This window comes from Chiloscyllium punctatum, chromosome 10, assembly GCF_047496795.1.
Source record: "Chiloscyllium punctatum isolate Juve2018m chromosome 10, sChiPun1.3, whole genome shotgun sequence".
Taxonomy (NCBI): Eukaryota; Metazoa; Chordata; class Chondrichthyes; order Orectolobiformes; family Hemiscylliidae; genus Chiloscyllium; species Chiloscyllium punctatum.
In genome coordinates this window covers 122,084,302-122,320,933 of record NC_092748.1, presented here as the reverse complement: position 1 = coordinate 122,320,933, position 236,632 = coordinate 122,084,302, and the positions used below count along the sequence as shown (strand labels likewise).

General features: G+C 46.6%; 3 protein-coding genes across 5 annotated transcripts; 2 read left to right on the top strand and 1 right to left on the bottom strand.

Moving 5' to 3' along the window:
- The first annotated feature begins 28,733 nt into the window (after positions 1 to 28,733).
- Positions 28,734 to 119,798, top strand: glb1l (galactosidase, beta 1-like). Of its 2 annotated transcripts, XM_072580066.1 has the most exons (16): positions 28,734 to 28,812; positions 29,192 to 29,361; positions 49,764 to 49,914; positions 50,279 to 50,339; positions 71,045 to 71,139; positions 71,274 to 71,454; positions 73,576 to 73,634; positions 76,049 to 76,170; positions 77,265 to 77,305; positions 101,177 to 101,295; positions 105,082 to 105,156; positions 105,230 to 105,319; positions 117,318 to 117,431; positions 117,533 to 117,664; positions 118,589 to 118,801; positions 118,957 to 119,798. In XM_072580066.1, exons 1-16 carry the CDS (start codon positions 28,765 to 28,767, stop codon positions 119,149 to 119,151), a joined length of 1,866 nt encoding a protein of 621 aa, XP_072436167.1. In that variant the 5' UTR covers positions 28,734 to 28,764; the 3' UTR covers positions 119,152 to 119,798. The 2 variants fall into 2 exon arrangements, with proteins under 2 accessions (XP_072436167.1, XP_072436168.1); XM_072580067.1 differs by lacking the exons at positions 28,734 to 28,812; positions 29,192 to 29,361 and adding an exon at positions 40,466 to 49,332.
- Positions 119,799 to 123,007: 3,209 nt separating this feature from the next.
- Positions 123,008 to 185,189, bottom strand: ankzf1 (ankyrin repeat and zinc finger peptidyl tRNA hydrolase 1). The gene is made up of 14 exons (XM_072580065.1): positions 185,047 to 185,189; positions 184,314 to 184,410; positions 183,862 to 184,082; positions 163,062 to 163,183; positions 159,466 to 159,619; positions 154,685 to 154,907; positions 154,421 to 154,519; positions 151,317 to 151,484; positions 147,956 to 148,114; positions 142,779 to 143,205; positions 139,459 to 139,570; positions 126,490 to 126,657; positions 125,097 to 125,161; positions 123,008 to 123,766 (listed from the first exon to the last, which is right to left on the bottom strand). Exons 1-14 carry the CDS (start codon positions 185,092 to 185,094, stop codon positions 123,652 to 123,654), a joined length of 2,178 nt encoding a protein of 725 aa, XP_072436166.1. The 5' UTR covers positions 185,095 to 185,189; the 3' UTR covers positions 123,008 to 123,651.
- Positions 185,190 to 187,243: 2,054 nt separating this feature from the next.
- atg9a (ATG9 autophagy related 9 homolog A (S. cerevisiae)) lies at positions 187,244 to 231,613 on the top strand. Of its 2 annotated transcripts, none has more exons than XM_072580064.1 (15): positions 187,244 to 187,517; positions 194,068 to 194,245; positions 209,597 to 209,640; positions 212,383 to 212,447; positions 213,440 to 213,601; positions 214,375 to 214,516; positions 215,732 to 216,480; positions 217,768 to 217,921; positions 219,477 to 219,656; positions 220,592 to 220,837; positions 221,275 to 221,456; positions 224,555 to 224,672; positions 228,037 to 228,265; positions 229,459 to 229,589; positions 229,766 to 231,613. In XM_072580064.1, exons 2-15 carry the CDS (start codon positions 194,143 to 194,145, stop codon positions 229,769 to 229,771), a joined length of 2,511 nt encoding a protein of 836 aa, XP_072436165.1. In that variant the 5' UTR covers positions 187,244 to 187,517; positions 194,068 to 194,142; the 3' UTR covers positions 229,772 to 231,613. The 2 variants fall into 2 exon arrangements, with proteins under 2 accessions (XP_072436165.1, XP_072436164.1); XM_072580063.1 differs by lacking the exon at positions 187,244 to 187,517 and adding an exon at positions 187,566 to 187,695.
- The last annotated feature ends 5,019 nt before the right edge of the window (positions 231,614 to 236,632 follow it).

Genomic DNA, 236,632 nt, shown 5'->3' with positions numbered 1-236,632 from the left:
ATTCAACTTCTTTAGTAAACTACAGCTCCTGCGCTTGACAACTTCTTCCCTGCCTGACTGGTATCTACTTATCAAGGATACGCAGTAGCTATTCCTTGAATAAGCTCCACATTTCAATTGTGCCCATCCCTTGCAGTTTTCCTCCCCATCCTATGCATCCTAAATCTTTCTAATTGCATCATAATTGTGTTTCCCCATTATAACTCTTGCCCTGCGGTATATACCAATCCCTTTCCATCATTAAAATAAACATAACCAAATTGTGGTCACTATCACCAAAGTGCTCACCTACCTCCAAATCTAACACCTGGCTGGGTTCATTACCAAATCTAATGTGGCCTTGCCCCTTGTTGGCCTGTCTACACACTATGTCAGGAAACCCTCCTGCACAATTGGACAAAAATTGACCCATTTAAAGTACTTGAACATATAGTTTTCCCAGTCAATATGTGCAAAGTTAAAGTTCCCCATAACAACTACCCTGTCACTCTCGCTCCTATTGTGGATCATCGTTGCTATCCTTTCCTCTACATCTCTGGAACTATTTGGAGGCCTATAGAAAACTCTCAACAGGGTGACCTCTCCTTTCCTGTTTCTAACCTCAGCCCATACTACCTCAGTGTACGAGTCCTCAAACACCCTTTCTGCAACCGTAATACAGTCCTTGACTAACAGCACCGCACCTCCCCCTCTTTCACCATTTTCTCTGTTCTTACTCTTAATGTTTTTACTCATCAATCCCCGGATACATCGCATCATCCTCCACCATATCCGCCACCTACAGTCAGACCCCACCACCAGATATATATTTCCCTCTCCACCCTTACCTGTGTCCCGCAGAGATCATTCCCTCTGCAACACTCTCGTTAGGTCCATGGTCCCCACCAACCCACCCACCCCTCCCGGTAACCTTCCCCTTGCCACTGCCCACACCCGTCCGCCTCACCTCCATCCAAGGCCCCAAAGGATCCTTGCACATTGGGCAGAGATTTTCCTGGACATCCAAACACCTCATCTTCTGTCTCCATTGCTCTCAATGTGGTCTTCTCTACATTGGGGAGACAGGATGCCAACTTGTGCAACCTTTAAGAGAACCTCTCTGGGACACACACACTTAACAACCTCACCACCCTGTGGCCGACCACTTCAACTCCCTCTCCCACTCTGTCAAGGACATGCAAGATCTGGGCCTCTTCCACTGCCAAATCCAAGCCACCAGATGCCTGGAGGAAGAACACCTCATCTTCCGTCTTAGGACCCTCCAACCACACAGGATCAACATTGATTTCACCAGTTTCCTCATCTCCCCTCCCTTACCTTGTCCCAGATCCAACCCTCCAACTCAGCACCACCCTCTTTAATAGCCCTACCTGTCCATCTTCCTTCTCACCTATCCTCTTCACCATCACGCCCCACCTGCATCTATGTATCACCTTTATAGCTACCTTTCCTCTTCAGCCCCAGCCACCTCCTATTTACCTCTCAGCCTCTTTGGGTCCCCCACTCCACCCCCTACCCCCCAAATTCCTGATGAAGATCTTATGCTCGAAACGTTGACTCTCCTGCTCCTCAGACGCTGCCTGACCTGCTGTGATTTTCCAGTGCCTGATCTCCAGCATCTGCAGTCGTCACTTTCTCCAAGTTGTTATAACCTCGGGTATACCCTGGTTGACCCAGGGGACTTATCTACCCTTATGTTTTTCAAAACTTTCAGCACATCCTCCTCCTTAACATCAACCTGTTCGAGCGTATCAGTCTGTCCCCACAAACACCAAGGTCTCTCTCAGTAGTGAACACTGAAGCTAAGTAATCATTAAGGACCTCCCCTACCTCCTTCGACTCTAGGTACAAGTTCCCTCCACTATCCCTGATCAGTCCTACCTGCACTCTGACCATCCTCTTGTTACCCACATAAGTGTAGAATGCCTTAGGGTTTTCCTTAATTCTACCCACTAAAGCTTATTCATGTCCCTTCTACCTCTCCGAAGTCTATTCTTTAGTTCATTCCTGACTACCTTGTAACCCTCTAAAGCCCTGTCTGATCCTTGCCACCTCAACCTTAAGTAAGCTTCCTTCTTCCTCAATAGTTAGAGGCTCAGATAGAAAGTTTGTTGGGAATGATCGAGACTCATGGTTGGTGTGTTGCCTCCCAGGTGTCAGGGTCTGTAATGTCTCAGATTGTATCTTTGGGGTCGTGAAGGGAGAGGGTAACCAGCCTCAAGTCGTTGTCCACGTAGGTACCAATGACATAGGTAGAAAGAGGGATAGGGATGTAACGCAGGATTTTAGGGAGTTAGGGTGGAAGCTGAGAGCTAGAACAAACAGAGTTGTTATCTCTGGTTTGTTACCCGTGCCACGTGATAGCGAGACAAGGAATAGGGAGAGACATCACCTGAACATGTGGCTGCAGGGATGGTGCAGGAGGGAGGGTTTCAGGTACTTGGATAATTAGGATTCATTCTGAGGAAGATGGGACCTACACAGACAGGACGGTCTTCACTTGAACCAGAGGGGTACTAATATCCTGGGTGGGAAATTTGCTGGTGCTATTCGGGAGGGTTTAAACCAGCTCAGCAGGGGGATGGGAACCTGAAGTGTAGTTGCAGTTCACAGGAGGATGAGAGTAGAGGGTACAGGGACAGGATTTCACGGTCACAGGAATGTGCTGGCAGACAGCAAGCTGGTTTGAAGTGTGTCTACTTCAACGCCAGAAGTATCCGGAATAAGGTAGGTGAGCTTGAAGCATGGATCAGTACCTGGGACTTCGATGATGTGGCCATTTCGGAGACATGGATAGAGCAGGGTGAGGAATGAATGTTGCAGGTTCCAGAGATTAGATCTTTCATTAAGAATGGGCAAGGCAGTAAAAGAAGGGGAGGTGTGGCCTTGTTAGTCAAGGATAGTACAACGGTAGCTGAAAGAACTTTTGATGAAGACTCATCTACTGAGGTAGTGTGTGCCAAGGATAGAAACAGGAGAGGAAAAGTCACACTACTGGGAGTTTTTTTTACAGGCCTCCACAGAGTTCCAGGGAGGTGGAAGAGAGGATTAGCAAAATTATTCTGGGTAGGAGTGAAAGGAACAGGGTGGTCATTATGGGGGACTTTAACTTCCCCAACATTGACTGGAAATGCTATAACTCTAGTACATCGGATGGATCAGTTTTTGTCCAATGTGTACAGGAGGGTTTCCTGACACAGTATATCGAAGGGCCGACAAGAGGGGAGGCCACACTGGATCTGGTGCTTGGTAATGAACCAGGCCAGGTGTTTGATTTAGTTGTAGGTGAGCACTTTGGAGAGAGTGACCATAATTCAATTACATTTAGTTTAGCCATGGAAAGGGATAGGTACATGCCACAGGTCAAGGGTTATCAATGGGACAAGGGCAATTATAATGCGATTAGGCAAGAATTAGGGTGCATAGAATGGGGAAGCAAAATGCAGGGGATGTAGACAATGGAAATGTGGAGCCGGTTTAAGGAACAGATATTGCGTGTCCTTGATAGGTATGTCCCTGTCAGGCAGGGAGGAAGTGATAAGGTAAGGGAACCGTGGTTTACTACAGAAATTGCATCTCTTGTTAAGTGGAAGAGGGAGGCTTATGTGTTGATGAGGCAAGATGGTACAGATGATGCGATGGAGAGTTACAGATCAGCTAGGAAGGATTTAAAGAGAGAGTTAAGAAGAGCAAAGAGAGGACACGAGCAGTCTTTAGCAAATAGAATAAAGGAGAATCCTAAAGCTTTCTATAGGTATGTGAGGAATAAAAGGATGACTAGGGTAGGAATAGGGCCAGTCAAAGACAGAAGTGGGAAGTTGAGTGTGGACCCTGTGGAGATCGGAGAGGTGCTAAATGAACATTTCTCATCAGTTTTCATTCAGGAAAAGGAGAATATTGTAGAGGATCAGAAAGAGAGATGAGTTATTAGACTAGAAATTATCGAGGTTAGTTATGAAGAGGTGTTATCAATTCCAGAAGGAGTGAAAGTAGACAAGTCCCCTGGGCCAGATGGGATTTATCCAAGGATTCTCTGGGAAGCTAGTGAGGAGATAGCAGAGCCTTTGGCTTTGATATTTGAGTCGTCATTGTCTACAGGTTTAGTACCAGAGGACTGGAGGATTGCAAATGTTTTGCCCTTGTTCAAGAGGGCAGTAGAGGTGACCCAGGTAATTATAGACCAGTGAGCCTTACTTCTGTTATAGGAAAGGTTTTGGAAAGGATTATAAGAGATAAGACTTATAATAATCTAGCAAGCAACAATTTGATTTCAGATAGTCAACATGGTTTCGTCAAGGGCAGGTCGTGTGTCATAAACCGCATTGAGTTTTTTGAGAAGGTGACCAAGCATGTAGATGAGGGTAAGGCAGCTGACGTGGTATACATGGACTTCAGTAAAGCCTTTGATAAAGTTCCACATGGGAGGCTGATGGAGAAAATGCAGAAGCATGGAATTGAGGGTGATTTAGCAGTTTGGATCAGAAACTGGCTTTCTGAAAGAAGTGGTGGTTGATGGAAAATATTCAGCCTGGAGTCCAGTTACTAGTGGTGTGCCCCAAGGATCTGTTTTGGGACCACTGCTGCTGTCATTTTTGTCAATGACTTAGATGCAGACACAGGTGGATGGATTAGTAAATTTGCAGACGGCACTAAAGTCGGTGGAGTAGTGGACAGTTTGGAAGAATGTTACAGGTTGCGGGGGACTTTGATAAACTGCAGAATTGGGCTGAGAGGTGGCAAATGGAGTTCAATGCAGCTAAATATGAGGTGAAGCACTTTGGGAAGAATAACAGGAAGGCAGAGTACTGGGTCAATGGAAAGATTCTTGGTAGTGTGGATGTGCAGAGGGATCTTGGAATCCATGTACATAGATCCCTGAAAGTTGCCACCCAGGTGGACAGTGCTGTAAAGAAGGCATATGGTGTGTTAGGTTTCATTGGGAGAGGGAATGAGTTCCAGAGCTGCAATATCATGCTGCAACTATACAAAACACTGATGCGGCCACACTTGGAATATTGTGTACCGTTCTGGTCCCCATATTTCAGAAAGGATGTGGAAGCATTGGAAAAGGTGCAGAGGAGATTTACCAGGATGTTGCCTTGTCTGGAGGGAAGGTCTTATGTGGAAAGGCTGAGAGACTTGGGTCTGTTCTCATTGGAGAAAAGAAGGCTAAGGTGGAATTTGATAGAGACATCCAAGATGATCAGAGGATTAGATAGGGTAGACAGTGAAAGTCTTTTCCCTAGGATGATGAGAGGGCATAACTACAAATTGAGGGGTGATAGATTTAAGACAGATGTCAGAGGCAGGTTCTTTACTCAGAGAGTGGTAAGGGTGTGGAATGCCCTGCCTCCCAATGTAGTCAACTCAGCCACATTAGGGAGATTTAAACAATCCTTGGATAAGCACATGGATGATGATGGAATAATGCCGGGGGATGAGCTGAGAATAGTTCACAGGTCGGCACAACATTGAGGGCCAAAGGGCATGTTCTGCGCTGTAATGTTCTATGTTCCTTTTGATTAGGTGTTCCACATCCCTTGTTATCCAAGGTTCCTTCCACCATCCCTTCCTTGCCTCAGTGGGACAAACCTGTTCAGCACTATCAGCCAGTGCTTCCTGAACAACCTCCATATTTCTGTCGTGCATTTCCCTGAGAATATCTGTTCCCAATTTAGGTGCCCCAGTTCCCACCTAATAGCAGTGTAATTCCCTCTCCCCCATTTAAATACTTTCCCATACTGTCTGCACGTGTTCCTCTCCATGAGTATAGTGAAGCTCAGGGAGTTGTGATTGCTATCACTGAAATGCTCTCCCACCAAAAGACTGAACACTTGGCATGGTTTGTTGCCAAGCATCAAATCCAATATGGCCTCCTCTCTCGTCAGACTATCTACATATTGCGTCAGGAACCCTTCCTGGACACCCCTGACAAAAACTGCTCCATCCAAACTATTTGAACTAAGGAGTTTCCAGTCAATGTGAGTGAAGTTAAAATCACCCAATGCAACAACCCTGTTATTTCTGCACCTTTCCCAAATCTACCTCCCAAGCTGCTCCTCAGTGTCGCTGCTGCTATTGAGGGGTCTGTAGAAAACTCCCAATAAAGTTTCCTGTTTCTGACTTCCATTCATACTGACTCTGTTGACAAACCCTCCTCGATGACCTTCCTTTCTGCAGCTGTGATAACATCCCTGATTAGCAATGCCACTCCCCCACCTCTTTTATCTTGCCCCCTATTCCATTTGAACATCTAAACCCTGGAACATCCAATAACATCCAATTTTTGTCCATGTAATATCCAAGTCTCTGTAATGGCCACAACACCATAGTTCCAAGTACTGATCCATGCTCTAAGTTTGTCACCCTTATTCCTGATACTTCATGCATTAAAATAGACACTTCAGCCCATCACACTGATTGCACCTTTGCCCTATCAACTGTCTGTCCCTCCTTACACACTCTCTGCACACTGCATCTGGCTGTTCACTACCTACTGTATCATATGATCCGTAGCTCCGGTTCCCACCGTCCAGCCAATCTAGTCTAAACCCTCAAGAAGAGCTGGAATACTGTTTGGTATATTAATGTGAACTCAATGGCCTGAATGGCCTGCTTCTCCACTGTAGGGATTCTATAATTTTGGGGTTGTGGGTTCAAAACTCACTATGGCAGATTATGAACTAAAGATGATACTTAATATGGCCATTCCCCTCAGTAACAAGTATATCATTTTGGACAGTTTGTTGGGGGGGGGGAGGAATGACTTACCAGGGGCAAGCCATGGGGTACAGGTCTCTGGCACAGAGTCTGTCCCTGTTGCCCAGAAGGGAAGGTGGGGAGTGGTGGTGAGCACAGCATTAGACACTGGGGACTCCATAGTTAGGGGGACAGATAGGAGGTTCTGTGGGATTGAGAGAGACTCCCGACTGGTGTGTTGCCTCTCAGGTCCCAGGGTTCGTAATGTCTCGGATTGTGTTTTCGGGATTTTTGATGAGGGAGCAGCCACAAATCGTGGACCACATCGCACCAACAACAGGGATGAAAAGAGATGGGGATTTAAAGCAGAAATTCAGGGAGCTAGGGTGGAAGCTTAGAGCTAGAACAAACAGAGCTGTTATCTCTGGTTTGTTGCTCATGCCACGTGCTAGTGAAGTGAGGAATAGGGAGAGAGAGGAGTTGAACACATGGCGACAGGGATAGTGCAGGGAGGGAGGGTTTTGGATACCTGGATAATTGGGGCTCATTCTGGGATAGGTGGGACCCCAAGATGGTCTACACCGGAACCAGAGGGGTACCGATATTCTAGGGTGGGGGGGCGGCTGGGTGGGAATTAGCTAATGCTATTTGGGAGGGTTTAAACTAACTCAGCAGGGGGATGGGAACCAAAATTGTAGTTCCAGCGTATGGAGGTTGAGAGTAGTGAGGTCAGAAACATGGTTTAAAGGTCACAAGAGTTCACCAGCAAACTGGAAGATGGTGAACTTGCAGCATTGGTTGGAACCTGAAACTTCGATGTTGTGGCCATTTCAGAGACATGGATAGAGCAGGGACAGGAATGGTTGTCGCAGGTTCGGGGATTTTAATATTTTAGTAAGAACAGGGAAGATGGTAAAAGAGAGGGTGGCATTGTTAGTCAAGTACAATACTATGGTAACAGAAAGGATGTTTAAGGACTTGTCTACTGAGGTAGTATGGGCTGAGGTTAGAAACAGGAAAGGAAAGTTTTCTATAGGTCTCTGAATAGTTCCAGAGATGTAGAGGAAAGGATAGCAAAGATAATTCTGGACAGGAATGAGAGTGACAGGGTAGTTGTTATGGGGGAGTTTAAGTTTCCAATATTGACTGGAAGTAGTATAACGAGTTTTGAAAAGATTTGTAGCTCAGGTTGAGGTTTTGGATGTAGGTTTGCTCGCTGAACTGGAAGGTTCATTTCCAGACATTTCGTCACCCTACTAGATAACATCTTCAGTGGGCCTCAGGTGAAGTGCTGTTGAAAATTCCTGCTTTCTATTTATATGTTTGTATGGACATATTATAGTTCGAGTACTTTAGATGGGTCAGTTTTTGTCCAAGGTGTGCAGGAGGTTTACCTGTCACAGTATGTAGACAGGCCAACAAGAGGCAAGGCCACATTGGATTTTGTACTGGGTAATGAACCTGGCCATAATTAGTTTTGGAGATAGATGAACACTGGTGATAGTGATCACAATTCAGTTATGTTTACTTTAGCAATGGAAAGGGATAGGTATATACCACAGGGCAAGAGTTATAACTGGGGGAAAGGCAACTACAATGCGATTAGTCAAGATTTAGGATCCACAGGATGGGGAGGGGAACTGCAGGGGATGGGCACAATTGAAATGTGAAGCTTATTCAAGGAACAGCTACCATGTGTCCTTGATAAGTATGTACCTGTCAGGCAGGGAGGAAGTGGTCGAGCGGGGAAGAAGACTTATATTAGGATGAGACGTGAAGGCTCAGTTAGGGCACTTGAGAGTTACAAATTCGCCAGGAAAGACCTAAAGAGAGAGGTAAGAAGAGGCAAGAGGGGACATGAGACGTTGTTGGCAGTTAAGATCAAGGAAAACCCTAAAGCTTTCTGTAGGTGTATCAGGAATGAAAAAATGACTAGAGAAAGATTAGGGCCAAACAAAGACAGTAATGGGAAGTTGTGCATGGAGTCCGAAGAGATAGGCGAAGCACTAAATGAATATTTTTCATCGTATTCCCTCAGTAAAATGACAATGTTGTCGAGGAAAACACTGAGGTACAGGCTACTAGACTAGACGTTAGCAAGGAGGAGACTTTAGCAATTCTGGAAAGTGTGAAAATAGATATATCCCCTGGGTCGGATGAGATTTATCCTCAGATTCTCTGGGAAGCTAGGGAGCAGATTGCAGAGCCTTTGGCTTTGATGTTTATGTCGTCATGGTCTACAGAAATAGTGCCAGAAGACTGGAGGATAGCAAATGTTGTCCCCTTGTTCAAGAAGGGGAGTAGAGACAACCCTGGTAATTATAGACCAATGAGCCTTACTTCAGTTGTGGGAAAAGGTTATAAGAGATACGATTTTTAATCATCTAGAGAGGAATAAGTTGATTAGGGATAGTCAACACGGTTTTGTGAAGGGTAGGTTGTGTCTCACAAAGTTTATTGAGTTCTTTGAGAAGGTGACCAAACAGGTGGATGAGGGCAAAGTGGTTGATGTGGTATATTTGGATTTCAGTAAGATGCTTGATAAAGTTCCCCATGGTAGGCTATTGCACAAAATATGAAGGCATGGGATTGAGGGTGATTTAGTGGTTTGGATCAGAAGTTGGCTAGCTGAAAGAAGACAGAGGGTGGTGGTTGATGGGAAATGCTCATCCTGGAGTTCAGTTACCAGTGGGGTACCAAAAGGATCTGTTTTGGGTCCCCTGCTGTTTGTCATTTCTATAAATGACCTTGATGAGTAAATTTGTGGATGACACTAAGGTCAATGGAGTTGTGGATAGTGCTGAAGGATGTTGCAGGTTACAGAGGGACATAGATAAGCTGGAGAGCTGGGCTGAGAGGTGGCAAATGGAGTTTCATGTGGACAAGTGATTCACTTTGGTTGGAGTAACCGGAATGCAAAGTACTGTGCTAATGGTAAGATTCTTGGTAGTGTAGATGAGCAGAGAGATCTCGATGTTCATGTACATAGATCCCTGAAAGTTGTCACCTAGGTTGATAGGGTTGTTAAGAAGGCATAGGGTGTGTTAGCTTTTATTGGTAGAGGGACTGAGTTTCGGAATCATGAGGACATGCTGCAGCTGTACAGAACGCACTTGGAGTATTGTGTACAGTTCTGGTCACTCCATTATAGGAAGGTGTGGAAGCTTTGGAAAGGGTGCAGAGGAGATTTACTAGAATGTTTCCTGGTATGGAGGGAAGGTCTTATGAGAAAAGGCTGAGGGACTTGAGTCTGTTTTCGTTAGAGAGAAGAAGGTTGAGAGGTGGTGTAATTGAGACATATAAGATAATCAGAGGGTTAGATAGGGTGGACAGTGTGGGCATGTTTCTTTGGATGGCGATGGCTAGCACAAGGGGAATAACTTTAAATTGAGGGATGATAGATATAGGAGAAAGTGAGGATTGCAGATTCTGGAGATCAGAGCTGAAAATGTGTTGCTGGAACATTCCTGAAGAAGGGCTCATGCCCGAAAGGTCGATTCTCCGGATGATAGATATAGGACAGATGTCAGAGGAATTTTCTTTACTCAAGAGTAGTAGGGGCAAAGACTCACCAACTTTAAGGGTATTTAAATGGTCATTGGATAAACATATGGACGAAAATGCGACCGTGTAGGATAGATGGGCTTCAGATTGGTTTCACAGGTCGGCGCGACATTGAGGGCCAAAGGGCCTGTACTGTGCTGGAATGTTCTATTAATAAATTAGAGAAAGACTGCAGAAACCTATGGAACAGAGGGATTTGGAAATCCATCAGATCATCAGGCAACTACCGGCTTCCCAGTCTGGTGCAGCTGCTTCCTAGCATGCCGTCCTTGGCTCGTTGTGGCAGTGTGAAGCGATCTCCCGGCCTCCTGATCCTCAAAATGAAGCCAGGGCCCATTGCAGATTGGATGCTAGGTGCCAGTGAGGTTCGAAATTGGAAGATCGTTGTTCTGAACTTTTATTTCTGCAACACCAGACAGTTTATTTCTCTATTTTCTAAGATCTTGTAAATAAGGAAGCTCTACCTGGGTACCTTTGTATTTAAGATAGTGCTGTGAGTGACAACGTATAAACTTTTCACTGTACTCATTAAGTATATGTGGTAAAAAAAGCTTATTCTAATTCTAAAGATATAGGAGCTACCCTTGACAGCTCTCTATGGTAAAGAATTCCACAGACCCATTGCCCTCTGAGAAGACAGTTCTCCTTATCTCTGTAGTCCTTGTTCATGAACTAGGTTAATTTTCCTCTGCTTCAAGTTTCAGTCTTGCATCAAGCACACCACTTGGTGGTCATGAGTATGCCACTCCTCAATTGGTACAAAACTGTGGAGGGAGCAATTTGTTCATTTCCTACAGTGCTCTGGTTCTATGTCCAGTTTGGCTCTATTTAGTCATTCCTGCATCTTAATTAATGGTTGTCTTTTGACTTTAAAACCAGTATTATATATCCTTATTTGTGTACAGAGCTATCTGATTTTAAATTACTGTCAGTGGTTCAAAGAAAACAATCCCAGTCTATTCAATCTTTCTTTTTGATTAAAACCTTCCAGACAATATAAAAGCACCGTTGTGCTACTGAGACTTTATAAAGCTCTGATTAGGCCCCATTTGGAGTACTGTGTCCAGTTTTGGGCCCCACACCTCAGGAAGGACATACTGGCACTGGAGTGTGTCCAGCCGAGATTCACACAAATGATCCCTGGAATGGTAGGTCTAACATATGAGGAACGGCTGAGGATCCTGGGATTGTATTCATTGGAGTTTAGAAGATTAAGGGGAAATCTGATAGAAACCTACAAGATAATACATGGCTTGGAAAGGGTGGACACGAGGAAATTGTTTCCGTTAGGCGAGGAGACTAGGACCCGTGGACACAGCCTTAGAATTAGAGGGGGTAAATTCAGAACAGAAATGCGGAGACATTTCTTCAGCCAGAGAGTGGTGGGCCTGTGGAATTCATTGCCGCAGAGTGCAGTGGAGGCTGGGACGCTAAATGTCTTCAAGACAGAGATTGATAAGTTCTTGTTGTCTCGAGGAATTAAGGGCTACGGGGAGAATGCGGGTAAGTGGAGTTGAAATGCCCATCAGCCATGATTGAATGGCGGAGTGGACTCGATGGGCCGAATGGCCTTACTTCCACTCCTATGTCTTATGGTCTTACAAGAAAACATCCTAATAAATCCTCTCTGTACCTCCTCTAGTGCTATACTTTCTGTACTGAGGTGGCCAGAACTGCACACAGTATTCCACGATGTGGAGGTGCTGGTGTTGGACTGGGGTGTACAAAGTTAAAAATCACACAACACCAGGTTATAGTCCAACAGGTTTATTTGGAAGCACTAGCTTTCAGAGCGCTGCTCTTTTATCAGACAACCACCTGATGAAGAAGCAGCGCTCCGAAAGCTCGTGCTTCCAAATAAACCTGTTGGACTATAACCTGGTGTTGTGTGATTTTTAACTTTGTCTACAATATTCTATTTCAGGCATGGCCAAAGCTCTCTACAGCTCTAACATTACCTCGTTGCTCTTAAACTCTGTGCCATGACTGATGAAAGCAAGTGTCCCATATGCCTTCCTAACTGTCCTATTCACTTGCACTGCCGACTTCAGGGATCTGTGAATAATTACTCCAAGATTTCTCCACTTCTCTGAGCTATTCAGTGTCCTGCCATTCATTAAATTTTCCCACATCTTGTTTCTTCTTCCAAAGTTCATCACCTTGCACTTATCAGGGTTAAGTACCATCTGCCACTGCTCTGCTCATCTGATCAACCCATTATACTGTTATGAAGGTGTAGAATTACTGTACCTTTAAGAGAGTTGAAAAGCTAGCAAGGACAAACACACAGAGTCTGGAACAAGGTAACAGTGCAACATTTGATCAAAACCAATAGTACAGCTGTGTTGCTATGATACAAAAAAAAATTCAAATTTGGCCAATCAGTTTAAATTATGCCCCAATATACCAGAATCCAATCAAATTTGAATTTAGTATTTTGATAATATTAAAACCAATGAAACGATCTGAAGTTTCGGGGTATAAAAGCGGACATTTTGAACTGTTAGCGGGAGAACTGCCAAGCCACACTCTCAACACCAATAAATACAGACTGCCAGCAGAACAGCTCTCTGAAATGTACCTGTTTATAAGATGTTTGTGCAGCAGAACACCAAAAAGACAGAGGAAAATCTGCAGAGGACGATACAAAAAGAAGATTCAACAGCTGGCTTGTTTTGAAAGTTGAATTTTTTGTAAATTTTAATCGGGATTTTTCTTATCGGACTAGTGTTGTAGAGTGGGAGGTAAAAGATAGGTTTAAGAGAAAGGGGTTGTAAATAGTTGTTGGTTTTAATATTCTCTGTTGGACTTAAAGAATAAAGTTGTTAATTTTTACTTTAAATAGTGACCTCTGGGATAGTTCTTTGCCTCTCGAATTTTAACAGATTACAGCGCAGGGTCAATCTTTTCTGTGTTGCTGGTTTAAATTAGCAGAAGAGTTTACCCTGTGTCGTAAGTATATCTTCCTGTGACTTGCAACCATCTTTGCTATAGACCACTACATATAAAGCAAACAATACGGGTCCCAATACTGATCCTTGTGGTACATCGCTGGACACCGGGTTCCAGTCACTTAAACCGCCTTTTACTACTCCCCTTTGTGTCCTGTTACTATGCCAGTTTCTGATCTATCACAACAAATTTTACTCAGATCTATGTGCTTTAACCTTCTCAATCAGTATCCAATATGGGACCTTGTCAAAAGCTTTGGTAAAATTCATATTACATTTTCACTTGATCACATTTTCAAAAAATTCTAACAAATTTGTTAGGCATTATCTCTCTCCAATAAAGCTATGCTGACTATCCCTAATTAACCCATGTCTTTCAAGTGGGTATTAATTCGCTCCTTCAGAATTTTTTCCAACAGTTTTCTGACCACTGACATAAGACTCACTGCTCTGGAATTTCCTGTTTCATCTTTAACATCCTTCTTGAAAATTGGAATCACATTAGCTGTCCTCCAGTTCCCTGGCATTTCCCCTGTGGCCAGAGAAGAATTAAAAATTTGTCGTCAGAAAACAAAGAACGAAGAAGAATAAAGAGCAATACAGCATGGGACAGGCCCTTCGGCCCTCAAGCTTGTGCTGACACATTTTGCCCTTCCATACTAATACTGCCTTCCCTTACAGGATCCGTATCCCTCTATTTACTTCCTATTCATGTAATTGTCCAAATGCTTCTTGAATGCTGCTATTGTGTCTGCTTCCACCACCTCCTCTGGCGACATGTTCCAAGCACTCTCCATCCTTTGTGTGAAAAACTTGCCTCACAGATCTCTTTTAAACACTCCCCCCTCACACCTTGAACCCATGTCCCCTCGCAACTGACCCCTCCACCCTGGGAAAAAGCTTCATACTTTCCATTCTATCCATGCCATTCACAACCTTATAATCTTCTAACAGGTCACCCCTCAACCTCCTACATTCCAGAAAAAACAAACCCAGTCTATCCAACCTTTCTTCATAGTTAAAATCTTCCATACCAGGCAACATCCTGGTAAATCTTTTTTTGTACTGTCTCCAAAGTATCTACATCCTTCTGGTAGTGTGGTGATCAGAACTGTCCATAATATTCCAAGTGTGGCTTAACTAAAGTTCTATAAAACTGCAGCATAACTTGCCTATCCTTATACTCAATGCCCCTTCTAATTAAGGCAAACATGCCATAAGCCTTTTTCACTCCCTATCTACCTGCACTGCCACTTTCAGTGATCTATGGACCTGCACACCCAGATCCCTCTGCATATCAATACTCCTAAGGGTTCTGCCTGTACTTGACCTTCCAAAATGCATCACCTCACATTTGTTTGGGTTAAATTCCATCTGCCATTTTCTGCCCATGCCTCTAACTGATCTATATCCTGTTGTATCCTCTGACAATTCTCCACACTATCTGCAACTCCACCAATCTTTGCATTGTCCACAAATTTATTAATTTGACTCTGTCTTCCATGACTAAACCAGTTCTGTCTCCATCTTGCCAGCTCACCCCTGATACCATATGACTTCACCTTTTGTACCAGTCTGCCATGATGGACCTTGTCAAAGGCTTTACTGAGGTCCATGACGACAACATCAGCTGCTTTTCTCTCATCAATCATCTTTTTCACCTCCTCAAAAAACTCAATCAAGTTAATGAAGCACGACCTTCCCCACACAAACCCATGCTGTCTATCGTTAATCAGTCCATTTGCTTCTTAATGTGCATAGATCTTGTCTCTGAGAACCTTTTCCAATAATTTCCCTCCCACTAACATCAGGCTCACAGTCCTGTACTTTCCAGGATTGTCCCATATACCCTTCTTAAACAAATCCACAACATTAGCTATTCTCCAGTCTTCTGGGACCTTGTCTGTGGCCAAAGAGGATACAAAGATGTTTGTCAATGCTCCAGCAATTTGTTCTGTTGCCTCCCTCAATATTCTGGGATAGATCCCATCAGGACCCAAGGACTTAACTATCTTAATACTTTTTAAGATGCACAACACCTCTCCTTTTTAATAGCAACTTGGCTTAGAAATTTGACACACCCTTTCCTGAGATCATCCTCCACCAATACCTTCTCGTTGATCAATATCGACACAAAGTATTAGTTTAGGACCTCACTTACCTCTCCTGGCTCCACACATAGATTTCCTTTTTTGTCCTTGAGTGGTCCAACCCTTTCCCTGGCTATCATCTTGCTTTTCATATATGTATAAAAAGCCTTGGGATTCTCCTTAATCCTGTTTGTTGGAGGATTTTCTGGGAGGATTCTTGGAGGAGCTGTGTTAGTCACTGCACAGGAGTAAGCAAAAGGAAGGCTAGCTCTAGCGGAGCGACCATTTTGAGAAGAGCTGCTTCCTGGTGGTTTAAGTGTAGGTTTAAGTGAATACCTAGCTTCAGTGAGGAGGGCAAGCAGCAGTGAGTTAAGGTAGTCAGAGGAGGAGCAAACTACAACAGCTGCTGAAGACACGAGGGTAAAGCAGAAGTGGAAGGAAGTTTAACTGTGAAACTACAGGCAACAGGTAAGTGAGTGGCTGGTGAGAAGTTCTAACAGTTTTGGATTCTGCTGGGGGAGATGGCTCCAGGGGAAGGAGGCAGCAGTTGGGTTCATGGCACCGTGGCTGACTCTGCTACACAGGAGGGCAGGGAAAAAGAGAGAAAGAGCGATAGTGATAAGGGATTCAGGTGTAAGGGGAATAGATAGGTGTTTGTGCAGCTGTAAACAAGAGTCCAGGATAGTATGTTGCCTCTCTGGTGCAAGGGTCAAGGAGGTCTCGGAGCGACTGCAGGGCATTCTGGGGGAGGATGAACTCCCAGCTGTTCTAGTGCATATAGGCATCAATGATATCGGTAACAAAAGGGGATGAGGTCCCACAAGAGGAATTTAGGAAGTTAGGAGTTAAACTAAAAAGTAGGACCTCAAAGGTAGTAATCTCAGGATTGCTACCAGTGCCATGTGCTAGTCAGAGTCAGAATGGCAGGTTAGCTCAGATGAATATGTGGCTTGAAGGATGGTGCCAGAGAGAGGAATTCAAATTCCTGGGACATTGGAACTGGTTCTGAGGGAATTGGGACCAGTACAAATCAGAGGTCTGCACCTAGGTAGGACTGGAACCAATGTCCAAGGGAGACCGTTTGCTAGTGCTGTTAGAACTAATATGGTTTCAACTGATATGGCAGGGGGATGGAAACCAATGCAGGAAGTTGGAGGGAAGTGAAGCAGGGACAGAAATAAAAGGACAGTGACGGGAAAAGTGGAAGTGGAAGGCAAAGAAACCAAAAACAACAATCAAAAAGGGCCACATTTCATAATGATTCTAAAGGGCAATAAATGTCAAAAAAAATGAGCCTGAAGACTTCGTGCCTCAATGCAAGGAGCATTTGTAATAAGGTGGATGAATTAGATTAGATTACTTACAGTGTGGAAACAGGCCCTTCGGCCCAACAAGTCCACACCGCCCCACCGAAGCGCAACCCACCCATACCCCTACCTTTACCCCTTACCTAACACGGGCAATTTAGCATGGCCAACTCACCTGACCTGCACATCTTTGGACTGTGGGAGGAAACCGGAGCACCCGGAGAAAACCCACGCAGACACGGGGAGAACGTGCAAACTCCACACAGTTAGTCGCCTGAGGCGGGAATTGAACCCAAATCTCTGGCGCTGTGAGGCAGCAGTGCTAACTGCTGTGCCACCGTGCCGCCCACTGCACAGATTCTGGATTAGTGGTGCTGGAAGAGCACAGCAGTTCAGGCAGCATCCGAGGAGCAATAAAATCGACGTTTCGGGCAAAAGCCCTTCACCAGGAATAAAGGCCTGCACAGACAGTTATTAACGGTTATGGTGTAATTGGGATCACAGAGACCTGTCTCCAGGGTGACCAAGGATGGGAACTCACTGTCCAGAGTTATTCAATTTTCTGGAAAGACAGACAGAAAGGAAAAGGAGGTAGGGAAGAGTTGCTGGTTAAGGAGGAGATTAACACAATAGTAAGGGAGGACATTAGCCTGGACAATGTGGGATCTGTATGGGTGGAGTTGTGGAACACCAAAGGGAAAAAGACATTAGTAAGAGTTGTGTAAAGGCCACCAAACAGTAGTTGTGATGTTGGGGACTGTATCAAACAGGAAACTAGAGATGTATGCAGTAAGGGTACAGCAGTTATTATGGGTGACTTCAATCTATATGGTGATTGGACTAATCAAACCTAGACTAGGTATTGTGTATTGAGACAGGATTAATTATCAACATTGCGGCAGGAGATCCTTTGGGGAAGAGTGACCATAATATGGTAGAATTCTTCATTAAAATGGAGAGTGACCCAATTGAATTGGAAACTAGGGTCCTGAACTTAAAGAAAGCTAGCTTTGATAGTATGAGGCATGCATTGGTGAGGAGAAACTGGCCAAGGATACCGAAGGGGTTGACAGTGAATTGGCAAAGGCAGACATTTAAAAAAACACCTGGATGAACTTCAACAATTGTCCATCCCTGTGTGCTGTAAGAGTTAAACAGGGAAAGTGGCTCACCCGTGGCTAATCAGGGAAATCAGGGCTAGTGTTAAAGCCAAAGAGGAGAAACCTTTTCACACAGAGGGCAGTGCATTCATGGAATGAGCTACCAGAGGAAGTGGTGGAGGCTGGTACAATTACAACATTTAAATGGCATCTGGATGGAGGCATGAATAGGAGGGATGTAGGCTGGCAAATAGGACTAGGTTAGTTTAGGATATCTGGTCGGCATGGACGAGTTGGACCGAAGGGGCTGTTTCTGTGCTGTACACCTCTATGACTTTATATAAATTGGGCCAGAAAAGGCAGCAAATTCAAGGGCTGTGTGGAATGCTCTGCCCCAGAGGGCAGTGGAGGCCCAGTCTCTGGATTCTTTAAGAAAGAATTGGATAGAGCTCTTAAAGATAGTGGAGTCAAGGGGTATGGAGATAAGGCTGGAACAGGATACTAATTAGGAATGATCAGCCATGATCATATTGAATGGCGGTGCAGGCTCGAAGGGCAGAATGGCCTACTCCTGCATCTATTGTCTATTGTCTATTGTCTATTGACTGGTAGAAATTTAAAATTTAGCACAGGAGTACAAAGGGTTTAATTTGGAGGGGAAAAAAGAATATGGAAGTAAGCTTGTGGAAAACATAAACACTGACTGCAAAAGCTTCTCTCAATATAGAACACAGAACAGTACATCACTGTACAGGCCCTTCAGCCCACGATGTTGTGCCAAACATTTATCTTAATCTAAGATGAACCTAACCTACACACCCCTCAATTTACTGCTGTCCATGGGCTTGTCCAGCAGTCACTTAAATATCCCTAATATCTCTGACTCTACTACACTGCTGGCAGTGCATTCCACGCACCCACCACTCTCTGCGTAAAGAACCTACCTCTGACATCTCCCCTATACCTTCCTCCAATCACCTTAAAATTATGACCCCTCATGACAGCCATTTCTACTCTGGAGAAAAGTCTCTGGCTTTCTACTCTATCTATGCCTCTCATTATCGTGTACACCTCTATCAAGTTACCTCTCTTCCTTCTTCTCTCCAGTGTAAAAAACCCTAGCTCACTCAACCTCTCTTCATAAGATAAGCCCTTCAATCCAGGCAGCAATCCTGGGAAATCTCCTCTGTGCCCTCTCTAAAGCATCTACATCCTTCCTATAATGAGGTAACCAGAACTGGACATAATATTCCAAGTGTGGTCTAACCAGGGTTTCATAGAGCTGCAGCAAAACCTCATGAATCTTAAACTCAATCCCCATTAATGAAAGCCAAAACACCATACGCTTTCTTAACAACCCTATCCACTTGGGTTGCAACACTTAGGGACCTATGTACATGGATCCAAAGATTCCGCTGTTCCTCCACACAGCCATGAGCATTCAAATTCGACCTTCCAAAATGAATCACTTCACATTTATTCAGGTTGAACTCCATCTGTCACTTCTCAGCCCAGCTCTACATCCTGTCAATGTCTTGTTGTAGCCTGCAACAGCTCTTGACACCATCTATAACACTACCGACATTTGTGTCATCAGCAAATTCACTAACCCACCCTTTCACTTCTTTATCCAAGTCATTTATAAAAACTACAAAGAGCAGAGACCCAAGAACAGATCCCTGTGGGACATCACTGGCCACTGACCTCCAGGCGGAATACTTTCCATCCATGGGTTTAGATTAGAGTGGTGCTGGAAAAACACAGCAGGTCAGGAGATATCCGAGGAGCAGAAAAATTGATGTTTTGGGCAAAAGCCTGATGAAGGGCTTTTGCCCAAAACGTCGATTTTCCTGCTCCTCGGATGCTGCCTGACCTGCTGTGCTTTTCCAGCACCACTCTAATCTAAACTCTGGTTTCCAGCATTTGCAGTCCTCACTTTTGCCTACTTTCCATCCATTACCACTCATTTTGGGTGGCACGGTGGCTCAGTGGTTAGCACTGCTGCCTCATAGCACCAGTGACCTGGGTTCAATTCCCAGCTCAGGTGACTGTTTGTCTGGAGTTTGCACATTCTCCCAGTGTCTGCGTGGGTTTCCTCTGGGTGCTCCAGTTTCCACCCACTGTCCAAAGATGTGCTGGCCAGATGAATTGGCCATGCTAAATTGCCCATTGTGTTAGGTCCGCTAGTCAGGGGTAAATATAGGGTAGGGGAATGGTCTGGGTGGGTTACTCTTCGGATGGTTGGTGTAGACTTGTTGGGCTGAAGGGCCTGTTACCATACTATAGGGACTCTAATCTAAAGTCACTGTACTCTTTTGGCCAGCCAATTATGTATCTAGACAGCCAAAATTCCCTGTATCCCATATCTCCTAACTTTCTGAATGAGCCCACCACGGGGAACCTTATCAAATGCCTTACTGAAATCCATATACACCACATCCACTGCTTGACCATAGTCAACTTGTCTCGTCACATCCTCAAAGAAGTCAATAAGGTTTGTGAGGCATGACCTGCCTTCATAAAGCCATGCTGACTAACTTTAATCAAACTATGTTTTTCCAAATAGTCATAAATCCTATCTCTCAGAATCCTTTCCAGTACCTTGCTTACCACAGGCGCAAGACTGGCTGGTCTGTAATTCCCGGCATTTCCCTATTCCCTTTCTTGAACAGAGGAACAACATTCACCTCCCTCCAATCATCAGGTACTACTCCTGTGGAGAGTGAGGATGCAAAGATCATCGCCAGAGGCACCGCAATCTCATTCCTTACTTCTAATAGTAACCTTGGATATATCTGGTCCAGACCTGGGGATTTATCTATCTTGATGCTTCCCAGAATTTCAAGCACAACCACTTTTTTTAATATCAATCTGTTCAAGCCAATTAACCTGGTCCACGGCGTTCTCACTATCAACAAGGTCCCTCTCTCTAGTGAATACAGAAGCAAAAAATTCATTTATGGCCTCCCCTATCTCTTCAGGTTCCAGGCACAAGTTCCCTCCACTGTTCCTGATCGACCCTACCCTGCCTCTGGTCATTCATTTATTTATTACAGACATGTAGAATGCCTTTGGTTTTCCCTAATCCTTCCTGCCAAGGCATTTTCGTGCTCTCTCCTAGCACCCCTCAGTCCATTTTTGAGTTCTTTCCTAGCTACCCTGTAATCCTGTAAAGCTGTGCCAGATCCTTGCTTCCTCAACCTTAAGTAAGCTTCCTTTTTCCTCTTGACAAGAAGCTCCTCTGCTTTTGTCCTCCAAGGCTCCTTCACCTTACCATTCCTTGCCTGTCTCAGTGGGGCAAAGTTATCCAACACTCGCAAAAAACGCTCCTTAAACAGCATCCACATTTCTGTTGTCATTTCCCTTCCACTGACACACTCATTCGATTGGCTGAACTGGTCCTCAACAATGTCTGCTTTGAATCCTTTGTCCACTTTCTCCAGACCAAAGGGGTAGTAGCCATGGGCACTCGCATGGGCCCCAGCAATGCCTGCCTCTTCGTTGGATACGTGGAACAGTTCATGTTCCGCAGCTACACTGGCACCATTTACCACCTTTCCCTCTGTTATACCGATGACTGTATCGGCGCCACCTCGTGCTCCGGTGACTAACTCAACACGAACTTCAAGTTCAAACCCACCGACTCCCACAGCTACCTGGATGACACCTCCTCCCACCACCCCCCCCAACTTGTGAAAACATTATCTTTTATTCCCAATTCCTTCACCTCCACTGCATCTGCTCCCAGGAGGACCAATTCCACCATGGAACATTCCAGGTGCCCTCCTTCTTCAAGGACCACAATTCCCACCTACCCTCCCCACCTCAGACAGAGGTCGAGAGGGGTCTTGATTGAGGTCTACAAGATCATGAGAGGTGCAGACAGGGTGAATAGCAAGAAGCTTTTTCCCAGAGTCAGGGTCTCAATTACTAGGAGTCACGAATTAAAGGTGAGAGAGGAAAGGTTTAGGGGAGATATGCATGGAAAGCTCTTTATGCAGAGGGTAGTGAGTACCTGGAATGCATTGCTAGTGGAGGTGGTAGAGGCTGGCACGATAGCGTCATTTAAGGTATATCTAGACAGGTACATGAATGGACAGAGAGTAGAGGGATACAGATCCTTAGAAAATAGGTGAAGGGTTTAGATAGAGGATCTGGATCGGTGTGGGCTTGGAGAGCTGAAGGGCCTGTTCCTGCGCTGTAATTTTCTTTGTTGTTTGTTAGATTCTAGAAGAGTTCCAATGGACTAGAAAGTAGCTAATGTAACCCCACTCTTTAAAAAGGGAGAGGGACAGGAAATATGAATTTGATTAGATTACCTACAGTATGGAAACAGGTCCTTTGGCCCAACAAGTCCACACAGACCCTCCGAAAAGTAACTCCACCCAGACCCATTCCCCTATCCTATATCCTGACTAATTCACCTAGCACTATGGGCAATTTAGCAAAGCCAATTCACCCGACCTGCACATCTTTGGACTGTGAGAGGAAACCGGAGCACCCGGAGGAAACCCAGGCAGACACAGGAGAATGTGCAAACTCCACACAGACAGTTGCTAGAACACACAGAGGCTAGAATCGAACCTGGATCCCTGGCGCTGTGAGCCACCGTGCCGCCCAAAATTATAGGGTGGCTAGCCTGACAGGAGTAGTGTGAACTGAGTATTTCGGAAGCAGTGACAGAATCCTAGTCAGCATGGATTCTATAAAGGGAAATCATGTTTGACACATCTTCTGGACTTTTTTGAGGATGTGACCAGTAGAATGAACAAGGGTGAATCAGTAGATCTTGAGTAACTGGACTTTCAAAAACTTTTGACAAGGTTCCACACAAGAAATTAGTAAGGAAAATTAAAGCTCATGGCATCAGAGGTAATGCATTGACATGGATAGAGAATTGGTTGGCAGGCAGGAAGCAGAGAATTAGAATAAACAGGTTCTTTTCAGAGTGGCTGGCAGTGGGATACTGCAGGGTTCAGTGCTGGAATCCCAGTTCACAATATACATTAACGATTTGGACAAAGGAATTGAATGCAATATGTCCAAACTGCAGATGACACTAAGCTGGGTGGCAGTTTGTGGTGTGAGGATGTTGCTAAGAGGCTGCAGCGTGACTTGGACTGGATGGCTGAGTGGGCAAATAGTTGCAATATAATGTGAATAAATGTGAGGTTATCCACTTTGGTCACACAAACAGGAAGGCAAATTATTATATGAATGATGGCAGCTTAGGAAAAGGTGAGGTGCAACAATAGGGGAGGCAATAGCCTAATGGTATTATTGCTGGACTGTTAAACCAGACACCCAGATAATGAGCTGAGGACCTAGGTTCAAATTCTGCCTCAGCGAATGGTGGAATATGAATTCAATTAAAAAATCTGCAATTAAGAGTCTAATGAATCCATTGTCGATTGTTAGAAAAACCCATCTGGGTTCACTAATATCCTTTAGGGAAGGGAATTGACATCCTTACCTGGTCTGGCCTACATATGACTCCAGACCCACAGCAATGTGATTGATTCCTAACTGCCCTCTGGGTAATTAATGCTGCTGAGCCCGTGATGTCCTCAGCCCATGAATGAATTAAAAAAAAGGCCTGGGTGTCATGGTGGAGCGGTCGCTGAAGGCTGGCATGCAGGTGCAGCAGGCAGGGAGGAAAGCTAATGGCACGCTGGCCTTCATAGCAAGAGGATTTGAGCAAGGATGTCTGGTGTTGGACAAAGTTAAAAATCACACAACACCAGGTTATAGTCCTACAGTTTATTTGGAAGTACTAGCTTTAACAGTGCTGCTCCTTCATCAACGAGCTACTTGAACAAGGAGCAGTGCTCTGAAAGCTAGTATTTCCAAATAAACCTGTTGGACTATAATCTGGTGTTATAATTTTTAACCTTGCTGCAGTTAAACAGAGTCTTGGTGAGGCCACACCTTGAGTATTGTGTGCATTTTTGGTATCCCAATCTGAGGAAGGACATTTTTGTTATTGAGGGAGTCCAGCAAAGGTTTACCAGACTGATTCCCAGAATGGCTGGACTGACATATGAGGTCGAATGGGCTTGTATTTGCTGGAATTTAAAAGAATGAGGGGGGATCTCATAGAGACATATAAAATCCTGATGGGACTGGACAGGCTAGATATAGGAAGAATGTTGCCAATGTTGGGGAAGTCCAGGCAAGGGGTCACAGTTTAAGAATAAGGGATGAGCCATTCGGGACTGAGATGAGGTAGCATTTCTTCAGTGAGAGAGTTGTGAACCTGTGGAATTCTCTCCCACAGGAACCTGTTGGGGCCAGTTTGTTAGATAGACTCTGGAGAAAGCTGAGGTAAAAACAATGACTGCAGATGCTGGAAACCAGATTCTGGATTAGTGGTGCTGGAAGAGCACAGCAGTTCAGGCAGCATCCAAGTAACTTCGAAATAGGGCTTTTGCCTAAAACGTCGATTTCGAAGCTACTTGGATGCTGCCTGAACTGCTGTGCTCTTCCAGCACCACTAATCCAGAATCTGGAGAAAGCTGGATGTGGTCCTTGTGGCTAATGGGATCAAGGGGTATGGGGACAGGATGGGAATGGGATACTGAAATTGCATCATCAGCTGTGATCATATTGAATGGTGCAGGCTTGAAGGGCTGAATGGCCTGCTCCTGCACCAATTTTCTACGTGTCTATGTTTAAGGGGTCTTACTGTCTCTCTAATTACTCTTTAATCCTTAATGTATTTGTAGAATCCCGTTGGATTCTTCTTAACCCTATGAGGCAAAGCTATCTCATGGCCTCTTTTTGCCATCCTGATTTCTCTCTTAAGTATACTCCTACTGCCTTTATACTCTTCTAAGGATTGACTCGATCCCTGTTGCCTATATCTGACACATGCTTCTTTCTTATTCTTGACCAAAATCTCAATTTCTCTAGTTATCCAGTATTCCCTACACCTACCAGCCTTGCCCTTCATCCTAACAGGAACAAATTGTCTCTGGCATCTCATTATCTCATTCCTGAAGGCTGCAGTGCAGCTACATAAGATAATAAAAAAAGGAGTTTATCTCTCCACGCTTCAGGCTCACTGCCTTTATTCCTGATGAAGGGCTTTTGCCCGAAACGTCGATTTCGCTGCTTGTTGGATGCTGCCTGAACTGCTGTGTTCTTCCAGCCCCACTAATCCAGTATTTGGTTTTCAGCATCTGCAGTCATTGTTTTTACCTTACAGAAAAGGTTTACCAGGATGTTGCCTGGTCTGGGGGATTCTAGCCATGGAGAAAGGTTGGATAGACTGGGTTTGTTTTCACTGGAAAACAGGAGGTCGAAGGGGTGACCTGATAGAAGTTTATATGGGGGTGGGGTGGGGGCATGGATAGAGGGAAAAGTATGAGCTTTTTTCCAGGGTGGAGAGGTCAATTACTAGGGACACAGATTCAAGGTGTGAGGGAAGAAGTTTAAAACATCTCACACACCCCCAACCCCACCTTCACACCTGCAAACCCCCACAGCCCCCACCCTGTCCCCACCCACTCACACCCCTCTCACCTTCACATCAACCCACCCCCCCTCAACTCTCTCTCTCTCTATTCCCTCTCCCCTCACAGGTTTTTCACACAAAGGGTAGTGAGTGCCTGGAAGTGGTGCCAGAGGAGGTGGTGGAAGCAGACACAATAGCAGCATTCAAGAAGCCCTGGACAAACACATAGATAGCAAGGGAATAGAGGGATACGGATCCTGTAGTGAAGACTGTTTTTGTATGGAAGGGCAAAAGATGTCAGCGCAGGCCTGGAGGGTCAAAGGGCCTGTCCTTTGCTGTGTTCTTTGTTCTAACAAGGGACACTCCCAGGACAGGGACAGCACAGGGTTAGATACAGAGTAAAGCTCCCTCTACACTGTCCCCATCAAACACTCCCAGAACTGGAACAGTATGGGGTTACATACAGAGTAAAGCTCCCTCTAGGGTGTAGGTTTGCTTGCTGAGCTGTAGGTTTGATATCCAGACGTTTCGTTACCTGGCTAGGTAACATCATCAGTGGTGACCTCCAAGTGAAGCGAAGCTGTTGTCTCCTGTCATTTCCTGTTCGTTTTCTGAGGGGTTGATAGATGGTGCCTAGATCTGTGTGTTTGTTTATGGTGTTGTGGTTGGAGTGCCTGGCCTCTAGGAATTCTCTGGCAAGACCCAGTACATCCCATGGACAAAACCAACGTTATCTACAAAATTCCTTGCAAGGACTACCACAAACACTACATAGGACAAACAGGAAGAAAGTTAGCCATCAGGATACATGAACACCAGCTAGCCACAAAAAGACACGACCCTCTCTCCCTTGTAGCCCTACATACGGATGAAAACAAACCACCAATTCGACTGGGATAACACATCTATCCTGGGACAGGCTAAGCAAAGGCATAGACCTAGATGCCATCCATCAACCCCTCAGAAAATGAACAGGAAATGACATCACCACAAACCCCAGGAACCCCATCCAGGAGAAAGATATAAATAGAAAGCAGGAGACAACAGCTTTGCTTCACTTGGAGGTCGCCACTGATGATGTTACCTAGCCAGGTAATGGAACGTCTGGATATCAAACCTACAGCTCAGCGAGCAAACCTACACCCTAGATCTCAACCTGAGCTACAAACCTTCACAAACCTTGCAAAAGCTCCCTCTACGTTGTCCCCCATCAAACACTCCCAGGACAGGGACAGTACAAGGTTAGATAGAGAATACTCACAACCACATGACGCTCAGATCAATCATGAAGGGACTCGCTTTGAGGCCCCTGCTTGTCATTCGGTTGCCTCATTTCCCACATTTTTTTCATCTCTCTCTTGAATTCAGTCACAGATTAAAATGGGGAACCCAATCTCTCACTGTTCCCCGTCCCCCAGGGCACCCTGAAGCTGCTCTGTGACACTCTGCAGCCTTGCTGTAGGGATGGAACTCTGTCCAGAAATCACAGTGACAGCCTCAGAAACAGGGGACGGGGAGGTGGAGAAGGGAGGGGGAGGTGGGGAAGAGGAGAGACGTGGACAGGAATGTGGGGAGGAGAAGGAGGGGAAGAGAAGGGGGAAGAGGAGGGGGAAAGGGGGAATGAGGGGGTGAGGAGGAGGGGTGGGGAGAGGATGAGAGGGATGGGGAGAGGAGGAGGGAGGGAGATGAGATAGGACAAGAGAGTGGAGAGGAAGGTGAGGGAACGAGGAATAAGGGACGGGGAAAGAGAGTGGAGAGGTAGGTAAGGGGACGAGGAGTGAGAGACAGGGAAAGGGTGTAGAAACAGTGAGACGGAGGGAGAAGGGAATAAAGAGAGGGTGACGGGGATGTAGAGGTGAGGGGTGGGAGGGGGTGGGGACCAGGTGAGGTTGGGAGTGTGAAGGCGGTGTTTGGGGGAATGTGAGATGTTTACTAGAAGTGGCCCCTGGGCGGTGTGAGGGTGGGGTGATGTAGGTGAGTGTGGGGACAGAGAGTGGGCGTCTGAGAGTGTGGGGATGAGGGTTATGTGAAGACAGGGGGTAACAGGTGGGGGCAGGGGGTGTGAGGGGATGAGGACTGGGGGTGGGAACAGGAGTGTGAGGACAGGTGGTAGGGTATGGGGAGTGAGGACACGGGTGGGTGGGTGTGGGGACGGGGTGTGGGTACAGGGATGTGGGGAGAGAGGGTGTGGGTGTGGGAACGGGGGTGGTGAGGATGTGGGAACGGGGGTGGTGAAGGTGTGGGGGCGGGGGTGGTGAGGGTGTGGGGGCGGGGGTGGTGGGGCTGTGGGGATGGGGTGGTGGGGGGTGTGGAGACGGGGGGTGGGGAGAGAGGGTGTGAGGGTGTGGAAACAGGGGGGTGGGGAGAGGGTGTGGGGGAGGGGTGTGGGGGTGGAGGGAGTGGGGGAGGTGTGGGGGTGGGGGTGTGGGGGAGGTGTGGGGGTAGGGGTGTGGGGGTAGGGGAGTGGGGGTGGGGGTGTGGGGGAGGTGTGGGGGTGGAGGGTGTGGGGGTAGGGGAGTGGGGGTGGGGGTAGGGGTGTGGGGGTGGAGGGAGTGGGGAGGTGTGGGGGTAGGGGAGTGGGGGTGGGGGTAGGGGTGTGGAGGGAGTGGGGGTGGGGGTAGGGGTGTGGGGGAGGTGTGGGGGTGGAGGGAGTGGGGAGGTGTGGGGGTAGGGGAGTGGGAGTGGGGGTGGGGGTAGGGGTGTGGAGGGAGTGGGGGTGGGGGTGGGGGTAGGGGTGTGGGGGAGGAGGGAGTGGGGGTGGGGGAGGAGGGAGTGGGGGTGGGGGGTAGGGGTGTGGGGGAGGTGTGGGGGTGGAGGGAGTGGGGAGGTGTGGGGGTGGGGGGAGTGGGGAGGTGTGGGGGGTGGGGGAGGTGTGGGGGTAGGGGAGTGGGGGTGGGGTGTGGGGGGCTGGGGGTAGGGGAGTGGGGGAGGTGTGGGGGTGGGGGTGGGGGTGTGGGGGTGGGGGTAGGGGTGTGGGGAGGTGTGGGGGTGGAGAGAGTGGGGAGGTGTGGGGGTGGGGGAGGGGTGGGGTAGGGGTGTGGGGGTGGAGGGAGTGGGGAGGTGTGGGGGTGGGGGAGGTGTGGGGGTGGGGGTAGGGGTGTGGGGAGGTGGTGGGGGTGGAGGGAGTGGGGAGGTGTGGGGTAGGGGAGTGGGGGTAGGGGTGTGGGGGAGGTGTGGGGGTGGAGGGAGTGGGGGTGGGGGTAGGGGTGTGGGGGAGGTGTGGGGGTGGAGGGAGTGGGGGGTGGGGGGTAGGGGTGTGGGGGAGGTGTGGGGGTGGGGGTGGGGGTAGGGGTGGGGGTAGGGGTGTGGGGGGAGGTGTGGGGGTGGGGGTAGGGGTTGTGGGGGAGGTGGGTGGGGGTGGAGGGAGTGGGTGAGGGAGTGGGGGGGTGGGGGTAGGGGGTGTGTGGGGGTAGGGGTGGGGGTGGGGGTAGTGTGTGTCAGTGGGCCGGGGCTGGCCCCGGGTGGGGGAGGGGCCGTTGAGTCCGTTCCATTTTCGAACCCGCCCGCCCGGTTTATATCAACAACCGCCAACTGCCCCCCCCGCCCCCCCCGGCATCGGACAGGCCCCGGCCCCGGCCCCAGGCCCCAGGGCCCAGGATGGCTCCCGCTCTCTGGCTGCTCCTGCTCCTGGCCCCGGGGCTGGCGGTGAGTGAATATACCCCCCAATCCCTAACACCCCCCCCCCCCTCCCCCCGGGTCACGGCTTCACCAACGGCCCGCCCCATACTGTCCCTCAGTGTGAACCCAACCCCCACACTCTCCCTGTCCCTGTCCCTGTCCTGGGAGTGTTTGATGGGGACAGTGTAGAGGGAGCTTTACTCTGTATCTAACCCCGTGCTGTCCCTGTCCTGGGAGTGTTTGATGGGGGACAGTGTAGAGGGAGCTTTACTCTGTATCTAACCCCGTGCTGTCCCTGTCCTGGGAGGGTTTGATGGGGGACAGTGTAGAGGGAGCTTTACTCTGTATTTTTTTAATGTTCACGACTTGGAGTATTTTTAGCTTCATGAAACTCTTTGTTTTACAGACTTCTAAGTCGGGTACTTTCACGGTTGATTATGAAAATAATTGCTTCAGCAAAGATGATTCCTGTTTCCGGTACATCTCTGGGAGTATACACTATTTCCGAGTTCCTCATATCTATTGGAAGGACAGGCTACAGAAAATGTACATGGCTGGGCTTAACACAATCCAGGTGTAAGTATGGCACAACCCAAAGGTTATTGTGGCAATCAGGAAAGAAGGAAGTGCTACTCTGCTAGATGAGGGATAGGCAGAGGTGGGTAATACAGATTAGAGTCAAGATTAGAGTGGTGCTGGAAAAGCACAGCAGGTCAGGCAGCATCCCAGGACCAGGAAAATCGACTTTTTGGGCCTTCATCAGGAAACTGCAAACTAACCTTTTGTGATTTATGTACAAGGGCACTCACATCCTTCTGTATCTCAGAGTTCTGCATTCTCTCACCAATTGGATCATATGCATTCTTAATTCTTCCTGCCAGAATGGATAGTCTACTCAAGAGTAGGGCAGATCTCCCTAGTACTTTGGACTAATCATTTTACCTCAAACAGCATTATTAATTAAATGAATCTGGTTATTTGAATCTGGATGTCTTGAAACGGTTAAAGGTGGATAAACCCCCAGGACCTGATCAGGTGTACCCGAGAACTCTGTGGGAAGCTAGAAAAGTGATTGCTGGGCCTCTTGTGGAGATATTTGTATCATCGATAGTTACAGGTGAGGTGCTGGAAGACTGGAGGTTGGCAAACGTGGTGCCACTGTTTAAGAAGGATGGTAAAGACAAGCCAGGGAACTATAGACCGGTGAGCCTGACCTCAGTGGTGGGCAAGTTGTTGGAGGGAATCCTGAGGGACAGGATGTACATGTATTTGGAAAGGCAAGGACTGATTAGGGATAGTCAATATGGCTTTGTGCATGGGAAATCATGTCTCACAAACTTGATTGAGTTTTTTGAAGAAGTAACAAAGAAGATTGATGAGGGCAGAGCAGTATATGCGATCTATATGGACTTCAGTAAGGTGTTCAACAAGGTTCCCCATGGGAGACTGATTAGCAAGGTTAGATCTCATAGAATACAGGGAGAACTAGCCATTTGGATACAGAACTGGCTCAAAGGTAGAAGACAGAGGGTGGAGGGTTGTTTTTCAGACTGGAGGCCTGTGACCAGTGGAATGCCACAAGGATCGGTGCTGGGCCCTCTACTATTTGTCATTTACATAAATGATTTGGATGCGAGCATAAGAGGTACAGTTAGTAAGTTTGCAGATGACACCAAAATTGGAGGTGTAGTGGACAGCGATGAGAGTTACCTCAGATTACAACAGGATCTGGACCAGATGGGCCAATGGGCTGAGAAGTGGCAGGTGGAATTTAATTCAGATAAATGCGAGGTGCTGCATTTTGGGAAAGCAAATCTTAGCACGACTTATACACTTAATGGTAAGGTCCTAGGGAGTGTTGCTGAACAAAGAGACCTTGGAGTGCAGGTTCATAGCTCCTTGAAAGTGGAGTCGCAGGTAGATAGGATAGTGAAGGCAGCGTTTGGTATGCTTTCCTTTATTAGTCAGAGTATTGAGTACAGGAGTTGGGAGGTCATGTTGCGGCTGTACAGGACATTTGGTTAGGCCACTATTGGAATATTGCATGCAATTCTGGTCTCCTCCTATTGGAAAGATGTTGTGAAACTTGAAAGGGTTCAGAAAAGATTTACAAGGATGTTGCCAGGGTTGGAGGATCTGAGCTACAGGGAGAGGCTGAACAGGCTGGGGCTGTTTTCCCTGGAGCGTCGGAGGCTGAGGGGTGACCTTATAGTGGTTTACAAAATTATGAGGGGCACGGATAGGGTAAATAGACAAAGTCTTTTCCCTGGGCTGTGTGAGTCCAGAACTAGAGGGCATAGGTTTAGGGTGAGAGGGGAAAGATATAAAAGAGACCTAAGGGGCAACTTTTTCACGCAGAGGGTGGTACGTGTATGGAATGAGCTGCCAGAGGATGTGGAGGAGGCTGGTACAAGTGCAACATTTAAGAGGCATTTGGATGGGTATATGAATAGGAAGGGTTTGGAGGGATATGGGCCGGGTGCTGGCAGGTGGGACTAGATTGGGTTGGGATATCTGGTCAGCATGGATGGGTTGGACCAAAGGGTCTGTTTCTGACCTGTACATCTCTATGACTCTATTTATTAACAAATGTAGATGCGGTCAAAAGAATCATGAGCAGGCGAAACTATTCAGCCTCATTCTCCATCATTCAATAAGATCCTGACTGATCTGAATGTAACCTCAAATCCACATTACTCCTACCCCTGATAACCTTTCACACCATTTCATCCATCTCTGCATTAAAAATATTCAAGGACTCCTACTTCCACCTCCCTTTCAAGAAGAGAAGTCAAAAAGTTCACAGTCCTCTGAAAGAAAATGTTTTCATCTCATCTCTGTTTTAAATGGGTAATCTCTGATTCTTAAACTGCAGACTAACCTTTTGTGATTCATGCGTGAGGGCACTCAGATCCTTCTGTATTTCAGAGCTCTGCAATCTCTCACCATTTAGATCATATGCTTTCTTATTCTTCCTGCCAGAATGGACAATTTCACATTCTCTCACACTCCATTTACCATACCCTTGCCCACTTACTTAATAGAACATAGAACATTACAGAGCAGTACAGGCCCTTCGGCCCTCTATGTTAGACCAACCTGTGACATTAATCTGAAGCCCATCTAACATACACTATTCATTCTCACCCATATGCCTATCCAATGACCGTTTAAATACCCTAAAAGTTGGCTAGTCTACAACTGATATAAATCTTGGATACAAAGAAGAATAAAAGGATTAATAGTAGCATTACTTACCTTTCTAAAAAAACATTAAAAACAGGTTTGAGCTTCTATTTTCACCAGTTTCTTTACTGTTTGTGGCCTTGCTGTGTATATATTTACTGCTGTAGTTTAGACAACCCAGCACAAAATAATGCATTGGAAGGAAATTATTTTAGGGCTGTGGATATGAAAGATGCTTTTGAAATGTAGGGTTTTTTTCTCTCTTGACAAGCTCCCATTGCTCATTACCATTTACTCATTATAGAACATAGAACAGTACAGATCAAACTAACTGACATACCGTTTATTTTACTCTCATCGATGTGCCTATCCAAGACTCACTTAAATGTCCCTAATGTATTTGACTCTACTACCAACACTCTCTGTGTAAAGAACCGACTTTGAAATCTCCCCTAAACCTTCCTCCATTTACCCGAAAATTATGCCCCCTCCAGATAGACATTTCTGCCCTGGAAAAAAAGTCTCTGACTGTTCACTCCATCTATGCCTCATCATCTTATACACCTCTATCAAGTCACCTCTCATTCTTCGCTCCATGAGAAAAGTCTTAGCCTCCTCAACCTTTCTTCTTTAGACATGACCTCCATACCAGGCAGCGTCCTGGTAAATCTCCTCATCTTTCCTATAATGAGGCGACCAGAACTGAACACAATATTCCAAGTGTGGTCTAACCGGGGCTCTATAGAACTGCAGCATAACCTCGCGGCTATTAAACTCAATTCCCCTGCTAATGAAAGTCAACACCGTGTGCCTTCTTAACAACCCTATCAACTTGGGTGGCAACTTTGAGGGATCTGTGGACATGGACCCCAAGATACCTCTGTTCTTCCACACTGCCAAGAATCCTGTCTTTAACTCTGTATTCTGCATTCAAATTTGACCTTGCAAAATGAATCACTTCACATGTCTCCAGGTTGAACATATCTGCCACTTATCAGCTCAGTTCTGCATCCTGTCATTGTTCCGTTGCAACCTACAACAGCCTTCCACACTATCCACAACTCCTCCAACCTTCATGTCATCAGCAAACTTACTAATCCACCCTTCCACTTCCTCATTCAAGAAATTTATAAAAATCACAAAGAGCAGAGGCCCCAGAACAGATTCCTGCAGAACACCACTGGTCACTGAATAGTTCCATCCACCACCACCCTCTGTCTTCTATAGGCCAACTAGTTCTGTATCCAGACAGCCAGATTTCCTTGTATGTTATGCCTGTTTACTTTCTGAATGAGCCTGCCACGGGGAACCTTATCAAACATCTTGCTAAAATCCATGTACACCACATCCACTGCTCTACCTTCATCAATGTATTTTGTCACATCCTCAAAGAATTAAATCAGGTTTGTGAGGCATGACCTGCCCCTCACAAAGCCATGCTGACTATCTCTAATCAAACTATGGTTTTCCAAGTAATGATAAATCCTGACCCTTACAATCCTCTCCGATTATTTGCCCACCACTGATGTAAGATTGACTGGTTTGTAATTTCCAGGATTATCCCTATTCCCTTTCTTGAACAAGGGAATACCATTCACCTCCTTCCAATCATCTGGCAGTACTCCTGTGGACAGTGAGGATGCAAAGATCATTGCCAAAGGCACATTAATCTCTTCCCTTGCTTCCCGTAGTAACCTTGGGTATATCCTGTCTGGCCCAGGGACTTACCTATCCTTATATTTTTCAACATTTTCAGCACATCTTCTTTCTTAATATCAACCTGTTTGAACATATCAGTCTGTTTCACGCTGTTATCACAAACGGCAAGTGCTTCCTAAACATCCTCCACATTTCCGTTGTGCCTTTCCCTGAAAACATCTGTTCCCAGTTTAGGTGCCCCAGTTCCTGCCTAATAGCATTGTAATTCCCCCTCCCCCAATTAAATACTTTCCCATACTGTCTGCTCCTGTTTCTCTCCATGAGTATAGTAAAGGTCAGGGAGTTGAGATCACTATAACCGAAATGTTCTCCCACCAAGATCTGACATTTGGCATGGCTCATTGCCAAGCACAAAATCCAATATGACTTCCCCTCTGGTGTTAGAGTCATAGAGATGTACAGCATGGAAACAGACCCTTCGGTCCAACCTGTCCATGCTGATCAGATACCCTAACCCAATCTTGTCCTACCTGCCAGTACCCCTCCAAACCCTTCCTATTCATATACCCATCCAAATGCCTCTTAAATGTTGCAATTGTACCACTTCCTCTGGCAGCTCATTCCATACATGTACCACCCTCTGTGTGGAAAAGTTGCCCCGTAGGTCTCTTTTATATTTCACTGTTTTCCCAGATGCACTTTGATGTCCAGTGGTACATGAATTCAAACAGCGAAGGCAGTAACTGTGCAGGTGTTTTTTTTCTCTCTCCTGCAATGACCTCACCATGTACTTCCTTTGTCTGCTGTTCTCCCTTTTGCTGTTGTTTTGACCTTTTTTTTCCAAAATTCCAAAATAATGCAACAGCATATAAAACAGTAATTGCTGCTCCTGGAATTTGAGAAAATCACCTCCAGCACCTAAAGTACCTCAAAAAAGGAGCAGCTGTTACAGCCAGACATTTTTCCCATCCTCCAACTTGGATTACCCAGAATCCTTAACCTAAGTCAGCCTATTGAATCAGGAATCCTTCCTGGACACACCTGACAAAAACTGCTCAAATCAAACTATTTGAACTAAGGAGATTCCACTCAATATTATGGAAGTTTAAATTACCGATGACAACAACTCTGTTACTAGTGAGTTTTGAGAAGATTTGTAGCTCAGGTTGAGGTTCTGGATGTAGGTTTGCTCACTTCCAGTTCAGGGATGTGTAGAAAATTCCTAATAAAGTGACTGCCCCTTTCCTGTTTCTGACTTCCACCCATAATGACTCTGTAGAAAAATCCTCCTCGACGACCTCCCTTTCTGCAGCTGTGATACTCTTCCCTGATTAGCAATGCCACTCCCTCACCTCTTTTACCTCCCCTGCTATTCCTTTTGAAACATCTAAGCCCTGTAACATCCAACAACCATTCCTGCCCCTGTGATATCCAAGTCTTAGTAATGGCCACAGCATCATTGCTTCAAGTACTGATCCATCCACTGAGTTCATCAATCTTATTCCTGATACTTCATGCATTAAAATAGACACTTCAACCCATCACTGCATCTTTCTCCTATCAACTGTCTATCCCTCCTCACGGACTGTTTGCACACTGTATCTGGCTGTTCACTACATACTCCATCATTTGATCCATTGCTCCGGTTCTCACCCTCCCCCACCAATCTAGTTTAAATCCTCCCGAACAGTTCTAACAAACCTCCCTCCCAGGTTAGTGATGTCCCTCCAGTTCAGGTGCAACCTATCCTTCTTGTACAGGTACCACCTTTCCCAAAAGGTATCTCAATGATCCACATATCTGAAGCCCTCCCTCCTATACCAGCCCTGCAGCCACGTGTTCAGCTGCACTCGCTCCCTGTTTCCAGCCTCACTAGCCCCTGGCACCGGTAGCAATTCTAAGATTACTACTCTGCTCGTACTGCCTTTTAGTTTCCAAACTAACTCCCTATATTCACTTTTCAGGTCCTTATCCCATTTCCTAATTATATCATTGATACTGATGTGTACCACAACTTCTGGCTGTTCTCCCTTCTCCATAAGAACCCTGTCCCTGACCCTGGCAGCACAGTGGCAGTGTCCCTACCTCTGATTTCAGTGGATCTGTGCCAGATAGCTTTCCACTTTGTAATTATCTCTGCTCCACTTGAATACTTTCTCACTTGATTGTTCCTAGCTTTTTCATCATTTTCCAAATTCGGGATTTGTAATCACTATTTCCCAAACCCTCCCACATGTAGTCTGTAACTCATTCCAGGGCATCTGTTATTGTATGTATGAACCTCTGAACCCATTGATTAGATCCTGGTCTGTAACTTAGTCCCAGATACCTGCTATTCTATTTCTAAATCTCCCTGAACACTTCGATTAGGCTTGTGTCTGAGGCTCATTCTGTTTATACCATCCCCCCCTCCCCCAAAAAGCTCCTCGATTAGATTGCTGTCTGTGACTCACTCTGGGTATTTGTTATTCTTTATATAAATTCAGAATCCATCAAAGGAGGACTAAAAAGACAATAAAGCAAAAATAAACTGACATCAACCTGGCAAGGAATATAAAAACTGACAATAAGAGCTTGTTTAAATATATAAGTAGGAAGAGAGAGGGCAAAGTGAACACAGACCCCTTAGTAAATGAATCTGGGGAGATGGTCATGGAGAACAAGGGAATGGCAGAGGAGTTAAACAGATATTTTGCATCAGTCTTTACAGTGGAAGAAACTTCAAACATCTCATTAATACTAAAGAATCTGGGTAGAGGAATTCAGTTCAATCACCATCACTGAAGCAGTAGTATTAGACAAAATAACGGGACTAAAGGCAGATCAGTCACCTGGCCCTGATGGCTTGCATCCTAGGATCCTAAAAGGAGTCGCAACAGAGATATTGGATGCATTGGCTGTAATTTTCCAAAAATCCTTGAAATACCAGAGGATTGGAAGGCCACCAGTAAACAAAAAGCAGGTAACTATAGGCCGATCAATCTAACATTCACTGTTAGAAAAGTATTGAAATCAATTATTAAGAAGGTAATAGCAGAATATTTGGAAAATCCTAATCTAATCAAACAGAGTCAACATGGCTTCATGAAAAGGAAATCGTGTCTGACTAATTTATTACAGTTAAAAATCTCACAATACCAGGTTTTAGTCCAACAGGTTTATTTGGAAGCAATAGCTTTTAGAGCGCTGCTCTTTCATCAGATCGTTGATGAAGGAACAGCACTCTGAAAGCTAGTGCTTCCAAATAAACCTGGAGAAAGTGAGGACTGCAGATGCTGGAGATCAGAGCTGAAAATGTGTTGCTGGAAAAGCGCAGCAGGTCAGGCAGCATCCAAGGAGCAGGAGAATCGACGTTTCGGGCATAATCCCTTCTTCAGGAATGAGGAAGGTGTGCCAAGCAGGCTAAAATAAAAGGTAGGGAGGAGGGGCTTGGGGGAGGGGCGTTGGGAATGCGATAGGTGGAAGGAGGTTAAGATGAGGGTGATAGGCCAGAGAGGGCGTGGGGCCAGAGAGGTTAGGAAGAAGATTGCAGGTTAGGAAGGCGGTGCTGAGTCCGAGGGTTGGGACTGAGATAAGGTGGGGGGAGGGGAAATGAGGAAACTGGAGAAATCTGCATTCATCCCTTGTGGTTGGACGGTTCCCCGGCAGAAGATGAGCTCTTCCTCCAGGCGTTGTGTTGCCATGGTCTGGTGATGGAGGAGGCCAAGGACCTGCATGTCCTTGGTGGAGTGGGAGGGGGAGTTAAAGTGTTCAGCCACGGGATGGTTGGGTTGGTTGGTCTGGGTGTCCCAGAGGTGTTCTCTGAAATGTTCTGCAAGTAGGCGGCCTGTATCCCCAATGTAGAGGTGGCCACATCGGATGCAGTAAATGATGTGTGTGGAGGTGCAGGTGAATTTGTGAAGGATATGGAAGGATCCCTTGGGGCCTTGGAGGGAAGTGAGGGGGTTGGTGTGGGCGCAAGTTTTGCATTTCTTGTGGTTGCAGGGGAAGGTGCCAGGATTGGAGGTTGGGTTGGTGGGGGGGTGTGGACCTGACGAGGGAATCGCGGAGGGAGTGGTCTTTCCGGAACGCTGATAGGGCAGGGGAGCCACCGGGAACAACACCATTTCTGCCGTCGCCGCAACCACTTCCGCCCCCAGTGACGTCACCCACCTGCATGACCATGCCGCATGCGTCTCCGCCTCCACGCCGATCTCCGCCCCTGCACCAATCTCTGCCCCCACGCCCAACACCTGCCCCCACGCCTAACTCCACCCACATGCCTAACTCCGCCTGCATGTCTTACCCCGCCCCCACTCCCACCTCCACCCCCACACCAGGTCCTAGCTCCCAGCCCTGCCGTATTTTCACCATCCCTCCAGACCTCCCCCTCTCTGAGGATGAAAGATCAGTCCTCAGCAGAGGCCTCACCTTCATCCCCCTACGCTCCCGGATTAACGAGTTCAACATACGACGAGACAGCGAACAATTCTTCTGCCGCCTTTGCCTCCGCGCCTACTTCTTCAACCAGGATTCTCGCCCATCCTCTGACGACCCCTTCTCCCGCCTCCAACACACCCCATCCACCTGGACATCCCGTGCTGGCCTCTTACCCGCCCTCGATCTCTTCATAGCCAACTGCCGCTGCGACATTAACCGCTTCAACCTGTCCACCCCTCTTACCCACTCCAACCTCTCACCCTCACAACGCGCAGCCCTCCACTCCCTCCGCTCCAACCCCAAATGCACTGTCAAACCGGAAGACAAGGGAGGCGCAGTGGTAGTTTGGCGCACCGACCTTTACATCGCTGAGGCTAAACGCCAGCTTGCGGACACCACCTCCTACTGCCCCCTTGACCATGACCCCACCTCTCACCACCAAATCATCAACTCCCAGACCATCCATAACCTCATCACTTCAGGGGATCTCCCATCCACCGCCTCCAACTTCATAGTCCCACAACTCCGCACCGCCCACTTCTACCTCCTGCCTAAAACCCACAAACCTGACTGCTCCGGCCGACCCATTGTCTCAGCCTGCTCCTGCCCCACCGAATTCATCTCAGCATACCTCGACACTGCCCTGTCGCCCTTAGTCCATGAACTCCCCACCTACATTCGGGACACCACCCACGCCCTCCACCTCCTCCATGATTTTCGCTTCCCCGGCCCCCAACGCCTTATCTTCACCATGGACATCCAGTCCCTATATACCTCCATCCCCCATCATGAAGTCCTCACAGCCCTCCGCTTTTTCCCTTCCCGCCGAACCAACCAGTACCCTTCCACTGACACCCTCCTTCGACTGACTGAACTGGTCCTCACTCTGAACAACTTCTCTTTCCAATCCTCCCACTTCCTCCAAACCAAAGGAGTAGCCATGGGCACCCGCATGGGCCCCAGCTATGCCTGCCTCTTCGTCGGATATGTGGAACAGTCATCTTCCGCAGCTACACTGGCATCACCCCCCAACTTTTCCTCCGCTACATCAATGACTGTCTCGGCGCTACCTCGTGCTCCCACGAGGAGGTTGAACAGTTCATCCACTTTACTAACACCTTCCACCTGACCTCAAATTTACCTGGACCGTCTCAGACTCCTCCCTCCCCTTCCTAGACCTCTCCATTTTTATCACGGGCGACCGAATCAACACGGACATTTAGTATAAACCGACTAACTCCCACAGCTACCTAGACTACACCTCCTCCCACCCTGCCCCCTGGAAAAACGCCATCCCATATTCCCAATTCCTTCGCCTCCGCCGCATCTGCTCCCAGGAGGACCAATTCCAATACCAAACAACTCAGATGGCCTCCTTTTTCAAAGACCACAATTTCCCCCCAGACATGATCGACGATGCCCTCCACCGCATCTCCTCCACTTCCCGCTCCTCTGCCCTTGAACCCCGCCCCTCCAATCGCCACCAGGACAGAACCCCACTGGTCCTCACCTACCACCCCAGCAACCTCCAGATACATCGTATCATCTTTTGTCATTTCCGCCACCTCCAAACAGACCCCACCACCAAGGATATATTTCCCTTCCCTCCCCTCCCCTATCAGCGTTCTGGAAAGACCACTCCCTCCGTGACTCCCTCGTCAGGTCCACACCCCCCCACCAACCCAACCTCCACTCCCGGCACCTTCCCCTGCAACCGCAAGAAATGCAAAACTTGCGCCCACACCTCCCCCCTCACTTCCCTCCAAGGCCCCAAGGGATCCGTCCATATCCGTCACAAATTCACCTGCACCTCCACACACATCATTTACTGCATCTGCTGCACCCGATGTGGCCTCCTATACATTGGGGGGACAGGCCGCCTACTTGCAGAACATTTCAGAGAACACCTCTGGGACACCCAGACCAACCAACCCAACCACCCCGTGGCTCAACACTTCAACTCCCCCTCCCACTCCACCAAGGACATGCAGGTCCTTGGCCTCCTCCATCGCCAGACCATGGCAACACGACGCCTGGAGGAAGAGCTCCTCATCTTCCGCCTGGGAACCATCCAACCACAAGGGATGAACTCAGATTTCTCCAGTTTCCTCATTTCCCCTCCTTCCACCTTATCTCAGTCCCAACCCTCGGACTCAGCACCGCCTTCTTGACCTGCAATCTTCTTCCCGACCTCTCTGCCCTCACCCCCTCTCTAGCCTATTGCCCTCACCTTAACCTCCTTTCACCTAACGCCCCTTTCCCAAGTCCCTCCTCCCTACCTTTTATCTTAGCCTGCTTGGCACACCTTCCTCATTCCTGAAGAAGGGCTTATGCCCGAAACGTCGATTCTCCTGCTCCTTGGATGCTGCCTGACCTGCTGTGCTTCCAAATAAACCTGTTGGACTATAACCTGTTGTTGTGTGATTTTTAACTTTGTCCACCCCAGTCCCACACCGACTCCTTCGAATCATAATTTATTAGAAATTTTCGAGGAGGTCTCAATTTGAGTGGATAGAGGGGAATCAGTAGTTGTATTTGGACTTCCAGAAGATGTTCAACAAAGTACCTCACAAAATGTTAAGATCATAAGACATGGGAGTGGAATAAAGGCCATTCAGCCCATCGAGTCTACGCCCCCATTTAATCATGGCTGATGGGTGTTTCAATTCTACTTACCCACACTCTCTCCATTTCCCTTAATTCCTTGTGAGATTAAGAATTTATCATTCTCTGCCTTGAAGACATTTAACATCCCGGCCTCCATGCGCTCCGTGGCAATGAATTCCACAGGTCCACCACTCTCTGGCTGAAGAAATGTCCCCTCATTTTCATTCTAAATTGACCCCCCCTAATTTTAAAGCTATGCCCATGCGTCCTAGTCTCCTCACCAAACAGAAACAACTTCCCAGCGTCCACCCTTTTTAAGCCATGCATTATCTTGTAAATTTCTATTAGATCTCTCCTCTACCTTTTAAACTCTAATGAATACAATCCCAGGATCCTCAGCCAATCATCATAGGTTAGGCCAGCCATTCCAGGGATCATCCGTGTGAATCTCTGCTGGACATGCTCCAGTGCCAGTAAGTACTTCCTGAGGTGGGGGCCCAAAACTGGACACTGTATTCTAAATGGGGCCTAGCCAGAGCTTTATAAAGTCTCAGAAGCACGTTGCTGCTTTTACATTCCAACCTTCTTGTGATAAATGACAACATTACATTCACTTTCTTAATCACGGACTTAACCTGCAAATCAACATTTAGAGAATCCTGTACTAGCACTCAGAGATCCCTTTGTACTTCGGCTTTATGAATTTTCTCACTGTTTAAAAAATAGTCTATGCCTGTATTCTTTTTTCCTAAGTGCAAGACCTCGCACTTGTTCACGTTGAATTTCATCAGCCATTTCCTGAACCAGTCTCCTAAACTGTCTAAATCTTTCTGCAGCCTCCCCACCTCCTCAGTACCACCTGCTTGTCCACCTAACTTTGTATCATCAGCGAACTTCGCCTGAATGTCCCCAGTCCCTTCATCAAGATCACTAATATATAAAGTGAACATCTACGGCCCCAACACTGTATCCTGCAGGACACCACTTGTCACCAGCTGCAATTCCAAAAAAGAACCTTTTATCCCAACTCTCTGCCTTCTGTCAGACAGCCAATCCCCAATCCATGCCAGTAGCTCACCTGGAACACCATGGGCTCTCACCTTTCTCAGCAGCCTCCCGTGAGGCACCTTATCAAAGGCCTTTTGGAAGTCTAGGTAGACCACATCCACTGGGTTTCCTTGGCGTAACCTACTTGTTACCTCTTCAAAGAATTCTAACAGGTTGTTAGGCACGACCTCCCCTTACTAAATCCATGCTAACTTGTTTTAATCTGACCCTGCACTTCTAAGAATTTAGAAATTTCATTCTTTATGATGGAATCTAGAATTTTAGCTGCCACCGAGGTTAGGCTAATCGGCCTATAATTTTCCATCTTTTGTCTTGATCCTTTCTTGAACAATGGGGTTACAACAGCGATTTTCCAATCATTTGGGACTTTCCCTGACTCTGGTGATTTTTGAAAGATCACAGTCAGCGCCTCCGCAATTTCCTCTCAGAACTCTAGGATGTAGCCCATCAGGGCCAGGAGATTTATCAATTTTTAGACCTTTTAGCTTTTCTAGCACTTTCTCTTTTGTAATGGCTATCATACTCAACTCTGCCCCCTGACTTTCCTTATTCATAAGATATAGAGTCATAAGATAAGAGCCCATGGTGTTGGAAGTAGTATATTGGCCTGGATAGAGGATTGCCTCATGAGCAGGAGACAGGGTGGGGATAAAGGGTCCTTTTTTCACATGGGTGACAAGTGACCACTGGGTTCCACACGGTTCAGTGCTGAGACAGTATTGCATTTGCTAATGTCCTGTACAGCTGCAGCATGACATCCCAACTCCTATTCTCAGTGCACTAACCTATAAAGGCAAACCTATAAACCCTTCCTTACCACCCTGTCTACCTGGGACTCCACATTCAAGGAACTAGGTCTGTTTTTCAGCAACATTCCAGGCCCTACCATTAATTTATAAACCCTGCCATGGTTTGCCTTACCAGAATGCAACACATTTATTCTAAGTTAAACTCCATCTACCACTTGTTGGCCTATTGGTCCACCTGATCGAGATCCCATTGTATTCTGAGATAATCTTCACCATCTATTAGATCACTTATTTTGATGTCATCTGCAAACCTATTAACCATACGTCCTATATTCACATCCAGATTATTTATATAAGTGACAACAATCAGTTACATGGGTTGTGAGTGGGCAAAAAGTTGTCTAATGGTGTATAATGTGGGGAAAATGTGAAGTTTGTTTAGGAAGAGAGATCAAAAGAACAGAATATATTTAAATGGAGAAAAATGCAGAAAGCTGCAACACAAAGGGACTTGGGAATTGTGCCCCAAACACAGATGCAGCAGGTAATCAGCAGGGCTAATGGAACATTGACCCTTATTTCAAGGAGGTTGGAGAACAAGAGTAGGGAAGTCTTATTGCAACTGGATAGGGTGCTGGGGGCACCACATCGGGAGTACTGTGAGCAGTTTTGGTTCCCTTATTTAAGGAAAGCTTTTGTTGGAGGCACTTCAGAGAAGGTTCATGAGGATGATCCCCAGGATGGAGGGATTCTCTTATGAGCAAAGTTTAAATGTGGAAGGCTGGTCCAAAAGGTAAGAGCCATTGGGATCCAAGGCAAGTTGTCAAACTGAATCTAAAATTGACTGACAAACAGGGGGCAAAGGGTGATGGTAGAGGGTTGTTTTTGTGCTTGGAAATGGTGACCACTTGGATCGGTGCTGGGACCATTGCTGATTGTTAGAGACATTAATGACTTGGGTGTGAATGTAGAAGGTATAATTAGCAAGTTTGCAGATGACACAAAAATTAGTGGTGTTGTTGATAGTGAGGAGGATATATGGATGCTTACCTTCAGTAGCTGGGGTGGAGATTATCAGAGCATGGAAATTGTGTTACAAGTTTATAAAACATTAGTTGGGCTGATCACCCAAAATAGATGGGAAACTAAGTTCCACTGAAGAAATAAGAAACTTCCAAATGGGTATGGATAGGTTAGGTGAATATGCCAACATTTAGCCAATTGTTTCAAATAACCTTAATTCCCTTTTGAATGCTTCTGTTGAACATGTCTCCAACACACACTCAGGCTGAGCTGTTACACCAGTCAGGCATAAATACTGGAAATCAAGCCCCACTATTTGCAGAAGCATCACAACCATTAAATATTTTAAACTAAGTACAGAGTATTGTCAAATTTACCTGATTTTTCAGACACAGGTTGATAGAAAGTATAGATCATGTTTCTGTACTTAACAAGAATATTTTCAAGTTTATTTCAAGTAATTAGACCCTAGCTGCAGGTACACAGTCATAATCTGTTGGGATATAACATTCCAATTCAAGCTTTTATCCATTTATAAACTCCCTGTTAAGCACACACAGACAGACTTACAAATGGAACAAAACACGTGGACAGTGGAAGAAAATTGGACCAATAGTTCAGCTTACTTTGTTCCCAAGTGTTGCGAAATTGGTTCTTGCTGATCTGAAAATCTCTTCCGGGCTTCCCTTTTCTGAAAGTTCCATTAGTTTTCAAGAGAATGATTCACATTTAAAATATTTCTGAATCAATCAGAAATTCACGACTTAGAGCAACCACTGAACGAAGCAGGAACTGATTTTTTTTTCAGGTTTAAATGGGTTTTAACTGCAGAGAACAGAAAGACAGATCCTGTGCTGGTATAGATTAAAGCACTTCTCCCAGTATTGTGCCTAGCCCCAGGCTCTTCAGTTACCTAAGAACCAGTCACACAGTTGTTAATAGACAAAAAGCTTTTTCACTGCTAACTGATCACTTGTCCACAGGTCAATCAGCTCTTCTTGCCACTCAGCTCCATCTGTACACTGAACTCCTCAGCTCCAATGTACCTGCGATCTTTCACTGTTTGTTCAAACAACTATTTACATGATGCAGGACATAAGCTTCAAGTGATTTGTTTTCCGAAACATGCAGTGGTTCTTTAAAATGCGGATTTCAAACAGTTTTTTGCTCACTTCAGTCCACAATCATTAAAAAATACAAAAACTAAACAATCATGGTACGAAGGTAAAGTCTCCATTGTCTTACCAGACCCGAGTCCCACGGAGAGAGACGATGATGGTAGTTTAACATGAGGATCCTCGCATGTGACCTAGCATGTTATTCCAGCTGTTTGGTTTGTTTCCAGCATCACCTTATTTTTAGGTGCCCACCTAGCAAATAGCAATTATTTCATCACACTCCTGACTTGTAGATACTGTTGAGGGAGATGGCTCACCAGGGGAGGGCAGCAGTTGCCAGGATTAAGACACCGTGGCAGGCATTGCTGTTCAGAAGGGCTCGAAAAAGACTCATAGGACCATAGTCATTGGGGATTCTATTGTGAGGGGAGTAGATAGGCGGTTCTGTGGCCGAAAACAGGACTCCCGGATGGTATGTTGCCTCTCAGATGCTCGGGTCTGGGATGTCACTGATCGGCTGCAGGGCATTCTAAAGGGGGAGGGTGAACAGCCAGTTGTCCTGGTGCATATAGGCACCAACGATATAAGTAAACAATGAGATGAGGTCTTGAAAGAAGAATTCAGGGAGCTAGGAGAGAAGTTAAAGAGGAGGACCTCAAAGGTAGTGATCTCGGGATTATTACCAGTGCCATGTGCTAGCCAGCGTAGAAATGAAAAAATAGGCAGGATGAACACGTGGCTTGAGAGATGGTGTAGGAGGGAGGGGTTCAGATTTGTTGGACATTGGGACCGGTTCTGGGGAAGGTGGGACTATTACAAAATGGATGGTCTACATCTGAACCAGACCGGAACCAATGTCCTTGGGGGAGTTTTTGCTACTGCTGTTGGGGACGTTTTAAACTCATGTGGCAGGGGACTGGGAACCAGAAGAGAAGACAAGTAGGCAGCGAGGTGGAGACTGGAGACTGTAAGAATTATGAAGATAGCATTAATAAAGAGAAGAGTAGGCAGAGAGCAGATGAGCGCAAAAGAACTGGTGGCCTGAAATGTATCTACTTTAATGCAAGGAGTATAGTGTGTAAGGTAGATGAACCTAGGGCTTGGATTGGTGCCTGGGAGTATGATGTTATTGCAATCACAGAGACTTGGTTGAAGGAAGGGCATGATGATTGGCAATTAAATGTTCCAGGATATAGATGCTTCAGACAGGACGGGGTGGGGTGGGGTGGAGTTGCATTGCTGGTTAAGGACAATATCACCGCTGTGCTAAAGGAGGACGCTATGGAGGGCTTGGGTAGTGAGGCATTATGGGTGGAGCTGAGAAATAAGGAGGGTGCAGTTACATCGTTGGGGCTGTATTACAGGCCTCCCAACAGTGAGCGTGAGGTAGAAGAATAAATAGGTAAACAGATTATGGAAAGATGTAGAGGCAATAGGGTGGTGGTGATGGGAGATTTTAATTTTCCCAACATTGACTGGGATACACTTAACGTCAGATGTCTGGATGGGGTAGAATTTGTAAGAAGTGCCCAGGAGAGTTTTCTAGAGCAGTATGTCAATAGTTCAATGAGGGAAGGGGCCATATTGGACCTGGTACTGGGGAACGAGCCAGGACAGGTGGTAGAAGTTGTGGTGGGGGATGTCTTTGGGAAAAGTGACCACAATTCTGTAAGTTTTAGAATACTTGTAGATAAAGAAGAGAGTGGTCCTAAGGGAAGAGTACTAAACTGGGCCCAGACCAATTATATCAAAATTAGGCAGGAGCTCGGAAATGTGGATTGGACACAGCTATTTGAAGGGAATTCGACGTTTGAGATGTGGGAGGCTTTCAAAGATAGGTTAAAGATAGTGCAGGATAGGCATGTCCCATTGAAGGCAAAGGATAGGAAGGACAAGATTCGTGAACCGTGGATGACAGGAGAAATTGTAAGACTAGCCAATAGGAAAAGGGAAGCGTACATAAGATCCAGGCAGCTAAGAACAGAATGGGCCCCGGAAGAATATCGGAAGAGTAGGACAAGTCTTAAACTAGGAATCAAGCGACCTAAAAGGGGTCATGAAAGAGCTTTAGCGAGCAGAATTAAGAAGAATCCCAAAGCATTTTATTCTTATAGAAGAAGCAAGCAGGTAACTAGAGAATGGATTGGTCCACTAAAGGATAACAAAGGAAGGCTGTGTGTTGAACCTGAGAGAATGGGTGAGATTCTGAATGATTACTTTGCATCAGTGTTCACTGAGGAGAGGAACATGATGGATGGTGAGATTAGAGATGAAAGTTTGATTAGTCTGGATCACAGTGACATAAGTAGGGAGGATGTGTTGGGTAGACTAGAGGTTATTACGGTGGACAAATCCCCAGGACCGGAGGGGATCGATCCCAAGTTGCTGAGGGAGGCGAGAGAGGAAATAGCTGGGGCCCTGACAGATATCTTTGTGGCATCCTTAAATACAGGTGAGGTGCTGGAGGACTGGAGGGTTGCTCATGTTGTCCCCTGTACAAGAAGGGTAGTAGGGATATTCCGGGTAACTACAGACCAGTGAGCCTGACATTGGTGGTGGGAAAGTTGCTGGAGAAGGTACTGAGGGATAGGATTTATTTATATTTAGAAAAGAATGGGCTTATCAGTGATAGGCAACATGGTTTTGTGCTGGGGAGACCGTGTCTTACCAACTTAACAGAGTTCTTTGAGGAAGTGACCAAGTTGATAGATGAAGGAAGGGCTGTTGATGTCATATACGTGGACTTTAGTAAGGCGTTTGATAAGATTCCCCATTGTAGACTAATGGAGAAAGTGAAGTCACGTGGTGTGCAGGGTGTTCTAGCAGATGGATAAAGAAATGGTTGAGCAGCAGGAGACAGAGAGTAGTAGTTGAAGGGAGTTTCTCGAAATGGAGGAAGGTGCCCAGTGGTGTTCCACAGGGGTCAGTGTTGGGGCCACTGTTGTTTGTGATATACATAAATGATCTGGAAGAGGGCACTGTTGGTCTGATCAGCAAGTTTGCAGATGACACGAAGATTGGTGGAGTAGCAGAAAGCATAAGGGACTGTCAGAGAATACAGGAGGATATAGATTAGATTAGATTACTTACAGTGTGGAAACAGGCCCTTCGGCCCAACAAGTCCACACCGCCCCGCCGAAGCGCAACCCACCCATACCCCTACATTTACCCCTTACCTAACATTACAGGCAATTTAGCATGGCCAATTCACCTGGCCTACACATCTTTGGACTGTGGGAGGAAACCGGAGCACCCGGAGGAAACCCACGCAGACACGGGGAGAACGTGCAAACTCCACACAGACAGTCGCCCGAGGCGGGAATTGAACCCGGGTCTCTGGTGCTGTGAGGCAGCAGTGCTAGCCACTGTGCCACCGTGCCACCATATAGATAGGCTGGAGAGTTGGGCGGAAAAGTGGCAGATGGAGTTCAATCCAGACAAATGTGTGGTGATGCATTTTGGCAACTCTAATCCTAGAGTGAATTATACAATGAACGGAAGAGCCTTAGGAAAAGTTGATGGGCAGAGAGATCTGGGAGTGCAGGTCCATTGTACCCTGAAGGTTGCTGCACAGGTGGATAGAGTGGTCAAGAAGGCATATGGTATGCTTGCCTTCATTGGACGGGGTATTGAGTATAAGAGCTGGCAAGTCATGTCTGGGCACCATGTTACCAAAAGGATGTGGACGCTTTGGAGAGGGTGCAGAGAAAGTTTACGAGGATGTTGCCTGGTTTGGAAGGTGCTAGCTATGAAGAGAAGTTGAGTAGGTTAGGTTTATTTTCATAAGGAAAAAGGAGATTGAGGGGTGACGTGATTGAGGTTTATAAAATCATGAAGGGTGTAGACAGGGTGGGTAGAAATAAGCTTTTTCCCAGAGTGAAGGATTCAATAACGAGACGTCATGCTTTCAAGGTGAGAGGTGGAAAGTTTAAGGGGGATACACGTGGCAAGTACTTCACACAGAGGGTGGTGGGTGTTTGGAACGCGTTGCCAGAGGCAGGCACAGTAGATTCATTTCAGATGTGTCTGGATAAATGCATGGGTAGGTGGGGAGTAGAGGGATACAGATGCTCAGGAATTGACTGACAGGTTTAGGCAGTAGATTTCGATCGGCTCAGGCTTGGAGGACCGAAGGGCCTGTTCCTGGGCTGTAAATCTTCTTTGTTCTTTGTGTCTTGTATGTGGTGGACAGGCTTTAGGAGTCAGGAAATGAGTTACTGGCTGCAAGATTCCTAGCCCCTGACCTGCTCTTATAGCCACAATATTTATCTGGCCACAATATTTATGTGGCTAATCCAGTTCAGTTTCTGATCAGTAGTAGTCCCCAGGATATTGGTACTAAGGGATTCAGTGATGGTAATGCCATTGACTGTCAAGGGGTGATTATTAAAATTTCTCTTGTTGGAGATAGATATTTCCTGGTATTTGTATGCAGTGAATGTTATTTGTCACTTGTCAACCCAAGCCTGCATATTGACTCAATCACATTGTGTTTGAACATCGCTTCCTTCAGTATCTGAGGAATCTTGAATGGTGCTGAACGTTGTACAATCATCAGTGAATATCCCCATTTCTGACTTTAAGCTGGAGTGAAGGCTATTGATGAGGCAGCTGAAAATGGTTGGGCCTAGGATACTACCCTGAGGATCTCCTGCAGAGTCATCCTGGAGCTGAGCTGACTGAACTCCAATGACCATGACCATCTTCTTATGTACCAGGTGTGACTCCAACCAGCAGAGAGTTTGCTCTTGGTTCCCACTGATTCCAGTTTTGCCAGGGCTCTTTGATGCCACACTCGGTCGAATGCAGCCTTGATGTCAAGGGCTGTCCCTCTCCCCTCCCCTCTGGAATTCACCTCTTTTGTCCATGTTTCAATGAAGGCTATACTGAGGTCAGCAGCTGAGCGGCCCTGGTAGAACACAAACTGGGCATCACTGAGCAGGCTATTGATAAGTGTGAGCTGCTCAATAACACTGTCAACGATCGTATCCTGCATATTGAACCCTCAAAGTGTTTCCAGTTTGTAACCTCCCCTTGGTGATGAATACTGGGATTATGAAATTGTTTCAAGTGGGATTGTGTGGATCCTTTCACCTGGGCGGTAAATAACTTTGTATCTGTTGTTCTGTCTTCTCATTCACCTTCTCAGATACGTTGCTTGGAATTACCATGAAACGAACCCTGGGGAATATGACTTCAGCAAGGCTAAAGATATCGAGTATTTTCTGAACCTTGCTCAGGAGATAGGTCTGTTTGTCATTCTGCGTCCTGGACCCTACATCTGTGCCGAGTGGGATCTGGTGAGAGCCATTAAACACTGTAGGCACTGTCATCCTAGGAGCTCAGGAGCCATGGGGCTGAAAAATGGGCATGCTGCCTGGCTTACGGGAGTTGGGGTCAGAAACAGAGTCTACCAAGAGAAGGGGTTTGGATGAGGTGGTCAAGAGAGAAGCGTTAGAGGAGGGCTGAGCTCTGCCAGAATGGGCAACTGAACTGAGATGGGAGGGGTGCAGTTGAACCCTGCGGAGAGTGGGAGGGTAACTAGGTTTCTACTGCCACACTGAATCCGGTCAGCTCAGGCACTGGTCTCCCTTCTCACTGTCGGGCACTGCTGGGACTTAAGGTGCACTCTTCTGGTTTATAATTGTTTTTGTTTGTTTTTAGGGTGGTCTTCCAGCCTGGCTTCTGCAAAATTCAACAATCAGTTTACGATCATCTGATCCAGGTAGAAAGAGTCTATTCTAATGTTGGACACTGAGGGGAAAATAATTTGGTAGGATATGGGTACGGGTATGAAACAATTAGAGGAAAAGAATAAAGGACTGCACACTTACAACCATACGGTATAAAAGAGGCCCTTTGGCCCATCAAATCTACACCAACAAAAATCAACCAGTTTCCAGCACTTGGCCCCTAGCCTTGATATATGGCACTTCAGCTGCTTAACCAGGTACTTTTTAAAGGTTGTGAGGTTTCCCACCTCAACTACCCTCCCAGGCATTGCATTCCAGATTCTTACCATCCTCTGGGTGAAAAACAAAATTCTGTAAACCCCTAAACCTTCTGCCTCTCACTTTAAAATCACACCCCTGTGTTATGGACCCTTCAGTTGCATTCTACCCACCCTGTCCATGTCCTTCATAATCTTATACATCTCTATCAAGTCGCCACTCAATGTTCTCTGCTCCAAAAAAAACCTGACCTTATCCAGCCTCTCTTCATTGGTGAAATGCTCCATCCCAGACAACATCCCAGTGAATCTCATCTGCACCCCCACAGTGCAATCACATCCTTCCAATTGTGCAATGACTGGAACTGCATGTAATACTCCAGCTGTGGTCTAATGAAAGTTCTCTACAGCTCTAACATAACCTCCCTGCTGTTATAATCTATGTCATGTCTGACAAAGGCAAATGTCCCATATGCTTTTTTAACTATCCTGATAACCTGGCCTGCCACCTTTATGGATGTGTGGACAAACACCCCAAATGCCTCTGTTTATGGACCTTCCTCATGTCCTGCCATTCATTTACTTCTCCCTTGTCTTGATACTTCATCCAAATTGCATCACCTCACATTTATCAGGGTTAAATTCCACTGCCACTGATCTGCCCATCTGATCGATCTGTCTGTATCCCCTTGTAAGCCAAGACCGTCTTCCTCACTGTCAACTACCTGGTAAGTCTTCGTGTTATCTGCAAACGTACTTCACATCACCCACACATTCTCATCTCCATTGTTTATGAACAACACAAACAATACCTTGGGGAACCTTATCAAATGCCTTACTGAAATCCATATACACCACATCCGCTGCTCGACCTTCATCAACTTGTCTCATCACATCTTCAAAGAACTTAATAAGATTTGTGAGGCATGATGTGCCCCTCACAAAGCCATGCTGACTATCTTTATCAAACTATGTTTTTCCAAATAGTCATAAATCCTATCTCTTGGACTGGTCTGTAATTCCAGGATTTCCCTATTCCCTTTCTTGAACAGAGGAACAACATTTGCCTCTCTCCAATCATCCGGTACTACTCCTGTGGAGAGTGAGGATGCAAAGATCATCGCCAGAGGCACAGCAATCACATTCCTCACTTCCCGTAGTAACTTTGGATATATCTGGTTCAGCCCTAGTGACTTATCTACCTTGATGTGTCCCAGAATTTCCAGCACATCCACTTTCTTAATATCAATCTTTTCAAGCCTATTAACCTGGTCCATGGTGTTCTCACTTTCAACAAGGTCCCACTCTCTAGTGAATACTGAAGCAAAATCTCATTTAGGGCCTCCACTTCCTCTTCAGACTCCAGGCACAAGTCCCCTCCATTATCCCTGATCAGCCCTACCCTCTCTCTGATCATTCTCTTATTTCTCACGTAAGTGTAAAAAGCCTTTGGGTTTTCCCTAATCCTTCCTTCCATGGCTTTTTCATGCCCACTCCTAGCTCTCCTCAGTCCTTTCTGAGTTCTTTCCTAGCTACCCTGTAATAGAGTCATAGAGATGTACAGCACAGAAACAGTCCCTTCGGTCCAACTCATCCATGCTGACCAGATATCCCAACGCAATCTAGTCTCATTTGTCAGCAGTTGTCCCATATCCCTCTAAACCCTTCCTATTCATATACCCATCCAGATGCCTTTTAAATGCTGTAATTATACCAGCGTCCACCACTTCCTCTGGCTGCTCATTCCATACACACACTACCCTCTGTGTGAAATAATTGCCCCTTAGGTCTCTTTTATATCTTTCCCTTCTCACCCTAAACCTGTGCCCTGTAGTTCTGGACTCACCCACCTCAGGGAAAAGACTTTGTCTATTTATCCTATCCCATACCCCTCATGATTTTGTAAACCTCTGTAAGGTCACCCCTCAGCCTCCAATGCTCCAGGGAAAATAGCCCTAGCCTATTCAGCATCTCCCTATAGTTCAAATCCTCCAACCCCGGCAACATCCTGGTAAATCTTTTCTGAACCCTTTCAAGTTTCACAACATCTTTCCGATAGGAAGACTGGAAGTTCATGAATATTCCAAAAGTGGCCTAACCAATATCCTGTACAGCCACAACATGACCTCCCAACTTCTGTACTCAGTGCTCTGACCGATAAAGGAAAGCATACCAAACGCCTTCTTCACTATCCTATCTAACTGCGACTCTACTTTCAAAGAACTATGAACCTGCACTCTAAGGTCTCTTTGTTCAGCAACACTCTCAAAGACCTTACCATTAATTGTCCAAGTCCTGCTCTGATTTGCTTTTCCAAAATGCAGGACCTCACATTTATCTAAATGAAACTGCATCTGCCACTCTTCAGCCCATTGGCCCATCTGATCTAGATTCCATTGTGCTCTGAGGTAACCTTCTTCGCTGCCCACTAAATCTACAATTTTGGTGTCATCTGAAAACTTACTAATTATACATCCTATGTTTACATCCAAATCATTTATATAAATGACAAAATGTAGTAGACCCAGCACTGATCCTTGTGGCACTCCACTGGTCACAGGCCTCCAGTCTGAAAAGCAACCCTCCACCACCTCTGTATTCTATCTTCGAGCCAGTTGTGTATCCAAATGGCTAGTTCTCCCTGTATCCCGTGAGATCTAACCTTGCTAACCAGTTTCCCATAGGGAACCTTGTCAAATGCCTTACTGAAGTCCAATTGGATAATGTCCACCACTCTGCCCTCATCAATCCTCCTTGTTACTTCTTCAAAAGACTCAAATCAAGTTCGTGAGACATGATTTCCCACGCACAAAGCAATGCTGACTACCCCTAATCAGTCCTTGCCTTTTCAAATACATGTAAATCCTGTCCCTCAGGATTCCCTTCAACAACTTGCCCACCATCAATGTCAAGCTAACCAGTCTATAGTTCCCTGGCTTGTCCTTACCACCTTTCTTAAATAGTGGTATCACGTTATCCAACCTCCAGTGTTCTGGCACCTCACCTGTGACTATCGATTATACAAATATCTCAGCAAGGGGCCCAGCAATCACTTCCTTAACTTCCCACAGTGTTCTAGGGTACACTGGATCAGGTCCTGGGTATTTATCCACTTTTAAGCATTTCAAGACATTTAGCACCTCCTCCTCTGTAATATGCACATTTTTCAAGATGTCGCCATCTATTTCCCCACATTCTATATCTTCCAGGCCCTTTTCCACAGTAAACACTGATGCAAAATACTCGTTTAGTATCTCCCCCATCTACTGCGGCTCCACACAAAAGCCGCCTTTCTGATCTTTGAGGAGCCCTATTCTCTCCCTAGTTACCTTTTTGTCCTTAATGTATTCTCCTTAAACGTATTTGCCAAAGCTATCTCATGTCTCATTTTTGCCCTCCTGATTTCCATCTTATGTATACTCCTACTGCCTTATTACTGTTCTAAGGATTCACTCAATCTCTCCTATCTATACCTGACGTATCCTTCCTTCTTTTTCTTAACCAAAACCTAATTTTCTCCAGTCATCTAGCATTCCCTGCACCTACCAGCCTTTGCTTTCACCCTGACAAGAATATACTGTCTCTAGACTCTGGTTATCTCAGATTTGAAGGCTTCCCATTTTCCAGCCATCTATTTACCTGTGAACATCTGCCCCCAGTCAGCTTTTGAAAGTTCTTGCCTAAAATTGTCCTCTAAAGCTGTGCCAGATCCTTGCTTCCTCAACCCTAAGTAAGCTTCCTTTTTCCTCTTGATGAGAAAGTCCTCTTCTCTTGTCATCCAATGCTCCTTCACCTTACCATTCCTTGACTGTCTAAGCAGGACAAAATTATCCAACACTTGCAACAAGTGCTCCTTAAAAAACCTCCACATTTCTGTTGTGCATTTCCTGTAGAACAATTAGATTAGATTAGATTCCCTACAGTGCGGAAACAGTCCACACCGATCCTCTGAAGAGTAACCCACCCAGATCCATTTCACTCTAACCAATGCACCAAACACAATGGGCAATTTAGCATGGCCAATTCACCTGACCTGCACATCTTTGGACTGTGGGAGGAAACCGGAGCACCCGGAAGAAACCCACGCAGACACTGGGAGAATGTGCAAACTCCACACAGACAGTCACCCAAAGCCGGAATCGAACCTGGGACCCTGGTGCTGTGAGGCAGCAGTACTAACCACTGAGGCACTGTGCTGCCCACATTTCCAGTTTATACTCCACAGCTCCTGTCCAATAGCAGTATAATTTCCACTCCCCCAATTAAATACCTTCCCATACAGTCTGTTCCTATCCCTCTCCATGGCTGTGGTAAAGGTGAGGCAGTTGTGGTCACTGTCACGAAAATGCTCTCCCACTGAGAGATCTGACACCTGGATTGGCTCATTGCCTAGCACCAAATCCAAAATTCAGAAAGTTAGGAGGTATGGGATACAGGGAAACTGGCTGTCTGAATACAGAATTGGATGGCTGAAAGAAAACTGCGAGCACTAATGGATGGAAAGTATCCTGCAGGAGGTCGGTGACCAGTGGTATTCCACAGGGATCTGTTCTTGGGCCTCTGCTGTTTGTAGTTTTTGTAAATGACTTGGATGAAGAAATGGAAGGGTGGGTTAGTAAGTTTGCCGATGATGCAAAGGTCGGTAGTGTTGTAGATAGTGTTGAGGGGCTGTTGCAGGCCACAAGATATTGACAGGATGTAGAGCTGGGCTGAGAAGTGGCAGATGGAGTTCAACCTGGAAAAGTGTGAAGTGATTCAGTTTGAAATGTTGAATTTGAATGCTGAATACTGGGTTAAAGACAGGATTCTTGGCAGTGTGGAGGAACAGCGGGATCTTGGGGTCCACATATGTAGATCCCTCAAAGTTGCCACCCAAGTTGATAGGGTTGTTTTATAAGGCGTATGGTATTTTGGCTTTCATTAGTAGGGAGATTGAGTTTAAGAGCCTTGAGGTTGTGCTGCAGCTCTGTACAGCCCTGGTTAGACCACACTTGGAATATTGTGTACAGTTCTGGTTGTCTCATTATTGGAAGGATGAATAAGCTTTAAGAGGGTGCAGAGGAGATTTACCAGGTTGCTGCCTGGACAGGAGGGCATTTCTTATGAAGAAAGGTTGAGTGGGTTCGGGCATTTCACACGGGAGAGAAGAAGGAAGAGAGGTGACGTGATAGAGGTGTACAAGGAAAAAAGAGGCAGAGATAGAGTAAGTAGCCAGAGACTTTTTCCCAAGGTAGAAATGGCTGTCACGAGAGGTCATAATTTTAAGGTGTAGGGAACTGTCAGAAGTTGGTTCTTTACGCAGAGAGTGGTGGGTGTGTGGAATGCACTGCCAGCAGTGGTGGTAGAGTCAGAGACACAAGAGACATTTAAGCAACTGCTGGACAAGCACATGGATGGCAGTAAATTGAGGGGTGTGTAGGTTAGGTTGATCTTAGATTAAGATAAATGTTTGGCATAACATGGTGGGCCAAAGGGCATGTGCTATGCTGTACTGTTCTATGTTTTGATAAGGAACCTAGCAGTGATTTCTGTGGTAAACCACTGCACACCGGGCTCCAGTCACACAATTGGCCTTCTGCTGCCCACCCTCTGTCCACAATCACCAAGCCATAGAGATGTACAGCATGGAAACAGACCCTTTGGTTCAACCCGTCCATGCCGACCAGATATCCCAACCCAATCTAGTCCCACCTGCCAGCACCTGGCCCATATCCCTCCAAACGCTTCCTATTCATATATCCATCCAAATGCCTCTTAAATGTTGCAATTGTACCAGCCTCCACCATTTCCTCTGGCAGCTCATTCCATACACATACCACCCTCTGCATGAAAAAGTTGCCAGGTTAGGTCTCTTTTATATCTTTCCCCCCTCACCCTTAACCTATGCCCTCTAATTCTGGACTCACACAGCCCAGGGAAAAGACTTTGTCTCTTTATCCTATCCATGCCCCTCATAATTTTGTAAACCTCTATAAAGTCACCCCTCAGCCTCCGACGCTCCAGGGAAAACAGCCCCAGCCTGTTCAGCCTCTCCCTATAGCTCAGATCCTCCAACCCTGGCAACACCCTTGTAAATCTTTTCTGAACTCTTTCAAGTTTCACAACATCTTTCTGATAGGAAGGAGACCAGAATTGCATGCAATTTTCCAACAGTGGCCTAACCAATGTCCTGTACAGCCGCAACATGACCTCCCAACTCCTGTACTCAATACTCTGACCAATAAAGGAAAGCATACCAAACGCTGCCTTCACTATCCTATGACCTGTGACTCCACTTTCAAGGAGCTATGAATGTGCACTCCATGTCTCTTTGTTTAGCAACACTCCCTAGGACCTTACCATTAAGTGCATAAGTCTTGCTAAGATTTGCTTTCCCAAAATGCAGCACCTTGCATTTATCTGAATTAAACTCCATCTGCCACTTCTCAGTCCATTGGCCCATCTGGTTCAGATCCTGTTGTAATCTGAAGTAACCCTCTTTCGCTGTCCACTACACCTCCAATTTTGGTGTCATCTGAAAACTTACTAACTGTACCTCTTATGCTCGCATCCAAAGCATTTATGTAAATGACAAATAGTAGAGGGCCCAGTACCGATCCTTGTGGCATTCCACTGGTCACAGGCCTCCAGTCTAAAAAGCAACCCTCCACCACCACTCTCTGTCTTCTACCTTTGTGCCAGTTCTGTATCCAAGTGGCTAGTTCTCCCTGTATTCTGAGATCTAACCAGTCTCCCATGGGGAACCTTGTTGAACGCCTTACTGAAGTCCATATAGATCACATCTACTGCTCTGCCCTCATCAATCTTCTTTGTTACTTCTTCAAAAAACTCAATCAAGTTTGTGAGACATGATTTCCCACGCACAAAGCCATGTTGACTATCCCAAATCAGTCCTTGCCTTTCCAGATACATGTACATGCTGTCCCTCAGGATTCCCTCCAACAAGTTGCCCACCACCGAGGTCAGTCTCACCGGTCTATAGTTCCCTGGTTTGTCTTTACCATCCTTCTTAAACAGTGGCACCACGTTTGCCAACCTCCAGTCTTGCGGTACCTCACCTGTGACTATCAATGATACAAATATCTCAGCAAGATGCCCAGTAATCACTTCTCTAGCTTAGGATCCAGCCTACCAGGTTACTGTGGATCCATGAGCTTTTACCTTTCTCTTTCAGAATTTTATCCAGCAGTTTCCCTCCTACTGGTGTTTAGAATAGTTCGGAAATTAGATCTAACTGGAGGCAAATGTGAGGTCGAGACTGAGACTGAAATGTATGTACTGTGATGGCACATGTACTGGGGAGAACCTGGACACTCTTTTGAGTAATGTCCCTTTAAGAGGAGAGGCATTCTGAAAGAGATTCCTTGATTTGTTTTCTGAATATACCAGTATTAAGTTCTGAGAAATATCCACAAGCCCATGGGGCTAAGTCACAAACGGTGAATAGAAAGCGAGTAGCAATGTGGTTGGATCAACCACTACTTCTGTTCAGATTATGCTGAAAATTTATCTAAAGTGGAAAAGAGCAAAGATCTTTCCAAATCGTCTGAAGTATAGATTGAATTTCACATTCCAGTTGATGGAGGAAAGAGTGGATCTAAGACTGGTGTTTTAAATAAGGACAATTCTGAGGGCCTGAAGTCAGCTGTCTAAGAGAGCTGAGAAATGATATTAAGGGTTAGGTTGGTAGGGGTGCAGGTATTAAAACATGCATTCAGTGATGAGAAAAGATTCTAAGGGAGGGATGCCATTCATGGCTAGCAGAAGAAGTTAAAAATAGTATTAAGCTAAAAAAAAGTTTCTTAATTCAGTTAAGTGGCAGGTCAGGAGATTGGACAGAATATGAAGAACATCAAAGAATGACTTGAAGATTAATAAGGAGGGAGAGTACGAGAGAAAGCTAGCAAAAAATACAAAAACAGCCAGTAAGTTTTTCTACATATATTTGAAAAGAAAGAGTGAAGTAAGACTGGAGAATTAATACAGGGAAATAAGGAAATGGCAGATAAATTGAAAAGCTATTTTGCATCTGTCTTCATTGTAGAGGATTCGAATAACATGCCAGAAATAATTGTGAATCAGAACATAATAGGGAGCAAGGAACTTAAACAATTACAAACATCAGAGAAAGGTACTGAGAAATTTGTTACCTAAGATCTGATGAAATTCCAGGCCCTGAGGACTTCACCCTATGGTCTTAAATACAATATCGACTTTGAAGAGATGTGTATTGCTTTCAATTTTTCTGAGTTTTGTACATTCCAGAAATGTGCCACCAGATCCTTAAAAGTGGAGTCGCAGGTAGATAGGATAGTGAAGAAGGCATTCGGTATGCTTTCCTTTATTGGTCAGTGTATTGAGTACAGGAGTTAGGAGGTCATGTTGTGGCTGTACAGGACATTGATTAGTCCACTGTTGGAATATTGTGTGCAATTCTGGTCTCCTTCCTATTGGAAAGATGTTGTGAAACTTGACAGGGTTCAGAAAAGATTTACAAGGATGTTGCCAGGTTTGGTGGATTTGAGCTATAGCGAGAGGCTGAACAGGCTGGGGCTGTTTTCCCTGGAGCTTCGGAGGCTAAGGTTTATAGAGGTTTATAAAATTATGAGGGGCATGGATAGGATAAATAGAGGGCATAGGTTTAGGGTGAGAGGGGAAAGATATAAAAGAGACCTAAGGGGCAACTTTTTCACGCAGAGGGTGGTACGTGTATGGAATGAGCTGCCAGAGGATGTGGTGGAAGATGGTACAATTGCAACATTTAAGAGGCATCTGGATGGGTATATGAATAAGAAGGGTTTGGAGGGATATGGGCTGGGTGCTGGCAGGTGGGACTAGATTGGGTTGGGATATTTGGTCGGCATGGACGAGTTGGACCGAAGGGTCTGTTTCCAAGCTGTACATCTCTATGACTCCTGTATTTTTTTGTATTTGTCATGGTATTTGAGCATTTCTGGTGAGGCTAATTCTTATTGTCCACTCTGTATTGCCTACTTCTCATCAAAAGAGAGAAACAAAAGCAGGGAACTACAGGTTGGTTAGCCTAATGTCTGCCAGGGAGTAAATGCTACAGTTTGTTGAGGAGGTTACAATTGGGCATTTAAAAAATCGTAATGCAGTCAGACAAAGTCAGCATAGTTCTGTCAGTGTGAAGTCATGTTTCACCAATTTATTGAAGTTCTTTGAAGAAATACCATGAAGTGGATAAAGGGAACTCAGTGGATGGACTATGCTTAGATTTCCAGATAGCCATCGTTAGAGAAATACTATGCGACAAATTAATGGGGCTAAAGGCAGACATATCCCCTGGCCCTAATGGCTTGCATCCCAGGATCCTAAAAGAGGTAGCTACACTGATTGTGGACACATTAGTTCTAATTTTTCAAAAATTCCTGGATTGTGGAGAAGTACGAGAGGATTAGAAAACTGTCATTGTGACATCACTATTCAATAAAGGAGGGAAGCAAAAAAATGGGTAACTCTAGGCCAATCAGCCTCACATTTGTAGTTGGAAAAATAGACTCATCAAGAATTACAGCATAGAAACAGACTCTTGGGTCCAACTCATCCATGCCGACCAGATATCCGAAATAAATCTATTCCCATTTGCCAGCATTTATCCATATCCATAACTCTTCCTATTCATACACCATCCAGATGCCTTTTAAATGTGGTAATTATACCAGCCTCCTCCACCTCCTCTGGAGGCTCATTCCATACATGCACCACCCTCTGCATGAAAAAGCTGCCCCTCAGGTTCCTTTTAAACCTTTCCCCTTTCACCTTAATACTATGCCCTCTGGTTTTGGACTCCCCCACCCTGGGCAAAAGACTTTGCCTATTCACACTATCTATGCCCCTCATGATTTTATAAACCTCCATAAGGTCACCCCTCAGCCTCCGATGCTCCAGGGAAAACAACCCCAACCTATTCAGCCTCTCCTTTTAGATCAAACCCTCCAACTGTGGCAACATCCTTGTAAATCTTCTCTACATCCTTTTGAGATTCACATCTTGACAACAAGAATGGTTGTTGGATGCCCCAGGGTTTAGTTACTTCAGAAGGAATAGGGAGGAGGTAAAATAGGTGGGGAGTGGCATGGCTAATCAGGGATAGTATCACAGCTGCAGAAAGGGAGGTTGTCGAGGAGGGTTTGTCTACAGAGTCAGTCTGGGTGGAAGTCAGTAACAGGAAAGGGGCAGTCACTTTATTAGGAGTTTTCTACAGACCCCTCAATAGCAGCAGAGACACTGAGGAGCAGATTGGGTGGTAGATTTGGGAACAGTGCAGAAGTAACAGGGTTGTTGTCATGGGTGATTTTAACTTACCTAAGTTGCAATTTTTGTGAAGATTTGTAGCTCAGGTTGTGGTTCAGGTTGTAAGTTTGCTCGTTGAGCTGGAAGATTTGTTCTCAGATGTTTTGTCACCGTGCTCGGTAATACCATCAGTCAGACTCTGTTGAAGCACTGGGGTTCTGTCCCGCTCTCTATTTATGAGCTTGATCTGCTGTGGTGGCTGACCTCACTTTCGGTTCTTTTTCTGAGAGGTTGATAAATGGGGTCCAAATTGATATGTTTGTTAATGGAGTTCTGGTTTGAATGCCAGGCCTCTAGGAGTTCCCATGTGAGTCTTTGTTTAGCCTGTCCCCGGATGGATGTATTGTCCCAGTCAAACTGGTGTCTCTCATCCTGTGTATAAGCATACTAGTGATAGTCTGTCATGTCTTTTGGTGGCTAGTTGGTGCTTGTGTATCCTGGTGGCTGGTTTCCTGCCTGTCTGTCCAATGTAATGTTTGTTACAGTCCTTGCAGGGTATTTTGTATATGGCGTTCATTCTGCTGGTTGTTGGTGCAAGGTCCCTTAGATTCATCAAGAGCTGTGTAGTGTGTTGGTGGGTTTGTGGGCTATCATAATGCCAAGGGGCCGGAGTAATCTGGTCGTCATCTCCGAGATGCCTATGATGAGATTCTGGGTGTGATGTGTCTTCTTGTTTAGGTTTGTTGTGTAAGATTTGGCAAGCTATGCTTATCGGGTATCTGTTGTTCTTGAATATGTTGTATAGGTATTTTTCTTCAGCATCTTATAGTTCTTGGGTGCTGTATTGTGTTATGGCCAGTTTAAATAATGTCCTGATGCAGCTTTGTTTGTGGGTGTTGAGATGATTGCTCCTGTAGTTGAGTATCTGGTCAGTGTGTGTGGCTTTCCTGTAGACGCTGGTTTGCAGCTTTCCACTGGCTTTTCATTCGAATGTGACATCTAGTAAGGGGAGTCTGTTATTATTCTCTTCCTCATTGGAGAACTTTATACCAGTAAGGATGTTGTTTATGTGTTTGTGGGTTTATTCTAATTTGTTCCGTTTCGTGATGACAAAGGTGTCATCCACACAGTGGATCCAAAGCTTGGGCTAGATCATGGGGAGGGCTGTTCATTCCAACCTCTGCATAACTGCTTCAAGAATCCTGATATTGGTGATCCCATGGGTGTCCCATTGATTTGTTTGTTGGTCTTGTCATTGAAGGTGATGTGGGTTGTGAGGCACAGATCTACTAGCTTTAGAATGCTGTCCTTGCTGACGGAGTTGGTGCTGTCAGCTGTTTGTGTTCTTGGTTTGCCTAGCAGTATGGCCAGTGTTTCTTTGGTCAGGGTGAAGTTTGTTGATGTGAATAGGGCCATCACATCGAAGGAAACCATGACCTCATCATCCTCTACCTTAGTGTCTTTGATGCTGTTAAGGAGTTCCTGGGTGGAGTGGATGGAGCAGTGCGAGTCTTCTACTCAGTGTTTCAGTTTGCGTTTCAGTTCCTTTGTTAGTCTGTATGTCGGTGTACAGGGAGTGAGACAATAGGTCGGGGGCGGGGCGGGGGGGGGGGGGGCTGGTTTGCATACCTTAGGTAATCCATAGAAACGGGATGTGTTGGATCCTTCAGGTTTCATTCTCTGGAGGTCTGTCCTGTTAATGTCACCTGCCTTGTGAAGTTTCCTCAGGGTTTGCTGTAAGATGGTTTTCTTACTGTGGAGTCAGGTCCATCACCACCTGTTGGTAGGTGTCGGTATGTGTGAGTAGTGTGTTTGCTTTTTCAATGTATTGTGTTCTGTTCAGGATGATGGTCATGTGTCCTTTGTCTGCCGGTAGGATTACAGTCTTTTCTGAGACCTTCCAGGGCTTTCCTGTGTGTTGTGGGTGTTCCCTTCTTTCATTCTGCTTAGTGTTGGTGCTACTGTCTGTCTGATGGCCTGCTAGATTTCTTCCATATGCCTGTTGTCTTTCAGGGTGGTTTCCAACACTGTTATGAAGTCCTTTTTGTCCATATCTCTTGTACTAGGACGACCTTTTCCATGTCTGAGAGTGGTCGGTCTAACAGGTTCTTATCCGAGTCTCTGAATTGTTCATGTTATTGCTGTGTCTAATAGGACTGGGACAATACTACCATTATAGGGCAAGCCAAACAGAGAACAGCCAGGGAATTCCTAGAGGCATGGCACTCATCCACAGACTCTATCAACAAACACATCGACCTGGACCCAATATACCGGCCACTACAGCGGACAGCTCGAACTGACAACCGGAAGCGCCAGAGACAGGCCACTATAAATGCCGGTGGAAACAGCACAGAAGCGCTTCACAGGAGGCTCCCAAGTACTGAGGATGTCACCTAGACAGGGGACGAAACGTTTGCAAGACAAATTCCCAGCTCGGCGAACAGAACCACAACAACGAGCACCCGAGCTACAAATCTTCTCCCAAACTTTGAATAGGATAAAACGCCGGCACAACATCAAGTACTGTGTTGTACTGTTCTCTGTTCTATGTTCGATGTTCTTTTCCTACTGCAGGGCGACCAGAATTGAATGCAGTATTCCAAAAGTGGCCTACCCAATGTCAGTACAGCCGCAACGCGACCTCCCAACTTCAACACCCATTGCACTGACCAAAAAAACACCTTAATCCCCATGCTGTCTACCTGCAACTCCACTTACAAAGAATTATGCACCTGCATCTGTAGGGCTCTTTGTTTGGCAACATTACACAGGGCCCTACCATTAACAGGATAAGTCCTGCCCTACCAAAATGCAGCACCTCTCATTTATCTAAATTAAACTCCATCTGCCACTCTTCGGCCCAGCCAAAAAAATATTGGAATCAATTCTTAAAGAAGTAACAGCAGAACTTTTGGAAAATGATAATCTAGTCAAGCAGAGTCAGCATGGCTTCAAGAAAGGGAAATCATTCTGACTAATTTATTGTGAGTTTTTTGAGGAAGTCCCAACTAGAGTGGATAGAGGGGCATCAGTAGATGTATTGTATTTAGACTTCCAGAAGGAATTTGCTCAGGAACCTCACAAAAGGTTAAGCCATAAGATAAGAGCCCACAGTGTTAGAATTTATTGGCATGGATAGAAAATTGGCTCATGGACAGGAACCAATAAGTGGGGTTAAGAGGATCTGTCTCAGGTTGGTGATTTGTGACCAGTGGGGATTCCACAGAGATCAGTGCTGGGACTGTAATTGTTTACAATATATATTAATGACTTGGAGGAAGGAAGTGGATTACTGTAGCCATATTTGTAGATGACACAAAATAGTTAGAAAGACAAGAGAAAGGCATACCAGCAGTTTACAGAGAGATATTTGTGGTTTACAAACGTTGGCGAGGCCACAGTTTGGAGTAATTGTCTGCAATTATTGAGTCATAGATATGTTTGGCAAGAGAGCAGACAATTCGGTCCATGCTGACCAGATATCTTAAATAAATCTAGACCCATTTGACAGAATGTGGCCCATATCCCTCCAAACCCTTCTTACTCATATATTCATCCAAATGCCTTTTAAATGTTGTTATTGTGCCAGCCTCCCACCACTTCCTCTGGCAGCTCATTCTGTACACGCATCACCTACTGCATGAAAACGTTGCCAGTTAGGTTCCTTTTAAACTTTCCCCTCTCACCTTAAACCTAGGCCCTGAAGTTTCCCTACTGTACAACAGATATTATTAAATTTAAGAAGTGCAGAGAAAATTTATCAGAATGCCACCTGGACTGGAAGGTGTGAGTCATAAGGAGAGATTGTATTGGCTGGGACTTCTTTCCCTGGAGTGTAGAGACTGAGGGGTGACCTCATTCAGATCCATAAAATAACAAGAGGCATACATAAGCCAACAGCTTTTTCCCACCCTAGGGGAGCCTAAAACTAAAGGGTATAAAACAAAGAACAAAGAAAATTACAGTACAGGAACAGGCTCTTCGGCCCTCCAGGGCTGTGCCAATCCAGATCCTCTGTCTAAACCTGTCGACTATTTTCTAAGGATCTGTATCCCTCTGCTCCCTGCCCATTCATGAATCTGTCTAGATACATCTTAAATGATGCTATCATGCCCACCCCTACCACCTCTGCTGGCAATGCGTTCCAAGCACCCACCACCCTTTGCATAAAGAACTTTCCACGCATATCTCCCCTAAACTACTCCCCTCTCACTTTGAACTCGTGACCCCTAGTAATTGAGTTCCGCACTCTAGGAAATAGCTTCTTGCTATCCACCCTGTCAATACCTGTCATGATTTTGTAGACCTCAGTAAGGTCCCCCCTCAATCTCTGTCTTTCTAATGAAGATAAACCTAATCTACTCAACCTCTTTTCATAGCTAGGCAACATCCTGGTGAACCTCCTCTGTACCCTCTCCAAAGCATCCACACCCTTTTGGTAATGTAGCGACCAGAATTGCACACAGTATTCCAAATGTAGTCGAACCAAAGTTTTATACAACTGGAATCAGGAAGGCTAATGGAATGTTGGACTAGTGGTGCTGGAAGATAATCCAGAATCTGGTGTCCAGCATCTGCAGTCATTGTTTTGGCCCTTAAATCAGATTAAGCTAACTACCTCACTATATAGCTGTAACTACTCTCAGAAAGTGGAAGCTGGAATTAAACTTTGCTTAAGTTAAACAGTATTTTCTTGTTAATTCTTAAATTAAACTTAATAAAGACTTTGAAAACAACTTTGAAAACAAATGGAATGTTGGCCCTTATTTCAAGGGGGTTGGATTATAAGAGCAGGGAAATCTTACTGCTACTCTACAAGGTGCTGGGGGGACCACATCTGGAGCAATGTAAGCAGTTTTGGTCCCTTTATTTAAGGAAAGGTATTACTGCATTGGCAGTTCAGATTAGGCTCATGAGGATTGTCTTAAGAGCAAAGGCTAAACAAGTTGGGACTGTACTGACTGGAGTTTAGAAGGAGGAGAGGTGATCTCATTGAAACAGAGGATTCTGAAGGGGCTTGACAGGGTAAATACTGAGAGGAAGTTTCCCCTCATGGGAGATTCTGACACCAGAGGATATAGTCTTAGAATAAGGAACGACAGTTTAAGACTGAGATAAGGAGAAATTTCTTCTGAGTGTTGAGAATTTTTGGAACTTCTTACCTAAGAGAGCTGTTGGGGCAGAGTACTTAAGACAGACAGATAGGATTCTTGCTCAGGAGGGCAATCAGTGGAAAGGTCAGGAAAGTAGACATTGGGTATGTTGGATCAGCCATGATCCCATTGAATGGTGGAACAGGACGCCCAAAGGTCTGAAGAGTCTACAGCTGCTGCTCTTCTGGTCTTATTTGCTAAGGTGCCACATTGAAGGTTATTGCAGAAAATTAAGGTTATGGTATGGGATGTAACACACTGACACGGTAAGATTATCTAGCTAATAAAAAACAGACTGACCCCAGATGGGAGGATTGATGAGTGAAGATTTTGATAGTTGTTTTCAAAGTCTTTATTAAGTTTAATTTAAGAATTAACAAGAAAATACTGTTTAACTTAAGCGAAGTTTAATTCCAGCTTCCACTTTCTGAGAGTAGTTGCAGCTATATAGTGAGGTAGTTAGCTTAATCTGATTTAACAGGAGCTTGAATCTGTTGTTTTTCAGGGAACCTGGAAGATCTTTGGCTCTTATGGTACAATGGTAATGTCCCTACCTCTAAGCCAGAGGGTCTGGTTCAATTCCCACTTTTGCTGAAGTATATCACAACATGACGAAACAATTTGATTAAAAACCATATCGAAGAGACTTTGCTCAGTGCGACCTCGTCCTTGCACAGAGTTGTTTTGGATGTGTAATGTGGGAAGTAGGAGTTTGTTGAGTGAGAGAGATCATTGAAGAGAGAAGTGTGATGCTTTTTCTTAATATGTTTTTGGCCTCCAGTAATTGGCTCTTATTCTGGAACATGAAAGAAGCTGGTGAGTAATTGGTAGGTTATTATTACATGTTCTATTTGCAATAACTAGTTTTTGAAGTTGCAGTAAGGCAGTTCAAACCAGCGGTAGGAAGTTATGGATGCACCATGTGTTTGAGAGAATGTCTCTACCTGCAGAATGCTGAGCTCCAGCTTTTGGAACTTGAGCAGTGGCTGGAGTCATTGTTGTACATCCACATGGTGGAGAATTACCTGGATAGTACATATAGGAAGGTGGTCACACCACAGGTAAGAAGTGTCCAGGCAGAGAGAGAATAGTGACTACTAGAGAACTGGCAGTGCAGGAGTCCCCTGTGTTTATTGTGCTTAATAATCTGTTTCCGTTTGGATACTGTGAGGGTGATGGTTCCTCAGAGGAGTGCAGTCAGTAACATGTTTATGGCAGTTGGGTGTTTCAGCTGTCTGGGGGGAAGGAAGAAGAATGGAAGAGCACTATTGATGGGGGATTGCATAGTCAGAAGATCAGGGTGGTGTTTCTGAACAGTAACAACATTGTGGGTCTACCAACAGCACATAGACTGCAGCAGTTAAGATCAACCCCACCTTCTCAAGGGCAACTAGGGACAGGTAATAAATGCTGGCCATCAGTGATGCACATGTCCCATGTGTGAATAAAGATTGGTAAACATTTATAAACCATCAGTGAGAGGCGTAAGCTGGCTGGTTTAATCATAAAAATTGGCTGACTTATCAATTAGAAGTTTCAGCTCATACCAGCTTTTGAAGGAAAGATAAACTGGTTTCCTTCACAGTTGACAGCAAGTGAGAGACCATTCCTGAGCTGGGGAAAAACTGAACATTTCTCTATTTCTGTAACTTGTTCCCAGTTCCAAACCGTTCAGTTATCTGAGAATTAATCACACAATTGTCAGCAGGCAAAATGGTCTCTCTCATTGTCGAACGACAAATGACCAGCTATCAATCAAATTGTTGCCAGCAAGGAGCTGTGTCAGTGCACTCCCTCAGCTTCAGATTATCTGCAGTTTGAATTTTAGTCACATCTTGTTCATACAGTTGTTTGCAATGCCTGTCATGAGTTTCAGGTCACATACTTTCAAAAATGCAGCCACTCTTTCAAACAGTTTTTAAAACAGCTTTCTCACTTCAGTCCCTTTTTTTTAAAAGCACAAAACAAGAAAGTCCTTACAAACTTATTAATTAAAAGTCACAGCTTACAACATCTGATGAGAGAAATATAACCTATATGAATTCAGGATTAAACTGTTTTTTTTTGCAGAAAACCAAGAGAGCTCCTGAGATAGTAGTGATTTGAAAGCTCCTTTGTATTTTGTTACGGCCTCACACTGGTCAGTTACCTGAGAACCAATCACTTAATAGCTGGCAGGTAGAAGCCCCTTGCCATTGATAACTAGTCAGTAGTCCATAGACCAGTCAGCTGAACTTGTACAGTCCTTTGGCTCATCTGCAAACTACTTCAGCCACTGCTGGAATTAGCTGTGTAAACAGTGCTTACAATGAGGGTCAGGTTACTTACTTTCAAAAAATGCAATAATTCAGCAATGTTTGTTTTTAAATATTTGTTTTCTCATTTCACTCCATAATTAAAAATATGGAAAAAATAAAAAACATGATCTTTACAGTATTTAAGAAGTTTAATGAAGTGACTTATCTGATGAATATTCCTGTTCATAGCAAAAAGATTCAGTTTTGTCATATAAACTTCTGTAAAGATATTATCATAGGGCAGAGGATAAGGAGGAATAAGTGTGTCAGCTGGGGAGAGCAGTGAAGGATGGCAGACAGATAGTTCTCAAAGTGAACCTCTGACAATTCGACTCATGGACACAGAAATACTGGGACAGTTAGACACTGTTCTCATATTTAGAGAAAGGATAATAGGAGGACATTCTAAGATTACAGAGAGAATTTAAGTTAATCTGCCATGATACACCTGGATATACAATATTAGTTCCACAAGAGGTGGACATAGGAGAGTCAGGAGCAATAAGACAACATCCTAACTTTGGGGAGGGTGGGGGGTGCAGGGCGAGGGGCGGGGTGGATGGTTCATGTTGTAAATGGCAGTGGAGTATGTGTGTGCACAGTGTGATTTGATCAGCAACATGTAGCTGATTGGTTTGTGCAGTTGTGACCAGTCATGGATGCTCAAGGTCATCATCCTGATGACAGCTCTCTGATTAGTTCCTGGGCAGCTGAACAACTTGCGGCTGTGAATGACACAGGGAGAGGCTTTCAAGCTGCTGGAAGGACAGGTTTTGTGTGTGGCTCTATTTCTCTGCAGTGAAAACACCCCAGGCCTGAAGAAAGCCAGATTCTTTCTCCACCAGTTAGCTGTTGACTTTAACCAATAACTAAGAGACTTTGTAGCTAATTGACTTGAGCACCCTGCAAAGAAGTGAAAGAAAAGGGAGGAAGGTGATTAGGAAGAAGAGCAAGTCCTGACAAGTTAGAAGGAATATCTTAATGAATCCTGTAGAGTGGTTCTACGAATTGTGTTTTCCCAGGTTGTTTTTCCCTCCACCCATAAAACCAATTCTTTCAGTTTGCCTGTGTCTGTTTGTATGTGTATGGGTTTTGAAAGAACACAGAACAAAGAAAATTTACAGCCCAGGAACAGGCCCTTTGGTCCTCCAAGCCTGAGCCGATCCAAATGTACTGTCTAAACCGGTCGCACAATTCCTAAGCATCTGTATCCCTCTGCTCCCCACCTACTCCTGCATCTGTCCAGACGCATCTTAAATGAATCTACCGTACCTGCCTCTACCACCTCGGCTGGCAACGCATTCCAGACACCCACCACCCTCCGCATAAAGTACTTGCCAAGTGTATCCCCCTTAAACTTTCCACCTCTCACCTTGAAAGCATGACCTCTCATTATTGAATCCTTCACCCTGGGAAAAAGCTTGTCTCTACCCATCCTGCCTATACCCTTCATGAGGTTTTCAACATCAATCAGGTTCCCCCTCAATCTTTTTTCTAATGAAAACAAACCTAACCTACTCAACCTCTCTTCATAGCTAGCACCTTCCATATCAGGCAACATCCTTGTAAACCTTTTCTGCACCCTCTCCAAAGCGTCCACATCTTTTTGGTAATGTGGCGACCAGAACTGTACACAGTATTCTAAATGCGGCTGAACCAATGTCTTGTACAATTTTAACATGACTTGCCAGCTCTTATACTCAATACCATGTCCAGTGAAGGCAAGCATACCATATGCCTTCTTGACCACTCTATCCACCTGTGCAGCAACCTTCAAGGTACAATGGACCTGCACTCCCAGATCTCTCTGCTCATTGACTTTTCCTAAGCTCTTCCGTTCGTTGTATAATTCGCTCTAGAATTAGACTTGCCGAAATGCATCACCTCACATTTGTCTGGATTGACCTCCATCTGTCACTTCTCTGCCCAACTCTCCAGTCTATCTATGTCCTCCTGTATTCTCTGACAGTCTCTTATGCTTTCTGCTACTCCACCAATCTTTGAGTCATCTGCAAACTTGCTGATCAGACCAACAGTGCCCTCTTCCCGTCTGGAACAAACAACAGTGGCCCCAACACTGACCCCTGTGGTACACCACTGGGCATCTTTCTCCATTTTGAGGAATCCCCTTTAACTACTACTCTCTGTCTCCTGCTGCTCAACCAGTTCTTTATCCATCTGCTAGAACACCCTGCACACCATGTGACTTCACTTTCTCCATTAGTCTACAATGGGGAACCTTATCAAACGCCTTACTAAAGTCCATGTATATGACATCTACAGCCCTTCCTTCATCTATCAACTTGGTCACTTCCTCAAAGAACTCTATTAAGTTGGTAAGGCACAATCTCCCCCGCATAAAACCATGTTGCTTATCACTGATAAGCCCATTCTTTTCTAAATATAAATATAAAAAGGGTTAAGGTTTTAATGAGTGGAGCCACATGTTGATAGTTCACAGAGATTACTTGTGATTGGAATTTATTTATTTGTGAGAAACAGTAATTCTTCTTAAGAACAGGAAACTGGTCAATGTTTTCTGTGAGCCTGACTGCAATAGACTTTATGAACGTTGATTAGTGCTTAACTGATCCCAGGAGTAGAGGGGTTTGCGAATGAGCTGTTCTACAAGTGAATCGAAACAATGTGCTGCCTGAAAGGGCAACAGAGACAGGAAAATGACTTTCAGAAAGAAACTGGATAAAAGGTTGAAAAGGCATGTCGAGTTCAGACTGATGATAATGTGATGATAAATTCTCATCCGTCTCAGATTACCTGGCCGCAGTGGATAGATGGTTTGCAGTTCTGTTACCAAAGATGAAACCCTTGATGTACCAGAATGGAGGACCCATCATCAGTTTTCAGGTGAGAGCGGAAGGCGTGAGGTCCCCTCTCCACACGGCTGAGCCAAGACTAAATCAACCTCAATTTGTGTTGAAGTCTCTGTCCACCTAGTACTCAGTCTAACTGACCTGAAGATGTCTTTGCTCCTTTTGCAGGTGGAAAATGAATATGGGAGTTATTTTACCTGCGATTATAACTACCTACGGCATCTTCGTGAGGTCATGCGTAAATTCCTGGGTGATGATGTCTTACTTTTCACCACTGATGGGAACCAGCTACAAGAGTTGAAATGTGGCACCTTGCAGGGGCTCTACTCAACTGTGGATTTTGGCACCAGTAAGCTGTAATCACTCCAACTCCCACTGGGTCAAAGGTCCTCAAACACTGACTCTCACTGGGGCGTGGGACCCACACACACTGACTCCCACTGGGGCATGGGACCCACACACACTGACTCCCACTGGGGTATGGGACCCACACACACTGACTCTTACTGGGGTATGGGACCCACACACACTGACTCCCACTGGGGCATGGGACCCACACACACTGACTCCCACTGGGGTATGGGACCCACACACACTGACTCTCACTGGGGTATGGGACCCACACACACTGACTCTTACTGGGGTATGGGACCCACACACACTGACTCCCACTGGGGCATGGGACCCACACACACTGACTCCCACTGGGGTATGGGACCCACACACACTGACTCTCACTGGGGTATGGGACCCACACACACTGACTCTCACTGGGGTATGGGACCCACACACACTGACTCCCACTGGGGTATGGGACCCACACACACTGACGCCCACTGGGGTATGGGACCCACACACACTGACTCTTACTGGGGTATGGGACCCACACACACTGACGCCCACTGGGGTATGGGACCCACACACACTGACTCTCACTGGGGTATGGGACCCACACACACTGATGCCCACTGGGGTATGGGACCCACACACACTGACTCTTACTGGGGTATGGGACCCACACACACTGACTCCCACTGGGGCATGGGACCCACACACACTGACTCCCACTGGGGTATGGGACCCACACACACTGACGCCCACTGGGGTATGGGACCCACACACACTGACGCCCACTGGGGTATGGGACCCACACACACTGACTCTTACTGGGGTATGGGACCCACACACACTGACTCTCACTGGGGTATGGGACCCACACACACTGACTCCCACTGGGGTATGGGACCCACACACACTGACTCTCACTGGGGTATGGGACCCACACACACTGACTCTCACTGGGGTATGGTACCCACACACACTGACGCCCACTGGGGTATGGGACCCACACACACTGACTCTCACTGGGGTATGGTACCCACACACACTGACGCCCACTGGGGTATGGGACCCACACACACTGACTCTCACTGTGGTATGGGACCCACACTCACACTGACTCTCACTGGGGTGTGATACTCGCACACATTGACTCTCACTGGGGTACAGTCCCACACACACTGACTCCCACTGGGGTATGGGACCCACACACACTGACTCTCACTGGGGTATGGTACCCACACACACTGACTCCCACTGGGGTATGGGACCCACACACACTGACTCTCACTGGGGTATGGGACCCACACACACTGACTCTCACTGGGGTATGGGACCCACACACACTGACTCCCACTGGGGTATGGGACCCACACACACTGACGCCCACTGGGGTATGGGACCCACACACACTGACGCCCACTGGGGTATGGGACCCACACACACTGACTCTCACTGGGGTATGGGACCCACACTCACACTGACTCTCACTGGGGTATGGGACCCACACACACTGACGCCCACTGGGGTGTGATACTCGCACACATTGACTCTCACTGGGGTACAGTCCCACACACACTGACCCTCACTGGGGGAATAGTCTATTTTTGCAGCTTATAAGACTGTGGTTTGGGATTCCTTTTGTTGGCTCAGGATTGAATTGTGCAGAACAAAGCTGAGAAGATGAGGTGCAGAGCAGCCATGATTTCTGTGTAATGGAGGATTCTACTCATGGTGAATGTTCTGTTCTTCTTGCTGGTCCCTCATTGAATTAGCTAAATTGGAGCTGCAACATGGGCAGGTTACTCAGCTTCCCACTCCATGCCAGTATATTTCCTCCAAAGGATGTTAAACCCCAAATCCCCAATTCATTCCATTAGCCCATTGCTAACCAACTCGTTGATGTTGTGATGATCCCTGATTCAATCCTGAACTTGTACTGCACATTTCCCATTCTTTCAGCACAGTTAAAAATAATTCTCTCACTTGTTTCTAAATCATGAGCATTTACGCTTGTATCTCTGTTCCTATGTTCTAGATCAGACCATGTAAGCAACGGGTTCCTCCCCCGGTGATAGCTGTTAGTGATGGGCTGCATTTTGAGTAAATGCTTTGTTTTCTGACCCTGCAGCTGATGATGTCAATGCTTCATTTCGAATCCAAAGGCAGTTTGAACCTGAAGGCCCACTGGTGAGTGCGACTGTTTCTGGGGGTCATTGGATGGACTCTAGTTGCTGTAGGATGGACCTTTTTTTGTGGTTTGGGGTGGACTAGGCCTTTAGGTCAGGTTTTGTTGACGTTGGAGGGTGTGTGGGGATGGCCTGAGAGAGTAAGCATAAGATCAGAGCTGAAAATGTGTTGCTGGAAAAGCACAGCAGGTCAGGCAGCATCCAAGGAGCAGGAGAATCGACGTTTTGGGCATGAGCCCTTCAGGAATGAGGAAGGTGTGCCAAGCAGGCTAAGATAAAAGGTAGGGAGGAGGGACTTGGGGGAGGGGCGTTGGAAATGCAATAGGTGGAAGGAGGTCAAGGTGAGGGTGATAGGCTGGAGTGGGGGTGGGGGCGGAGAGGTCAGGAAGAGGATTGCAGGTTAGGAAGGCGGTGCTGAGTTCGAGAGATTTGACTGAGACAAGGTGGGGGGAGGGGAAATGAGGAAACTGGAGAAATCTGAGTTCATCCCTTGTGGTTGGAGGGTTCCTAGGTGGAAGATGAGGCGCTCTTCCTTCAACCATTGTGCTGCTATGGTCTGGCGATGGAGGAGTCCAAGGACCTGCATGTCCTTGGTGGAGTGGGAGGGGGAGTTGAAGTGTTGAGCCACGGGGTGGTTGGGTTGGTTGGTCCGGGTGTCCCAGAGGTGTTCTCTGAAACGTTTGCAAGTAGGCGGCCTGTCTCCCCAATATAGAGGAGGCCACATCGGGTGCAACGGATGCAGTAAATGATGTGTGTGGAGGTGCAGGTGAATTTGTGGCGGATATGGAAGGATCCCTTGGAGCCTTAGAGGAAAGTAAGGGGGGGAGGTATGGGCGCAAGTTTTGCATTTCATGCAGTTGCAGGGGAAGGTGCCGGGAGTGGAGGTTGGGTTGGTGGGGGGTGTGGACCTGACGAGGGAGTCACGGAGGGAGTGGTCTTTTCGGAACGCTGATAGGGGAGGGGAGGGAAATATGTCCCTGGTGGTGGGGCCCGTTTGGAGGTGGCGGAAATGACGACGGATGATACGATGTATCTGGAGGTTGGTGGGGTGGTAGGTGAGGACCAGTGGGGTTCTGTCCTGGTGGTGATTGGAGGGGCGGGTCTCAAGGGCGGAGGAGCGGGAAGTGGAGGAGATGCGGTGGAGGGCATCGTCGATCACGTCTGGGGAGAAATTGCGGTCTTTGAAGAAGGAGGCCATCTGGGTGGTACGGTTTTGGAACTGGTCCTCCTGGGAGCAGATGCGGCGGAGACGAAGGAATTGGGAATATGGGATGACGTTTTTCCAGGGGGCAGGGTGGGAGGAGGTGTAGTCTAGGTAGCTGTGGGAGTTGGTCGGTTTATACTAAATGTCCGTGTTGAATCGGTCACCCGAGATAGAAATGGAAAGGTCTAGGAAGGGGAGGGAGGAGTCTGAGACGGTCCAGGTAAATTTGAGGTCAGGTGGAAGGTGTTAGTAAAGTGGATGAACTGTTCAACCTCCTCGTGGGAGCACGAGGCAGTGCCGATACAGTCATCGATGTAGCGGAGGAAAAAGTGGGGGAGGAGTGCCAGTGTAACTGCGGAAGATGGACTGTTCCACATATCCGACGAAGAGGCAGGCATAACTGGGGCCCATGCGGGTGCCCATGGCTACTCCTTTGGTTTGGAGGAAGTGGGAGGATTGGAAAGAGAAGTTGTTGAGGGTGAGGACCAGTTCAGTCATTCGAAGGAGGGTGTTAGTGGAAGGGTACTGGTTGGGTCGGCAGGAAAGGAAGAAGTGGAGGGCTTTGAGGCCTTCATGATGGGGGATGGAGGTGTATAGGGACTGGATGTCCATGGTGAAGATAGGCATTGGGGACCGGGGAAGCAAAAATCATAGAGGAGGTGGAGGGCGTGGGTGGTGTCCCGAACGTAGGTGGGGAGTTCTTGGACTAAAGGGGACAGGACAGTGTCGAGGTATGCAGAGATGAGTTTGGTGGGGCAGGAGCAGGCTGAGGCAATGGGTCGGCCGGGGCAGTCAGGTTTGTGGATTTTGGGCAGGAGGTAGAAACGGGCGGTGCGGGGTTGTGGGACTATGAGTTTGGAGGAGGTGGATGTGAGATCTCCTGAGGTGATGAGGTTATGGATGGTCTGGGAGATGATGGTGGGAGGTGGGGTCATGGTCAAGGGGGCAGTAGGAGGAGGTGTCCGCGAGCTGGCGTTTAGCCTCAGCGATGTAAAGATCAGTGCACCAAACTACTACCGCGCCTCTCTTGTCTGTAGCATTGCAAGGCGGGTTGGGGAGACTCTGAAGAAGAGAGAGCAGGTCCTCTCTCTTTGTGACTGTTTGTGACTGAAATGGTTTGATGATTTAGGGAGTAGGGATAGACTAATGTATTCTGTCTGGACCTGCTACGATCTGTTCCTGACCCATGCTATTTTATTTCCATTCCCCAGGTGAATTCTGAGTTTTATGTGGGATGGTTGGATTACTGGGGTGTGGAACATTCAGTGGTTCCAATTGAAAATGCCACCAGAATGCTGGAGGAATTGCTGCAACTTGGAGCCAATGTGAATATGTGAGCTCATGTCTTTAATTACCCCGTGGGGCAGTGCCCTTCAGAACCCACTCAGCTGCTGGATCATGTTGATTGGATCATGGATTCTCACACCCACTCTCACACTCATCCCCACCCCCACACTCATCCCCACCCCCAATCTCACACCCATTCTCACCCCCACCCTCACTCCAACCCTCACCCTCACTCCCCACCCTCACTCCCCACCCTCACTCCCCACCCTCACCCCCCTCACTCCCACCCTCACTCCCCACCCTCACCCCCCACCCTCACCCCCACCCCCACACCCACCGACACACCAACCCCTACCCTCACTCCAACCCCCACCCACACTCCCACCCACACTCCCACCCCAAACCTCACACCCACCCTCACCCTCACTCCCACCCTCACTCCCACCCCCACACCCACTGTCGCACTCATCCCCACCCACCCTCACTCCCACCCCAAATCTCACCCCCACCCTCACGCCCCACCCTCACCCCTACTCCCACCCTCACCCTCCACCCTCACTCCCACCCCACACCCACCTCCACCATCAACCCCACCCTCACTCCCACCCTCAAACCCACCCTCACCCTCACCCCCACCCTCATTCCCAACCTCACCCCGATCCTCACCCGTTCCCCCACCCTCACCCACACCCTCACTCCCAACCTCACCCCGATCCTCATCCTCTTCCCACCTTCACTCCCAACCTCACCCCGATCCTCACCCTCGCCACATGTTTCCCCCTCCACACTCCCTTGCTCCCTACTCTCTCCCCCCTTGCCCACCCACTCTCTCCACCCCTGACCCACCTCCTTTCCCACCCCCACTCCCACTCCCAGCCCCCACTCTCATCTTTACCGTGTTCTGCACTGACACTCACCCTTGCCTTTGCCCCCACCCTCTCCCCAACCCTCCTCCCCACCCCCACTCCAATTGCCTTTCTCACTCTTATACCCACCCCTACTTCCAAGTCACCCCCATTCCCACCCTCCTCTCCAGACCAACCATTATCTCACCCTCACCCCGCATGGGTCAACAGGTCAGGATTGGCCGGGTCAGTGTGTTAACTTTAAACTTTTGTTATTTTGCTGTTATTTTCGCAGGTACATGTTTGAAGGAGGGACTAATTTTGGATACTGGAATGGTGAGTCTCTAATACCAAGGTGCTGGATCCTGGTCAAGGTCTTTGTGAACTTCCTGGGATGGATGGAGTTAAACAGAGAGGGGTTTGAGGCTGATCAAAGTTTCCAGTTCATTGGGCTGATTCTATCTGTAATGCATGTGAATGAGAAGGGCTGTCAATGGACGAATACCACAGAGGCCTGTGGTATTTTTCAGGGTCACATATTCAAACGCACCAAGATGGTTGAGGGAATTAAAATTCAATTTCTCCATCAGAAATTGATAACTGCTATTAGTGACAGTGACTATGAAATTACCATCGACTGTCATAAAACCCTAGCTGGTTCACTACTTCTCTATAGGGAGCGAACTTTACCATCCATACACAGTCTGGCCGAAATGCGACTTCAGACCAACATTCTTGGTGCCCCCCAAAATGGCCGAGTAAGCCACTGCATTCAAAGGTCTTTAAGAAAAAAACCATTTGTGGAATGTGGGTTCCACTGGCTGGGCCAAGCATTTATTACCCATCCCTAGTTACCCCTTGAGAAGATGGGGGTGAGCTGCCTTCTTGAACCGCTGCAGTCCATGTGCTGTGGGTAGACCCACAATGCCCTTAGGGAGGGAATTCCAGGATTCTGACCCAGTGACACTGAAGGAACGGCGATATATTTCCAAGTCAGGATGGTGAACCAGTTGTCGTGGTGCATATGGGCACCAATGATAGAAGTAAAAAACGAAAGCAGAATTCAGGGAGCTAGAAGAGAAGTTAAAGAGGAGGGCCTCAAAAGCAGTGATCTCGGGATTCCTACCAGTGCCACGTGCTAGCCAGGGTAGAAATGAAAGAATAGGCAGGATGAACACATGGCTTTAAATGATGTAAGAGGGAGGGGTTCAGATTGGTGGGACATTGGGACTGGTTCTGGGGAAGATGAACTCTTACAAACTGGATGGTCTACATCTGACTCAGACTGGAACCAATGTCCTTGGGGGAGTTTTTGCTACTACTGTTGGGGAGCATTTAAACTAATGTGGCAGGGGACTGGGAACCAGAAGAGAAAACTAGCAGACAAGTGAGGTGGGAACTAGAGATTGTAACAAACAGGATCATGACGTTAGCATTACCAAGGTGAAGAGTATGCAGAGAGCAGATGAACGCAAAGGAATTGGTGGCCTGAAGTGCATTTGCTTTAATGCAAGGAGAATAGTGAGTAAGGTAGATGAACTTAGGGCTTGGATTGGTGCCTGGGAGTATGACGTTATTGCAATCACAGAGACTTGGTTGAATGAAGGGAATGATGATTGGCAATTAAATGTTCCAGGACATAGATGCTTCAGACAGGACAAGGAGGGAAGTAAAAGTTGGGGAGGAGTTGCATTGCTGGTCAGGGATGATATCACCGCTGTGCTAAAAGAGGACGCTATGGAGGGCCTGAGCAGTGAGGCATTATGGGTGGAGCTGAGAAATAAGGGTGCAGTTACATTGTTGGGGCTGTATTACAGGCCTCCCAACAGTGAGCGTGAGGTAGAAGAACAAATAGATAAACAGATTATGCAAAGATACAGAGGCAACAGGGTGGTGGTTATGGGAGATTTTAATTTTCCCAACATTGACTAGGATACACTTAACATCAGAGGGGGCAGAATTTGAAGGAGCATCCAGGAAAGTCTTCTAGTGCAGTATGTCAATAGTCTGACAAGGGAAGGGGCCATATTGGACCAGGTGTTGGGGAATGAGCCAGGCCAGGTGGTAGAAGTTGCGGTGGGGATTTCTTTGGGAATAGTGACCACAATTCTGTAAGGTTTAGAATAGAACATAGGACAATACCCTTTGGCCCTCAAAGTTGCGCTGACCTGTGAACTATTCTCAGCTCGTCCCCCGACATTATTCCATCATCATCCATGTGCTTATCCAAGGATTGTTTAAATCTTCCTAATGTGGTTGAACATGGAACAGTACAGCACAGAAAGGCCCTTCAGCCCACGATGTTGTGCCGACCATTGATCCTCATGTATGCACCCTCAAATTTCTGTGACCATATGCATGTCCAGGAGTCTCTTAAATGTCCCCAATGACCTTGCCTCCACAACTGCTGCTGGCAACACATTCCATGCTCTCACAACTCTCTGTAAAGAACCTGCCTCTGACATCCCCTCTATACTTTCCTCCAACCAGCTTAAAACTATGACCCCTCGTATTAGCCATTTCTGCCCTGGGAAATAGTCTCTGGCTATCGACTCTATCTATGCCTCTCATTATCTTGTATACCTCAATTAGGTCCCCTCTCCTCCTCCTTTTCTCCAATGAAAAAACTCCGAGCTCAGTCAACCTCTCTTCATAAGATAAGCCCTCCAGTCCAGGCAGCATCCTGGTAAACCTCCTCTGAACCCTCTCCAAAGCATCCACATCTTTCCTATAACAGGGTGACCAGAACTGGACGCAGTATTCCAAGTGCGGTCTAACCAAAGTTTTATAGAGCTGCAACAAGATCTCATGACTCTTAAACTCAGTCCCCCTGTTAATGAAAGCCAAAACACCATATGCTTTCTTAACAACCCTGTCCACTTGGGTGGCCATTTTAAGGGATCTATGTACCTGCACCCCAAGATCCCTCTGTACCTCCACACTGCCAAGTTGAGTTAACTCCATTGTCAGGCAGGGCATTCCACACCCTTACCACATTGAGTAAAGAACCTGTCTCTGACATCTGTCCTAAATCTATCACCCCCCAATTTGTAGTTATGCCCTCTCGTACAAGCTGACGTCATCATCCTAGGAAAAAGACTTTCACTGTCTACCCTATCTAATCCTCTGATCATCTTGTATGTCTCTATCAAATCCCCTCTTAGCCTTTTTCTTGCCAATGAGAACAGACCCAGGTTTCTCAACCTTTCCTCATAAGACCTTCCCTCCAGACCAGGCAACATCCAGGTAAATCTCCTCTGCACTTTTTCCAATGCTTCCACATCCTTCCCGAAATATGGGGACCAGAACTGTACACAATATTCCAAGTGTGGCCGCACCAGTGTTTTGTATAGTTGCAGCATGACATCACAGCTCCGGAACTAAATCCTTCTACTAATGAAACCTAACACACTGTTTGCCACCTTAACAGCACTATCAACCTGATGGCAACTTTCAGGGATCTATGTATACGGACTCCAAGATCCCTCTGCACATCCACACTACCAAGAACCTTTCCATTGACCCAGTACTCTGCCATCCTGTTATTCTTCCCAAAGTGCATCACCTCACATTTATCTGCATTGAACTCCATTTGCCACCTCTCAGCCCAATTCTGCAGTTTATCCAAGTCCCCCTGCAACCTGTAACATTCTTCCAAACTATCCACTACTCCACAGACTTTAGTGTCATCTGCAAATTTACTAATCCATACACCTATGCCTGTGTCTAACTCATTTATAAAAATGACAAACAGCAGTGGTCCAAAAACAGATCCTTATGGCACACCACTAGTAACCAGACTCCAGGCTGAATATTTTCCATCAACCAACACTCGCTGCCTTCTTTCAGAAAGCCAGTTTCTAATCCAAACTGCTAAATTACCCTCAATTCCATACCTCTGCATTTTCTCTAACAGCCTACCATCTGGAATCTTAGCAAAGGCTTTACTGAAGTCCATGTATACCACGTCAGCTGCTTTACCCTCATCTACATGCTTGGTCACCTTATCACAAAACTCAATGAGGTTTGTGAGACACAGCCTGACCTTGACGAAACCATGTTGACTATCTGACATCAAATTGTTGCATGCTAGATGAATATAAATCTTATCTCCTGCAACAGAAGTAAGGCTCATTAGTCTGTAATTACATAGAACATAGAACAATACAGCACAGAACAAGCCCTTCGGCCCACGATGATGTGCCGAACATTTGTCCTAGCTTAAGCACCGATCCATGTACCTATCCAATTGCCGCGTAAAGGTCACCAATGATTCTGCCTCTGCCACTCCCACAGGCAGCGCATTCCATGCCCCCACCACTCTCTGGGTAAAGAACCTACCCCTGATATCCCCCCTATACCTTCCACCCTTCACCTTAAATTTATGTCCCCTTGTAACACTCTGTTGTACCCGGGGACAAAGTCTTTGATTGTCTACTCTATATATTCCCCTGATCTTCTTATAAACCTCTATAATGTCACCCCTCATCCTTCGCCTTTCCAATGAGAAAAGGCCTAGAACTCTCAACCTATCCTCGTACGACCTATTCTCCATTCCAGGCAACATCCTGGTAAATCTCCTCTGCACCCTCCAAAGCTTCCACATCTTTCCTAAAGTGAGGCGACCAGATCTGCACACAGTACTCCAAATGTAGCCTTACCAAGATCCTGTACAGCTGCAACATCACCTCACAACTCTTGAATTCAATCCCTCTGCTAATGAACGCTAATACACCATAGGCCTTCTGACAAGCTCTATCCACCTGAGTGGCAACTTTCAAAGATCTATGTACATAGACCCCAAGATCCCTCTGCTCCTCCACCTTACTAAGAACCCTATGTTAACCCTGTATTTCGCATTCTTATTTGTCCTTCCAAAATGGACAACCTCACACTTCACAGTGTAGAACTCCATCTGCCACTCCTCAGTCCAGCTCTGCATCATATCTAAGTCCCTTTGCAGCCGACAACAGCCCTCCTCACTATCCACAACTCCACCAATCTTCGTATCGTCTGCAAATTTACTGACCCACCCTTTGACTCCCTCCTCCAAGTCATTAATAAAAATTACAAACAGCAGAGGACCCAGAACTGATCCCTGCGGAACTCCACTTGTAACTGGGCTCCAGGCTGAATATTTATCATCTACCACCACTCTCTGACTTCGACCGGTTTTTCCAGTTCTCTATCCAATTGGCCAAATTCCCACTATCCCATGCCTCCTGACTTTCCGCATAAGCCTACCATGGGGAACCATATCAAATGCCTTACTAAAATCCATGTACACTACATCCACTGCTCTACCCTCATCCACATGCTTGGTCACCTCCTCAAAGAATTCAATAAGACTTGTAAGGCAAGACCTACTCCTCACAAATCCGTGCTGGCTGTCCCTAATCAAGCAGTGTCTTTCCAGATACTCATAAATCCTATCCCTCAGTACCCTTTCCATTACTTTGCCTACCACTGAGGTAAGACTAACTGGCCTGTAATTCCCGGGGTTATCCCTATTCCCTTTTTTGAACAGGGGCAGAACATTTGCCACTCTCCAGTCCCCTGGTACCACCCCCGTTGACAGTGAAGACGAAAAGATCATTGCCAACGGCTCTGCAATTTCCTCTCTTGCTTCCCACATAATCCTAGGATATATCCCGTCAGGCCCGGGGGACTTGTCTATCCTCAAGTTTTTCAAAATGCCCAACACATCTTCCTTCCTAACAAGCATCTCCTCTAGCTTACCAGTCCGTTTCACACTCTCCTCTTCAACAATACGGTCCCTCTCATTTGTAAATACTGAAGAAAAGTACTCATTCAAGACCTCTCCTATCTCTTCCAACTCAATACACAGTCTCCCACTACTGTCCTTGATCGGACCTACCCTCGTTCTTGTCATTCTCATGTTTCTCACATACGCATAAAAGGCCTTGGGATTATCCTTGATCCTATCTGTCAAAGATTTTTCATGCTCTCTCTTAGCTCTCCTAATCCCTTTCTTCAGCTCCCTTCTGGCTATCCTGTATCCCTCCAACGTACTGTCTGACCCTTATTTCCTCAACCTTATTTAAGCCTCCTTCCTCCTCCTCACAAGACATTCAACCTCCCTCGATAACCAAGGTTCCCTCACATGACCATCTCTTTCCTGCCTGACAGGCACATACATATCAAGGACACGTCGTATCTGTTCCTTTAAAATGTTCCACATTTCAATGACATCCTTCCCTGACATTCTATGCTCCCAATTTATGCTCCTCAGATCCTGCCTTGCAGCATCATATTTACCCTTTCCCCAATTGTAAAACCTACCCTGTTGCACGCACCTATCTCTCTCCATAACCAAGGTGAAAGTCACAGAATTGTGGTCACCATCACCAAAATGCTCACCCACTAACAAGCCCATCACTTGTCCTGGTTCGTTACCGAGTACCAAATCCAATATGGCCTCCCCTCTGGTCGGACAATCTACATTCTGAGTTAGAAAAGCTTCCTGGACACACTGCACAAACACCGCCCCATCCAATCTACTTGATCTAAAGACCTTCCAATCAATATTTGGGAAGTTGAAATTGCCCATGACTACTACCCTGTGGCTTCTGCACCTTTCCAAAATCTGTTTCCCAATCTGTTTCTCCACATCTCTGCTGCTATTGTAAACTATAGTAAACACCCAACAAGGTGACTGCTCCTTTCCTATTTCTGACTTCAGCCCATACTACATCCAAAGGCAGATCCCCCTCGAACTGCCTTTCTGCAGCCATTATACCATTTTTAATTACCTAGGTCATCTCTACTGCCCTTCTTGAACAAGACATTTGCAATCCTCTAGTCCTCTGGTACTAAACCTATAGACAATGATGACTCAAGTATCAAAGCCAAAGGCTCTGCTATCTCCTTCTTAGCTTCCCAGAGAATCCTCGGATAAATCCCATCTGGCCCAGGAGACTTGTCTACTTTAACTCCTTCTGGAATTGATAACACCTCTTCATAACTAACCTCGATCCTTTCTAGTCTAATATCTTGTATCTCATTCCTCTCCTCTACAATATTCTCCTTTTCCTGAGTGAAAACCGATGAGAAATGTTCTTTTAGCACCTCTCTGATCTCCACAGGGTCCACACTCAACTTCCCACTTCTGTCTTTGATTGGTCCTATTCCTATCCTAGTCATCCTTTTATTTCTCACATACATATAGAAAGCTTTAGGGTTCTCCTTTATTCTATTTGCTAAAGACTGCTCGTGTCCTCTCTTTGCTCTTCTTAACTCTCTCTTTAAATCCTTCCTAGCTGATCTGTAACTCTCCATCACCTCATCTTGTCTCATCAACACATAAGCCTCCTTCTTCTGCTTAACAAGAGATGCAATTTCTGCAGTAAACCACAGTTCCCTTACCTTATCATTTCCTCTCTGCCTGACAGGGATATATTTCTCAAGGACATGCAATATCTGTTCCTTAAACAAGCTTCACATTTCCATTGTCTACATCCCCTGCATTTTGCTACCCCATTCTATGCATCCTAATTCTTGCCTAATCGCATTATAATTGCCCTGCCCCATCGATAACTCTTGACTTATGGCATGTACCTATCCCTTTCCATCGCTAAACTAAATGTAATTGAATTATGGTCACTCTCTCCAAAGTGTTCACCTACAACTAAATCAAACACCAGGCTTGGTTCATTAGCAAGCACCAGATCCAGTGCAGCCTCCCCTCTTGTCGGCCCTTCGACATACTGTGTAAGGAAACCCTCCTGTACACATTGGACACAAACTGATCCATCCGACGTACTAGAGTTACTGCATTTCCAGTCAATGTTGGGGAAGTTAAAGACCCCATAATGATCACCCTGTTCCTTTCACTCCTACCCAGAATAATTTTGCTAATCCTCTCTTCCACCTCCCTGGAACTCTGTGGAGGCCTATAAAAAACTCCAAGCAGTGTGATTGCTCGTGTTTCTAACCTCTCATACTCGTAGATAAAGATGAGTGATCCTAAGGGAAGTGTACTAAACTGGGCTAAGGCTAATTATATCAAAATTAGGCAGGAGCTGGGAAATGTGGATTGGACGCAGCTATTTGAAGGGAAGTCCACATTTGATATGTGGGAGGCTTTCAAAGCTAGGTTAAAGATAGTGCAGGATAGACATGTCCCATTGAAAACCAGGGATAGGAAAGGCAAAATTTGTGGATGACAGGGGAAAGAGGAAAAGGGAAGCAAATTTAAGGTCCTGGCAGCTAAGAACAGAACGGGCTTTGGAGGAATATTGGGAGAGTAGGACCAGTCTTAAACGAGGAATCAAGCGGGCTAAAGGGGGTCATGAAATAGCTTTGGCATGCAGAATTGAGGAGAATCCCAAAGCCTTTTAATCAGAAATAAGAGGCAAGAGGGTAGCTAGAGAAAGCGTTAGTCCACTAAATGTCAAGGAAGGAAGTTTGTGTGTCGAATCTGAGAAAGTGGGTGAGATTCTCAATGATTGCATCAATGTTCACTGAGGAGAGGGACATGATGAATGTTGAGATCAGAGATAGAAGTTTGTTTACTCTGGTTCACATTGACATAAGGAGAGGGGATGTGTTGGATAAGCTAAAGGATATTAAGGTGGACAAATGCTGTCTAGCCAACTTTCCAGCTCTATTTGGTCATTCTCTAAAATTTGACACATAGTTCAAATGGGTGGTCTGTGAACTCTGACTTATTAATTTCTCCTTAATGACTTTTAACGGTCCCCTTACTTCGTGCCCAAAAATTAATTCAAATGGACTGAATTTGGTTGTTTCATTTGGTGCATCTCTGATTGCACAAAGTTCAAATGGAATTCCCTTATCCCAACCATCTGGATAGTCCTGACCATAAGCCCTCAACATGGTCTTTAGTGTTTGATGCCCTCTCTCAAGTGCTCCCTGCAGTTCTGGGTGGTATGCAGTAGATTTGAATTGCTTTATTCCCAAGTTATCTATAACCTTGAATAGCTTGGATGTGAAGTTTGACCCTTGACCTGACTGGATGTCCATTGGTAGTCCATATTTAGGAAAGAAAATTGAGTAATTCTTCGACAACCCTTTTTGCTGTGATATTGCATAATGGAATTGCCTCTGGAAATCTAGTCTATACATCCATTATTGTTAATAAATACTTATTTGCACTAGTGAACTTTGAGAAGATTTATAGCTCAGGTTGAGGTTCTGGATGTAAGTTTGTGCACTGAGCTGGAAGGTTCATTTACAGACATTTCATCACCATAATAAGTAACATCATCAGTGAGTCTCCGTGTTACTGACCCGCTTTCTATTTATATGTTTGGATTTAGAGTAATAGCAATGTACTGCACGGAAACAGACCCTTCGGTCCAACCTGTCCATATCCCAACCCAATCTAGTCCCACCTGCCAGCACCCAACCCATATCCCTCCAAACCCTTCTTATTCATAAACCCATCCAAATGCCTCTTAAATGTTGCAATTGTACCAGCCTCCACCACTTCCTCTGGCAGCTCATTCTATACCCGTACCGCCCTCAGCGTGAAAACATTGCCCCTTCGGTCTCTTTTATATCTTTCCCCTCTCACCCTAAACCTATGCCCTCTAGTTCTGGACTCCCCAACCCCAGGAAAAAGACTTTGCCTATTTACCCTCATGCCCCTCATAATTTTGTAAACCCCTCAGCCTTCGACACTCCAGGGAAAACAGCCCCAGCCTGTTCAGCATCTCCCTATAGCTCAAATCCTCCAACCCCTGATAACATCCTTGTAAATCTTTTCTGAACCCTTTCAAGCTTCACAACATCCTTCCGATAGGAAGGAGACCAGAATTGCATGCAATATTCCAACAGTGGCCAAACCAATGTCCTGTACAGCCGCAACATGACCTCCCAACTCCTGTACTCAATACTCTGACCAATAAAGGAAAGCATACCGAATGCCTTCTTCACTATCCTATCTCCCTGTGACTCCACTTTCAAGGAGCTATGAACCTGCAGTCGAAGGTCTCTTTGGATTAGATTAGAATCCCTATAGTGCAAAAACACGCCCTTCGACCCATCAAGTCCACACCGACACTCTGAAGAGTAACCCACCCAGATCCATTCACCTACTCCCTACTAATGCACCTTTCACTACGGGCAATTTAGCACGGCCAATTCACCTAACCCGCACATCTTTGGACTGTGGGAGGAAACCGGAGCACCTGGAGGAAACCCACACAGACACGGAGAATGTGCAAACTCCACACAGACAGTCGCTCGAGGCTGGAATCGAACCTGGGATTCTGGCAGTGCAAGGCAACAGTGCTAACCACTGAGCCACTGTTCAGGAACACTCCCTAGGACCTTACCATTAAGTGTATAAATCCTGCTAAGATTTGCTTTCCCAAAATGCAGCAGCTCGCATTTATCTGAATTAAACTCCATCTGTCACTTCTCAGCCCATTGGCCCATCTGGTCCAGATCCTGTTGTAATCTGAGGTAACCTTCTTCGCTGTCCAATTCACCTCCAATTTTGGTGTCATCTGCAAACTTACTAACTGTACCTCTTATGCTCACATCCAAATCATTTATGTAAATGACAAATAGTAGAGGGCCCAGCACCGATCCTTGTGGCACTCCACTGGTCACAGGTCTCCAGTCTGAAAAACAACCCTCCACCACCACCCTCTGTCTTCTACCTTTGAGTCAGTTCTGTATCCAAATGGCTAGTTTTCCCTGATTTCCATGAGATCTAACCTTGCTAATCAGTCTCCCATGAGGAACCTTGTCGAACGCCTTACTGAAGTTCAAAGTCTGTGAGAAGATTTGTAGCTCGGGTGCTCATTGTTGTGGTTCTGTTCGCCGAGCTGGGAGTTTGTGTTGCAGACGTTTCACAGGCTTTGAACACCTACGGGCGAGAGACGCTAAGGCAAGCCAGGAAATGGGAATCATGTGCCAACCGCCTAAGCGCCACATATGAAGGGGACGAAACGTCTGCAACACAAATTCCCAGCTCACCGAACAGCCTTACTGAAGTCCATATAGATCACATCTACCGCTCTGCCCTCATCAATCCTCTTTGCTACTTCTTCAAAAAACTCAATCAAGTTAGTTTTCCGGCACCTCACCTGTGACTATCGATGATACAAATATCTCAGCAAGAGGCCCAGCAATCACTCCTCTAGCTTCCCACAGGCTTCTCGGGTACACCTGATCAGGATTTATCTACCTTTACCTGCTTCAAGACATCCAGCACTTCCTCCTTTGTAATCTGGACATTTTGCAAGATGTCACCATCTATTTCCCTACAGTCTATATCTTCCCTATCCTTTTCCACAGTAAATACTGATGCAAAATACTCATTTAGTATCTTCCCCATTTTCTGCGGTTCCACACAAAGGCCGCCTTGCTGATCTTTGAGGGGCCCTATTCTCTCCCTAGTTACCCTTTTGTCCTTAATGTATTTGTAAAAACCCTTTGGATTCTCCTTAATTCCCATTTGCCAAAGCTATCTCATGTCCCCTTTTTGCCCTCCTGATTTCCCTCTTAAGTATACTCTTACTTCCTTTATACTCTTCTAAGGATTCACCCGATCTATCCTGTCTATACCTGACATATGCTTTCTTCTTTTTCTTAACCAATCCCTCAATTTCTTTAGTCATCCAGTATTCCCTATACCTACCAGCCTTCCCTTTCACCCTGACAGGAATATACTTTTTCTGGATTCTTGTTATCTCATTTCTGAAGGCTTCCCATTTTCCAGCCGTCCTTTTACTTGCAAACATCTGCCCCCAATCAGCTTTTGAAAGTTCTTGCCTAATACCGTCAAAATTGGCCTTTCTCCAATTTAGAACTTCAACCTTTAGATCTGGTCTATCCTTTTCCATCACTATTTTAAAACATATAGAATTATGGTCACTGGCCCCAAAGTGCTCCCCCCACTGACACCTCGGTCACCTGCCCTGCCTTATTTCCCAAGAGTAGGTCAAGTTTTGCACCTTCTCTAGTAGGTACATCCACATACTAAATTAGAAAATTGTGCTGTACGCACTTAACAAATTCCTGTCCATCTAAACCTTTAACACTATGGCAATCCCAGTCGATGTTTGGAAAGTTAAAATCCCCTACCATAACTACCCTATTATTCTTACAGATAGCTGCGATCTCCTTACAAGTTTGTTTCTCAATTTCCCTCTGACCGTTAGGGGATCTATAATACAATCCCAATAAGGTGATTATTCCTTTCTTATTTCTCAGTTCCACCCAAATAACTTCCCTGGATGTATTTCTGGGAATATCCTCCCTCAGCACAGCTATAATGTTGTCCCTTATCAAAAATGCCACTTCCCCTCCTCTCTTCCCTCCCTTTCTATCCTTCCTGTAGCATTTCTATCCTGCAACATTAAGCTGCCAGTCCTGCCCATCCCTGAGCCATGTTTCTGTAATTGCTATGATACCCCAGTCCCATGTTCCTAACCTTGCCTTGAGTTCATCTGCCTTCCCTGTTAGGCCTCTTCAATTGAAATAAATGCAGTTTAATTTATTAGTCCTACCTTGTCCCTGCCTGCCCTGACTATTTGACTCGCATCTGTTATCAACTCTCCCAGTCTCAGATTGATCTCTTTCCTCACTATTTCCCTGGGTCCCACTCCCCAACCTTACTAGTTTAAATCCTCTCAAGCAGCTCTAGCAAATTTCCCTGCCGGTGTATTAGTCCCATTCCAATTTAGGTGCAATCTGTCTTCTTAGATTAGATTACTTACAGTGTGGAACAGGCCCTTCGGCCCAACAAGTCCACACCGCCCCACCGAAGGCAACCCACCCATACCCCTACATCTACCCCTTACCTAACACTACGGGCAATTTAGCATGGCCAATTCACCTGATCTGCACATCCTTGGACTGTGGGAGGAAACCAGAGCACCCGGAGGAAACCCACGCAGACACGGGGAGAATGTGCAAACTCCACACAGACAGTCGCCCGAGGCAACTACTTGTCCAACTTGTACAGGTCACTTCTACCCTAAAAGAGATTCCAATGATCCAAAAATGTGAATCCTTCTCCCATACACCAGCTCCTCAGCCATGCATTCATCTGCTCTATCCTCCTATCCCTGCCCTCACTAGCTCGTAGCACCGGGAGTAATCCAGATATTACTACTCTCGCGGACCTCCTTTTTAAATTTCTGCCTAACTCTCTGTAATCTTCCTTCAGAATCTCAACCTTTTCCCTTCCTATGTTGTTGGTTCCAATGTGGACAATGACTTCTTGCTGGCCCCTCTTCCCCCGTGAGAACATTCTGCACCCTCTCTGAGACATCCTTGATCCTGGCACCAGGGAAGCAACACATAATTCTGCTTTCTCGCTGCTGGCCACAGAAACATTTGTCTGTACCTCGGACTACAGAATCCCCTAACACAATTGATCTCTTGGAAGCCGACATACCCCTTGTTGCATTAGAGCCAACCTCAATACCAGAAACTTGGCTGTTCATTCTATGTTCCCATGTGCATGGATCACCCCCTACATTTTCCAAAACAGCATACCAGTTTGAAATGGGTATATCCACAAAAGACTCCTGCCCTAGGTGCCTACCTCTCTTACCTTTCCTGGAGTTAACCCATCTATTTGACTGTATCTGAGACTTTCCCCCCTTCCTATAACTGCCATCCATCACATACTGTTGCTATGGCAAATTCCTCATTGCCTGTAACTGTCTCTCCAACCGATCCATTTGATCTGATAAGATTCACATCCAACATCATTTATGGCAGATATAATCCGCAGAAACCCTTAAACTTTCTTTAAACTCCCACATCTGACTAGAGGTACGTATCACTGTACTAAAGGCCATTTTTGCTCCTTCACAATCTACAGACCCAGAAAATAACACTGTCTTATTCCTCTACAAACACTGCCCCAGGTTAAGTTAATAGTTATGGCTTATATTTTAAGTTTAATCAAGAGACATATCTCCAAAAACATATAATCAAGAAAGAACCCACTCTACTCACTACTGCAGTCTTTCTATTGGACACACTTAAAACAGCGACTATCTTACCTGATTCTGTGCTATGAACTTTGCCCAAACAGGTTCCTCCAAGATTAGTTGTGAATTTCACTTAGGTTGGTGATGTCATTTCCTGCAATTTCACAGCACCAGGGACCCGGGTTCGATTCCAGCCTCGGGCAACTGTCTGTGTGGACTTTGCACGTTCTCCCATGTCCGCCTGGGTTTCCTCTGAGTGCTCCGGTTTCCTCCTACAGTCCAAAGATGTGCAGGTCAGGTGAACTGGCCATGCTAAATTGCTCATTGTGATTGGTGCATTAGTCAGAGGGAAATGGGTCTGGGAAATGGGTCGAAGTGTCGGTGTGAACTTGTTGGACCAAAAGGCCTGTTTCCACACTGTAGGGAATCTAATCTAAAATTTGCTTTATTTTTAAAGCTGTTATCCACCTATTGAAATTACTGTGTTTGATCCTTTCAAACTCAACATAGGTTTGACCAGGGTCCCTCCTTAGATTCCTGAAACGTTGTCTATAGGCGTCTGGTACAAGCTCATATGCACTTAAAATGTTTTTTTTCACCTCCTTATACTCCCCAGATACCTCCTCTGATAGAGATATGAATACCCCACTAGCCCTACCTACAGGTTTTGTTTGGATCAACAAAACCCACATTGCCACTCAGCTGCTGCATTTGTTTAGCCACCTTTTCAAATGAGATGAAAAAAGCTTCCACATCCTTCTCATCACATTTAGGCAATGCTTGAACATATTTAAACAGTTTCTCATTGGCTTTCGCCCACCATGGATTTGCTCATCCTCATTCTCTTCCTCACTAGACTTGCCTTCAGCCTTTATCTCGAGCCTTTTAAAACTGACTTTCCTTTTTAAGTGTCAGTTTCTGAAGTTCAAACTCTCTTTTTCTTTCTCTTCTGCTTTTAATTGTAACTCAAACTGTTTCAATTCTGCTGCCCTGTCCTTATCTCTCACCTCTAACTCAAGTGCTTCATTTGCAATTGAATTCTTGCCATCTCTACAGATTTTGATGATTTCTCCAGCAAGTTTGAGTGCTGAGCTGCTGCTGTCATTATCTCTCCTTTCCTCACAGAAGCAGGCAGCTCCAATTCCAGCTTCTCTGCTAATTCCTGCAGCTTGGTCTCATTTACCTTTTGCAAAAATTCCAAAACCGCATCCACTTCCAGAAAACATTTGGCAACTGAAAGAGCCATTATTATCCAAAGCTTTATCTACCCAAGCAAACCAACACCCGAAATAAAGACACTAGCACCTATCACTAGCTGTTTAAAATCCGGCAAAGAGCCCCCAAACTATTCTGGAGTAGGCCAGACCACTCAAAACATTCTTAAGCAGGCAACCCCAGACCATAACTTTGCAATTTGTTTCGGTACGTGTACACTGAGAATTAATCAGAGTAGGAGAAAGTGAGGACTGCAGATGCTGGGGATCAGAGGTGAAAAATGTGTTGCTGGAAAAGCGCAGCAGGTCAGGCAGCATCCAAGGAGCAGGAGAATCGACGTTTCGGGCACAAGTCCTTCTTCAGGAATGAGGAAGGTGTGCCAATCAGGCTAAAATAAAAGGTAGGGAGGAGGGACTTGGGGGAGGGGTGTTGGGAATGCAATAGGTGGAAGGAGATTAAGGTGAAGGTGATAGGCCGGAGAGGGCGTGGGGGCCGAGAGGTCGGGAAGAAGATTGCAGGTCAAGAAGGCGGTGCTGAGTCCGAGGGTTGGGACTGAGATAAGGTGGGGGGAGGGGAAATGAGGAAGCGGTTGACTTCAGGATTTAAAACAGACAAAATATATTCACAAAATTACACAATGAAACACAAAGAATCGAATAAAGAACCCCTACAGAACTCAGTCTATCCAAACGAGACTTAATTATGCTGTTCCGAATATACATAACAGTCCCAGTAAGCAAACCCTTAAACACAGTAAAAATGAAACAAAAGCTTACAGATCGAACTTAGAAGGGCAGAAAGAGAGAGAGTTTAGCAATCTTTCTTCACACAGTCCACAGCTGAACTCCCAAACTAGTTCTGACTAAACTGCTCAGCTAGAGAGCTGGCCATGCCCCCTTGACTTCAGATCACTTCTAAAAACATAAAAGTTTTGGCCTGAAGTCTCATCTGTTTAGATATAAACAAAAAGGCCTCCCAATACCGTTTTATTTCTGTACCAAAGCAGGTGTTTCAGAGCTCAGAGGGTTTTGTGACCCCTCTGAAAAAAATCAAGAATACAGTATCCTTGGGAAAAGGAACAGGCCAGAAAAAAGGGCCAGCTTTGTGACAAATCACAGGAAGTGGGTGTGCAGGTGTAGCATATAATAAAATCGACGTTTCGAGCAAAAGCCCTTCATCAGGAATGCGATTTTACTGCTCCTCGGAACTGCTGTGCTTTTCCAGCACCACTCTACTCCAGAATCTGGTTTCCAGCATCTGCAGTCATTGTTTTTACCTTTTACATAGCGTATAATAAGAAACGCAAATTAAATCTTGGCATTGATTGTAAAAAGACTGGATTAAAAAAGCAAAGAAGTGCTGTTACAGTTATCTACGTTGCTGGTGAGTCCACACCTAGAGTACTGTGTCAGGATTTGGTCTCATAGAAGAATACAGCGCACTTTGGCCCTCGATGTTGTGCCGATCCAAACCCACCTAACCTACACTAGCCCACTATCCTCCATATGCCTATCCAATGCCCGTTTAAATGCCCATAAAGAGGGAGAGTCCACCACTGCTACTGGCAGGGCATTCCATGAACTCACGACTCGCTGAGTAAAGAATCTCCCCCTAACATCTGTCCTATACCTACCACCCCTTAATTTAAAGCTATGCCCCCTTGTAATAGCTGACTCCATACGTGGAAAAAGGTTCTCATGGTCAACCCTATCTAAACCCCTAATCATCTTGTACACCTCTATCAAGTCACCCCTAAACCTTCTTTTCTCCAATGAAAACAGCCCCAAGTGCCTCAGCCTTTCCTCATACGATCTTCCTACCATACCAGGCAACATCCTGGTAAACTTCCTCTGCACCCGTTCCAGTGCCTCCACATCCTTCCTATAGTATGGCGACCAAAACTGCACACAATATTCCAGATGCGGCCGCACCAGAGTCTTATACAACTGCAACATGACCTCAGGACTCCGGAACTCAATTCCTCTACCAATAAAAGCCAGTACGCCATATGCCTTCACTGCACTATTTACCTGGGTGACAACTTTCAGAGATCTGTGTACATGGACACCAAGATCCCTCTGCTCATCCACACCACCAAGTATCCGACCATTAGCCCAGTACCCCATCTTCTTGTTACTCTTACCAAAGTGAATCACCTCACACTTACCCACATTGAACTCCATTTGCCACCTTTCTGCCCAGCTCTGCAGCTTATCTATATCCTGCTGTAACCTGACACATCCTTCCTCACTGTGTACAACTCCTCCGACTTTCGTATCATCCGCAAACTTGCTCACCCAACCTTATTGGTGACATGAGGAAGGATGTGGTAGCAGTAGAGATAGTTCAGAGGGATCACTAGGTTGATTCCAGCAATGAAAGCTCTGTTGTACGAGGAGCAGTTTGATAACTTGGGCTTATACTCACTGGAGTTCTGAAGAATGAAGGAGGATTCTGATTGAGGGATATAAAATACTAAAAGGATTGATAAGGTGATTGTTAAACAGATGTTCTCCCTTGTGGGACAGTCTCCAACAAGAGGACGTAGATATAGAGTGAGAGGAGGGAAGTTCTAAACGGAGATGGGGAGAAAATGTTTCTCTCAGAGGGTTGCGGATCTGTGGAACTCACTGTCCCAGAGGGCAGTGAAAGCAGAATCAGTAACAGATTCAAGAAAGAAACTGATATGTTTCTGATGAAACACAGGACGCAATACCAAAATTGGAGGTGTTGTGGACAGTGAAGAAGGTTACCTCAGATTACAACAGGATCTTGACCAGATGGGCCAATGGGCTAAGAAGTGGCAGATGGAGTTTAATTCAGATAAATGCGAGGTGCTGCATTTTGGGAAAGCAAGTCAGAGCAGGACTTATACATTTAATGGTAAGGTCCTAGGGAGTGCTGTTGAACAAAGAGACTTTGGAGTGCAGGTTCTTAGCACCTTGAAAGTGGATTCGCAAATACATAGGATAGTGAAGGACGCGTTTGGTATGCTTTCCTTTATTGGTCAGAGTATTGAGTACAGGAGTTGGGGGGTCATGTTGCGGATGTACAGGACATTGGTTAGGCCACTGTTGGAATATTGCATGCAATTCTGGTTTCCTTCCTATCGGAAAGATGTTGTGAAACTTGAAAGGTTCAGAAAAGAGTCTGAATAGGCTGGGGCTGTTTTCCCTGAAGCGTAGAAGACTGAGGGGTGACCTTATAGAGGTTTACAAAATTATGAGGGGCATGAATAGGATAAATAGACAAAGTTTTTTCCCTGGGGTCCGGGAATCCAGAACGAGAGGGCAGAGATTTAGGGTGAGAGGGGAAAGATATAAAAGAGACCTAAGGGGCAACTTTTCCATGCAAAGGGTAGTACGTGTATGGAATGAGCTGCCAGAGGAAGTGGTGGAGGCTGGTACAATTCCAACATTTAAAAGGCATTTGGATGGGTATATGAATAGGAAGGGTTTGGAGAGATATGGGCCGGATGCTGGCAGGTGGGATGAGATTGGGTTGGGATACTGAAGGGTCTGTTTCCATGCTGTACATCTCTATGATTCTAATTAAGGAGAATCCCAAAGTCTTTTATTCTTATATAAGAAGTTTGAGTGGAGTTAGGCTGGAAGCTAAAAGCTAGGACGGACAGAGTTGTCATCTCTGGGTTGTTGCCGGTGCCACGTGACAGTGAGGCAAGGAATAGGGAGAGAGTGCAGTTGAACACGTGGCTGCAAGGATGGTGTACGAGGGAGAGCTTCAGGTATTTGGACAATTGGACTGCATTCTGGGGAAGGTGGGACCTGTACAAACAGGACGGGTTGCACCTGAACCAGAAGGGCACCAATATCCTGGGAGGTAGGTATGCTAGCACTCTTCGGGGGGGTTTAAACTAATTTGGCAGGGGGATGGGATCCGGACTTGTAGTCCAGCAAGTAGGTTAGCTGTTTTTCAGGATGTCCAAGAATGTAGGGAGGCTGTGGAGAAGGTAGCACTGACAGGGAATACTTGCGGACACAGAGATGGGTTCAAGTGCGTATACTTCAATGCAAGGAGTATCAGAAATAAGGTGGGTGAACTTAAGGCGTGGATCGATATTTGGGACTACGATGTTGTGGCCATCACGGAAATGTGGATAGAAGAGGGACAGGAATGGCTGTTGGAGGTTCCTGGTTACAGATGTTTCAGTAAGATTAGGGAGGGTGGTAAAAAAGGAGGGGGTGTGGTGTTGCTAATTGGAAATGGTATAACGGCTGCAGAAAGGCAGTTTGAGGGGGATCTGCCTTTGGAGGTAGTATGGGCTGAAGTCAGAAATAGGAAAGGAGCAGTCACCTTGTTGGGTGTTTACTATAGGCCACCCAATAGCAGCAGAAATGTGGAGAAACAGATTGGGAAACAGATTTTGGAAAGGTGCAGAAGCCACAGGGTAGTAGTCATGGGCGATTTCAACTTCCCAAATATTGATTGGAAGCTCTTTAGATCAAGTAGATTGGGCGGGGCAGTGTTTGTGCAGTGTGTCCAAAAGCTTTTCTAACTCAGTATGTAGATTGTCCGACCAGAGGGGAGGCCATATTGGATTTGGTACTTGGTAACGAACTGGGACAAGTGATGGGCTTGTTAGTGGGTGAGCATTTTGGTGATGGTGACCACAATTCTGTGACTTTCACCTTGGTTATGGAGAGAGATAGGTGCGTGCAACAGGGTAGGTTTTACAATTGGAAGGGTAAATACGATGCTGCAAGACAGGATCTGAGGAGCATAAATTGGGAGCATAGGCTGTCAGGGAAGGATGTCATGGAAATGTGGAACTTTTCCAAGGAACAGATACGACGTGTCCTTGATATGTATGTACCTGTCAGGCAGGAAAGAGATGGTCGTGTGAGGGAACCTTGATTATCGAGGGAGATTGAATGTCTTGTGAGGAAGAAGAAGGAGGCTTAAATAAGGTTGAGGAAACAAGGTCAGACAGAGCATTGGAGGGATACAGGATAGCCAGGAGGGAGCTGAAGAAAGGGATTAGGAGAGCTAAGAGAGGGCATGAAAAGTCTTTGGCGGGTAGGATCAAGGATAACCCCAAGGCATTTTATGCGTATGTGAGAAACATGAGAATGACGAGAATGAGGGTAGGTCTGATCAAGGACAGTAGTGGGAGACTGTGTATTGAGTCGGAAGAGATAGGAGAGGTCTTGAATGAGTACTTTTCTTCAGTATTTACACACGAGAGGGACCGTATTGTTGAAGAGGAGAGTATGAAACGGACTGGTCAGCTAGAGGAGATACTTGTTAGGAAGGAAGATGTGTTGGGCACTTTGAAAAACTTGAGGATAGACAAGTCCCCTGGGCCTGACGAGATATATCCTAGGATTATGTGGGAAGCAAGAGAGGAAATTGCAGAACCATTGGCAATGCTCTTTTCGTCTTCACTGTCAATGGGGGTGGTACCAGGGGACTGGAGAGTGGCGAATGTTGTGCCCCTGTTCAAAAAAGGGAATAGGGATAACCCCGGGAATTACAGGCCAGTTAGTCTTACTTCAGTGGTAGGCAAAGTAATGGAAAGGGTACTGAGGGATAGGATTTATGAGTATCTGGAAAGACACTGCTTGATTAGGGACAGCCAGCACGGATTTGTGAGGAGTAGGTCTTGCCTTACAAGTCTTATTGAATTCTTTGAGGAGGTGACCAAGCATGTGGATGAGGGTAGAGCAGTGGATGTAGTGTACATGGATTTTAGTAAGGCATTTGATAAGGTTCCCCATGGTAGGCTTATGCGGAAAGTCAGGAGGCATGGGATAGTGGGAAGTTTGTCCAGTTGGATAGAGAACCGGCTAACCGGCCGAAGTCAGAGAGTGGTGGTAGATGGTAAATATTCAGCCTGGAGTCCAGTTACAAGTGGAGTTCCGCAGGGATCAGTTCTGAATCCTCTGCTGTTTGTAATTTTTATTAATGACTTAGATGAGGGAGTCGAAGGGTGGGTCAGTAAATTTGCAGATGATACAAAGATAGGTGGAGTTGTGGACAGTGAGGAGGGCTGTTGTCGGCTGCAGAGGGACTTAGATATGATGCAGAGCTGGGCTGAGGAGTGGCAGATGGAGTTCAACCCTGCCAAGTGTGAGGTTGTCCATTTTGGAAGAACAAATAAGAATGCGGAATACAGGGTTAATGGTAGGGTTCTTGGTCAGGTGGAGGAACAGAGGGATCTTGGGGTCTATGTTCATAGATCTTTGAAAGTTGCCACTCAGGTGGATAGAGCTTGTAAGAAGGCCTATGGTGTATTCGCGTTCATTAACAGGGGGATTGAACTCAAGAATCGTGAGGTGATGTTGGAGCTGTACAGGACCTTGGTTAGGCTACATTTGGAGTACTGTGTGCAGTTCTGGTCGCCTCATTTTAGGAAAGATGTGGAAGCTTTTGAGAGGGTGCAGAGGAGATTTACCAGGATGTTGCCTGGAATGGAGAATAGGTCGTACGAGGATAGGTTGAGAGTGCGAGGCCTTTTCTCATTGGAACAGCGAAGGATGAGGGGTGACTTTATAGAGGTTTATAAGATGATCAGGGGAATAGATAGAGTAGACAGTCTGAGACTTTTTCCCCGGGTACAACAGAGTGTTACAAGGGGACATAAATTTAAGGTGAAGGGTGGAAGGTATAGAGGGGATGTCAGGGGTAGGTTCTTTACCCAGAGAGTGGTGGGGGCATGGAATGCGCTGCCTGTGGGAGTGGCAGAGTCAGAATCATTGGTGACCTTTAAGCGGCAATTGGATAGGTACATGGATAGGTGCTTAAGCTAGGACAAATGTTGGGCACAACATCGTGGGCCGAAGGGCCTGTTCTGTGCTGTATTGTTCTATGTTCTATTTTCTATGTAAGCAGATAAAAGAGATATAAAAGAGACCTAAGGGGGCAACGTTTTTACACAGAGGGTAGTGCGTGTATGGAATGAGCTGCCAGAGGAAGTGGTGGAGGCTGGTACAATTGCAGCATTTAAGAGGCATCAGGATGGTAATATGAATAGGAAGGGTTTAGAGGAATATGGGCCAAAGCCTGGCAAATGGGACTAGATAAGGTTAGGATATCTGGTCGGCATGGGTGAGTTGGACCGAAGAGTCTGTTTCCTTGCTGTACATTTCTATGACTCTGAGTCCAATTGCCTACACACACTCCTAATTCCTGTGTTTGCTGAAATCTATATAAAGTACATCAACTTCACTATCCTCATCCATACCTGGGCACCTCCACGAAATGTTCAGCTTGACCTCCCTGTGATAAAGAAATGCTGACTTTGGCTGATCAAACCTTGCCTCTCAAGTGGAGTTTAATTCTCTTTAAGAATTTTATCTCGTAGTTTCCTGAACACTGATGTGAGACTCAATGGTCTGTAATTCCCTTGTTTATCTCTACCATCCATCTTGAAATGTGGAAGCACGTTAGTTCTCGTGCGTGTGAGAAATCGTGTCTCACTAACTTGATTGATTTTTTTGAAAAAGTGACGAGGAGGATTAATGAAGACAGAACGGTAGATGTGATCTATATAGACTTCAGGAAGGTGTTCGACATGGTTCCATATGGTAGACTGGTTGGCAAGGTTAGATCACGTGGAATATAGGGAGAACTAACCATTTGGATACAAAACTGGCTCAAAGGTAGAAGACAGAGGGTGGTGGTGGAGGGTTGTTTGTCAGACTGGAGGCCTGTGACCAGTGGTGTACCACAAGGATAGGTGCTGGGTCCAATGCTTTTCGTCATTTATGTAAATGATTTGGATGTGAACATAGGAGGTGTAGGGTGTAGGTTTGCTGCTGAGCTGTAGGTTTAATATCCAGACGTTTAGGAGGTGTAGTTAATAAGTTTGTAGATGACACCAAAATTGGTGGTGTAGTGGACAGCGAAGGTGTTTATGTCAGAATACAATGGGATCTTGATTAGATGTGCCAATGGGCTGAGGAATGGCAGGTGGAGTTTAATTTAGATAAATGCTGCATTTTTGAAAGGCAAATCAGGGCAGGACTTTAACACTTAATGGTAAGGTCCTAGAGAGTGTTGCTGAACAAAGAAACCTTGGAGTGCAGGTTCATAGCTCCTTGAAAGTGGAGTTGCAGGTAGATAGGATAGTGAAGATATGAGAGCCTTTGTTGGTCAGTGCATTGAGTACAGGAGTTGGGAGGTCATATTGTGGCTGTACAGGAGATTGGTTTGGTCAGTTTTGGAATACTGCATTGAATTCTGGTCTCCCTGCTGTAGAAAAGATGTTGTGAAACTTAAAAGGGTTCAGAAAAGATTTACAAGGATGTTGCCAGGGTTGGAGGATCTGAGCTATAGTGAGAGACTGAATAGGCTGGGACTGTTTTCCCTGGAGCGTCGGAAGCTGAGGGGTACCTTATCGAGGTTTATAAAATCATGATTGGCATGGATAGGGTAAATAGACAAAGTCTTTTCCCTGGGATTGGTGAGTCCAGAACTAGGGGGCGTAGGTTTAATGGGAAAGATTTAAAAGTGGCCTGAATGGCACATTTTTCATGTAGAGGGTGATGTGTATAGAATGAGCTGCCAGAGGAAGTGGTGGAGGTGGGTACAATTCTGATATTTAAAGGGCATCTGGATGGGTACATGAATAGGAAGGGTTTGGAGGGATATGGGCCAAATGCTGGCAAATGGGACTAGATTCATTTAGGATACCTGTTTGGCATGGACGAGTTAGATCGAAGGGTCTGTTTCTGTGCTGTACATCTCAATGCCTATGACTCCCCTCCAGTCCTGAGTGGCTGGGCCACCTGACCTGAACGGGTCCTTGAAGCTACTTTCATAATCAATATTAACATGGAGTTGTCAAGATTCTAAACTTTGAGAAAGTTTGAAAGTTGGAGACAAAAATGCCAAATTAGAACTAAACACAAACAGACCCCCATCAGCAGCACAGTGGGCCGAACCTTCTGAGATGTCTGAATGTTTTTCAATCAGTTTGTATCTCTGTGGGGGACTGGGGAAGGCTGTGTATGGGAGGCACAGGGAGTAGGTGATGGGGTTTTGGGGAATACCATGATATCAGAATCCTGATTAATTCCTTCCGCAGGTGCTGACTACAATACCAAGTACCGTCCTATTACCACCAGCTATGATTACAATGCCCCTCTGTCCGAGGCAGGAGATCCCACACAGAAGTTTTATGCACTGCGAGATGTGATTAGTAAGGTACGAACCAATTACCCTCGCCTCTATATCAGAACAGGATGATGTGACCAGAGCTCAGGGGAGACTGAAGACACAAGAAGGAGTGTATCTGAAGAGGTGGGGAGGGAGGTGGATGAATGGACAGGATCAGGTTCTAATCATAGATTTTCTGGTTGAAGGAGTTAACCTATGCATGGCAAACTGCCATAAGTAGCAATAGTTTTATAAATAGTTAACTGTTTTTAGAGGCTGCTGTTTTAGGAAGGAATATTGGTCAAAGTACTATCTCGATATCCATTTCCCACGGTTTGCTGTATAAAGAGTAAAGAACATTACAGCACAGGAACAGGCCCTTTGGCCGTCTAAGCTTGCACCGATCCAGAACCTCTATCTAAACCTGTCGCCTATTTTCTAAGTGTCTGTATCCTTCTGTTTCCTGCCGATTCATGAATCTGTCTAGATACATCTTAAATGACGTTATCTTGCCCACCTCTACCACCTCAAATGGCAATGTGTTCCAGGTCCCTACCACCCCCTGCATAAAGAACTTCCCACACAAATCTCCCCTAAATCTTGCCCCTCTCACTTTGAACTCATGACCCCTAGTAATTGAGTACCCCACTCTGGGAAAAATCTTTTTGCTATCCACCCTGTCTGTACCTCATGATTTTGTAGACCTCAATCAGGTTCCCCCTCAACCTCCATCTTTCTAATGAAAATAATTCTAATCTACTCAACTTCTCTTCATAGCTAGTGCCCTCCATACCAGGCAACATCCTGGTGAACCTCATCTGCACCCTCTCCAAAGCATCCACATCCTTGTGGTAATGTGGCGACCAGAACTGTACGCAGTATTCCAAATGTGGCCAAACTAAGTCCTATACAACTGTAACGTGACCGGCCAACTCTTGTACTCAACACCCTGACTGATGAAGGAAAGCATAGTGTATGGCTTCTTGACCACTCTACTGACCTGCGTTGCCACCTTCAGAGAACAGTGGACCTGAACACCCAGATCTCTCTGTACATCTGTTTTCCCCAGGACTTTTCCATTTACTGTATAGTTCGCTCTTAAATTGGATCTTCCAAAATGCATCACCTCTCATTTGCCCAGATTGAACTCCATCTGCCATTTCTGTGCCCAGCTCTCCAATCTATCTGTATTCTGCTGTATTCTCTTACAGTCCTCTTCACTATCTGCTACTCCACCAATCTTAATGTCATTTGCGCATTTGCTAATCAGACCACCTATACCTTTCTTATGGAGATGTGGGTGTACTGTACCTTTAAAAGAGTTAAAAGCTAGCAGAACTACCTGTCACAGCACCGTGTTCTGAATAAGATAACAATGTAACACTTGGTGGAGAGCTAGCTTAGCAGCGTTGCCTGGAGATGAAAAAACAAATTCGGCTAATCGATTTAAACTATACCCCGAAAAATATCAAATTCCAATTAAGTTTGAATTGAGGACAGTAGCGCCTCAACTAATGAACTTAATCAGTTCCGGGACCCGGTTCACAAACTGAATCAATTTTTCCCATTGTTGGGATAACGTAAGAATGCATGGGCGTAGCAACGAACGCTGTCCACAGCACGCACGCTAAAGACGAACTAAATGAGATCACGCGGGGCCCGAGAGCTTTTGTGTTCAACAAACGTTTTGCAAAGCAGAACAATGAAACCACGTGGTTGCACATGGGCTTTTTGCGTTCATACCTTTGTTTGTACCTTGAATTTCGTATGTAAGTTGAAGCAAAATTTTACATACAATCCTGTTCGCAAACCGATTTATTCGTGAACGGAGACGTTCGTATGTCGAGGCGCTACTGTATAATGACAATCTTCAAAGCCAATGACACAAGCCAATGCTTTGGGGGTGTAAGACCAGAGAAAATTTAACAGTTGGAAGGAGAACTGCCAAGCCAACAACACCTGCAGACGGCCCGGAGAGTAGCTCTCTTAAGGGTACCTTTATTGATCAGTAACCTGGAAAGGATAATCCTGAAGAAGAAGAAAAGAAGACTCGATTTCTGGCTGGTTTTGAAAACTTGAATTTTTGGTAAATCCTATTCGGGGGTTTTATCGGACTTGTGTTATAGAAGGGAAAGAAAAAGATCGGTTAGAGAAAGGAGTTGTAAATAGTTGTTAGTTAATTATTCTGTTATACCTTAAGAAACAAAGGTGTTAATTTTTACTTTAAATAGTTCGTGGCCTCTGGAATTTTCACAAGTTATCGCATGGGACAATTCTTTTCTGTGTTGCTGGTTTAAATTAAGCAGGAGAGTTTACCCCCTGTCGTAACACCTTCCTCCAGATCATTTATGTATATCACAAACAACAGTGGCCCCAGCACGGATCCCTGTGGGACACCACTGGTCACAGGTCTCCATTTTGAGAAACTCCTTTCCACTACTCTCTGTCTCCTGTTGCCCAGCCAGTTCTCTATCCATCTAGTTAGAACATCCTGGACCCCATTCAACTTCACTTCCTCCATCAGCCTACCACGGGGAACCTTATCAAACGCCTTACTGAAGTCCATGTATATAACATCAACAACCCTTCCCTGATCAATCAACATTGTCATTTCCTCAGAAAGTTCTGTTAAGTTGGTAAGACATGATCTTCACTGTACAAACCTTGCTGCCTATCACTGATAAGCCCATTTTCTTCCAAGTGGGAATAGATCCTATCCCTCAATATCTTCTCTAGCAGGTTCCCTAACACTGACGTCAGGCTCACTGGTCTATGATTACATGGATTATCCCTGCTACCGTTCTTAAACAAGGGGACAAAATTAGCAATTTTCCAGTCCTCTGGGTCCTCACCCCGGTTCATAGAGACCTTGAAAAAACTGACCCTCCAATAGTGTGGCACTCCCTCAGTACTGATCCTTAGACAGTGCGCTGCTCCCTCAGTACCAACCCTCAGACAGTGCAGCACTCCCTCAGTACTGACCCTCCGACAGTACAGCATTCCTTTAGTACTGACCCTCCGACAGTGCGGCACTCCCTCAGCACTGGCCCTCCGACGGTGCGGCACTCCCTCAGCACTGACCCTCCGACAGCGCGGCACTCCCTCAGCACTGACCCTCCGACAGTGCGGCAACTCCCTCAGTACTGACCCTCCGACAGTACGGTATTCCCTCAGTACTGACCCTCCGACAGTGCGGCACTCCCTCAGTACTGACCCTCTGATAGTGTGGCACTCCCTCAGTACTGACCCTCCGACAGTGCGGCACTCCCTCAGTACTGGCCCTCTGACAGTGCGGCACTCCCTCAGTACTGGCCCTCCGACAGTGCGGCACTCCCTCAGTACTGGCCCTCCGACAGTGCGGCACTCCCTCAGTACTGATCCTTCGACAGTGCGGCACTCCCTCAGTACTGACCCTCCAACAGTGCGGCACTCCCTCAGTACTGACCCTCCGACAGTGCGGCACTCCCTCAGCACTGAATTTCCAACAGTGTGGTACTCCCTCAGTACTGCACGTGGGAGTGTCAGCCTCGGTTCAGATTTAATTCAGACATTCTGCCAGCGAATTAGACTGTAATCCTGAGTTCCACTTTCTCAACATCTTTCTATCTGTGAAACTCAGTTTCTCAATGCAAGTACATCTCATTGCACAGTCTCAATTGCTGAATATTTAGATTTGCAGTGTGGAAGGTGCTTTACACTATATCTAACCAAATACTGTCTCTGTCCTGGGTGTGTTTGATGGGGACAGTGTAGAGGAGCTCTTCATGGGGGCTGTAATTCATTTGTGAGAAATATTGCAGCTTAATTTTTTATTCACTCTTATTTTGTTCTCAGTTTCGAGCTATCCCTTTGGGTCCAGTACCTCCACCCACTGTGAAGTTTGCATATGGTACTGTCCGTATGACCAAGGTAGGCGTTTAGACTGTTGGGTCGTTTGTGGCTTCCCTGTGGTCTCTGGCTGACTGTTGCTTTTATCTTTCAGTTTGGAGCACTACTGGATTTCCTGAATGTGCTGTCACCCAGAGGAGCTGTCAATAGCACTTACCCTTTGACCTTTGAGCAAATGCAACAGGTAGGAGGTCAGTGCATTGTGAAGAGCTTTTGAGCTAGGTCTAGGTGCAGTTCCACTCTAATGTAACTGCATCAAAAGGACAGGTATTTAAAATGGGATAGAATGCAGATTATTGCAAAAATTTCAAAATTGAATGAGTTTTAAACTGCTATCACCACCCTCCCATCCCCAGTCATGTACATGAGCGGTGAATTTGTAGCTGTCGGGATTCCTGAGGAGCAGTGAGCAATGTGAGAAATGGCAGAGCCCCTTTACACTGTTCTGAGGTTGGAGGAGATGATAGAGATTGGCACGGGCAGGCACAGGTAGATACAATAATAAGGAAGAGATTTTTAAATTTGTAGCCTTGCTGGACCAAGTGTAGATCAACAAAGCACATGGAAGAGTCTGAATGGAATTTGGTGTAAATTTTGACATGGGCATGACGGTAATTTTCAGAGGGCACAAAGTGGGCGATGACTAGCAGTGATTTGGCATCATTGAGTCTGGATGCATTGGATGCTTTGAATATAAATTTCTGTTGTAAGATTTCTGACTTTACTGATGATACCAAACTGGATAAGCTGTGAGAAGGATGCAAAAAGGTTTCACGAGGACTTTGATAGCTTCATTGAATATGTTAGACAATAGAATAGAATGTGAATAACTTTGTTAGAAAAAAACCCAGAAAGACAGTATATTTTTAAAGTGGTGACAGTTTGGGGAGTGCAAGTGCATAAGATGGTCTGGGTGTCCTTGTTCATAACTCACTAAAAGCTTGCCTACAGGTGCACTCAGCAATGAAAAGGGCAAATGGTGTATTGGCCCTCATTTCAAGGAGGCAAAAGTGAGGACTGCAGATGCTGGAGATCAGAGTCTAGATTAGAGTGGCGCTGGAAAAGCACAGCAGGTCAGGCAGCATCCGAGGAGCAGGAAAATCGATGTTTCGGGCAAAAGCCTTTCAGCGTTCCTGTCGATTTTCCTGCTCCTCCGATGCTGCCCAACCTGCTGTGCTTTTCCAGCACCACTGTAATCTTGACCCTTATTTGAAGGAGCTCTAGGAACAGGAGTAAAGACGTTCGTAGATGAGGCCAGTGTGGTTGATGCAGTTTTCACCATGAGCTTTGATAAGGTTCCTAATGGGAGACTGATAGCATGGTTAAGAGCCCATAGGGATCCAAGGAAAGTTTCCCAACTGGATCCACAATTGGCTGAGTGGCAGGAAGCAGAGGGTGATAGTTGAGGGAGTGATCTTTCAACTGGAAGTCTGTGTCCAGTGGGGATGCACAAGGGTGAGAGTTGGGGTCTTTGCTGTCAGTGATTTATATAAATCAGTTAGACACGAATGTAGGAGGGTTGATCAGAAAGTTCATGTATGATGTGAAAATTGGTGGGAGTGGTAAAGAGTGAGGAAGAAAACCTTAGATTACAGAAGGATATAGACAGGCTAGTCAGTGGCAAATGGAATTTACTCTGTATAAATGTGAGGTGATGTACATGAACAGGATAATCAAGAGAAAGGAATACATGACGAGGGGTAGGGCCCTGGGAAGGACTGAGGATCAGAGAGACCTTGGTGTGCATGTAGAAAATGGTTAAGAAGATATGTGGTGGACTGCCTTTATCAACCAAGGCACAGGTTTAAGAGCAGAGAGATTATGCTGGAACTGTGTAAAACGTGGTTAGGCTGCAGTTGGAGTATTATATGCATTTCTGGAATCCACATTATAGGAAGGATATGATAGCACTGGAGAGGATGCAGGAGAGACTTACTGGGATGATGCATGGTCTGGAGAGTTTTAGTTACAAAGACAGACCAGACACTCTGGGGTTGTTTTGTTTGGAGAGACCACACTGAGGAAGGCCATGTTTCAGCTGTATAAAATTATAGGGAGTGCAGACAGGGTGGTGAGAGAACCCCTATAAGACCCATGGAAAGTCACTAATTAATCTCCCTATAGAGCTTGTTGAGTATGAGTTCCCCTGGTAATAGACAATGGCTTCCCCAGACGGAACTTGAGCCTTCATCTGAAACCTTTTAAAAACAGAGCCATGGAATTGTCTCCACGGGTGTTTTTACTGGTGGTGGTTGATGGTGGGAAGGTGACTCACTTTTGAGTAGGTAACACTTTTGGGTAGAAAGAAGGGGGGGAATAAAGCAGATGATGTGCGGGGGGAGCTCTTGTGGCAGAGTGGTAGTGTCCCTCTGAATCAGCAGGCCCAGGTTCAAGTCCCTCCTGCTTTATCGATGGGTGATAACATTACTTGAGCTGACTAGATAAAAAATAAACAGGTGAAAAACAAAGTTGGATTCTGGGTCAGGCGGGGGAGAAGTGCTCATGTGGTGCAGTGGTAGTATCCCTCCCTTTAGAACATAAAACAATACAGTGCAGAACAGGCCCTTCGGCCTTCGATGTTGCGCCGACCTGTGAACTAATCTAAGCCCATCCCCCTACACTGTCCCATCATCATCCATTTGCTTATCTGAGGATTGTTTAAATCTCCCTAATGTGGCTGAGTTAACGACATTGGGAGGTAGGACATTCTACACCCTTACCACTCTCTGAGTAAAGAACCTGCCTCTGACATCTGTCTTAAATCTATCATCCCTCAATTTGTAGCTATGCCCCCTCGTACAAGTTGACATCATCCTAGGAAAAAGACTTTCACTGTCTACCCTATCTAATCCTCTGAACATCTTGTATGTCTCTATCAAATCCCCCCTTAGCCTTCTTCTTGCCAATGAGAACAGGTTCAAGTCTCTCCGCCTTTCCTCATAAGACCTTCCCTCCAGACCAGGCAACATCCTGGTAAATCTCCTCTGCACCTTTTCCAATGCTTCCACATCCTTCCCGAAATATGGGGACCAGAACGGTACACAATATTCCAAGTGTGGCCGCACCAGCGTTTTGTATCGTTGCAGCATGACATTGCGGTTCCGGGACTCAAACCCTCTACCAATGAAACCTAACACACCATATGCCTTGTTAACAGCACTATCCACCTGGGTGGCAACTTTCAGGGATCTATGTACATGGACTCTAAGATCCCTCTGCACATCCACACTACCAAGAACCTTTCCATTGACCCAGTACTCTGTCTTCCTGTTATTCTTCCCAAAGTGAATCACCTCACATTTAGCTGCATTGAACTCCGATTGCTACCCCTCAGCCCAATTCTGCAGTTTATCCAAGTCCCCTGCAACCTGTAACATTCTTCCAAACTGTCCACTACTCCACAGACTTTAGTGTCATCTACAAATTTACTAATCCGCCCACCTATGCCTGCGTCTAACTCATTTATAAAAATGACAAACAGCAGTGGTCCCAAAACAGATCCTTGTGGCACACCACTAGTAACCGGACTCCAGGCTGAATATTTTCCATCAACCACCACTCGCTGCCTTCTTTCAGAAAGCCAGTTTCTAATCCAAACTGCTAAATCACCCTCAATTCCATACCTCTGCATTTTCTCCAACAGGTAAAAACAACGACTGCAGATGCTGGAAACCAGATTCTGGATTAGTGGTGCTGGAAGAGCACAGCAGTTCAGGCAGCATCCAAGGAGCTTCGAAATTTGCCCGAAACGTCGATTTCAAAGCTCCTCGGATGCTGCCCGAACTGCTGTGCTCTTCCAGCACCACTAATCTAGAATTTTCTCCAACAGCATACCATGTGGAACCTTATCAAAGGCTTTACTGAAGTCCATGTATACCACGTCAACTGCCCTACCCTCATCTACATGCTTGGTCACCTTCTCAAAAAACTCAATGAGGTTTGTGAGACACGATCTGCCCTTGACGAAACCATGTTGACTATCTGAAATCAAATTGCTGCTAGCTAGATGACTATAAATCTTATCTCTCATAATCCTTTCCAAAACCTTTCTTACAACAGAAGTAAGGCTCACTGGTCTATAATTACCTGGGTCATCTCTACTCCCATTCTTGAACAAGGGCACAACATTTGCAATCCTCCAGTCCTCTGGTACTAAACCTGTAGGTAATGATGACTCAAATATCAAAGCCAAAGGCTCTGCTATCTCCTCCCTAGCTTCCCAGAGAATCCTCGGATAAATCCTATCCGGCCAAGGGGTCTTGTCTACTTTCACTCCTTCTACAATTGAGAACACCTCTTCATAATTACCTTCGATCCTTTCTAGTCTAATATCTCTTACCTCATTCTTCTCCTCTACAATATTCTCCTTTTCCTGAGTGAAAACTGATGAGAATGTTCTTTTAGCACCTCTCCAATCTCCACAGGGTCCACACTTCTGTCTTTGATTGGTCCTATTCCTATCCTAGTCATCCTTTTATTCCTCACATACCTATAGAAAGCTTTAGGGTTCTCCTTTATTCTATTTGCTAAAGACTGCTTGTGTCCTCTCTTTGCTCTTCTTAACTCTCTCTTTAAATCCTTCCTAGCTGATCTGTAACTCTCCATCACCTCATCTTGTCTCATCAACACATAAGCCTCCCTCTTCCACTTAACAAGAGATGCAATTTCTGCAGTAAACCACAGTTCCCTTACCTTATCACTTCCTCCCTGCCTGACAGGGATATATTTATCAAGGGCACGCAATATCTGTTCCTTAAACAAGCTTCATGTTTCCATTGTCTACATCCCCTGCATTTTGCTACCCCATTCTATGCATCCTAATTCTTGCCTAATCGCATTATAATTGCCCTTGTCCCATTGATAACTCTTGACCTGTGGCATGTACCTATCCCTTTCCATCGCTAAACTAAATGTAACTGAATTATGGTCACACTCTCCAAAGTGCTCACCTACAACTAAATCAAACACCAGGCCTGGTTCATTAGCAAGCACCAGATCCAGTGCAGCCTCCCCTCTTGTCGGCTCTTCGACATACTGTGTCAGGAAACCCTCCTGTACACATTGGACAAAAACTGATCCATCTGACGTACTAGAGTTACTGCATTTCCAGTCAATGTTGGGGAAGTTAAAGACCCCATAATGATCACCCTGTTCCTTTCACTCCTACCCAGAATAATTTTGCTAATCCTCTCTTCCACCTCCCTGGAACTCTGTGGAGGCCTGTAAAAAACTCCAAGCAGTGTGACCTCTCCTCTCCTGTTTCTATCCTCAGCCCACACTACCTCAGTGGACGAGTCCTCATCAAAAGTTCTTTCAGCCACCGTTATTCTATCCTTGACGAACAAGGCCACACCTCCCCCTCTTTTACCACCTTGCCTGTTCTTAAGGAAAGATGTAACCCCTGGAACCTGCAACATCCATTCCTCACCCTGCTCTATCCATGTCTTTGAGTCAGGTAGCCTGGGTTCAAGTCCCACCTGTTCTAGAGGTGTGTAATAACATCACTGTGCGAGTTGATTGGAAAATAGGTTTTAAAAACGCAGACCCATAAGTAGAGGCTCGATTTTCAACAAAACCTGAGCTTCCTGAGTTATTGCAGGCAGAAGCCTCTCTTCTTGGTTGAGGGGTCAATGACAAGACGATGTAGACTTAAGGGAGAAGAGGTTTATTCGGGATGCGAGGAGAGTCGTGGGAATCTGGAACTTTCTCTAAAGATTGGGAAAGGCAGCAAAGCTTATAAAACTGAAGAAGGATTTAGATGTGCACTTGAGATGCCAAGGTAGACAAGGCTTTGGGAAAAGGAGAATGGGATTGGAATAGTTAGGTGGTTGTTTTTGACTGGCACAGACTGGTTGGCTAAAGGGGCCTGTTTCTGAGCTGTATATCTCAATAATGAGACAAACCAAATTCTTTAAGAACAGTTACCGCGAGGGTAGTAGAGGAAAGGTTAATATAGACTTTTACTCATTTTGTCTACCAATTGAAATATAATCTGATCAGGGTTCTAACTTCAGGTGTAAAGATTTCCAGGAGATCATTGACACTTTGGTATAAGTCAGTTGCCATCACTACTATTTCCTACCAGAGATTCCCTAAATGAATCTGCTGGATTTAGTCCATTTGGATTGGTTTATGGTCATGAGAGAAGTTCCTAAATGAGAAAGGCAAATCCTCAATGTTGGATTACATCTCCATGTTTCTAAGCTCACTGGAGCACATAAGCTATTACAGGAACATTTAAAAGACTCAAAGGCGAAAATGAAGGAATGTGTGGATAAACATCAAGAATGTTTCATGTGGGCGAAAAATTATTGGTATAGTCACCTTTACAAGGTGAACCTGTAAAAGCAACTTTAGTTAGTGGGGGTTAGTCAGTGAATTATCTGAAAAATACAAAAGCAGAAATTGTTAGAAAAAACACACCAGTTCTGAAGAAGGGTCACTGATCCTTAAATGATAACTCTGCTTTCTGTCCACAGATGTTGCCAGATCTACTGAAATTTTCTGTCAATTTTTATTTTTGTTTCTGATTTCCAGCATCCACAGTTCTTAACTTTTTTTAATCTGATAAATGCTAATTGGTTTTGTCATATAAACATTCTGTAAAAATATTATCATAGGGAAGAGGATAAGGAAGGAACAAGTGTGTCAGCTGGTGAGAGCAGTGGAGGATGGCAGAGACAAATAGAGTGAGCTAGGACGACAGGTAGACAATTCTCAAGTGAACGTCCAACAAATCAACTCACAAACACAGAAATACTGAGACAGTTAGACACTCGCCTCATATTTCGAGGAAGGATAATAGGAGGATTTTGTAAGATTACTGAGAGAATGTGAGGTAATCTGCTGTAATACCCTGGAAGAGTCTCATACACCTGATATACATTAGTTCAACGTGGTGTGGACATGGGAGAGCCAGGATCAATAAAACAACATCCTTACTGATTGTAGACATAACAAGTTCAGGTATATCTTGCACAAAAAATGCAGGGCAACTCCAACAGCCTACCAATTCCCACCCCATCAGTCTACTTTGTATTATCAGTAAAGTGATGGAAGGGATCAGTAACAGAGCTATCAAGCAGCACCTACTCAGCAATAACCTGCTCAGTGACGCCCAGTTTGGGTTCCCCCAGGGTCACCCAGCTCCTGACCTCATCACAGCCTTGGTGGTTTGGAAGGATGCTGGAAATCAGAAACACAAATAAAAATTGCTAGAAAATTTCAGTAGATCTGGCAACATCTGTGGAGCAGGCAGGTTGGACTAGTTTAGTTTGGGATTCTGTTTGTCATGGTGTACTTGGACTGAAGCCACACACATGTTTCTGTGCTGTATGACTCTATGACTGTGGACAAAAGAGCTGAATTCCAGAGGGGAGGGGAGAAGGACAGTCCTTGACATCAAGGCTGCATTTGATCGAGTGTGGCATCAAAGAGCCCCAGAAAAACTGGAATCAATGGGTATCAGGGGGCAAAGTCTCCAATGTTTAGAGTCAGACCTGACACGTAGGAAGATGGTTGTGGTTGTTGGAGGGTCAGTCATCTCAGCTCCAGGACATCTCTGCAGGAGTCCCTCAGGGGAGTGTCCTAGACCCAACCACCTTCAGCTGCTTCATCATTGACCTTCCCTCCATCAGAAGGTCAGAAGTGGGGATGGTCCCCGATGATTGCACAGTGTTCAGCACCATTCCCCACTCCTCAGATACTGAAGCAGTCCATGTTCAAATGCAACAAGATCTGGACAATATCCAGGCTTAGGGCTGACAAGTGGCAAGTAACATTCATGTCACACCAAGTGCCAGGCTGTGACCATCACCAATCCCATGACATTCAATGGTATTACCATCATTGAACCCCCACTATCAATATCCTCAGGGTTACCATTCACCAGAAACTGAACTAGACTCTGCATTGAAATACTGTAGCTACAAGAGCAGGTCAGAGACTTAGGAATACTGCAGCAATTCTGCTCCTGAGTCCTCAAAGCCTGTCCATCATCTACAAGGCACAAGTCAGGAGTGTGATGGAATACTCCCCACTTGCCTGGATGGGGGCAGCTCCAACAACACTCAAGAAGCTCGATGCCTTCCAGGACAAAGCAGCTGCTTGATTGGTACCACATCCACAAATATCCACTCCCTCCATCACCCACGTTCAGTAACAGCAGTGTGTATTATCTACAAGATATTACTCTGCAGAAATTAACCAGTTCTTAGTACCTTCCAAATCCATGCCCAAGGACAAGGGCAGCAGGTATACATTCAAGTTCCCCTCCAAGTCCCTCACCATCCTGACTTGGAAATATATCATCGTTCCTTCAGTGTCGCTGGGTCAGAATCCTGGAATTCCCTCCCTAAGGGCATTGTGGGTTTACCCACAGCACATGGACTGCAGCGGGTCAAGAAGGCAGCTCACCCCCACCTTCTCAAGGGGCAACTAGGGACGGGCAGTAAATGCTGGGCCCAGACAGCGACCCCCACGTCCCATGAAAGAACATGAAAAAAATGTAGAAACAGAGAATCAGGAAACACACTTGATTGAACCTCATCAGAGCAGCTAGAGTTCACCAATCGTGTCCTTAACTGGATGGATCACCTTGACTCTTTATGGATTATAGAAAGGTGAATGTGGTCATGAAAGCCGGTTGATAACCAGTTCCATGGTTGGAAGACTGCATTGGCAGAGTTGGCAGTGGCCCATTCCTTTCTAAGATTAACTATTGAAAGGGAACTGGCAAGTGTCTAACATCAGGGTGAGAGAAATATCTACTTTGTTACACCAAATGGGTTATACCAATCTCAGCTGATGTCATTTGGCTTAAAGAATGCCTTTGCTACATTCTAGAGGCTTACAAACCAAGTCCTGGCTGGGTTTCGTAAATGCATAGTGTATTTGATTGGTGCTGTGGTGTATTAGTAGCATATGGAAGGTACATGTGAGACCAGTAATTGATCTGTTTAAGCATTTGTAGGGGTTGTCTGGCTCAGTGACAAATTCAGCTGAATGTGAATTTGCAAAAGCTAGATAACTAACTTGGGACATAGTGTAGGACAAGGACAGGTGATACCAAGGCAGCCAGAGCAGAGGCTCTAGTAGAATACTCTGTTGCTTAGTCTAAATGAGAAATCATGACATATTTAGGAATGTGTTGTTTTTACAGGCTGTTTGTGGGCATTTTCAATGGTATCTTTAACGAATGTGTTAAAAAAAAAAGTAAAGGTGGTGCGGTCAGCAGGTTACCAGGCAGCCTTTGAGAAACTGAAGACAATCTGAATGAATTAACCAGTGTAGTCATCCCTGGGTTTTCCAGACCTTTCAAAATAGGAATTGATTCTAGCAACCGGGGGGTGGCAGTTGTCTTGTTACTGGGTGAGGAATCAGGAATACAGAAGCCAATGGGGTGTTTCTTAAAAATAAACTGAAGGAACTAATCCAGTGTCAGAAGAAATACTTTACTAAGGGGGAAAAGAGACTTTGGGATTGTTGTTGGCTCTTCAACAGTTCAGACAGACATAAAACAATGAAACACTACCGTCACTGAAATGTTTAAAACTTGGAATGCAAGAATATTTAGATGGAGTCTGTGTTGCAACCATTTGATATAAAGATTATTCACATTGCTGAGAAAGATAACGTAATTGCAGAGTCATTATCTCAAATGTAAAATGTTGGAATAAGTTTTAGGTTTCAGAAATGCTAAGACTGTGTAAAGGTACAATTCGAGAGGAAAAACAAGAAAGGAGTGTACATCTTATGTTTTGATCTTTATGGATCATGTGTTGTATTGCAATACACATAGTAAATGATATTACTCTTCTTTTAACGATGGAGGTATGTAAAGAGTGTGGGCTGAAACAAGAGAGAATGGTTTTAAAGCCATTGTTTTAAAGGATTGCTCCAAGTTTTGAGTATTAACCTACAACTTATGGTAAGGATCATGTAAACAAGTGTTTGAACAAACAGTAAGTGAAATGGTCACAGGTGCACTGGAGTTGAGGCGTTCTGCTACAAGAAGCGATTTGTCTCTGGACTAGTGACCAGTTATTGATGCCTTTTGCCTGTCAACAACTTTGGTTCTTCAGTAATTGAAGAGCTTGGGGCTAGGAATGAGATTGGGAGAAGTGTTTAATGTCCATCTGCATAGGAGCTGTCCCACTGTTCTCTGCAGTCAAAACCTATTTTAAACCTGAAGAAAACAGCATGGTTTTGTGAGGAGGAGATCATGCCTCACAAATTTGTTAGAGTTCTTTGATGAAGTGACCAGGAAGGTTGATGAGAGGAGGGCGGTATGGATTTCAGTAAGGCCTTCGATAAGGTTCCACATGATAGGCTGCTCTGGAAGGTTACATCGCGTGGAATCCAGGGCGAGCTGGCAAATTAGATACACAATTGGCTTGATGGTAGGAAGCAGAGGGTAATAGTGGAAGGATGCTTATTGGACTGGAGGCCTGTGACTAGTGGTGTGCTCAGAGATCGATGCTGCGTCGTTGCTATTTGTTATCTATATCAATGATTTGGATGAGAATGTACAAGGCATGATTAGTACGTTTGCTGATGACACGAAAGTAGTCGGTATCGTGGACAGTGAGGAAGGTTCTCAGAAATTGCAGCAGGACCTTGATCAGCTGGGGGGGGGGGGGGGCAAGAAAAGGCAAATGGAGTTTAATATAGATAAGGGTAAGATCTTCCATTTTGGAAAGTCAAATCAAGGCAGGAGTTTCATGGTGAATGGTAGGACCTTAAGGAGTGTAGTGGAACAGAGGGACCTTGGAGTTAGGTGCATGGTTCTCTGAAAGTGGAGTCACAGGTAGACAGGAGAATGAAGAAGGCTTTTGGCACACTGGCCTTCATCAGGTCATTGAGTATAGAAGTTGGGAAGTTATGTTGCAGTTGTATAGCATGTTAGTGAGGCTGGACTTGGAGTATTGTGTTCAGTTTTGGTCACCTTGCTATAGGAAGGATGTTATTAAACTGGAAAGGGTGCAGAAGAAATTTAGTAACCGTGGTTCTTGCTTTCTGTCAACCTGCATCAGGAGGTCAAGTAAATTGGGGAGTTTTGTATTCTTATTTTAAGATCTTTTGTGATGATATCAGAAATGGCAGAGCTTGATTTCCAGTGGCGTTACCCATGAGTCCTCCTGACACATACCATCTGTGGAGTTCATGCAGCCTACACTTAACGGTGATAGAATTGACACATTTCAGGCCATTCATGGGCAAACACTTAGAGCCAATCGCAAATTGCTTTTGAGAAGGTGTCAGTGAGCTGCCTTCCTGAACTGTTGCAAGTCCTTGGAGTGTGATTGAGAGTTGATCCTGCAGGTGGTGGTGTTCCTAGAAATTTGTTGCCCTTGGTCCTTCTAGACATTAGTGGATCCAGGTTTGGAAGGAGCCACCGAAGAAACCTTCGTGAATTCAGCAATTTATAGAATGATATTGAATATAATCCCTACAGTGTGGAGACAGGCCCTTTGGCCCAACAAGTCCACACCAACCCTCCGAACAGTAACCCACCAGAACCATTCCCCTACTGCTCTATATTTACCCCTGACTAATGGCCCTAACCTACACATCCCTGAACACTAAGGACAATTTAGCATGGCCAGTTCACGTAACCTGCACATATTTGGGCTGTGGGAGGAAACCAGAGCATCCGGAGGAAACCCACACACACATGGGGAGAATGTGAAAACTCCACACAGTTGCCCGAAGCTTGAATCAAACTCAGGTCCCTAACCACTGAGCCACCGTGCTGCCCTGAGGTGTTAAAGAGGTGTTTCTGTCTGAATTGATGTAATTTGTGTTTATTGGCTGCATGTTCATGGTATTCCTGATGGATTTTGTAGGACTTTGAATGAGGTCCCACATGGCAGAAATGGAAGTGCTGGGTTCCAAGATTGGCTCTGAGACAGAAAGCAAAGAGTAATAGACAATGGGTGTTTTTTGTGACTGGAAGGCGTTTGGAGATTACCTGCTGGTTCTACTGGATCATCAGATGCTCTAACCAGGTAGATCTAGATGTGGTAAGATGAGATGTGCAACAGATAGAGACAACATAAAACTAGAGTGGACTAGGGCAATGGGATTGATAACAGAGACAGACATGACTGACCTGGTAAAGAGGAAGAGAGTGAGGATTGCTGATGTCTCTGACTCCCTGCATTCCTGTTTTTATGTTTCAGTATTACGGGTTTATGCTGTATCGTACACAACTGCCTCACTCTGTTGAGAAAGCCCTTCCCTTGAAACCAGAGTTGAATGGAATGCATGATCGAGGGTATGTCCTGGTTAATGGGGTGAGTGAACGATGACTATTTGACTGACACTTTAAGGCTTGAGTGCACTTGGTTATTAGCAGTGATCAGTGGGTGAGAGATGTTCCCTGTCTATATTGCAGATATATCAGGGTGTGTTAGAGCGTGACAATGTCCATGTATTAAACATCACTGGCAGTAAAGGTGACTTACTGGACATTGTGGTAGAGAACATGGGCCGCATCAACTTTGGAAGCTGTCTGCTGGACCTCAAGGTAAAAGTGTTTTTTTAAAATTCAGTCATAGGATGGGGGTGTTGGTGGCTGGTCCAACATTTGTTGCCTGTCCTTAGTTACCCTCCAAAAGGTGACAGTGAGCTGCCATCTTGAATCGCTGCAGCCTGTCTGGTGAGGAGACCCCCACCTCCCCCCCAAAAGTATCTTTAAGGAGTTCCAGGATTTTGACCCAGTGACTCTGGTTCTCTGGGGTGGAGTGGGGTGGTGGGGGTGGGGGCTACTCTGATCTGGAGATGATGAAGGCAGGTTTGGTCTCCATGTACACACCATCAGACCATAGAGGGGTGAAGGACAGGATATGTTTTGAAGGCTTGTTGGTTTATCAACTCCTTCCCCTTAAAAAAACAGGCTGACTCTTCCTGGACCACTCATTCCCCATTAGTGTCTGAATGGGACCTGAATTCCAATAACAGGGGCGATCACAGCAAGTCTACTGTTTCTGAAATAAAAATAAATTGCTCAGCAGAGTCACATTGGATTTGAAACGTTGACTCTATTTCTCTTGCACAGACACTGCCACACCCTGCAGAATTTCTCCAGTACTGGTTTTTATTTCATACCTCCAGAATCCAATGTTTTTTGCTTTGATTTCATTGTTTCTGAGTAAGGGTCACAGGAAAAGGGAGCTATGGTTCAGTGAGTGGGAGTCCTGGGGGATTCCTCATCTCCATCGTCTTTATACAAAGACAGAACCCTACTCAAAACATGTCACCGGCCCTCGTGTGGAGTTCAGTCCCATGCTGGACGGGAGTGGACAACTGTGCTTGTGCTGAAAATAGTCTCTTCTTGCTCTTGGTATTGTACCAGACAGGAAATAACTCCTGTAGTCGGTGGAAGCTGCACTGAGACACTATCATTTTGAGAAGTCTAGGTTGAACTCATCCCCTCTCTTTTCCTACACAGGGCCTCGTAAGAAACGTTACACTTGCTTCCACTATCCTCACCGACTGGTCTATGTTCCCCTTGGCGATAGATGATATCATTAAGAATGGCTGGCCACATTCTGGACAACAGGAAGATGTGAACTCGGTGGATCAGGGCCCTGCTTTCTATTACGGGACCTTTCAGTCAGCAAAGGCTCATGACACTTATGTCAGGCTGCAAGGCTGGGCAAAGGTGAGGAGAAAAGACCCTGCCCCTTTTCCTGCACCCGCAGTGATTGCAGACGTGTTTATGGGATGTTGGCATGATCCAGAAGGTGGATGGATGAGGGTAATGAGTGAGAGGGGGTGATGGTATGTGTATCTGCTAACTCTCTGATCATCTTTCAGGGTCAGATCTGGATCAATGGTTTTAATGTGGGGCGTTACTGGCCAGAGAGAGGACCCCAAGAGACTCTGTATGTGCCCAAGAACATTCTGAATGTAAACTCCCTGAACAAGGTAACAGTGCTGGAATTGGAGAGAGGTCCTGCCAAACCTTCAGTTGTATTTCAGGATCATGCAATCTTGACCTCAAAGGGCTAGGAGAGAGGAGCAATATATTGCTATTTATGTCATACTGCTGCAGGCTCCCAATCTGTTTCATTAAGGCAACAGTGGATCGGTGTCCTGCTGCCATTATTTACAGGTGCTATATACACACTCATTTAAACAAAGACACAGGAGCCATTAAAATAATCAATTAATTAAACTAACGCTTGGAGCAGCATACAGCAACGAGAAGGGATGGTCTTGAGTCCAAAGGGGTATAAAATGAAGGTGCCAACTCCATTCTGCACTCTGTGAAGGGTTCAAGTGTAGCCAGCTGGTCACAGCTCTCTCTGGGATGCAACAGGCATGCAGGCGTCACAGGGCAGTGAGATGGAGCAACAATGTCACCACAACTAAGATGACCATCGATCAGGACAGACCTTGGATTGTACCAGAGTCCCATTGTCTTGGCCAAGAGACCGGTTGGACAGTGAGACTGGGGGGAGGTGGCTGATGTTGAGGGGATCCTGGTTTATCACTGGGAGTTCCCAGGACTGCCTCCTCTCAGGAGAAGTATTAAGATCATTGCAAACCAATCACAAAGACTGCATCATGTGATTTCCTTTGTATTGTACGAGCTTCAGTAAATAACCAGCATTATGGAGGCAACATTATTGTAATAAAATTGGATTTGTACATCATTGTTTAGAACCTCCAAATGTCCCAACGTAATTTACAGCTACTGCAGTCAGTGCTGTAAAGGTAGAAACAGCAATATAAACACACACACACACACACACATTCATCAGGCACTGAAACAGCTGATAAGTATTGGCCAAGACACCAGAGAGAACTCTCCATCCTCTTCATGTTTGTGCCCATGAAATCCTTTCCATCCAGCCAGCCGCAACAAAACAGAGCACAGGGCAAATACCTGCTGGAATTGTGTCCGTGTGTGCAGGACAGCTTCTTAGGTGACTCTGTTACTTTTGCTATTGGCCCATAACCAGTTTTATCTATATTTCTGGTACATGAAGGACAGGAATGAGAGATGAGCCAAATGAGAAACTGCAAATGCTCCTGTACTTCAGCACCTTAGTAGGAAAGGAGCAAAGTGGGAGAGAAGAGATCAGGGTCAAAAGTGGAACCAATTGGGCTGACAATTGGCAAATAACATTTGGGTTAGGCAATGACCGAGACCAATGAGAGACAATCTGACCACTGCCCCTTGACATTCAGCAGTGTGACCATCACTGAAATCCCCTACTATCAACATCATAGAACATAAAACAGAGAAAAATACAGCGCAGTACAGGCTGACTCCATACGTGGAAAAAGGTTCTCATGGTCAACCCTATCTAAAACCCTAATCATCTTGTACACCTCTATCAAGTCACCCCTAAACCTTCTTTTCTCCAATGAGAACAGCCCCAAGTGCCTCAGCCTTTCCTCATACGATCTTCCTACCATACCAGGCAACATCCTGGTAAACCTCCTCTGCACCCGTTCCAATGCCTCCACATCCTTCCTATAGTATGGCGACCAAAACTGCACACAATATTCCAGATGCAGCTGCACCAGAGTCTTATACAACTGCAACATGACCTCAGGACTCCGGAACTCAATTCCTCTACCAATAAAAGCCAGTACGCCATATGCCTTCACCGCACTATTTACCTGGGTGGCAACTTTCAGAGATCTGTGTACATGGACACCAAGATCCCTCTGCTCTTCCACACTACCAAGTATCCGACCATTAGCCCAGTACCCCATCTTTTTGTTACTCATACCAAAGTGAATCACTTCACACTTATCCACATTGAACTCCATTTGTCACCTTTCTGCCCAGCTCTGCAGCTTATCTATATCCCGCTGTAACCTGACACATCCTTCCTCACGGTCAACAACTCCACCAACTTTCGTATCATCCGCAAACTTGCTCACCAAACCTTCTAGCCCTTCCTCCAGGTCATTTATAAAAATGACAAACAGCAATGGTCCCAAAACAGATCCTTGCAGAACACCGCTAGTAACTGCACTCCAAGATGAACCTTTACCATCAACTACTACCCTCTGTCTTCTTCCAGCCAGCCAATTTCTAATCCAAATCTCCAACTCACCCTCAATGCCATACCTCCGTATTTTTTGCAGTAGCCTACCATGGGAAACCTTATCAAACGCCTTACTAAAATCCATATACACCACATCTACCGCTTTACCCTCGTCCACCTCCTTAGTCACCTTCTCAAAGAATTCAATAAGGTTTGTGAGGCACGACCTGCCCTTCACAAAACCATGCTGACTATCCTTGATCACATTATTCCTATCCAGATGTTCATAAATCCTATCCCTTACAATTCTCTCTAAGATTTTGCCCACAACAGAAGTGAGACTCACTGGCCTATAGTTACTAGGACTATCCCTACTCCCCTTCTTGAACAAGGGAACCACATTTGCTATCCTCCAGTCTTCTGGCACTATTCCTGTAGACAATGAGGACATAAAAATCAAGGCCAATGGCTCTGCAATCTCCTCCCTTGCTTCCCAGAGAATCCTAGGATAAATGCCATCAGGCCCAGGGGACTTATCTATTTTCACCCTTTCCAGAATTTCCAACACCTCTTCCCTACATACCTCAAAGCCGTCCATTCTAATTAATTGTGACTCAGTATTCACATCGGCAACAATGCCCTGTTCCTGAGTGAATACTGACGAAAAGTATTCATTCAGTGTCTCCCCAATCTCCTCAGCCTCCACACACAACTTCCCATGACTATCCTTGACTGGACCTATTCCTACCCTAGTCATTCTTTTATTCCTGACATCCTGGGGATTATTATTGACCAGAAACACAACTGCACTTGCCATATGAACACAGTGGATACAAGAGCAGAGGCTGGGAATACTGCTAGGAAAACTCACCTCCTGACTCCGCAGTCTATCCACCATCTACAAGGCAGAAGTCATTTGCCTCGGATGGGGGCAGCTCCAATAACACTCAAGAAGCTTGACACCATCCAGGACAAAGCCACTTGATTGGCACCACACACAAATATCCACTCCCTCCCCCATCCACACTCAGTAGCAGCAGTGTGTACCATCTACAAGATGCACTGCAGAAATTCACCAAAGATCCTTAGACTTCCCAAACCCATGTCTACTTCCATCCAGAAGGACAAGGGCAGCAGATAAATGGGAACACCACCCCCTGCAAATTCACCTCCAAGCCACTCCATCCTGACTTGGAAATATATTGCCGTTCCTTCATATCACTGGGTCAGAATCTTGGAATTCCCTCCCTAAGGGCATTGTGGGACTACCCACAGCACATGGACTGCAGCTGTTCAAGAAGGCAGCTCACCCCCACCTTCTCAAAGGTGTAGAAACGAATGCTGGCTGAGCCAGGAATACTTGCATCAAATGAGTGCATAAATTAACAGGTCTGTAAAGGCACAAGGGAACAGCTTTGTTTAAAGGGGGAGAGGAGCATGTTGAGATCAGTCCATACAACAACACCAGCTGCAGATAATTTCTAATCCACAGTGAACACAAAGTGTACGCTGATTCTAGCTCACCAGTGGGTTTAAAGGAGTATTCCACAGACATGTTTTGATAGCACGGGGGATCTCCAATTTATGAATGTCCTACTTACAGGGATATAATTTTAGATCCAACATACAAACCTTTCCTGTGCTTAACAAACGATTGTTTCATATTATCCTGCATTGTGTCCTGACTTGCATACAAATCAACTTGGAAACAGACTCAAGAATGGAACTGGTTCACAAACTGGGGATTGCTTCTACACAGATCGGATCAGGGAGCTGACTGTAACTGTGCTCCTTGGCTTGTGAAACAGACTGGAGAAATGTTTATTAGTATATCTCAGAACAGAAGCATCACACTGATCCCCATAACAAGACCTTTATTGAATGGAGAATTACCACAGACTCCATGTAAAAACCCATCATTCAGCATACAGACACACAGAGACTCCTGATGAGACTCAAGGAGGCCACTTTCCGAGGAAGAGGAAACCTCATTCGAAAACACTTCCTTTCTCAGCTCTCACTGTCAAAGCACTTGGTGCTGGTGTTGTCACTGAGAAACTGTAGCTTGGATGAAGCTGTGACAGACACTGTGACAGGAGTCAAACTGTTCCCTGGATTAGGGAGGGTGATCATTGCACTGGATGAAATCTGCTCTTTGTCCATTCCAGTGACTGAGATCGGCACTGCCCATGGGAACAGTGACTGAAGATCCATTAAAACTGGCCACGGCCTTGCCCATTCTATGCAATGGGATTGACAGAACAACCTATGCAGAACACCTTGGCAAAGATCATGGTTGATGTGACAGCCCGACAGAACAAAGTTTCACTCCCCTGGTCAGTGAGAAACAGAATCTGGAAGGAGAAAGCCCCATTCCCCGCACTGTGCTTCCTGTAGCCTCCTGCTTTGGTAGGGCACTTCGGTAGTCTATAAGTTACATATCAATGCTCCATCATACACGGTAGCAATGTCTCTATGCAGTAATCAGTTCCCAGTAATATTCTCACACTCGCTGCTGCTTCCTGTGCTTCTGTAGGCAGTGGGTGGTGCAGAACTTGTATTCGAGATATTCAAAGGGAACTCTGCCCAGCAGAGATTCTCCACAAAGCCAGCAGCGACTATGCAGATGAAAAGACAACAATGCAGTCATAAGCATGAAGGAGAACAAACTCAGTATATCACAAGAACAACAGATTTACTCGGATATTGCCTGGTATGGAGGAGGGAAGGTCTTACGAGGAAAGGCTGAGGGAGTTGAGGCTGTTTTTATTAGAGAGAAGGTTGAGAGGTGACTTAATTGAGACATATAAGATAATCAGAGGATTAGGTAGGTTGGATAGTGAGAGTCTTTTTCCTCAGATGGGGCACGAGGACGAGGGGGTATAACTTTGAGGGATGATAGATATAGGACAGGTGTCAGAGGTAATTTCTTTACTCAGACACTAGTATGGGTGTAGAATACCCTGCCTGCAACAGTAGTAGACTCGCCAACTTTAAGGGCATTTAAATGATCATTGGATAGACATATGGATGAGAATGGAATAGTGTAGGTTAGATGGGCTTCACATTGGTTCCACAGGTCGGCGCAACATTGAGGGCTGAAGAGCCTGTATTGTGCTGTAATGTTCTGTGGTCTAATAGTGCAATTCACAAGCATCAACCCTCACTTTTGATCAATGGCTCTTGCAATACATCGGAATTAGGGTGGAGGGGGAGAATAGAAGATACCTAGCAGTGAGTCACAGACTGGAATCTAATTCAGGGGCTTGGGCTGGTTTACATTTAGAATAACAAAGGAGAAAGTGAGGACTGCAGATGCTGGCGATCAGAGCTGAAAATGTGTTGCTGGAAAAGCGCAGCAGGTCAGGCAGCATCCAAGAAGGGCTCATGCCCGAAACGTCGATTCTCCTGCTCCTTGGATGCTGTCTGACCTGCTGCGCTTTTCTAGCAACACATTTTCAGTTTAGAATAACAGATACCTGGGAGTGAGTTACAGACCGGAATCGAACTGAGGGGTCCAGGGTGGTTTATATATATAATAATAGATACCTCGCAGAGAGTTACTCTGGCATTGTAACACTCCCTCAACACGGACTCTCCGACAGTGCAGCGCTCCCTCAGCACTGACCCTCTTGACAGTGCAGCGCTCCCTCAGCACTGACCCTCTTGACAGTGCAGCGCTCCCTCAGCACTGACCCTCTGACAGTGCAGCGCTCCCTCAGCACTGACCCTCTGACAGTGCAGCGCTCCCTCAGCACTGACCCTCTGACAGTGCAGCGCTCCCTCAGCACTGACCCTCTGACAGTGCAGCGCTCCCTCAGCACTGACCCTCTGACAGTGCAGCGCTCCCTCAGCACTGACCCTCTGACAGTGCAGCGCTCCCTCAGCACTGACCCTCTGACAGTGCATTGCTTGTCTTTAACATGAGAGTAGTGTGGTTCCCATTACCTGATAGTATTCGTTGTGTTGTTTTCCACCTGCTGGGCGAAGCGTTTCTCAGCAGCCAGTGCACGCTGGAAAATAGAGTGTGGGATCCTGAGTCACACAGTCCCCACAATAATCTCTCCTTGACCTTCACTCACATGACCGGCTTTATGAGGCCCATGGGAGCAATAAGCTCCCATGGTGATTGTCAGAAATATCGCGCCCACTGATTTTGAACGTTAAGTACCATTTGTCAACATCCTTACAATTTCAGAGATGTACAGCATGGAAACAGACCATTCGGCCCAACACGTCCATGCCGACCAGATATTCTAAATTAGTCCAGTCCCATTTGCCAGCATTTGGCCTATACCCCTCTAAACTCTTCCTAATTCATGTCTCCATCCAGATGCCTTTTAAATGTTGTAATTGTACCAGCCTCCACCACATCCTCTGGCAGCTCAATCCATACACGTACCACCCTCTGTGTGAAAAAGTTGCCCTTGCCCCTTAGGTCCCTTTTAAATCTTCCTCTCTCACCCTAAACCTATGCCCTCTAGTTCTGGACTCCCCGGCCCCAGGGAAAAGACTTTGTCTATTTATCCTATCCATGCCCCTCATGATTTTGTAAACCTCTATAAGGTCACCCCTCAGCCTCCGACGCTCCAGGGAAAACAGTCCTAGCCTGTTCAGCCTCTCCCTGTAGCTCAGATCCTCCAACCTTGGCAACATCCTTGTAAATCTTTTCTGAACCCTTTCAAGTTTCACAACAGCCTCCCTATAGCAGGGAGACCAGAATTGAATGCAATATTTCAAAAGTGGCTGAACCAATGTCCTGTACAGCCGCAACATGACCTCCCAACTTCTACACTCAATGCACTGACTAACAAAGGACAGCATACCAAACACATTCTTCACTATCCTATCTACCTGCGACTCCACTTTCAAGGAGCTATGAACCTGCACTCCAAGGTCTCTGTTCAACAACATTCCCTAGGACCTTACTATCACGTGTATAAGTCTTGCCCTGATTTGCATCTCCAAAATGCAGCAGCTAACATCTATCTGATCACATTTAACACTCCTCAACCCACTAGCTCATGTGATCAAGATACCTTGGTACTCTGAGGTAACTTTCTTCACACTCCACTACACTATTAATTTTGGTGTCATCTGCAAACTTATTATACCTCCTGTATTCACAACCAAATTATTTACATAAACGACGAAAAGCCGTGTACCCAGCACCGATCCTTGTGGCGCTCCACTGGTCACACACACCTCCAGTTTGAAGAGCAAATCTTCACCACCACCCTCTGTCCCCAGCTCCAAATGGATACAAATTATTAAACAATTTAAAATGTGATGCTACACCATCATGTCCCCGTCCAATCCCAGGCAGATAGCATCCTCACACCTTCTCTCTCTCACTCATGGCTGCATATGTCTTCTTCTCGATTTCCTCTTCCTCCAATCTCCTCTTCTGTTCCTTCTGTTCTTTCGCTCTTTGCTTCTTTGCCATTTTCTGTGCTCGCTTTTTCTCGGATTTTTTAATCTCCGTTTCAGAGGTTAGTGGTCCCGAAATCTGTCAAAACACAAGAGATGGGAGACGTCTGGGTGCACCTGGATGTAAGGCCCACCCATTGTGGTATAAGGCAACAGCTCATCGCCACCTTCTCAAGGGCAACAACTGATGACCCATAGAACATTCCAGCACAGTACAGGCCCTTTGGCCCTCGATGTTTCACCAACCTGTGAAACCAATCTGAAGCCCATCTAACCTACACTATTCCATTCTCATCCTTCCCCCAACCAATGATCATTTAAACGCCCTTAAAGTTGTCGAATCTACTACCGTTGCAGGCAAAGCATTCCACACCCCGGCTACTCTCTAAGTAAAGAACCTACCCCTGATATCTGTCCTATATCTATCACCCCTCAATTTAAAGTTATGTTCTATCATGATAGCCATCACCATCCGAGGAAAAAGGCTCTCACTGTCCACCCTATCTAACCCTCTGATTATCTTATATGTCTCTATTAAGTCACCTCTCAACCTTCTTCTCTCTAATAAAAACAGCCTTAAGTCCCTCAGCCTTTCCTCGTAAGACCTTCCCTCCAGACCAGGCAACATCCCAGTAAATCTCCTCTGCACCCTTTCCAAAGCTTCCACATCCTTCCTATAATGCAGTGACCTGAACTGTACACAATACTCCAAGTACGGCCGCACCAGAGTTTTGTACAGCTGTAGCATGACCTCATGGCAGGGCTTACCAATAAAAGCTAACACACCGTATGCCTTCTTAACAACCCTATCAACCTGGGTGGCAACATTCAGGGATCTATGTACATGAACATCGAGATCTTTCTGCTCATCTACACTACCAAGAAGTTTACCATTAGCCCAGTACTCTTTATTCATGTGAATCACCTCACACTTTTCCGCATTTAACTCCATTTGCCATCTCTCAGTCCAGCTCTGCAGCTTATCTATATCCCTCTGTAACCTACAACATCCTTCAGCATTGTTCACAACTCCACCGACCTTAGTGTCATCTGCAAATTTACTAACCCACCCTTCTACACCTTCATCCAGGTCATTTATAAAAATGACGAACAGCAGTGGACCCCCAAACAGATCGTTGCAGTCGCTAGTAACTGAACTCCAGGATGAACATTTCCCATCAACCACCACCCTCTGTCTTCTTTCAGCTAGCCAATTTCTGATCCAAACCACTAAATCACCCTCAATCCCATGCCTCTGTATTTTGTGCAATAGCCTACCGTGGGGAACCTTATCAAATGCCTTACTGAAATCCATATACACCACATCGACCGTTTTACCCTCATCCACCTGTTTGGTCACCTTCTCAAAGAACTCATTAAGGTTAGTGAGGCACGACCTACCCTTCACAAAACTGTGTTGACTATCCCTAATCAACTTATTCCTATCAAGATGATTATAAATCCTATCTCTTATAACCCTTTCCAACACTTTACCCACAACTGAAGGAAGGCTCACTACCCTATAATTACCAGGGTTGTCTCTACTCCCCTTTTTGAACAGGGGGACAAATTTGCTATCCTCCTGTTTTCTGGCACTATTTCTGTAGACAATGATGACATAAAGATCAAAGCCAAAGGCTCTGCAATCTCCTCCCTAGCTTCCCAGAGAATCCTGGAATAAATCCCAATCAGCCCAGGGGATTTACCTATTTTCACACTTTCCAGAATTGCTAACACCTCCTCCTTGTGAACCTCAATCCAGTCTAGTCTAGTGGCCTGTATCTCAGTATTCTCTTCGACAACATTGTCTTTTCCTAATATGAATACCGATGAAAAATATTCCTTTAGCGCTTCCCCTATATCCTCTGAATCCATGCACAACTTCCCACCACTATCCTTGGTTAGCCCTTACCTTACTCTAGTCATTCTTTTATTCCTGGTATACCAACAGAAAGCATTAGGATTTTCCTTGATCCTATCTGCCAATAACTTCTCATGTCCACTCCTTGCTCGTTTTAGCTCTCTCTTCAGGTTTTTCCTGGCCAACCTGTAACTCTCTAGCGCCCTAACTAAGCCTTTTCACATCTCATCCTAGCATAAGCCTTCTTCCTCTTGACAAGAGATTCAATTTCTTTAGTAAACCACGGCTCCTGCGCTAGACCACTTCCTCCCTGCCTGACAGGTACATACTTATTAAGTACCTGCAGTAGCTGTTCCTTGAATAAGCTCCACATTTCAATTGTGCCCATCCCCTACAGTTTCCTTTCCCATCCTATGTATCCTAAATCTTGCCTAATCGTCCTTTCGGCGAATTAATAAGAAACAGTTAAAGATGCTTTGAAATTAAATTTTCTTCAAAGATTTTGTGGACATACCTGAAAAGGATTATTTAAAAGACACAATTGAAAGTTCACTGTGGACATGTGTTTTGCTTCAAAAAAAGGGTTCCTTTGAACTCTTATGACTGGATATAGTGCTTGTTTTGCTATAAATCCTACTAAAACTGGATCAACAGTGACTTGGGAAGAGAATAGAGAACAGTGCAGCTCAGCAATAGGCCCTTTGGTCCACCCAGAATGTGCTGATACAGGCCTTTCTAAACTAATGAACTGGAGATGCTGGTGTTGGACTGGGGTGGACAAAGTTAAAAATCACACAACACCAGGTTACAGTCCAACAGGTTTCTTCGGAAGCACTAGCTTTCAGAGCGCTGCTCCTTCATCAGGTAGCAACCTGATCACACAGCTGCCTGAAGGAGCAGCGCTTCAAAAGCTAGTGCTTCCGAAGAAACCTGTTGGTCTGTAACCTGTTGTGTGGTTTTTAATTTTCTAAAGCAAAACCTTTTACCACTATATGCTTCGATGGTGAAATATTGCAGCAAGCTTCTGTTCAGAGGGACCGAGGTGTCGTTGTACATGAATCACAAAAAATTGGTTTGCAGGTAATTAAGAAGGCAAATGGAATATTGTCTTTCATTGCTAGAGGGATTGAGTTTATAAAACAGGGGGGTTATACTGCAGTGAGGCCACCCCTGGAGTACTGTGTGCAGTTTTGGTCTCCTTACTTGAGAAAGGATGTACTGGCAGTGGAGGGGGTACAGAGGGGGTTCACGAGGTTGATTCTGGAGTTGGGAGGTTATGAAGAGACATTAAGTAGACTGAGACTATACGTTCTAGAATTTAGAACAGTGTGGTGGGATCTTATTGAAAAATAAGAAATTAGGAAGGGAATAGATAAGACAGAAGCAAGGAGGTTGTTTCCACTGGCAGGGGAAACTAGAACTGGGGGCATAGCCTCAAAATAACGGGGAGTAGGTTTAGGACTGAGCTGAGGAGGAACCTCTTCACCCAGAGAGTTGTGAATCTGTGGAATTCCCTGCTCAGTGAAGTAGCTGAGATTACTTTGTTGGATGTTTTTAAGGCAGAGATAGATTTTTGAACAATAAAGGAATTAAGGTATTTGGTGAGAGAGCGGGTTAGTGGAGCTTAGTCCATGAAAAGATCAGCCATGATCTAATTGAATGGGAGAGCAGGCTCGATGGGCCAAGTGGCCTACTCCTGCTCCTGGTTCGGATTCTGATTATGCCAGACCCACTGAGTTTCTCGAGCAATTTCTGTTTTTATTTTAGACTTCTAGCATCTGCAGCTTGCTCTTTCATTTTAATATTCCAGCCTGGCTTGGAACAAGACTGACTGGATATAACCCCTTGGCCTGACCCACTGTGCTTTTCCAGCACCACTCTAATCTAAACTCTGGATATAACCCCTCCTCATCTAAAATAACCCAACGGGTTGGGCATGTCACTCTACTTTTTAACAAGTGGGAAAGAGGATAACCAGTTAATTACAGACCAGTTAGCCTAAGATCTGTGGTGGGGTAACTGCTAGGAATTTGTAACGATGGATGGTGTAACTGAACACCTTGAAAATTCTCAGTTAATCAGGGAGAGTCAACGTGGATTCATCACAGCTAGGTCATGCTGGACAAACCTCACTAAACCTTTTGAAGACACATTAAAGGTAATGAACTGAGAACAGTCCAGCACAGTACAGGCCCTTCGGCCTTTGATGTTGTGCTGACCTTTTATCCTACTCTAAGATCAGACTAATCTACATACCCTTCATTATACTATCATCCACGTGCCTATCCAAGAGTCGTTTAAATGTCCTGGATGTATCTGACTCTAATACCTACTACTTGCTTAGAGACAAAAAAACTGCAGATGCTGGAATCTAGAATCCTCCCTCTGTCACCCAGATAGCTCTCTACCGCACCACCTCCACTCCCCACTCCACCTTTTCTAAATACACCCTCCCCTCCAAATGCAATAAAGACAGGGACCCCCCCCATCCCCTTGTCCTCACCTGCCAGTCCACCAGTCTCTGCATCCAACACATCATCCTTAAACACTTCTGCCAACTCCAACGAACTCCCACCACCAAAAACATCTTCCCCTCCCCACCCCTCTCTGCCTTCCACAAGGACTGTTCCCTTCGACAGTCCTTGGTTCATGCCTCTCACCACCAAACCCAACCCCTCACCCTCCCCAACCCCAAGCCCCAGGTACCTTCCCCCACAACCAGAAAGGATGGAAACCTTGCTGGGAGACCACTCCCCTCACCCTCATGCATGGCCCCAAACAGTCCTGCCCTCTTCCAACCTGGTTTACTGTATCAGGTGCTCCCGATGTGGTCTTCTCTACATCAGGGAGACCAAGCAAAAACTTAGGAAACAGCTCAGCGAGCATCACAGCCAGGCCCGCAGGGGCCAACCAGACCTCCCAATCCCACTCTCTTTCCAAGATGACCGTCCTTGGCCTTCTCCATTGTCACAGTAAATCAGACCACAGAGCGGAGGAACAACACTTCATCTTCCAACTGGGCAACCTATAGCCTAAAAAACTCAACACTGAGTTCTCCAATTTCAAATAACCTCCCTTTCTATCCCCAGATTCCCTTCGCAGCCCCTCCCCATCCCTTCCACTGCTCCTTGCCACCAACTGGATTCATTCCTTCCATTATCCAACCGGATCGTATCCTCTACTAGTCTTCACCTCTCCCCATTTCACCACCCTGCACCCACCACCTCTTTATCTGCAGTTCCCCCTACACCCACTCCCAGTCCTGAAGAAGGGTTACTCCTGAAACGTTGACTTCTCCACCTGCTGATGCTGCCTGCCTTGCTGTGTTCCCCCAGCCTCCTGCCTGTCCCTCCAGCCTCCTGCCTGTCCCGCTGTGTTCCCCCAGCCTCCTGCCTGTCCCTCCAGCCTCCTGCCTGTCCCGCTGTGTTCCCCCAGCCTCCTGCCTGTCCCTCCAGCCTCCTGCCTGTCCCGCTGTGTTCCCCCAGCCTCCTGCCTGTCCCGCTGTGTTCCCCCAGACTCCTGCCTGTCCCGCTGTGTTCCCCCAGCCTCCTGCCTGTCCCTCCTGATACTGCCTGCCTTGCTGTGTTCCCCCAGCCTCCTGCCTGTCCCTCCTGATGCTGCCTGCCTTGCTGTGTTCCCCCAGCCTCCTGCCTGTCCCTCCTGATGCTGCCTGCCTTGCTGTGTTCTCCCAGCCTCCTGCCTGTCCCTCCTGATGCTGCCTGCCTTGCTGTGTTCCCCCAGCCTCCTGCCTGTCCCTCCAGCCTCCTGCCTGTCCCGCTGTGTTCTCCCAGCCTCCTGCCTGTCCCTCCTGATGCTGCCTGCCTTGCTGTGTTCCCCCAGCCTCCTGCTTGTCCCTCCTGATGCAGCCTGCCTTGCTGTGTTATTCCAGCCTCCTGCCTGTCCCTCCTGATGCTGCCTGCCTTGCTGTGTTCCCCCAGCCTCCTGCCTATCCCTCCTGATGTTGCCTGACTTGCTGTGTTCCTCCAGTCTCCTGCCTGTCCCTCCAGCCTCCTGCCTGTCCCTCCTGATGCTGCCTGCCTTGCTGTGTTCCCCCAGCCTCCTGCCTGTCCCTCCTGATGCTGCCTGCCTTGCTGTGTTCTCCCAGCCTCCTGCCTGTCCCTCCTTGCTGTGTTTCCCCCAGCCTCCTGCCTGTCCCTCCTTGCTGTGTTCCCCCAGCCTCCTGCCTGTCCCTCCTTGCTGTGTTCCCCCAGCCTCCTGCCTGTCCCTCCTTGCTGTGTTCTCCCAGCCTCCTGCCGGTCTATTTTACCACCACTGCTGGCAGCGCATTTCACACAACCCACCACTCTCTGTGTACAGAACCTCCCTCTGACATCTCCCATATACCTTCCTCCAATCACCTGAAAATTACACCCCCCCTTGTGATAGCCATTTCCACCCTGGGAAATAGTCTCTGGTTACCCAATCTATCTCTGCCTCTCATCATCTTGTACACCTCTATCTAGTCACCTCTCATCCTTCTTCGTTCCAATGAGAAAAGCCCCAGCTCCATTTCTTCATAAGACACACCCTCCAGTCCAGGCAGCATCCTGGGAAATCCTCTGCACCCTCTCGAAAGCTTCCACATCCTTCCTATAATGAGGCAACCAGAACTGAACACAATATTCCAAATGTAGTCCAACCAGGGCTCTACAGAGATGCAGCATAACCTCACAGCTCTTAAACTCAATCCCCCTACTAATGAAAGCCAACATACCATACACTTTCTTAACAACCCCACCAACTTGGATGGCAACTTTGAGGGATCTATGGGCGTGGACCCTCTGTTTCTTCACGCTGCCAAGATTCCTCTCTTTAATCTGCATTCAAATTCAACCTTCCAAAATGAATCACTTCACATTTTTCCAGGTTGAAGTCCATCTGCCACTTCTCAGCCCAGTTCTGCATTCTGTCAATGCCCTGTTGCAACCTTTAACACTATCCAAAACTCCACCAACCTTCGTGCCATCGGCAAACTTACTAAGCCACCCTTCCACATCCTTGTCCAAATCACAAAGAGCAGAGGCCCAAGAACAGATCCCTGCAGAACATCACTGGTCACCGAGCTCCATGCTGAATACTTTCCATCTACCACCACCCTCTGACTTCCATTGACCAGCCAATACCTGTATCCAGATTTCCCTGTATCCCATACCTCCTTACTTTCTGAATAAGCCTACCATGGGGAACCTTATCAAATGCCTTGCTAAAATCCATGTACACTACATCCACTGCTCTACCCTCAATGTATTTCATCACATCCTCAAAGAATTCAATAACGTTTGTGAGCACGACCTGGCTCTCTTAAAACCACACTATCTCGAATCAAACTATGGTTTTCAAAGTAATCATAAATCCTGTCTCTCAGAATCCTCTCCAACAATTTGCCCACCACAGACACAAGACCTACTGGCCTGTATTTCCAAGGATTATTCCTATTCCCTTTCTTGAACAGGGAATAACATTTGCCACTCTTGAGTCGTCTGGCAGTACTGGATTAGTGGTGCTGGAAGAGCACAGCAGTTCAGGCAGCATCCAACGAGCAGCGAAATCGACGTTTCGGGCAAAAAGAAGGGCTTTTGCCCGAAACGTCGATTTCGCTGCTCGTTGGATGCTGCCTGAACTGCTGTGCTCTTCCAGCACCACTAATCCAGTATTTGCTTTCCAGCATCTGCAGTCATTGTTTTTACCTCATTTGGCAGTACTCCAGTGAACAGTGAGGACACAAAGATCGTTGCCAAAGGTGCAGCAATCTCTTCCCTGACTCCCTGGAGTAACCTTGGGTATATCCCATCTGGCCCAGGGGATTTATCTATCCTATGTTCTCAAACTTTTCAGCACATCCTCCTTCCTAACACCAGGTTGTTCCAGTATATCAGTCTGTTTCACACTGTCCTCTGATTAGTGAATACTGAAGCTAAGTATTCATTAAGGACCTCCCCTACCTCCTGTGACTCCAGGCACAAGTCCCCTCTATTATCCCTGATCGGAACTGCCCTCACTTTGGCCGTCCTCTCGTTCCCCACATAAGTGTAGAATGTGTTGTGGTTTTCCTTAATCCTACCCACTAAAGCTTTTTCATGCCCCCTTCTCGCTCTCCTAAGTCCATTCTTCAGTTCCTTCCTGGCTACCTTGTAACCTTCTAGAGCCCGGTCTGAGCTTTGCCTCCTCAACCTTAAGTTCCCTTCTTCCTCTTGACTAAATGTTCCACATCCCTTGTCACCCAAGGTTCCTTCACCCTACCATCCCTTCCTGGTCTCAGTGGGACAAACCCATCCTGCACTCACACCAAGTGCTCCCTGAACAACCTCCACATTTCTGTCATGCATTTCCCTGAGAATATCTGTTCCCAGTTTAGGAACCTCTGTTCCTGCCTCATAGCATTGTAATTCCCTTTCCCCCAATTAAATACTTTCCCATACTGTCTGCTCCTATCCCTCTCCATGAGTATAGTGAAGGTCAGGGAGTTTGATTGCTATCACTGAAATACTCTCCCACCGAGAGATCTGACACCTGGCATGGTTCGTTGCCAAGCACCAAATCAAATATGGCCCCCACTCTGGTCGGCCTATCGACATAATGAGTCAGGAATCCTTCCTGGACACACCTGACAAAAACTGCTCCATCCAAATTATTTGAATTAAGGAGTTTCCAATCAATATTAGGGAAGTTGAAGTCACCCATGACAACAACCCTGTTACTTCTGTAGCTTTCCCAAATCTACCTCCCAAGCTGCTCCTCAGTGTCGCTGCTGCTATTGAGGGGTCTGTAGAAAACTCCCAATAAAGTTTCCTGTTTCTGACTTCCATTCATACTGACTCTGTCGACAAACCCTCCTCGATGACCTTCCTTTCTGCAGCTGTGATAACATCCCTGATTAGCAATGCCACTCCCCCACCTCTTTTATCTTGCCCCCTATTCCATTTGAACATCTAAACCCTGGAATATCCAACAACCATTTTTGTCCATGTAATATCCAAGTCTCTGTAACGGCCACAACACCATAGTTCCAAGTACTGATCCATGCTCTAAGTTCGTCACCCTTATTCCTGATACTTCATGCATTAAAATAGATACTTCAGCCCATCACACTGACTGCACCTTTGCCCTATCAAGTGCCTATCTGTCCTCACAGACTCTCTGCACACTGCATCTGGCTGTTCACGACTTGCTCCATCATGTTATCCATAGCTCCAGTTCTCATCCCTTTGCCAAACTAGTTTAACTCCTCCCGAAGAGCTCGAGCAAACCACCTGCCCAGGATATTGGTAGCCCCCCCCCCAGTTCAGGTGCAACACATTTTTCGAGTACAGGTACCACCTTCTCCAGAAGATATCTCAAAGGTTCACATATCTGAAGCTCTCCCTCCTATACCAGCTCTGCAGCCACATGTTCAGCTGCACTCGCTTTCTGTTCCCAGCCTCACTAGCCCCTGGCACCAGTAGCAATACTGAGATTACTATCTGCTTGTCCTGCTTTTTAACTTCCAACTTAACTCCCTATATTCACTTTTCTGGTCCTCATCCCTTTTCCTAGCAATAATACCGATGTGTACCATGACTTCTGGCTGCTCTCTCTCCCCCTTAAGAATCCTGTAGACTTGATCCAAGACATCCCTGACCCTGGCACCCCTGCTGCGCTTCTCCAGCAACACATTTTCAGCTCTGATCTCCAGCATCTGCAGTCCTCACTTTCTCCTGGCACCAGAGAGGCAACATACCATCTGGGAGTCTCGGTCACGACCACAGAATCTCCTGTCTGCTCCGTTGAATCTCCTATCACTATAGCTCTCCTATTTTCCACCCTTCCCTTCTGAGCTCAATGCCAGAGTGTGAGGTTATCTATTTTGGGCCAACAAGGAAGATCAGGGAACTTTCTAGATGGCATGAAGCTAAATATTGTGGCTATACAAACAGACTTGGGCGTTCAGGTGCATAAATCTTTAAATGACACATACAGATGCAGAAAATAATCAAGAAAGCTAATGGACTGCTGACCTGTATCTCCAGAGGATTGAAGTAAAAGGATAGGAATGTGAGGATTCTATAGGAATGTGAGGATTCTATAGGAATGTGAGGATTCTATAGGAATGTGAGGATGATTAGGGTAGAAATAGGGCCAATCAAAGACAGAAGTGGGAAGTTGTGTGTGGACGCTGTGGAGATCAGAGAGGTACTAAACAAATATTTCTCATCGGTTTTCACTCAGGAAAAGGAGAATATTGTAGAGGAGAAGACTGAGATACAGGCTATTAGACGAGAAAGGATTGAGGTTAGTAAGGAGGAGGTATTATCAATTCTAGAAGGTGTGAAAGTAGACAAGTCCCCTGGGCTGGATGGGATTTATCCGAGGATCCTCTGGGAAGCGAGGGAGGAGATGGTGGAACCTTTGGCCTTGATCTTTGAGCTGTCATTGTCTACAGGTTTAGTACCAGAGGATTGCAGATGCTGTGCCCTTGTTCAAGGAAAGCAGCAGAGATGACACAGGTAACTATAGACCAGCGAGTCTTACGCCTGTTGTAGGAACGGTTTTGGAAAAGATTGAGAGATAGGATTTATAATCATCCAGCAAGCAACAATTTGATTTCAGATAGTCAACATGGTTTCATCAAGGGCAGGTCGTGCCTCACAAATTTTACTGTGTTTTTGAGAAGGTGACCAAGCATGTAGATGAGGGTAGGGCAGTTGACGTGGTATACATGGACTTCAGTAAAGCCTTTGATAAGGTTCTACATCATAGGCTGTTGGAGAAAATGCAGAGGCATGGAATTAAGGGTGATTTAGCAGTTTGGATTAGAAACTGGCTTTCTGAAAGAAGGCAGCGAGTGGTGGTTGATGGAAAATATTCAGCCTGGAGTCCAGTTACTAGTGGTGTGCCACAAGGATCTGTTTTGGGGCCATTGCTGTTTGTCATTTTTATCAATGACTTGGACGCAGGCATAGGTGGATGGATTAGTAAATTTGCAGATGACACTAAAGTCTGTGGAGTAGTGGACAGTTTGGAAGAATGTTACAGGTTGCGGGGGACTTGGATAAACTACAGAGTTGGGGTGAGAGGTGGAAAATTGGGTTCAATGCAGCTAAATGTGAGGTGATTCACTTTGGGAAGAATAACAGGAAGGCAGAGTACTGGATCAGTGGAAAGATTCTTGGTAGTGTGGATGTGCAGAGGGATCTTGGAGTCCATGTACATAGATCCCTGAAAATTGCCACCCAGGTGGATAGTGCTGTTAAGAAGGCATATGGTGTGTTAGGTTTCATTGGTAGAGGGTTTGAGTTCCGGAACCGCAATGTCATGCTGCAACTATACAAAACGCTGGTGCGGCCACACTTGGAATATTGTGTACAGTTCTGGTCGCCCCATGACAGAAAGGATGTGGAAGCATTGGAAAAGGTGCAGAGGAGATTTACCAGGATGTTGCCTGGTCTGGAGGGAAGGTCTTGTGAGGAAAGGCTGAGGGACTCGGGTCTGTTTTCATTGGAGAGAAGGCGGCTAAGGGGGAATTTGATAGAGACATACAAGATGATCAGAGGGGTAGACAGTGAAAGACTTTTTCCGAGGATGATGATGTCAGCGTGTACGAGGGGACATAACTACAAATTGAGGGGTGATAGATTTAAGACAGATGTCAGAGGCAAGTTCTTTACTCAGAGTGGTAAGGGTGTGGAATGTCCTACCTCCCAATGTCGTTAACTCAGCCACATTAGGGGGATTTAAACAATCCTTAGATAAGCACATGGATGATGATGGAATAATGTAGCGGGATGGGCTTAGATTAGTTCACAAGTCGGCGCAACATCGAGGGCCGAAGGGACTGTTGTGCGCTGTATTGTTCTATGTTCTATGATGCAGTTTTGCGACAGCTGTACAAAACCGCTTGGAGTACTGTGAGCAGATACGGGCACCAGAGCTTGGGAAGGAGGTATTGGCCTGAGCCTAAATAGGTGTACAAGGATGATACCTAGACTTTAGGGATTAGGTTATGGGGAGAGATTATACAAATTAAGTTTGTTCTCTCTAGAATTTATAAGGATCACAAGATATAGGTTTAAAATTAGGCCATTCAGCCCATCAAGTCTGCTGTGCCATTCGATCATGGCTGTTGGGGAAAGTGATGGCCTTGTGGTATTTTCAGTGGATTGTTAATCCAGAAACCCAGGGAATGATCTGGGGACCTGGATTCAAATCCTGCCATGTCAGATGGTGGAATTTGAATTCAATTAAAATCTGGAATTAAAGAGTCTAATGATGATATTGTCAATTGTCAGAAAAGCCCATCTCATTCACAAATGTCCTTTCGGGAAAGAAACTGTAATCCTTACTTGGTCTGGCCTATGTGTGACTCCAGACCCAGATGGACAATAAATGCCAGAGATGCCCTCACCCATGATTGAGTTTCTTAACCCCATTCTAGTGACTCTCCCCTTAATCCTTGATCTCCTTACAAACCTGATCAAAGTCTTCAAGATATTAACAGGAAATGACAAGATTGATAAAGATTAACTACTTTCACTGGTTGGAGGTTCTAGGACTAGGCACTATAGTTTGTGAATTAGGGACAGACTGTTCAGGAGAGTTGTAACAAAGCACTTTGACACACAAAGTGGGATAAACATTTGGAGCTCTCTTCCCCAAATGGCTATGGATGCAGGATCGGTTATTAATTGAAATAGCTTGTTTAACCAAGTTATTAATGTATATGGGCCAAAGGCAGGTAGATGGAGTTACGCCACAGATCAGCCATGATCTCATCAAATGGTGGAGCAGGCTTGAGGGGCTGAATGGCCTCCTCCTGTTGCTATGCTTGATCACTCTCCTCTTTCCCCACAAGGTTCAGCACCATTCTTGCCTGTGCAAGCATCATTCGCACATACGATTCATCCTCTCCCTGCCTCTATCCACCCTGCCAATATATCTATAATGCATTGGCTGTCTTTTGTGACCCACCACCAATGCATTGGGTGTGTTACATACACCAAGGTAGATCAATGACTGCAGGCAGTGCGTGTGTTGTTCCTTTACCTGCGCTTTTGTATAGTTGTACCTCCCTGGGTGGTCTGCTACGTAACGGCGAAACTCATTCCTCGTCTCCTTGTTTGCGGAGACAGTGTAAGCAGGACGAGCACATTTATCCCTGGAAAAAACAGTTATAAGTGAGCATACGGAAACACAGCATGCTCCCAGTCACACAGAGAAACAGAGACATGGGGACATAGGAAAACAGGGACAAGCATTCAGGGTCTTATGGAAACAGGACATGGACTCAGGGATTCCCCAGAAACACAAGCTTATGGAACAGAACATAAACCTGGACTTTAACTCCTGGAACAAGATTTCAGAATTCCCGCAAACTATTATCATTCCTAAAAACAGTCAACATTCTAGCAAAGGTGAAACTCTATAAATAGACAATAGGTGCAGGAGTAGGCCACTCGGCCCTTCGAGCCAGCACCACCATTCATTATGATCACGGCTGATCATCCTCAATCAGTATCCTGTTCCTGCCTTATCCCCATAACCCTTGATCCCACTATCCTTGAGAGCTCTATCCATCTCTTTCTTGAAAGTATCCAGAAACTTGGCCTCCACTGCCTTCTGGGGTAGAGCATTCCATACACCCACCACTCTCTGGGTGAAGAAGTTTCTCCTCAGCTCTGTCCTAAATGGCCTACCCCTTATTTTTAAGCTGTGTCCTCTGGTTCGGGACTCACCTATCAGCGGAAACATGTTTCCTGCATCCAGTGTGTCCAATCCTTTAATAATCTTATATGTCTCAATCAGATCACCTCTCAGTCTTCTAAACTCAAGGGTATACAAGCCCAGTCGCTCCAATCTTTCAGCCTAAGATATTCCCGCCATTCCTGGAATTGACCTCGTGAACCTATGCTGCACTCCCTCAATATCCAGAATGTCTTTCCTCAAATTTGGAGACCAGAACTGCACACAATATTCCAGGTGCGGTCTCACCAGGGCCCTGTACAGCTGCAGAAGAACCTCTTTGCTTCTATACTCAATTCCTCTTGTTATGAAGGCCAGCATGCTATTAGCTTTCTTCACTACCTGCTGTACCTGCATGCTTACCTTCACTGACTGGTGTACAAGAACACCCAGATCTCTTTGTACTGCCCCTTTACCTAACCTGACTCCATTTAGGTAGTAATCCGCCTTCCTGTTCTTGCCACCAAAGTGGATAATCACACATTTATCCACATTAAACTGCATTTGCCATGCATCCATCCACTCACCTAACCTGTCCAGGTCACCCTGTATTGTCCTAACATCCTCCTCACATTTCACCCTGCCACCCAGCTTTGTATCATCAGCAAATTTGCTGATGTTACTATTAATACCATCTTCTATATCATTAATATATATTGTAAAAAGCTGCGGTCCCAGCACGGATCCCCGCGGTACCCCACTGGTCACCGCCTGCCATTCCAAAGGGGAGCAGTTTATCACTACTCTTTGTTTCCTGTCAGCCAACCAATTTTCAATCCAAGTCAGTGTAAATAATTAGTAACTTAGGGAAGTCAGTGATGTTATCGCTGGACTGTCAACCCAGAGAGCCAGATAATGTTCTGGGGATCCTGGATCAAATCCCACCACGGCAGGTGCTGGAATGTGAATTCAATAAAAACCTGGAATTAAGGGTCTAATGATGACCATGAATCCATTATTGAATGTTGGGAAAAACCCACCTGGTTCACTAATGCCCTTTAGGGAAGGAATCTGCCATCCTTACCTGGTCTGGCCCACATGTGACTCCAGACCCACAGTAATGTGGTTGACACTCAACTGCCCTCTGGGCAATTAGGGATGGGTAATAAATGCTGGCCTGGTCAGCGACGTCCTCATCCCGTGAATGAATAAAGAAACAAAATCTTGACCAACCAACCTATTGGTTTGGAAAGGGCCATGAGATCTTTAACATTTAAATAAAACTTTTGACAGTACAGAACATAAACAATACTAAAAGGAGACAACAGGTTGAAGCTCTTTGGTTGGTAGTGGGAATGAGAATGCAAGAAACAAGACACAGATAGCATTGGAAGAAGGCTGCTGATTGGTTCAGCCATCATTAGCAAGTGGAGGTAGCAGCAGCAGTTAACTGTCAATTTTAATTCTCAGACCAAGTAAGTAGAGTCTGATTGATCAGGGAATTGCCAACAGAGTTTGGCTGCCCAAATGACCCCTTTTAAAAAATAACGAGTAGTAATGCTCCGAGTATTCACATACGTAGCTTCTAGCACATTCAAATACATCGCACTGCAGGCCTGGATGATCATCTCAAATCTATTTTCTGTGAAGCAACATAAATCAATTCAACATCACCAGCTGGGCCTTCACTCTGATGTGCATGTTGTGCTGGAAGCTACGCACATTAATACTCAGGATGCTGTTTTATGTAGCTGAAAACAATTCTGCAGATACACTGCAACATTTTCAAATGAGGAAATCACAGAGACAGGTGAACTCTGCTTCATCTCCATGGCAATATTCTGACCAATCAGTATCTTGCTGCCTGGTCTGAGAATTAAGATTGATAGTTAATTGCTCTTGCTGCATCTGCACCCAAATTATGGCCCAATCAATCAGCATTCTTTTCACATTCCATATTAAATGATATCTCACTGTGTCTCACACCTGCACACACACAACATGGGGGCTGGGGAAAATATCAGCAGTACCGCAGTAGGCAGGAGTCAGGGGTAATAAAAAATAATAAAGAGGAGTGTTAGAAGTTCTGTTAAAAAAAAGAAAAAAATACATATAAAACGATACCTCTTATTTACAAATGGGTTTCGTGCGAGTTTGCAGGAGTGCAAAGCAAAACAAGCAGCAAACTTTAGTCTCCTTTCTGCAATATTTGATATTTCTGTTTTTACAACAGAATGGGACCTTAATTCAACATCTGAACTGAAAAGCTGCTGTCCAGACAGTCAGGCACTCCACCAGCAAGGGGCCTTTCATTCCTCGGGCTAGAAAGCTCAGGTTACTGTGTGTTTTATAAAGTGTCTCCATCTGCTCTGCTATCTTGAATGATTTCTGCATTTCTAACCCGAGGTCTCTGTGTTCCTGCGCATTGATGGTGGAGGGTGAATGCTACCCTTTGTTTTATATTCGCTCTCCTCATGCTTTCCACTAGAATGAATTACTTCACAGTTAATTCCACCTGCAATGTGCCTACCCATTCCACCAGCCTATCTACATTCTTTTTAACTATCTCTATGACAATGCTGTCTCTATAACACCATGAAATGTTTTGTCACGTGTGGTGCCCAGAATGAGAGACCTGGCAGAGAGTATGAGACCCTGAGGTGGTAAATCAGGGGCAGCCTCACCTGATGGCAGGATCACAGCCTGCATCCATCAGCAGGCGAACAACAGGTGCCTGACCAGCTGCTGCCGCCACATGTAGAAGGGTGAATCCTGAGTCATCCAGCACCTCACATAACATCGGCACCACCCCCACTGCAAGACACAGATCCTGCTTCCCTGGAGGTCCAAGGTTCAGCGAGTCTGCTAGGTGACTCTCCACTCCCACCTCACTGTCTTCACTGTCACCTGTTTGCCCAGAGGTCTGGAAATGTCGCTGCTCAGTTTCTATTGTACTCTCAGTTGCCTCATTAGAAGACTCCTTGTGGTCAGAGTGGCCATGCTCTGTGTTGTGAAGCAGGAGCACATTGCTTAGTAACTCCCGCAGGTGCTCCACATTCCCAGTCTTACACGCAGTGTACAAATCGTTCCTCAATCGATAATATTCATTCTCTGGAAAACAGAAGGACCTTACTGTTATTCTAGTGCTCACTGGGCCACCCTTCAAACCTTTACCCACTGTGATCCGCAGTGAATTAAAGTTAAAATTGGAATTTATTGTCACGAGTACTCAAGTATACATGAGTATAGTGAATAGTGTACAAAGTCACCATTCTCCAGTGTCATCTTGGTTACACACGATTACAAAACCAGAATTTTACAAAAACAGAAATAAAGGAAACACACAAACACACACAGCCTGTTAAACTATAAAGCCCAGATGGCTGTGTGTTTTATGAAGAGTGTCCATCTGCCCTACAACCTTGAATGATTTCTGTATTTCTAACCCAAGTCCCTGTGTTTCAGCACAAATTAAGCAGTACCTCGATTGACAAATGTTCACACCCTCCACCACCAATGCTCAGTCACAAGGAGCAACTAGGTGCCCAACCACATGCCAGGTATGGATCCAATCAGTGAAGAGAGTTCCTCGGATTCCCTATGACTCCAGTTTGGCTAGGGCTCCTGGAAGCCCACTTGGTCAAAGTGGCCTTGATGTGAAGGGCAATCACATCCACCTCATCTCTGCAATTCAGTTCCTGTCCATGTTCAGACCAACAGTAAAGAGGTCTACAGCGGAGTCCCACAGGCAAAACCAAATCAGATCCCAATGAACAAATTAATAATAAATAAGTACTGGTTGATAGCATTGTTAGTGACACCTTCCATCACTTTGCTAACAATGAAATTTGCTTGATGGGGCAATAATTGCTTGCATTGGTTTTGTCCTGCCTTTGTTTTAAGTGGGACCTACAGAGAGTCAGAAGTAGTGAGTAGAGTGGGTTCTTTCTTGATTATATGTTTGTTCGAGATATGTCGCTTAATTAAACTTAAAATATAAGCCACAACTATTAAATTAACCTGGGGCAGTGTTTTGTAGAGGAATAAGACGGTGTTATTTTCTGGGTCTGTCGATTGTGAAGGTGCAAAACTGGTCTTTCGCAGTGTGTTTTGTGCTTCTTGTCAGATGTGGGAGTTTAAAGAGAGTTTAAGGGTTACCGCTGATTATATGTGCAATAAATGCTGTTGGTTCCGAACCCTATCAGATCACATGGATCGATTGGAGAGACAGTTAGAGGCAATGAGGAATTTGCAACAGCAACAGTATGTGATGGATGGCAGCTATAGGAAGGGAGGGGGTCTGTATCTCAGATACAGTCACATAGATGGGTTAACTCCAGAAAAGGTGAGAGGGGTAAGCAGTTAGTGCAGGAGTCTTCTGTGGCTATCCCCATTTTCCAAAACAGCATACTTGTTTGAAATGATGGATTCTCAGGGGCACGTAGCATGAACAGCCAAGTTTCTGGTATTGAGACTGGCTCTAATGAAATGAGGGGTACGTCAGGTTTCAAAAGATCAATTGCGTTTGGGTATTCTAGTCTAAGGTTTCTGTGGCCAGCAGCGAAAAATCAGAATGGTGTGTTGTTTCCCTGGTGCCAGCATCAAGGATGCCTCAGAGACGGTGCAGAATGTTCTCAAGGGGGAGAGCCACCAGTAGGAGGTCATTGTACACATTGGAACCAACGACATTGGAAGGGAAAAGGATGAGATTCTGAAGGGAGATTACAGAGAGTTAGACAGGAATTTAAAAAGGGGGTCCTCGAGAGTAGTAATATCTGGATTACTCCCGGTGCTATGAGGCAGGAATAGGAGGATAGAGCAGATGAATGCATGGCTGAGGAGCTGGTATATGGGAGAAGGATTCACATTTTTGGATTATTGGGGTAGAAGTGACCTGTACAAGAAGGACGGATTGCACCTAAATTGGAAGGGGATTAATACACTGGCAGGGAGATTTGCGAGAGTTGCTTGGGAGGATTTAAACTAGTAAGGGGGGGGGGGGGGGGGGGGGGGGAGAGAGAGAGAGGTGGGACCCAGGGAGATAGTGAGGAAAGAGATCAATCTGAGACAGGTACAGTTGAAAACAGAGGTCAGTCAAACAGTCAGGGCAGGCAGGGACAAGGAAGGACTGATAAATTAAACTGCATTTATTTCAATGCAAGTGGTCTAACAGGGAAGGTAGATGAACTCAGGGCATGGTTAGGAACATGGGACTGGGATATCACAGCAATTACAGAAACATGGCTCAGGGATGGGCAGGACTGGCAGCTTAATGTCCCAGGATACAAATGCTACAGGAAGGATAGAAAGGGAGGCAAGAGAGGAGGGGGAATGGCTTTTTTGATAAGGGATAGAATAACAGCTGTGCTGAGGGAGGATATTCCTTGATATAGATCACATCTACTGCTCTGCCCTCATCAATTCCTTTTGTTACTTCTTCAAAAACTCAAGTTTGTGAGACATGATTGCCCACGCACAAAGCCATGTTGACTATCCCGAATCAGACCTTGCCTTTCTATTTAAAAGGCATCTGGATGAGTATAGGATATACTATACAGCACTGAAACAGACCCTTCGGTCCAACCTGTCCATGCCAACCAGATATCCCAACCCAATCTAGTCCCACCTGCCAGCACCCGGCCCATATCCCTCCAAACCCTTCCTATTCATATACCCATCCAGATGCCTCTTAAATGTTGCAATTGTACCAGCCTCCACCACTTCCTCTGGCAGCTCATTCCATACATGTACCACCCTCTGTGTGAAAAAGTTGCCCCTTAGGTCTCTTTTATATCTTTCCCCTCTCATCCTAAACTTATGCCCTCTAGTTCTGGATTCCCCGACCCCAAGGAAAAGGGTTTTTTCCCACTCCATTGGCCACAGGCCTCCAGTCTGAAAAACAACTCTCCACCACTACCCTCCATCTTCTACCTTTGAGCCAGTTCTGTATCTAAATGGCTAGTTCTCCCTGTATTCCACGAGATTTAACCTTGCTAATCAGTCTCCCATGGGGAACCTTGTCAAACGCCTTACTGAAGTCCATACAGATCACATCTACTGCTCTGCCCTCTTTTGTTACTTCTTCAAAAAAGCTCAGTCATTAGTGAGACATGATTTCCCACGCACAAAGCCATGCTGACTATCCCTAATCAGTCCTTGCCTTTCCAGATACATGTACATCCTGTCCCTCAGGATTCCCTCCAACAACTTGTCCACCGCCGACGTCAGGCTCACTGGTCTGTAGTTCCCTGGCTTGTCCTTACCACCCTTCTTAAACAGTGGCATCACATTAACCAACCTCCAGTCTTCTGGCATCTCACCTGAGACTATCAATGATACAAATATCTCAGCAAGGGGCCCAGCAATCACTTCTCTAGCTTCCCACAGAGTTCTAGAGTACACCTGATCAGGTCCTGGGGATTTATCCATCTTTACCCATTTCAAGACATCCAGCACTTCCTCTTCTGTAATATGGACACTTTTCAAGATATCACCATCTATTCCTATTTAGTTCATGGTCATACATTTAAGTATATAACTTTTAGGAATTAACTTTTAATGCAGAAAATTAGAGAAAAGCATTTCAAGTAAGCTTGGAGTGTATTATGATAAAAGATTGGTGTTAAATGCTGGAAATGTATGATCAGAAAACAGCAGGTGGACAATAGCAACTGGAAGCATTATGGCTATCGTCCAAGAAATATTTTTGTTTTGGGAGTTGACTTAAGGTAGTTTGAATATATCCAGTGAACACTCAAAGTAAATATACGTAATCAAAAATCAAATATGAAATGCAGATTATGAATTTGAAGGTCAGTTTGAGGACAGTCCCAAACATTGCTATGAAGATGGGCAGAGTTAAGGAAGGTTCTCTGGTTTCAGTTCGTCCAGGTGTTTGTGATTCAGATAATTATAATTTAGACCATGAATCCTTTAAAGTTTACAAAGAGATAGTGAAGTAAATGATAGTTAGCTAGGCCTGCACTGTACAAAATGCGTCCACCAAATAAGTAGAAATGGAGGACCAAAATTTTAAAATATATTCCAATAATCTCAAACAAAATTACAAGCTTTTTTTTGCAAAATAAAATCACCATTTCCTAATGCAATCTGCAACAGCTGCCCAGCTTTGGAAGTTAAATCATTCAATCGAGTGAAACCTGACTGCTGAAAATACACAGCTCAGCTCTCACTGGCTTCAAGGTTAATACAGTTTCTAAATTTTATGTAGAGCTGGTCTTTGGATCTGATAACATCTGTTGAATCATCATTCACTGTGTGGAATATGGGTGGAGCTTAATTTCAGGTTGGATGTTGGGAGGGAAAACAACTTGGAATATTGCCTTTGAAACAAAGAGAAGCATCAAAAGCCACGAGCAGGTTAGGTACTGTAAAGTAACCAGAACAAGTGACTCAGGTCTCCTCAGTTACGAGGAGAAGTTGAAAGTTGAAGTTCTACTTCCCAGAAAAGGTAAAACTGAGGAGAATGAAAAATACTTCCCATAGGACTGTGGCATTCTTCCGGGTGGTCCCTACATAAGTAACTATAAGATATCATGATGTGTGGAACTAAAAAGTTAACTTAAGGGTCTGGCATATTTGGGATTAAGTAATAATGTTAAACAATTTGTATTAGCATGTTTAAATGGTGCGACATACAAAATTCTGGATTAGTGGTGCTGGAAGAGCACAGCAGTTCAGGCAGCATCCAAGTAGCTTCGAAATCGACGTTTCGGGCAAAAGCCCTTCATCATACAAAATGTCTGTTATTTGTTAAAGAGCTGCAACCTTGGGGCAAAGTTCTCCCAGTTAAAATCAGGTTCTTAGATTTCTCTTTAAAACAGGATGGTAACCATGATACCTTGCTCCGAAAGCCCAGCAGCAATCACTTGAGCATTTTGCAGCTGCATCTTGATCTGTTTCTCTCCAGTGGAGAATGGAGCAGCCCCAGAATCAGCAGCACCTGTAACCTCACTCTGTGTCATCTCGTCATCTCCGTCTTCAAGGAGGATGTCAGGAGCTACTCAACAGAAAGACACACAATCAGGATAAAAACAGACTTAAACACACAAAGACATTGAAAATAGGAGGAATTGCCATTCGGCCCTTTGCGTCTGTTCCACCATTCCATATGATCATGGCTGACCCCCCTCCTCAAGGCAAAGTTCCCACTTTCACACATAGACCCAAGACCTATATCCAATTTCTTCTTGAAACCATTCTCGTCAAAAGGAAGAAGGTAGCTTACATAAGGTGAAGGAAGCTAGGGTCAAGCTCAGCTCTAGAGGATTACAGGCAGGCGAGGAAGGAGCTCAAAAATGGTCTGAGGAGAGCCAGGAGGGGGCACGAGAAAGGCTTGGCAGAACGGATTAGGGAGAACACAAAGGCATTTTACACTTGGGTGAGGAATAAGAGAATGGTTAAAGAAAGAGTAGGGCCGATCAGGGATAGCATAGGGAATTTGTGTGTGGAGTCTGAGGAGGCAGGGGAAGCCCTAAATGAGTTTTTTGCTTCTGTCTTTACAAAAGAAACAAACTTTGTAGTGAATGAAACCTTTGAAGAGCAGGTGTGCATGCTGGAATGGATAGAGATAGAAGAAGCTGATGTGCTGAAAATTTTGTCAAACATTAAGATTGACAAGTCGCCAGGCCCGGACCAGATTTGTCCTCGGCTGCTTTGGGAAACGAGAAATGTAATTGCTTCACCACTTGAGAAGATCTTTGCATCCTCGTTCTCCACTGGAGTCGTACCTGAGGACTGGAGAGAGGCAAATGTAATTCCTCTCTTCAAGTAAGGAAATAGGGAAATCCCCGGCAATTACAGACCAGTAAGTGTCACGTCTGTCGTCTGCAAGGTGTTAGAAAGGATTCTGAGGGATAGGATTTATGACCATCTGGAAGAGCATGGCTTGATTAAATGCAGTCAACACTGCTTTGTGAGGGGCAGGTCATGCCTCACAAACCTTATCGAGTTCTTTGAGGATGTGACTAGAAAAGTTGATGAGGGTCGAGCTGTGGATGTGGTGTATATGGACTTCAGAAAGGCATTTGATAAGGTTCCCCATGGTAGGCTCATTCAGAAGTTCAGGAGGAATGGGATTCAGGGGAACTTAGCTGCCTGGATACAGAATTGGCTGGCCAACAGAAGACAGCGAGTGGTAGTAGAAGGAAAATATTCTGCCTGGAAGTCTGTGGTGAGTGGTGTTCCACAGGGCTCTGTCCTTGGGCCTCTACTGTTTGTAATTTTTATTAATGACGGATGAGGGGATTGATGGATGGGTCAGCAAGTTTGCAGACGACACAAAGGTTGGAAGTGTCATTGACAGTATAGAGGGTTGTTGTAGGCAGCAGCAGGACATTGACAGGATGCAGAGATGGGCTGAGAGGTGGCAGATGGAGTTCAACCTGGATAAATGCGAGGTGATGCATTTTGGAAGGTCGAATTTGAAAGCTGAGTACAGGATTAAGGATAGGATTCTTGGCAGTGTGGAGGAACAGAGGGATCTTGGTGTGCAGGTACATAGATCCCTTAAAATGGTCACCCAAGTGGACAGGGTTGTTAAGAAAGCATATGGTGTGTTGGCTTTCATTAACAGGGGGATGGAGTTTAAGAGTCATGAGATCTTGTTGCAGCTCTATAAAACTTTGGTTAGACCGCACTTGGAATACTGCGTCCAGTTCTGGTCGCCCTATTATAGGAAAGATGTGGATGCTTTGGAGAGGGTTCAGAGGAGGTTTACCAGGATGCTGCCTGGACTGGAGGGCTTATCTTATGAAGAGAGGTTGACTGAGCTCGGAGTTTTTTCATTGGAGAAAAGGAGGAGGAGAGGGGACCTAATTGAGGTATACAAGATAATGAGAGGCATAGATAGAGTCGATAGCCAGAGACTATTTCCCAGGGCAGAAATGGCTAATACAAGGGGTCATAGTTTTAAGCTGGTTGGAGGAAAGTATAGAGGGGATGTCAGAGGCAGGTTCTTTACACAGAGTTGAGAGAGCATGGAATGCGTTGCCAACCGCAGTTGTGGAAGCAAGGTCATTGGGGACATTTAAGAGACTCCTGGACATACATATGGTCACAGACATTTGAGGGTGCATACATGAGGATCAGTGGTCAGCACAACATCGTGGGCTGAAGGGCCTGTTCTGTGCTGTACTCTTCTACGTTCAATGTTTAGGCCACAAATGCTTTCTGTGGTAGAGAAACTCACAGGCTCACTGCTCCCTGGCTGAAGAAATTTCTCCTAATCTCAGTCCTACACGTCCTACCCTGTATCCTTAGACTGTGACTGCTGGCTCTGGACTCCTGGTCATTGGGAACATCCTTCCTTCATTTATCCTGTCTCATCCTGTCAGAATTTTACAGGTTTTAATCAGATGCCCCCTCCTTCTTCTCGGGTCCAGAGAATATAATTTAATCAAACCAGTCACTCCCCATATGTCAGTCCCAACATCTCAGGAATCAGTCTGATAATCTTGATTTATTATTGTCACATATACCGAGATACAGGGAAAAGTATTGTTTTGTGTGTCATCCAGACAAATCATAACTTATGTAAGTACATCCGGGTAATAGAACAGAATGCAGAATAAGATCATTGCTGATTGGTCACCTAACTCCATGTCCTTTTGCCCAAATCCCTTAAAACCTCTGCTTTACGAAACATTTTCTATCTCAAATTCAAAATTAACAACTGATCCAGCATCAATTGAGTTCCAAATATCTACCACCGTGTGTGTGTAAAGGTGCTTCCTAATATCGTTCCTGAACAGTCTGGTCCTAATTCTCACACTATGCCCCCTAGTTCTACAATCTCCAAAAACTGGAAATAATTATCTTTATCTAACGTGTCCTTTCCTGTTAATATTTTGAAGACTTTGATCAGATCACCCTTTAACTTTCCAAAGTCTAGAGAAAACAGGCCTAATTTGAATAATCTCTCCTCATAACATAACCATTGAAGTACAGGTATCATTCAAAGTCAATATATCATTCCCAAAGTGTGATGCCCAGACCTGCTCATGGTTCACCAAGTGGGGTCCACGCAGGGTGCTGTATAACTGCAGCATCACGTCAGCGTCCATGTACTCCAGCCCTCTAAGATATAAAGGGCTGATAAAACCTTGATAATGGACTCGAGCATTATCGACACTGTCCCCATTACACAGTCCAGGGAGAGGTACAGCATGAGGTCACATACAGAATAACGCTCCAGCATTTACCTCGGATCTGTGCTGCCTTCTCATTAACGTTCCTCTTTTTCCTTTTCCTTTTCCTTTTCTTTTTCGGGGACATATCAAATTCCTTGAGCTCCAACGTTCCCAGTGTTTCTTCCAATATTTCCAAGGATGTTGGTAAGTCAGCCAGACTGACAGCCTCTCCATCACATTCTGAATGACAAGTACACAAAGGTGATGCCTACAACATGTGAGTGTGGCAGTTGTTCCAAAATCAAGAAACATCAGCTTCTTGAAAAGTCGTCTTTCTGTCCCAAGTAGGAAATGAGAATACACGACAGTATAGTTCTTCTACTTTGTGTGAGGATTCCTCATCAATAGCACCATAGTTTTAATACCCTTTCTATAAGAAATTCCCAGAATTGCAGACTTTGTTGCTGCATTAGTGTTCTTGTGGACAAAACTGTATGAATGATCAATGCTTAAGAAAATGAAAATTACTAGCTTATAATGTTATACTAGCTTATTGACTGCATCAACACATGCAGACGATTATATATTTGAATGTTTAAACCAATGTTCATCCACATTCTTGCCTTTCAGAAGCTACCTGCCTGCACCCACTAAGATAAAGGAGTATCTGCTCTTTGGTTCACTCTGCTAACCTCTACTGGAGCTCTGTCTCCCCAGAGCCTGTCCATCATCTACAAGGCACAAGTCAGGAATGTGATGGAATACTCCCCACTCAGCTGGACTATAACACTTCAATAACACTCAATATGCCTGACAGCAGCCAGGTTAAAGCAGCCTGTTTGATTGGTACCCCATCAAACACCTTCCACAGTCACTGCCTTCAGCCTGAAAGCCAAGTAGCAGCAGTGTGTACCATCTATTAGATACACTACAAAAACTCACCAGGCTCCTCCAAAAACAGCTTTCAAACACACGATCTCTACTACCCTACCTGCCCTGTAGAGACTCTATGATTGTATAGTTGACCCACAATGCCCTTGAGGGGGGGTGGGGGGTGGCGGAATTCCAGGATTCTGACCCCAGTGACAGTGAAGGAATGGTGATATATTTCCAAGTCAGGATGGTGAGTGACTTGGAGGGGAACTTGCAGGGGGTGGTGTTTCCATGTCTGTATGTCCTTCTAAGGGCCATTCGGCCCACTGAGTCTGCACCCACCCTCCAAACAGCAAGCCACTCAGCCATTGTATCCCCATAACCTCTCACTTCTCATGGCTCATCCACCTCGCCTGCACGCCCCTGGATACTACAGGACAATTTAGCATGGCCACTCCTGCTAACTTGCACATCTTTGGACTGTGGGAGAATAAGACCATAAGACATAGGAGTGGAAGTAAGGCCATTCGGCCCATCGAGTCCACTCCGCCATTCAATCATAGCTGCTGGGCACTTCAACTCCACTTACCCGCATTCTCCCCGTAGCCCTCAATTCCCCTAGACAACAAGAATCTATCAATCTCTGCCTTGAAGACATTTAGTGTTCCGGCCTCCACTGCACTCTGCGGCAATGAATTCCACAGGCCCACCACACTCCAGAACAGAAATCCGGAGACATTTCTTCAGCTGAAATGACCCCCTCTAATTCTAAGGCTGTGTCCACGGGTCCTAGTCTCCTCACCTAATGGAAACAATTTCCTAGCTTCCACCCTTTCCAAGCCATGTATTATCTTGTACGTCTCTATTAAGTCTCCCCTTAATCTTCTAAACTCAAATGAATACAATCCCAAGATCCTCAGCCGTTCCTCATATGTTAGACCAACCATTCCAGGGATCATCCGTGAGAATCTCTGCTGGACACGTTCCAGTGCCAGTATGTCCTTCCTGAGGTGTGGGGACCAAAACTGGACACAGTACTCCAAATGGGTCCTAACCAGAGCTTTATAAAGTCTCAGTAGCACAACGGTGCTTTTAAATTCCAACCCTCTTGAGATAAGTGACAACATCGCATTCGCTTTCTTAATCACAGACTCAACCTGCATGTTGACCTTTAGAGAATCCTCGACTACCACTCCCAGATCCCTTTGTACTTTGGCTTTACGAATTTTCTCACCGTTTAGAAAGTAGTCTGTGCTTTTATTCTTTTTGCCAAAGTGCAAGACCTCGCATTTGTTCACGTTGAATTCCATCAGCCATTTCCTGGACCACTCTCCCAAACTGTCTAGATCCTTCTGTAGCATCCCCACTTCCTCAGTACTACCTGCCTGTCCACCTATCTTCGTATCATCGGCAAACTTCGCTAGAATGCCCCCAGTCCCTTCATCCAGATCATTAATATGTAATGCAAACAGCTGTGGCCCCAACACTGAACCCTGCAGGACACTGCTCGTCACCGGCTGCCATTCTGAAAAAGAACCTTTTATCCCAACTCTCTGCCTTCTGTCAGACAGCCAATCCTCAATCCATCCCAGTAGCTCACCTCGAACACCATGGGCCCTCACCTTGCTCAGCAGCCTCCCGTGTGGCACCTTATCAAAGGCCTTTTGGAAGTCTAGATAGACCACATCCACTGGGATTCCCTGGTCTAACCTACTTGTCACCTCTTCAAAGAATACCAACAGGTTTGTCAGGCATGACCTCCCCTTACTAAATCCATGATGACTTGTTCTAATCAGACTCTGCTCTTCTAAGAATTTAGAAACCTCATCCTTAATGATGGATTCTAGAATGTGCAAACTCCACACAGACAGTCACCTCAGGTTGGAATAGAACTCGGGTCCCTGGTGCTCTGAGGCAGTAGTGCTAACCGTGCAGCACATAGACTACAGTGGTTCGAGAAGGCAGGTCACTACCACCACCTTCTCAGGAGGCAACTAGGGACGTGTAATAAACAAGTGACTCGCACATCCCATGAACAAACAAAGAAAAACTAGATTAGACAAGATCGACTTTGTTCTGACATCAGTCATAGCTCCACAGGATGATGTTCTCTCTCTGGTGAATGGTGGTGGTTTTAACCTGACAGTCACCATGCTTCAAGCAAGAGGAGAGGTTGAGGAGGTGGGACCTGCATGGGAATTAAACTCTGCATCGCAAACCAGCCATCCAGTCAACTGAGCTAACTTACTCCACCTGACATCAGCAAATAACAAAGTAAATGAAAAGCTTACAGGGCTTCTCACCCTCGGTGTCAGAACTTGACGCCTCTCTCACCACTTTCAACTTCTCCTTCCAAACTCGTTTCTGTGGGCTGTGGACCGCAGCGACATCAGATTCACTTGCTGGAAACATTATGACAGTAATTCACCAGGCCCACCACAGATCACTTGTGACGAAGGAGACCCCTTAGTTGGGCCATGTGCTTTCTCCTGGGCTCCTTGGGCTGTGTACAGTAAGCTACCTGTGCACAATGGTTGCTGTGTACTGCAGAATTGTGTGGGACTCACCATAGATTTCCACTGAGGAAAGGATGGCATGCACACGCTTCACTTCCTTGAAGGTGGCTCTCCTGGTGAGGAAGGGAATGCTTCGTAATCGGCTGTCAGTCCGGTCTAGGACAGGCTCTTTGCCGCTGAAGAAGATATTTTTGTTATAGCTGGGAGCTCGGATGAAAATGGCACTGGCTGTTTGCAGAGAGTCGGACCAACTCAGCAACAAATCCTCAACATCCTGCAACCAGGAATAAGCATCAAATAAGGAAGTGAATCAATGCCACATTCTCGCTGCTGCTCATGGCCAGAGAAGGATAGAGCACAGAAGGTCATTCAGCCCATTCAGGTAGGTACTGGCCCTTTAAGGGATATTCCACACGCCCCATATTTATCTCCAAATACAATCCAAAACCTTTCTTTAAGTCTGAACACCCGATTTAATATCTGTTTAATCTCTAGTCTCTTCAAATTCACTGAAGCTCCTCTTGCCTGAACCCATTCGAAGGAATTTCTCTCCTCCATGCCCTCCCCAAGATCCTAAAACGTGGTGACCAGAAGAGGACACAATAGCCCATCTGGACACTGAGTAGTGATTTATAAACCTCAAGCATAATTCCCTTGCACTTAGATCCTGCTCATAAAGCCAAAATTCCAGAGTGTTTAATTTTAAAAGCAAAAACAGAAATTGCTGGAAAAAGCCATTATGTCTGGCAGTATCTGTGGAGAGTAATCAGAATTAACGTTTCAGGTCCAGTGACCCTTCCAGGGACCAGATGGTAGCAGGGGAAAACAATATTTATATGCAGAGACTGGAGGGCGGGGGCGGGGAAGGTGAGGAGAGGGGCAAAGAATAAAATGGTTGGTGGAGATAGAAGCCAAAGAGAGAATACTTGGACAAAGGAGTTTGTAATGGTCGGCCTGGGAGAATGAACGGCTGCTACTGGGGACAGTTAGTGTCTGACAATGTGTGGTGTGGAATTGCAGCGCATGTGGTGGTGGGGGTTGGGGTAAGAACATGGGGGAAAGTGCCTCATACCCTAAAATTATTGAAGTTGAGATTGGGCCCAGGAGGCTGCAGGGTCCCCAAGCAGAAAGCGAGGTGCTGTTCTTCCAGCTTGTGCTGATCTTCCCTGGAGCACTGCAGCAAGCCTGAGGCAGAGAGGTTGGCCAGGGAACAGGCTGGGGGGTGACAGTGACAGGCAACTGGAAGCGCAGGGTCTTGTTACTGGAGGTAACAAGAATGAAGGTGTTCAGGAAAGCACTCAACCAGTCTACACTTTGTGGGAAGTGCAGGTAAAGTGCTGCTTCACATGGAAGGTGTGTTTGGGCCATTGGATACTGAGGAGTGTTAAACTTTCTGCAGTTGAAGGGGAAGGTACCATGGGGATGTGGAGATGTGTTTGGAATGGAGGAGATTAGTGCCAGGCCTCTACTAATTCTCTGGCATGCCTTTCTCTAGGAATTCTCTGGCATGTCTTTGCTTAGCCTGTCCCAGGATAGATGTGTTGTCCCAGTCGAACTGTTGGTTTTTTTCATCCGTGTGTAGGGCTACGAGGGAGAGAGGGTCGTGCCTTTTTGTGGCTAGCTGGTGTTCGTGTATCCTGGTGGCTAACTTTCTTCCTGTTTGTCCTACGTAGTGTTTGTGGCAGCAAAGGCATGCCAGAGAATTCATAGAGAAAGGCATGCCAGAGAATTAGTAGAGGCCTGGCACTCCAGCTACAACGCCATAAACAAACACATAGATCTAGATACCATCTATCAACCCCTCAGAAAACGAACAGGAAATGACATCACCACAAACCCCAGGAACCCCATCCAGGAGAAAGATATAAATAGAAAGCAGGAGACAACAGCTTCACTTCACTTGGAGGTCGCCACTGATGATGTTACCTAGCCAGGTAATGAAAGGTCTGGATATCAAACCTACAGGTCAGCGAGCAAACATACACCCTATTGATAAACTTATCCAATTCCAGACAAGAGAGGGAAGCATCTTCGATATATCAGAGAAAGAATTGTGGGTGGGGACTGGAACAGGAATGGAACAAGAAATGTTCCACATACGCCACAAAGAGACGGGTGTAACTGGGGCCTACGTAGGTACCCACGGCCATCCCTTTGAGCTAAAGAAAGGGAGAGCAGTTAAAAGAGAAGTTGTTCAGAGTGAGAACGAGCTCTGTCAGGGCAGAGGAGGATGCTGGGAGATGGGGACGGTTTAGGATTATTTTCCAGGATAAAGCAGAGAGCCCTGAGATTATCCGGTTGGGGGATGGATTTGTGAAGGGATTACACATCCATGGGAAAGAGGAAGAGGCTGGAGCCTGCAAACTGGAAAATCTGAAACTGACCTAAAGCAACAGAGGAATCATGGATGCAAGTGAGAAAGGGCTGGACAAGAGGAGCAAAGACCAAGACAAGGTAGGAAAAGATGAGTTCCATGGGGAAAGAGCAGGCAGAAACAATGAATCAGCCCAACAGTCCTGTTTGTGTTTTTTGGGAAGGAGACACAAGTGAGCTGTGTGGGGTTTGGAGATGATGAGTTTGGAGGCAGTTGCAAGGGGAGGTCATTGGATGAAATGAGATTAACAACTGTAGTGGAGACAATGATCTGATGTTTGATGGTGGGATCATGTTCCGGGGAAGATAGGAGGAGGTTCCTGAGAGCTGGCTCAGTCCACTGGGAAACAACACATTCTCGTCGGCAGGCTTGACAACCAAGTCTGAATGGAATCCGAGATCATAGATTGCAGTCAGTTCCTGGAAGGATACATTGGAAAGGGTAAGGGGGTTGGCCAGAGAAATTGAGATAACGTCTGTCATCTCGACAGGTGGGCGAAGGGGACTGTGGGACTGGGAGAGGACTCCTGTCCAAAGAAATGGTCACGGAGGCGAAGGGGTAGGAAGAAGAGTTCAACATGATGTTGTGCCTGAATCATTAAAGGTAGGGATGCAGAGGGATAAAACGGAGACCTTTTCTGCATACAGCATCAGAGATTGAAACATCAGGAAGGGTAGTCAATGCACAATCGAAAGGCAGGATGGAGACAAAGGGAAGGTGAAGAGAGGAAGGCTCTGGAGGGCCATGGATATCTCAAAGTGTCTTGTGTCCTTTAACTGTTGAAAGGAAAGGAACATCTAGTGCAGTGTAACTTGGACTTTCAAAGGGTGCCCACAAACATCTCCAAGTCTGACCGCTTCAGCACCCCTTTCAACTTGGCTCCTCTACTGCATTCTTTACACTGTGGTCATTTCCTGTCCATTAAATTTCTAAGGCAAAAGTGAGGACTGCAGATGCTGGAAACCAGAGTTTAGATCAGTGTGGTGCTGGAAAAGCACAGCAGGTCAGGCAGCATCTGAGGAGCAGGAAAATTGACATTTCGGGCAAAAGCCTTTCATCAGGAATAGAGGCAGGAAGCCTCCTGGGTGGAGAGATAAATGGGGGGGTGGGGCTGGGAAGAAGGTAGCAAAGAGTACAATAGGTGAATAGGAGTGGGGATGGAGGTGATAGGTCAGAGAGGAGGGTGGAGTGGATATGTGGGAAGGGAGATTGGCAGGTAGGACAGGTCATGGGGATGGTGCTGAGCTGGAAGGATGGAACTGGGGTAAGGTGGGGGGAGGGGAAGTGAGAAAGCTGTTGAAGTCCACATTGATGCCCTGGAGTTGAAGTGTTCTGAGGCGGAAGATGAGGCGTTCATCCTCCAGGCGTCTGGTGGTGAGGGAGCGACGGTGAAGGAGGCCTAGGACCTCCATGTCCTCGGCAGAGTGGGAGGGGGAGTTGAAATGTTGGGCCACGGGGCGGTGGGGTTGATTGGTGCGGGTGTCCCGGAGATGTTCCCTAAAGTGCTCTGCTAGGAGGCGCCCAGTCTCCCCAGTGTAAAGGAGACCACATCGGGAGCAACGGATACAATAAACGACATTGGTGGATGTGCAGGTAAAACTTTGATGGATGTGGAAGGCTCCTTCGGGGCCTTGGATAGAGGTGAGGGAGGAGGTGTGGGCGCAGGTTTTACAGTTCCTGCGGTGGCAGGGGAAAGTGCCAGGATGGGAGGGTGGGTTGTAGGGGGGCGTGGACCTGACCAGGTAGTCACGGAGGAAACGGTCTTTGCAGAAGGCGGAAAGGGGTGGGGAGGGAAATATATCCCTGGTGGTGGGGGCCGTTTGGAGATGGTGGAAATGTTAGCGGATGATATGGTTAACGCGAAGGTTGGTAGGGTGGAAGGTGAGGATCGGGGGATTCTGTCCTTGTTACAGTTGGAGGGGTGGGGTTTGAGGGCGGAGGTGTGGGATGTGGATGACATGCGTTGGAGGGCATCTTCAACCACGGGAGAAGGGAAATTGCGATCTCTAAAGAAGGAGGCCATCTGGTGTGTTCTGTGGTGGAACTGGTCCTCCTGGTAGCAGATACGGCGGAGGCAGAGGTATTGGGAATATTGCATTTTTGCAGGAGGTGGGGTGGGAGGAGATGTAATCCCAGTAGCTGTGGGAGTCGGTGGATGCCAACGACCCGTGACACAACTGGCAGAGAAGGGCTCTACAGCGCTTTGTTAATTTTGGGATCTTGCTGTAACAAATGGAGACATCGTTTCTTAAATTTTAACAATTATGTCAGTTGAAAGGCACAGCACCAACTGTAAAGCGCTGAGGGACAACTCAACTGAAAAAACATGTTCCAAATCTGTATGTTTTTCCATTGCTGCCCCACATCAGCTGGAGATGAGTCACTGAGGTGTGGGAAGTGCACTAATATCCCAAACTTGCATTGGGAACCAAGATTACAAAGGTTACAAACCAGTGACCTTGACAAGAGCAGCTTCATTGTAACGCCTGAGTGAGGCCCCAGCAGACTTTGGTGCCCGGGTTTTATTCTGTCCATCCTTCGCGCCCTGAGTAACTCCACGCTTTGCTCTCACGGTGTAACGGTGAAACGTCTTGTGGAGAACAGCTTCATTCCTGATGGGGAGGATGGATCAAACTGAGGACTCAACAGAACACAACCTATAACCGCTGTCCACATCAGGACAGGTACAGTACAGGGTTAGATACAGAGTAAACCTCCCCCTACTCTTTACAATTAAAATCGACGGTCCATCTACACTGTCCCCCCATCAAACACCCCCATGGGGGGGGGGGGGGGGAGGGGGGCAAAGGCGGGGGGCAAAGGCGGGAGAGGGGGCAACGAGGAGGGGGGGGGCGAACGAGGAGGGAGGGGGGAACGAGGAGGGGAGGGGAACGAGGAGGGAGGGGGGCAAAGAGGAGGGAGGGGGAACGAGGAGGGAGGGGGAACGAGGAGGGAGGGGGAACGAGGAGGGAGGGGGAACGAGGAGGGAGGGGGAACGAGGAGGGAGGGGGAACGAGGAGGGAGGGGGGCAAAGAGGAGGGAGGGGGGCAAAGAGGAGGGAGGGGGGCAAAGAGGAGGGAGGGGGGCAAAGGGGAGGGAGGGGGGCAAAGGGGAGGGAGGGGGGCAAAGGGGAGGGAGGGGGGCAAAGGGGAGGGAGGGGGGCAAAGGGGAGGGAGGGGGGCAAAGGGGAGGGAGGGGGGCAAAGGGGAGGGAGGGGGGCAAAGGGGAGGGAGGGGGGCAAAGGGGCGGGAGGGGGGCAAAGAGGAGGGAGGGGGGCAAAGAGGAGGGAGGGGGGCAAAGAGGAGGGAGGGGGGCAAAGAGGAGGGAGGGGGGCAAAGAGGAGGGAGGGGGGCAAAGAGGAGGGAGGGGGGCAAAGAGGAGGGAGGGGGGCAAAGAGGAGGGAGGGGGGCAAAGAGGAGGGAGGGGGGGCAAAGAGGAGGGAGGGGGGGCAAAGAGGAGGGAGGGGGGGCAAAGAGGAGGGAGGGGGGGCAAAGAGGAGGGAGGGGGGGCAAAGAGGAGGGAGGGGGGGCAAAGAGGAGGGAGGGGGGGCAAAGAGGAGGGAGGGGGGGCAAAGAGGAGGGGGGGGGGCAAAGAGGAGGGGGGGGGGGCAAAGAGGAGGGGGGGGGGCAAAGAGGAGGGGGGGGGGCAAAGAGGAGGGGGGGGGCAAAGAGGAGGGGGGGGGCAAAGAGGAGGGGGGGGCAAAGAGGAGGGGGGGGCAAAGAGGAGGGGGGGCAAAGAGGAGGGGGGGCAAAGAGGAGGGGGGGCAAAGAGGAGGGGGGGCAAAGAGGAGGGGGGGGCAAAGAGGAGGGGGGGGCAAAGAGGAGGGGGGGGCAAAGAGGAGGGGGGGGCAAAGAGGAGGGGGGGGCAAAGAGGAGGGGGGGGCAAAGAGGAGGGGGGGCAAAGAGGAGGGGGGGCAAAGAGGGGGGGGGCAAAGAGGGGGGGGGCAAAGAGGGGGGGGGGGCAAAGAGGAGGGGGGGGCAAAGAGGAGGGGGGGGCAAAGAGGAGGGGGGGGCAAAGAGGAGGGGGGGGCAAAGAGGAGGGGGGGCAAAGAGGAGGGGGGGGCAAAGAGGAGGGGGGGGCAAAGAGGAGGGGGGGGCAAAGAGGAGGGGGGGGCAAAGAGGAGGGGGGGGCAAAGAGGAGGGGGGGGCAAAGAGGAGGGGGGGGCAAAGAGGAGGGGGGGGCAAAGAGGAGGGGGGGGCAAAGAGGAGGGGGGGGCAAAGAGGAGGGGGGGGCAAAGAGGAGGGGGGGGCAAAGAGGAGGGGGGGGCAAAGAGGAGGGGGGGGCAAAGAGGAGGGGGGGGCAAAGAGGAGGGGGGGGCAAAGAGGAGGGGGGGGCAAAGAGGAGGGGGGGGCAAAGAGGAGGGGGGGGGCAAAGAGGAGGGGGGGGCAAAGAGGAGGGGGGGGAAAAGAGGAGGGGGGGCAAAGAGGAGGGGGGGCAAAGAGGAGGGGGGGGCAAAGAGGAGGGGGGGGCAAAGAGGAGGGGGGGCAAAGAGGAGGGGGGGCAAAGAGGAGGGGGGGCAAAGAGGAGGGGGGGCAAAGAGGAGGGGGGGGCAAAGAGGAGGGGGGGGCAAAGAGGAGGGGGGGGCAAAGAGGAGGGGGGGGCAAAGAGGAGGGGGGGGCAAAGAGGAGGGGGGGGCAAAGAGGAGGGGGGGGCAAAGAGGAGGGGGGGGCAAAGAGGAGGGAGGGGCAAAGAGGAGGGGGGGCAAAGAGGAGGGGGGGCAAAGAGGAGGGGGGGCAAAGAGGAGGGGGGGCAAAGAGGAGGGGGGGCAAAGAGGAGGGGGGGCAAAGAGGAGGGGGGGCAAAGAGGAGGGGGGGCAAAGAGGAGGGGGGGCAAAGAGGAGGGAGGGGCAAAGAGGAGGGAGGGAGGAGGAAGGGGGGGGGGGGGGGAAGGGGGGGACCTTAAGACCATGGGGTGGGATGCTCTTTGGAGGATCAGTGTGGACTTGATGGGCTGAATGGCCTGCTTCCATACTGTAGAGAATCTATGATAGTTAGTTCATCCTCAGCCAAAGTATACTGTGTCCAGTTCTGTGCTTCCACATTTTAGGGAAGATATGTTGGTCATTAGAGAGAGTGTAGAGATAATTTACAAGACTCCAGGTAACAGGAATTTCAGTGACTGGAGGCTTTGGGACTGTTCTCCTTGGGAAAGATAGGCTTGATTCAGGGATTTGATCAAGGTGACTAAAAATTCTGAGGGCTGTAGATTTTGCCCGAAACGTCGATTTTGAAGCTCCTTGGATGCTGCCTGAACTGCTGTGCTCTTCCAGCACCACTAATCCAGAATCTGGTTTCCAGCATCTGCAGTCATTGGTTTTACCAGAGTGGATAGAGACATACTATTGCCATAAACCAGAGAACAAAGGCTGAAGGGATTTGGTAAGAGAAGCATTTCTCATGCACTGAATGGTTAGGATCCCCATGGTGGCTGGCAGTTGGATGTTTCAATCATGAAGTTTTCAAAAGGACATTGGATAACTCTTCTCTCCAGGGATGCTACTTGAGCTATTATAGATTTCTAGTTTTTTGGGGGTTTTAAGGGGCATTTCAGAGACTTTCGGGGCATTTAAGAGGCTTTCAAATAAGCACATGGATATACAAGGAATGGAGGGATTTGAACCAAGGGTAGGCAGAATGAATTCGTTTAATTTGGCGCCATGTTCAGCACAATATCTGAATGGTCTGTTCCTGTGCTGCATCTATCCCGCCATCTGTCTCTTACCACTGCATCAGTTTAATAGGTTGTCATTGATTCTATGAAATGAAGACCCCTTCCTGTTGGTGATGGTGTCGGTGGAATCACAGAAATGCTGCAACACTTCTCAGGATTTCTACAGTGGGAAGCTGGGATTCTGGTCCTTTACAAACTATTAGCCCCAGAGCTGCCCAACAGTTTAGAAAGATGTCATACATTGGCACAGTCTTGATCAGCCGAACAGCCTGTTTCTGGGTGCACTGTTCTTGCTTCTTAACACAGGCTGTGCGCATTAGCAATGTTCTGGCTGAGTTTTCCCAGTGGATAGGCCAGTAGGTGGTTGTGCAGTTCTATACTTACCCTCGAAATACAGCTCCAGCAAAATGTCCGCCGCCTGTCATCAGAATAACCCAGACAGTTTGAGGGTTGAGGCTAAGCAGTGACAACAGGAGGCTCTCCTTGTTCTCAGGCTTCCCGAGGACCTATGGAGGCAAAGGGACAGTCACTATAACACAGCAACTCAGAATAACCTGTAATGTGCACATACCCTGCATGTCAACATATCCTGAATGGGCGCAGCATGACTGAAAGCAAGGATACGTATCCAGTTCAGACCATATCGGAACCCATTCAACAGCAGGTACACAGCAATGAGCTGTTACCATCGGCACCTCCTACTTGCTCAGCACCACAGGACAGCAGTCCCTCTCATATTCGTGTTCAAGCCTGACGTGTGACATGAGCTCGCAACCCCCTGGTGACTCGGAGAGGAATGAAATAAAGTGGATTCAGCAGTATGGGCAAGAGAACCCCACAGGATGGAAACAGGGTTACATCAAACTGAATAGGTGTACAGGCAGGAAAGTAATTTGTGAAGAGGACACTAGCCAGTACGAAAAAGATACTGATAGGTGAATGGGAAAAAATTGACCAGAACAAAATGTGGGGAAATGTGAAGTTATCCATTTTTGCAAGAACATAGAACAGTACAGCACAGTTCCTTTGGCCCTCGATGTTGTACTGGTCTTTTATCCTACTCTAAGATCAGAGTAACCTACAAACCCTTCACTGTACTATCTTCCATGTGCCTATCCAAGAGTCCCTACTGTATCAGACTCTACTCCCACTGCTGGTAGTGCATTCCACGCACCCACCACTCTGTGTAAAGAAGCTGTCTCTGACATCTCCCCGTAACCTTCCTCCAATCACCTTCAAATTACGTCCCCACTTGATAGCCACTTCTACCCTGAGAAAGAGTCTCTGGCTACCTACTCTATCTATGCCCCTCTTCATCTTGTACACCTCGATCAAGTCACCTCTCATCCTTCTTCACTCCAGTGAGAAAAGCCCCAGCTCCCTCAACCTTTCTTCATAAGACACACCCTCCAGTCCAAGCAGCATTCTGGTAAATCTCCTCTGCATCCTCTCTAAAGCTTCCACATTTCCTATAATGAGGCAACCAGAACTGAACACAATATTCCAAGTGTGGTCTAACCAGGGCTCTACAGAGCTGCAGCATAACCTTGCTGCTTTTAAACTCAATTCCCCTGCTAATGAAAATTAACACACCTTATGCCTTCTTAACACCAACTTGGGTGACAAATTTGAGGGATTTGTGGACACAGTCCCTCTGTTCCTCCAAGAATCCTGCCTTTAACCCAGTATTCAGCATTCAAATTTGACCTTCCAAAGTGAATCACTTCACACTTTTCCAGGTTGAACTTCATCTGCCACTTCTCAGCCCAGAACGGATCCTGTCAATGTCCCATTGCAACCTACAACAGCTCTCCACACTATCCACCATTCCACCAACTTTCATGACATCAGCAAACTTACTAACCCACCCTTCCACTTCCTCACATAAGTCATTTATAAAAATCACAAAGAGCAGAGGTCCCAGAACAGATCCCTGCAGAACATCACTGGTCACCGAGCTCCAGGCTGAATACTTTCCATTTACTACCACCCTCTGACTTCTATGGGCCAGCCAATTCTGTATCCTGACAGACAGGTTTCCCTGTATCCCATGCCTCCTTACTTTCTGAATGAGCCTACCGTGGGGAACCTTATCAAACACCTTGCTAAAATCCAGATACACCACATCCACTGCTCTACCTCCATCAATGTGTTTTGTCACATCCTCAAAGAATTCAATAAGGTTTGTGAGCATGACCTGCCCCTCGCATTGCCACACTGACTAACTCTAATCAAACTATGATTTTCCAAGTAATCATAAATCCTGTCTCTCAGAAACTTCTCCAATAATTTGCCCATACATAAGACTGACTTGTTTGTAATTCCCAGAATTATCCCTATTCCCCTTCTTGAACAAGGCAATAACATTCATTACCCTCCAATCATCTGACACCTCTCCAGTGGACATTGAGGATGCCAAAGCCACAGTAATCTCTTTCCTCGTGTCCCACAGTAACCTTGGGTATATCCCATCTGGCCCAGGGGATTTATCTATCCTATGTTCTCAAACTTTTCAGCACATCCTCCTTCCTAACACCAGGTTGTTCCAGTATATCAGTCTCTTTCACACTGTCCTCAGAAACATCAGGGTCCCTCTGATTAGTGAATACTGAAGCTAAGTATTCATTAAGGACCTCCCTACCTCCTCTGACTCCAGGCACAAGTCCCCTCCATTATCCCTGATTGGCCATACCCTCACTCTGCCCATCCTCTTGTTCCCCATATAAGTGCAGAACGCCTTAGGGTTTTCCTTAATCCTACCCATTAAAGCTTTCTCATGCCCCCTTCTAGCTCTCCTAAGTCTATTCTTCAGTTCCTTCCAGTCCACTTTGTAACTCTCTAGAGCCCTGTCTGATCTTTGCCTCCTCAACCTTAAGTTCCCTTCTTCCTCTTGACTAGATGTTCCACATCCCTTGTCACCCAAGGTTCCTTCACCCTACCATCCCCTCCTTGTCTCAGTGGGACAAACCCATCCTGCACTCACACCAAGTGCTCCCTAAACAACCTCCACATTTCTGTCATGCATTTCCCTGAGAATATCTGTTCCCAGTTTAGGTGCCCCAGTTCCTGCCTAATAGCATTGTAATTCCCCTTCCCCCAATTAAATACTTTCCCATACTGTCTGCTCCTATCCCTCTCCAGGAGTATAGTAAAGGTCAGGGAGTTATGATCACTACCATTGAAATGCTCTCCCACTGACAGATATGACTCCTGGCATGGTTCGTTGCCGAGCACCAAATTCCTGCTCCTCCGTGTCTCTGTTGCTACTGGGGGGCCTACAGAAAAGTCCCAATAAAGTGACTGCTCCTTTCCTGTTTCTGACCTCCATCATACTGACTCTGTCGACGAACGCTCCTCGACGACCTCCCTTTCTGCAGCTGTGATACTATCCTTGATTAGCAATGCCACCCCCACCTCTTTTACGTCTCCTCCCATTTGTTTTGAAACATTTAAACCCTGAAACATAGAAAATAACAGCATGGACAAGCCATTCAGCCCTTTAAGCCTGCTCCACCATTCAATATGACCGTGGCTGATCATCCAACTCACTCCCCTGTTCACAGCGCAGGGACCTGGGTTCAATTCCAGCCTTGGATGAGTGTCTGTGTGGACTGTGGAGAGTTTGCACATTCTCCCCGTGTCTGCGTGGGTTTCCTCCGGGTGCTCCGGTTTCCTCCCACAATCCACAGATGTGCAGGTCAGGTGGATTGGCTTATCCCCTCATGTCAAGGGATGTGCAGGCTAGGTGGGATAGCCATGGAAATTATGGGATTACAGGAATGGGGTTCTGGGTGGAATGCTCTTCGGAGAATTGGTATGGACTCAATGGATTGAATGGCCTGCTTCCACACTGTAGGAATTCTATGATATTCTTAAACTGTGACCTCTGTAGAATCTCTAGTCATTGGGAACATCCTTTCTGCATTTTCCCTGTCTAGTCCTGTTACAATTTTACAGGTTACTATGAGATTTCCCCATATTTTCCTAAACTCCAGTGAATATTGTCCTAACTGATCTCACCCCCCACCATCCCAGGAATCAGCATAGTAAACATGCACAGTCAGAACATCATTCATCAGGTAAGGAGACCAAAACAATACTTGATACCCCAGATGTGGTCTCACCAAGACTCTGGATAATTGCAGCAAGACATCCCTACAACTGTGCTCAAATCCTGTCACTGTGAAAGCCAACATACAGATTGCCTTTTACATTTCCTCCTGCACCTGCAATACCTACCTTCCACGCCTGGTGCACAAGGATACCCAGGTCACATTGAATTGGGAAAGGAGGAGATGCATCGCCATTCAGATCGTAATCCACCTTCCTGGTTTTGATTCCAATTCGGATATCTACACATTTATTCGTATTATACTGTGTCTGCCATGTATTTCCCCACTCACTCAGCCTGTCCAAATCACACTGGAGCATCCCTGCATTCTCCTCACAGCTCACCCTCCCACCTAGCTTTGTGCCGTCTGCAAATCTGGAGATATTACATTTATTATCCTCTTCTAAATCATTAATATCTAAATCATATGAATAAGATATCAACATGATTACTACCACTGCCCATTCAGTGTCACTGGGTCAAAATCCTAGAATTCCCTCCTTAAGTGGATCTACCTAGAGCACATGGACTGCAGCAGTTCAAGATGACAGCTCAGCCCCACCTTCTCAAGGGGCAACTAGGGACAGGCAATAAATGCAGGCCCAGCCAGGGATGCATACATCCCAAAAATGATTAGAAAAAATCAAGATCGTGGACAGCTGACCCCGCCTGTCACTGGGAAAACGACTCATTGACTCTTTTGGTTCCTGTCTGTCAACTGTTTTTTAAATCTACGTTAGGACATGAACCCTAATCCCTTGCACATTCATTTTAAATGCATTAGCTCTTATGAGGGAACTTACCAATTGCTTTCTGAAAATCCAAGTAAACTGCATCCACTGGTTCACCTCATCCCCTTGAAAAACTTTAGTAAATTTCTCAAGGAGGAATCCATTGTAAATCCACTGTGACACAGTCTGATCCTGACGCTGCTTTCCCAATGATTTGCTGCCAGAATTATTATACAATATTATCTAAACGGTGATAGATTACAGAGCTCTGAGATGCAGAGAATTCTGGGTTATCACATGCATGAACCATAAAAGGTTAGATTGCAGATACAGCAAGTAATTGGAAAGGTAATAAAACATAATGATTTATTGTGAAGGAAACTGAATACAAAAATAAGGACATTATGCTTTAGTCATACAGGCACAAGGACTATATGAGGTATAATGTGGAAAAATATGAAGTTGTTCATTTTGGAAGGAAAAGCAAACCAACAGTATTATTTAAGTGGTGTGAAACAGCAGACAGCTGCAACACAAAGGGACTTGGGCTTACTTGTGTATCAAACACAGAAAGCTAGCACATAGGTATTAGAAGGAAAGGCTGAAGGACTTGAGGCTGTTTTCATGACAGAGAAGGTGGTTGAGAGGTGACTTAATTGAGAATATATGATAATCAGAGGGTTAGATAGGGTGGACAGGGAGAGCCTTTTTCCTGGGATGGTGATGGCTAGCACGAAGGTGCCCAGCTTTAAATAGAGGGATGATAGATATAGGACAGATGTCAGAGGTAGATTCTTTACTTAGTAGTAGGGGCATGGAACGCCCTGCCTGCAACAGTAGTAGACTCGCTGACATTAAGGGCATTTAAATGGTTATTGGATAGGCATATGGATGATAATGGAATAGTATAGGATTGATGGGCTTGAGATTAGTTCCACAGGTTAACGAAGGGCCTGTACTGCACTGTAATGTTCTGTGTTCTAGATATTGCAGGTAATCAGGAAAGCGAATGGAATGCTGGTCCTTACTTCAAGGGGATTGGAGCATAAGAGGAGGGAAGTCCGACTACAGCTATACAAGGTAGTGATGAGACCACATCAGGAATACTGTGAGCAGTTTTGATCCCTTAAGGAAAGGTATCATTTCATGGAGTAAGTTCGGAGAAGGTTCATGAGAATGATCCCAACTCTGGAGGGATTGTCTTATGAGCAAAGGCTAAACAGGTTGGAGCTCTACACATGGGTGTTTGGAAGAATCAGAGGTGATCTCACTGAAACAAAGAGAATTCTTTAGGGGCTTGACTGAGAGGAAAATTCCCCTTGGGAGTGAGTCTATGACTAGAGGGTATAGTCTCAGAATAAATGGGTGCTAACTTAAGACTGAGGAGGAGGAGAAATCTCTTCTGTCAGATGTTTGAGAATCTTTGGATCTCCATGTCCCTGTGGACAATTGTGTGGGCAATGTCTGTGTGTATATTTAAAGTTAAGATAAATAGATTCTTGATCAGTTGGGGAATCAGGGTTCCAATGAAAAGGCAGGAAAGTGGATGTTAGAAATGTCAGCCATGATTTTATTAAATGGCAGTGCAGGCTCAAGGGCGTAACGTCTTGCTTCTGGTCTTACTCCTTATAGTCCTATGGCACACATCATGTCTCACAAATTTGATTGAGTTTTTTGAAGAAGTAACAAAGAAGATTGATGAGGGCAGAGCAGTATATGCGATCTATATGGACTTCAGTAAGGCATTCGACAAGGTTCCCCATGGGAGACTGATTAGCAAGGCTAGATCTAATGGAATACAAGGAGAACTAGCCATTTGGATACAGAACTGACTCAAAGGTAGAAGAAGGTGGTGGTGGAGGGTTGTTTTTCAGACTGGAGGCCTGTGACCAGTGGAATGCCACAAGTATCGGTGCTGGGTCCACTACTTTTCATCATTTATTTAAATGATTTGGATGCGAGCAGAAGAGGTACAGTTAGTAAGTTTGCAGATAACACCAAAATTGGAGGTGTAGTGGACAGCGATGAGGGTTACCTCAGATTACAAAAGGATCTGGACCAGATGGGCCAATGGGCTGAGAAGTGGCAGATGGAGTTTAATTCAGATAAAGGTAAGGCGCTGCATTTTGGGAAAGCAAATCTTAACAGGACTTATACACTTAATGGTAAGGTCCTAGGGAGTGTTGCTGAACAAAGAGACCTTGGAGTGCAGGTTCATAGCTCCTTAAAAGTGGAGTCGCAGGTAGATAGGATAGTGAAGGCAGCGTTTGGTATGCTTTCCTTTATTGGTCAGAGTATTGAGTACAGGAGTTGGGAGGTCATGTTGCAGCTGTACAGGACATTGGTTAGGCCACTGTTGGAATGTTGCATGCAATTCTGGGGTTCAGAAAAGATTTACAAGGATGTTGCCAGGGTTGAAGGATCTGAGGTATAGGGAGAGGCTGAACCGGCTGGGGCTGTTTTCCCTGGAGCGTCGGAGGCTGAGGGGTGACCTTATAGAGGTTTACAAAATTATGAGGGGCATGGATAAGATAAATAGGCAAAGTCTTTTCTCTGGGGTCGGGGAGTCCAGAACTAGAGGACATAGGTTTAGGGTGAGAGAGGAAAGATATAAAAGTGACTAAGGGGCAATTTTTTCATACAGAGAGTGGTACGTGTATGGAATGAGCTGCCAGAGGATGTGGTGGAGGCTGGTACAATTGTAACATTTAAGAAGCATCTGGATGGGTATATGAATAGGAAGGGTTTGGAGGGATATTTGGAGGGTGCTGGCAGGTGGGACTAGATTTGGTTGGGAGATTGGGTCGGCATGGACAGGTTGGACCGAAGGGTTTGTTTCCATGTTGTACATCTCTATGACACTGGTGAGACCCCATCATGGAGGCAATTCAGACTAATACCCATTGTCTTATGAGTGGAGGTTAAAACAGCTGGGCTTGTATCCATTGGAGATTAGAAAGGTTAAAGGAGACTTGATTAAAATATAAAATTCTGTACGGTCTTGAGAAGGTAGATCTCAAAACTTTTCAAAAACTACTTAGGAGAGCACCTGAAATGTCATAATATCCAAAGCTATGGGCCTAGATCTGGAAAGTGGGACTACTTTAGATTTAGCGTATTCTTGGCAGTACACCTTGATAGGTGGAAGAGTGTCTTCTATGCTGTATGATTCCTTGATGTGGAGAGGGTGTTTCCTCTTGTGAGACAATCTAAACGCGGTCACTGCTGAAAAATCAGAGTTTGCAAATTTATAACATAAATTAGGCAATTTTGTTTTCTTACAGAGGGTGAAGAATCTTTGAAACACTTCTTGTAAAGGTGGTGGAAGCGGGGTCCTTGAATGTTGTGAAGGCGGAGGTAAATCGATTGTGTTAGGGAAGGGTTTTCAGGGGTATGCAGAAATATTAATGTGAGGTAAAAAAAAATCAATCAATCATCAGATCTTTATGAATAGGATAGCAGGCTCAAGGGGGCCAAATGGTCTACCCCTGCTCTTCGCTTGGATGCTCACAAATACAGTTTGAACACATTTCACAGATCACCTCATTTTACCACTTCACAGAATTACCCAATCTCTGTCTCATTGCACTGAAGTCAGCCATATCTGAATCTAGAATCCTCAGAGATGAGACTTTTCTCTTTTATTTTTATTCTTCTCCATCTTTCTCTTTTCAACTGCTAAACTCAATCATATGATTAGTATTGAATAAATGCTGGAACACTTTTGAAATTCATTCCTTTTCTGAGTAGCATTGTCCTTTTTATCCCGTCCAGGACAGTGCCTCCAACAGGGCAGAACTCCAGGTTGGGCCACACTGGATCCATGGAGTGGGACTTGCCTCTGAGGGAGAAGGTGGTGAGGTCAGGGTGCTGCATGTCAAGCAACACCAGAGACTATTCTGATTGGCACATGACAGCTCTTTGAGGATGTTGGTGGGGCCTCTTTCAGCGTACAGTGTTCAGTTCTGGGCGCTCAAACCCAATGAAGGGTTTGAGTTATAAGGAGAGGTGGGAATAGACTGGAGTGCAGGAGGATGAGACCTTTCTGAGGTTTATAAAATCCTGAGGGGTATAGATAAGGTGAATGAAAATTGTCTTTTTCCCTAGGATGGGGGATTTCAAGACTAGGGGACATATGCCAAGGTGAGAGAAGAGAGATCTTAAAAAAGGACATGGGGGCAATTTTCTTTAAACAGAGAGTGGTTCATGTGTGGAATGAACTTCCAGAGGCAGTGGTGGGTTTAGGTTCAGTTACAATATCTAAAAGGCATTTGAATAAATACTTGAATAAGAAATGTTTGTAGGAATTATGGGCCAAGTGCAGGCAGGTGGGATGAGTTTATTTTGAGATTATTTTGAGACTTTGACTAGTTTCTGTTCTGTATGACTCTATGACCACCATGCCTATACCCAATGTGCACTTAATCCTCCATTTTTACACTGAGTTTACAGCTGCAACAAAGAGACAGAACACAACTTCCACTAAAAGTTTAAATCCTCTCCTATTTTTATTCTATCTGTTATGTCCCTATTGCCAACGTACCTTCCATGTCATTGTCTCTTTGCATGGAGGTGGTTTCATCATTAATAGCTACACCAACTCCATCTTTGTCATTTTTTTGGATTTTCCTAATGAATGTTCAAAAAGAGGAATACTCAGTCCCGGTTTCAGACCGTCCTGTAGCTGTGTCTCAGTAATGGCTCCCATGGTGATTGTTTAAAATTAAGAGGCCATCCATTTAAGACACGAGTCAAAATGTTTTATCTCAGTCTTCAGAATTCTCTTCCTGAAAAGAGAGTGGCAGCAGAGTTCTTGAATATTTTTAAGGTAAAGATGGATCAAGCAGTTGGGGTGAAAGGTTACTCTGCATTCCTGCTTAACCCAAAATCAGAGTAGCCATGTTCTTACTGAATGTCAGATCAGTATCAAGGAACTGATATGAACATAAGAACTAGGAGCAGGAGTAGACAATTCAGCACTTTGAGCCTGCTCCGTCATTCAATATGATCATGGCTGATCTTATCTTGACCTCAAAACCATTTTCCTGCCCATTCCCCCTCACACTTTACTAATTAAAAATCAATCTCCTCAAATGTATTAATTGTCCTGGAGTCCACCACATTCTGGAGCAGTGAGTTTCACAGATTCATGACCCTTTGAGAGAAGCAATTCTTCCTCATCTGTTTTAGCTCAAAATTATGCCCTCTCATCATAGATGGACCCACAAGGGGAAACTCTCCTGCTCCTAATTCACATGGATAATCCCTGGAACGGAAGGATTGGCTTATGAGCGAAGGCTAAACAGGCTGGGACTCTGTTCACTGCAGTTGAGAAGAATGAGGGAAGATCTCATTGAAACACATAAGATTAGAACATAGAACATTACAGCACAGTACAGGCCCTCCAGCCCTCGATATGTATGTCCAATGCCTATTTAAATGCCCTTAACGTCGATGAGTCTACCACTATTGCAGCCAGGTCATTCCATACTAAGCTCTGAGTAAAGAAACTACCTCTGATATCTGTCCTATATCTATCACCCCTCAATTTAAAGCTATGCCCCCTCGTGCTAGCCATCACCATCTGAGGAAGAAGGCTCTCCCTGTCCACCCTATCTAACCCTCTGATTATGTTACGTCTTGATTAAGTCACCTCTCAACCTTCTTCTCTCCAACAAAAACAGCCTCAGTTCCCTCTGCCTTTCCTCTTAAGACCTTCCTTCCATACCAGGCAACATCTTAGTAAATCTCCTCTGAACCTTGTCCAAAGCTTCCACATCCTTTCTATAATGCTGTGACCAGAACTGCAAGCAATACTCCAGGTGCGGCCTTACCTGTGTCTTGTATAGTGGAAGCATGACCTTGTGGCTCCTCAACTCAAACCCCCTGCCAATAAACGCCAACACACCTCCTTAACAACCCTATCAACCTGGGTGGCAACGATCAGGGATTTATGCACCAGGACACCGAGATCTGTGTTCATCTACACTGCCAAGAATTTTACCATTAGCCCAGTACTCTGCATTCCTGTTACTACTTCCGAAGTGAACTACCTCACACTTTTCCGCATTAAACTCCATTTGCCACTTCTCAGCCCAGCTCTGCATCTTATCTATGTCCCTCTGTAACCCACAACATCTTTCCGCACTATCCACAACTCTGCCTACCTTAGTATCATCTGCAAATTTACTAACCCATCCATCTACACTCGCATCCAGATCATTTATAAAAACGACAAACAGCAGTGGTCCCAAAACAGATCCTTGCAGTGCACCACTGTTAAGTGGCTCCAGGATGAACATTTCCCATCAACCACCACCCTCTGTCTTCTTTCAGCTAGCCAATTTCTGATCCAAGCCACTAAATCACCTTCAATCCCGAAACTTTTATTTTGTGCAATAGCCTACCATGGGGAACCTTATCAAACGCCTTACTGAAGTCCAGATATACCACATCAACTGCCTTACCTTCACCCACATGTTTTGTCACCTTCTCAAAGAACTCAATAAGATAATTGATGCATGACCTACCCTTCACAAAACCATGTTGACTATCCTTAATCAAATTATTCCTTTCCAGGTGGTTATAAATCCTATGTCTTATAACCTTTTCCTACACCTTACCCACAACCAAAGTAAGGTTCACTGGTCTATAATTAACAGGGCTGTCTCAACGCCCCTTCTTGAACAAGGGAACAACATTTGCCATCCTCCAGTGTTCTGGCACTACTCCTGTTGACAATGATGACATAAAGATCAAGGCCAAAGGCTCGGCAATCTCCTCCCTGCCTTCCCAGAGAATCCAATAATAAATCCCATCTGGCCCAGGAGTCTTATCTATTTTCAGATCTTCCAAAATTGCTAAACCCTCTTAAGTGGCCTGACAAGGTAAATGTTTCCCCTCATGGGAGATTCTGGGACCAGAATTAAGGGGCATCATTTTAAGACTAAGATGAGGAAGAATTTCTTCTTTCAGAGGGTTGAGGGTCATTGGAACTCCAGGTGCGGTGACCCTTCTTCAGAACTGATTGCAGCTTAGAAAATGTTGGTATATATGCTAAAGAAGGAGAGGTGGGAGTGGAGATGAACCTAGACAGAGAGAAAAGCAGAGAGTGTGGTGCTGGAAAAGCATAGCAGGTCAGGCAGCATCTAAAAAGCAGGATAGTTTTATCATGGACTTTAGCAAGACAAGGTTCCCCATGGTCGGCTCATTCATAAAGTCAGGAAGTATGGGATACAGGGAGATTTGGCTATCTGGATTCAGAATTGGTTGGCTGACAGAAGGCAGAGAGTGGTTGTAGATGGAAAGTATTCTGCCTGGAGGTCAGTGTTGAGTGGTGTCCCGCAGGGCTCTGTTCCTGGGCTTCTGCTCTTTGTAGTTTTTATAAATGGCTTGGATGAGGAGGTTGAGGGGTGGGTTAGTAAATTTGCAGATGACACAAAGGTTGGAGGTGTCATTGTTAGTATCGAGGGCTATTGCAGACTGCAGCGCGACATAGGCAGGATGCAGAGCTGGGCTGAGAAATGGCAAATGGATTTCAACCTGGATAAATGCGATGTGATGCATTTTGGAAGGTCGAACTCAAATACTGAATATAGAATTAAAGACAGGATTCTTGGCAGTGTGGAGGAACAGAGGGATCTAGGTGTGCAAGTACATAGATCCCTCAAAGTTGCCACCCAAGTGGATAGAGTTGTTAAGAAAGTATATGGTGTTTTGGTTTTCATCAACAGGGGGATAGGGTTTAAGAGATGTGAGGTTTTGCTACAGCTCTACAAGTCCCTGGTGAGACCACACTTGGAATATTGTGTCCAGCTCTGGTCACCCTACTATAGGAAAGATACAGAGGCTTTGAAGAGGGTGCAAAGAAGGTTGACCAGGATGCTGCCTGGACTGGAGGGCTTGCCTTATGAAGAGAGGTTGAATAAGCTCGGACTTTTCTCTCTGGAGAGAAGGAGGTACAGAGGTGACCTGATTGAGGTATGGATAGAGTCAATAGCCAGAGACTTTTCCCCAGGGCAGGATTGACTGGCACGAGGGGTCATAGTTTTAAGATATTAGGAGGAAGGTATAAAGGGGACAGAGGAAGTTTCTTTACGCAAAGAGTTGTGAATACATGGAATGCGTTGCCAGTGGTGGTGGTAGAAGCAGTCATTCGGGACATTTAAGCGACTGCTGGACATGCACATGGACAGCAGTGAATTGAGGGGTATGTAGGTTAAATAACTTTATTTTACATTAGGATTAATCCTCGGCACAACATCGTGAGACAAAGGGCCGGTTCTGTGCTGTACTTTTCTATGTTTACATTAGCAATGGGCAGGGATAGGTATATACAGCAGGGAAAGAGATATAACTGGGGGAAAGGCAATTATGATGCGATGACACAAGATTTAGGATGCAGGGAATGGAAAAGGAAACTGCAGGGAATGGGCACACTTGAATGTGGAGCTCATTCAAGGAACAGCTACTGTGGGCCCTTGATAAGTATGTACCTATCAGGCGGGGAGTGGGAGCTGTGGTTTAATGAAGAAGTTGAAGCTCTTGTCAAGAGGAAGGAGGCGGCTCAATTAGGGGGCTTGAGAATTATAAGTTAGCCAGAAAAGATCTAAAGAGAGGGTTAAGAAGAGCCAGGAGGAGACATGAGAAGTTGTTGGTGGATAGAATCAAGGAAAATACTAAGGCATTCTTAGAGGTATATCAGCATGTTGGGAGTTACAGAAGGACATAGATAAGATGCAGAGCTGGATGGAGAAATGGCAAATGGAGTTTAATGCTGGTCGCTGAGCTGGAAGGTTCATTTCCAGACGTTTTGTCACCCTACCAGGTAACATCTTCAGTGGGCCTCAGGCGAAGCAATGCTGGTAAGTCCTGCTTTCTATTTAGGTGTTTGGGTTTCTTTGGGTTGGTGATGTCATTTCCGGTGGTGAAGTCACTTCCGTAGTCTCACTACCTGGAACACCAACTTACAGACTGGCCAAGGAGCGACATCAAACACTAAAACACTGAGTAGAAGCTCAAGCCACTCCATCCACTCCACCCAAAGTTTCCTGAAGACCATCAAAGGCACACAGATAGAAGAGGATGAAATAATGGTCTCCTTTGATGTGACAGCCCTGTTTACATCGATTAACATTAACCCGGCCAAGGAAACACTAACTACACTATTAGAAGACCCAAAGACATACACACCAAACACCACCAACTTCATCAGTAGGTACAGTATCATCAAGCTAGTGTACTTATGCCTGACCACACACTTCACCTTCAACAACAGAACCTACAGACAAACTAACGGAACACCCACGGGATCTCCGATATCAGGGCTCTTAACAGAGGAAGTAATGCAGAGACTTGAACAAACAGCTCTGCCAAACATCCAACCCAAACTTTGGGTCCACTACATGGACGACACCTAGAACAATGAACAAAGAAACTTTATAGCCCAGGAACAGGCCCTTCGGCCCTCCAAGTCTGAGCCGGTCCAAATCTACTGTCTAAACCTGTCGCCCAATTCCTAAGCATGGACGGGTTGGACCTAAGGAGGGTCTGTTTCCATGCTGTACATCTCGATGACTACTCACGCTACTGTCCAGGTGCATCTTAAATGAATCTACCGTGCCTGCCTCTACCACCTCTGCTGGCAATGCGTTCCAGGCTCCTACCACACTGTGTGAAGTACTTGCCGAGTGTATCCCCTTTAAACTTTCCACCTCTCACCTTGAAAGCATGACCTCTCGTTATTGAATCCTTCACCCTGGGAAAAAGCTCATCTCTATCCACCCTGTCCACACCCTTCATGATGTTGTAAACCTCAATCAATCCCCTTCAATCTCCTTTTTTCTAATGAAAATAAACCTAACCTACTCAACCTCTCTTCATAGCTAGCACCTTCCATACCAGGCAACATCCTCGTAAACCTTCTCTGCACCCTCTCCAAAGCGTCCACATCCTTTTGGTAATGTAGCAACCAGAACTGTACACAGTTTTCTAAATGCGGCCGAACCAATGTCTTGTACAATGTTAACATGACTTGCCAGCTCTTATACTCAATACCCCGTCCAATGAAGGCAAGCATACCATATGCCTTCTTGACCACTCTATCCACCTGTGCAGCAACCTTCAGGGTACAATGGACCTGCACTCCCAGATCTCTCTGCTCATCAACTTTTCCCAAGGCTCTTCCATTCATTGCATAATTCACTCTAGGATTAGACTTTCCTAAATGCATCACCTCACATTTGTCTGGATTGAAAACCATCTGCCACACCTCCGCCCAACTCTCCAGCCTATCTATGTCCTCCTGTATTCTTTGACAGTCCCTTATGCTTTCTGCTACTACACCAATCTTCGTGTCATCTGCAAACTTGCTGATCATACCAACAGTGCCCTCTTCCAGATCATTTATGTATATCACAAACAACAGTGGCCCCAACACTGACCCCTGTGGTACACCACTGGTCACCTTTCTCCATTTCGAGAAACTCCCTTCAACTACTACTCTCTGTCTCCTGCTGCTCAACCATTTCTTTATCCATCTGCTAGAACACCCTGCACACCACGTGACTTCACTTTCTCCATTAGTCTACAATGGGGAACCTTATCAAACGCCTTACTAAAGTCCACGTATATGACATCAACAGCCCTTCCTTCATCTATCAACTTGGTCACTTCCTCAAAGAACTCTATTAAGTTGGTAAGACACGATCTCCCCCGCACAAAACCATGTTGCCTATCACTGAGAAGCCCATTCTTTTCTAAATATAAATAGATCCTATCCCTCAGTACCTTCTCCAGCAACTTTCCCACCACCGATGTCAGGCTCACTGGTCTGTAGTTACCCAGAATATCCCTACTACCCTTCCTGTACAGGGGGACAACATGAACAACCCTCCAGCACCTCACCTGTATTTAAGGATGCCACGAAGATACCTGTCAGGGCCCCAGCTATTTTCTCTCTCGCTTCCCTCAGCAACTTGGGATCGATCCCACCCGGTCCTGGGGATTTGTCCACCTTAATAACCTCTAGCCTTGCCAACATACCTTCCTTAAGTATGCCAACGTGATCCAGACTAATCAAACTTCTATCTTTAATCTCAACATCCATCATGTTCCTCTCCTCAGTGAACACTGATGCAAAGTAATCATTCAGAATCTCACCCATTCTCTCAGGTTCAGCACACAGCCTTCCTTCGTTATCTTTTAGTGGACCAATCCTTTTTCTAGTTACCCACTTACTTCTTATATAAGAAGAAAATGCTTTGGCATTCTCCTTAATTCTGCTCACTAAAGCTATTTCATGACCCCCTTTAGCCTGCTTGATTCCTCGTTTAAGACTAGTCGTATACTCCTACGATATTCCTCCAGGGCCCGTTCTGTTCTTAGCTGCCTAGACATAATGTACACTTCCCTTTTCCTCTTGGCTAGTCGTACGATTTCTCCTGTCATCCATGGTTCACGAATCTTGCCTTTCCTATCCTTTGCCTTCAACGGGACATTCCTGAAGAAGGGCTTATGCCCAAAACGTCGATTCCACTGCTCCTTGGATGCTGCCTGACCTGCTGCGCTTTTCCAGCAACACATTTTTCAGTCTTCAAGGGGACATGCCTACCCTGCACGATCTTTGAAAGCCTCACACTTATCAAAAGTGGACTTCCCTTCAAATAACTGCCCCCAATCCACATTTCCCAGCTTCTGCCTAATTTTGAAATAATTGACCTTGGCCCAGTTTAGCACTCTTCCCTGAGGACCATTCTCATCTTTGATTAGATTAAATTAGATTAGATTACATACAGTGTGGAAACAGGCCCTTCGGCCCAACAAGTCCACACTGACCCACTGAAGCGCAACCCACCCAGACCCATTCCCCTACATTTACCCCTTAACCTAACACTGTGGGCAATTTAGCATGGCCAAATCAACTAACCTGCACATTTTTGGACTGTGGAAGGAAACCGGAGCACCCGGAGGAAACCCACGCAGACACAGTGAGAATGTGCAAACTCCACACAGTCAGTCGAGTATTCTAAAACTTACAGAATTGTGGTCACTGCTCCCAAAGAAATTCCCACCGCAACTTCTACCACCTATCCTGGCTCGTTCCCCAGTACCAGGTCCAATATGGCCCCTTCCCTCGTTGGTCTATTTTGACATGCTGCTCTAGAAAACTCTCCTGGGCACTTCTTACAAATTCTACCCCATCCAGACCTCTGACGTTAAGTGTATCCCAGTCAATGTTGGGAAAATTAAAATCTCCCATCACCACCACCCTATTGCCTCTACATCTTTCCATAATCTGTTTACCTATTTATTCTTCTACCTCACGCTCACTATTGGGAGGCCTGTAATACAGCCCCAACGATGTAACTGCACCCTCCTTATTTCTCAGCTCCACCCATAATGCCTCACTACCCAAGCCCTCCATAGTGTCCTCTTTTAGCACAGCGGTGATATTGTCCTTAACCAGCAATGCAACTCCACCCCACCCCACCCCGTCCTGTCTGAAGCATCTATATCCTGGAACATTTAGTTGCCAATCATCATGCCCTTCCTTCAACCAAGTCTCTGTGATTGCAATAACGTCATACTCCCAGGCACCAATCCAAGCCCTAAGTTCATCTACCTTATACACTATACTCCTTGCATTAAAGTAGATACATTTCAGGCCACCAGTTCTTTTGCGCTCATCTGCTCTCTGCCTACTCTTCCCTTTATTAATGCTATCTTCATAATTCTTACAGTCTCCAGTCTCCACTTCGCTGCCTACTTGTCTTCTCTTCTGGTTCCCAGTCCCCTGCCACATGAGTTTAAAACGTCCCCAACAGCAGTAGCAAAAACTCCCCGAAGGACGTTGGTTCTGGTCTGGTTCAGATGTAGACCATCCATTTTGTAATAGTCCCACCTTCCCCAGAACCGGTCCCAATGTCCAACAAATCTGAACGCCTCCCTCCTACACCATCTCTCAAGCCACGTGTTCATCCTGCCTATTTTTTCATTTCTACGCTGGCTAGCACATGGCACTGGTAATAATCCCGAGATCACTACCTTTGAAGTCCTCCTCTTTAACCTCTCTCCTAGCTCCCTGAATTCTTCTTTCAAGACCTCATCTCATTGTTTACTTATATCGTTGGTGCCTATATGCACCAGGACAACTGGCTGTTCACCCTCCCCCTTTCAGAATGCTCTGCAGCTGATTGGTGACATCCCTGACCCAATCACCTGCGAGGCAACATACCATCCGGGAGTCCTGTTTTCAGCCACAGAACCACCTATCTACTCCCCTCACAATAGAATCCCCTATGACTGTGGCCCTATGAGTCTTTTTCCCACCTTTCTGAAAAGTAGTACCATGATCTCTGCTGCCCTCTCCTGGTGAGCCATCTCCCCCAACAGTATCCAAAATGAAATATCTGTTTTGGAGGGATATGACCATTGGGGACACCTGCACTGCCTACCTACTCTTTTTCTGCCTTTTGGTCACCCATTTACTGTATCCCCCTGACCTTTGTCATCAATAAATGAAACAAATTAGAGGAAATCTTCGAGACCATCAATAATCCCCTTAACTGGCATAACATTCACTAAAGAGGAGGAAAACAACAACAAACTGTCATTCCTAGATATCACAGTCGAGTGAACACCCAGTAGGGAACTTCAAACCAGGAAAACAACACATACAGACCAAATATTGAACTACAGAAGCAATCATCCCAACATCCACAAACAAAGCTGCATGAGAATATTATTCCAAAGAGCCAACACACACTGCAGTACAGAGGAAAATCACCTTTACCGAGTATTCAAAAAGAATGGGTACCCAATGAACACAGAGCCCCTGCTCTTTCCACCTTTGCCTCACTGAGCAGCTTGGGATACATTTCATCCAGCCCTGGAGATTTATTTACTTTTAAGCCTGTCAGAACACTCAGAACTTCCTCACTGTTTATCCTGACATATCTCTACACAAATTACCACTGTGGTCCTTAATAGGCCCTACTCTATTCATCTTTTTATCCTTAAAGTATTTGTAAAATCTTTCTGGATTTTACCTGCCATTATTCTTACACGCCCCCTTTTTGCTCTCCTCATTTCCTTGTTAAGTTTCCCCAGCACTTTCTGTAGTCCTTTCAGGTTTCTGCTTTTAGGAGCCCTCGGCATCCAAGGTTGACAGATTTGTTGGTCCCACCCTTTATCTTCATTGTAACATGACAGCCCTGTACTCTCCATATCACTTTTCTAAATGCACCTTACTATTGTGACACAGATTTACCCGAAAGGATCTGCTCCCAGTGCTCTCTGGCCAAATTCGATCTGATCTTATTAAAACCAGCCTTCTCCCAGTTTTGGCCCATCTTCGTCCTTTTCCATCTTGAATCTAATGGAGTTCTGCTCCTCCTCCACAGTACCTCAAACACTTGCCCAGCTTCATTGACTAAAATTAAATTCCAGGACTGCCCTCTCTCTTGCAGGGCCATCTACATACTGGCTTAAAAAGGCTCTCCTGGATGCATTTTAAGAACGGTCCTCCCTCTAAACACTTCATGCTGTGACTACCCCTAGGAAAGATAAAATCCTCACTATCACTATCCAAATTCCCCAAAATTTGCCAACATATCTGATCTTCACCTTCAACAACATAATCTACAAACAAACTAAGGGCACACCCATGGGATCTCCGCTATCAGGATTCATAGCAGAAGCAGTAATGCAAAGACTAGAACAAACAGCCCTACCAACCATCAAACCAAAAATCTGGGTCCGCTACATAGATGACACATTTGTCTTCACAAAACGAAACAAGATAGAAGAGACATTTAACATCATCAATAATACCCTCACAGGCATAAAGTTCACCAAGGAGGGAAAAACCGACAACAAACTCGCATTCCTGGACGTCACAGTCGAAAGAAAGGACAACGGAGAACTACAAACCTGCGTATACAGAAAACCGACAATCACTGACCAAATACTTAAGTACACCAGCAACCATCCCAACACACACAAACGAAGCTGTATCAGAACACTATTCCAACGAGCCACCACACACTACAGCACAGACGAACTTCGGAAAACAGAGGAGAACCACCTATACAACGTATTCAAGAAGAACGGATACTCAAAAAAATACAGTCTGCAGATTCCTCAAGAACAAACCACGACAAGCAGTCCAAACACAGCCAGAAACCCTAACCACCTTACCATACATCAAAGAAGTTTCAGAAATGACAGCCAGACTACTAAGACCCTTCGGAATCCTAGTAGCACACAAACCTACCAACTCTCAAACAAAAACTAACAAACTTAAAAGACCCAGTACAACCCATGGACAAAACTATCGTCATCTACAAAATTCCATGCAAGGACTGCCACAAACACCACGTAGGACAAACAGGAAGAAAGTTAGCCACCAGGATACACGAACACCAGCTAGCCACAAAAAGACACGACCCTCTTTCCCTCATAGCCCTACACACTGATGAAAAAAAACCACCATTTCGACTGGGACAACACATCTATCCTGGGACAGGCTAAGCAAAGACATGCCTGACAATTCCTAGAGGCCTGGCACTCCAACCACAACGCCATAAACAAACACATAGATCTAAATACCATCTATCAACCCCTCAGAAAACAAACAGGAAATGACATCACCACAAACCCCAGGAACCCCATCCAGGAGAAACATATAAATAGAAAGCAGGAGACAACAGCTTCGCTTCACTTGGAGGTCGCCACTGATGATGTTACCTCGCCAGGTAATGAAACGTCTGGATATCAAACCTACAGCTCAGCGAGCAAACCTACACCCTAAACCTCAACCTGAGCTACAAACCTTGCAAAAATATCTGATCTTCTATTTCTCTTGGACTGTTGGGGGCAAGTAGTGCCCTCCCTGTAATGTGATTGCACCTTTCTGGATTTACATGGTTTCATTTGAAGACCCCTGTACAATACCATCCCCCCTTACTGGTGTAACAGATTCCCTGATCAATCCAGCCATGAATTCATGTGGTTTAAACTCCTATTTCTCCACTCACTAGCATGTGGCACCAGAGTAATTCAGAGCTTACTACCCTTTCCATCTCATCTACTTCCCAACTTCTTTAATGCTGTTTGCAGGACCTCATTCCTTTTTCATACATACATCATTGGTCCCAATACGTACTACTATCTCTGTCAGTCTGCCCTCTCCCTTCAGAATGTCCTATAGCCTTTCAGTGACATCCCTGAGCCTGTGCGTATTTAACTGGTTGTTTTGTTTCCAGGGCAATAGCTACAGTTAAAGAATATTGCACTGGCTGTGAAGCACTGTGGACAGGGTGATGATCAGGCAGTTTCTTACCTGCTTACACTGCAGGACACAGCGATATACAGAGAAATACATGCCATCTGTGGTCTGGAAAAGAACACGAAGGCTTTGCCGACCTCGCTGTTTCTCTTCTGCAGGAGGAACCTCATCCATGGGACTGGGAACATTCTGGATGCGGTGGTAACGCAGCTGTTCCAACTCAGCGTCAGAGTATGAGTCCTCAGACTCAGAGCCTGAAATACTGGAGATCTCACCTGAGAGGGAATGAAATAAGCAAATAACAGGTGTCTGGGACAATCACTGTCTTGCAGTGGACAAATGAGCAATGCCCTGGACAGGGTGTGACACAATAAAGCACACCATCAAACACTCCTACCACAGATTCAACACAAGATCAGACAGAGAGTAAAAGTCTCTGCCTCATTTCCTGGGAAGGTTATCAATGAACAACAGATGGAAACTGATTTGAGTAATGAATCTGGTACCTGCTATTTTCTCAAACCTCTCTGCGGTGATTGGTTGAGCTGCAAGCAGCCTTCGTCTCAGGTTAAACCTGTGCCAGTCCAGTTTGTAGTGCTCCTTCTAGAAAGAAGTAGAGAGGAAACTGTATTCAGTAAGCAGCAAGGTTGACAATCAAGCAGCTGAGAAAGACACTTGTTGCTCCTTGTCAAATACGCCATTACTCTATAAGACTTGAATCAACTGAATTATGTCCTCTTGGTAATCAAGGTGTAATCATCTCCTAATTGAGGCGGGTGAAACCCAGGATCCAGAAGTTGATATCAATAATCCAGAGGCCCTGAGAATGCTCTGGGAACATGGATTCAAATACCATCACAACTCAGCTGGAATTTAACCTCAATTAATAAATCTGAAATTCAAATCTAGCTTAAGAAATCAAGAGAAAATGCTGGAAAATCTCAGCAGGTCTGGCAGCATCTGTAAGGAGAGAAAAGAGCTGACGTTTCGAGTCTAACCGACCCTTTGTAATTTGCTTTTACCTAGCTTCAGAAATGTTTGTTTATTAATTAACATGACATTAGTGCATGCTGGGCCATCCCTAATTTTCCAGAGGGTAACATGGGAATTAGGCTTTACTGTCACGTTTACTGAAGTACAGGGAAACAGGAATCCAGCAAAACGTTTAAAATGCCGCCCATCTTAGGTACAAAATCTTGCTCTGAGTACAACCATGGGGAGCACACTGCCATCATTTACCTGATCCTCTCGGTTCTCGAAGTTGCACTGACAGGCGGAGCAGTACATCTTGTCGGAGATCTCGAGCAGTACCCGTCCTTCACTGACCACATCGTCATCTACATTAAAAATGAATCATTATTTCATATACTTTTAAATGTTATAGTAATCCAACTTTCAGCCCATTCACATGTGATTATCCAGTTGGAGCCTCTTCCCCTGCTGCTTCCCCAGTGAACTGTATTAATTCCTCTTTGAATTCTCTGTTCAACAGCCTTTTGTAGGACATGAATGGGTCTTTATCCATCTTCCTGTCAGGCTAGACATTCCAAATCCTAATTGCTTGTTGGATAAGTAAGTTATTGCGCCCTTTAAACTGCTTGTGCTCATCGCCTCAAGTCTATGGTTCAAGCTCTGGTTCCCAATCCTTCAGCCAGCTAAAAAGCAATTTCACTTTATTGACTGTCCCCAAGTAGTTTGAGGTTTTAAATTCCTCCAGCAAATCTCTTTTTAACCACACTTCTCTAAGAACTAGCATCAAACTATACAATCCATTAAATGGCTTGGCAATTTTGCTTTCAAAATCAGAGCAGGTAGTGAGAAATTTGTAAACTGGTCAAGGACGAGGGAATAGACTTAAAGTGATTGACAAAAGACATAAGCTTGAGGTGAAAACATGATGTTTTCACACAGGTAGTAGTTCAGCTATAGGCAGTCAGTTAGCTTGATTACTAGTTAGTCATAGTGGTTAAAGAGCAGAGCTGAAAAAAGCACAGCAGTTCAAGCCACATCAGAGGAAAAAGGGAGTTGACATTTCAGGCCAGAACCTGTTATAAGCTTAGGGTCATCATGCCAATAGTGCGGGTTCAGTTCCTGCACACGTTGAGGTTACCACGAAGGATTCTCCCTCTCAATGTCACCCCTTGCCTGGGGCATGATGACCCTCCGTTCAAATAATCAGAGGGGCGGGGAGGGGCGGGGCGGGGCGGGGAGGGGCGGGGCGGGGAGGGGCGGGGCGGGGAGGGGGCGGGGCGGGGAGGGGCAGGGGGGGTGGTGGGAGGAGGGGCGGGGTGGGAGGAGGGGCGGGGTGGGAGGAGGGGCGGGGTGGGAGGGGGGGCGGGGTGGGAGGGGGGGCGGGGTGGGAGGGGGGGCGGGGTGGGAGGGGGGGCGGGGTGGGAGGGGGGGCGGGGGGGCGGGGTGGGAGGGGGGGCGGGGGGGCGGGGTGGGAGGAGGGGGCGAGGGGGGGAGGGAGGGGGGGAGGGAGGGAGGGAGGGAGGGAGGGAGGGAGGGGGGGGAGGGAGGGGGGAGGGAGGGGGGGGGGGGGGGAGGGAGGGGGGGGGGGGAGGGAGGGGGGGGGAGGAGGGGGGGGAGGGGGGGAGGGAGGGGGGGGGGGGGAGGGAGGGGGGGGGGGGGAGGGAGGGGGGGGGGGGGAGGGAGGGGGGGGGGTGGGAGGGAGGGGGGAGGGGGGGAGGGAGGGGGGGGGGGGCGAGGGGGGAGGGAGAGGGGGGAGGGGGGGGAGGGAGGGGGGAGGGGGGGAGGGAGGGGGGAGGGGGGGAGGGAGGGGGGAGGGGGGGGAGGGAGGGGGGGGAGGGGAGGGGGGAGGGGGCGGGGCGGGGAGGGGGGGAGGGGGGGGCGGGGAGGGAGGGGAGGGAGGGGGGGAGGGGGGGGCGGGGAGGGAGGGGAGGGAGGGGGGGAGGGGGGGCGGGGAGGGAGGGGAGGGAGGGGGGGAGGGGGAGGAGGGGGGGCAGGGAGGGAGGGGGGGGCAGGGGGGCGGGGGGGGAGGAGGGAAGTGGGAGGGGTGGGGGCCCGGGGGTGGGGGCCCGGGGGTGGGGGCCCGGGGGGGGGGCGGGGGCCCGGGGGGGGGGGGGCGGGGGCCCCGGGGGGGGGGGGGTGGTGGGGGAGGGGGGGGGGGGAGGGGAGGGGGGGGGAGGGGGGGGAGGGGAGGGGGGGGGGAGGGGGAGGGGGGGGAGGGGAGGGGGGGGGGAGGGGAGGGGGGGGGGGAGGGGAGGGGGGTGGTGGGTGAGGGGGGGGGGGGGGGGCGGGGAGGGGAGGGGGAGAGGTGGGGGGCCCGGGGGGGGGGGAAGGGGGGCCCGGGGGGAGAGGTGGGGGCCCCGGGGGGGGGGGGGGTGGGGGCCCGGGGGGGGAGGGGCCCGGGGGGGGGCCCGGGGGGGGGCCCGGGGGGGGGGGGGGGGGGGCCCGGGGGGGGTCCCGGGGCCGTGCAGGGTGATGGCGGTGAAGCTCAGGCTGTATCTGAGGATCCTCAGGAAAGACCGTGCACGGTCTGGGACACGTCAGTGACGTCCCACCGGCCCAGGGGTAAACTCCTGTGGATAAGGCAGGTACCCTGGCGGGCCAGAGCCAGGACAAGGTCCAGGGGAGAGCTCGGTGTCGGTGACCAGCCGCAGGCCCCGGCCCCAGACCCGGAGACTCAAACAGCGAACACCCACCGCGCCATGGCGCCGCCGGCATCGCGCAGGCGCAGAACATCAAAGGTGAAGTAGTCAGCAATGCGCATGTGCCGCCAGTTGGGACGCAGGCGCGATATGAACAATCCGCACTGCGCAGGGGATTTCCGCCCCACACGGTTACGTCAGAACCGCCCCGCTCCGCCATTGTTTCCGGTTGTTGACAGTCGGTTGTCCCCCGCTTCAGGAGAAACTCCGGCCTCAGGTACTGGCACCTTCCCCGGGGATCGTATCTCTAGGGCTGGGCCTCAGCAGGAAGGGTCATGGTGGACTGGAAAATAACAACAACCATTACCGGAAGGGTCAGTACTGAGGGAGTGCCGCACTGTCAGAGGGTCAGTACTGAGGGAGTGCCGCACTGTCAGAGGGGTCAGTGGTGAGGGGAGTGCCGCACTGTCAGAGGGTCAGTACTGAGGGAGTGCCGCACTGTCAGAGGGTCAGCACTGAGGGAGTGCCACACTGTCAGAGGGTCAGTACTGAGTGAGTGCCGCACTGTCAGAGGGTCAGTGCGGAGGGAGTGCCGCGCTGTCGGAGGGTCAGTGCTGAGGGAGTACCGCACTGTCAGAGGGTCAGTACTGAGGGAGTGCCGCACTGTCAGAGGGTCAGTGCTGAGGGAGTGCCGCACTGTCAGAGGGTCAGTACTGAGGGAGTGCCGCACTGTCAGAGGGTCAGTACTGAGGGAGTGCCGCGCTGTCGGAGGGTCAGTGCTGAGGGAGTGCTGCACTGTCGGAGGGTCAGTACTGAGGGAGTGCGACACTGTCAGAGGGTCAGTACTGAGGGAGTGCCGCGCACTGTCAGAGGGTCAGTTACTGAGGGAGTGCCGCGCTGTCGGAGGGTCAGTTACTGAGGGAGTGCTGCACTGTCGGAGGGTCAGTACTGAGGGAGTGCGACACTGTCAGAGGGTCAGTACTGAGGGGAGTGCCGCACTGTCAGAGGGTCAGTGCTGAGGGAGTGCCGCACTGTCAGAGGATCAGTGGTGAGGGAGTGCCGCACTGTCAGAGGGTCAGTGCTGAGGGAGTGCCGCACTGTCGGAGGGTCAGTGCTGAGGGAGTGCCACACTGTCAGAGGGTCAGTGCTGAGGGAGTGCCGCACTGTCAGAGGGGTCAGCACTGAGGGAGTGCCACACTGTCAGAGGGGTCAGTGCTGAGGGAGTGCCCGCACTGTCAGAGGGTCAGCACTGAGGGAGTGCCGCACTGTCAGAGGGTCAGTGGTGAGGGAGTGCCGCACTGTCAGAGGGTCAGTGCTGAGGGAGTGCCGCACTGTCAGAGGGTCAGTACTGAGGGGAGTGCCACACTGTCAGAGGGTCAGTGCTGAGGGAGTGCCGCACTGTCAGAGGGTCAGCACTGAGGGAGTGCCGCACTGTCAGAGGGTCAGTGGTGAGGGAGTGCCGCCACTGTCAGAGGGTCAGTGCTGAGGGAGTGCCGCACTGTCAGAGGGTCAGTACTGAGGGAGTGCCACACTGTCATAGGGTCAGTACTGAGGGAGTGCTGCACTGTCAGAGGGTCAGTGTTGAGGGAGTGCCGCACTGTCAGAGGGTCAGTGTTGAGGGAGTGGGCACTGTCAGAGGGTCAGTGCTGAGGGAGTGGCCGCACTGTCGGAGGGTCAGTGCTGAGGGAGTGCCGCACTGTCGGAGGGGTCAGTGCTGAGGGAGGTGCCGCACTGTCGGAGGGTCAGTGCTGAGGGGAGTGCCGCACTGTCGGAGGGTCAGTGCTGAGGGAGGGCCGCACTGTCAGAGGGTCAGTGCTGAGGGAGTGGGCACTGTCAGAGGGTCAGTGCTGAGGGAGTGGGCACTGTCAGAGGGTCAGTGCTGAGGGAGTGCCACACTGTCAGAGGGTCCAGTCACTATATTTCTGTTTGTGTGATCTTTCTCTGCATAAATGTGCTGCTATGTTTCCCCTGTCATGACTAAAATGATATTCCTTTTACTGTGGAACGTGTGAGCTAGTGTAAACTATTGTTTTCAAGCAAGTGCTGTGATGTGGGATGTGTTGTAGTGCCTCATTCAATATCTGGATAACCAGATGGTTTCTCATTCCTGAAAGTCTGATCTCCAAACTGGTGAAGATTGAAAATGAAACAATCTGTGGTGATTGCTGATTTTCGGTCATTGTTTCTCTTTGAACATTTCAATTGTGGCTTACTCAGTCTGTGATTTTGACCACGCCTTCATAGCTGAAAAATGTGTTGCTGGAAAAGCGCAGCAGGTCAGGCAGCATCCAAGGAGCAGGAGAATTGACGTTTCAGGCCTAAGCCCTTCTTCAGGAATCACACCTTCATAGTCAGATACAGCATGGGGTTAGTTACATTACCCTTTTAAACTGAAAGTAATGCTCCCTTAACACTGTCTCCCATTAAATAGTCTCAGGAGAGGTACAGCGTTTGGGCAGATACAGAGTAAATCTCTCTCTACTCTTTTAAACTGAAAATACAGCCCATTCTACTTAAATCAAAAGTAAATCTCTTCATATTGTCCCCATCAAACAGCCTGAGGACAGGTACAGCACAGGGCTGGATATAAAATAAAGCTGCTTCTACACTGTACACATCAAACACATTCAGGACATTCAGCATGAAGTCAGACATCTTTGAAGTATTGTCTCTGTTGTTACGACACGGCAGTGGACCCTTCTGGTAATTAAACCGAACACACAGAAAAGCCACCTCGCCTTGTAATCTGTTAAAGTATGAGTGACAGAGAACTCCCAAATTCCACTATTTAAAGAAAGATATTAATTTTATTCTTTAACTCTTAAAAGTGAACATTAAACAACAACTATTTATAACTCTAAGCCTCCTTTCTCTGAAAGGTTTGTTATCTACGGCTAACTCTCGAACAATGTACTGATCCAATAAAAGTCCCTATTAAAATTTCAAAACCAAACAGCGGCTGTCGTCATCGGCTTCTGACTTCTTTCAGCTGCAGATCTCCTGGGGTTGTCTTTGGTTTTTGCTCTAAAGATGTTTCATATGAAAAAGGTACCATTTTTAATAGTGTTTTGGATGACAGTCTGTCTCTGTCTCTAGACGACAGGTTGTCATGCTTTCTTTGTCTAACTCTCAAAATGCTGGCTTATTTATATCCTAAACATCAGATCCTCTCATTGGTTCGTTGTTGTCAAAACAGTAAAATTCAAATTCGATTGGGTTTTCATATCCTGACGCATAATTTAAACTAGTTCAATTCAAATGGTGATCAAAACAACTGAGATATCTAGTTTACAGCCAAATGTTACATATTTTCAATTTTCCAATACACACTGAAACTGCTAGTCAGTCGCATGACAATTGCCTGCAAGCTCTCACTGCCAAAACAGCCTTCTCTTAAAGGTACAATACCTTCAACTTCAAAACACTGTCCACTGGATAACTAATCACTTACCTCCTTAGAACTCATTTTCCTGTTTATCTTTCCTGCTTATCTTTCAGGCATTAGTAGCCCTAAGTCTATTAGGTTTTGTGTCTTGTGGTAGTGCCTCTATCTGTGTGCCAGAAGGTGTTCAAGTTTCACCTTTCCCCAGGCATGTCATAAGTGTTGGACTTATTAAAAAAAAGTACATTATCCGTTCATCTAAGTTATTGATTTGGATTCAAATCAGTTGTTGCCGTCATATTAATCTCTGTGGCAGCACTCTAGTTGTACTTTGCCAGACATGAAACAATCCATTCTACAAAAGCAACCACCCCAACACACACATTAGAAGACACAATTCAAAAGGGCCACACCACACTGCAGTACACCAGAACTGCAAAAAGAGGAAGAGGAACACCTATACAATGTATTCACCAAAAACGGATACCCTCGCAATTTCATCAACAGATGCCTAAGGGAAAAACAACGGAACGAGGACATGCCACAACCCAAAGGACTAGCCACATACCATACATCAGCAGCATTTCTGAACTGACAGCCAGACTACTGCGACACTAGGACTCATAACAGCACACAAACCAACAGCCACTCTCAGACAACAACTCACCAGAACGAAGGACCCAATACCCAGCATGAGCAAAACCAATGTAGTGTACAAAATCCCATGCAAGGACTGCACAAAACACTACATAGGACAAACAGAAAGACAGTTAACGATCCGTATACACGAACACCAACTAGCCACGAAACGACACGACCAGCTATCCTGAGTAGCCACACACGCAGATGACAAGCAACATGAGTTCGACTGGGACAACACTACTATTATCTGACAAGCCAAACAGAGGACAGCCAGGGAATTCCTAGAGGCATGGCACTCATCCACAGATTCAATCAATAAGCACATCGACCTGGACCCAATATACGACCACTGCAACGGACAGCTGGAACTGACAACCGGAAGCGGCAGAGACAAATCACTATAAATGCCGGAGGAAAAGGCACAGAAGCGCTTCACAGGAGGCTCCCAAGCACTGAGGATGTCACCTAGACAGGGGACGAAACGTCTGCAACACAAATTCCCAGCTCGGTGAACAGAACCACAACAATAAGCACCTGAGCTACAAATCTTCTCCCAAACTTTGAACAATCCGTTACATCCTACTTTATATATTCAATCACGGGATATGGGCATTGCTGGTAGGCCAGCATTTATTGCCCAGAGGGCATTGAAGAGTGAACCACATGACTATGGATCTGGAGTCAAATTTGGGCCCAGATTGAGTAAGGATGCCAGATTCCTTTCCCTAAAGGATGGCAATGATGTGGATGGGTTTTTAAGACAATTGCTTTGTAGAAGCTAGCTTTTCATTCCAGACTTTACTGAATTGAAGTTTCACTCTCTGCTGTGATGGATTTTGAACTTGTAAGCCCCAAACATAAGCTGGCATTCTGCATTACCCAACCGTGCTGTTACCATTTAATCTTTTTAGCTATATAATCGTCTACTCCAAAGCACACCAGACTACCACCCGCTACAAGAGCCCAGTCATAACCTGTAATTTTATGCAGTAATCTTTGATGTTGTACTTGTTTTAAAACACATGGTAATTCCTTGGACACAGTGTGTACAGATTCCCAGTTATCTATGTTGGCTATTACTTCCTCTAAGAATTCCCACTAAATTAATCAACACCTTTTCCTTTTCACAAAACCATGTTGACTCTGCCTGATTGCACTGAGGTTTTCTAAATGTGTTATTCAGTAACCTCCTGAGTAATTGATCCTAGCAATTTCTCAGTGACATATTAAACTAATTGGCCTGAGGTTTCCTTCCTCCTGTCTCCCTTGAATTGAGAAGTTACCTTCACTATTTTCCATCTGATTGGACCATTCCAGAATTTTGGGAATTTTGATGACGACTACTTTGAAGACCCTGGGATAAAGTCCATCAAAGCCTTGGAACTTTTTTCAGTACACTTTCCCTGGTGGTCTGATCGGAGCCTTATACAGCTTCAGCAGCACGTCTCTGCTCAGTAAATTAGGGCAGCTCAGTGGTTAGCACTGATGCCTCACAGCTCCAGGGACCCAGGTTCGATTCCCTTCTTGGACAACTGTCCATATGGAGTTTGCACATTCTCTCTGTATCTGCATGGATTTCCTCTGGGTGCTCCAGTGTCCTTCCACAGTCCAAAGATGTGCAGGTTAGGTGGGTTAGCCATGGGAAGTGTGGGGTGACAGGGATAGGCGAAGGGGTTTGGATTGGATGCTGTTCGGAGGATTAATGTGGACTTGATTGGCCAAATGGTCTGCTTCCACACTGTAGGGATGCTACGAGTTTAAATCTCTAGCCCTCTTATAAAGGATACCAACATTGCATTTGTCTTCCTGACTGCCCACTGGACTTGGACTCCCAAGCCTCATACCTTCCCACATTGTACTCCACCTGCCACTTCTTTACCCACTTGTCGAGTCTGTCCCAGTCCTTCTGCAGCACTATCTGTCCTTTCACCCACCTTTTGTGATCATCTGCAAACTTAGCAACAATGCCCTCATTTCCTTTGTCCAGATCGTTAATGTATAATGTGAATAATTGTGGTCCCAACACTGGCCCATGTGGAACTCCAGAAGTCACCGGCTGCCATCCTGCAAACGATGCCATTCTTCCCACAGTCAACCAATCCTCTATCCGGGGCAGTATCTTGTCCCGAACATCATCTGCTCTTATCCTATTTCATAGCTCCTGATTCTGGGCCCCAATTTATCCTGTTTATAAACCTTTTAAGCTATGAGTCAAAAGAGAGAGCCAGCAAAAACCACCTCTTTCCGCTCTCCACCTAATTCCTACATTGCCACCAAATTGCCCGAATGATCTCCTCACTCCGATGGTTTCTCACTCTGGATGGGACCTCTCTTTTCTGAATGTTTCTCAATGGGATCAGGTTTACTGCTCCCATTGAGTTAGATCCATTTGTGTTTAATCTTAGACCACCATTCTCCCTGAAGAAGATGTAACATTCAATTATGTTAGGGTGTTTCACCACTTAGTCATTAATTAATCCTGTCTATTGCATGTTTCCATTGTACTTGCTTGTAAGAGCAGCTGAAGAGGTCTGGAAGTGAAACTGGACTGGGATTGAAGCTGTAGGAACAGTGTCCATGCTGGCTTTGATGTTGCACTAACTTGACCCTTTGTTCTCTTTGCAGTTTCGAGCCTTGCTGTATGTCAGTGGGACCTTGCTGTGTTATTGAAGGATGAGTGTGCCTGTCACTAGTTGAGCAATGGCAGCATTCACCACAGAATACCAGCGACTGCAGTCCTCCTACACCGATTCCCCACCCGGGGAGGAGGATTTGCTGGTTCATGTGGCTGATGGGGGCAAATGTGAGTTGAATGTTTTCTTATTCTTCCCCAGTCCCCTACTCTCCTAACCCCACCCCTGTCATGGTTGTGAATTGGATGTATTTTTTTTAAAAGGAAGCTAGAGATTATTGGGGTCTGTTTTATGGAGTGTAGTTAATGAACTAATGTGGTTTTAAACTCTGTTTGCAGACAGTTATCTCTCGTATGTAATACCAGCCTCGTATTCAACAGATCATCTTCAACCATTCTGCCAGCTCAGCATAATGCCATCACCAAATACATTGTCCTTTCCAACAGAACCTATCCCTCTCCAGCACTCTTGCCTTCTCTTCAATTATCTCCAACTTCCTCGATCCTGTGATACATTTCCATACAAGTGTAGGAGAAGCAGCAGCTGTCCTTTCACCTCTTTCCTGTCCCAGGCTCAGAGTACTTCTTCAACACTGCTCGCAATGTGATTTAATATCCAGAAGGAAAACTGAACAGCAATTGGGTAATTGATTTGTGTAACATCTCTGATCAGTGTATCCAAGTTTCTGATGGTCTGACATTTTAGTCTTCCACCTTTGTTTCACATTGCTCTCACTGTCCTCAGTCACCTGCATCTTCCAGTCAGGTTCAGTGGAAACCTCAGGATCAGCTTTGTGACCTCAACATTCAGTTGAACAATTGCAACTCTCATCTTATGCACTAATTTTGTTGACTTTGTTCAAAAAGTGGCTGTTGGTCATTCTGCCATTCACACTTCTCTAGATTTGGTTATTTCCACTCCATTGGCCCCACGCCACTGTTTTGGACATTTTGATCTCTCTTGTCTTCCCCTTTTATTATAGACCTTTCTTCTAACCCTGTGTCACTGGTTGTGGCTCATAATCCATCACTTTCTAACCTTTTCCACTTCTGACAGGAACAAAGATACAGGAGGAGGCCAATCAGTCCATCGAGCCATACAATCATGGCTGATGGAACTCTTCAATGTCTTTTACCTACCCATCCTCATCACCCTGTACCCCACTGGTAATCAGAAATCTGTCTCACTCTACCCTAAACATACTCAGTCTGAACTTCCACAACCCTCTGTGGTAGAGAATTCCACAGGTTACAACGGAGTAAAAGAAATTCTCCTCCTCTCCATCCTCCATCTCATCCCCTATATTTTTAAAGTTCTGCCCTTTGGTTCCAGACTCCCGTTCAAGGGAAACATCTTACCTACATCTGTCCTGTCTATTCCTTTAAGTATTTTGTAAGCTTCATTCACCTCTCATTCTTTGAAACGCTGGAGAATATAGCTGAAAATATGTTGCTGGAAAAGCGCAGCAGGTCAGGCAGCATCCAAGGGGCAGGAGAATCGACATTTCGGGCATAAGCCCATCTTCAGGAATTCTCTGCTGGAGAATATAGGCCCAGTTTGTCCAGATCTGAGTGGGGACCTGAACTTCTGCTCTTATTCCAACCTTGAGCTGAATTCCGAGGTGAGGTGACCATTATTATCCGTGACATTGAGGCTGCATTTGACTGAGTTTGGTATGGAGGAGCTCCAGCAAAATATCACCTGTTCATTGCTGCTGTCTATTTTCTACCTGTTAGCCAGCTTTTACATTCCATGTGCTTTAACGTGTTCCACCCAACCTCCTGCAGGGACTTCGATTCTCAGAAGCTTTCTGATGAAGTAAACTATAGCCATTGAGTCTCCTTTATCAATTTAGTTGATAAGATCTTCCAAAAGCCCTCACAAGATTGTCAAACATGATTTCCCATTCTCAAATCCAAGCCTGACTCTGCCCAATCATCCAATTGTCTGATTATCTGATCCTTTATAATCGACTTTAACATTTTCCCTATTTCTGATGTTAGTCTAACAGTTCGATAGTTCCCTATTTTCTCTCTCCCTGCTGTGAGCCACAGTTGAGATCCTTGTTGGAGATGTTGCAGTTGTGCACCATAACAAATCTGTGATTTCAATGAGTTTGGAAGAAAATTAAAAAGCTCAGAAGTTCACTCCCAAGAGTTCATTCCCAGTGTCACATGACATGAGTAGAAGAGTGAAAGGTCTGACTGCTTGAAGGAGATTGCTGAAGAACTGGTGTACAAGGGAGGCCAGATTTAGGAGGATTGGAACTGCTTCTGGGGCTGGTGGGTCCTGCACAAACTGGACATGATACATCTTAACAGGACCAGGACAAGCTCCTTGTCAGGTTGTATGCTAGCACTGCTGGGGTTGGTTCAAATTAAAGGAGATAGAAACCTCAAGTGATAAGCCAAGTTGGAAGACAATTTAGTTGGTAACAGCAATTGTAGTTGCTGTAAATTACATAATAGTTATCTTTTTTAAAAATCCATTGCCCATGTTACTCATGCCTTTTCATGTATTTTCCCAATCCATTCAGTCACTTTTTGTTCTTGTTTTCATAATCTCCCTTATTCACATTGACTGACTGGTCTTTGTTCAGATTGAGCTCCCTCCCTGGTCACCATGCAGCCATGTTTCTGGAATGATAATTAGATTGAACCTTTGTATCTGTATTAGCACCTACAGATTATCTCCCTTGTTATGAATACTGTGTGCATTCAGAGAGAATGTTCTTAACTTTTGCCTTTTTGACATCATTCCACGATTGAAGCGAACTCAATACTCTGTTTCTCCTGCCTTCTAGTCTCCCTAGCAAATTCTTGATTTCCTGTTACCAACTAAATTGTCTTCCAACTTGGTTTATCACTTGAGGTTTCTATCTCCTTTAATTTGAACCAACCCCAGCAGTGCTAGCATACAACCTGACAAGGAGCTTGTCCTGGTCCTGTTAAGATGTATCATGTCCAGTTTGTGCAGGACCCACCAGCCCCAGAAGCAGTTCCAATCCTCCTAAATCTGGCCTCCCTTGTACACCAGTTCTTCAGCAATCTCCTTCAAGCAGTCAGACCTTTCACTCTTCTACTCATGTCATGTGACACTGGGAATGAACTCTTGGGAGTGAACTTCTGAGCTTTTTAATTTTCTTCCAAACTCATTGAAATCACAGATTTGTTATGGTGCAGAAAGAGGCTATTTGTCCCATTGTGCCTGCACTGGGCTCTTCTAATCAGCATCATTACCAAGTGCAAATTTGCCCCCTTTTCCCCCTTAATGCTCACACTCACTCTATCTAAATAATTATCCATTGCCTCCATGAATCTGCCTGCATCACATTTCCTGGCAGTGAACTCCAAACCCTCATTACTCATTGTGTGAAAATGTTTTCTCTTGCATTACCCTTGTTTTATTTGCACTTTTAATCTATGCCCCTCTCATTCTTCCTCCTTTCTTTAACAGCGGGAACAGCTTCTCCTACTGGACTCTATCCAGCACTCTAATGATTTTGACAATCTGTACCAAGTTATACTCTCAGCCTCCTCTCTCCAAGGAGAAGAGCCCCAACTTTGATCTCTCCTCAAACTGAAATTTCTAAGCCTTGGAACCTTTCTTGTAAATCACTTCTGCACTCTCTCCAATGCTTTCCCGTCTTTCTGACAATGTGATGCCCAGGATTATACACAGTAGTCCGAGCTGAGGTCTAACTAGTGTCATATCACCTCCTTGCTCTTGCAATCTGTGCTCCTATTAATAAAGCTGAGGCCACTGTGGCTCTCTCCAGATTAATTGCTCTCTCCAGATATCCCACAACCTTCAATGATCTGTGCACATAAACAAGGTTTAGAACATTTAAAATGATCAGGGAGGGTGGAAAAAGAGGAGGGGGCGTAGCATTGCTAATCAGAGAGTGTATCACAGCTACAGAAAGGAAGGTTGTTGAGGAAGGTTTGTCTACTGAGTCAGTGTGGGTGGGAGTTAGGAACAGCAAGGGAGCAGCCACCGCACTGGGGGTTTTCTACAGACCCCCTAATAGCAGTAGAGAGGTTGAAGATCTCATAGGCCGGCAGATTTTGGAAAACTGCAGATGAAGCAGGGTTGTTGTTATGGGTGACTTCAACATTCCCAATATTGACTGGAACCTCCTTAATGCAGATGGTTTGGATGGAGCTGTTTTTGTCAGGTGTGTTCAGGAGGGTTTCCTTACTCAGTATGTAGACAGACTGACGAGGGGAGAGGCCATTTTGGATTTGGTGCTCGGCAACAAGCCAGGACAGGTGTCAGATCTCGCAGTGGGAAAACACTTTGATGACAGTGATCACAACTGCCTCACATTTACCATAGCCTTGGAGAGTGACAGGAGCAGTTACAGAGGGAAGATATTTACTTGGGGAAAAGGAAATTATGATATCAGACAGGAGTTGGGAAGTACAGACTGGGAGCAATTGTTCCACAGAAAGGGCACAGCAGAATTGTGGAGATTATTTAAGGAGCAGTTGTTGTGAGTGATGCATGAATTTGTTCCTCTGAGACAGGTAAGAAGGGGTAAGATTAAGGAACCTTGGATGACGAGAAACAGAGGAGCTTCTCGTCAAAAGGAAGAAGGCAGCTTACGTAAGGTGGAGGAAGGAAGGATCGAGCACAGCTTTAGAGGATTACAGGCTGACTAGAAAGGAGCTCAGAAATGGACTGAGGGAAGTCAGGAGGGGGCACAAAAAAGGCTTGGCAAGAAGGGTTAGGGAGAACCTAAAGGCATTTTACTCATATGTGAGGAATAAGAGAATGATTAGGGAGAAGGTAGGGCCAATCAGGAATAGTGGAGGGAACTTGTGGGTGGAGTCTGAGCAGAAAGGGGAAGCCCTAAATGAGTTTTTTGCTTTGGTTTTCACCAAGGAAAGGGAACTTGTTGTGAATGAGAACTTTGAAGAGCTGGGATACAGTCCTGACCAGATCAAGATTGATGAAGATGATGTGCTGAAAAGTTTGGCAAACATTCAGAATGATAAGTGCCCAGGGCCTGACCAGATTTATCCTCGGCTGCTACGGAAACCGAGAAAGGAGGTTGCTAAAGCCGCTGGTGAAGATCTTTGCTTCCTCACTGTCCACAGGAGTCATACCAGAGGATTGGAGGGAGGTGAATGTTGTTCCTCTTTTCAAGAAGGGTAATAGGGAAATCCCTGGCAATTACAGACCAGTCAGTCTCTCATCTGTGGTCAGCAAAGTTTTGGAAAGAATTCTGAGGGATGGGATTTATGACTATTTGGAAAATAATACTGTGATTAAAGGCAGTCAGCATGGCTTTGAGAGGGGCAGGTCATGCCTCTCAAATTTTATTGAGTTCTTTTGAGGAATTGACGAGGCAGGTTAAAGAGGGTCGAGCAGTGGATGTGGTGTATATGGACTTCAGCAAGACATTTGATAGGGTTCTTCATGGTAGTCTCATTCATAAAGTCAGGATGTATGGGATACGGGGAGATTTGGCTTTCTGGATTCAGAATTGGTTGGCTGACAGACGGCAGAGAGTGGTTGTAGATGGAAAGTATTCTGTCTGGAGGTCAGTGTGAGTGGTGTCCCGCAGAGCTCTGTTCTTGGGCCTCTGCTCTTTGTAGTTTTTATAAATAACTTGGATGAGGAGGTTGAGGAGTGAGTTAGTAAGTTTGCAGATGACACAAAGGTTGGAGGTGTCATTGATAGTATCGAGGGCTATTGCAGGCTGCTGTGCAACATTGACAGGGTGTAAAACTGGGTTGAGAAATGGCAAATGGAGTTCAACCTGGGTAAATGCGAAGTGATGCATTTTGGAAGGTCAAACATGAGTGCTGAATATAGGATTAAAGACAGGATTCTTGGCAGTGTGGAGGAACTGAGGGATCTTGTTGTTCAAGTGCATAGGTCCCTGAAAGTTACCACCCAAGTGGATAAGGTTGTTAAGAAAGCATATGGTGTTTTGGCTTTCATTAACAGGGGTATTGAGTTTATGGGCCTTGAGGTTTTGCTGCATCTCTACAAAACTCTGGTGAGACCACACTTGGAATATTGTGTCCAGTTCTGGTCGCCCTACTATAATAAAGATACAGAGACTCTGGAGAGGTTGCAAAGAAGGTTTACCAGGATGCTGCAGGGACTGGAGGGCTTGCCCTATGAAGAGAGGTTGAATAAGCTCGGACTTTTCTCTCTGGAGAGAAGGAGGAAGAGAGGAGACCTGATCGAGGTGTACAAGGTAATGAGAGGGATGGATAGAGTCAATAGCCAGAGACTTTTCCCCAGGGCAGGATTGACTGGCACGGGGTGGGGTCATAGTTTGAAGATATTAGGAGGAAGGTATAAAGGAGATGTCAGAGGTAGGTTCTTTATGCAGAGAGTTGTGAATGTATGGAATGCGTTACCAGCGGTGGTCGTGGAAGCAGAGTCATTAGAGACATTTAAGCGACTGCTGGACATGCACTTGGACAGCAGTGAGATGAGGGGTGTGTAGGTTAGGTTACTTTATTTTAGGTTAGGGATAATCCTTGGCATGACATCATGGGCTGAAGGGCCTGTACTGTGCTGTACTTTTCTATGTGCTGTGTTCATAAACAGCCAGGTTCCTCTGTTCCAGCTTCTCCTTTCAAATCGTAACCTTTATTTTATATTGTCTTACAAAGTCCTTCTGATCAAAGTGCATCACCTTATACTTCTCTGAATTGAACCTTACCTGCCACCTATCCACCCACTTCACTAATTTGTCAATGTCCTTCTGGAGTTTCTCACTGCCCTATTCATAGTTTACAATTCTTCCAAATGTGGTACCAACATAGTCCATGATTCTGACTGATTCTTTCCCCTCACCGAGAAGGATGTCTGTGATATCCTCGATCCTGGCATCAGGGAGGAAGTGCACCATCCTAGAATCACATTACCTGGTGCAGAAACAGCTGCCTGATTCTCTGACCATGGGCTTCCCCATAACTATTGCTCATCCATTCTTCTCCCTCCACCCTTAGCTGGTGCCTTGGACATGGGTCTGGCGGTGTTCCCCTAAGAAATCATCACTCTCTCCAGTTTCCAAATGTAATACCAGTTGGTAAGCATGATGGAGTCATGGACTCCTGGATTTCCAGCCCCGTTTACTTAGGGTGTCTGATAGCTACCCATTCCCCTTCTCCCTTTCCACTTCTAATCTGCTGTGTGATCACCACCTATCCATTCTATCCATGTAGTTCTTTGCCTTGGGAGTGTACGGCAGTGACTTGAGCCACTGGTCATATTCCACAGCCTGGAACTCAGGCTCCTCAGGAACTCAGGTGACACTTCCTATCTGGGGCACTGTATGTGTGTGTGTTTGTTGATTTCAGACATAGCATAGGATTTACACCCCACTTGACACTGCTGACCTGCCATTCCTTGACACCAGAAACTATTTTAGATTTAAATTCCCTACAGTGTGGACACAGGTCCTTCAGCCCAACCAGTCCACACCGACCCTCCGAAGAGTAACCCACCCAGACCCATTTCCCTCTGACTCATGCACCTAACAGTATGGGCAATTTAGCATGGCCAGTTCACCTGACCTGCACATCTTTGGACTGTGGGAGGAAACCGGAGCACCTGGAGGAAACCCACACAGACACGGGGAGAATGTGCAAACTCCACACAGACAGTCACCCGAGGCTGGAATCGAACCCTGGTCCCTGGTGCTGTAAGGCAGCAGTGCTAACCACTGAGCCACCGTGCTGCCCACTTGTCACCCTTAGAGTCAGTATGAACTTACAATGAGCACTTCACAAGCACCTTCTCAAAAAAAGGGAGGAAAAAAGACGAGAGGCAAACACTAATTAATAACAACTTCACGATAAAGATTAGAAATACTGACACTCACCAATCAGCTGCTTTCCATGTAATTATGACATCACTCTGCAATCGGTGTCCGTGCAGGAAGGTTTCTCGATCTGTGCCCTCTTTATTTTGCAATAAGCCTTCGTTATTGGGGGAGCACTTTGGGGCCAGCAGCCATAATTCAATTTGAGTTAAAATAGTGATGGAAAAGGATAGACCAGATCTAAAAGTTGAAATTCTAAATTGGAGAAAGGCTAATTTTGACGGTATTAGGCAAGAACTTTCAAAAGCTGATTGGGGGCAGATGTTCGCAGGTAAAGGGACGGCTGGAAAATGGGAAGCCTTCAGAAATGAGATAACAAGAATCCAGAGAAAGTATATTCCTGTCATGGTGAAAGGAAAGGCTGGTAGGTATAGGGAATGCTGGATGACTAAGGGAGAAATAGAGGGATTGGTTAAGAAAAAGAAGGAATCATATGTCAGGTATAGACAGGATAGATCGAGTGAATCCTTAGAAGAGTATAAAGAAAGTAGGATTATACTTAAGAGGGAAATCAGGAGGGAAAAACGGGGACATGAGATAGCTTTGGCAAATAGAATTAAGGAGAATCCAAAGGGTTTTTACAAATACATTAAGGACAAAAGGGTAACTAGGGAGAGAATAGGGCCCCTCAAAGATCAGCAAGGCGGCCTTTGTGTGGAGCCGCAGAAAATGGGGGAGATACTAAATGAGTGTTTTGCATCAGTATTTACTGTGGAAAAGGATATGGAAGATACAGACTGTAGGGAAATAGATGGTGACACCTTGAAAAATGTCCAGATTACAGAGGAGGAAGCGCTGGATGTCTTGAAACACAGAGCAGAGGAAAATCACCTATACCATGTATTCAAAAAAAGTGGGTACCCAATGAACACAGTCCACTGATTTCTCAGCAACAAACCCAAACAAGCAGACAAAACACGTCCAGAAACCCTAGCCACTCTACCCATGTCAAATACATCTCGGAAATGACTGCCAGACTACTCAGACCCCTTGGCATTATGGTAGCCCACAAACCCACCAACACACTAAAACAGCAGCTAATGAACTTGGAAGACCCTATACAGACAACAAGCAAAACTAATGTCATTTATAAAATACTGTACAAGGACTATAACAAACGCTACATTGGACAAACAGGCAGAAAACTAGTCACCAGGATACATGAACACCAACTAGCCACAAAACATCATGACCCTCTCTCACTCCTATCCTTACATACGGATGAGGAAGGACACCATTTCGACTGGGACAACACATCCATCCTAGGACACAAACAAAGACACGCATGAGAATTCGTAGAAGCATGGCATTCCAACCGGAACTCTATCAATAAACACATCGAGTTCGACCCCATCTACCACCCCCTGAGAAAAAGAACAGGAAGTGACTTCATCACAGGAAATGTTATCACCAACGGCCTGTCTGCAACAGTAGTAGAATGGCTGACATTAAGGGCATTTAAATGGGCATTGAATATACACATGGATAATGATACATATGCAACATGGCTTTGTGCGTGGGAAATCATGTCTCTCAAACTTGATTGAAGATGTAACAAAGAGGATTGATGAGGGCAGAGCGGTAGACATGATCTATATGGACTTCAGTAAGGCATTCGACAAGGTTCCCCATAGGAGACTGATTAGCAAGGTTAGATCACATGGAATACAGGGAGAACTAACCATTTGGATGCAGAACTGGCTCAAAGGTAGAAGACAGAGGGTGGTGGTGGAGGGTTGTTTTTCAGACTGGAGGCCTGTGACCAGTGGAGTGCCACAAGGATCGGTGCTGGGCCCTCTACTTTTTGTCATTTACATAAATGATTTGTATGCGAGCATAAGAGGTACAGTTAGTAAGTTTGCAGATGACACCAAAATTGGAGGTATAATGGACAGCAAGGAGGGTTACCTCAGATTACAACAGGATCTGGACCAGATGAGCCAATGGGCTGAGAAGTGGCAGATGGATTTTAATTCAGATAAATGTGAGGTGCTACATTTTGGGAAAGCAAATCTTAGCAGGACTTATACACTTAATGGTAAGGCCCTAGGGAGTGTTGGTGAACAAAGAGACCTTGGAGTGCAGGTTCATAGCCCCTTGAAAGTGGAGTCGCAGGTAGATAGGATAGTGAAGGCGGCATTTGATGTGCTTTTCTTTATTGGTCAGAGTATTGAGTACAGGAGTTGGGAGGTCATGTTACGGCTGTACAGGACATTGGTTAGGCCACTGTTGGAATATTGCGTGCAATTCTGCTCTCCTTCCTATCGGAAAGATGTTGTGAAACTTGAAAAGGTTCAGAAAAGATTTACAAGGATGTTGCCAGGGTTGAAGAATCTGAGCTACAGGGAGAGGCTGAACAGGCTGGGGCTGTTTTCCCTGGAGCGTCGGAGGCTGAGGGGTGACCTTATAGAGGTTTATAAAATCATAAGGGCACGGATAGGGTAAATAGACAAAGTATTTTCCCTGGGGGTGGGGGAGTCCAGAACTAGATGGCATAGGTTTAGGGTGAGAGGGAAAAGAGACCTAAGGGGCAACTTTTTCACACAGAGGGTAGTACGTGTATGGAATGAGCTGCCAGAGGATGTGGTGGAGGCTGGTACAATTGCAACATTTAAGATTTGGATGGGTATGTGAACAGGAAGGGTTTAGAGGGATATGGGCCGGGTGCTGGCAGGTGGGACTAGATTGGGTTGGGATATTTGGTCGGCATGGACGGGTTGGACCGAAGGGTCTGTTTCCATGCTGTACATCTCTATGACTCTATTATAGCACCTGTTATCCATCTGCAATGAATTCCCCCATTCCCAGTTACTCACTCTGTCTCAAACCCATTCCAGTGCAGTCTCCCTCACTCTGACTGACTGTGCACTTTGAACTAGCTGGAGCTCTGATGAGGCATTGGTTGGTCTTAACTTCCTGCTACAGTAATTAGCACCAAATTCAGGCAGAAATTTCAGGTGGTTGATGGATAATTTTCATTGTTGTGCAGTTGTCTTTTAACTTCCTTTAGAACCTATTGGTTCTCGGTCTGATCCTGACTCTTATGCTATGACTAAACTTGCAAAACATTTACTGGTTGAATACCATTTTGATCTAAATTCTCAGATACTCACTCTGTCTGAGTGAAGTGAAGTTTCCTTTATTCTGTCTGTGTGGTTTATTCTGTTGAAAATTTGCAGCAGATATGTAACATTGTTTCTCTCTCCATAAACGTTCTTAGATCTGCTGAGTGTTTCCAACGTTTTTCTTTTATTTCCATTATTTGCGATGTCTTGCTTTTATCATAGAATCAGGGAATATTTGCAGCACAGAAGGGAGGCCATTCGGTCCCTCATGTTTGTACTGATTCTGTTAGAGCAACTTACCTAGTCTCACTTGCCCACCTTTTTTCCACATAGCATTGTAACTTTGTTCAGTTTCAGATAGTAATCCAATTCCTCCTTAAACGCCTCAATTAAACTTACCTCCATGTTGCTCTTGGACAATGCATTCTAGATCTTGCTGCAGGAAAATGTTTCTCTTTGTGTCACCATTCCTTCTTTCTCCAATACCTTAAACCTGTATCCTTTAACTCTGTGCCTAATTTTAACTCTGTGCCTAACTTGGTGACATCAGCCCCTGGAAATCCAGATCAAAGTCATTGATGTTCTCAGAAACAGAGTTGGCTCCAAATCCTGTGAGGAGGCACCTTGGCCCTCTCTAAGAAACATAAACATTCTGTCTCATGCCCTCTAAGCAGTGTTTAATCTCATCTTGCTTTGGAGATGCCGGTGTTGGACTGGGGTGTACAAAGGGCTCTGGACAGGATGAGTCAGCTGACCACGACACCATGGTGCAGAAGGCCATTCAAGAGGGGGGAGTTAATAGACAAGTAGTGGTTATAGGGGATTCTATAATTAGGGGAACAGATAGTATCCTTTGCAAGCCGGATCGGGAGTCTCGCATGGTGTGTTGCCTGCCCGGTGCCAGGGTGCGGGACATCTCCGACTGGCTTGAAAGGATATTGGAGCGGGAGGGGGAGGATCCAGTTGTTGTGGTCCATGTTGGGACTAACAACATGGGCAAGATTAGGGTGGAGGACCTGTTGGGGGATTACAAAGCACTAGGCAGGAAATTGAAGTACAGGTCCTCAAGGGTCATAATCTCTGGATTACTGCCCGAGCCACGTGCTAATTGGCATAGGGATAAAATTAGGCAAGTAAACACGTGGCTAAGGGATTGGTGTGGGAAAGAGGGATTCCATTTCATGGGGCATTGGCATCAGTTTTGGAACAGGGGGGGGATCTGTACCGTTGGGACGGTCTCCACCTGAACCGATCAGGTACCAATGTTCTAGCGAAGAGGATAAATAGGGCAGTCAGTAGGACTTTAAACTTCTGAGTTGGGGGGAAGGGAAAGTGAAAGCGACAGGGAGTATGGAGTTAAATGGAAAGATAAGCAGCAGGATAGCATGTGTCCAGGTGGATTTAAAATTGAGGCAGACTGGGAATGCAACAAAAAAGAAGGATAACTTAGGACATCTTATGACTTCCAATATCTCTAATGATAAGAATATTAGCATTAAGGCACTTTACCTGAATGCTCATAGCATTCGTAACAAAGCAGATGAACTAAAGGCACAGATCATCGTGAATGATTATGATGTGGGCATCGCAGAGATTTGGTTACGGGGGGTCAGGACTGTCAGTTAAACATCCAAGGATTTACAACTTATCGAAAAGACAGGGAGGTCGGCAGAAGGGGTGGGGTGGCCTTGTTAGTTAAGAATAAAATTAAATCTATGGCACTGAATGACATAGCGTCAGATGATGTGGAGTCTGTGTGGGTGGAATTGAGGAACCACAAAGGCAAAAAAACCATAATGTGAGTTATGTACAGACCTCCTAACAGTGGTCAGGACCAGGGGCGCAACATGTACCGGGAAATAGAGAAGGCATGTCAGAAAGGCAGGGTCACAGTGATCATGGGAGACTTCAATATGCAGGTGGACTGGGTAAATAATGTTGTCAGTGGATTCCAAAGAAAGGGAATTCTTGGAATGCTTACAGGATGGCTTTTTGGAACAGCTTGTCATGGAGCCCACAAGGGAGCAGGTTATTTTTGACCTCGTGCTATGTGATGAACCAGACTTTATAAAAGATCTTCAAGTAAGGGAACACTTAGGAAGCAGCGATCATAATATGGTAGAGTTCAGTCTGCAGTTTGAAAGAGAGAAGGCAAAATCGGATGTAATGGTGTTACATTTAAACTAAGGTAATTACAGGGGCATGAGAGAGGAACTGACGAAAATCGACTGGAAGCAGAGCCTAGTGGGGAAGACAGTAAAGCAAAAATGGCAGGAGTTTTTGGGTATAATTGAGGACACAGAACAGAGATTCATCCCCAAGAAAAGAGAGATTATCCGGGGAGGGATTAGACAGCCATGGCTGACAAAGGAAGTCAGGAAATGTATTAAAGAAAAAGAGAGATCCTATAAAGTGGCCAAGAGCAGTAAGATTGGGAAGGCTACAAAAACAAACAGAGGATAACAAAGAGAGTAATAAGGAAGGAGAGGATCAAATATGAAGGTAGGCTAGCCAGTAATATTAAAAATTATAGTGAAAATTTCTTTCAATACATAAGAAACAAACAACAGGCAAAAGTAAACATTGGGCCACTTCAAACTGATGCTGGAAGCCTAGTGATGGGAGATAAGGAAATAGCTGGAGAACTTAATAAGTACTTTGCGTCAGTCTTCACAGTGGAAGACATGAGTAATATCCCACCAATTAAAGGGAGTCAGGGGGCTGAGTTGAGTATGGTTGCCATTACAAAAGAGAGAGTGCTCAAAAAGCTAAAAGGTCTTAAAATTGACAAATCTCCTGGCCCCGATGGGCTACATCCTGGAGTTCTGAGGGAGGTGGCTGAGGAAATAATGGAGGTGTTGGTTGAGGTTTTTCAAAAGTCACTGGAGTCAGGGAAAGTCCCGGATGATTGAAAGATCGCTGTTGTAACCCCGTTGTTCAAGAAAGGATCAAGACAAAAGATGGAAAATTATAGGCCAATTAGCCTAACCTCGGTTGTTGGTAAAATTCTAGAATCCATCATTAAGGATGAGGTTTCTAAATTCTTGGAAGAGCACAGTCTGATTAGAACAAGTCAACATGGATTTAGTAAGGGGAGGTCATGCCTGACAAACCTGTTGGTATTCTTTGAAGAGGTGACAAGTAGGTTAGACCAGAGAAACCCAGTGGATGTGGTCTACCTAGACTTCCAAAAGGCCTTTGATAAGGTGCCACATGGGAGGCTGCTGAGTAAGGTAAGGGCCCATGGTGTTCCAGGTGAGCTACTGGGATGGATTGAGGATTGGCTGTCTGACAGAAGGCAGAGAGTTGGGATAAGAGGTTCTTTTTCGGAATGGCAGCTGGTGACAAGCAGTGTCCCACAGGGTTCAGTGTTGGGGCCGCAGCTGTTTGCATTATATATTAATGATCTGGATGAAGGGACTGGGGGCATTCTAGCGAAGTTTGCCGATGATACAAAGTTAGGTGAACAGGCAGGTAGTACTGAGGAAGTGGGGAGGCTGAAGAAGGATCTAGACAGTTTGGGAGAGTGGTCCAGGAAATGGCTGATGGAATTCAATGTGAGCAAATGCAAGGTCTTGCCCTTTGGAAAAAAGAATAAAAGCACAGACTACTTTCTAAACGGTGAGAAAATTCGTAAAGTCAAAGTACAAAGGGATCTGGGAGTGCTAGTCGAGGATTCTCTAAAGGTCAACATGCAGGTTGAGTCTGTGATTAAGAAAGCGAATGCGATGTTGTCACTTATCTCAAGAGGGTCGGAATATAAAAGCACCGTTGTGCTACTGAGACTTTATAAAGCTCTGGTTAGGCCCCATTTGGAGTACTGTGTCCAGTTTTGGTCCCCACACCTCAGGAAGGACATACTGGCATTGGAACGTGTCCAACGGAGATTCACACGGATGATCCCTGGAATGGTAGGCCTAACATATGAGGAACGGCTGAGGATCCTGGGATTGAATTCATTGGAGTTTAGAAGGTTAAGGGGAAATCTAATAGAAACTTACAAGATAATACATGTCTTGGAAAGGGTGGACGCTAGGAAATTGTTTCCGTTAGGCGAGGAGACTGGGACCCGTGGGCACAGCCTTAGAATTAGAGTGGGTCATTTCAGAACAGAAATGCGGAGACATTTCTTCAGCCAGAGAGTGGTGGGCCTGTGGAATTCATTGCTGCAGAGTGCAGTGGAGGCCGGGACGCTAAATGTCTTCAAGGCAGAGATTGATAAGTTCTTGTTGTCACAAGGAATTAAGGGCTACGGGGAGAATGCGGTAAGTGGAGTTGAAATGCCCATCAGCCATGATTAAATGGTGGAGTGGACTCAATGGGCCGAATGGCCTTACTTCCACTCCTATGTCTTATGGTCTTAAAGTTAATAATCACTCAACGCCAGGTTATAGTCCAACAATCCTGATGAAGGAGCAGTGCTCTGAAAGCTAGTGCTTCCAAATAAACCTGTTGGACTATAACCTGGTGTTGTGTGATTTTTAACTAATCGCATCTTGTCCTGTAGGCTGATTCAATCAGTTTCATGTTCACTGGGAGTCTGGCTGGTAATGAGCAAAAGGTGCTTTAAGTAATCTCTAATCTTTCTGTTTAATTCTCCACAGCTCCATGGCATCACATTGAAAACCTGGATTTATTTTTCTCCAGAATATCCTTTTGAATTGTTTCAAAGTCTGTTGCATCAGCATGTTAGAATGTGGTTGAGTTCACTACAGTTATCTGTCCACTTCCTTCAGTGGCACTGAACAAGGAAATGAGACACCTGAGAATTAATGCACCTCAGCTTGAGATTTCAACAGGAGTACATTGACAGATATGTATATTATTTGGGATCTGTCATTTGCTGTGCCTTTTGTTGTGGCACCGGTCCACTCACTTGACTCTTTCAGGCAGATACCTGCATGCTTCTGGTATTTTTTTTTCAGTCCCCTCTCTCAGGGCGATACCTCTACACAAACTAGTGTCTCTCAGTCCTTTCTCTCAGGGAGATATTTTTCACTGCAGTCTCTGTCCTATCTCTTTCTCTGTCTCTCTCTCTCTCTCTCTGTGTGCAGTAGAACATAGAACAGTACAGCAATGTATAGACCCTTTGGCTCTTAATATTGTGCCGACGTTTTATCCTTCTCTAAGATCAGACTAACCTACATTCCCTTCATTTTGCTATCTTCCATGTGCCTATCCAAGAGTCGCTTAATTGTCCCCAATGTATCTGACTCTACCACTGCTGGCAGTGCATTCCATGCACCCACTACTGTCTGTGTAAAGAATCGACCCCTAAACCTTCCTCCACTCACCTTAAGATTATGTCCCATCATGATAGCCATTTCCACTCTGGGAAATAGTCTCTATCTCTGTCTCTCATCATCTTGTACACCTCTGTCAAGTCACCTCTCATCCTTCTTTGCTCCAATGAGAAAAGCCCCAGCTCCCTCAACCTCTCTTCATAAGACACACCCTCCAGTCCAGGCAGCATCCTGGTAAATCTCCTCTGTACCCTCTCTAAAGCTTTCACATCCTTCCTATAATGAGGTGACCAGAACTGAACACAATATTCCAAGTGTCATCTAACCAGGGCTCTATAGAGATGCAGTTTAACCTTGCAGGTCTTAAACTCAATCCCCCTGCTAATGAAAGCCAACACACTATACACTTTCTTAACAGCCCTATTAACCTGGGTGGCAACTTTGAGGGACCTATGGACATGGACCCCAAGATTCCTCCACGCTTCCAATAATTCTGCCTTTAACCGTATACAGAGGAGCCTTGATTATCTGAAGGGGATTTCAGGGTCCCAATAGAAACATTATATCAAAGTGCTGTTTCAACCCTGACCGCGTCTCATGTTTACAGGTACGATGATTAAAAACGAACTCTGCTCACTGCTGCCGAGAACACTCCTGGACAGTCCAGGCACCGTCTCCAAATTACTGATCTCCTGCGTGCTCTCGCTCTCTCTCTCACGCTCTCTCTCTCTTGCCCCACAGTTTCCCTGGAGTTCTACATAGGGGTGTACTCTGAACCACCCCACCACCACCACCACCACCATCGCCCCCCCCCCCCCCCCCCCCCACCCCGATAATCTCTCCGGCATTGTCCTATACAGGGCAGAGGTGGAACCTGTCAAAATGTTGTCTGTGTGTGCGCGCTATTTGGAGACTTACCCCACAAAGGCAGCAGCAGCAGTCCTATTGTTGGTATCCAGTCTGGCTGCCCCGGAGTCGGGTCAGACGTGGCGGGGGCAGGGGAGGCAGGGTCTCATGCACAGTGTGCTGCTGCCTGGTCTCCTGAACGGGGAGCAGACTTTACAGAAAACTCCGAGCCCCAGAAAAAATCAATTACCCAAATGAGATAGTGCCTGCCCATCTCGATCGGATAATCAAGGTTCCTCTGTATTCTGCATTCAAATTCACACTCTTCCAGGTTGAATTCCACCTGCCAGTTCTCAGCCCAGTTCTGCATCCTGTCAATATCCCATTGCAACCTACAACAACCCTCCACACTATCCACCACTCCACCAACCTTCGTGTCATCGGCAAATTTATGAACCCACCCTTTCACTTTCTCATCCAAGTCATTAATAAAAATCACAAAGAGCAGAGGACCTGGACTGATCCCTGCAGAACATCACTTGTCACTGAGCTCCAGGCTGAATACATTCGATCTACCACCACCCTCTGTCTTCTATGGGCTGGCAAATTCTGTATCCAGACAGACCGGTTTCCCTGTATTCCATGTCTCCTTACTTTCTGAATGAGCTTACCATGGGGAACCTTATCAAATGCCTTGTTAAAATCCATGTACACCCCATCCATTGCTGTACCATCATCAACATTTTATCACAGCCTCTCAAAGCCATGCTGACTATCTCTAATCAACCTATGGTTTTTCAAGTAATCATAAATTCTGTCTCTCAGAATCCTCTCAAATACTTTATTCATCACAGACATGAGACTGACTGGTCTGTGATTCCCAGGATTATCCCTATTCCCTTCATTGACTGATGTATTCCAGTTCCCCCTTCGTAAGGAGATGTCAGTACAGAGAATGGTATCTCTCAGGTAGAGTGAGAACGGAGATATCTGTTCACTGGTGTCTGTCAGTTCCCCCTCTGTCCCTCTTTCTCAGGGATATCTCTGTACATTGACTGGTGTCTCTCAGTCTACTCTCCCTGGGGAACTACTGTGTGCAGCATGGAGTCATGTTCACAGTGCAGAAAAGGCCTTTCAGTCCATCAAGTCAACATTGTTGACAGTAATTGAAGTATTCAGGGTGTGAGACCCTGATTGAATGTTGCACTTGCGTTTCCTGTGTGTAAATTGGGCTGCCTGAGGCAGTGGTGGGGTTTGTGTTCTTCACTGAAGTTCCTCATTTTACCTTAACTGCTTGGTACGTCTATCACTTGCATCAGAAGAATGGCTTCCTCTGTATGCTGCTATCCGAGATGTTTGAATTGGTGTAGGTATTCCTAGTATTAACTACATTTTTGTATCAATCTATATCCAGCACTAGATATTCATCTAGACCCATCTGTATCTAACTTCATGCTGTTCCTACCCTGGAGTGAGACAATGGAGCTGTCGTCTGTATCTAACCCCACGCTGCCCCTGTCCTAAGGGTGTTTGATGGGGGGACAGTGTAGAGGGAGCTTTACTCTGTATCTAACCCTGTCCTGGGGGTGTTTGATGGGGGGACAGTGTAGAGGGAGCTTTACTCTGTATCTAACCCTGTCCTGGGGGTGTTTGATGGGGGGACAGTGTAGAGGGAGCTTTACTCTGTATCTAACCCTGTCCTGGGGGTGTTTGATGGGGGGACAGTGTAGAGGAGCTTTACTCTGTATCTAACCCTGTCCTGGGGGTGTTTGATGGGGGGACAGTGTAGAGGGAGCTTTACTCTGTATCTAACCCTGTCCTGGGGGTGTTTGATGGGGGGACAGTGTAGAGGGAGCTTTACTCTGTATCTAACCCTGTCCTGGGGGTGTTTGATGGGGGGACAGTGTAGAAGGAGCTTTACTCTGTATCTAACCCTGTTCTGGGGGTGTTTGATGGGGGGACAGTGTAGAGGGAGCTTTACTCTGTATCTAACCCCGTGCTGTCCCTGTCCCTGGGAGTGTTTGGGGATAGTGTCAATGGAGCTTTGCTTCCAGTAGAAAAGAGTAGAGGGAGCTTTATTCTAAGTAACCTCTTGCTGTCTCTGTCTTGTGAGTGTTTAATAGAGACCGTGTAGAAGAACTTTACTTTCAGCATATTAGAGTAGAGGGGGCTGTACTCTGTGTCTAACCCCAGGTTGTCCTTGTTCTGAGAGTGTTCGGTGGGGACAGTGATGATGGAACTAAATACTTACAATTTAAAAGTGTAGAGGAAGCTTTCATCTTTATTGAACCCATGTTGTATGTGCTTGTGGATTCCTGGTTGATAGTAATCTCTCTCTCTCTGGCTCGATTTCTGCAGGCAGTTTGTCTTTGTCGTGACTTTCACCACGTTCTTGGTCAGTTGTGTTGACTACGACATCCTTTTCGCTAACAAGCTGGTGAACAATACGCATCGTGAAAGCCAGCTGATCAAAGTGACACTGCCAGATGCCTTTCTACCCCCATGTGTCTGCACTGCTCAGTAAGGATTGTGGAGGAGGGGGGATTGGGGCAGACTGACATGTTTGGTCGATCTAGTCATAGTTCAAAGGAAAGTCGGTTTTATTCCCTCACTGACATTAGCGACCTAGTTGGCTTTTTATACCTTCAACTTTTTTCAAAGTTACAATTTATATATTCATAGAATTACACTGAATTTCCAGGATGGAAACAGGCCTTTTCTCCAACAAGTCAGTGCTGGCAATCTCTGATCCTTACAAAGCTTTTCCAACCCTCCTCCATTTAACCCCACCACCCTATCCTTCTATTCATTCATCCACAAGGTGTTTGTCCAGCTTCCCTTGCAATGTATCTGCACTTCAGTAATTCCCTACATTAGTGATTTGTGTATTTTGTAAATTCATTTCAAGAGAATGTGGACCTTGCTGGTTTAGCAGCATGGATTTGCCAAGATGGTAGTGAGCTGTGTTCTTGAACTACTGCAGCTCTGAGGGTGTTGCAACAGCTACAGTGCTGTTGGGCAGGGATGGAGAAAGTTCCAGGATTTGGACCCAGCACCAACGAATGCAGCCTTGGTGAATTTCAGCAAGGCATCTTTTGATGGTACACACTGCTGGCTATCTAACTTTGGGGAAGGGGGTGAATGTGAATGGGGTAGGGGGCATAGATTGGAGAGGTGGGGATTAGGAAGGGGGCAGGAGGCTGGGGAAGGCAGAGTTTGGTAGCTGGAGTGCCTGTAAAGCACGGTGCTCCCATGGTGGGATTAGCTTTCACTTTATGGGTTCTACTTTTTAGGATCCGACAGAACGTGCTGATCATCTTCATCTTGCTGATTGCTGGCGTCTTTTGGGTTCATCGGTTGGTGAAGTTCCTCTATAACATCTGCTGTTACTGGGAGATTCGTGCATTTTACAAGAATGCTCTGAAGATACCGATGGTATGTTCCTGCTCTCTTTATCTCTGCCCACCTCACTACTGTTCCCTTTCCTTGGGGTTAAAGTACGAACAGCTGAGTGTGGCGATCCATTTTCTGGAGATGGGTTTGACATGCGCACTTTTTGTGAGCTGGGACAGCTAACAATGAACCAGCAATATTGATCAATTTACTGGGGTGTGAGGGTGGTTTAATGTAGCTTACACTAACTATCTGGGTTTTAAAACTGTGGGCTTGCATTTCCTGACCACCTTGAACCCCTGCAGTCCACCTGCTGTGGGTAGACCCACAATGTCCCTTAGGGAGGGAATTCCAGGATTCTGACCCAGTGACACTGAAGGAACGGTGAGATATTTCCAAGTCAGGATGGTGAGGGGCTTGGAGGGGAACTTGCAGGGGGTGGTGTTCCCATGGATCTGCTGTCCTTGTCCTTCTCAATGGAAGGTGTGGGTTTGGTTATGGTACACACTGCTGCCACTGAGCGTCAGTGGTGGGTTTAGGGTGTAAGTTTAGAAGGTAGGGAGTGGTTAGTCATTGGCTGTTGATCAATGGGTATATTTTGTTGGAGATTTTTGTAAAGTGTTGTCGGAGGTTATGATATTGCCCTGGTTAGTGCTAATGGCACTTAGTGATATTTGCCGACCCTGCCAGGATGCAGAACTGGTCAAGGCTGGGTGGAGTCGTTTACTACTTCTCTCCGACTGTAGCCTGTCTAATTACCAGCTGTAGAGGATAGACCACAGGTGAATGTAAACAGAACTAACACTTGTGTTCACGACCACAGGAAGTAGTTGATGCTAAAACATTGAATGTATTCAAGAGGTGATTAGATCTAGTACTTGGGGTGAATGGGATCAAAGGTTATGGGGAGAAAGCAGGATTAGGCTAATGAATTGGACAATCAGCCAAGATCAGGATGAATGGCAGAACAGGCTTAAAGGGCCGAATGGCCGCCTCCTGCTCCTATCCTCTATGTTTCTATGTTGGATAATATGAGAGTCCATTGTGCTACAGCAATAAATGTGACTTGGGTTAATCATCCAAAGACCCTCTGGAGCTTGATAGAGTCAGCCACTCCTTTTGGGAGAGGGTTTTGAGGGTGGGGGTGTTTAAGGGGGTGGGTGTTGGAGCGTGAGTGTTGCAGTTGGGTCTAACATGGTGTTCTTGTGGATGATAAGCTGTGGCAGTGTGAGCTCATGTTGTGGTTCTGTGTTTCAGGCCCAGCTCCCGTACTGTAGCTGGCAAGAGGTGCAAGCCCGGATCATCCACATTCAGAAAGAACATCAGATCTGCATCCACAAGAGGGAGCTGAGTGAACTGGATATCTACCATCGTATCCTGCGTTTCAAAAACTACACGGTGGCCATGATTAACAAATCCCTACTGCCAATCCGTTTTCACGTTCCTATCCTGGGCGAGGTGGTTTTCTACACCAGGGGTTTGAAGTATAACTTTGAGCTGATCTTTCTGTGGGGTCCTGGTTCACTGTTCCAGAATGAATGGAGTTTGAAGTCCGAGTATAAACGAGCAGGCAATCGCTTAGAGCTGGCACAGAAGCTCAGCACCCGGATCCTGTGGATTGGAATCACCAACTTGCTCCTCTGCCCGATTATCCTGATCTGGCAGATTCTCTACGCTTTCTTCAGCTACACGGAGGTCATTAAACGGGAGCCTGGCAGCCTGGGAGCTCGCTGCTGGTCACTGTACGGACGGTGTTACCTCCGTCACTTCAATGAGCTGGACCATGAGCTACAGTCCAGGCTCAGCAAGGGCTATAAGGCTGCTTCCAAATACATGAACTGCTTCCTGTCACCATTGCTCAGCGTCCTAGCTAAAAATGTGGCCTTCTTTGCTGGCTCTATCCTGGCTGTGCTCATCACTCTAACTGTGTATGACGAAGATGTTCTGGCTGTAGAACATGTGCTGACCACAATCACTCTGCTCGGCCTGTGTGTTACTGTGTGTAGGTGAGAATCCTGGGCTGAGGGCCGCTCACAGGGACACGTTCTGGGAGCTGCTGGGAGGGAATATGGAGAGAGAAGGCCCAGAGGATCACTGAAGGAGAAATCTCTCAGCTCATCAGTTAGAAATAAAACAACCTGCTGAAGAAGCTCCAGCAAAGCTTGTAACATCACTGACACAGAATCAGAGTTAATACTCTGAGCCTGTTCCACCATTCAACACAATCATGGCTGATTACCCAAATAGTACTCTCTTCCTGCTTTCTCTCCATACCCTTTGTTCCCTTTGGCCCTTGGATGACATCTAACTCCATCTTGAAACATTCAGTGTTTTATCTTTAACCACTTTCTGTGGGAGAGAATTCCACAGGCTCCCCACTCTCTGGTGAAGACATTTCCCCTCATCCCAGTCCTAAATGGCCTCTCCCATATCCTGACACTGTGACTATTGGTTCTGAACTCCCCAGTCATTGGCAATATCCTTCCTGTGTTTACCCAGTCTAGTCTTGCTAGAATTTTATAGGTTTCTGAGATTTCCCTAATTTGTCTAAACTCCAGTTACTGTAGTCCTGTTTGATTCAGTCACTCTTCATACCTAAGTCCTGCTGGGTTGAGGGCTTCTGGTTCAGGCTATGGATTGATCACTGTCGGAGGGTCTGTACTGAGGGAGTGCCGCACTGTCAGAGGGTCAGTGCAGAGGGAGTGCCGCACTGTCGGAGGGTCAGTGCTGAGGGAGTGCCGCACTGTCAGAGGGTCAGTGCAGAGGGAGTGCCGCACTGTCAGAGGGTCAGTACTGAGGGAATGCCGCACTGTCGGAGGGTCAGTGCAGAGGGAGTGCCGCACTGTCAGAGGGTCAGTGCAGAGGGAGTGCCGCACTGTCGGAGGGTCAGTGCAGAGGGAGTGCCGCACTGTCGGAGGGTCAGTGCAGAGGGAGTGCCGCACTGTCGGAGGGTCAGTGCAGAGGGAGTGCCGCACTGTCGGAGGGTCAGTGCAGAGGGAGTGCCGCACTGTCGGAGGGTCAGTGCAGAGGGAGTGCCGCACTGTCGGAGGGTCAGTGCAGAGGGAGTGCCGCACTGTCGGAGGGTCAGTGCAGAGGGAGTGCCGCACTGTCGGAGGGTCAGTGCAGAGGGAGTGCCGCACTGTCGGAGGGTCAGTGCAGAGGGAGTGCCGCACTGTCGGAGGGTCAGTGCTGAGGGAGTGCCGCACTGTCGGAGGGTCTGTACTGAGGGAGTGCATAGTTTACTTTGCTGTTGATTTGTCTTCTGGTGATCTGAGTCACCTGTCTGTTTCCAGATGCTTTATTCCAGATAAACACATGGTGTTCTGCCCAGAGCAGTTACTCCGGGTCATTCTGTCCCACATCCACTACATGCCTGATCATTGGCAAGGGGCAGCCAATCGTTACGAGACCCGCGACGAGTTCGCTCAGCTCTTTCAGTACAAAGCGGTAAGGAGCCCATGGGGCAGGTGGGGAGTGTGGGCACTGGGGGAGAGATGGGGTCAGTACAGGAACTGGCAGGGCCCTGTGCAGGGGGCGGGGTTTGGGCTTTCAGCGTGCTGAGGAGGAGGGCATGTGCGTGCAGGGTCTCCGGGAGGGCTGTGTAGTGGTTGGGGAATGCAGCTGATGGGTACCGTGTGTGGGAAGGGGTGTGTGTGGGTGCAGGGAGGGCTGTGCAGGGTGTAAGGGTGTCGGGGGGGGTGCCTGGGGGTTCAGGGCCTGGGAATGCTGCAGGAGAAGAGTCTGGAGGTGCAGGGAGAGGGGTGCGTGGGGGTGCAGGGAGAAGGGTGCGTGGGGGTGCAGGGAGAGGGGTGCAAGGGGTATACGGGAGGGTTGCGTGGGGATGCAAGGGGTATAGGGGAGGGTTACATGGGGATCGGGTGTGTGGGTATAGGGTGAGAGATGTCTGGCAGTCCTGTGAGTGCAGAGGATATTTATTGGGAGTAGTAAGGTGGGGAAAGTGAGGACTGCAGATGCTGGAGACCAAAGTTGAAAAGTGTGGTGCTGGAAAAGTGCAACAGGCCGGGCAGCATCTGAGGAGCAGGAGAATCGACGTTTCGGGCATAAGCCCTTCAGGAATGAGGCTGGTGTGCCAAGCGGGCTGAGATAAAAGGTGGGGGGGGAATTTGGGGGAAGGGCGCTGGGAATACGATAGGTGGAAGGAGGTGAGGGTGAGGGTGATAGGCCGGAGAGGGGGTGGGGGCGGAGAGGTCCGGAATGCTGATAGGGGAGAGGAGGGAAATATATCCTTGGTGGTGGGGTCTGTCTGGAGGTGGCGGAAATGACGATGGATGATACGATGTATCTGAAGGTTGGTGGGGTGGTAGGTGAGGACCAGTGGGGTTCTGTCCTGGAGGTGATTGGAGGGGTGGGGTTCAAGGGTCGAGGAGTGGGAAGTGGAGGAGATGTGGTGGAGAGCATCGTTGACCACGTCGGAGGGAAAATTGCGGTCTTTGAAGAAGGAGGCCATCTGGGATGTTCGGTATTGGAATTGGTCCTCCTGGGAGTAGATGCGGCAGAGGCGAAGGAATTGGGAATATGGGAAGGCGCTTTTACAGGGGACAGGGTGGGAGGAGGTGTAATCTAGGTAGCTGAGAGAGTCGGTCGGTTTGTAGTAAATGTCCGTGTTGATTCGGTCACCCGAGATAGAAATGGAGAGGTCTAGGAAGGGGAGGGAGGAGTCTGAGATGGTCCAGGTAAATTTGAGGTCGAGGTGGAAGGTGTGAGTAAAGTGGATGAACTGTTCAACCTCCTTGTGGGAGCACGAGGCAGCGCCGATACACTCATCGATGTAGCGGAGGAAAAGGTGGGGGGTGGTGCCAGGTGGGGGTATTGTGATGTGGAGAGGTGGATCCGATGTAGAGGCTGCTGGGTTCTCCGAGATATGCTATCACCCATTCCACCTGGGAAGAAGAGGGCCTTCTGTGTCTCAGGTTGTGTGGGAGAGGGTCTCTTAGACCCACGTCCTGGCTGGATCCTGAAATGAAGCTGTTTCTGTTCACAGGTCTTCATCCTTGAGGAACTGCTGAGCCCCATCATCACTCCCTTCATCCTCATCTTCTGCTTACGGCGCAAGTCCCTCGAGATCATTGATTTCTTCCGTAACTTCACGGTGGAGGTTGTGGGTGTTGGGGATACCTGCTCCTTTGCCCAGATGGATGTGCGGCAGCATGGGCACCCTGCAGTAAGTGATGCCTAGCCTTGTCCTCAGTGGAGTTCTCTCCCCGAAGGAGTCGTGGGTGCTGGGGGTCATTGAATGTATTCACACCTGATAAACAGCTCATGGGGCACGGACAGGGAAATGCACCAAGATCAGCCAAGATGGTGGAGCAGGGAAAGACTCCATCACAGCCCCCAACCTAGCACTTCCAGCTTGTTTACTGCCTAGCCCCATGTTTTGTGCCTTTGTTATTACTAAATTTGACCATTTCTGGCTGGTCTGCCGCATTCCAATCTCCGTAAACGTGAGCCCATCCAAAACTCTGTTCCCCCTGTCCTTCTGTGTACCATGCCTTGGTCTCCCATCACTCAATGACCTACACTGGTTCCCAACACAGTGACACCAACATTTCTAAATAAATGAAGATGTTCATGGAACGCTGGTACTCCTATCCAGAATCTAAGGGAATAGGAGTCACCTCTCAGCTGCATAAAGCCCTGACCAGCTCAAACCACACCCGGCCATGCCACTGTAGGGTGGGCAGTGCTGACCACACCCGGCCATGCCACTGTAGGGTGGGCAGTGCTGATTGGAGGCAAACTAAAATTAAAGCCAGACCTTTAGGATGGTACAGTCAACTCGGTGCTTAGAGATATAGAACTCTGCAAATTGATGCATGATCAATTTTAAATTAAATCAAAATTCAATGGAGATAAAGGACGTTGGGCAGAAGGTGATAGATCATTCATGGTCTTAGTTTATAGAGAAACAGACTCGATGGGGTGAATGGTCTCCTGCTGCACCTGTGTAACAATTGTAAGGGGCTGAATGGCCTCTTTCTGTTCATATGAAAGGGCATTTCTCACCATCTCTCCTTGTGTTACTGAATGTCATTTTAGTTTGATGCAGTTCCTTGGAATATTATAAAACTGAATTTTTGTCACTTTACTGCCTGCCAGTGGTTTTCGGGGGGTAAGACAGAGGCTTCCATCTATCAGCAAGCTGAGGATGGCAAAACCGAGCTCTCCCTCATGCACTTTGCCATCACAAACCCTCGGTGGCAGCCCCCTCAGGACAGTACTGCCTTCATCAGCCAACTGAAGGAGAAGGTCAACCGAGAGAAGGGTGCGGTGATCGGAAACCACAGCCTCCTGCCAGAAAATGGCTTCTTCGCATCCTTGCAGTCCGTACAGTCGGAGTCTGAGGTAAGGAGCAACCAGGGGCTAGGGAGAGACACACAGGCCAGTCCCACAGGGCACCATGGGCTGGGGAGAGACAGAGGCCAGTCCACAGGGCACCACGGGCTGGGGAGAGACAGAGGCCAGTCCGCAGGGCACCATGGGCTGGGGAGAAACAGAGGCCAGTCCGCAGGGCACCACGGGCTGGGGAGAGACGCAGGCCAGTCCCACGAGGCATTACAGGCTGGGGAGAGACAGACCATTCCACAGGGCACCACGGGTGGTTTGGGGGAGAGATGGGGGAAGTTGGTGTGTTGGGAGCAGATCCTGGTCCCAAAGAGCTCTTGGGGTAAGTGGGAGGAGGTGTGGAAAGGCCTGTTCCACAGAGCTCTCGGTTGGAGGTGAGGGGCTTTTCGAGCAGGTTATTTAAGTTTCCTAATGATGAGCCCCTTGTGTTGTTGCAGCCTCACAGTCTGATCACAAACCTGATTGCGGGCCCCCCCTCCCTGGTGTTTCAGAGAGGGCGAGAGGGACCATTGGATCCAGCTTCCTCACTGCGATCATTCTCTCCAGGACAGAATGTTCCGGGCAGTCTCCACACCTCCCTGCTGCGGAACAAGCCAGGACGACACACAGCTGGATCCGGGTAAAACCAACATACTCACTGTCCAACTAACCAGGTTCTTGTAGTTAACCAGCAGTTTATCCAATCAGCTTCCTGTTCCTTGCCAAATGAATCTCTCCTCTCTCCATCACTGCTGTGTGTCCAATCACCAGGCAACAAAGAGGCTGGCAGGAATAGATCAGAGGATTCATGTGAATGGGCAGAGTGTGGCAAGGGGCAGTGTATGGGGAGGGGAGTGTCCTTTTTAATTTACTTAAGATGGAGGCATCTCTGGTTGGGCCAGTCCCTCGTTGCCCCCTTGAGAAGGTGGGGGTGAGCTGCTGCCTTGAACAGCTGCAGTCCGTGTGCTGTGGGTAGACCCACAATGCCCTTAGGGAGGGAATTCCAGGTTGATTGCGCTGCAACAACAAAGCTGGATTTCCCTGTGACCGTGGGTAAGAATTGTAATTGGGGTAGGCTGTGAAATAGGAACACCGGGATTAGGAGTAGGAGGAGGCCATTCAGCCCTTTGAGCCCATTCCGCCATCTAACATGATCATGACTGATCTTATCCTGGTCCCAACTCCACACTCCCGCCTGCTCCCCACAGCCCTTTATCCCATGTTTCATCAGAAACATATTAGTTTCTTTCTTGAATCTGTTACTGATTCTGCTTTCACTGCCCTCTGGGACAGTGAGTTCCACAGATCCACAACCCTCTGAGAGAAACAGTTTCTCCTCATCTCCGTTTAGAACTTCCCTCCTCTCACTCTATATCTATGTCCTCTTGTTGGAGACTGTCCCACAAGGGAGAACATCTGTTTAATGCCCACCTTATCAATTCCTTTAGTATTTTATATCCCTCAATCAGATCCTGAGGAGCTGGCAAATCAACATTTCGGGCAAAATCCCTTCATCAGGAATGAGGCAGAGAGTCTCTGGGTGGAGACATAAATGGGAGGAGGTGGGGCTGGGGGGAAGGTAGCTGAGTGTGCAGGAGGTGGATGGAGGTGGGAGTAAAGGTGATAGGTTGGAGGGGAGGGTGAAGTATATAGGTGGGAGTGAAGATGAACAGGTAGAGGACAGGTCATGAGAGCAGTGCTGAGCTGGAAGGTTGGAACTGGGGTATGGTGGGGGGGAGGGGAAATGCAGAAACTGGTGAAACACACATTGATGCCCTGGGGTTGAAGGGTCCCAAGGTGGATGTCGAGGCATGCTTCCTCCAGGCATCAGGTGGTGAGGGAGTGGCATTGGAGGAGGCCCAGGACCTGCATGTCCTTGGCAGAGTTGAAATGTTGGGCCACAGGGTGGTGTGGTTGATTGGTGCGGGTGTCCCAGAGTTGTTCCCTGAAGTGCTCTGCCAGTCGGCATCCCATTTCCCCAATGTAGAGGAGACCGCATCGGGAGCAACAGATACAATAAATGACATTGGTGGATGTGCAGGTGGAACTTTGATGGATGTGGAGGGCTCTTTAGGGCCTTGGATAGAGGTGAGGGAGGAGGTGTGGCCGCAGTGGGGTCCGTTTGTAGGTGGTGGAAATGCCGACCCATCACCAGAGATATTTTTCCATCCCCACCCCTATCCGTTTTCTGTAAAGACTGTTCCCTCCGCAACTACCTGGTCAAGTCCACACGCCCCACCCCCACCCCCCCAACAACAACCCACCCACCCCTCCTGGCACCTTCCCCACCACTGCAGGAATTGCAAAACCTGTGCCCACACCTGGCCTCCTTGCCTCCATCCAATGCATCATCTCCTCTTTCCCCCCCCCCCCACCACTTGGGACCCTCTAACCCCAGGGCATAAATGTGGACTTCACCAGTTTCCTCATTTCCCCTTCCCCCACCTTATCCCAATTCCACCCTTCCAGCTCCGCACTGTCCTCATGACCTGTCCTACCTGACAATCTCCCTTCCCACCTATTCTGCTCCACCCTCACCTCTGACCTATCACCTTTACCCCCACCTCCATCCACCTACTGCATCCTCAGCTACCTTCCCCCCAGCCCCACCCCCCTCCCATTTATCTCTCCACACCCGAGGCTCCCAGCCTCCTTCCTGATGAAGGGCTCCGGCCCGAAACATCGATTTTCCTGCCTCTCAGATGCTGCCAGACCTGCTGTGCTTTCCCAGGGCCACACGTTTTGACGACTCCACCGCAGCCTATTTAATGTTGCTAGGTTACATCTGTTCCTATTTGCAGATCATTTATATAGATTGCAGACCTCAACCATTTCTGAATTGAACGCTGCGACACGTCCCCACTCATCAGGAAATGAAGGGCTTTTTTGCCTGAAGTATTGATTTTCCTGCTCCTCGGATGCTGCCTGACCTCCTGTGCTTTTCCAGCAAAACATTCTCGACTCTAATCCCCAGCATCTGCAGTCCTCATTTTCATCACATCCAGTGGATGCCCATTACCCACCTTGCTGGTTACATCCTCAAAGAACTCCAGCAAGTTTGTCGAAACTGTTCTGGCACTGGTAAATTCAGCTTTGTTTTCCTCCTTTATGATTGACTCCAGCAACTTCCCCACAACAGACTAACTTGTCTACTGTTTCTGAAGTTTTGCCTTCCAGCATCTGCAGTCATTGTTTTTACCTTTTTTGAATAAGTACACACTGGCATGTTTCCAAACCATTGGTATCTTTCCAAATTTATCTGGATTCTGGAAAATCATACTGATGTAGCCACTATCTCTGCTGTAAGCTGATTTAATACCTGAAGCCTGGGGATCTATCTGCCTTTGATCCTATCAGTTTACTTAATACCTTCTCCCTAGTTTTAGTAATTTCACCAAGTTCCTCTCTAGTAACTGCAGTTTTTGGAAAGAAATAATAATCTTCCACTGAAAACAAGAGACAAAATATTTCTGTTGAGGGTGGTCCTGATTTGGAGAGGGATGAGACCAGTGGGTTGTACACATTGTTATTGGTGGCTGGTAGTTTGTGGGTGAGAGGAATTGAGTCTTTCCCTGTAAGTCTCTCCAGGCCACACTCTCCTCCAGCCAGCCAAGTGTATCAGTGGTCTCTGTATATTCCCCGTTTCCTTTCGCTGTGCTGCAGTAACTAGATTAGGCTTTGGTACTGCTCTTCCCAGCTGCTGTCTGACCCCTCTCTCCCTGTCTCTGTTGCTGGCAGTGTCGATATGAAAATGATGAGTTCTGGGAGCAGTGCCTGGGAGGGACAGCTCCAGAGTATGGTGCTTTCCGAATATGCTTCGACTGAGATGAGTTTGCATGCACTCTACATGCATGAGGTAAGCAAGGCTCCTCCAGTACCACCATGCCCTGCTCCCTTCAGCATCCCCCTCAGGTGAACCTAACCAACGATATCTCCACTCACTGTTTCTATTCACTCCCCAACGATGTCAGCTGATGGAGCCATCCTATTCTCAGCACTCTGCCCCCAGGTCATTCACTAAGCTGTATCAGTGCTTCACTGTCTCCAGCAGCTCCCCACCCCTTGGACTCTCCTTGTGCACCTTCAGCTCTGATCAGTTAACTTTGTTCATGTCCTCTCCAAGCTCATTTTGTCCATGGGACCCACCACCTATTCTTGTAGCATCATTATGGTGCAGCTAGAGGCCCTTTGGTCTATCGACTCCCTACTATCCCTATTCCTATTAAACTACCAACCACTTAGCCTCCCTGCTGAGTCTCTGTGTTAGCCAATAGCCTTAATGTTTTAAAGGATAACTAAAAAAAATGAGAAAAAAAGATGAGTTATGAGAGTAAGTTAGCTAGTAATATAAAAAAGATTGCAAGATTCTCTTTTTAGATGTTTCAAAGGTAAGAAAGAGGCAAGAGTGGGCATTGGACCGCTGGAAAACGAGTAATGTGGAAGAAAGAAATGGCAGAGGAACTGGGTAGGTATATGCTGTCAGTTTTCACAGTGGGAGATACCAGCAGCATTCCAGAACTTTGAGAATTAGGGGACAATGGTGGGTTTAGTGGCCGTAAGGAAGGAGAAGGTGTTGGTCTGAAGGTGGATAAATCACCTGGGCCAGATGGACAACACCCCAGGGTTCTGAAGGAGATCATTGGGATTATAGAGGCATTGATGGTGATCTTTCAGGAATTAGTGGAGTCAGGGTCCCAGAGGACTGGAAAATGGCTAATGTAACCCCCATGTATAAGAAGGGAGGGAGGCAGAAGATGGGGAATAACAGAGCAATTAGCTTGGCCTTGGTTGTTGGTAAGATTTTAGAGCTCATTATTGAGGATGAGATTGTGGAGTACTTGGAAGCACAGGGGAGAATAGGGCGGAGTCAGCACAGCTTTATCGACGGGAGGTCATACCTGACACATCTGTTAGGATTTGTTCAGGAGTTAACACTCAACTTAGGCAAAGGAGAGCCAGAGGGTGTGATCTGTTTGGATTTCCCAAAGGTCTTTGACAAGTTGCTGCACAGGCGGTTGCTAAATAAGGTGAGAGCCCATGGTATTAGGGACAAGGTACTGGCCTGGATAGAGGATTGGCTGACTGGCAGAAGGCAGAGAACGGGGATAAAGGGGGCTTTTTCAGGATGGCAGCTGGTGACTAGTGGAGTTTCACAGGGGTCAGTGTTGGGACCACAACTATTCAGGTTATACATTAACAATCTGGACAAAAGAACTGATAGAGTTTGTAAGAAGGCCTATGGAGTATTATCGTTCATTAGCAGAGGGATTGAATTCAAGAGTCGTGAAGTGATGTTGCAGCTGTACAGGACCTTGGTTAGGCCACAGTTGGAGTACTGTGTGCAGTTCTGGTCGCCTCATTTTAGGAAAGATGTGGAAGCTTTGGAGAGGGTGCAGAGAAGATTTACCAGGATGTTGCCTGGAATGGAGAGTAGGTCGTACGAGGATAGGTTGAGAGTTCTCGGCCTTTTCTCGTTGGAACGGTGAAGGATGAGGGGTGACTTGATAGAGGTTTATAAGATGATCAGAGGAATAGATAGACAGTCAGAAACCTTTTCCCCGGGTACAACAGAGTGTTACAAGGGGACATAAATTTAAGGTGAAGGGTGGAAGGTATAGGGGAGATGTCAGGGGTAGGTTCTTTACCCAGAGAGTGGTGGGGGCATGGAATGCGCTGCCCGTGGGAGTGGTAGAGTCAGAATCATTGGCGACCTTTAAGCGGCATTTGGATAGGTACATGGATGGGTGCTTAATCTAGGTTAGAAGTTCGGCACAACATCGTGGGCCGAAGGGCCTGTTCTGTGCTGTATTGTTCTATGTTCTATGTAACTGAGGCCTTTGTTATTGCAGATGACACAGTGATAGATGGCGGGACAGGTAGTGTTATGGAAATGGAGAAGTTGCAGAACAAAGTGGACAGGCTAGGGGAGGGCCAAGGGCACAGCTTCAGGGTGAAGGGATGACCTATTTAGAATTGAGATGAGGAGGTCTTTAGCCAGAGGTCAGGTAATCTGTGAAGCTCATTGCTGCAGAGGGCTGTGGACCCAAAGTCACTGAGTGTATTTAAGGCAGAGATAGATAGGTTCTTGATTAGTAAAAGGGATCAAGGGTTATAGGGAGAAGGTAGGAGAATGGGACTGAGAAACATATCAGCCATGATCGAATGTGGAGTAGACTCGATAGACTGAATGACCTAATTGTACTCTGATATCTTACGGTGTCTGTCTTCAGGGGTTGTCCCCCTCCTTTCAATCTGGTGTCACAATCCCTCCCTTCAAAAAAGAAACAGCCCTTGAGCTTTCCCATCCTGTCACCAACCTCCCACATCATTTCTCAGGACTCCATATTAGAATTTCTGCACCAGCTGTCTGACCAGTCAATACTGAAACAGCTCCTCTTGAAGTTATGAATCTTGCTGCTGGTAAACGTGGTAAACGTTCCCGCCTCATGATTCACAACCTGACTGCACCCTCCATCCTCCTCCAACCCCTCTCCACCATCATCCAGCTGCTCTGACTGTTCACGCTTGGTCCCAGTCTCATCAGAGGGAAAGAATCTCTGGAAATTCCCTTCCTGCTCCTGTTCTGTTCCTTCTGTGTTCCTGAATGATCCCTGGCTCCTCCTCCTTATCTACAGTCTGTCCCTCAGCAGCCAACACGCTGTCAGTTTTCACAGAAGCAGTGGAAAGCTGTTCACTATCTTGTATCATTCGGAGAGATTGTATCGTTTGTGTTGTAACCCCATTGCCCTGCCTTGTTTCCATACACCTTGAAACACTCCCCCCAATTAAATCGTTCCATCTCCATTGTAACGTTTTAAATGGACCCTGAGCACCAGCATGGAGGGCGAGAGCAACAGACCATTACTCTGAGGGGAAATGCCTTCTGACATCAGCCCTGAATGATGCTCACTTGTCTGTGCTCCCCGCCCCTTCCCCCAACCAGAGTTTTTTTTTGTTGATCCTAAAGAAGTTTTCAAGCATTTTAAGCATTTAAGTCAGATCACCCCTTAATCTTCCACACTCTAAGGAAGCAAACGCAGTCTGTGTCACCTGCTCTCATAATTTAATCTGTTCATCCACGGAATCTTTGTGGGGAATCTGCCCTGTTTTCTCCTTACTTCAAGGCCCAGATCTCCTGCCTGGGGTGTGGCACCCAAAGCTGATCCAAGTGTATGGTTAAACTGCTAAAGCACCTCACCCAGCTGTCTGTCTGCCTGCAGCTTCACAAACAACAAATGCAGGGAGAACCATCTCGTCACCTATGGCACCGACAAGACAGTGATGACAGCGGTGAGAGTGGTCTGGAGGAGGCTGAACTGAGGAGACCATCGCCAATGACCATCCCACGATCCTCTACCTACCCCGTCACTGCCAGCAGAACAACAGATCTCCGTGAGGAACCAGCCGGTCTCTTGCACACTATCCACAGGAGATATGGAGGAATCGACAGTAAGACTGGGGCTTACTGGGGTTAATAACATAACCAGTAACTGGAAACCAATGCTTACACTTTGTGCTCAGTCTTATTTCCAAATGGTCCACCTGCCTGTGCCCCTGTAATGTTTGACTCCTGGCCCTGAGTGAAATGCCTCTACATTTCCAGGCTCGAGGGGCTTCTAGCTGCACTTTAGGTTTTTGTTCTATAATCACACTGAGAGTGTGTCAGTGGTTGTTTAATCTCTGATGTGTTGATAACAAGCTGTACAGTAGGTGTGAAAGTAAATTAATCCCTTGGGACTAGTAAATACTCATCTAAATGGTTCAGGAGGATCTCATTTTTTTTAAATGCATTAATTTGATTTGAGTTATTGTAGTCCCATGTACCTCAGTACAGTGAAAATCTTTGTTTTGCAAGCAGGCCATAGCAAGTAATACAGATCATAGTGTGTTTTGAAGGGATGTGAAATTGCTGATTGGGCCAACTTTTATTCCCTGTCCCTAGTTGCCCCTTGAGAAGGTGGGGGTGAGCCGTTGCCTTGGACAGCTGCAGTCCACGTGCTGTAGGTTGACCTGCAATGCCTTTGGCAGAGTTGGTGTTCAGGACTGGCTTTCCCATTGTCTTTCCTAGTGCCAGCATGTTACCAGGTCTGCCCAGTTCGTTTCCATTTTTTTTGGTAATGATTTCTACAACTGAGGGGTTTTCTGGCCCACTTCAGGGGGTAGTAACAGTTGTTGTGGGTCTGGAGTCACATGTAGGCCAAACCAGGGTAGGGATGGCACATCAATGAACCAGATGTGTTTTTTTTATTAACCGCAATCAATGATATTGTCACAGTCACCATTACAGAGACCCCACCATTTTATTCCCAGTCAGAGTTGACAGCGGCTGTGGTGGGGTTTGAAACCATGATTCTAGGCTGCCACCCTCTGGATTCATACCTCATCGCCATTCCCGTGGGGGCTTAAAAGGGGATGCTAGAGCAACTCAACAGGTCTGGCAGCATCTGTGAAGAGAGAAACAGAATTAGTGTTTGGAGTCTGGTATGACTCTTGTTCAGAACGTAGATTTCCAAGATCTATAGTATTTTGCTTTTGTTACACTGACTGGGACTCCCATTCCAAGCCCTCAGCTCCCTAACAGCAAACCACCTTATCTTTGTTTACCATCTTTTCCATCATATCACCATCTTTTTTTTTTCTAGGTTCTACTGAACCCCAAAGGCCATTCTCCCAACAGCCCATGGGGGGCTGGACGGAAAGCTCACCCCCTCAACCTGCTGATCCTGTACCTGAGGAGGGATTGGAGGATGAACTGCCCCCACAAATGCACCAGGTAAACAGCTTTCTGCCCCCGGTAACCCGTGCAGGACAGGCCCAGGCTATGGGGAGGTATGCAGTACTGAGACCCACAGAGCGTGGACACGGTCTGGGCTTGGGCTGTTGGGGAGGGGGGGGACCTGAGGATCAGGGCCACTTTGTTCACTGATTTTTTTTTAATATATTTTGAAGGTGTAGTTGATCTGGAGTATCTAACAGATGATGAAGATGATCCAAGAGTTGGGGCTTTCAGGTGCTTACTGCTGCTGCATTGTCCAATGCATGGCCCACTGGTGTATGTTTAACTTAATTTATTGCAATGAAATTGGTATTTGTGCATTTGGGTGATGAAGTATGCCAAACTACGCCCCAGAATGTTCTGAAAAATTTTGCCATTTTTAATAAATCATTGAGAAAGTCTTTGAATGTTTATTTTTAGTAATCCCTCTGGTTTCCTACCCATCCGAATCCTGAATAATGTTTTAAATAGCCCAAAGTCTATTGCTTCCATGACAGGGCTGGGACAGCGGCAGAGTTGGCCTGTCCCCGTCTGGGACAGCGGCAGAGTTGGCCTGCCCCCGTCTGGGACAGCGGCAGAGTTGGCCTGCCCCCGTCTGGGACAGCGGCAGAGTTGGCCTGCCCCCGTCTGGGACAGCGGCAGAGTTGGCCTGCCCCCGTCTGGGACAGCGGCAGAGTTGGCCTGCCCCCGTCTGGGACAGCGGCAGAGTTGGCCTGCCCCCGTCTGGGACAGCGGCAGAGTTGGCCTGCCCCCGTCTGGGACAGCGGCAGAGTTGGCCTGCCCCCGTCTGGGACAGCGGCAGAGTTGGCCTGTCTCTGTGGGGCTTTTGCCTGAAACGTTGATTCTCCTGCTCCTCGGATGCTGCCTGACCTGCTGTGCTTTTCCAGCATCACTCTGACTTAAACTCTGGTTTCCAGTATCTGCAGTCCTCACTTCTGCCTCTCTGGGCAGAGATGCATTTTTAAGATTAGATGTTGTTTGCTCTCCCCTTGGTTGTTTGTTAACTCTCTTATTTTCGATTCTGTTCTGTCAAAGGGATTTCTTGTTTGATGGACTTTAAAAGTCTGAGTAAACAGAGTGAGGAATCGGTTTATCCCAGTGTGGAGCAACATGTTGTTCACAGAGAAGCTCATTGTTATGGGAACGTCAGGATAGAAAACCATTCAGCCCCTCGAGTCTGTTCTGCCATTAATTGAGTTCTGATTGATCTGTCTCTCCATATCTCTCAGACTAGTTTGAGAGTTTTCCCTGATATCCAGGTCAATGTTTATCCCTCATGCAACATTAGATAAAACTGATGATCAGATAATTATCCCATTGCCATTGGTGGCAGCTTGCTGTGTGTTCATTGGCTGCTGCATTTTTTTTAAATTATAATAATGACTGTTTATTTTCAAAACAAACCACTCTCTATTAGCTGTGAAACATTTGGGGACCTCCAGTGAGCTTGAACAAAGCTTTGTACAGGTGCAGGTCTGAGGAAGAGTTCTGTGAGAGCTGCTGAGTTTCTCCAGCATTCTGATAACTTAATATTCATGCATGGAGCAAACACCCATCCAAGAATGCATTGCTATTTCTGTTGTTATTTCCATTTCAAGTGAGTGCATTCCAGATTTCCATTCTGTCATGTGACGACCTGTTTCCTGACTTCACCACCACCACCACCACCCTCCCCCCACCCCCCAGGACCTAGCTGTGGTTTTAAGGTTCAGCCCCTTGTTGTGGACACCCTCTCCCTCTAAACCCCAGCCCTAATTGACCCGAAGGCAATCAATCCTGTAAACTCTCCTGTAATCGCCTTAATGAGATTGCCCTAGATGTATTGTCACTGTTCTAGTAATCCAGAGACCCCAATAACTTTGAGAACCTGGTTTTGAATCCCACCTCAGCAGATATGAGTTCAGTAAAACTGGCATTGAAAGCATTGTTGATTGTTGTAAAAACTTACCTGGTTCACTAATGCCCTTCAGGGAAGGAAATCTGAGCTGAAAAATGTGTTGCTGGAAAAGCACAGCAGATCAGGTAGCATCCAGGAGCAGGAAAGCCAATGTTTCGGGCATAAGCCCTTCTTCAGGAATGAGGAGGGTATGCCAAGCGGGCTAAGATAAAAGGTAGGGAGGAGGGACTTGGGGGAGGGGCATTGGGAATTCAATAGGTGGAAGGAGGTGAGGGGGAGAGTGATGGGGGGAGAGGTCGGGAAGAAGATTGCAGGGCAAGAGGTTTGGTGCTGAGTCCGAAGATTGGGACTGAGATAAGGTGGGGGGAGGGGAAATGAGGAAGCTGGAGAAATCTGCATTCATCCCTTGTGGTTGGACGGTTCCCACGCGGAAGATGAGGCGCTTTTCCTCCAGGCGTCGTGTTGCTATGGTCTGGCGATGGAGGAGGCCAAGGACCTGCATGTCCTTGGCGGAGTGGGAGGGGGAGTTAAAGTGTTCAGCCACGGGGTAGTTGGGTTGGTTGGTGCGGGTGTCCCAGAGGTGTTCTCTGAAATGTTCTGCAAGTAAGCGGCCTGTCTCCCCAATGTAGAGGAGGCCACATCGGGTGCAGCGGATGCAGTAAATGATGTATGTGGAGGTGCAGGTGAACTTGTGAAGGATATGGAAGGATCCCTTGGGGCCTTGGAGGGAAGTGAGGGGGGAGGTGTGGGTGCAAGTTTTGCATTTCTTGCGGTTGTAGGGGAAGGTGCTGGGAGTGGAGGTTGAGTTGGTGGGGGGTGTGGACTTGATGAGGGAGTCGCGGAGGGAGTGGTCTTTCTGGAACGCTGATAGGGGAGGGGAGGGAAATATATCCCTGTTGGTGGGGTCTGTTTGGAGGTGGCGGAAATGACGAAAGATGATATGATGTATCTGGAGATTGGTGGGGTGGTAGGTGAGGACCAGTGGGGTTCTGTCCTGGTGGCGATTGGAGGGGCGGGGCTCAAGGGCGGAGGAGCGGGAAGTGGAGGAGATGCGGTGGACAGCATCGTCGACCACATCTGGGGGAAAATTGCGGTCTTTGAAGAAGGAGGCCATCTGGGTTGTTCGGTATTGGAATTGGTCCTCCTGGGAGCAGATGCGGCGGAGGCGAAGGAATCTGGAATATGGGAAGGCGTTTTACAGGGGGCAGGGTGGGAGGAGGTGTAGTCTAGGTAGCTGTGGGAGTCGGTCGGTTTATAGACTCCCACAGCTACCTAAATTATACCTCCTCCCACCCTGCCCCCTGTAAAAACGCCATCCCATATTCCCAATTCCTTCGCCACATCTGCTCCCAGGAGGACCAATTCCAATACCGAACAACCCAGATGGCCTCCTTCTTCAAAGACCACAATTTCCCTTCAGACGTGGTCGACGATGCCCTCCACCGCATCACCTCCACTTCCCGCTCCTCCGCCCTTGAGCCCCGCCCCTCCAATCGCCACCAGGACAGAACCCCACTGGTCCTCACCTACCACCCCACCAACCTCCATATACATCGTATCATCCATCGTCATTTCCGCCACCTCCAGACAGACCCCACCACTAGGGATATATTTCCCTCCCCTCCCCTATCAGCATTCCGGAAAGAACACTCCCTCCGCGACTCCCTCATCAGGTCCACACACCCCACCAACCCAACCTCCACTCCCGGCACCTTCCCCTGCAACCGCAAGAAATGCAAAACTTGCGCCCACACCTCCCCCCTCACCTCCCTCCAAGGCCCCAAGGGATCCTTCCATATCCGTCACAAATTCACTTGCACCTCCACATACATCATTTACTGCATCCGCTGCACCCGATGTGGCCTCCTATACATTGGGGAGACAGGCCGCCTACTTGCGGAACGTTTCAGAGAACACCTCTGGGACACCCAGACCAACCAACCCAACTACCCCGTGACTGAACACTTTAACTCCCCCTCCCACTCCGCCAAGGACATGCAGGTCCTTGGCCGCCTCCATCGCCAGACCATGGCAACACGACGCCTGGAGGAAGAGCTCATCTTCTGCCTGGGAACCGTCCAACCACAAGGGATGAATGCAGATTTCTCCAGCTTCCTCATTTCCCCTCCCCCCACCTTATCTCAGTCCCAACCCTCGGACTCAGCACTGCCCTCTTGACCTGCAATCTTCTTCCCGACATCTCTCTGGCCTATCACCCTCACCTTAACCTCCTTCCATCTGTCGCATTCCCAATGCACCTCCCCCAAGTCCCTCCTCTCTACCTTTGGCACACCCTCCTCATTCCTGAAGAAGGGCTTATGCCCAAAATGTCGATTCGCCTGCTCCTTGGATGCTGCCTGACCTGCTGCGCTTTTCCAGCAACACATTTTTCAGCTCTGATCTCCACTATCTGCAGTCCTCACTTTCTCCAAGGGAAGGAAATCTGCCATCCTTAGCTGCTGTGGCCTCCACGTGCCTCCAGACCCACAGCAATGTGCGTGACTCCTACCTGCCCTCTGAAATGGCTGAGGAAGCCATTCAGTTGTATCAATCACTGGAAAGTGAAAAAAGAATGAAACTGGACAAATTACCTGGCATTGACCTGGGCCTCGGAAATGGTCATGGCAGGAGCAGCCCTGTTGATCCTGCAAATCCTTTTTAGTAACATCTGGGTGCCAACATTAGGAGAGCTGTCTCACAGACTAGTCAAACAATAGCCTGACACAGTTATACTCACGGAATCATACCTTACAGTGTCCCAGACATCACCATCACCATCCCTGGATAGACCCAGCCAAGGTTGCACGATGCTATAGAGTCGGGTGGGAGTTGCCATGGGGTCTTCTACATTGACTCGAGTACCACAAAGACTCATGGTACCAAATCAAACATGGACAAGGAAACCACCTGCTGATCAGGTACCAATAAGAGCCCATGGTATTGGGGGTAATGTATTAGCATGGATAGAGAGTTGGCTAACTCTGGGAAAGCAGACCTGGGATAAGAAGGACATTTTCAGGATAACAACTGTAACCAGTGGAGTGCTGCTGGCACTGCCATTATTTACAATCAGTATATGACTTTGATGAATATACTATAGTCAAGTTTGTATATGATATAGAAATAGGTGAGAAGGCAAGTAGTGCAGATGGCAGAGTCTGTGAGGGATATAGACTGGCCACATGAATGGGCAAAGACTTGGTAGATGGATAAGATTGTGGAAAAATGTGAGGGTATGCATTTCGGCAGGAAGAATAGAGGAGCCAAGTACTGTGTATTCAAAACGTCGGGAGGTTTTGAAAAGAAACTATACAAGGCTATAGTGAGAGCCCAGCTGGAATACTGTGAAGAGTTTTGGGGCTCCCTTATCTAAGGAAAGACAGACTGCCATTGGGGGCAGTCCAGAGAAGGTTCATTCGGCTGATCCTGTGGATGGAGGGACTGTCTAATGAGCAGAGGTTGAGTAGGTTGCGTCTGTACTCATTGGAGCTTAGAAGAAAGAAGGGCGATCTTATTGAAATACAGAAGATTCTTTTGGAACTCGATGGGATAGATAATGAAGGGTTATAAACTTATTGCAGGAAAGCCTAGGACCATAGGGGTATCATCTCAGAGTAAGATTAAATCCCATTTACAACAGAGATGAGGAGGAATTACTTCTCTGAGGGGAGCGAATCTAGAATTCTTTACTGCAGAGGACTATCAAGGCTGGGTCACTAATTATATTTGGGACTGAGGTAAACAGATCTTTAATCAGGAAGGGAATTGAGGGTTATGTGGAAAATTCTGGATTAGTGGTGCTGGAAGAGCACAGCAGTTCAGGCAGCATCCAAGGAGCAGCGAAATCGACGTTTCGGGCAAAAGCCCTTCATCAGGAATAAAGGCAGTGAGCCTGAAGGGTGGAGAGATAAGCTAGAGGAGGGTGGGGGTGGGGAGAGAGTAGCATAGAGTACAATGGGTGAGTGGGGGAGGGGATGAAGGTGATAGGTCAAGGAGGAGAGGGTGGAGTGGATAGGTGGAAAAGAAGATAGGCGGGTAGGACAAGTCCGGACAAGTCATGGGGACAGTTACTGAGCTGGAAGTTTGGAACTAGGGTGAGGTGGGGGAAGGGGAAATGAGGAAACTGTTGAAGTCCACGTTGATGCTCTGGGGTTGAAGTGTTCCGAGGCGGAAGATGAGGCGTTCTTCCTCCAGGCGTCTGGTGATGAGGGAGCGGCGGTGAAGGAGGCCCAGGACCTCCATGTCCTCGGCAGAGTGGGAGGGGGAGTTGAAATGTTGGGCCACGGGGCGGTTTGGTTGATTGGTGCGGGTGTCCCGGAGATTTTCCCTAAAGCGCTCTGCTAGGAGGCGCCCAGTCTCCCCAATGTAGCGGAGACCGCATCGGGAGCAACGGATACAATAAATGATATTGGTGGATGTGCAAGTAAAACTTTGATGGATGTGGATGGCTCCTTTAGGGCCTAGGATAGAGGTGAGGGAGGAGGTGTGGGCACAGGTTTTACAGTTCCTGCGGTGGCAGGGGAAAGTGCCAGGATTGGAGGGTGGGTTGTAGGGGGCGCGTGGACCTGACCAGGTAGTCGCGGAGGGAACGGTCTTTGCGGAAGGCGGAAAGGGGTGGGGAGGGAAATATATCCCTGGTGGTGGGGTCTGTTTGGAGGTGGCGGAAATGTCAGCGGATAATTTGGTTTATGCCAAGGTTGGTAGGGTGGAAGGTGAGCACCAGGGGCGTTCTGTCCTTGTTACGGTTGGAGGGGTGGGGTCTGAGGGCGGAGGTGCGGGATGTGGACGAGATGCGTTGGGCATCCTTAACCACGTGGGAAGGGAAATTGTGGTCTCTAAAGAAGGAGGCCATCTGGTGTGTTCTGTGGTGGAACTGGTCCTCCTGGGAGCAGATCTGGCGGAGGCGGAGAAATTGGGAATACGGGATGGCATTTTTGCAAGAGGTAGGGTGGGAAGAGGTGTAATCCAGGTAGCTGTGGGAGTCAGTGGGTTTGTAAAAAATGTCAGTCAAGTCGGTCGTCATTAATGGAGATGGAGAGGTCCAGGAAGGGGAGGGAGGTGTCAGAGATGATCCAGGTAAATTTAAGGTCAGGGTGGAATGTGTTGGTGAAGTTGATGAATTGCTCAACCTCCTCATGGGAGC

What these genes read in the sequence shown, in the direction of transcription:
- glb1l (XM_072580066.1), top strand. Translation starts at nt 28,765, where the DNA reads ATGGCTCCCGCTCTCTGGCTGCTCCTGCTCCTGGCCCCGGGGCTGGCG. An exon ending in TTGAACCTGAAGGCCCACTG is followed by an intron (nt 73,635 to 76,048) that starts GTGAGTGCGACT and finishes TCCATTCCCCAG; the next exon opens with GTGAATTCTGAGTTTTATGT. An exon ending in GTACTGTCCGTATGACCAAG is followed by an intron (nt 105,157 to 105,229) that starts GTAGGCGTTTAG and finishes TTTATCTTTCAG; the next exon opens with TTTGGAGCACTACTGGATTT.
- ankzf1 (XM_072580065.1), bottom strand. Translation starts at nt 185,094, where the DNA reads ATGTACTGCTCCGCCTGTCAGTGCAACTTCGAGAACCGAGAGGATCAG. An exon ending in TCGAGAACCGAGAGGATCAG is followed by an intron (nt 184,411 to 185,046) that starts GTAAATGATGGC and finishes ACTTCTTTCTAG; the next exon opens with AAGGAGCACTACAAACTGGA. An exon ending in GAAGGCAGCACAGATCCGAG is followed by an intron (nt 148,115 to 151,316) that starts GTAAATGCTGGA and finishes TCTGTTGAGTAG; the next exon opens with CTCCTGACATCCTCCTTGAA.
- atg9a (XM_072580064.1), top strand. Translation starts at nt 194,143, where the DNA reads ATGGCAGCATTCACCACAGAATACCAGCGACTGCAGTCCTCCTACACC. An exon ending in GGCAGCATGGGCACCCTGCA is followed by an intron (nt 219,657 to 220,591) that starts GTAAGTGATGCC and finishes ACTGCCTGCCAG; the next exon opens with TGGTTTTCGGGGGGTAAGAC. An exon ending in CGACACACAGCTGGATCCGG is followed by an intron (nt 221,457 to 224,554) that starts GTAAAACCAACA and finishes TGTTGCTGGCAG; the next exon opens with TGTCGATATGAAAATGATGA.